This window comes from Toxotes jaculatrix, chromosome 13 (assembly GCF_017976425.1).
Source record: "Toxotes jaculatrix isolate fToxJac2 chromosome 13, fToxJac2.pri, whole genome shotgun sequence".
Classification (NCBI taxonomy): domain Eukaryota; kingdom Metazoa; phylum Chordata; class Actinopteri; family Toxotidae; genus Toxotes; species Toxotes jaculatrix.
In genome coordinates this window covers 1,124,347-1,385,428 of record NC_054406.1, presented here as the reverse complement: position 1 = coordinate 1,385,428, position 261,082 = coordinate 1,124,347, and the positions used below count along the sequence as shown (strand labels likewise).

Genomic DNA, 261,082 nt, shown 5'->3' with positions numbered 1-261,082 from the left:
TGGCAAACGTCCGATAGAAGCTCCTCTGTGCGCCTCTGCAGATCGATGGAGCAGAGCGCAGGGGTCCAACTCTCTCTCTCTCTCTCTCTCTCTCTGCCCTCTCTCTCTCTCTCTCTCTCTCTCTCTCTCTCTGTCCCCCCTCTCTCTCTCTCTCTCTCTCTCTCTCTCTGTCTGTCCTCTCTCTCTCTGTCCTCTCTCTCTCTGTCCCCCCCCTCTCTCTCTCTCTCTCTCTCTCTCTCTCTCTCCCTCTCTCTCTCTCTGTGCCTCTGCCTCTCTCTGTCGTGGGCCAATAAGCATGAGGTAATGGTGACAGCTGCGGTCTGGAACAAGAGTGCGTCAGGTCGGGGTGACGCTCCGGAGTCCAACACAGTCAGCAGCACCGAGCCGATCACCCAGAGAGGAGGAGAGAGGCACTCAGAGGGAGAACGGGGGGTTGTATAATCCCCGATTCTCCCCTCTACAGTTTACAGTCCGTCTTAAAGGAATATGAAGGTTTTATTTCCCACGGAAATCACCCTGTGTCACTGGTTCATTCACAGAATGGGCAACGTGAAGTCATTCGTTACTGCTGATATTTATTCTAAGGCTGTTTATGAACAAAATACAAAACGACCTGCAGCACAACAATCCGCACACACCGTTTTCACCATGATAAACAAAGACAGTTTGGAGTTTTGCAGAGAAAAGTTGTCGCAGTGTGAGTCACAGTCCTGACCTGATCACACTGCTCTGCTTTCAGTCACACAGAGTCAGAGAGACAGAGTCCCAATTTCACACCACCGCAAAACTAAATGGACGAAGTGACTGATGTTAAGTGACAATGGCCAATCAGAGCGCTGTCCCTCCGCTGTTGATTCATCGTCTTCATTCCACCTGCTTCTCTTACAGGCTGGTTGGAGCCAGAGTATTTGGCACAGCACCCCTCAGCAGGCTGTGAGACATGGGCTTCATCCTGTTAGAGACACTGGTGGTTGATGTCTTCAAAGACCGAACTCGTCCAGCCGAAAGTGAAGGTAACGTAACCTTAGAAACTCTTAACAGCTTGAACAGTCAAACCTGAGTGAACAGCAAACTGCATATTTACCAACTATAAATCTTTGAACGAAAGAAAAAAAAAATCTATACAGTATATATATATTAGCAATAGCCAACTTGCTTGACTTGCATGTTGTAAAACTGATGTTAAAGGTAATTATTTTGTATTGACTTCTGCCCCTTGCATTAGGTTGGGTGGGCAGTAGGTTGCCTCTGGTTGTCACTTCCATGTGAACTGGTCACCTTTCACACTGAACCTGTCTAGGCCCGAATCTTTGGTCCGATCTTGTGTTGACGTGACTTTAGACCAGGATTGGATTGAAAGAAGAAATGGGAGAGCTGCATAAGGTCAACAGGAGACCAGATCCTTCTATGAGATGATATAAATCCTGAAAGATACCTGCAGCCCACGGTGAGCTCACAGTGAGCTCTGTGAGAGAAACACGTGAACATCTCACTGTTTTCCTCTCTAAACAATAAGACAAAGACACCACACTGTGAAGACAGCTTCTCTGTTCAAAGTTGTCTCTGCACTCCCGCTCTGCAGCAGACAAATACCTCTGCCAGAGCTCCCCGCATGGCGGGTATCAGTCTTCGTAAGCTGTTTATCTGCTCTGTGATTTTGGAACAGCACAGAAAGCTGCGGCATTACGCTTCGCTTCACAGCGCCGCTCGTTGAAAGGCTGTGCCTGCACCGACAGCCTGCGCTCTGCCGGGAACATTTTGTTCGTGGGGGGAACAGATCTCTTGGCTTTGAAAGTGATCTGTACATCCACCACCTCAGGGCAAACATCCTCACCTTACAAAGACCACACACAGACATGAACAGTCACACATGCGTGGGCCCGCACACATATAGAGCCTCGCCTGCAAGCAAAAAGCACACACGCTAAGATTTTCACAGACATGAACACAAATACAAAAGATTTCAGGAGATTTGAAACAATGGAGCCTCATTCACAGTTGTTGCTGAGGCCTGCTGAGCGGTGTGTGTGTCTGCTGGATGACATACACACAAATACACAAATCCAAACTCTGCCCCTGGCACAGATTACCTTCCACAGGCCACAAAACCGTCTGATTGGCCATTCTGTCCCCCGTCACCTGAGGCCACGCTTAGCTGGCTGATCCTGGCAGGAAGTGGGACTGCAGCTTGAGTTTCTGAGCACCTGGACTCTGCGTCCACATCGCCAGATGTGTTCCTTTAGGTCCATGCATGTGAGACCTGTTGATTGGATTTATTCAGTTTTCAGTGTTTTTTTCTTTATGTGAGATGTATACTAAAGCTCCATGTACAGGTCCTTACTGGTGCAAAGTTCACACTTGTAGCTTTGTCTAATGTCATCGAGGATCAAAGCACCGACACTGAGAGGATTGTGGCTTCAGAGCCTGAGGACGAGCTTACAGAGAAACTGAGATCCTCTCTTTTTGGCCTCAGTCACCTCCAGCACAGACTGACTCGGTTTCAGGCTGAGTAAAAGTCGTGAAGTGATTTTACTAATCCTGATTGATTGGCTGTTAGTTTCAAAATACCTGCTTCTGGAAACAACATCTCTAGCTAGGTTTTTGTGCAGGTACAAACAAGTCGCCCCCCCAGTTTAGTTGCATTGGTATGAAATGTAGCCTCTGCCTTGAAGTCTCCATGTTTTTCCAACGAAATTCTGCAGCTGAATTTCTCAGAAATCTTGGGTTCTAGAGAAGAAATGCACAGAACAGAACTTTACCACTGAATCATAGAGCTGAACTCAGTGTTTTTGTGTTGATGCTTCCTTCACTGGTGGCTGAAAGTGCCACCGTCAGCTAAGATATAAAGTGGGTTACTTCCCGGTGAAAGGCTGAAGGACGGCGAGAAGCAGAAGCGAGCGTGATGCAATAACTGATGGGCACATGCTGAGCTATTAACTTTATAAACAGTGCTTACATACGCATCCATGGAGCTTTGTACTGAAGCAGAAACAAGGGATTCAGTGATGAAATGAATCAAACCTCCAAAGTAATTTACAGTTTCCACCTTTGGGTCTGACCAAGGCAAAAAGTAAAGGCCTGCAGGGATTCAGCTGTAAAACTCAAATTTATTTTGCCTTGTTTTATTTTAACTGGTAGTTTAAAGGCAGTTTTCAAATCTTGGATTGGTATGAAACATAGTGCATCAGTAAATTTCCAACCGTTTTGTCTTGTGACCATGTACCAAGAAAGCAGCGTGTAGTCGGGGCATCCTGTCATGGTTCAGATGTCTAGGAGTTGTTAGCAATTCCACCAGGAAGACATTTAAGTTTGAATAACTCTTTAATAACTCAAGGCCCAGAGAGGGCAGAGGCTTGGTGAAAAGAAGCTGGCTGGGATCGGCTCTGTGTTGTGTTACAGCTGAGCGAACCAAAGGGAACCAGAGTCCCTGGTGTTTTTTCTTAATTTAAAGCTGCATGACAGACTTGTCACGGCCAAAGTGTAAGCAAACAGTTGCCTTTTTACACATCCAGCAGACACAGAACATCATGTCATCTGTTCAGGCATGTTTCTATGAATCTGTTATTCTCTTCTGTTATTCTCTTCTTTTAGCTCTTGTCTGTTCACCAGTGTTTCTGTACTGAAGCGTGCCTTTGGAGCCGGCGATCACTCGACAGGAGGGCATTAGCCACATACAGTCGTGCAGAGAGTTTGAGGTTTGAAGTTCAGAGTCGGACTCAAATACATTAACTCTGCTGACATTTGTGCATCGTAATTCAGGGACAGTAACGTACTTTGGACAAAGTTAATATTTGTCCCTCTATGCTCAAACACACACCCACACTCACACACTCACACACACACACACACACACACACACACACACACACAGAAACAGCCTGTTCCAATGTTCACATGTCTCAATTAACATGAGTTAACATGACTCATTTCACACACTCTCACACACACTCTCACACACACACACACACACTCTCCATTATTTATCTCCACAAAGTGAATTTTAGAGGCTTTGACTGTTTTTGTTTCAGATGAGTTTTTGTCCTGAGTTTTGCTTCTCATAAAAAAAATAACTGTGTGTAGAGTGAACACATTTAAACACCTTTGATTAAAACGCAAACACCTGATACTGAAATATTTTATCACAGGAAGAAATTATGGTCGTTTAAATTAGATCTGAATCGCTCACGATTCGTTCACTGATCTTGAAACCTCACTCCTCTCGTTTTCTCCATTAGAACTAATAATAAATCGATTTTCACAATTTTCACAAATGAAGTTTCCTTCATTTTACGTTCTCAGACTTTCCTGTGTTTCAGTCTCCTCTCCTCTCCTCACATTCAGAAATCTTACTTTACTTTGAACAGGAAGAGGAAGTACAAGTTCAAGTCAGTTGTTTTGTTACTTCAACAATGGCGCCCTCTGTTGGTAGCCAGAGGTATGACGCTTGACAAAGGGCAAACATTCAGCACCACTCATGAGGTCCGTCCACCTTTTGCTCTGTGGCTGTTTATTAGTACTTATGTCATTCTTCGCTTCTTTCCTCTGTTGTTTCCTTCTTTTTCTTCCCTTTGACCTCTTCCTTCGTTCCTAGTCATTACAATGCTCCAGCTTTGTGTGTGTGTGTGTGTGTGTGTGTGTGTGTGTGTGTGTGTGTGTGTGTGTGTGTGTGTGTGTGTGTGTGTGTGAAGGGTTTAAATGGGTAAAAAACTTGCAATAAAGACTGTGTCCAAGTCTTTTCTCCAGCAGAGGGCAGCATTGTCTCTGTCTCAGCAGTATCTCTGATACTGTATCAATACTAAAATGTGTCTCACAATGTCTCAAGGACATAAATTTGCAGACACCGGCTGGTTTACGTCATTGTACCACTGGAAACAGGTGAAATGCACACTTAAATACATGCATACATAAATCAATGAGAAAACACAGACAGACACCGGTTTGAAGGTTCTGTCCTCCAACCTGCGAGCTTATTGATCCATCAGATCAATGAGACACAGCAGCATTATGTCTCTAGGCTGCGGAGACTATGAGGACAATGTTACATCGTCAGTGAGGGAGGTGTCTTTTTTATGGAAATGTCCAACACTCAAAACAACAAATTCAAGAAACTGTTCAGTTATCACACCAGCCACAAAATGACTGTGTACTGCGCAGATATGAAATAGTTGATGGTTTGATGCTTTGCTGAAGGGCACTTCAGCTGAGGGTGTGATGAGGAAGGGCAGAGATCAGTCAGTCAACAAAAACCTGTAAAAACCACAAAGAAACCAGTTAGTTGGTCGCCTGTGTCTCACATTAACTGGTCTTTGTCTCAGACGTCTTCAGACAACCTGTTTCTTTACATTTAAACCACCATCTTTCCTGAAGCTTAACCAAAGTTCTTTTGTTTCCTAAACCACAGGCAGGAATCAGGAAAGTAACATAACACAATGAAACCCGTGATTACGTTTTTCACCGCAGGCTAACGGGGAAAACAAAGTAAACACAGACATGTTAATGACAGGGTGGGTTTCCTGCACTGGCACATGATCATCAGTGATAATGCCAAAGTGCGATTATAATCCATGGAAGGTCACAGGTCACAGGTCACAGGTCAGCTGCCTCTGCGTGTTGTAGACACTCATAAGAAAACATCAGATCTTAATCACAGAAAAAATAAATCCAAGTCCAAAGAGGAAAGGTGGTGTCAGCCACTGACGGTGAAATGTTTTGTTTGTGGACGACAGATATCTCAGGACTTCACCTGAGCCCTGAACTGTTACTGAGTCACACGCTTTACAACTGCTGCCCTTTATTGAATTTAATTGCTTCTAAGAGACAAGTAAACAAATGAACTGACGCAGACATGTTGGTGTCTGATCACAGGATCTGAGGTCACCGTGTCAAAGGTTAAGACTGCGGAGTTTGTTTGTGCAGTCTGTCAGTTACATAGCGACCTGCACAAATACATGATCATCAGGCCACAGACGCTCGTTTGATGTGATTTAATGCAGAAAAAAAAAAATCCCATCAGATGTTTTCATGCCATTATTCTCTGTACCTGCTGTGTGGCAGGTTAAATACTCCTGAAGTGACCCTGCACGATCCTGTTACACACAGTTATGACGAGATGTGTGTGAAAGCACAATGTAAAAGAGTAAAAGAAAAATGATGCAGAGCTGAAATTGACTTACAGACCTCATGAGCACATCCAGAGCTTCAAGGAATTCCAATACTTCAGATCAGTGTAAGAACAGAAACATTTCCAGTGAAATTATCGATTCCTTCCGTGGAAAGCAGAAAAAAGAGGTCATGCAAAAGCAGGAAGACAAAACAGCAACTTGACTTTGATAATATATTTGTCACGTAGCGATAACAGTGAGTGATAACAGTGCAACAGACACTGGGCTTGGACTGATGGAAAAAAAATCATCTGTAGCTGAATCAGATTTATGTTCAGGATGTTTTCATAAAAATACTGAGGTAGATAAATTAAGATTATAACCATCATCTGTCCTTGTATCTCTCTGTAACCTGTATGTTGTTGTTGTTGTTGTTGGCTGTTTGACTCATCAGCAGTGATTGACGACTGATCAGCTCTGAACTGGAGGCTCAGGAATGTTCGTCCTGCAGTCAGAACAGAACGTGGATTTATCAGGAGCATGTTTACTCAGTCTGCAACATCTTGCTGCTGTTGTTGTTGTTGTTGTTGTTGTTGTTGACGGTGACGCCAGCTGTGTATTTGTTCGTGGTTGTTATTCTCGGCCACGTTGTCCAAATGACTCAGCTGCTGCAGGTTCTTGTTTATTCAGAGGTTGAGAGCAACAAAATTCAAATTTACAAAGGATTTATCATTAAAACCATCTGATTCCAAAACACATCACATCCTCCTGAATGAGTCCACATCCATTTCACAGCACTCGAATTTCATCGGTTTTATCCTGTGGATCTTGTGTTACGTTGCTCTTAAGATGGGATTGTCTCAGGTATTAATAATAAGCATAATCATAATAATCATAATAATCATAAAAGACTTAAATACCAGAATCAGTAAAAAACAGAAAAAGAGGGTAATTCAAAAACTTAGAGGTATAAAGTGTAAACTTCTATCTTTGTAGTTTAACGTTTGTTCATGTCTCTCTGGATTTTTGGACTCTGCAGACCGATTTCACGTTTGTCCATAATTTGTTGTATTTCTTCATGATTCTGACTCCAGATCTGTGCTGTGCTAACTGATGGAAATCTCCTGCGTCCATCGGAGCAGCAGTGATCTTTGTGTTTCCCTTTCCTCTCGAGCTGCAGCCTCCTACGGTCTGCAGCGTCTCTGTGCTGGAGCTCAGCCGCGTTACGGGCGCTCACCCTCCTGAAGACTTTACACGTCCTGGTTTTTTAAACCTTTTGTTTGCTGCAGAGCTGCCATGCTCTCTTTATAAAAGTGCATTCAACAGTTGCACAATGTGAGAGGTTTATGGAGAAACCCACCAGTCTTATCAGGAGGAATTATAAACAGAAGCCTGCAGCGACTGATGGAGCAAAAGGCCAAACAGATATTTTTTCACACTATTCAGAACAGTCAGTTCTGGTTCAGTTACTGAAAGGAAAAACCACAAATCCTCAAACATGTGGCTGGATGCTTTGCTCAACAGGTGCTGCTGAGGTATTAACTTTCTGTTTTACCTTATATATGATTCCATTACACTCTCTGTCCTCTGGGACATGAGTTTGTTCACGTCTGCACAGCAAAGACTGCGTGATGCAGACAAACCAGAGTCAGGAAGCTGAAGTTCACCTTAAACATTAAGTCTCCACCAAAGATTCTGTCTGTGAGACAACGAAGGCTTCACACGCAGCATCTTCAGGTTCAACGATGGAAACAAAAGCTGTTTCTTCATTTAACAATAAACAAACCATACAAACAATATTTGAGATACTTGTTGTGCACAATAGCTGTGCAACACTTTTCATTTTACTCTGAAAATTTTACTGTGGCATTATGTAATTATTTCAGAAACAAGGAAAATTCCACTGAACACACATCTCCTCCTCCCTCTGGCTGAGGGTCAGTTTGTTTGCTCAGTGGTTTAATATTTAGCTCACACACCACACACACATTTTTTTTTCTTTACTGACTACGCTCGCTTTCAGACCTGTAAAAACACAGAGATTTAACTGAACAGCTGATTTAGAAACCTTGTGCAGCTGTGATCAGGCCTGTGCAGAGAAGTGTCTGTCTCACTCTGTCCTCATGTCTTTTCACCTGTTTACATGAGCAGGTAAAAGTCTTTCTTCCTCTGGATTCATCCTCAGAAACGTTCTTTTCAGAGCATTTGAATAAACGACAAAGAAGAGATGGGACCTCGAACAGCAGGTAGGAAACATGATAATTCATTGGTTTTGTAATTTTCCAGTTCTTATAATTGCTTGTTAGTTGCTCTTTAAAATGATGATGGTGTTGAATGTATTCTGCAGCCAGCTGCATCACTTTGCTGTAAGATAAAAGAAATTCCCACTTTATCTGATGTCAGCATGTGTGAACTGCAGCTTGTTATTAAACTGGGTGACGAGTTGATAAAGAGGGACTTGCTCAGTTTTCAGTTTTATTTTCTGAGCTTTTATTATGTTGACAGACTGTGGAGTATTATTCTACACCACATCCAAAACCAAACGCTGCTGCTGCTTCACTTTTTAAGAACTCGTCTTATGGAATGAGCCTTTCAAATGCCGAATATAATTTTGTGTAATTTACTTGTGTTGTATTTAAATTGAACATTTTGTGTGTCACTGACCACGTCCCTGCTGTGGACAGGTGTGAACAGGGACGTTTTAGCTGCCACTCACAGTCAGAGCTGCCTGAGTTCAGAAAGTCTCAGTGGAATTCAGCTTCATTTATCACATGTTAAGTACAAAACAAATCTTTGGTTGTTATGTATCTAAGTTCAGTAACCATGGATACACGGGGAAGCAGTGAGTAAATTATTATCCTGAACGGGAACTGTTGTTGTTGTTGTTATGATGAGACAAAGGCCATGACATCGTTACTTTATCATTTTATTATCTGGGTGCATGAGTCGGCTTTGCTGAGTCACTGTGTCATCGCGTGTGTGGAGAAAAGATTCAACAAGAACTGTGTCAATATAAGTGAATCTTTGCCAAATAAATACGAGTCAAGTTTAAAAATGCTGCATGAGACAGCTGAAGTATGGAGTTCCCCCGCAACTGAAATCACAAAGCACACAACTTAGACCACTAAGAGCATGATGTGACAGCATGATGTGACCTGACGATGTTTTACTTTGCACAAGTAGATTCTACGATTTAAAAAAATAAAAGAACATTGGCAGTCGATAGTTTGGAAGGATTTTTTGTGCTGTTCCAGTTGATGTGTTGCTCAGAGGAAGGAACTGCAAACATCAGCTTCAGTGCAGCATCAAGGCTTGAGCTGTTCATTTGACAGTACAGCCTGAGGTAACTGTGATATTACAGGGCTGCTTCACCTCTGGTTAAACTCACTGTGCAAAGTTAAAGACTGAAACCGTCACATCAACATGCTTATTTTCTGTACTCGTTCTAAAGGAGTTCAGTCTGACAACGCAGACTTTCCTTAGCAACCCACCACAGTGAGTTCTGAAACACTTACTGAAATCAAATGGACTCGTCTTATCATTCACTTCTGTCTCATCCGTCCATCTGGTGTCATATTAAGGCAAAGCCAGCGCCTCCATTCAACACTGTGACCTGTTTGTCTTTCTTATCTGTGCTATTTAAGGAAGCGTCACCTGTTATTGTTTAAACAGAAGCAGAATTGTTGGAAGCTGAATCGAGGAAGTTAAACACAAAACTGGGTCAGATTTAGTTTGATGTCTGGACGTCCTGGAGCTGTCCACCTGATCACGTCACAAAGCATAATCATTTCCTTTTTCTCTCCATCAGTCACTCCTTCCAAGGCGGTGAAGGCGGTCGTAGGAGGAGGGTGTGGAGGTCAGGGAGGAGCCCGGCTGAGGAGCAGCAGTGATGGAAGCAGATACAGCAGGAGAGACGTCTGCCCCCCCGACATCTCGTCCTCCTCCTCCTCCTCCCCAATCCTCTCCAACCCCAAATCAGGTAAAAAATAAATCCCTGTGCAGAATAAAGGAGCAGTTTACCATGTTTTCACATTTTAAAGATTTAAAAACTAATTTTTCTTTGGACAGTGGTGTAGGAAGGATCCAAGGTAAAAGCAGATGTTAACATATAATATCTCACATGCAGCACATGTTAGTGCTGTTGGTGTGACACACTTCTGATTTGATTTTTCTTTTCCGTGTTGATTCCATGTCGCTTTGTCTTGTGCTATTGCTGAAAAAACATTTTGACATTTTTACCTTTGTTCCTGGTTCAGTCCTGAAGAGACCAGTCAGCACAGAGGAACTGCAGAAACCAGGAGGGCCCTACGTCAGGAAAACATTCACAGTACGTTAACAGATGAACAGTTTACAGACTGGAAAGCCTTTTTCAATAAGATAAGAAGAAGAAGGAGACAAACTGTCTCTGATGCACATGAACACATTTCTCACATTTTGGATGCTTTTCTTTCACTTTAATTTACGCACATTTCAAAACCTGTTGTACATGATTTCTCTGCTGTAATCGCGTGTGTGAAGTGCTTTTTTCCTAACACACTCACACACCTCTGTGTGTGTCCGCAGATTGTGGGCGATGCTGTGGGCTGGGGGTTTGTGGTGAGAGGAAACAGGCCGTGTCACATCCAGGCTGTGGAGCCCTGCGGCCCAGCTGCTGCTGCAGGGATGAAGGTAGGAATCATGGGAAATGTAGTCACTAAAGACATTTAGTTAGCTATTCCCTTGATGTATTTAGAAATACAGGGTGAAATTAGACGAAGACATAATATTCTGTAGAGAGGAATGATGTGTGTGTTCAAAGAGAAGAAGGAGCTTTCTCATTGACTTCAATTGTCGACATCTAGTGGCCATTAGTTGAACTGCAGGTTAAAGCACAACGTTCAGCTGAAGCTGCCGCTTTACTGATATTTGATATATCTGATATCTGATGCATGCACAGTAGCATCACAGTTGTTCTGTTAGGAGAAAGTACAATGAAACCCAGTGGACTTGTATGTTAAGCTCCTCTCACTCCTCTCACTCCTCTCACTCCCCTCACTGCTCCTCCTCACCCACAGGTTTGCCAGTTTGTGGTGTCGGTCAATGGCCTCAACGTTCTCAACCTGGACTACCGCACCATTAGCCACCTGATCCTAACAGGACCCAGAACTGTGGTGATGGAGGTGATGGAGGAGACTGACCACTGAGGAATGAAGGAAACCCTGATGCGTGGACAGCACAGTGAGACTGCTATGCACAGTGTTCTGGCTTTAAGGGGACAGTGAACAATACATGTGTCCTCTCTGAGGTTTCTGCAAAGAACACAGCAATAAAACAGGAGAGGACCGTGTCAGGAATTAACTGCATGAAGCAGCTTTCTGTGGCCTCTCAAACACAGAGTGGAGGTTTGGGTTTGGGAGTGCTGTGCTGTGAGCTGGCTCTGAACCAAGCAGCCATCTTCATGTTGGAGCTGAACACTGGGCGAACAAAGAGGCTGCGCCCCTCAGCTCTTCAGCATTGTTACCTTCCTTCCTCTGGCTGAACCTGTCTGACTCACAACCAGACATGAAAACTGATGATAGATGGGAAAATCTACAAATTTGAAAAATGTAGTTCTTATTTCAACATGTTCTGAGATGCACCTGTGTGCACTGTGTTGTCTCAGAAACTGAGCCCAGACGTCGTCGTGTTTCTGACATCAGTCCAACAGCTGGTGTTTGGACTTTTAACCCCATGTGCCAACTCAAGGCCTCCTCCACACACAAACACATTACCTGTGTGTATCACAGCAGCATTTACACACTCCTGCACACACACACACACACACACACACACATGCACCTGGAAACACGTGCACCCCCCCACCCCCCCTGCTGTGTTTACTTTTCCATCCTCTCCTGCGACATCTAATTCCCAGAAAGGAAGTGAGGGGTGTGAAGAAGTGAAAGGTAGATCAGCAGCTTAGTGCAGAGACAGACTGTAACTGAAGTGCTTTGTTTTCGCTTCAGTTTCTCTTCCTCCTTTGTTTTCTATACCTTCGTATTGTCTCTGTTTTACCATGTGCTTGTGTGTGTGTGTGTGTGTGTGTGTGTGTGTGTGTGTGTGTGTGTGTGTGTGTGTGTGTGTGTGTGCGTGTGTGTGTGTGTGATGAAATATCTCAGCAGGCAGCGTTTTGCTTCCTGCAGGGTGATTCTGGGGACTCTGTGCGTCTCTTGGCTTTTCCTGCATCTTTAATGTTTTCATTGAGGCAGTGAGTAGAATCACGGCTGGATATTGTTTTAAAATACTATAGTGAGGATTTTATTAAGATAATAATAAAAATCACTTTCACGTTCCATGAGGAACAATTTAGAATTACAAGCAGAGGATAAGCCTGAGCCCACAATCACAGATCCCAACTCTTACAATATAAATACAATATGAAAATAGTACCTTAATTTCAATTTTTAGTAAAATATAATATTCTTTTGTGTTGTGCTTTTAATTATTTGCTTGAAGTCACCTGCTTTATTTCTTCACATATATATTTGCATTTAGTTTTTACTGTGACACATTTCTCATGTGAAATCCAAATTAATTATAAATAAAGGACTGATTGATTAACAACCAACAAACATTCTGTCAATACAGAGAATCCTCCCAGTGACTGTATATGTGTTGAATCTTGTGGGATTATAGTACATGTCAGATTACACTGATGACAAACGCTAAGTTGTTTTTTTTGGTTTGTTTGTGTAGAGCAAAGGAAATTGAAGCTTTGTGTCTATGTGTTGCTTTCAGTTTTTCTGGTTAAATGCAACACAAGGACCTTAAATTTTAATTTCTAAGAAGCTGATGTTAGAGCATAATATCATGTTGTGAAATGAGTATAAATCATTGGGTCAGCGATGAACTGTTGAACTTGGGTTTGAACTTGTCGGTGAAACACTTCCCAAGAAAGACAGAAAAAAAATAACCGTCATTACAGACATTCCCTCCTGTCAGCCCGAAGAATCCTCCCAGTAACGAATGGTTATTAGCCGGTTCATAAAAAGGTCAAAGTTCACAGAGTCAAGAGATCCTGTGCAAGGTTCAAGAGCGTTAACTTCTGTAGCCAGAGGATGAGAGGTCAGAGCAGGTGAAGTGGAGGACAGTACAGTACGTGCTGTGTCACATTCAGGTCGTGACTTTGCCTCAGTTCAGCTTTTCATCACTGAAAACTGCTGATGAGGGGAATTTAAAAACATTATTTGTATTTAGCGAGTTTGAAAAGCATGAACGCTTCTTTTTCTTTTTCAGCTTCATTTTTATTATAAGAGCTGCAGTGACAGCGGCCGCTGGGGGAGGGCTCACTCTGATCACATCCACTCCTCCCGACTCAGTGATAAGTAGCACAGAACGGCATTCCTGAAAATTCCAGGGGATTTTGGAGAATTCCAGGTGAGTGACTTTTGACTCTGAGCTTGTAGAGACACATTCAACAAAAACAGGGAAGTAGAGCAACTGTGGAAAGGCTCCACATCGCGGTGAGCTACAGTGCCCTGAGCATTTGTAGCTTGTGTTACAGATCTCGCAGCAACATTGTGAGTCATCACAGAGGTTGATTTTAGCATTGGCTGTATGAACTGAGGTCTATATTTAGGCCTTTACAGAAACCAAACATAAATAGAAAGCAAGCAGCTGTTTGAGAAGACTGTGGTGGAGTAAATATCACCAGGAAACCATGAACCAATCTGAACCAATCAGAAACAGCCAGAGATTTAATCATAATGCAACTGAAAACCAAAGAGGAGCCACCATGATCATTTAAACACGTCAATGGAACCCATTAGAAACCTTTACACAGATCAGAGAGCCCATCACAAACCATGACAAACCACAGCCATTTAGAAACCAGTATATCTACTTATGAAAACCATTAATGCAGCATGTGATGTAAGGTAACTCATGATGAAATTAGATAAATCCAGAAACCCACTACAAACCGTTTCGTGAGCCATCTAATGAATGTGATGATAATTCCTAACGTTATTTTTAATCTAGTGGAAACTATGAGGATTCTGTGAGTAGTTTCTGGGAAGGACAAAGCTTTCATCCATTATTGATTTCACTTATTAAAGAAAATCCAAATGAAAGGACAGGGGAAGGGTGAAGGAGGGTGTTTAAGCCTTGACACAGCTGAGACATGATCGTCATAGAAATCAGTTTCAGCTGAAGACTGTGATGATTCTTTACCAACCTGGTTCAGTTATTTTGAAAAATGATAAATTAAAAGTATATGACACCTGCAGTTTATGTATCCCAGAAAAAAAAAATCCAATCAAACTGAAGACATTTTGCTGATATTTTCTTACTGGCCCACTGTCACTTATTTCAGGAGCGCTGGAAACTCATGATGACAGAGGTGAAATGGTGCGTGGCACCACGGCTGCAGCCGCGTTACTCTGTTTCAACAATGATTTCGATCACTATGACACCAACGTCAGAATCAAGTTGCTGGCCTGTGATTGCAGCGGACGGCTCGAGAGATGGAATGTAAACAAGCAGCGGGCGCAGTGAGTGAGATGAATCCCAAAGGCCTGCAGGGAAAATCTGCTGAGGAAGAGCAGGAGCTAACGAAAACACCTTGCCCCCGAGCAACTGATAAAACTGCCAGCGTGCATCTTTAAAATGTTCTGGTCCAACGTCAGTTTGGGAACAAAACTTTCAGTCAGCATCCAAACACATTTTAATCAATGATGCTTAAAAACTCTTCCCGTAAAACAAACAAATTTAAATCACTGACAGTGTTTTAGCGCAGATAAAGAATGAAGGTGTCAGTTTTGATCTCATCTGTCTCTTGGATGGAAAAGAGGTGATGTTGGATTATTCCTTTAAACGTCTGTGCCACAAAACCTGGTCACAGCCAGTCAGTGTTCAGCCAAACGTAACAGAAGGTCAGAATCACGTTTCAGCTAAACAGAGTTAATACGTTGAATCATGTGTCTCATCCTGTTCCTCACACTTGCTGCTTGTTGTTTGTGAAGGTGGAGAGTCAGAGCTCAAACCCATCACTTTTCACGTATCGCCTCCTACTGGTAAAACCAGGGAACATCTACGTGTGTGGAGCTGACAGCACGTGTGCTTCAGTTTCAGAGGCTGCATCGGCTCCGTTTGGATTCTGATATCTATTAGAGTGAGAGTTAACAACCACCAATAATTATGTGTTTCATGAGGATCACTGAAGGCCACATGAAACATTTTCAAATGACCTTCATCAATACTTAAACTCAGGCTGTAGTGCTGGAATAAACCGACTTAATGCACCTGAGAAATCCAAGTTATGTTCAGAAAAGAAGGATTTGCACTGTGTCCTCCATCAGACACAAAACGATGGCAGAAGAAATCAGCTCAGAAAATGATTCATTTATAGTTTCTCTGACACTGAAATTCAAAATAGCTTCATGCTGCTACTCTAACAGTAATGAGTTTAACTCTGAGTCTAACTCTGAGTTTAAGGAGCACAGAGGTGAACCACCCCTGCTGAAGAAAACTCAGGATGACAAGCTGTTTATTCAAGCTGCGTTTTGAGAGCCGTGAGACTCAGAGTACGAAGGGAACACACAGAATTTTACTCTTAAATATTCATGAATATGATAATACAGGAGACTTCAGAGACCCCTGATTCCACTGTTGGTTAAAGGCTACATGGTCAGCAAACAGAGCCGTAATAACTGAGGCACAGAGGAGGCCAGCGCCTCACCTTCAGCACACAGAGGCCCATTATTCATTCAAGGCTCAGTGCTGTCTCACAGATCAGGACACCTGCACATCCAAAGCTGCAGCTCTGTGAGGATGTCACTGTGTTGCTCTACTGTAGATCATACGGAGACTTTCATGGTCCATTTAACTACCCCTGTGAAACAAACACATTATAATGAAAAGCAAATTATGGTTAAAACACTGTGTCTTCCTGTTTTCATCACCTATAACCAGTGACCTGAATCAGCCTTTATTCTCAGATGAAGGTGTAAACACAGAGAAACAAACAATCTGGTGCCTGAACACAAACCAAACCTTCTGAGTGTTTGCGGTTCACTGGTGTTGTGTGTTTGTCCACCACAGTCCCGTCCGACCCGCCCATGAACCCGAGGGAAAGCTGTCATTCTAACAACAATTATGTGTTACGGGAGTGTTTCCATTCTTCCCCCGCGATCCTCACTCTGAGTTTCCACACTGAGCCACCTGTCCAGAACCAACAGGGGCATATTAACAGGAACCCTGGGGAGTCACGGAGCGCGGAGCGCAGAGCCAGGGGTCACAGAAATACGCGTTTTGTCCCTGCAGCCGCTCAAACTGGCTCCCGCTCAAACGCATTTTTCTGCGGCCTCGCCTCACATTAAAGCAGCTAAAAGGAATGAATAGCTGCAGGGGTGGATGGTGAATGAGGCGGGAAACACCCATCAGGACGCTGCAAGTCTCAACTGAGAGGAGACCTGCCAGAAGCGTTAAGCTGGACACGCACAGCAACAGCCAGATGGGAAGTGAGGCAGCACGGCCTTCAAATTAAAAGAGAAATCTGTTCAGTTGAATGAATGTGCTGTACATTTACAGTAACTCATTTCTGTGAGGTTTTATACTTTAAAATAGTTGATTCATGGCTTAAACTGGGGAGAACACTAACAACAATATACAGCTTAAAACTCTGAATGTAACAGAAGGCAGAGAAAACTCAGACTTCCTCTGAGACGTTACAGGACAGACGAACAAAAGTTTACACTCAGCCTTCAGAATCATTTGCCCTCAAGTCTACACACTTGTAAAACTGCTGTTAAAAAAAAGTTGTAAAGTTTATAAGCTGTGAAACTATGCAGGTGGGTATCCTGAGGTCTGTTTGTGAACAAAACACATTCAAAACGACTTAAATAGGTTTTTCACTCCTTTGACTGGATAATTAGCTCATTTCAGCAGATGGTCTCCTGATATAACGATAAACATGTTTGTCACAGCAACTGCAAGATGCAGAAAAAGAGGGAACTTGTGCTGAGCGCTGAATAATTTGCTAGAAAATCAAAACATACCAAAAACTTTCTTGTCTGATTTGAGAATATTACTTAATATCTTGTGAACTGAAGCTGGTATTTTACCACGAGCGTTTACAAATCCTGTCATGGATGAATCTCAGTACTCCACAGTCCAAGTGCTGAGGCTTCAGTGATTACAGCAGTCTCTTATGTAAATCTGGTGAGTCCAGGTTTTCTTATTATCCCTAAAACTGAGAGGAAATGTTGCTGCAAGTGTGAAAGAGTGTTTACTGCAGAGCTCTGCAGGTGATGAACAGGCTGCTGCTGCACGGTTTCCTTCCTCTCTGAGACTGTCAGTGTAATGGCACTGACAGTGTCAGCTGGACAGTGAACAGGTGAAGGTGACGTGTGTAAAATCATCAGACTGGGCTGAAACAGTTTGCATCAGAACAGAAGAAGAAACTTTATTCGATCTGTCAAACTGTCCCTGTCAACACTGACTTGCAGGTGGACCATCCCTGTCTCCACCAAAACGTGGCAGTCAGCAGAGATTTTATTTTGAAATCTGTGACCGGTAGTCTCGTGTGTCGGTGAGTGTCACCCCTCTCCCGCTCGGCAGAGGGAGAGTAGAGTTGCTGAACAGAGTGGATCAGAGACGCCCGGAGGTCTGGCGAGCCGCTCACACACACCTGTCCGGAGGAGAGGAGCCGCGGAGCCTGGAAACCTATGATCTGAGAAGGTAGAGCTGCTGTTTATCCACACAGACCTGCCGAACCCGCTGTGAGACGCGCGCGGCTTCTCTGTCCGCGTTTCACCGATCCGCGCGTGCTGTCGCCGCTGATGGCGGAACGCGGGGGTCTCACCTGTGCTCGTTTCAATTAAGGCAAACTTCCGCTGCTGTTTATTCAGCGTAAACAAAAAAAAGTTGTGGAGGAGCGATGCGATGTCTTACACGTTTTTCCTCAGCATCGAGTGGCTGTTGCGCGACAACCGACGGTTACTGCTGAATTTAGCGAGCGATTGATCCGCCGGATGCAAAGACGCAACGCTCAGCGGATATTTTGTGAGGCCGCAGCGTGAGTTAGAAGCATGCGGCCGTATCACAACAGGACGCTTAACTATACACAAGCTGCTACTTTAAAAGTTCATTATGCAATTTGCACAGAAGCAGCCAGGTGTTTCAGAGTCGCCGTGAACTCACCGCAGTGAATCACAGTCTCGCTGTTAAATCCCTGAGGGAACATTTCCTGGTTATTACAGTGATGTATGTTACAGACCTATAATCCTTAATCTGTTTTTATTACCGCGAGCGTTCCTGTCCTGATACTGACACGGTGAAAATGCAGAGTTGTGTCTGTCAGTCACAATAAATGAGTGAAAACTGCCTGAATGTAAAAGTTGGCTGCAGCTCAGGCTGGAAACAAAGGGAGGTGATGTTTCTCCACCCTCCAGGTGCAGAGTCTTCTCTGAGACACCTTGGCTGCAGGTGCTCAACAGTCTCCAGTTACTTCAGAATTCATAATTCTCCGTCTTGTTTTTTGATCAGGTTTAGCTGAGCACGTAAAAGGTGACAGTTTTCACCTGCTGTACCTTCAAGCCCCCTGCTCGCCGTGCTGTGCTCTGTGGTGCATCTGACAGCTGTGTTTGAATCTGATGTGTTCACAGTCAGTACTTTTTTTACAGTGATCCACGGATAGTTTGCCAATGTCCAAAGAAACTGTGCGTCATCATTATAATAAACTGAATTCTGCACATGGGAACCAGGGGGCTGTCAGTGTGGAGATGGTTTGATGGGAGGGGCGGGTTTGGTCCACAGATCTTTGATGTGAGTGAACTTCTCAGTCTCAACATCATCAAAGGGCAGCGTTTGTACCACGGATGAAGGTCTAATCATCATCCAATCTCCATTCAGCATTTTTAAAATGTTAATGACATCACAGGCATTTTAAGCATAAATTTACAGCAACGAAGTGAAAGAAATTTCATGTCTGTGTTTTCACAAACATTAATGGAGTCGAGCCGAGTCGACTCAGATCGAAGTGCCTCAGTGCTGCAACGTGATCTTTGATGACATGTTTATAAAATGCCATATGGAGAACTGAAGTCTTTTCTCTCCTCCTCTTGGTCTCTTCTTCCCTGCACCTCTCTCTCACACTTCCCTTTCCTCCTCCTCCTCCTCTCTCCCTCTGCCTGGTCCCTCCCTTTTTGCTACTCTTCTCTCTGGTCTCCCTCTCTCCTCCGTCCTCTCTAACATCTGTGCCCCCCCCTCTGCACAGGTGTGCTGTGTCCTCCTGTCTGCTGGTATCAGGATGCTGTTCTCAGTCAGACTCAGTCTCTGCCTGCTGGGCTTGGTCCTCATCTCTCTGTTCCCTCAGCCTGCGCGGGGCCAAGGTAAGTACCTCCACAAGCCTGCTTTCCACTCAAGGGCCAACAGGGTCAACAGGGCCACTAGGGGGTTTACCACAGAGCTGCACCGCACTGAACATGGGCAAGATGGGCTTTTTACAAAAGGGCCAGCTGGGCTGAGCACAGTGTTTCCTAATGATGCCACACAGGGCTTTCAGGCCCAGGGCTGAACTGTGTGGACTTTTCACAGTGGCACTATATACAGATAGAAACTGGGCTGGATAATAGAATCCTTAAACATGGATAAACGGGGTTTCCTTTTCGGGCTGTGCTCGGTTTTCTAACAAAAGCTGCCAGATGGGAATAGTAAGAATATCCACGGTGCCAAACAGGAGCCACAGTTTCCTCACTGAGTTCCAGTTTTTTTCTGGTTGTTGCCATGATGACAGTTTTCTCCGACACAGCACTCGGCTTTGAGGCCAAACAAGGTTTTCTCCTGCAGAGACAAACATGGCTTCCCATGTTGGAGTCAAACAGCACCAGCCAGGGCTTTCCCTGTCACTTCCAAACAACACGAACAGCCGAGTTTCCCCCTTTTACTCGAAAAAGTATGTGGTTGTTTCCAGGTTGGTGACAGATCATGCGCTCGTTGCTCGTTGCCGGCTCAGTAAACCTCTGTGTGGCCCTGTTGTGGAAATGCAGGCATCGTTTGCTCTCATCCTTTTATCCAGCTGGTTGAATTCTGTATTTCACGGTGGCAATTTTGATGTGCAGCTTTGCTCCAAAGAAATTGACTTTTATTTTGAAGTATTTGTTTTTTTTTTGTGATTTATCCACGTGTCTGTCTCAAAGGGAAAAGCCTTGATGCCAGAATCATAATGAGAATATGTGCTTTGCTGTGTGATAGACAAACGGGTTTGCTGCTGCACATTCTGTCACTGTAATTAATCCATGTGTTTATCTTATTTATTTATTTATTTGTGGAATGTTCAAAGGGTATTGTATTGACAGATTTGAATGTAACTCGGTTTGAAAATGTGACGTCTCCAAAAGTCTCTAATCGTACAATCTGTCTTCCTGTGATGGTCTCGTTTGATCCCATACATCTGTTGATTAGGCAGCGCTGGTGTGTTTTACCACACAGAGCTCTGACTGTAATCATGTTTTCTCTTTTTTCTGACATTGCCTCTGTTTAACCCACTCAGCAATTAACACACACCCTCTCTCATTAGCTCATTAACAGAGAGAGGAGGAGTCTCTTTAACACCGTTATCGACCTTAACAATCTGAAACGTTCCTTTTTACCAAGTAGACTTTCTCTCCAGGAATGCAAATGATGGATTGATATTCAGGATGTGTCTTAAATTAGCTGTGGCGAGTGAATGTTTCCCTTTTTACACAGAAGACCTGATCGTGAATGTGAGATAAGGTTTTGTATCGGTTTTCAATCTTAATGTGGTGAGTAGGTGTCCCACCTGGTACGAGAGTGTGGATTAAATGATGTTTCGCCTTGAGTCAGTTAGCTGCTTGTGCTGCACCCAGACACATTTTGCATCAGCCAACTTTCAAAGGTTATTGGCAGCGTTGAACCTGAAACAGGACTAAACCTGCTCAGTGCTGCGGTGAAAAACCAAAAGCCTGCTGACATCGTTCCATTACCATAAAGTCTCTACATGTGTTGATGCTGTGCCATGCCATAATAGCAGATCAGGGTTTTGGAAGGTCAACGTGCAAGCTAATGAGCTAACGTGGACAACGATAGCGTGAATATCTTTCCAGCAGTGAGTTTTCCTTTGTCCAGCAGCTGCAGCCGGATACACTGCAGCTCTGACCTGTTTAAATTCAAAATTTAAAGTGCAACAGAAGGTTTGAAGCGCTTTGCCCTGTGATCCAGTGTGTGGAAGTATTTTGGGTTCTGTGACCCGTTAAAACTGACTCTAACTTTTTTTTAACTTATTTCTTTATACACTTGTGTAACACGGTAAAATTGGACTTCTCAGACACGTCTGAATGTCCCATTCTATCTAAACCCAGTATCACAGGAATGGACTCATTAGATTTTGGTGGTCAAAGGTCACTGTGACCTCATATGACACATTTTTGGCGGTAACTCAAGAATTCATACACAGATTACAAAAAATGTTAACACCAGTGTCTAATGGGATAAAATTTATATCTGAAAGGTCAAAGGTCAACTTCACTGTGACATGTTAACCTTCTTAAAAAACACTTCTCTGGCCGTAGCGTCTTGTAGCTTCTTTGCAGCAACGTCGACATTTGAAGTGTTGTCTGTTGCCATGGTTACAACTTTTTGTTTTGTCAGAATCAGCTTTATTGGGCAAGTGTGTGAACACGCACAAGGAGTTTGGCTCCGACTCTGAACTTACACACGACTACAGCAAATAAACAGCAGAACAAGGACAACAGATCTTAATGATTCACTGGAGTCAGGTTCCAGTTGTCAGTGTTATTTTTCTGTAGATTGATTAATCAGTTAATCTACTGATCATTTCAGCTCCAAGTGAGAATATGTTTACCAGCCAGTCTGCAACACTAACTGGCCCAGTAAAGGCTTGACACTTTGGCCACGGTGCGAGTAAACTGAAAGCAGCCGCAGCATTCCTCTGTGGAGAGGCCATAGTGTGCTAACCTCGGCTACAGCAGTGACCCGGGGGGAGAGCCGAGGAGTTATGATCAGCTTGGACAGCTTCCACTGTGAAACTCCTCAGCTCTGTGGCTCTCTGTTCATTTCACAGGAGTCAGATAAGGTGAGAGGTTTTTTCGGATAAAGAGAAAACTCAGATGGAACATTAAAAGCTGAACTTGTGATAAACAGACTTCATGCGGATTTATGAGCGACTTTCTTCTTTAATTTGGAGTTCAGCCTTTCCGTTTACCAAGTTTCCTCGTGGCATACAGAAAAGTGAGTTAGGACTGTTATTAAGTAATTACTTAGTCATGTCTGAAATTACTCTAACCAGACACCTGTCACAGAATCCCTGTTTGAATGGTTAAAGGTCAAAGAGTGCCCTCAGTGGCTTAGCTCAGCCTTTGTGGAGGCTCCTCATGTTTTTCCCTGCCTGCAGAAATAATGGACGAAGTATCTGTAGGTTTCTGTGCCTGGAGGGGAAACGGTCGAGGGGAACGTGGTCAAATGTCAGTGTTGTTCCGTGGTACCTTTTCCAGGTCACATCTTAGAGGTTTCATTTCAGAGAGCTTATGACATTTCAGTGACTTTAATCACAGGCTGTGGGGACAGAAGCAGAAACTGTCAGTGTATGAAATAGAAAAAATATTGGATCTCCAAAAAAAAAAAAAGAAGACGGATAAAAGTGGTGACGCGTGGGTGAGAGTTTTTTAATACCACACCCACCCGACACCCACAACACCCAGTGTTTCTGCACGCTTTGCTCAGCACCGACAACAACATGGTTCTTGGAGTCTTCCGTAAAAGACACATTTACAAACGACAATTGACTTTGAGTTGGGAAAACTTTCCATGACCACTTTGAAACTCGCTGCAAAGCTTCCGACTTCACCCAGTAACGTCGCCCTGACTTTACCTCTCGCACTGATCATTTCAAATGCTCTCAAAACTTTGCGCGTCTGACTCGCTGCACAACTCCCGAGGTGTGACGGACACCTCTCCAAAACACGGCAGCAGTCGGCTCTGCTGTCTGCACACGATTCTCCATAAACAATAGGTGAGAATTAAGTTCTCATCTCTACAGGTGAGGCCTTTACCTATACCTGTCTCTGCATGAGAGTACAATCTCTCAGAGAAGGTGTGTGTGTGTGTGTGTGTGTGTGTGTGTGTGTGTGTGTGTGTGTGTGTGTGTGTGTGTGTGTGTGTGTGTGTGTGTGTGTGTGTGTGTGTGTGTGTGTGTGTGTGGCTACACGGTATAAGGTGCACAGAGTTTTTTATGTGCTTACACCAGCATACATTTGCTTCCAGTTGTGGGCAAACGTCAATAATTCATGCACACATGTGTGCGTTCAGATGCAGTGTGGTATGCACAACACACATGCAAATACACAACCAACGCATTTCAACTACGCTACAAACAGAGAGGTGCGAAATCTGCGTCTTGAATCATTTGGGATTTGAGCAGCTCTCTCCAGATGAGAGAATGTCCTTTGTTTCCGAGACAGAGAGCTAAACCCTGAGCCGAAATCCCATGCAGCCCTCATTCTCATCCCCAGGTTGGTGAGATAATTGGTACAGTATTCCTTATGTGTGTTTGTATATAAATATATTTGCCTGCTGTTGAATGCGCCGGCTTCACATTCTCTCCATTGAAATCAGGATTATCCTTCCTGTGCTGAACTCAAGTTTCTTTGCATACCTACACGAGTAGTTTTCAGCAGATAATGATAAAGAGACGGTTCATCCAAAACGCTGCAGAGGTGTTTGGTGCTGAGTCTTATCAGCTCGACAAAATCCTGTATTGTGGAGAAAGATGCAAAGAAGAAGCTAAATCGGTTCTGAAAAGTGGAAGAAAAAGACAAATTCTCTTCAAATTTTTGTCCTTTTCAACAAATTGATTTCAAAAAAGTAATCTGTTAATGTCCAAACATTCATACATATTCTTATTACCACGTCTCATATGGAGAGACAGCGTGTCTCCGAATTTTCCAAAGTGCCTGTGCTTTGCTCAGTTTTGGTTTTGGGTGAACCATCCCTTTAAGCCCCTTGTTTATTGCGCTCCAGAGCATCAGAGCTCTTCCAAGCGTCAATCACTGTGTAGGTATTTAAAGAAGTCGGCGGCAGCAGATGGCTCACCTCATAATGAGGACACAAACACACAAGTTTGTGGGTTTTACATTTTATTTTCCACCCCCTGGCTTTTCTTTTTTTTTTTTTTTTATAGTTAACCAAATTAGATTTGGAATGCTTCTAGATACGTGTTTATTATCTGGGATTTGGCTCCTCCGGTGTGAAAATGACGGGGTGTTGTGGTTGTTGACCCTGGAAATGTGGTTTTTGGTATGCAGTGCTTTACAATGGCCTTATTCCAGTGTTTTGAGTTGTGAAAACACAACTCTGCGTAGGAGCGTAGTGAAATATGATCATACTTCAGTCTTTCGAAAAAAAAAAAGTTCCACCAACAGCATTGTTGACTCTTCTGTTGCTGTTTATACACAGGGTGAGGCCATTGTAAAGAGTATTTGGATATTCAGGCTGATAGTCAGTCTGTGTTGTACATCTAAACCCTCCTGCTGAGGACAGGAGAGGAATAGTATACACATGCTATTCCAGTGCCTTTCCCTTTGGTGTCCTTTGTTCTTTCTCTCCTTGCAGTTAAAAGGGAGTCACATTCACTCCTTTTTCTCATCCTCTTCTTACCCCTGAAGACAATTTCAAAGCACAGATGCAGCGAGAAAAGAAATGAAGGGAAATTAGATCAGGACAGGAAGGGATCAGATGAGGAGACAGACAGATGAGGAGACAGACAAATGAGGAGACAGACAGAGAGAGAGAGGGAGAGAGAGAGTGCAAGCTTGAGAAAATGAATATCAGGGAAGGATACAGAGAGAAAAGTGGGGGGTCGGCCTCCAGGCGTCTGACAGGGCCAGCAACTAATCAGGATGAGAGGCAGAGGCGTTGCTTTGATGCCGACAGTAAATGGAACACAGAAGACCTGTCTTATACCCACAGAGACAAACACAATGCGGGCTCGTCAATAGATGAGGAAGATGAGGATGAGGAAGAGAAGGAGAATGGGACTTTGCTTTTTAATGTGACATCTGTGCAAACTAATCTCTCTGATGTGTGTCCTCCTGCTTGGATGAGATGCAATTTATCCTCCTTCATGTTTTTTCCTTTCCTAACTGTTAAAAACGCAGATGGAGCGACTGCCTCTACGCCGCCATAACTCTGGAGGGAGTTCAATCTAACTTAACTCAGTCACAGTACGACCACGTAAAAGCCGAGCAGAAGGAGAGCAGGTTCTGTGAAACCTGCAAACGAGACATTTTTGCCTCTTTATTTGACAGTGTGACACAACATATGGTTTTATTAATGAGTACGAAGTTCAAACGCAGGTACAGATCTGTTGGAAATCTTATGTCCTTCGGTCAAAATTCTAAACCTAAGCAGTTTGTCTAAAATTGGCCTTTTTCTTATCACCTCATCATGGACTGAGCAGAATTGAACTCTATCCAGTGTTATGGATGTAATCCACTAATATGCATTAATGACAACAGCAGTTTTTCTAATATTAAGATATAAATATTGGAGATGTGGACGGTGCATGACAGGGATCATTTATTTATCCATTCATCATTCATATATTTACAGTACGTGTCAAACTGACAGTTACCGTGTAAAGCTGTTTATTTTGTTGTGTCTCCGTCCAGTTTCATCGCCACGGAGATTTCGTGCCAAAGTCCTGAGCCCCACCAAACTGCAAGTGATGTGGAAAGAGCCGAAAGGAGAGTTTGAAAGCTACAAAGTCATTTACACCACACAACCAGGTGAGATCCAGGTTTGACCTGGAGACGTGGCCTTTAAAACAACTAAAGTCTGTGTTTGAGAAATGTTGCCGTACTGGAGCTTTGATCACGACTCCCCTCACGCTGTTAGTTGGATGGACTTGGAGAGCTAAGCTGTTCTGGTCTGAGGCTTCAGCCTCGCCTGTCGGAGGATTGCTCGGTGTTGGCGGAGCTCTGGTCTCTGCAGAAACCTTCTAGTTTAAACTTGATTTATCCAGGAACGTCTGACAGCCTCCTCCTGTGCTGTCCTGCCTGGCGTTCACACGGTTACCCACATTCACACCTGGAAGCTCAGCCGTACAACCTCAGTGATGGATCGCTTGTCTAGGGCCTTGCTCAAGGGCTCCTCAGCAGTAATTGCATCGGGATGATGTGTCACTAAAGAAGAGCCTCCATCAGTACTTAGAGTTAAACACTGCACCAAAGTCGTATCCAGACACACGGAGCGATTTGTTGTGGACTGACAAACAGAATGCAGCTTAACACAGTGACTGTTCACAAATCACGTTAACTATGTCACATTTGTCTTTTGCTGGTGGAAGAAAAATTCTAGTTATGCACAGAGGAGCTGAGCAGTTGAACCTCTTCCCCCGAGGGAGAACAAATCAACCTTTTTATGTGTTTTTCAGTTGCATGCTGCTTCATAATTCACTCTGAACAGAAAGAGACACGTAACCGCGCACAGGATGTGATATAACGGATACCCGAGCCGCTCAGGTGCCCACGGTGGAGATCTGTGGTTGATTACAGCAGACACCTTTGGATTTATTGATGAATGCTTCAACAAGTTTGTTTACCGCAAGTTTGTGAAATTACTTCAGGCTCAGCATGTCACTGTGGAGCTCAGCTTGGGCTTAGAGTGTTGTTAATGGGCATGGAAGTGATTGGATCCAGTTCAGGTGTTTTTACACGTGGGGTTGTGAGCAGAGGACTGAGGAGCAGCTCCCTGACACATCAGATCCCCGCTCACACTCGTTTGTAGCCTGTTTACACCAGTGAGGGCAGAGCGAATGGTAGAAATGCTGCATTAAGTACAGCCTCCAAAACGACTAAAGCTGAATCTGCTCCTCTGTAAAACAGTTTCAGCAAATACTGAACGCTGTGTCCTTCACCGTAGGATTTCTGTCCGTCTCAGCAGCAGAACAGAAGCTTTAATGGCTGAACCTGTTGTTCTCTGCCTGGATCCTTCAGCTGGAAACAGACATTACGCCGCTTTTATTACTCTGAAGAAATTAACTGCATTTCATAGATTGGCTGTAATCACAGTTATAAAGTGAGTGTGTATGTTTGCAGTTCATATGCTGCACTATGATTATAATCATTACTCAGCTTGAAAACTGTGGCCAAGTTTTTTATTAGTTAGCAGAGTAAGTGAAAGCAGGTGCACTGCAGATGTTTCATACACCGTAAACCTCTGCCTTTCTTTATTTCTCATTCACCACTGTCACTGTGTAATTTGAGCATTTAACTTTAATAAGTTCATATAGTTGGTTTTTGGTTTTATGGAAGAGACGAGAGCCTCCACAGTCTCTTGGTGTCTTTGTCACTGACACAAACGACCAGAAATATTTTATAAATTATTTTAATCGCTCTGTGAAAAAGAAAAAAAAAATCCATCGGAAGCCATTTTGAAAGACATTAAAATCAGGCTTCAGTAGGCAACAGCTGTAGGAGGCTGTAAATATTTTTAGTGTTGGTGCAGGATGTTCTGCTAACAAGTGTTGAATATGAAAGTGCTCAGTGAGCTGTGACAGATATTCATTCAACTGCCTGAATCAAAGCAGTTGTTTCTGTTGTACTTATAGTGAAACCGCTGGATTCAAAGTGAGTGTGGTCTAATTTAACACTGCACTGTTTCACTTCCCGGTACTGACACGTACGTGGCAGCACTTCCTTATGATTTAGGTTAATTCTAAGTCATGCTCATTTGCATATAGAAGTGTGTGTGTGTGCAGACGTCGGAGAAAGGATGTGTTGTTGTAGAGTTGTTGGGGGGGTTCTTCAGTATTTCACCATCCTACCCAGTCAGTCAGTCAGATTTCCAGGAATGCTGTAGCTTTGGATGGCTGCACAGAACATGCACGCACTGTTTTTTTTTCTGGTCTCCTCATTTTTCCCATTAAAGAAGACAAGAAATGCCAAGAGATATTTTAACGCTGCTGTAAACACTGCCCTCTGCTCCAGCCCATTCACCCTGTTACGATCGGAAGCTTCAGGAATTTGTTTTGTTAAGAACCTGAGTCACAGGACAGTGAAAGAGTAGAGTTCATTCAGCACAATGACAGAACGGTGTTAGAAGGATAGTTTTAACAGGTTACCAAGGCAGGAGGGAAGAAATGGTGAAGCTGTCTCTGCTGTCACTGTCTCTGTCTCTGTCTACGGACAAAGTAGTATTTCAGAGTCCTTACTCAGTCATAATTGATTGTATATAACTGTCAAAAGGAAAGCTGTGGTGGTGGCTGCCTGCCAGAAGCTAAAGCCAGTGTGGAAGTACCATCGATGGCCTCTACATACAGATCTGTGGACACAGGGTCAACTTCTTCATTTTCGTTTTTTCCGAACAAAATTTTCTGTAAAGCCTAAAAAATGATGTTCAGTTGATTCCGTACTTTTCAAACCCGTGTTTTATTTAGTTAAGAACGGTTTGCTAATGACTTCTCTTCCTTTAATGGTGCACTGCTTTATACTGTATAATGGTACATTACTGCCACCATCTGTCGATGTGCATTACCATTCTTGGCACTGGGCTAAAATTCAGCATTGCATCCCTCTGTGTGCGTGACAGTTCATACATATGTTACACAGAGCAGATTTAAGGAGGAATTAAGGAGTGAAGGAAGTGTTTTCATCACAGCTCACTACTGCTGCCTAACTGAGTCTGATTACACCGTGAGATACGAGCTAAAATTTATTGTTTGTTGTGTGTGTTGTTGGTCCATAGCTCTCAGCTGACCACATCACAAACTAACAGTTTCTGAACTCATTCAGTATCAATAGAATTGAACCAAGACTTTTTTTTACCTTGGTATCTGGATGAAAAGGTGAATCTCTGCACGCTGTGTAGCTGCTTCCACTAAGATGCTTGTTTAGCTCAGAAATGTTCTTTTGACACTGGTTCTTCATCAGATGATATTATCAGTGGAAAGGTCCATTTATAGATTTAACCTGATTCAACCCTGGTGTGAATCCCAGGTCGAGCCCATCAGTTACATCAATGTGATGTGATAACGTCAGAATGACTTATTGTAAAGTATTTCATAAATTATTTTGTTGGGATTTTTTCCCCCCTGTCTGCCGGACGCACCAGTGTATTGTGGCCCGAGGTTTGAAGGTGAAGTCGACCTCGGGCAGTGGTGCTGCTGTCAGCCAGTGGCGGAGCAGACCTGTAGCTTCTGGGGTGGCTGGGCTGTGTTTGATCACAGTAATGGAGAAAATGTCAGATAAGATGCAGTAAAGCACAGGCAGCCGTCCCCCTGACGCTGCGAGGGGAAGGTCAGGTGGATGGAGGGAATGACATAGGAGTATGAAAAGGGAGACACTAGAGGGCAAGATGAAGGAGAGTGAATGGAAAGAAAGATGTTGGATATTGATAAATAGAAGGTGAAGCAGGGGGAGAGTGACACGTCCAGACGAAATCTTTTCATCTGCAGCTTCTGTCAAAGAAAAACATGCAGCTCTGGTTTTATCCTCTGGTCATTTTCCAGCGAAGCTGTTGTCGTTGTCGGTACCGTATGTGTGATATTGTGTAAACGCAGCGAGGAGAGTGTTTCTCTTTTGTCACAGGATGTATATACTTCTCAGTTTAGCAGTAATGAGCGCTGCAGCCTTGTGCTAAAAAGCTTTACAGCCTCTCTCATATTGGTACGGATATTCAAAGAGGCTTGACATTTTCATCAAAGCACGGTGGCCTCATTTCTGAGACATGCCCACACAGCTCGCCTGCAACACGTTGCCTTTGGGTAGCGCTTAGTTTTGAAGAAAAGGAGAAAAAGAAAAAAAAAATCAGATTTTAAAAAGTAAGGGGGAAGCGTAAGGATGGCTGTGTGCCTTCTGGGCCGAGTGAGGGAGGTGAATGACGGGGACGGTCGTCTTCTCGCTGCAGGCTGCTGCTATCAGAGTCTAATGAAGGTGGAAACGCAGAGATGGAGCAGGAGTTAATTTCTGTAAACAGTGGGGAATTTTTGCAGAGCTCAGCTGGAAGGTTTCATTCAAGACGCGACTCACACAGACAGACCAAGCACATCCCAGCTCTTACTTTCAGAATGTGATTATTATTTAATTTGGCTTCACTTTTCAACATTGAAGAGTTGAAGGAACTAGAACCAAAAAGTACCACGTTAGTATTTTGTTGGTTTTTGTTCTGCCGGTCATTCTGTGGGAGCAGATGGTGGAAATGAGATTTTTGAATCAATCAGTTTTACACAGAGAAGGTGGCTTTGATCACTGACTGTTTAAAAAGATTTATTGATCCCGACTGGAACATGTGTTGTGTTGCTGCAGCAGAATCAAAAAGCTGAGCAGAAAGCGAAATGACAAATTAAATTTAATCACTGAAGAGAAGCTGTCATCAAAACCTTAAACTAATTTGCAGTTGTTACGTCGATGATCTTGGACTCAGTCAATATCAGTGGACATGAGAGAGTCTCTGAGCCGTGCTCCTCTCAGTCTGTAAACTGCTGACTTCTGCCAAACGGTCTGCTGCTACCACGGCAAAGCACAGTATCTGGCAGGATCACATGCTGAACACAAATCTTTGATTGATTTATTTGATTTTTAGAAGAACTCCTTATTATCGGCTAATACCTTCCACTCTTTGTGATTATTTGTTTTCTTTTCTCTTTGCTCAAGACATTTTCACGATTTTGGAAGTGGTTTGAAGCGAGAGGTGTGTGACAGGTGCACAGTTCAGATGTATAATGACAGCCTGGTATGGTGGTTTGAGAGACTGTGGCATTCTCTGCCACACCAGTGTCCTCGAACAGGACACTGAACCCTGACTCTCACACACTGTAATAAACTGAAATCTAAAATCATCTTTTAGGGGTTTGTTCAGTTCAGTTTAAGTACAGACGACCTGCTGTTGTACGTCTGCCCTCAGTGAATAATAGAGGTCAGACCCAAAGTGTTAACTGTGTTTGATATTTCCATATAACACGTCTGTAACACTTAACCCACAGCGGGCGAAGGCTCCTGCAGAGGGGCGGAAGGAGCTCAGTCTGCAGGTTTAATTTCTCCTTCAGTGATGAAAAGTTTTGCTGTTGGAGTTCGAAGCTCTTTCTTTGCACTCTGCAGGTCTTTCTGCTGCTGAAACAGGTGTTGTGAGTCCCCGTGTTGAATTTATGTGAACATAATTACATGGATGTTACTGAAGTTGGGTGATCCCGGCAAAGTGACTGTCACATTGGAAGCGATGCCAGACAGTGTAAATTATCCTGAGGCAGCCATTTTAATTACACGGTGAAGGAAGTAGAATGAAAGACACTGAAAAGTTTGTTTCACATATTTCAAACTGTTAAAGCACAAAATGTGTGTTTGTAAGTCTCCACAGCCATTTAAAGCTTTTATTCTTATGTAAGCATTTATCTTTTTTACAGTCAGTTAGCAGGATGAGCTCATCGTTGGTGTTGGTCTGGTTGGTTTTGACTGTCTGTTCCTCTCTCTCACCTGAACAGGTGGACAGCAGAAGGAGGTTCAGGTATCGAAGCAGGAAGCAAAGCTCCTCATTGAGGACTTTGACCCCTCTAAAGAATACAACTTTAAGATCATTGCAGTCAACAGAGGACGGGAGAGCAAACCTCTTCAGGCCAAGCATGAAGGTAAGAATCAGATCATCAAGGCTCAGTCGTAAAACCCCACTGACGAGTGGTTCTGGTGCCAGCGATGTTAGATTGATGCTACCTTTCTGATGTAAAGGTGGCAGCCATGTTGAATCACACACGACCGAAAACAGCTGCTGAACTGATTTCTGTGTGACATCTGTGTGTTGCACTTCTGGCTCCAATCACTGAAGTCGCAGCAGGTGTTTCCCATCGGCTGCGATTGGCAGAATACCTGCTGTGACATCACTGATTGGGGGAAAGTTTGAGGCTGTTGAGAGCAGCACAGCAGTGCTCTGTGATTCGGTGCTGGGTTACTGCACCGTGCCAAAGTTGTGCCTAACTGCTGGCCTCCATTGTTCAGTGATACCGCCGCTGTCTGTTTGGCTAACGGTATTTAAACTGTGCGGTTGCTGGAGGATGGAGTGCAGGACAAGCTGAGCAACGCAGGAAAGAATTCAAATGGTGGCAACGACAGAAACAACAACAACAGCAACAACAACAACAACAACAGCAACAACAACACCACGCCTCAGTGTGGTTTGGAATGCAGAAATATGCCGACTGCATTGTTTACTTTGTTTCAGCAACCTGCTGACGTTAATTGTCAAACTGTGCTTCAGGAAGTAGGACAGCACACTGCTCTCAGGACGGACAGAAAAAGACAAATAACAGAGGCTTTAGAGGCACAGAAGCAGATGGTGGTTTCACATGATGAAGACCAGCACAGTCTCCAAACCTAAACCACACGGAGCTGGTTTGTGATGAACTGGACATTCGTGGGAACATTTAGATCAGTCGGCAGATCAGTTTGTCTCAGACTGAGTGATTCACTGATAAACAACTCAAAAGACATCAGGTCCTAACCTTTAATCACGCAGCGCCTAATTAATCAAACTAAAGAAGGTTTTGTTGTTGTTGTTGTTTTGTTTCTGTTCCGTTTCTTTCTCTTGCTTCTGTTTGAAATACTCCTGATGTATTTTCTGTTTTACTGGGTGAATCATTGTTTGAAATTGATTGATACACATCTTGGTAGAATTAATGTTTAGCCCTGTCCTCTCCCGTCCTGTCCTGTCCTGTCCTCTCCTCTGCTCTCCTCTCCTGTCCTCTCCCACCCTTCATTAACATAGATTTTTGCATCCTGTGTTATTTCTTCCAGCTCAGCCATCAGGCGTCGCGATGGTTCAGTCCCAGAGGAGACAAGACAGCGGTGTCACTCAGGAGAACAACGAGATCTTGGAAGGTAAGATCCTCGGCAGATTAACAGGAGGCAAGGTGAGCAGAAACAGAAAGGACTGATGCATCCATCTGCTGTGAGGGCTGCTCGTCTGGCTTCAGGACCTCTCCTGTGCAGAGGAGGAATTTTTTAAAGGAGATTCTCTGTGAAATGCCACCTGTGGAAGACAACCTGTCATTCTCCGAGGACCATTTTGAGAAGGAAAGTAAGGAAAGTGTCCTGTAAACACCAGTTTTTGACAGATTTGAGAAGACAGCACTTCTGTGTTTTTAAAAAGGATTTTTCCAGCACTGACACGTGAAGCTGACACGTGATCAGTTCTAATACCCTGACCTTTCTCAAACTGATATTTTACAAATGGAAAAAAAAGCAACTGCACAACAAAAACAGGTAAGTGGAAACTGAAGAGGCCTCAAGTTTTGACACAAGCTGCTGCGTTGGCTTCGGGTCGGGAATGAGTCTGATTCTCCCTGTAAATCAAAGACAGTGTCTCTACTTCAGTCCGTCCTTTCTGGAAACAGCCATTTCAGGGTTTTTTGTGATTACTGTTCTCACACATCTGAAGAAGGACGAAGGCCTGTGAATGTAATACTCCACCGCGGTTATCATCGAGCCGTATTCCCGAGAAAATGGAGGGGAAGGAAATGAAACGGTGTGAAAGAGGGAATTCAAGTGAGAGCCTGCTGCAATCAGGAAATGAATTGAGAGACAAGTGCGGTAAACAAGCCCATTGTAATTCTGAAAGTGATTGTTGGAACCGCACGCTGAGACGCACAATCAGACAACAAAAGGGAAAAACAGGAAACAAGGGAACGACCAGGTAAGCCTGAATGTGTGTGAACGCTTTCACATGACAAACCACAGGAGCACCGGGCTGCACAGTTCATTTGTGTTACAGTCATCATGTAGGTTTATACCTCACAGAGATATGTCACCGTGAATCTTTTGTAAAGCTTTAACATTTTGGTTTTTAACACCATAGTGTTGCTAATTGAGGCTCCTGTTGTTTTGTGGGTGGCCTTGGCCTTGCTGTTGTCCTGGGCTGATCCACTGAAAGGTCCTTCCATTGTTCAGTTCCTCTGTGAATGTAAATTGCAGTGGATAAAATATTGGGACCGTTTTTGAATCGCAGCCACGGTCATGTTTTCATTTGTGTTCCTGTGTTGTCTGCATTAAAAACCAGAAAGAATTGAATAAACACTTCTGCTGAAAAACCCATCGTCCTGCAGTGTAAACGCAGGATGTTTACCTCGCCGTGTTCTGTTGACAGAAAGCTGATGTTGTGTCGTGTTCCTTTGCAGCTTTGGAAAATGCGATGTGTCCTTTTGTGTGAGTGGAGCTGTGTTTTGAAGCCCTGAAACGGAGGAATGGTGTTAATGATGGTGCAGATGGGACTTCTGGCAGACGGCTGGCCGCCATCTCAAACCAAAATTACAGCTTCTGCTCTGAAAATCCTCACAATGGGATAAATACTTGACAGTTCCAATCTTTCTTTTCTCGGTACATCAAAATCTACTTAGCGTTGCAACTCAATCAACCTCATCTTATTTAGTTTGTCTTAAATTGGCTGTAATCATGTTTTTTTGTTGCAGAAAGTTTAAATATCCCTTTGATGAAATTGAACACTTCTGTGTTTTTATCTTTTTTCAGAAAGAGAAAGAAAAAAAAAAAAACTCTTTGAAGGAGAACTTGAGCTTTTCCTCACTGCAGATCTCATTTTATTTCATCACCATTTCACCTTCCATGAAATTACAGCCAGAATCCTCTAACTGGAGATTTTATTCTTCTCTCAGCAGCACCAGACTTTGCCAGGAGAGTTCTGGTGACAAGCAGAGAGTTTACAAACCTGTCAGAGATTTTTTCTTTCTGCTTCCACCTGACATAACTTACCCTGCGTTAACTCTGATGTCCTGGGGTCATTTTAGTTATTTTTCTCAAATGGCATCTGAGTCATGTAAACCAGTGTTAGAGTGTGCGTCGGCATCAGACTTTAGATGAAACTTTGTTGCTCTCACAGGGAAGTTGAGCTGTTGCAGCAGCAAACTTATGCAGATTGAAGCTGTGTTGCAGTTGTTGCAGGGTGTGTCCCTGCACACGGTGACAATATGTTTTTATGTCTTGAAGAAAGAAAAAGATTTTTAAAAAATGAACAATTAGTTCTTAATTAACACTCCTCTCTTCATCCCTCCGTTATACTGTATGTATGGAAACATTGAGATGCTGTTAATAAAGGAGCGTGATGAACTAACAGATTGGAGGACAGCTGCCTCTGTTTAATGTGACAGGTCTGATGTCGGCTGTCTCTCTGCGAGGACACTGAGGGCTTAGCAGATGTTTTAAAATGGGTGCTAGACTTCACCGGCTGCGTTTGCACTCGCTGCACAAGATGAGTCAAAGCACAGAGGGTGATGGCAAACCGGAGGGAGGGAGGAAGGAAGGCAAGCAGAGAGGCCAAAAGGGATGTGATCCAAAATGCTGAGATAATTACAGCTAGGACTTCCATAAAAATCCTTTTTTCTGACTCATTACTGCTGCTTGGGTGTGTTGCTTCTCTGCTTCAGCCGTCTTCTGTTTCTTCTCTCTGCTTCTGTCACTGTCAGTCTGACAAACCAACATTTAACTCAACATTTAAAATAAAACGGAGGCAGGCTGTTAGTGGAAGAGTGAGAGCGAGGTCTGACTGGGACCAGCACGGTGACAGTTGGGGATGTTGTCAGAGATCACATGGTGCGTCGTGTGCGTGGCCTCTGTCTTGGCTCCGGCGGGAAGAGTCGCCATTTGGCCAAAGTGTCAGAAAATGTTCAGTGAATTCAGGGGGAGGGAAGGACGGGGGAGAGGAGACGAGGGACAGCTGACATCAGTCACGGGGTCAGCTCCAGTTTATGTCAGATTCAGTTTGATTTGTGTTACTGACGAGTTCTCAGGGTTTCACACAGAGAGGATGTCAAACGTCACAGCCTCAGCTCAAACTCATCTTACTCTCCCAGTCTCTGCTCAGTTCACAGGCCTTGTTGCCCTCGTCTGTCCCTCTCTTTTCTCTTTGAAGTCTCTGTCTTTTCTGCACAAATTGCAGCATAAATTATCAAAGCAGATGGATTCAGATAACCGTTTCTGTTTTGGCATCTGTTTCAGACGGCAGCTCTGCGTTTGCTTGGTGATGTGTCTCTTGTGTCCTCTGTGTCGTTCAACATCTTCCTGTTTCTGACTGTTGAGACAAAAACAGCCAGTGTTTCCTGAGACCACTGCTCGCTGTGGAACAACGTACCTGCTGAGTGTGACACCAGCTTTATAGCTGATTCTGATTCTTCAGACCATCAGCCATTGCATTTGTATGTGTGTGTTATGGGTGAGTCACCTGCTGTAACTGGCCGCAGCCTAAAGGGGACAGATGGGACGAGAGAAGATCCAACCAGTGATCAAACACTTGGCTTCCCACCTTCGTCTTCTTTGTTCGTCTTATTGACCCTCCCTCCCTTTTTCCTCAGCTTTCTGCCATCTCTTGGCAGATATGTATGACTACATACATTCAGTAAAATTTACACGGTGAAATGAAATATACGAGCTTGTTAAAATGATTTTAATGATTTTCATTTTTCTTTTTTTCTTTTTGTTTCTGTAATAACTTTAACTATGAATTCAGGACCAATCTTAAGTTTATTATTTGAAAAGATCCATTTTGTTTTTCCTATGAAGACAAACACTGATACTGTGGTTTAGGTTTACAGATTTATTTATCAGTTTGTCTCAGCTGTGGAAGCAGAGCTCAGGGAGCGGTTCAGAGGTTCTGTCTTCTTCTACCTGCTCTGACCAGCTGTTCTGATACACGTCTGCCCTCTGGATATGCTGAGGATACAAACTGCTGATCGCATTTGATGAAAGTGTTGAGCATTTTTCAATCATAGTGTTAAATTCAATTTTACACCGTCCCCTCAAAGGCAGATTAAAATTCCACTTATCATAAGGTTAGCTCCTGTCCTCTTTTCCCTTGTGTTGCAGTTTTCACTTTCCGTCCTGTCTCAGCACCATTTGTGCACCTTCCCTCCACCTCGTCCTGTCTTCTCCGTGCTCACAGCTGACAGCCCGCTCCTTGCCCACACTTGCTGAATACCACAGCTATATCCTCACAGGCGTGTTCTTGGGCTGCTGCCTCACTGCCGATCAGACCTTTAACAGCTGCCTGCGTGGCTGCCAGTCTGAAGGTTTGTCAGCTTGTTTGTCTGCTGCTGTGGTTGTGTATGTCTCTTGTCTCTGCAGGTCACTTAAAGGTTGACGGGGTGCAGCTTACATGTCAAACTGCCTGGCTCTAGAGTTTACGTCTTAAAAGAATCCCCTGCTAAAACTAAACTCTAAGTTCTGATTATTAGAGACTCCACCCCTGTAGGCTTGGCTCAGAAAGGTCTGCAGCTTGCAGCTTCACCGTTCGACGGCTGTAATCAGCTTGGATTCACAGCAGTTCCAGTGGATTCCTAAGGTGACCCAGTTTTGTGGTGGTGTTGTCAAACAGGTCCTCAGGTCTGATCATTTAAGATCATAAAAGATAAAATAAAATGATCAGTGATGTACAAAGTTGGCATGAAGCTAGCTAAAATATAACACGTCTTATCTCAGTTTGTATCGTAACGTTTCTGTGTTGTCTGCTTCTCCCCGTCTGTCCTCCACTGTGTGATGGATGTGGTGTGTATTCTAACATGAGCGCACTATAACTCATCTAATTTCTCGTTTCGCTCTCAGAGCACCCAGGTGGCGTCCACACGTGTCCCTGTAGCTCAGCACAGACACCTGTCCTCACGCCTGTCCTCCTGTGTCCCCCTCTGTCTGGTCTAACTATCCTTTGTTATCTGTCCAGTTAAACATTTATTTATTAGTGGGTCTTGTTGCGCGGTGTGTGGAGTGTATTTTCTTTTTTGGTTGTTAACAGTTGACATAGATGAAGTAAAGCTTCATATCAAGAGCTTCTGCAAATGAAGCTTTATTCCAGTAACTGCTGTTTATTATTATTCATGTGGTAAAACAGTTGAATTCATCTACTTTTGGTAACATGGCAACAAGGCCGACGCGGGACTGGAGCATAGCTGTAATTCACCTGCAGACGAGTGTCTTTTGTTCCATGTAGGCAGGCGTTTCTATCGCAGGTTTATTCTGTTTGATTTATTTAGATTTAGTTTCATCTTTAAACAAACGTTTTCAGGTTAACTTTCTTTCCATTATTTGCTCCCAGTAAAACCTGTTTGAAGTTGTATTGGAACTGACTGGATTTTAATTGGGAAAAAACGTTTAGCAAACAGTGAAGTTAGAGCTGCGGACGCTGAACACCCACAGGGTGAACCTGTACACGCAAACAGACGTGTTCTCACACACTGCTGCCGCTCAGCCGTTACCAGTCCACCTGTACCTGTTTTTGGCAGAACCCCCTGTTGAGCCTTCAGGATGTATTCCAGCTGTGAAACACTGTAATGGGTTGTTCCCACCTGATAAGTCCGATGACACCACCACACCTCCAACTCTCTGCTAACCAAGCCGGGTTTCCATCAGATGCTGGGCGATGGTTAAAAAAATACAACGGTCAGCAAAATTCACGAGACCAATGACAACATCTGAATAAAATTTCATTCTAATGTTTGTTTAATTTCCCTGTGCTGCTGCATGCATTATAAGGAGCTTGGTGTGTCCTCAAACAGAGAGCAGCACACAGGAGCAGGGACCTGCCACGCGAACGAGCACGATACACAGTGTGTACGTTCAGACGTCACACACACTCACACACACAGATCATTTTTATTGAAGGATGGATAAACAATGTGACTCAAGCTTGTTGCCATGGCAGCGTTTTTTTCGGATGTGTGAAGGCCCCTGGGTTTGCTGGTGGTTGTTGGGTGTTGGGGTTTTGACTAAAGCTCGACTGACGCATCATTTCGTTGAAGGTTTTGTATTTTGTGTCTGACTGGCTGCGGGACGGTTCCTGTGAACAGTGAAGAATCTTTTCCGTGTTTGAACATGACATCTAATGTGTCACGGCTGCTTTTGAATTGTTAAATGTGCCTGTAAAAGGGTTTTGTTTAGGATTTTAGCACCTTGCACTTTATCTCAGTGTGACGGCAGCAGAGCAGTTGTGGGTTTGCTTGTGTAACACTGCAGTTGCATGAAAATATGCTGAGCTTTGTCGTTAATTTATCACTCTCATATTCCTGATAGATTATCGTACTGGGTTGGAATCCAAATTATTCAGGGGCATGGTTCAGTGATCCGTCTGTATGAGCGCACACTGTTTGTGTTTGTCTTGACGTTGTCGGTCTGAGTTACATCACCGTCTTGTTGCTTTACTGTGTGTGTGTGTGTGTGTGTGTGTGTGTGTATGAGTGACACGACCTTTTTATTAAGGTCTAATTCCTGGTCCATTTGCTGAGGCCACAATAATTAGACTGTGTCAGGAAAGGACAGGCAGGAATAATGAAAACAGCATGGACCTAATGTCCCACTCCTCAGGTCTCTGTGTGTGTGTGTGTGTGTGTGTGTATTTGAGAGAAAAGGACAGAATAGAGCTTTTGTGTCATATAATTGAGTCTCACAGTAAATCTCGACCTCCCCTCTCGTACGTGGAGAATTAGTTGCACTTTCCTTTCCTGTGTTTATGCAGCTGTAGTTTTCTGAGCAGCCGTTTGTTGAGGATGACTCTGCTTCACAGTCCTGTGTTTATGATCAGGGATCTTTCACGCTGTCCGTTTGGTCTAAATTTGCCTAAAAATGTGGAAATTTGAAAATGATTTCCAAACCTTAGACACTGAGGTGGGGTCCAGCTGAATGACGTGGACTGAGATTGAGATTCAAGCTTTTAGTCAGGGACTTTCTAAATTAGAATTGCACTGATTGAGCAGCGTCTGAACGTGTTTGCTGTTGTTAGGTAGATTCAGCAGCTAAATACCAAAAACATTCATGTAAATCAGGCGTTAAAGGTTAGAATTAAGGATGCATGTGAGCGGTTTAAAAATCTGTGAGTCTGAAACCTGCTGAAAACTTGTGAAAAAGTTTTAATGTCCTAGTTTTTTGTCAGAATAACTTCCTTGTAAGTAAATAGGACCTTCAGCGAAGCAGCTGAGACATTTCTTCTCTCATATGCTGTGAGAATGAAGAAAAACCAAGTTGTGGCAAGTTTTCAGATGATTCATCCCTCCTCTTTTCTTTTTTTTCGGAGACCATTCGTTTCTCTGTTGTGAGGATGGATCAGCACTGAGACAGTTGGTGTGGAGGGAAAGTCAGGCTTGGGTAAACTTGTCAGCATGAACAGTGTGGCGACGTGCAGCTGCAGAAGGACAGTCAAGATGTGGATTTGCACTGCTGCATATGTCAGTAGTTGGACATGTTGATGTGGATTTGTTCATGTTTTTTTTTCCATGTTTACTCAATATGGTGCAGCACACTTGGTGGGAGGACACAGAATTCATTTGGTTTGTTGCTCATTCAGCGAAATGTTGATGTGCAGACGGGGACAGATATTTATTTACTGGGAATTTCTCAGGAATGTGGATGGATGGAAGTCTGTTGCATAATTGTATGCAGAGGTTTTTTCATGGTTGAACAAATAGTTTTCTTTGTAAAGTACATACAGACTGTGCAGGGCTGGGTATCAAATGAAATCTTGTTTTAGCAATGAAAACATGTATTTCACTGCTTGTTTATAATGTCACTCGACATTTCACAGATTTAATTTTCGACCGTGTTTGTTCTGGTTAGAGGGACGTAAATCAGCGACCTGACTGAAGGAGAGTGAGCAGTGAAAGGGCTGTGAAGAGTCCTATGTGATGAAGGTGTGTTTCCCTCTGACGAACCAGGTGTGGGGCTGGGCGGGGCCTGTTATTTTACCTGCATGGCAAATTAACTTTGCTTAAATACAAAAGTCACAAATTTGACCTTTGACTTAGAAAATATCTGCTCAAAGAGAAAGGAAACCAAAAATCTTTCTTAGCACAGCTGCGAGATTTGCTTCACGACCTTAACATGTGTTAAGGTGGTGAGGAGATTTATTTTTCTTTGACATAATGAAAAATGTTTATGTGCATAAATAACAACTGTGATAAACTTCAGAGGTGCAAGTTGAAGCATGCGGTAAATAAAGTAGCAGTAATAACAGTTGGAGGGTTAGAAAATGAAAAGCCAACATTCCTGCTGGAAGCTGAGGAAAAGCCTTTTGACCCACGCTGTCCTGCAGCGGGCCGTCCGTCTGCTGTGCCACAAACCAGTGAATCATCTGAGCAGGGCTCTGGAAAGGCCAGAGACGAGAGGAGATGTTGATTTAGTGAAATTGGAAAGAGAGAGGCAGAGAGAGCCGGCCCGGTAACGAAGGCAGGATGGAGGGTTTTCAGTGCAGCTGAAGCTCCATCACCTTCTGTTGGACGCTGCGACAGCCTCATTTAGGTCTGAGAGAGAAACGAAGGGACAGGGAGACAGATGTGGGGACACACTCGGTGCCGTTTGACGTCTGATGGTCGGATCACTTTCACATAAAACTCATTCTTACTTGTTTCTTTTATGTTTGATACAAATCGATATGTTTATGCTGAAGAGTTTTCTCGCTGTTTTAAAACGGTGAGTGAATCGACTGAAGTCACAGAACTGAGAATGAATTCACAGCGTCCTGCCCAACACATTGTAATACGGATTTCTGTTCTTCGTCTTTTGCTTCTTTTGTTTGTTATGTTTACTATAAACACCACGCATTACGCCTGTAAACATGTGTTCGCTCCGTAACATTCTCCATCTTCTGACATCCATCATGGCGGCACCATCCAGTGTTTCTGTCGATGGCTGGGATTATTTTCTCCTTCTTTGTTTGTTTGTTTGTTTGTTTCAGTCTTTGTTTCCGTGCTGTAAATATCCGGTCAGCGTGTTGTTCCCTCGGGGTTTTCACCGCCGACTGTCGTGATTTCATTTTTTTCTTAATCAGGTTCAACAGAAAGAAAAGACACACTCTTCCTCTCTCACTTTTTCTGGTCCTTTAATCTCTCACTCCGTTTCCACCTGATGTCTTTTTTCCTGTTTTTTCTTCCCTCCGTATTTTTCCCTCATTATCACTTTGTCTTTCAGTTTTATCTCTCTGCTTTTATCTTGTGCCTCTTGTTTATTGCCTTCATTCCTTTTTCTGTCACAGACTTTGACTCTTATTTCCGTTTGTCTCATTTGTTTTTCCTTCCTTCTTTATCTCCTGTATCTCTTTTTCTTTCTCTGTAGTTTTCATTTGCTCATTCTTTTACTTATTTTGTGTTTTTCTTTCACTTTCTCTTTCCCACTCATTTTCTTCTCTTTCTCTTTCTTCTCTTTCTCTTTCTGTTTTCTCTTCCTGTCCTGACCAGCAGTCGTACTTGTCTGTGCTCATTTGTTTGAACGATGGCACATCATCATCTCCTGCCATCGCTCTGCCTTTCTTGGCTTCCTGTCATTGTTTTCTTCCGCGGTCGACAAACATTGCATCTCATTTCCTTTTTGTGGTTGTGTCTTGTGCCGGTGATGACAGTGGACTGTCCCCTGACATTTGCTTGTTTCCATTTTCACTTGTAAACTCTGAAGACTGGACTAATGACAGTTTGATCATTCTAATCGAGGCTTTCAAACGGCAGACCACCTCGAGGCTTTTCATTGTGACCCAGCGACAGCTTCCTGTAGTTGTAGTCAACGTGACGTTAGAGACAGGAAGTCCTCCTCAGTGAAAATATAAAGGGATGTTTAAAGAAGCAGCAGCCACAGTGAGCTGGTTAGATGAAGAGCCGCAGGAGACGAGCTCTCAACACGAACATAAAACCTGCCAAACCATTCCTCAGTCTCACGCATGAAACCTTGTTCCTCAAGGTTTTTTGGTGGTTGGAACCGCAGCTAATTCACAACTTCTTCTTCTTCTTTTTTTAATCTGTTCTCCGACATTTTGAAAATTGGTTCGGCTTCACAATGATATGGAAAAACAACCGGAGAGTGAACACTGTCCACATATTCTCTGCCACTGTCGCTCTGTTTTGTTCTTCTTTCTGCTGCGTCGTGTGTGTGTGTGTGTGTGTGTGTGTGCGTGCGTGTGTGTGCGTGTGCGTGTGCGTGCGTGTGTGTGTGTGCGTGTGTGCATATTTGTGTATATGTGTGCAGTGGGATTTCTTGTGGTTTTTAGTTTTCCTTTTCTTGTGCGTCTTGTGTCTGGTTCTCATTAAAGAACATCAAAATATTTTTTCCTGTTTCCTCTCACTCTGTGTCCACAGCTCGCTCGCTCTCCCTAAGTGACTAACACACTCACACACACTCTGACTCTCCACAGCTCTGTGCAGGAAGCAGTGTGAGCTCAGACCCCAGAGGTGTCGACGTACTCGTGGAAATAATATCAACAAGAAGCCGCAGCAGCACCTCGGCGGCAGGTGTGCTGTCGCTTGTGCGACCTGTGTGTCACAGTGGGGCGGCTTTGATATCGGCTCATCACAAAGTTACATCCACCATTTTTAAAACCACCTTATTGTCAGACAGCGTCCAAAATTAGCTCATCTGTCTGAGCCCAGAATAATCATAACGCACCATAAATGCAGGAAGACAGATGAACTATTTAAATATCTGTTTGACAGTTCAGTTGTTTAGAATCGCAGAATTACAGCTGCTGATTATTTAGCCTGTTACAGTTTGAGCTAACATCACTAACAGTAGGAGTAGTAGTAAGATGAGTTGTGTTGTTAGTATTGTACATAGTACATTAAGAAACAAAACCACCTAGATGCAATATTCACTGTTGTATTACTTGTTCATTGTTCTTATCGTTATCTGGTCCGAGGATGATGCGTCTCTGAGATAACGTTTCCTTTGTACCAGGACGTTTGTCTTCACGCCTGCAGACATTACACGGGTTTTAAATCCCTTATCGTTTTCTAACAGTCATGGATGATAGTTCTGGATCCAGCTGTGCGCCTCTGGACAGTTTGTGGGAGAGTTTTGAGTCTGAAGGCTCAAGAGCTATGCATGGTGTTGTATGTAAAATCACACACTTCAATCACTGGTGATAATCTGAAAGCAAAATTACAAAAAAGCAAAACAAACCTGCAATGTTTATATTTACCTGCTAACAAGTCTTACGTTACCGTACATAACGAGGTTGAAACTCGCTCTCGGTTGTTTTGTCGTCTTCGTTGTTCTTCACTCGTCGCTGACGTGTTTCTGCTCTGCACACCAGGCAGGAAACCAGCACTGTCAGTCACACTGTGGTGGCTGCGGTGTGATGTCTCCCTCGGATTCTGTGTGGATGCACGTTGAGTTTCTGTAGGTGGAACTTTGTCTTTGTCTTCTGCTCAGTTACCGTGTGCTCAGAGAGCTTTAGGTGTCAGGAAGCTGGTGATATTTTCATCAACTGCTTAAAGGTTGGATCATTTTTTATTTTATTTTCTTTTACATCAATCAGTGATTGACAGGTCATACCATCAGGATCGCTCGGTGGAAAGAAGGCGCTGCTGCTGAGGCCAGGCATGGCGCCCTCAGAGTTTCTGATTGGTTTCAGTGGCGATGACTGATCGGCTGACAGAGAATCACACACACGTTTATTCTCCTCAGAGAGCAACGGATGGGAGGTGCGATCCAAATTTGGAGATTCACCAGCACAAACATTATCACGCTGTATGCACTCAGTTGGCAGTTTATTAGGAACACCTGGCCAAGGCTGCTTCAGTCTAATCCAGCTGCAGTAAATCCTCCTCCGTGAAGCTTGTAATGTTCGGGTTGTGTTGAAACTGTTTTAGAGACATGTGGGTTTAATTTTGTTGTAATTTTGAAGGCGACAGTTTCTGTCCATTGTGTGTCTGTCAGTCATGATGAACATAATACTGAGCTGAACATTATAACCTTGTAATGCGAAAGCAACCTCAGATAAATAAGCACATAAATACAGGTTTGCTGCTCAGGTTATGTCAGCACCGTATGATACCACATAGTCATTATGATTCAAGCCGTAAGAATCCTGAACAGGTACCTGTGGAGTATAATCGCCTCCTATTTTCATCTCTTCTCCGCCGGCTGAGGAAGATGATTTTCCCAGCAGCGTGTGGACTGATGAAACGGAGGAAAAGTCAAATTACCATCTCTACGTGTGTCAGAAACGCTGCCCATCTGCTCGGCGGTAACCGTGCGGCTCGGGCACCGTCCTCGCTGCTTCGTGGGAGCCGTCATTCTGCTCACGTGTCACACTGAGCGGCTCCTGTGTCATTATGGACTCATTTGGAACGTACCTGTACAAAAACAACTCACTACAACAGGAAGAGGCAGAGGTCCATTATGTCTCCGTGTGATATACTTGGACTGTCCAGCTGTGCGTGATATACAGTTCACAGTCTGGAGATGGTGTCCGAGGTTATTAATAATGAATAAATGGGAATTGAGACATAAAGAGTTTAATGTTTATAATGCTGCTTTTTCAGCTTAAGACAAATCAGGATTAATAGTTTGGCCCAGATCTTACCATAAACTAAATTTCGAAGAATATGGCGCAGTCCTGTCGAGAATCTTTGATGCTGAATGCTGAATGCAGAGCCGCATTTCTTCCTCTGCGCTTTAGAGACATTTATTTCTTACTCTGAGACAAGGCTGAAATGAGCTTTCCTGTCCTTGTTTAGATTTATTTTGACAGTGATGAGCTGCATTAAATCTACTCTAAGCTTGTAACTGTGGCTCATCCTGCTAAATCATTTCTGCACGTTGCAGTGAAGCAGTTGCAGAAATCCTTTCCAGAGGCTGGAGTGGATCAACAAAGGCAACAAGCAGCAGAGGATTAATTCCTATCCTATAGAGATGTCTGTGCCTGATACTGTTGATAGTTCAAAGGAACTAGTTTTATATTTGCAGCATTGAAACTTTTTTTTCCTGCAGTTGTGCACGTCAGTAGATTCACTATTTCTTTGTAACCTGGAACTTGGAGCTCAGTGCCTTGCTCATGGGCTCCCCAGTGATGGCTAATATGATAGAGCATGTGCTTCACTTTTCCTGTGTGAAAGCTTTGCACCGTTCAGAATCTGGGACGAACCGTAGCTGATATCTTTAGGCCGTCGTAATCTAAACACAGGTTGAAACAAACTCTTGGAAGAATTTGCCGCTGGTGTTTGACTTAGGTTTGCAGATGTCATGTAACCAGGACGGCAAGAGACACATGAGATTAGAAACGTAATCCAGGGCTCAGAGGAATCCGCCCCTGCATCCTAAACAGCTGGGTCCTGTTTCATGATGTGAGGAGACATTAGCTGCTCGGTGTTCTCATCATGTCTAAGTGCAGAAAGCCTTGGATTCAGATGATAAGATGTGAGCCCTGTTAGCTTCCATCTCACCATGTGTTTAGAGTAAACCTTTCAGTTACCTGGACTGGAAGACATGGTGCTTACAGGTATTAAGTTTTAAAGCTAAAGAAGTTAAGGTTACACATCACACAGGTGTTGTGTACACCGTGTCGACGTCTGTACCTGTTGAACTTTCCACATGGATGACCACCTGGAATTCACATGAGCTGGAAGTGAAATTTGTTTCGTAGACTGTCTTGTCGTCGTGGCGCTGTGGAATCAGGCGCAGCTGACCTTTTGACCTCCTGGCGTGTAAATTAGCTGAGTGTAGATAAATCTATCACACGAAGGCCTGAGGCGTGATAGCTCACCTTTGACTCGGCAGGTATTGGCCTTGCAGTCGCAGCTCTTCCCTCCCGTCGCCTCAGGCTGTTAGCTTAGCCCTGACCTGGCTTTGACTGCTGGACGTTTAGAGGAGCAGAGATGCTGGACATGTTCTGTTTGTGTCTTTGTGACCGTCCTTTTGTTTTACCCAACAAGAAGTCGGTTAAGTCAATAATAAGAGAGTCACTTTTGATGTCCTGCCCTGTTCTTTCTGTTTATTTGTTTTTGTTTTTTTGTCCTCAGTGGTTTGGAGCTACAGTTTATATGTAGAGATTTAATGTGACCACATATTTCACAGATCATGTATTATTAATCTTCAGATAGAAACAGAAAATATATTGCCCACTGGGGGTAATTGTGTGTGGGGAATCAGAATCCGAAGCACAGCCTGTATCTGCCTGTGGGTCCTGTGCTCGCAGCCATGAATATGTATGAAAGTGTCAGTAAACAGAAAGGACGCATTAGAATATTGTTTACATGTAGCAGCCGTGGGTCACGTCCTCTGTTTGAGAGCCTTGACCCTCGCCGTCTCGGGATGTTCCTCGGTGCTGTGCCACTTTGACTCTCTGACCTGTGGAGAAACACTTTGCCTGAGGGGCCTCTCTGCTAATGGACGAGCTATCACACTGAACAATCTGTCAACAAACCTCTGTTTTCTTAAGTTTCCGTTCCCTCCCTCCGTCTCTCACTTGTTCTTGTCTTACCTTGTCTTAATTTCATCCTTTCAGTTTAAGACTTCGTCCCCTGTAGAAGCCAATTTGTATTAATGAAAGACAAACTCACATCAGTCAGACATGGCTGAGACTCTTTACGCCTCTGTCCTGGTTCGTCACAGCTTTCCACATCGACCCACGCAGGCTCACTTCAGGACATTTCAGATCATATCAGGAATGTTTCATATCACAGGAAACAACAGCAGAAATCCGGCTGCAGGCAGCGATGAACAGGTTCCCAGAGTGTGACAGAGCAGGCAGCCTGGTCCCTGCCTCCCCCCACAAGGCATCATAGGTGTTTCGGTCTCAGGTTGTCTCAGTTTCAGATGCCTGTTTCCTGTTAACCTGCTGGCTTCAGAGGAAGCGTAATGTTTGGGTTTGGTTATTAAAAGAAAACAACTGATGTCTGTGAAGACCATTCTCTTTTATTTTTTCTCTTTGTCCACAGAAGTAAAAAGTAAAAACACAGAAGTACTGTATTACTGTTAAAGCATAAATAAGTAATAAAACAGGACAGTGTTGATGATAATTTAAAAGGAAAAGAATCAGTACAGCAAACTCAGAGAAGAAGAAATAAAAAATAACGAAGGCCGAGGGGAAGATGAGTAAATCAAGCAGAAAGAAACAGGAAAATATTGGTGTCTGTAGCAGACTGGCTGATGCAGTTACACCCTTTAATGTGCATCTGTCACAGCTTTTGTCATTAGATCCTCTTCTCTCTCTCTCTCTCTCTCTCTCTCTCTCTCTCTCTCTCTCTCTCTCTCTCTCTCTCTCTCTCTCTCTCTCTCTCTCTCTGTCTTTTTTCCTTTTTCACCATCTGTCCAGGCGCTAGTATTTTCCCAGTGTGTTCACTCAGGGCCCTAAAGCACCGTGTTACGCTTTTCACTACCTGTACTGACCGAGAAACATCATTCCTCTTCATCTTCACATCATCTCCTCTTCTTCCCTAAATCTGTTTAAACCCTTCCCTCTTCACAGGTTCCCTTTATTCAGGGCTCGTCACCTGCATTTCCATGTTGTTAGACGGGACTTGAAAATATGATGTTCTTAAGTGATCACTTGATTTGCTGATGCATCTGTCATTTTCACAATAATCTAAACGTTTTCCTTTAACAGCTAAATAATATGAGGCTTTTTCTGATCTGTGTTATTGAAACCTGAGATTCAGCTAAAAATTCAGCTTCACAAATTCTCTTCAAAGTTCTTGCAAAGTGCTTGTTTGTCATAATAGTGCTGGTTATAATAGTGACATTTAGCAGTTTATACTCTTGTTTGATTCTCCTGCGTCACTGCAGGAAGAGAACTTCTGCTTTCAGCTAGTTAATGTTTGACTAATGTGTTTTCAAAATAAATCTGTCATCCAGCACCTAATGTTTACTGCAGCTTCCTCCTGCTCATCAAAGCTCAGTGAAGCCGTCAGACAAACCTGGAATCTGCTGAAGTGACTCATTTTACTGCTTTAAATTGCTGTTCTTTTTTTTTTTTTTACTGGAAAGAAAAGGAAGATTTTTGCTTTTCCAGCCTGAAACGCACAAAAATATCTGAGTGGTAAACACATAACACACGTACAGGAGCGCACTGACACACACACACACATTCACAGCACACAGGTATTTAACTTTAAAATGTTTTTGTGGCATTTAGCTGACGCTGACTTGCAGCAACAACCCAAGAATGAGCTTAAATTTCTTCACCGCGCGACCGGCCGATAATCAACAGCGAGCTCAAGGCTCATTCTTTCCAGAGCAGTGAAGTAATTGTGTGTTTTATGTGTCACTGCTTTCATCTGCCCACTGAAGTCGTATTGGATAGCGGCACCGAGACTGGTCGACAGAGGAGGAGGTTTAAATTCCGACACTGTAGAGACTTGTAAGGAGTGATACACTTCTTAGTTCCTGTCAATGATGAATGAAATGACTGCTGAAGAATGCCCCCTCCAAACACACACAGACACACACACAGACACACACACACACAGACACACACAACCCCTCTCCACCTCCTGAGATGTTAAAACATGCTGCAGCCTGAAAGAAATATTCTCTTATACATCTGGAGGATAAGAAATCATGTGCCAGCGGGCGCAGATATAAAGAGTAGGTGTGTGTGTGTGTGTGTGTGTGTGTGTGTGTGTGTGTGTGTGTGTGTGTGTGTGTGTGTGTGTGTTTGTGTGTGTGTGCGCTTCCAAGCTTTATATGTTCAAGAAAAAGTTTCTGCCTCCAGAGCGCTTCTGCCTCAGATTTTCAGAGTTTACAGAGCAGCTTTCTGCAGTGGATTCATGAGGCTGATGCAAACTGTGCAGCAAATGCACTGTAAAACAAAACAATGAGCTAAAACGGGCTGAATGGTAAAGAACCCTCGCAAAACGGCCTTGAATCCGACCTGGGCCCTTTGCTGCCCCCCCCCCCCATCCGACCCCCCCGACCCCACTGCCTTTCCACTCTCTCTACTGGTGCTGTCAATTAAGCAGAAATGCCATAATAAGTGTAATTATTATAATAATGATTGTGACAGATCAGCCTGCACGGGTTTTGCATATATTTTGTAAATAATTATCCCGTATTGTTTTCTAATCAGAATTCTGCTTAGATGCAGTTACACACATTCCTACTGGGGAACTGCAAAGTACAACAACACTCTTCCACTGGAAGTGCTGGGAGTTTTTGTGCCTCGTTCAACTGGATGTCAGCAGTATTTATTCATTCTTATTACTGGGTCTGCTGTGATCAAGACCAGCAGCCTTAACGATCCCACAGAGACTCCAGCTCACTTTCTAAGCTCTGTGTGAAAGATAATTGGCTGATGGAAATATGGTATGGTTGTTTCCTACGTTGGCTGGCCTCTGGCTCACTGTGTGCTGGACTGGCTTTTGCACATGAATTGCTGTTGCCTCATTAGAGTCTGGTCTGTTTTATCACCCAGTAAACTGTTGAGACAAACAACAGTGTAGGCTGTTATTTTTCATCTGCTCAAACTAAGTGCCTGGCTCCTCTAGGGTTTAATTATACTATGTTGAACTGAATTAGAATTAATGAAAAACACTTTGTAATACTTTGGGACAGAAGCTGCACATCAAGTTGTCCTACTTTTACCACCGCAGATTTATCGTGTGTGCTGTTGCTGGCAGAACAAAAAACAAAAACATGTACATATTTCACACGCTTCTCTTTTTTATCTGGTTCATACTTTACGTTGTGAAGATTCATTTAATACAGAATGTTCCTAACCAACGTAACTGTACCTAAACCACCTCTGTCCGGGCAGAAAACTTTATTTTGATAATTTAGTTTTGCACATTTCAAAAGATTTTTGTGGTAAATTTGTGTGTGTTTGTTTTCTTTTCTTTCTGTCGGTCTTTAGCTGAAGACCGGTTTATGTGTAAGACTCCGGCCATCGCTGACATTGTGATTCTGGTGGACGGCTCCTGGAGTATTGGTCGCATCAACTTCAGGCTGGTCAGGACGTTCCTGGAAAACCTGGTCAAGGCCTTCTCTGTGGAGTTTGACAAGACCAGGATCGGTGAGAGGGTTTGGTTTCTGTGTTTCAGGTGTTTCCTTGTTTCAGGACATAAAAATAAAGTGAGGATACTTTCAAAAATAATGTCATGAATAGTTTTAATTTATCAGGAAGTTTCAAACAAAGTAAAAAAAACTAAATCAGTTCAGGATTTGCTGTGACCCTCCTTTGCCTTTAAAACAGTACCAGGTCTCCTCAGTGTACCTGCACACTGTCTCTCAGGTACTTGGCTGGTAGGTGGTTCCAGCATCTTGGAGAACCTGTCACAGTTCTTCTGTGGATTTAGTCTGTGTCTCAGTGTCTCTGTCTCTTCGTGAGATGATCAGGTCTCTGTGGGGACCAGACCATCTGCTGCAGGACTCTTTGTCCTTCTTGTCTCTGAAGCTGGTTTTTTACGACTGCCTGATGGTTTTATGTGATGTTTGAGACTCACAGCAGCAGCCGTGTGACTGTTCGCCCTCATGTGACCGTGTGTGCAGGCCTGGCTCAGTACAGCGGCGACCCCAGGATTGAGTGGCATCTTAACACTCACACCACCAAAGAGGCTGTGATCGATGCTGTGAAGAACCTGCCCTATAAAGGTGGAAACACCCTGACAGGTACGCACAAACTTTATGTAACAGGAGAGGAAAGCTCCACCCCTGTGGCTTTAATGCACTTTTTTTTCTATATTAAATGAAATAAGGTTTTGGAATATTTTTAGTACGTCTCCCCCTTTTGCTGATTTTGAATATTTTTTTTGTTAAAATGAAAGATCAAAGGTTTCATGTGAGTTTGGAAAATTCTCCTGCTTTTTAAGGTAAATGAACCATTGGATTATCTGACAGATGCACTGTCACACAGGCCTCAGTCGTCCAGGTTAGGGTTTTCCAAGAGGAGCTGAATCAAGGGCAGATCTACAATCGAGTCCAGTCCTTGATTCAACTCTTCTTGGGTTCCCAAAGAGGAGTTGGGAGCAAACATCATTTATTTGACTTTGTATTTACTGTAATTAACAGATTTATTTCAGAGTCAGTGTTCAGGGACGCAGCAGGGCTTCAAACCGTCTGCGAGGAGCTGAGGAAAATATCAGTAATGTCCTTAATGGACCCGGCAGCACCTCACTGCTCATTACGTTAACACACTCATTACACTAAAAACTCGTCGAGCTAACGATGACACTTTAAACCCATCATGTTCATTAAGTCTCTGACTGTGACTCCTGAAGCGACGTCTTGTCTCAGAGTCGTCTCAGCTGTCCTCACTGCACCTCAGAGGGAAACTGTCAGTCAGGACTTAACTTACTGTTCCAACTATTCTTTATAAAGTCCTGTAAGTGGCTCCGATTTTCTGCTGTCAGTCATTTTTAACAGTAGATGTCATTTTGTCCATCAAATGGCGAGTGTGGCATTTTAAAACAGGGAAAATCAAACTGCACATGATGTGACTGGTTTGAATGATTTAAAACACGCTGCATGTTTCGTCACGACTTTCTCCTTTTCTAGCTTTTTGCCTTCGCAGTGATTTAGAGACGATGACTCCACTAAATAGATCCCAACTGTTTTCTGCCAGAAAAATCAAAATCAGTCAAACCCTGCTGAAGGCAGCCGAACCACGACATGTAGTGCACTCAAAACTTTGAAATAAACAATCACCAAGTAATTCAAGTCTATTAAAGTAGCTTTTATAAGTGTTAAAGCCTCTTATTTTTTGTCCTTATTTTCCAGAGTTTCTCATGTTTCTTAGGAAGACAGTTCTCTCTGTGGTGTTTGTTTTCCTTCATTATTTTGGATAGAGACGCTTTTTTTTAATCTGCCAAATATACAGGACCTTGAATGCTTATTTTCAGTGTGTTGTAAACAGCTCAGGATGTAGTTTCGGTAGTTGGTTTGTTCATTAATTACATAATTAATGACTCTGTGCTTGTTTCTGCTCAGGTTTGGCTCTGACCTTCATCCTGGAAAACAGCTTCAAACCAGGGTCTGGATCCAGACCCGGCGTTCCCAAGATAGGAATCCTCATCACCGACGGGAAGTCCCAGGATGATGTGATACCCCCCGCACAGAGCCTCAAGGAAGCTGGGATAGAACTGTTCGCCATTGGTACGACCCAGCAACACTAACACTAGTAAACCAAATGACTGACTTAAAGAGTGGACATTTGGAAGGAAGGCAAAAATCTCCAACATGTTCATAACGTGTTCATTAAGTTGTTAAACCATCAGTAGCCTCTGTCCTGTAACTGCTTCCACTCGGTCTGATCGCTCGCTCTCTCTCTCTTTTCCCGCTGCAGGTGTGAAAAACGCAGACGAGAACGAGCTGAAGGCCATCGCCTCTCCTCCTGAGCAAACTCACGTCTACAACGTGGCGGACTTCAGTGTGATGAGTGACATTGTGGAAGGTCTCACCAAGACCGTGTGCGACCGAGTGGAGCAGCTGGACAAGCAGCTCAAAGGTTTGAACAGCAGCTGGTTTCTGCCGTGTCACATGACGAGCTGATAACCACAGACACACTGCAGCTTCTCCTGCCGCCGCTCTGTTGATGCCGTCGGTTCTAATTATGAGTACAGGAGATCCCTAAGCAATAAAAACAAAGTCCCCGTCTAATATAATGTAGTGGCCACAGTTGAGACACGACCCCCGCCTTCATGAAAAGTGTGAACACACATGCTGCTTAAAATAGCAGGTCAAGATTTTATGGTTTGTCATTTTCTGATTCAGCAGAACTTTTTTTTTTTCTTGTTCTTTCTCTGTACTTTTTCTGCAGGGGGTGAACCTGCCCCCCCTCCAACCTCTGTAGCTCCTCCCCGTGACCTGGTGACGTCTGAGATCACGGCTCGCAGTTTTCTGGTGTCATGGACCCACGCACCGGGCCAGGTGGAGAAGTACCGCGTGGTCTACTACCCGGCCAGCGGAGGACAGCCAGAAGAAAAAGTACCTGAGTTATTCATTCGTCTCAGTTATAAAAGCATTTGGCCCTGACTCCTGACCTTATGATGTACATTTGATACAAAGCTGATTTGCCCTTTAAGTGTGTGTCCTCGATCACATCGTCGTTCAGTGCTAACGTTACTGTAAAACACCTTCAGCCGTTCGATGACCTGTGCCGCAGACTGATTTAAGCTTTCGCTGGAACTCTCTGCACCTTTAATTCTCTGAGTTTCTATTTGTGCTTATTCCGTTCCCTCTTATTTTCATCCAGTTTTTTCTTTGATGTTTATTACTACTTGCTGCTGAAACGACCCAGTTTCCCCACAAGGAAAACTGAGGTTTCATCAAAGCTAATCTGATCTAGTTCCACTCAATTTAAATTTCTTTGGAGAAGAGCTGAATGCCTACAGCAACACGTGGTGCATTTCAACCTTACGATGTGCAGCTGCCGAATAAACAAAAGCTTTTTTGGATATTTTAATACGTTTTGATATAAAAAGTGCTGCTGTCTGTCCGAGATCGGAGCTATTTAAAGAGATTAGCTTGGTGTTACCTGTAGTTACCTGTTTGGTGATTCAGAGCGTGAGCTGACTTCTTCATTCCAGCTTTGTGAAAGGATTAAAAAATAAAAACTGCAAAGTAAAAAGTAAATAACACTGGAAGGTGTTCATGCTGCAGCTTCTGGACTAAAGCCCCGTGTGTTCTGTGTTTAAGGTGGTTCAGGGCACAGAGAACCGCGTGGAGCTGAACTACCTGAACTCTCTGACCGAGTACCAGGTGGCCGTTTTTGCCATCTACCGCAGCTCCGCCAGCGAGGCCCTGAGAGGAAGTGCTACCACATGTAAGTTTATATGTTTACATGTATGACCTTCCTCATGGAGGAACCAGCAGCTGCTGTTTGACTTCATCAGGAAAATGTCACGGACTGTGTCTGTGACCAGGCATCAACAGGAGGACGACAAATACACAAAAATAATAAATGAGTGTCACCTCAGCAGATCCTTTATTTAAATATTTTTTGGGTAAACGTTCCCTTTGTTTTCCTCGGAGGGAGTTGGAAGGAATAGCACCTAGTCTGAACTCTCACAGTCGGCCGGTTCAGCTACAGCATCTTTTATAGAAACACTGATGGACCGGCAGATGTGTGTCGTTCTGCAACACAAGACACTGAATTTGGGCCATGAAAGCTACGCAGGTGTCTCATTATGCGTTTTAGCCGTGATCCTGCAGCTCTGACAGGACGCCTGTGGTGAACACTGATTCTGGTCGTGTTGCCTGAGGCTTCGTCCTGACGGCTGAAACATTGAACCAGACCCTGGCGGGAACCTCCGGCCTCTTTCAGCCCGGCGCTCGCTGATGAATGACGGGGAATTCCTCCCTGTTGGTAGAAGATGAATGCTAAGTTGCGAGTCGACCTTGTACCAAAGTTAATGGGGTTTGGCTGCTGCTCTAAGCTGCAGCTGCAGCTGCTGTCTGTCCGAGGCAGCAGATAAAACATGATGCTAAATACTGACAGGTAGATTTTGGAGTTTGGTGCTTTGTCTCTGTGAAAACAAAAAAATGTAAAACAGCAGGAGAAAATATATGAAATAAAAAAATGAGCATTTATATTATTTTTAATTGTGATTAAATCCATAGCACATTAAAGCCACAGAGGTTTAATGAAATAAATTCATCACCAGTTATAACTCTGTGTGTGTGTGTGTGTGTGTGTCCTGCAGTGGCCCTGCCCATGGTGAACGACCTGGAGTTGTTTGATATCACTCACAGCACCATGAGGGTCCGCTGGAAGATCGCTGCAGGGGCTTCTGGGTACATGATCCTTTACGCCCCGCTGACTGAAGGAGACCCTGCAGACGAGAAGGAGGTGAGGAGCGTGTGTGTGTGTGTGTGTGTGTGTGTGTGTGTGTCTGAGGCCTGATGGGTGAGTTACAGGAACTCTGTCAACCATCTGATGTCGCTTTGAAATGGTCTATTTAAAGACAGTAACTGTCAGAGCTGACAAAGACTTAATGTAACTGACCTGCGCACATCGTGCATATGCAGCACATCATCCTTCATACCCTTTATATGTCTTAGTGAGGGAGATAAGAAAGAGGTGAGAAGATGGAAGGAAACAAAAACAAAACAACGAAAGACAAAATTCCGTTGATAATTGACGGAGGCAAAGTTTGTCTGAGGAAGCCAAAAAGACACATTTTCATCTGGTGTTCCTGCCAACTTTTAAATCCAGTAATAACAGAGGAAAATATCTTCTCAGTGTAACGTAGCAGAAAGCACAGAAAAACCCTGAGCAAAGTTTATGGTGCAGGACACCAAAAACAAACAAAGCAAAGCCAGCTGCTCGGAGTTACAGTCCTTTAGTTTGAAAAACTGTTGAAAAGTTATCAGCTGGTGTTTGAAATCGAAGGAAAGAAAACTGAATATTGAAAAAAGAAACCCACTCCTGACAGTCACACACTGTGACGAGCGTTAACAGGTGTGAAAACATCACAGCGACAGGTAAATTCAGCAGTTTAGGAAGATGAGAAGTGTGAGGTAGAGGAAAGAGGTATGAAGGGCACCGCCAGCCGTCTGCATCCTTCCTTTTCCCATTAGACCTCATTACGCATGCCGTCACTTCCCCTCCAGGCAGAAAGCAATAAAAACAACTTAGGGAGGAATTAAGAATCAGGATGGAGACTCTCCAGTGGCAGGGATAAGTCTGGCTCCCAGGCTCTACACTCAGAGCCCCGGCTTGGCTAGCTGGTGCTCCTCTGGTTTCCACTCGAGGACCACGTGGGGACTCGTCTGGGCCAAAGCCCATGGCCAGTCCGGTCCAGTTTGACGTGGTGCAGTTCTTTCATCCACACTGGTTCAGAGCGGAACTGAACATTACTGAGCTGTGTTCACATAATAATCCAAGATAAACTGATCTGTTTGGCTCAAAAACATCCGCAGCACAAGAAAAAGGAACGAAGCCAAAAATAGCTAAATAACTAAATGAACTGAGGCTCGATCAGGGACATGAAGGGCTCGACGCTGGGGTTATGTTTGGAGTCAGAACCCACATCTCTGTCTAAAATGTAGCTTCAGTTGTGAAGAATGACTCTTGTTTTGGCAGCACATTTTATTTCTCTCAGGCTCAAAATGAAAACTATTTATTCAAAGGATGAGCAGACAAGAAGAGCAGATGGACAAACATTTGTCACAGCTTCCGTTGTGCCAGATTTTTTTTTTCACATCCGTTTTGACTTTGGCAGAAGGTGAAAGATGGTAAAGTTCAGGGTTTGTGGCCGTAGCGTGTTAGCAGCTGTTTTTTTTTTTTTTTTTTTTTTACTTCTACATGACAAAGCCACAGAGAGAGGCCTGTGCATCTTAAGTAAACAAACTAAATTACTGACTGATGACGACTGAAATCAGCCAGAGGAAGCTTGAACTTCATCATCTCGACCACAGATTTTCACCTGAGCTTTATGTCACTGCCTGATTGGTGCCACCTGCTGAAGCCAGAGGAAAAAGGCAGAGTCACATTCAGAAATCATCTTATGTAATCACTGCTGATTCTCTGCTTGTCTGGACAGGAGTGTGAACTGATGGAGGGATGATTGAAGAGTAAATATGCAGAGAGGTAGATGATATGATAGATAAACGGACAGATGGATGACAGAGAGAGTGGAGAGAGAGAGAGATAAGGATGTCAACTTGAAACACTGCATCCTCGTTCTGCTAAAGGCACATACCTTCGTTCTGCGTGTGTGTGCGCGTGTGTGTGTGTGTGTGTGTGTGTGTGTGTGTGTGTGTGCGTGCGTGCGTGTGTGTGTGTGTGTGCAGGTGAAGGTGGCAGACTCAGTGAATGAGGTGGAGCTTGAGGGACTGACTCCGGCCACAGAGTACACAGTGACAGTCTACGCCATGTATGGAGAGGAGGCCAGCGACCCCATGACCAGCCAGCAGACCACATGTGAGTCCCGCACACGCAGCACTGAAATTATTACACAGTTAATTGGTAAAACCACACGGGGGGGGGGGTGTCATTCACTCGTTCCCTAAAATGAGTAATTTCACCCTCGACTGACCCACAAATGTGCCCCCCAATTACATTCACTCCCTCGATTAGACTGTAGCAGTAGGTACAGCTGTGTTACAGTGCATACTGCAGAGTCATGAACAATGTGGAGGGCAGCTCCAAAGAGAGACATAGGGGGACACGCATCAGTGTTCCCACCTTCAGTCCAATTATTCTTGTCCTGTTGACACCAGTCTTGGATCTAACAGAGATTCGGGGCAGAGATACATGGACGTACTTCAGGTTTTGGCTGTTAAACACGGCCTCGTTTTATCTCAACGTTCCTTAAATTTATTGCAGGGGTTAACAAATCATAACGCCATGAATTTGTGATGCTAATGCGGATATCATGGATCTTATCCAGCTCATAAAATACAAACGAAGGCACAGTGAGAGCAAAGAACCTGAGGTATGAGTGCATGAGTCATTTCAGCGAGCAGAAATAAGGACGTGGTTTCTAAGACTCCACTTGTTTAATTGAAATGATCAACAAACACATCTCCTGTACTTCACATAAAGAATTACTGGGGATTCATGTTCAGGAGTCGACTGTTGGATGAAAAGTCTTAATATGATGATGATTTTCTTTCTCTGTCACTCAAAGTAAGGAACAGTCTGCTGTTGTCAAACTCCACAGATGCTGTTTCTCTTAAAGTCAAAGACTCAGACTGGTCCTCACGATCGTAACTGTATGTCCAACCAACTTCAACCAAAACCGAATCCCAACTTTAAACTTAAAACCAAATCTCAACTTTCGAAATGCCCCCGTTTTCCCAAAATGTCTTTACTGTCAAGATCTGAACGTCAGGGTTGGTCCCCACAAAGACAGAATCACAAACCAGACTCCCTCTCACTCACACAGTGAAGATGAACCTCACTGTGAAACTGAGCTTTGCTAAATGTTGATGGAATTGAATTTCATTAAATTCCTGACGGATTTTATGACCCTGTGATCTCAGGCCGCTGCTGCTCTCATCACGCTGCACATATTTCATTTACCACAGGACGTTTAGATTTACACAGCTGCCTGATGCTCCATTAGAAGGAAACCACACATCTCCCCAAAGACGAGGCTCTTTATGTATGAAGAGCACTTGTTTCCAGAAATCTCACAGTGAAGTTGAAGCAGTTTCTACAGATCTGTGTCCTGGGGCTGCACCAAGAAGCAGGGAAGAGGAATTTACAGCAGCTACTTTCTCTAATCAGTGAAATCAGCTGCTGCGGTTACACTGACTTTTCATTTGCAAAGTGTTTGCTTGTAGTTGCAGCAGCTGCAGCATGTTCAAGTCACGTCCCTGCACGTTTTCTGCGATGACAAAACTGGCAGCCAGCGATGCCAGGACGAGTGCATGGCGCCGGCTTCCAGCCTCCGCTCATAGAGTTATTTTTTGCATCTCACTTTCATTCTTAAAGAGTCTCGAGGCCTTGACGAGAGTACTTCCCCCCTCGCCTTCCCCAGATCCCCGACATGCTCACTAATTAAGGTTTTACGAAGTCTCCTTTAAGGTCTGTGGCCTGCGGCTTTAAGTCAGGGCATGTTTATGTCTTTATGATGCGTGTAAGTCTTTGAATGCAGGTCGGGTGAGGACGCCCGCGGCTGCTGGGGGGAGAGAGAGGCTGGTTTTTGGGGGGGGTGGGGGCTTAGATCTCTCTCAAATTACTTTTCACGGTAAAATAACTTTCACTCATTCATGTAGACAGGGCTTCATGTCTCCATCCGTCCATCCAGTCATTACTTGTGCATACAGTCATCTCTCATGTGTTCATCTCTCTTTGTGTGTGTTTAATTCATTCATTAAGTGAAAGAAAATACTTACATGAACTCCTCTGTCCGGTCTGTTTTTGATTCTGCTGATTAGCTTCTATCACGCGATGTGCCCGGAGTGAAGATGGGTGCACGATGTTTTCCTCATTTTATTTGTTCGGAGCAGTTATTCCCTAAAATATTTCATCAGCATCAGTGAATCAGTAGATTTGATCAAAACCAAAACCAGTTCCAGTTCATGTTTGTGGTTTTCTGCTCTGCGCTAATCATCGGCCGGCGGTCGCAGTTTTCCTGTTTCTTGTTTGCGGCTGCAGCTGATGATTTATCCGGACATGTGGGAGATGGGCTTAATGTGCTTTTCACTCACCGTGGTTGTTCATTATCATTCAGACCCCATCTCCCTGCCTTCAGAAGCCTCTTGTCCCTCATTTCATCCAGTTATTTAACTGCTGTTTCTTTCATTGTTGAGACAAAATGAACCTTAATGATCGCTGCGCTGAAAAGAGGCCATCGCTGCTGCAGAGGAAAAGGACGCAGAAAAAAAAGTGCAGCATGATGTAGATTGAGGATAAAGACTCTTTTTTCAAAATCAGACTTGATGTCAGCTGTGAAGCAGCACTGAGCTTTGCACTGCAGATTTACAGCTGTGGCGTACCATACACAGCAGAAATACACTGCGTGAGTGTGGATTCTTCGTTATTTCAGGGATCTGATTGATTGATTTTGGTTTGCGAGGGTTTGTTAACCTTCATATCTGTGTGAATCTCAGCTTCTGACTCTTTCTGGCTCTGGCACAGGAACATGACATCCCAGTTCTTAAATCAGCCTATAACAGTCTGATAACAGTCTCATTCACTCGTTTATTTCTCTAACGGAGGGAAAAGGCACGAGTGACGACAACAACATCCACATGAACTCTGTCAAATCTGTTTTTCTTTTTTTTTTCTGATGATTAGTTTCTATCATGCCAACATGGCATTAATTCATCCTTTTATTAACGTTTAAAAATATTAATAATGAAACAGGATCTTAAAAAGGTTTTTTAAACTTTATGTGAAGAAGCTGCCAGCTGTGACACTGAGAGCAGTCTGCTCTGTGACCTGACGTCTGTGTGAACGGGTCATTTAATGTGGTGGATGTTTTTATGTGGACAGATAAATCTGGAAACTTCGGAGACTTACTTACCTATCTCCAAACTTTTTAATTCCCCATCCTCCTCATTCCTCTGCTGACCCTGGCACGACCTACAGTAAAAGCAGAGGCGGTCTCTCCTCCCCTTCCTCTCCGCTGCTTTGTCTTTACGCTGACCCGCAGTATAATTGAGGTGAAGCAATGGCGAGCAGAATCTTTTTTTTTTTTTTTTTAAAGAAAACAGATCAGTAATTCTAAGCAGAAAAGTTTCCCAGCCTCTGAGAGGAAATGAGATTTCTTGGCTGAATAAAAAAAAAAAAAGGGTAAGAGGTTTTTAAATCTCTACAGTACCTCCCAGGGAGAGAGACAGAGAGAAAAAATAAAAGATGGACAGGAAGTTGAGGTAGAGCCTGAGGGAAAGTGATGTAAGGAGGTTTTGTCCACTTTATAATTAAACCAGTAGAGTCCAGTAACCCTGGTTCAAAACCCTGTGACTGTGTGTGAGAGTGATCACTTTCAAAATCCAGACTCCACCAGGCTTCGATCCCTGGACACACAAACGTGCCCTGCGTGTGCTAACGTTTACTTTCTGCCCCGTGTCCTCCCACCTCAGTACCACTGACCCCGGCAAAGAACCTGCGTTTCTCAGACGTGGACCACAGCTCTGCGCGGCTCGCGTGGGACTCCGCCTCCAGGAAGGTCAAAGGTTACCGTGTCATGTACGTCAAGACCAACGGAGTCCAGACCAACGAGGTGAGAGGATCCTGCAGGCTTCAGCTGGGAGCAGAGGTTACAGGACTCTGCTGACACAATGAACTTCTGCTGGTCGTGAACATGTTGTCGATTTGTTCTCATTAATTTCATCAGTGGTCAGAAACAAATGGTCACTCCAGCTTTTCTGTGTCAGAGTTCAGTATGGCAGCCGGTTAACGCAGCTCTGAGCTGCTTTTAATAAAGTTTCGGTGCAGGCCTGTGCAGCTGCCACAGGCTACAGACGTCATGAAGCACACAAAGCTGGAGAACAGAAATGGGCCCACGCTGAGCAGCTGAAAACCGATTCTGATTCGGTCCTGAAAAAAATGCTGGAACATACGTCTCAGCTGTTCGGTCCTATGTTTACAGGTGGATGTCGGCCGCGTGACCACCTGGTTGCTAAGAAACCTGACCTCGCTGACCGAGTACACAGTTGGCGTCTTTGCCATCTACGAGGAGGGACAGGCTGAGGCTGTGACTGACAGCTTCACTACAAGTAGGAACCCAGTCATTATTAGTACACGAGCTTTTTTTAGGCCCCAAAATAAAGTAAAATTCATTAAATTTTAAAAAGATTTTAAAGAATAAAAATGAAGAGGTTAATTAAATGTCTGTCAGGTGTCAACAGAAACTGTTGCCGTAACCTAAAGTGTGTGTTTGTGTGTAGAGACCGTCCCAGACCCGCTGGATCTGAAGAGCAGTGACATCTCTACAGAAAGCTTCAGGGTGTCGTGGGAACACGCGGCCTCTGATGTGGTGCTGTACCGACTCACCTGGACGCCCACCGATGGAGGAGACAGTGAGGAGGTGTGTGTGCTCAGGAAAGTCCCTCCAATTTTTTTTCAATGCTGGAATCTTTGAAATTCCCGGTAAATTTTCCGAGGACATCAGGTTTTCAGTAGATCAGTTGATACCCAGCTATCGATCTGTTCATTTCCTTTTATTTACACCTGTCCAAGCTGCAGTGGCTCAGTGATAAGCTGAAGTGAGGAGTCCACTGTTTTTCCAGTAGATTCAGGCTTCATGTGCCCGATGTGATTTGGTTCAGTCGCTGATGATTTTCTTTTTGTTATTTCTGTTTTTTTTTCTCGTCTCTTTCATCACGTGTTGCAAAGAGTTCAGCTGTTAATCATTATCATTGCTTCTACTTTTAATTCAGTGTCTAACGGTCAAAGGATGAACACGCTCCACATTAACCCAAACCAGTGAGGGTCCTCACAGATGTGATGAGACAAACATGTTTTGCTCTTCATTGTCTCTGTCTTTTGTCTCTTTTGCTTATTTTCGATTAAAACAGAAGAACATTTCATCTCAGATCTTATAAACGAGAATCAGTTGATTCAATTAAGATATAAAGTGAAGCAGAGGTGAAGATAAAAGTCGACTATGGGAGAAAATCGCAAAGATACTTAATCCCAAAAACAAGACACCTGTTACTGCTCTGCTCACCTGTTACTGCTCTGCTCACCTGTTACCGCTCTGCTCACCTGTTGGATTTTCATTCGTCTGCCAGGTTTTTGTCTGTTCTATCTTTCTGTCTACCACTGATTTAACAGTGAAAACAAAGATGAATTTTGCCACAAACAAACAACAATAAACCTGAAATCAGATGCTTCTTGCTGTGATGTAGAACAGGGTTTATGCATCTGATTTTTTTTTTTTGTGTATATGTATCAGCTGTGCACCTGTCCATCGCAACACACACTCCACCCCTTTGTTTCAGGCTCTGGTGAATGGAAATATTAACACCTACCTGATAAAAGGACTCAGCCCGTCCACAGAGTACGAAGTCCTCCTGGCTGCCATCTATGGAAACGAGGTGGAGAGTGACGAGGTGATCCTCGTGGAGTCCACCGGTAAATGAAATGTTCCACCTGCACTTTCTCTTCACAGTAATTAGGATTATTTTCCAGATCCATTAAATACTTTTCATTTAATTTTCAGTTGAAAGAACAACCACCGTTGCTACGACAACCACCACCACAGCAGGTAAATATTTCATCGCAGCTGCTGCGATGAATTGTCTTCGTTTTCTCCTTCCCCTCCGCCTTCCTTCACCTCTTCCTCATCTTCTCCTCCTCCTGCTCCCTCATTCACTGATGCTCTCTAACCATCTGAAGTCTGTTCATGTTTCCCAGTATCTGGAAATAAGTGACATTATCTAACAGAGAAGAAACTTTTTTCTTCTGAATTATGCAAAGGAAGAATCAGGGTTCGACAAAATATCAGGCAGCAAATGTCTGATTGTAAGTTTCCTGGTGTTGTTTCACTGATAGAATTTCAAATTTCTTCCACATATATTCAGATGAAAGATGTATCATCCATCATGTCTGATGTGTTTTCACGGGAAAAGTTGTCACACTGAAAAGACACTGATAGAAAAGTGAAAACCTGCGTAAATGAAATGCCAGGATGATGAGAAGATGATGAGTTGAGCTGAAAAGCGTGAGACTGTGACGGTTTGAGCCTCAGTGAGTTGACGTTGTTGTTGGCGGAGACTTGCAGTTTAATCTTTACTCGCTCTGATCCTGCAGCTCCTCGTTACGGGGTGAGGAACCTGAGGATCGATGAGGAAACCACCTTCAGCATGCGGGTGTCGTGGCAGCCCGTCGAGTCCAGAAACGTCCGACACTATCGACTGAACTACATCAGTGCCAAGGGAGACCGAGCAGAGGAGACGGTGAGACGGGGTGTTTGGGAATCGGCTTTTTATCTTGGGTCTGGATTAAAAGTGACATCGGTGACATTTCAGATTTAGTTTGGTTTAATCTTTGTTTACTTTGGTGTTTCAGCATAAATATTCTTTCAATCAAACATCTGGGGCCGGAGGCATTTATGTTTTCAGCTTTTTGTATGTACGTCTGTCCCATTCTCGTGCACGCGATATCTCAGGATGCTGTTTTTGGTCTTAACTCAGTAATACATAGCTAATTAATGACAAAATACACTTAATACATTTTATTAAATTCCTTCAGAGTTGTCACTGCATTTACGAGTCTGGACAGACGTGAATGTGAACTGGGACTCGACTGGTTGGTGGAGGCCAGTTGATCTGGGCCATGGTCATTAAGTTTAGTGACAAATCAGCGATTGGTCAGAACTGAATGGTTTTCAAGTCGAAGCACTTATTGTTCGGAACTTACTGAATGAATGGATCAGTGGAGTGTTTCAGGAACTGCTCAGAGATGTTTTCTTGGCTGAGTCTCTGGATCACAGTCCTAACACATTGTACCTGCTTTGAAATCCATTTGAGATAAAGATTAAAATTAATTATTTGATCCTTCAAATGAAGAATTAGGATTTAATGCAGGTAATTGTGTTGTAAGTGTAGCTAATGGAAAATCGGAGTCTTATACTGTCACTGCTGGAAGGAACAAAGGGAGGTAGATGCTGATTAGAAAAAAAGCCAAACCTTCGAAGTGTCAGTCTATTGATGAAGATGATGGCAGGCCTTCAGATTAAAAGTCCCCCATGGAGAGAAAGAGGGAGGGGAGGGAAAGAATGTGTTGTTGAAGCTGATGGCAGACGTTCATAGTCGAGTCGAGAGGAAGAGAGAGAGAGAGAGAGAGAGAGAGAGGGACAGGAGGATAATGATGATGATAACAGTGGCTGATCTTCAAAGAGTTGGTTTCCCGAGAGGGAGAGAGACAGAGGGAGCGACAGAGGGAGAGACAGAGGGAGAGAATGGTAGTTCCTCTCACTAATGAGCCACAACAGACAGACAGAGACGTAAAGACACAGAGGACTTTTACAGAAAATGAACACTGAGGCAAAAACACGCAGCTTTTGTATGGTGGACATTTACTTTGTGTTTGTGTGTGAACATCCGTGACTGGTAAACATCGAAATACTAAACAGATGAGCTGAGTTTCCAAATCTGTGGATGTCCAAAAAAAAAAAAAGACAGAACTGTATATCTCTCTTTGAGGAATCAGTGTCTGTAACTTCAGTTTTGCAGTTCATATAAGTCGTTTAGTTAATGGCAGAAAATAAAATACACATATACCTATAAATTTTATCTTTATTATGATTATGATTTTCCTTTTTCTCTGCTCATGTTCTGATGTTAAATCCGCTCCTTATTTTCTTTCTTGTAGTAATCAGTCGATCTGTTTCATCAGCAGATTAAAGATGCGTCCTCTTTGTATCCTTGTTTTTTGTTGCACGGCTCTGCAGAGGAGTGTGTACAGTGCATCAGGTTAACACGCGTCAAATATCCCCACACGCCTGCCGTATTTTAGACGGTGTGCGGTGACAGGTGTGTGTTTGTGCTCGTGAGTTTGTTGGATCACCGCGGTGCAAACCGCCGTGTCTCTGCGGCCGACTCTGGCCACAGGTTCCACATCAGCCTATTTTTTTTTCATCCTGACAATAAAGAACTGCCAGCTGCTCCACCGGCGGCTTGTTAAATGAGATCTCTTATCAAAGTGCGAACAGCTGTGGGCTCTGTTTGGCAATCCGGTCAGGTTATGAATCACCAAGTGCTGCACTCAATAGCGACCATTTAGATGTCTATCTGCTGAGGGGGAAACTGGCAGGCGTCCTCTTCTGCTTTGTTCAAAGCAAGTTTCACTCTGCAGTTTGTGGCTCCTGAGGGACGGACACAAAAACAAAACCAGGAAAATAACTCATTTACATGCGGTTGATTTCTGGATGGCAGTTTTCCCACTTCATCTTCTCTGATGGAATCTTAAACTGCTAATAACGTACAGAATTGTAGATGCTTAGTTGGCTCTGTAATTGTAAACAAATCATAAAAATAATGTTATAATGGAAACTCAAGTGTTTCCATTTAACTTTCTATCACTGCCACACACACACACACACACACACACACACACACACACACACACACACACACACTGGATGTGTCAACAAGCGTTTGCTAAATAGTAAAGACGTTAATAAGAACAACATTATCAGGTGATAATATGTGTGGGGGAGAGAGATTAAAGCAGCTGTAGAGGACACTGCTTATTGTTCAGATTCCCTCCACACTCAGCTTCTTACAAGTTTATAAATATAGAAGATAATGGTCGTGTCCATTCAGATGGTTCTGTCACCGTTTTACCAGATGTCTGTATCCACATCGTAGCCGTGGGGGCGACTCGACGGTGCAGCCATCTGTCCGCACGAAGCTGTGAACTCAGTGAAGCTCTGCTATTTCCCTGTGCTGCCTCATTCAATGTCCAATAAACCAAAGCTGCTGGGCATCAAGTGCAGTTCCACCGTGTGTAAACAAAGTTTGGGCTGTTATTGCTCTGCAACAAAATGTTCCAGGAGGGAAGAAGCTCAGTCAAGGGAGGATTTAAAAAGTTTTAGGTGCCATGGTTTTCCTTCTGTCACAGGTTTTCTGTCGCTAATACACTCTGTTAAAGAATCCAACTCCTGTGTTCAAGCTTCAGTTTTTTTTTTCGTACCTTCCACACACACACACTGTTTTTTTGTTTGGGCTGCAGGATTGTGCAGTTTAGCAGATGTTTTGTCATAATTCTCATGGTCACCTTAAACTGACTCCCATCATCTGTGCACCTGACTGTGTTCTCCATGCTGTTCGCCTTCAAGGCTTGTAGCTCAGGTGCATCAAACTTAATATTCCGGGCCTGTACAGAGCCTTTGTCAAAACTAGATTGGTTTTCTGAATCCTATAAATACTTTATGAAACCCTGTTTGCATTTACAAAGTGGTGGAGTGAAAAAATGAGTGTGGTTGGGCTGGTTTCTTCCAACAGTGTGGCTTGGTGACAGTTTAGGGACTTGCTGCCTTTTTCATCAGACTGGGCTGAAATTGATTTGTCAAGGCCCACAGTGTTTGTCTGACTGACACGTCAGAGAGAGGGTTTTTTTTTTTTTTTTTTGAAGTGAAGTGGAGGGTTTGTGGATGGAGTCAGGCTAGACTGTACATGCTCAGAATGCAAACTGGCCTGACAGACAAACAGACACAGAGTGTTTCAGAGAGAGACGGAGGAAAAGGAAAAGATCCAGGTCTAAACGTGCACAGAACAAAAAAAAAGCAGCTTTAGCAGCTTCAGTTTACCTGAGGCTAAAAACTCAAGCAGCAAAGGAAACTCTCTTTATAGATTCTGTACACTGAGCTCTGAAATGTTTGAAAATGTCTTTGATTGCTCGATGAATATAAGATGATGCTGAGAGATGATTTGGTTCATCTCTGGCTGCTTGGTCTACTGCGAACACTGAGCTGTGATTGTGTTGCATGATGCATTTCATTTCACTGCATTAGCCAAAAGCAGACTTTGCTGTCTGTTTCATTTTTTCCTAAGGAATTGTGTCTAAATTTCATTTGGTAAAAAAAAAAAAAAAAAGTCTTAATACATTAGAGGGAGAGTGAATGAAGACGAGTCAAAGGTTTCAGAGAATAAAAATAAAGAGAACTCAGCTGTGTTGCTGATTTATGGAGAGAAAGCAAGAAATAATAATACAAATCAATAAACAATTATAATTTAAAACAGCAGATGTTGAGGGAAGAGCAGGGAATAAGAAACAAAGGTAGAGAAAGCAACAGAGGAACAGAAGAAGAAAGAGATGGAGGAAGAGAAAAGAAGTCAGCAGGGTAAAGCAGATTAGCTTCGTTTCACCTGGACGGATGAGTCCTCCAGGGACCAGTTTTAACAAAAGGCCAAGCTGGCAGACAGGTGTGGAGGAAACCTGGACACAATTAACCTCAGCAGCACCTGAGAACTCAGAGCCTCACTGGAGCAGCTCTCACTCGTTCACCTCTATTAAAAGGCTGATGATGTTTTTTCTTTTTAATTTTTTTTTTTTGGTGCTTGGTACTTATGAAAACTTAATTTGCTTTTTTATTTCATTCAGGTAAAATTCCCAGAGGAAATATCGGCCTGTAATAAGCTGATAATAAAGAAGAATTCCTCTAAAATCAAATCACTCAGATCATTTTCACTGGAGCAGAAACGTGGCCGTTTACTTCTTACTGACTGTGTGATTGTGTTTGCATTGACCTTTGCACGTCCCATTTAAAACACTGACAAAACACCTGAGAAAAAAAAAAACATCGTTTCCTAAACAGCTGTTTTCCAGAACAAGCTTTAAGCCAGTGGATGTTCCTGTTAACGCTGTCAGCATGTGCTCCTCCAGCAGAGTGTGCAGCCCAGCAGTCAGACTGTCCTGCTGTTCCAGCATCTGCCATCAGCACGTCACCTGTTTGATCTCACAGTGTGTGTGCGCAGTGTAACTTTAATTAGAGTCATGAGAACCAATTAAAAAAGGAAGGAAAACCCACTTTCCACTAAATATCCGTGCTGAGTCTTTTCTGACTCTCACTTGTCAGGGGATTTGCTTTTTGTTGGTTTGTTTGTTCTTTTAATAAACAGAACAACAACAAGCCACCGTGGCTGAAAGAAAGACGGAGGATGATGTCAAAGGTCAAAGTGCTGTCCACTTTTGATAGACAGGTGAAACACCACATCAGTGCAGAGACCAGAGATGGAAGAAATTTGTGGGTGATGCAAAGAGACGTTAGACAGACTGGTCTCTCTGAATTTGCTTCTTTAACCTGATCAGAATCATCACAGTTGTTTCTGCTTCCAGAGGACGGTGCCCACCGGACAGAGCAGCCTGGTCCTGCAGCCTCTGCTGTCGGATACAGAGTACAAAGTCACCGTCACTGCTGTTTACCCTGAGGGCGACGGACCAACGGCGGCGCGAATGGGACGAACGCGTAAGTCACGTTCACGTTCAGGTGTGACGGTAAAGACTGCAGGTGTGTTGTCCGTGTGAATGCCGTGATTGAAGAGCAGAGATGAGAAGCTGCTGTGGGTCAGTGCTGACCTCCTGACCCTCCAACGCTCTCTGACACCTCAGGAAGAAATTAGGGAAAGATACAGGAACAATTAGGAACAATGGTCGTGAAAGGGAAAGAATCCCGGAATGAATCTGGGAGTTTTTCTTTTTGGCAGGTGCATGAAACTCTAACCTTTGCTATGCTCCTCAGGGAAGACTCCACTCTGGGTGAAATTAAGGTGAAAGAGGAGTTTCCACCCACACTGGTCTTAAACTGTCTTAAACTAAACTACACTGCAGTTTCAGTGGAACAGACACTTGTTACCTACTTAAAGCCATTCTGCATCGCTCTGCAGCTCATTAAACCCCAGACTGTTTCAGGGGAGGAAACAGCGATAACAACCTGTGTTTGAAGCTCAATGTACAACATTCATTTTCTTTCCTGTGCAGCTAAAGACAGAAGTATAGGAAGCTTTCTCCAGCAGGGGCTAATGATTTTCTCTGCTGCCAAGTGCATTACAGAACAAACACTCGACTTTCAGGGAGGAGGAAACGTTAAATTCAAGACATTCATCTTTCCACACTGTCCCATCATGTCTCCCTGTGCAGCGCATTACACACATTAGCAGACGCCAACGACGTTGGCTGCTTTTTAAACGATGGGGTCTCCGACACCCGGTGATGATGAATGGCTCCTGTTAGCAAGTGAGGGATGAGATGATCGCCCAGGGAGAAGCGACAGGGAATGCAGAGAGGGGGGGATGATTGGGTTTTTTAGAGTGAAGATAGATGATGTGACAAAGGGAGCCGGTGTAATCTGGGGATTTGAACCTATGAGTGATGGGGTGAACGCTGAGGGAGGCATGACAGGGAATGCAGAGAGGATGATTGGGTTTTTAGCCTCAAACTGAAGACAGATAATGTGACAGAAGAGGCAGAATAATCCGAGGGTTTGATCCACTGAGGGATGAGGTGATCACTGAGAGAGGCGTGGGAGAGAATGCAGAGGATGACAGGGCTTTCAATGGGGAAAGAAAGAGAAAGAAACATGGCCGATGTGACACAAGCGTCAGTGCAAACTGGACATTTGAACTTATGAGGAATGAGCTCATCACTAAGGGACAATGACTGTCTTTCACAGCCTCAGAATGGAAGCAGATATTGTGACCTGTGACCCGTGTTTGGAGGAGATTTGAATCTGTGTGGGTTTTGTTTCAGTGCTGGAATAAAGAGAGACAGTGGAAGTGAAGATGGAGGACATGGTGGCAGGACAACACATCACTCCTGTTCTGACACACTTGCACTGGTTACCGGTGAAATACAGAAGTGATCTGTAAACCTTACTGCTTGTTAACGAAGCGAACCTTAGCGGTTTAGCTCCACAGTACATTACAGTTCCTTTGATTCCATATTCTGCCCCCAGGTCACTTTGGTCACCCTCACAATAACTCCCCTCAGTGCCCCACTAACGCCTAAACACCAGAGGCGACCGGCTCTTTTGTGTCGCTGCCTCCGGGCTGTGGAACGGTCTCCCAGCACACATTAAGTCATTTCCCACCTAAAGACCTACCTTTATTTAATCCAGCTTTTAGTTCAGTGTAAGTTTACCTCAGGATTTTGTAAATGCATTTATTTTTATCTTTTTTTTTTTAAATGCCTTTTTATGGCATTTTAATCTGTTGTTGGTTTTCATCCAGTTTCCCTTAAATCTCTCGTTTTTCTTTCATTGATTCTGATTTTATTCTCGCTCTGCTCATACCTTTGTTTGTGTGTTTTTCTACTGATAATCCATCTGCTGATTGTAAAGCTCTTTGGGTCAGATCCTGCTGTTTTTAAATGTTCTGTGTAAATAAACAGCTGAGGGAGACTCAGGAGGGAAACAGCAGGCGATGATAAGGACTGGAGGTGAAGTTAAGAGGAGTAAACTTGCAAAATAGAATCAGATCCAACAAACAGTCGCTCAAACAAAAAGAGACCCTAACCCTAATGCCATACATTGTGGAGGGTGAAGTAGAGCCGATATAATCTGGAGGTTTCAGCTCATAAATGGTGAGGATTGAAACTCGAGGAGGAACGATGGCACGTGGAGAGAAAGGGACGGGAGGTTTTTAGAATTTTAAATGTGCAGCAGAGCAGCCGGCAGCTTCACGCTGGGATTTGGACCTGAAAAAGTCTCAAGCTTCCCATTAACCAAAGGGATCTTCAGGGGATTTGAATGTATCGTGGTTCAGGAGGAACAGAATAGAGTGCAGAGAGGTTAGAAATGTATGTGAACACATTCCTCAAAGAAAGCACTTTTTTAAAATATGCTATTAATACCACCCTGTCATTAATTCTGTTTTCCAAAGTTCTGTCCCAGTCGTCATCCTAATGATAAGTCCTCTGAATTTAATGTCTGTCTGACAGACTGATTCAGCTGTACACACTGTAACAGCAGGGAGACTTTACATTTTTACTGTGCCAACTGTTAAATTAAAGTGTTATCAGACTTATCCTTCTTTGACTCTTCTCCCTCCAGTTCCTCCCTGTACACTTCTCTCTCTGCTGGTTGACGACAGTTTCCATTATAAAAGTATTTTTTAAACATTCATGTAAAGGATTTTATTAGTAAATCTGGTTTTGTACAGTTGGATTTAATTTGTGGCCATAACATATACCATCGGTGTTTGTTTCCTCTCAATCTCTTGATGAAATGATTAATATTTCCTTTTTTCTGACCTCCTTCACTTTTGCTTTTTCACTTCCTTTTTATTTTTCTGTCTCCCCCTTGCCTCCGTCTTCTTCTCTTTTCTCTTTTTATTAATGATTTTTCTGTCAGCTTTCCTGTGCGTTTCTTGCTCCGTCTCCTCTCATCTTTCTTTTCATCTTTTTTTTTTTTCCTGTCACTGGTTTGAGTCCAGACAGAGAGGCCTTTGTTGTCACCAAGCTGATAAAACACTACAGGGTACCGCAGCATCAAAAGAGCCAGTTTAATTCATTAAAAAACACTGATGCTTGATTAATGGTGTTTTCTTTTCATGTCCTCTTTATGCTCTGTTTTCACATGAAAGTGTGGAAGAATGATTTTATTTTGCTTACATTTCAGGACATTTTAAGCAGCAGTTCAATAGAAAGATAAAATCTGTCTTTTCTGTCTCCCCGTCCCTCCGCAGTTCCTCTTTCAGCTCCTAAGAACCTGCGCGTATCAGAGGAATGGTATAACCGCTTCAGGATCAGCTGGGACGTTCCGCCTTCACCCACCATGGGTTACAGAGTCGTCTACCAGCCTCTGTCAGGTGGTTTACGCACACACACAAACTAAACTACACTTTCTTCACCACGTTATACTCGATCTGATCGCTCCTCCGTGCTCCGTCCGTTCACTGACCATTTGACGTCTCCTCTCAATTATCCCGCCCCTCTGCAGCCCCTGGGTCCGCTCTGGAAACCTTCGTGGGCGAGGACGTGAACACCATGCTGATCGTCAACCTGCTGAGTGGGACGGAGTACAGTGTCAAGGTCATTGCCTCCTACACCACCGGATCGAGTGAAGCCCTCTCAGGGAGGGCCAAGACCTGTGAGTCCATCTCTCTTTCTTTAATTGGATGTCACAGCTTTGCTGTGGTGGTGTTGGGCCTCCTGACAGACTGTTAATCATTCACATACCGTGTTATACACATATATACTTATTCATATACATACATACAGTAGCAACACAGTTAAGACACCTTACCAAACGTGTACACGTGCCAGAGTCTGTTCAAACGTTAACATCTACTGATGAAATTTAGATTTGAGGTTTTTTTCTGAGAGTAAATCATCAGTGTCACTGTCTCGACGTCACTGTGGAACAGTGTGGGAGGATATTTGGTGTTTGGAGTTAAAACAGGTCTAAATGTTGATAATGAACTCTCATCAGACCCGTATTACTTTGGACTAACATACCTTGTTGGCAGTTTCCAAACCCGATCGTTTATGTGCCTTGTTATCTGTCGTCTCTGTCAATTCCACCACTTTGAAAACAAGCAGATAAAACGATTTCCTCTGATCTAATCAGAGACGCCTGCAGAGATCAGTGCGTCTCCATATCCATCTGACACCTCTCACCTAATTACACCCCAGCCCTGGAATGAACTGTAAATGCAATGGATTAAAGTTATCTCACTGGTGATGTGGACTCTTCCCGAGGCTCTTTAAGCATCTGGCCCAGTTTGATCAGTTAGTGCTTCTCAAGTCCAATCATCTGAGTTGGAGCCTCTCCCTCTCCTTCCCTCTCCTTCATGATAATTAACCACTTCACCACAGGCTGGCCTGTTGGTGGAAAAGCCTTTTTTGAAACTGAAAGGTCTCTGTTTGATCTCTGTGACGGCCAAAAACCCGCACGTCCTTTTGAAGTGTCCTTGAGCAGGACACTGAACCTTCCACCCTTTCATCCATTCTCATTTCTCTCTGGATAAGAGCTCTCGCTCTAACATGTAGCTTTAAATGGAGCATGTCACTTTGCAACTGAGCCACATTTTCCATCACCTGCATAACAATTAAGCACTTGGTCTGAAGGACGTGTTTAACGGGGCTGTGGCAGAGAGGAGAGAAGAAGAGGAAAAAAATCTACAGAAGATGAGGAGAAGAAAGATGGAGAGATGGGTGGAGCTGAAAGGAGAGTAAGACGATATGAGGCCAGTGGGATCCCAGGAGGTGAAGGGAGTGTCTGCCACACTGCTCAGCAGCATGTTAATGAAGCCAGTGGACCAGCAGAGATGAGTGGACTGATGTCTCAATGTCACTCACCAGCACAAGTATCAGAGACGCTGAGGACAAAAAGGAGACTTTTACTGTGACACATATTTTTTCACACATATTAAAGTTTCAGTTTTGTGCTTCTTACAGTGAGTGTAGTTTTAGGAATACTGATGCTCTCTGTGCTGAGAAAAGAAGATGATTAAAGTGTGACCTCAAGAGACTGGTTTTTGTCTGCCAGCATCTGCACCATGCTGCTCAGCATCACTTCACTTTCTCTAAATCACATGATGTGATTCCTACATAAACGTTATGCACAGATGCATCATGTATTTGCAGGGAGTCCAAAATAAAATGGCCCAGATTAGATTTTCGGCTCAACTGGAAAATGTTCAGTTCTGTCAGAGAGAATGTGAAATACAGTGAGATGAACGAGGATCAACTCACAGAAACACGCACGCTAATGCTCGCATGCTAATGCACGCATGCTAACGTCTCTGAGCTCAGAACAAGTGACACTTTGAAAAATCGGACGATAAAAGTGTATACCTATCATTTTCATGAACAGAGTGTGTGTGTGTGTGGGAGTGTGTGTGTGTGTGTGTGTGTGTGTAAGCCGCACTTCTGGACCAAAGACAGTGCAGCTATATTTCTCTCTCCGTCTGTAAATAACTCCATGAAAATGCACATCGCTGTCCTTGAAGCCAAGTGGCCAAACGTTTTTCATGTGTGGCGTGGAAACGCGGCGGCGTGTGGTTTCTCAGATGTGAGCTCAGTGCAGTTTTATACAGCTTCATTATAACAGCAGCACGCAGAGAAGAGCGCTTACGGCTCTGCACCGTGGATCTGTAGAGTTCTGACTCTGTCCAGAGTTTGTTTTTCCCGTGTTGTAATAATAAAGTTTGCACAGAGAAGGTGGGATGAGGATGAGTCAGTAACACCCACCACGGCTGACTGTCACAGACGGAGAACACTCGCTTCTCAGAGTTAAAGGAAGAATCACAAACTGAGTCATTTTTCTATTTGTAAATATGTGAATGCTAACAAACTCCTCCCTGCCCCCCCGCCCCTCCCCTCCCCTCCCCGCCTCTGCAGTGTACCTGGGGGTGACTAACCTGAGCACGTATCAGGTGAGGATGACCGGTTTGTGCGCCCAGTGGCAGCTTCACCGACACGCCAGCGCCTACAGAGTGGTGATCGAGTCCCTGCTCAGTGAGTACACACACACACACACAGCAGCACGGTCCTGAACAGCTGAGTCTGGTCTGAGTGTGGTGATAAACCTCACCACACTCACACGCCGCAGGTGTAAAGGTTTGGCTCAGTGACTGCGTGCAGCGTCTCTAACAGATTAAACGGCTGGTGGAAGTAGTTTTACCACTTTTTGTGCTAAACTGTGTCAGAAATAACAATAACATTGATCTTTAGTTCTGAATCTTTTAAGAAAAAGCTCTTTTACTGTCGGTGTGTTTTTGTTGTGTGTTAATGGGCGAGCTGCATAATAAACAATGATAAAGATCACCTGGACCTTTATACTGGGGGGATGGATGTGCACAGATATCCCCTCCTCTTCTGGCTCTGGATTATCTGGTGGACAAGGTTATTAAACGTGACCGTGCATCTGTAGTGCTACATCAGCTCGACAGCAAATGCGCTGCAGTAATTCTCCTCCTCAGATTTTCCCATCAAGCTCCCACGCTGCATTTCTGTGCTGGAAGGAGGGGAGGGGGGGCTCGCATGCTTTCATTAGTGGGAGTTTCAGTATGCAGCGCAGAGAAAGTGTCTAATATTCTGAATCCGTAAACAGCCTGAGACCACAAAGATATTGTTGTGTCCCATCAGAGGTGTGCCGACGGTCTTAAAGGTTTAGCTGTGCAGTCACACAATGAGCCGCTCTGTAGACGAGGCCTTACAGATTCCTGCCCGGGTGACATTTACATTTGCTGTGTGAAGTAAAACAAAGGGAAAAAGACAAAAGGTCAGTGTTGTGGCTGCCAAGTGAAACTGGGAGGAGCTGTGCTCGGTATAGGAATGACAGTAATTACACAGACATGAACACAGATCCAGAAGCAGTTTCTCAAACGTTTCTCTGATGTTTTGGTTGCACCCGCAGCCTGTTCTCTGAGTGTGAGAAGAGTTTTTGACATTAATGGAAAATGTAATCTGGTCACAGAACATATTTTTTGTTACAGTTCAGTTTCTATAAGTGGAACTTAAAGGAGACAGGAGGAGACGTGGGGAGAAGCGAACACTTTCAGTTTGGAAACAGGCAAAATTCTTGATTTATTGTTTGACATTTAGTAAAAGCTTCTTGTGTAGTTCAGGGTGTATCCGTACACGGTCAGTCACTGTCTGTCTGTCTCACCTCAGCAGCTCAAACACTGGCCCACAGCACAATTAGAGGCTTTCTGCAAAAAATATCAGAATGATGAGCAGCTGATGTTTGTATGTTCGCTGCAGACGGTCAGAAGCAGGAGACGAAGCTGAGCGGAGGAGCCAGCAGACACTGTTTCAACAACCTGAAGCCCAGCACGCAGTATAAGATCAGTGTGTATGCTCAGCTGCAGGACGGGACTGAGGGCCCTGCAGTCACTGCTACTGCGAAGACATGTAAGTACACACACACACACACACACACACAGATCATCTGATTAACTTTCAGAGGGGTTTTAAGGCTGATGTGCTCCACTTTCAGTGCACCCATACATGTGTCCTGGTAACAATATAGCAGAAACACAAGCTTGACAAACACACACACACACACACACACACACTCATGCACAAACTGCTGTCAGCTGTCACTGTGTAGAAAAGAAGCCTGATACAGGCTGGGAGGACGATCACGTCATTTTCAACATAAAACATCTTTTATCCTGATGGGAGCGATGAGAGCCGAAGCCTCTTCCTTCTTTTCAGAATGAGCCGTTTGTTCTGCATCGGGAGCCGCGAACGCTCATCAAGACCCACTGTGTGGAGACGAGGGGGAGGGAGGGGGAGGGTGGGGGGAGGGTGGGGAGAGGGAAGGGTGGTGGGAAAGTTAATGGATGTAGTGAGTAACTACAATAATCTAATTCTAGTAAAATACCAATATTGGTATCTTCTGAGTTTTATAGATTTTCAGTGTGACAGGAAGCTCTTTGTTCCGTTGCACATCACTATACTGTGAACGTTTACTGTCACACATACAGATGTGCTTCCTTCCAACGTTCGACCAACATTCTCAAACATCACCGTGCAGTTAGTTACTTTGCTGCGGCGGGATTTTATATTTGTAGGTGTTCATTTATTTGTAAAGTTTGCTCTGCTGTTGCCCGTCGGCAGTTCTAATTACATTTTGACAAAAATCACAGCAGGCGCCGTGTTTCCTGAGATGGATTAGCTCAGGAACAAATTCAGAGCCTCTGCAGGTTTGTTTCTGTGGTGTAATCAGTGCCGAATTCAGAGGGAAGGGAGGAGAAAAGATTCAAGCAAAGAAAGACAGGGAGAGATAAGAGGCGAAAGAGATGGCAGGCTGAAGAAATGAAAGGATGACAAAGGTAATCACAGACATAGAGGAAAGAAAAGAATAAAGAAAGAATGTTTCTTCCCCAGAGCAGGTGTTTGTTTGCTTGAAGCTGCTCCCCTCTGTACTGTAGCTCTGCAGAGCGGCTCCACACTGATTTATTGCTTTGTTTTGATGCAAATGAAAGCCAGAGCCTTTTCTCCAAATGACTATCCCCATCGCTGCAGGCAGCCGCTGCTCGATGCTCCCTACCTGCCATCGCAAGTAATTCACAGCCTCAGGTAGCTGAGTTACTGCCTAAACAGCACCACTCCCCCCCACCCCCACGCCCACCCACCCTCGCCAACCAACTCAGAGTAAAGGTGAAGAGTTGAAAGCAGAGACAGAGGGAGTCTGATTTAGACGCTGTGATGAATCTACCAAATTACACAGGAGCTAAAATCACAGAGCTGAACGTAGTTATTTTACACATTCTGTATGTTGATCGTGCGGCTCGGCGTTCTGTCTGAGGCTTGGGACTCTCTTCACTTGTTTTTGTAGTTTAAAATTTTCTTTTGGATGGAGAATTTAATTTGGGGGTAATAAAGTGTGTGGTGACTGTTTTACGATTAATGTGCTCGTAATTGCAGGTTTTCATGTCCTTGTGTGTGTGTGTGTGTGTGTGTGTGTGTGTGTGTGTGTGTGTCTTGTTTACTCTGCAGTACCCATCCCGACTCCGGCGCCGACCAAGCCCCCCACCACCACCCCTCTACCCACAATCCCCCTGGCCAAAGAAGGTAAGAGACCGCATGCTGTTATCTTCTTGTTTTCAGTTCGGCTTTGACTCCGACGTGTCGGTTTAAATAACGTTGGTTTCCGTGTTGCTGTGGATGCATGGTGGATGAAACCACACCTCACTGTAATGTTACGACTGCTGATGATGAAGAGGAGGCACCTTTCTCAGTCAGATGAGGAAGTGAAAGCAGCTTTCATCATGTTTGCATCACTCACGCTGATGTGAAATATGAGGTAACTTTTCCTTCTGCAGGTTTCAGGAATAAATCAGAGGAGTATCTTCACTCCAGCGCTGCATCACGTACAGTTCGGATGTAACCTGAGAGTTTTATGCAGATTTATGCATCTGTTTATTAGATGGAAATATTGTTAATAAGTTATTTGTTTTTGACATTTGATCCATTTATAAAATGCACTGCTGTAGATTAATGTTAAATGTTTTACTTGTTTTCTTGTGTGAGGGACATTGAACAGTTCTGTACGTCCCTGGAGAACAGTCACAATAATCACAGAACAACAAAGTCAGAAACATTGCTCATGCTCTGTGTGTCAAACTGCCATCTTAAGAAATCAAACTTTAACATCTGCTTAATGCAAGAAGCATAAAACAGACCAACACACAGAATGTGTTTGAACAGCTGTTCAACAACAACATGTTGGTTTAAACAGGAATCTCCGAGTGTTTGCTGAGTGTTTGCTCTGTGGATAATTTGGTTCATTTTGATTTTCTTCTCTGGACGTAGCTGCTGTGCAGTGACTGTTGTGTCACTGACTCACAGGCTGAGTTTAGCTCACTCTTCGCCCACGTCTCATTTTCTATAAATCAAAATGTTGTTTGTCAGAGTGAAGAGTCTGGAAATGTGTGAGGATGACGGTTTACTGTCAGTCTGCACCGGCACTGATTGTTTGTATACTTTAAATAAGCTTTAACTGTTCCCCACCCACACAGTGATGTGTCACACACACACACACACTGTGACATATGATAAAATGAACGATAATTTTCAATTGCAATCATCACACACACACATAATAACATCAGAAAACATATAAAACATAATCACAGAGGAAACTTTACAACATGAGATAAAAAAAGATCATTTCAAATGAATTCAAACGTCGCTGCTCTTGAATCCGTTACAGCAGGTCTCAGCTCTGCAGACATGTAATTCACATTCTTCACATATCTGTCACCACAGGATCAACACTTTGATTTTCAAAGCACCACCACACTGTTTTATATCTGAGTGGAAAAGGATTTTTTTAAACTACGTGTTGGTTTATACCATAAAGCAGCTGTACATTCACATGTTGACCTTAGCCTTTAGCTACTGATGGGAAAGTGACATCTGCTCACCCAAAGCAAAGGTTCATGCATTTTTATTCTTATATTAATTAAAACAAACAGAACTTGGTCCCCGGTGAACAATGCTAAATAAAAAACGAGCCCATCTTTTAGCAATAAATAAATAACATGTACCACATGTGCTGTCAGCACAGGTTATTGTTATTGCTAAAAGAGATGGTCATCAATCATTTAATCAATAATAATCGGATTGTTCAGATTTATACTCGAGTCCAGAGAAAACCCTTTGCCCTCCAGAAACAAATGAAGGTGCTTAACCACAGAAGGTCAGCTGGACCGTTTGTATATCCAGTATATATGTTCCAACTGTTCCAACTCCAACTGCTGCTACTACGTCTCATTAATCCAGTCATTTAACCTCTGATACACACGTTGAACTGACATAGAAACCATCATGCACTGGATTTAAAAATCCTTTTCCTTTGCCTGTAACGTCTGTAACAACCCGTCAGCTCTTCTGATTCTTTCTCCTCCTTCTCATCCACTTTTTTCTTTTCATAACTTTCTGCCTCACTCCCTCTATCTCATGTTTACCAGGCACAGCAGAGGTTTAAGTAAGACAGCACAGTCACAGTGGCTGAACTGAGAACTTAAAATAAATCGTTATTAGAGATTCTCCCTGCAGAAAACGTGATTAATGCCAGCCGCAGGCTTTTATTGTGAAAGAAAATCAGTTTGTGTTTTCATTGACTGTAGTTTATTCAGTGTTTTGCAGTAAACAAAGAGCAGATGTCAGAGTTACAGCTGCCTGCAGATAAATCCGGCACCAGCTGACCCTTAAATGGGACTTTATGAGAGGAGAATAAGAAGAGATAAGAGCGACGGAGACAACTCTGTTTTCATTTAATGAGTTTAACAGTTTCAATCGTTTAGGACTCGGACCTCTGCAAATCTAATCAATCAAAGCTTTACTTCTCTCGAATGCTTTTATTCTTGAGTTTTCATCCATCAAAATCAAATCCTAAAGCAAAGTTTGAAAACTAGTAAAACAAAGACAAGAAGCAAAGAAAGCAGAGAAATAAATGAGCCTCACAGAATCCTCTTTCCACGAAACAAAAGACAGAGCAGCTGAATCATGACAGCGACAAGAAGAAAAGTAGAAAGCATTTCTCCACACTTTCAATGTTTGACCCTTCAGTTCTAAATAATTCAAAGAAAATATAGAAATGGAAAATACAGTTTGCTGTTTTTGTTCCTTCTCCTCAGTCTTTCTCTTCACCTCTTTTCTGCCCCCTCTTCCCCATCCAGTCTGTAAGGCAGCCAAAGCAGACCTGGTCTTTCTGGTCGATGGTTCCTGGAGTATCGGTGATGACAATTTCCTGAAGATCATCCGCTTCCTGTACAGCACCACCGGAGCTCTGGACAGGATCGGGCCGGATGGCACGCAGGTACGACGGAGGAGGTCGGGCTGTTTCAGCTTTGCTCTCTCTTATTGCTCTCCGGTTTCCTGAAACAAATTTTTTTTTTATCGTAGCCGCGGCAGCGAAGCCAGAGGAGCAGTGTAGGGCTGTAACAAAACAACTGAAAAAAAAAAACAGGTGACAGATTAATCACTTTATTAATCACACATACTGATTAACCTGCTGATAACCTGCTGAACAACAGTCCAAAACTGAACCTGGAAAAGGTTTTAAATTTCTTCACCTTTAAGCTCAAAAACCAACAGCCACTGTATTTTTAATCTGTCATTTACATGTAATCAGTATTCGCCTGCTTTTCCCAGGTGGTCGAAACCCTTTTCACTTCTGTGTTCAGACTCTTGTTCATTTTTTGTTTTTGTTTTTTGTTTTGTACAAATAAAAAATGTCCCCGTGTGGTCTCCTTGGTGACCACAGCCCAGATCACTAATGAAACAACTCGTTTTTATTCTCTGTATCACGGAGCTTTTCCATATCTGCTGTGTTCTCACTTTATTTATATGTTGTCACTATTCCTCTTTTCCCTCTGGTGATTGAAGTTCAGTTCAATCACAGCAGCAGGACTGAAGTTAGAGAACAATAAATAACTCGTTTAATGACAGAAAGTTATTCAAATGTTTTGTTTTTATTTAAAATGGCACATTATTTGTATCAGTCATTAATTCTGAATCATCGGCTTGATTGTTGTAAACAAAGAACACTGTGATCCACTGATTGTTTTACAGCACAGAAAAGGTAGAGGGCGCTGTTCTCCTGAAAGATGTACCTGTGTAACTGTATGTAACAAGGACCAAGTATGAAAATGTCCTTTTGTAACCTCACTGTAAAACAGTTTTCCCTTTGTTCTCTGTGACAGGTCGCCATAGTCCAGTTCAGTGACGATGCCCGGACTGAGTTCAAGCTGAACTCGTACAGTGACAAGGAGCGACTGCTCGACGCCATCAACAAGATCTCCTACAAGGGAGGAAACACCAAGACGGGTTAGTCCACACAGAGCGGACAGGCTGCAGAGGAAAAGCACAACGTAACGAGGAGAAGTGTGCGTCTCCTCTGTGGTGGAACTGCTTATGAGCTGTCGAACGGTGGCTCGATTTGTTATTGCGGTCTGGTAGGTGTCGAGATGTGTACCCGAAACGACGGCAGCAGATAAAATCCAACTTTTCCCCCCAAAGAAATCCTCCTGAAATCCAAGAAAGACACGTGTGAGACAAATCAGCAGTCGAACATGTGCGCACGCGTCCACTCACACCTTCCTAATGACATTATCAATATTTACTGAGCAGCAGGCGACAGCAAAAAGAAAATTCAAACTGCTTTGTCAATATACAAATACATACGTGTGTGCAGGTCAAACTGTTGTCACGCCGACATCCATGTAAAACGTGTTGTATGTTTGCATTCACACCTGCGATGTAGCACATGTTTAAGTGCACGGAGGCCCATGTTTCTCGAGTGTGTGTGTGATGAGAGGAGGTCTGTGGGGAGGCAGAGGTTTACTCATTAATCAGTGTTTACAAAGCAGCACAGCCAGTTTCTCCTGCAGGGACGAGGCTGTGGAAAACAGATTTGTAACAGCGTCACTGCTGAGGAAAAATTCTCCCTCTGCTAATGTCACACTGTAAGGATCTAATCCTTCTTTATATCAGGAGGCAGCCGTTCAGAGCAGGAATCCATTTCCCAGTGTTCCCACTGGCTCAGAGAGCATTTGAAAATCTACCAACCGCGCCGTAGATCTGTGATCTGTGCCACATCACACATCACATCTCAAAGAAAACCCGGTGGTCAGTGAACAGTCGAGAAAAACAGGTGCACTTTTCACTTTTTGCATTTCAGATCAAATTACCCGAAACCCAAAGATCCTTACAACAAAATGAGTCGTGAAGCTGGAACCAGAGAATCTTTAGACTTAAATCATCACTCGATAGTGAAAAACGATGTTTCCAGGTGATTTCGTGTTTTTCCTTTGCAATACATGAGAAGAGTAGAGTTTACTCACCATTCACATTCCAAACTATGCCAACATCTCAGTCCTAAAATTCCAACATTAAAACCTGTTGGGGTTTATGTTGAGGTGTGGGATTCCAGGCGTCCTCTTGTTTCCTGTAACACTCTGAGCTGAGCAGCTCTGATGACACTCTGTCTGACGTGTCGTGCACCAGTGATGGACTGTCACACACATCAGACACTAAATGTTCTACAATATTTTTGCGAAATAATCAAAATGACCGTTCTAGTCTGAATTTGTTGGGTTTGATTGATGGCTCCTTCTGTCCAATCAGGTCGAGCCATCCAGCATGTGAAGGAAAACATCTTCACAGTGGAGGCAGGAGTCAGGAGAGGAATCCCCAACGTCCTCGTGGTCCTCACCGACGGCCGATCCCAGGACGATGTCAACAAGGTTTCCAAGGAGATGCAGATGGAAGGTCAGAGCTGAGCTGTTTATTGTTTCATGTGTTTTGTGTGAGTCCTCGTCCATATTCCTGCTTGTTCCCATGTTGAAAACAAAGGTTTTCCCTCTTCCTTCCTTCTAAGGTTACATCGTGTTTGCTATCGGCTTTGCTGACGCTGACTATGGCGAGCTGGTGAGCATCGCCAGTAAACCCAGTGACAGACACGTCTTCTTTGTGGACGACCTGGACGCATTCAAGAAGATTGAGGAGAAGCTGGTGACCTTTGTGTGTGAAGCTGCCACTGCCAGTGAGTAACCAAATGTTTTAACCAAACTATTTGAGGTCGTCTGTTCCTGGTTGTAGAGGAGCTGAGTCTGGATGTGGTCCTGGATCAGATCTTTATTTACTCTCTTTTTGTTGAAGTTCATGTCATATGGGAAGTTTCTTAGTTACAGTTCTGAAAATGATTGTATAACTTCAGTGTCTTCTTAATCAAACACAGCTTGTTTTCTTTCCCAGCTTGTCCGTCTATACCGATGAGCGGCAGCACGACACCAGGTAAGAGAAGAAACATGTTGCTTTACTGCAGCCAGTGTAATCTCACAGAGTAAACTCAAAGGGAAACTCCAGCATATAAATCTACTGTAAACTATAGTTTTCACACAAGTTACCACAAGTCACACAGAAATCAAGCAGAGGAGGCAGACGACGAAACAGCGACAGGAAACACAGCTCAGAAGCTCAGATGTACTTTTAAACTACGACGCGTGTTCACAGCCGTTGTCATTAAATCATCACATGCTGTCAATGTCCGTCCTCAGGTTTCCGTATGATGGAGCTGTTTGGGCTGGTGGAGAATCGGTACAGCAGCATCTCCGGCGTTTCCATGGTACCTGGCACCTTCAATACGTTCCCCTGTTTCCACCTGCTCAGTGATGCACTGCTGGCACAGCCGACCAGGTACACAGATGAAAAGGCAGCAAAACAAGCTTCGATATTTCCAGCTGGATGTAACCAGAAGGCTTCACAGTATTTCCCTGGGTCTGATGTTTCCATTGTGGCTCACAGGTACATCCATCCTGAGGGGCTGCCCTCTGACTACACCATCACCCTGCTGTTCAGACTGCTGCCCAACACTCCAGAGGAGCCCTTTGCCCTCTGGGAGATCCTCAACAAGAACAGCGAGCCGCTGGTGGGAGTCATCGTGGACAGTGAGTCAGGAATCTCAGCCAAACAATAAATATGATCACATTTGTTTATCTTTGTTGTTTCTGCTTTATTTCTATAATCACAACCCCCAAAAAATCAGGCCATGAATGGACAAAATACTAGGAATGAATTGTGTTGTCATGAGGGAGAAATTCAGGTACAGATTTCCTTTATGAAATCGATACCCGTGTAACGTGTGAAGTTTGTGTATGCTTTGTTTTTCTGCTTCTTTGACGTGGTTTGTGTGTCTTCCTGCAGACGGAGGAAAAACTGTGACGTTCTTCAACAACGACTACAAAGGAGACTTTCAGACGGTGACCTTCGAAGGGCCAGAGATCAAAAAACTCTTCTACGGCAGCTTCCATAAGGTCAGAGTCGCTCCTGTCCCACTAACTGCTAACACACTGACTGATGGATCATCTGTCGAAGCCGCTGAGTTTCTGATGTGACGGCTGTTTTTGTGCCGTCGTTCGTGTGACACATCTGTGATTAGGAATGAGACACAGAGTCACAGAGTCGCTCTGTGGACAGATGTGATGGACACAAGCAGCAAGGTGGAGGTTAGATGTTACTTACTGTGGATGGAGACAGTCCTCGGCTGATCGTGATCTAAGGCGAATTGGTGAATTAGTCCCAGGCTGCATGTGTTACTGATCGAGTGACTGACAGACGTGACATGTTCGGTTACTGACAAGTTATTTGGTTGATTTACTACCGTTTTACTGACAGATCAGCTGACTGACAGCTGTCCCCTTCCTCAGCACCTCGTCCTCCATCTTCTCCTCCTTTCTCCTTCATTGCGTTTGTTCGTCTCCCACCTAAAACCTGGCTGAGCAGTGAGACGGTGTGTGGAGTCCTGACAGGCTGACTGTAGCTGACTGTAGCTGACTCGTGCCCTGAGCCTGAACCTGATCACTGTCGTCTTGTGTTAGTGTCAGTGTGTCAGTGCTCTGGGACTCGCTGACTGATCTGCTGTCACGTCTGTCTGCTCGCTGTCAGCAGAGCTTATCCTGCTTACCTCCTCTGTGTGTGTGTGTGTGTCTGCAGTGACTACCTGATGTTTTTAATGTGATCATCACTAATTTGAGTCGTCTCCGTGGAAACGTCCATGTTTGCTGATTCTTACTTTAAAGATTAAATTGTTTCCTGTTAAGTTACGAAAGTTTAGTTTTTCTTCAGCAGTTTTTTGTCTTGTTATTCACACTTTTGAAGGAAACTCAGAATGTTTCTGGCTGTCATTTTTTTTTTTTTTTTTAGCTCCTAAAAATTTTAAATCTTGCAAATATGACGAGTGTAGAGGCTTCACACTGTGAGCAGGATTCACATCACAGCTCTGATGCAGGTCAGAGAGACGTCTGCTCTGCCTGTAAATGTACGAGTGTGGATTTACATGCACACGCGTGTGCATGCAGCACACTTTGATTTTGAGCCAAACACTGGACTGGACCGGTATACTGAATTTCACCACTAGGTGTCGCACCGCACTCAGCAGACACTCCAGAGTGGATCCTTATGGGACTGACAGAGCCAAAGGAATTAGAGTGTAGCTCACTCCAGTCCACTTGGTGGCGATAATCCACCTCAAAGCTGGTTTGACAACTGCCAATAAACACTGTAAATAAGCAGAGCGGCAACACGATCAGCAGGACAACAGAGTGACAGCAACCGTTCAACTCAACTCTTCTTCACAATGTTAACTACAAACAACAGGCCTCAGTAAATAACCAAACACAAATAACCAACTCAGTCAGTGAAATCAGCCTGTAAACATCAGTTATCAGCCCAAACTGAATGTCCGACGTTTGAGGCGGAGTCTGCTGTGTCTCATCTTGTCGTCACCCAAACAAAACACGTGGACTTTTCAAACAAAGTCGGATTTAGCGGCTTGACACCGGCGGCACAGGTTGCCGATGCAAGCTACTTTTTAATTTTCCACAGCCTGATTGGCTGGAAGCTGGTCAACCTCCAGCCAATCAGAATAAGGAATTTCTCCATTAGGATTTACCGTGAGGTGTAACTCACCTGTAAAAGAACAGAGTGAAACGTCGATGTCTGTTTTTCAGTTTACATCTGTGTAAAGATTAAATTTAATGTAAGGAGGAGTAACATCCTCTCTGACGTCCTGATCGCTGCCATGGAAATGAATCCTGTTATTGCAGTTTGTAAAACTGTTTGTAAAACGGTCATTTTGCAGACTGTAATCATCTGGGGATGCTAAGCAGTACACAGTAAAAGTAATTTCTTTTCTCCAGAGCAAATGCACGCTTAAGAATAAAATACTGCATTTATTTCCTCTGATCTAAACACAGAACTATAGAATCTAAATTACAGAGCAGACGTTTTAGGTTTATGGCCTGTTTTCTTTAGAGCTGCTTGTGTGTGTTTTGTGTTTTGAATATTCCCTCTGCCAGGACAAACATAGAACTTTTAACCATTTAATTTGCACTGTTGGGAATTTTAATTGTAACCTATAGAGAGGAGATTTAAATGAAAGAAAGAAAATAAAAATAGAGAAACACACACAGACGACCAGAGATGTTCCAAAAAAATATGTTCACAACATTCACCCGTTTAGACAGTTAACAGCATTCAGTCCCTGCCAGCAGCTTGGTGGTGTGTTAGAGTTACAGAGGAGGGTTAATGGTGCTGAGGAGCCACTGAGCTCAGACAGCTCGGCAGCGTTTCATCCACCTCACGGCTCAGCTCCAGGTGCTGACAGGTACAACCTGTACCTGTAATTATAAAAAGCAGCGTCACTCAGGGAGGTCAGTTTCAGTGCTGTCAGGATTTTTGTACCAGTTCCAGCTCAGTTGCAGGTTGTGGAGCTCTAAATGTGCTCGCTCATAACGCAGGCGATCCCTTTAAACACCGGCCTGCAGGGCTTTGAAGTTTGACCTGGGCAGTTTAACCAGAGTTCAGATGTTTTCTGAATAAGCCCGCACAAAGCCACACACAGACACCACATTTCTTTTGTCATTTGTTTTTCATTCATGTGCACCTTCCACAGCAGCAGGTTGGATTACTTTTCCACTGCCCACAGGAAGAGGGCGCCGTTCTACCACAGCCACAGAGTCTCAGACAGCAGCAGGAATAGGAAGCCAGGCTTTCAGGCTGATCGGGCTGTTACTTCACAAATGTGTCGGGTGTTTCCTCTCGTGCAGCTTCACATTGCGATCAGCAAGACCAGCGCCAAGGTGTTTATTGACTGTAAGATGGTGGCCGAGAAGGGGATCAACGCGGCGGGGAACATCACCACTGATGGACTGGAAGTTCTGGGCCGGATGGTCCGCTCCAGAGGGAACAAGGACAACTCTGCACCGGTGAGGAAAACACACACACACACACACACTGCACGTAGTTTGCCCCAGAAATAGCAGAGAGGCAGATTGTGTGTGTGATTGGTTTGATCTCTCTTTGAAGAGAAACCCTCGACACTGACTGCGCTCTGCAGATGGAGAATTCCACTGATGGGTCAGATAATCTCCACCAGTGTGTCCGTGCTCAAACCAAAGTGTTTTTACAGAGGAAAACAAATGACAGATCTGAGGACAGACACCTGCTTTAAACAGGTCATTAACCTGATCCTCTCTTTTTTCTCCTCACTACTGAGTGTACAGTACAACAAGGTTCCTGAGGAGGAAAAAAGTAGCAAGAACAAATTTATCTTCTCTTGAAGAACAAAGAGTTTCTGTACATTTTCTGCCAGGAGAGGCTGAATGTTCTCCTCTCTCTGCTTTGGTTCTTGGAATATTTCCACAAACCGAAACGAGCGTTAGAATCTCCCACTGTGTGTTAAACCCCATGAATCACAGGGCGGTCCTGACTAATACTCTAATTTTGTACCTCAGATTTCACCATGCCTAATTAGCCAACTGAAACAAAGACCTGTGCAAAAAGATTCAAAGGAAAGCGAAACCCAAGATAACCTTTTTTTTTTTTTTTAACCATCAGACAGGATTATGATTTAAAGCCTTTAAAAGCCAAAATACCTCAGGACATCCAGTGATTTGTAGCAGTTTAAACCTGCCATGTGAAATGAAAATACCGTTTTACATTCTCATATACGCTCTCATATTTTGATTGAAGAGCCCTGTTTGTTTTAGAAGTGCTGTGTCTGCTGTGTCTGTTCTCTCCTGTAAGAATCCTGGATGGCTCCGTGGCTCCCACACAGACATTTTACTTCATTCAGTTTTTGCTGTGTGAGTTTAGTGTTTGCAGACATCGGACTCTGAGTTTACCTAACACAGAACCAAAGTACGAGAATTTTCTGTTGATTTAAATGCTCCTTTTGTTTTTCCTTTGTTTATTCTTCATTGATGATTTGAATTCGTTCATATTTTGACAGTTTGTGTGAATAAAATTCCTTGTGTGTTTTTTCCTCCTCCACAGTTCCAGCTCCAGATGTTTGACATCGTCTGCAGCACTTCATGGGCCAACAGAGACAAGTGCTGTGAACTTCCTGGTCTGGTGAGGTCAAAGTTCATATTTCTTTAAACCACCTCCTCTCTCTCCTCTGTCTGATCAGAGAACAGACGTTAACAACTGAAGAACTGTGCTGCGATACACAACTTTAAACAGTTCACAGAGCTGCAGAACTAAAAATCCCACACTGCTGTACGTAGTGTATGCACACAGTTGAATTTCTAAAACTTCTTAAAGTATTTCTACCTGCTGTTTATCCATTTTAAAAGAGTTTGCTTGCTAGAAATTCTCAGCCGACAGAGGAGCACGAAATCTTTTCAGTGAAAATGACCGAAACTAAAGTTCTGAGGTTTTCACATCAACCTTTGACTTGATTTCACTCAAAGTTAAAGTCAGTGACGTTTCCCTGTGTGTAGGAGCTCGCATCTATTTTCAGTCACTGCTTAAATGAATCATTTTTACTATAACGTACCGGAGAAGGTTGAATCTTTAGTAGAAACCTTTGCACTTCGTTCTGTCACATTTCATATCATTTCATTGTCATATCTTGATTTGTTTATCCATGTCTTTATTTATTTATTTTTCGTGTCATCCTCGTCATGCTGTGATCATCCAGAGGAAGGAGGTAGACTGCCCAGCCTTGCCCAAAGCCTGCACCTGCACCCAGGACAGCAAAGGCCCCCCAGGCCCTGCTGGACCACCAGTGAGCCACACACAACACACAACACACACACACACAGACTGTACCACACATTCATTCATTCATGCAGTCGCACAGCTGGACAAAGACACACACAAACCCAGCAGCACATCTCATGTTTCATGGTTCAGTTACTTTCACTCATTCAGAGTTTTCCTTTCACTTTTCAGTTTTTCAATTAAAACTCATGGTTCTTGTATCTCAGCTTGTTTGTCAGTGTCGTGAGGAATCAGCTGTCACACACACACACACACACACACAGTCACACACAGTCACACACACACACACAGTCACACACACACACACACACACACAGTCACACACACACAGTCACACACTCACACACAGTCACACACACACACACAGTCACACACACACATACAGCAGTGAGATGCTGTGAATTTAAATGTGTTGACTGTGTGCCTCTGACCAACTGCTGTGATTTGTGTTTAAACAGGGAGGCCCGGGAATCAGAGGAGCCAGAGGTGATCGTGGAGAGCCCGGTCCTGTGGTGAGTTCTACCATTTGTTTAAATACTGATTCCATTTCATGACTGGAAACACAAAAACACAGTGAAAAGCTCAGCGTTTTGAAAAGAAGCTCAAAATTCCCACACACTAATGCTTCACATGAACGTTTCCTTTGCATTATTCCTGATTTGGTACTCACCAGCTGTTTGTGAGCAAACATCAGCGTGTTGCTGTCCATCCTCAAACATGTCCACCAGACTGTTCTGTCTCTCTCTTCTGTCCTCTTGGACTCCTCTGACATATTTCACCCTCAGGTCTGACACAGCTTGAATATCTGTCGACATCTTGAGGACTGAAAAAGCTAAAAACTGACTGAACTTGGTTGTGACCAGTGTTCACTGTCTGTCCGTTTGTCTCTGAGTCAGGCAGCTTTACACTGAGAGGACAGAGGAAGTAGAAGCAGAGCAAACAACAACCACAGATACTTTATATACAGTTTTTACTATGGTGAAAAACTTCTGTCTCCAGTTGGCTGTTAATATATAACACGCACCACCGGCATGTACAATATTAATGGCCAACTCTGTGATCTTCCGAGCCGGTGCAACGAAATCTCGTTCAGTATACGTACTTCGGACGTAAAGTTTTGTACGTCTCTTGCCGTCTTAGAGCAGGGCTGTAATAAACGAGGTCCCGTCTGTTCTTCCTGATTTGTGTCGACCACCTGTTCCACGTGGGTTTGTTGGACTCTCGAATCAAATAAAGTGTTTCCATTTAAATTTCCTTTACAGCCACACAACACAGGTGCTGACTCACCTGGAAAGAATAAACCTCCTGATTTCAGTGCTAGTCTGAGCGTTTTGGACAAACTGTACGAGGCACTTGCTACAGAGTCTATGTTCAGTCGCGCTGATCACGTGGTAAATTCAGAGTCTGTCCAGCAGGAGGGACAGAAAAAGAAATACTCTGTTCATCTCAAGCTTTCGTAAAGTTCCTCTAATCAGTACTTTGATGCATAAAACCATCTCATATTGACGCATACTATGAGAATTATCACACACACCGCAGCTGTTTTGATTTTGTGGACTGTGGGTTGAGGAGTGTCTGTTTCTCTGCCTGATAGTTTGATAGAGAGATACTCTGGTGGTTTTGTGGCACAGGTTTGGACAGTTGTTAGAGTTAGAGCACAGTAAGCTTCAGCAGCAGGTTGAAAGGGAGAAGTGGGTCATAGAGAAACAGCACAAGTTCTGCCTCTGGTTAAAAACAGCAACACATTTGGTCTTTGTACACAGAATTGATGTATGTGTTTATTTGCATATAGAGCGGGAAAGTTAGAGCTGTGGTTTTAATGTTTGGTGTGAACTGACGTACTTTGAGCTGTCGACATGTGATTGGATCACGTGAGACGCTTGTTCATACCAGGTCTGAACAGGGTCTCAGGTGGAGCCAAATGACTCCACCTACACACCTGATACATGTCTTGTTAAATAGTTGAGATTTTCCTGGCGGCCATGACACAGAGATCCAGGTTTGTGTGTTCACACGTGTGAATACATTTGTTGGAGGCTGCTTTCATGTCTGATCAGATGCTGTAAACAGACACAGAGACAAACAGAAGAGAGAAGCAGTTTCTCTGTCACAGGAAATGTGAAGTGTGAACTGGACACTTCTTTAGCTTTTGTCTGGTAGAGGAACTAACGTCTTCAACACGTTCTGATGCTCAGTGATACCAGCTTTAATGATGGAACTTCATTTTGGCTTTTACAGTTGAGGAGACAGCTAAAGGAAACAACTGTGTGCACCATAGAGAACAGAGGGACAACATCTGTCAGATGGAGATTATTTCACATGCAACCAAGAATCAGCAAATGTACAAGAGTAACATGACTTTGAGGCTCATGCAGCCAGTTTCATAGTGAGGCGTCTTTGGTCTGATCTGATAAACAACTTCATCCAGACACCACACACCCCTCTGTCATCACTGAGAGCAGGAAATCTTTATCTCACAGATCCAGTTCTTTTTATTATAATAATCTTCTCTTTTCCATTTTCCTTGTCCATCACAGCATGATGCATAGTACCCATCTGTGGGATATTCGGTCCACAACCTGTGGGACAAAGAAATAATTGTTATAAACTGGGCTGAAACTCCTGATTATTTTCAGATTGAAATGAAGTTGAATTTCTCTTTAAAGTGTGGACCAGTTGTACCATTCAGGGGCTCAGACCCATGAGCTCCACCCACAACACTGCACCTGCTGCACTGCACAAACAGTGAACAGTTGATTTGAACAGTGTTTGAACCATGACTCCTTCAGACTGAGTCACTGTGACTCCAGCTCATCACAGACTGTAGATGAAGACGCTTCAAGTCCAGCTCTTCATTCAACCACTGATTTTTCCTTTTCACTTTCTTTCATTTCATTAAGTATCTGCTTGTTGTTAATGAAACAAATATTGATTGAAAAACATGAACAGGTGTTACTGTTCTACCTTTTAACACAAGGTTCTATGAGTTTACAACAATGACTTTGATGGAACCTTTAATAGAAACAAGAAACAGTCTCACGTTTGTGTCAGTGGTGATCCGTCCACCCATTCCCATTGATATCTTCTTTGTTTCCATATATTTCTTAGTCCAATCCAGAACTCTCCGTTCACGATCAGCTTTGTGACAAATTCCTAATAGTTGACAAGAGACAATGATCATTTCTCAGTTCATAATTCAGTCTTTGTTTTATAGTAAAGTCTCCTTGTGACCATGAGTGAAGGAGAAACAGAATCTGTTGCAGCTTTTCAGATCCTTCATGGAGGAACTGCTTAAATAGTCAAAGAATGAATGAACATCAGCTCCTCTAGTCCACCAACAGGTTAACATTTCATTTTATCACAGTTTTTCCTCCATTTCTAGAAACAAGAATCTTTGATTCCCCTTCAAATGAGCAGTAACCTCAGCAACAAAACTACAACTGTGAAAATAACATATGCACATTTGAAAAGAAGCTTTAGTCATAGCTGGTGTACAACAGCAACAAAGAAGTGGAGCTAAAAGCCTGAACAGTGCACACAGGCAGAGCAGGTTGGATTACAGGCTCTTTACTAGAATCAGTCAACAGGTTTAACCAGCTAAATAAATCCATCAGGCTCAAGACAGGAAGCAGGTCAGAGACACAAGTAACACATCACTGGCAGTGACACCCACAGACACACACACATTAACTAACACACTCACCTGCTCCTCTTTGTTGTTTATAATCACCAGATCAGCTCCTCTGTCCTGACAGTGTTTCCTGCTCTCAAACCAAGATTTACTCTCAGTAGATTTAAAGTAACAGCTGCATCCAAATCTTCTCCATCCTTCAGGACACCACTTCCCTTAATGTCAGACAAGTTTATTAAAGACAGATTTCATGTCAGTCAGTATAAAATTCATCAGACTTGTCATTTCTCTCTTTAGTGGAAGATCTTTCTTTCCTGCCACTTTTCCCTTTCAGCTCCTTTACTTTATAAATACTTTGAATTTTCCCTCAGGTTTTGTGCCTCATGTGTAAGTGACTGTCTCTAACACAGATATCCACATAGAGAAACAGCTCAGCAGCATCAAACAGGTAGAATTCAAAGTAGAGGCACGGTCACGTGAAACCATGTGAGTGGATATAATACTGATATTTCAGTGCTGTGTTTCAACACTTTCTCACCTTCAGTGTTTCCCCTCAGCCTCTTTACTTCATCCTGTAACTGACTGTTGTTGTTTATTGAGTCTTGAGAAAAACAGGAAGAGATAAAACAGTAAAACAATATGCAAATATTCATGTTTAATAATCAGTGTGAAGTTGGATCCTGTGTGTTATGGTATTTACTTATTTGATTTAAACCTTTCATACCTGAGAGTTCTTCTTGCAGCTGGATGTAAGTGCTGTTCAGGTTGTTGTATCTGGTCTGCAGCTGGATGTGATTGTTGCTCAGGTTGTTGTATCTGTTCTGCAGCTGGTCTTTTTCCACAGTGAGTAAAATACCTGGTGAGAAACAACAAAACAAGAAACAGACCTACAACTTCAAAACTTTGATCTTAAACTAAAGGCAGAATTGTAATTTCCTTTTCTTGCATCATTAAATCATATTTTCACACTTTCGCACTGGAATTTAGTTCCTTTCTGACAGACTACAGCTACATTAACACCATCTAGATACCAGGTTCAGAGACGGCGTCTCAGAAGCTTCATGCTTCTGTGTTTTTGGGCCCATAGAGCATGAACACTGGAGTCCTTCTCCAGTCGAGCAGCTTGAGACCAGGAAGTTCATTAGTGGTTCACTGCTTTGCATTGCACACTATTGTTCTTCCCATTCTTCTTTTTCTTCTTGTTGCGTGTCAATTTTTGGTTGGTAACTCGTCCCACACCGTTGAGCGTACACCAACAAGTGATACATCAAAACGTGCGGCTCGATCTAACTCGCTAAGCTTGTATTTTTTTCTACAGAATATTCACGTTTCACAAAGTAATTCGTGAAAAACAGAGCAAAATTTCCCATAGAAAATGGCTTGGTAAATTTTAAAAAAGTTGCAAATTTTCCCCCTTTTTCAAACATCTACTGCTCTGGCATACTTTCACCTAAAAACACCATTCAAACTTTAAAATGTAGACACAAGTCTTGTGTATTCGGGGTGTATTCAACTTTTTCCTAAGTTGTGTAGTTTTTGAACTGTGAGCCTTTATTGATCATGAGTGATTTTGGAAAAATTCAGGGTTTACAGTGAGTGTGTATTGCGGAATGTTCCAGGCTAGAGTGGGAGGTTAGAGTGGAGAGGCATTAAAAAACTCTCTGAAATAATTTCTTTACACAACGACTACAGCCACAAATTTTTCTCTACAGCAGTGAAACGCTCCAACGTTGTTGCCACACTTGTCCTCTTTCTCACAATGTGTTCACTTTTTCTGTAGGATTTACGGTTTTTCTTTGGCGGGCCTTTTAGCGACAAGAGGAGCTCTCAACTGCTCCTTTGACTCCAATGTAAATCGAGCAGAGGATTTTTGGAGAAAAGCAGAAAGTCCCCTTTTTTTAAACTCGCTGTAAAATCCAAATTTTAGACACTGGGACTATAAAAAATACGTCACTGTGTTTGTAAAGGTCTTGTGGCTTTGATGGTGCAGTTCGTTTGGCGATATCATGTTTTGTTTTTGAATGAAGAGCAGCAGTTCGACAGGCCCAATTCGGCCAAAAATGAGCTAGTCAGAGCACCTGTGAGCTGCCTCAGCGGAGGGAAAGCTCATCCCCATGGCAACCGTGACTGCAAGAGCTGTGGCTCTCTCTCTCCCTGTAATAACTCTTATTAGGACAGTATTGACACAGTCTCACACAGACAGTCACAGACACACACACACAAAGTCTATGTAATAACTCTATGTCTCTCTGTCTTTGTATTTACAGCTATTGCAAATCTATAGGGGTCAGCCCCCTTTTGACACAGACTCACACAGACAGACTCACACTTACACAGACTCACACAGTGCATAGCACAGGACAGTATTGACACAGACTCACACAGACAGTCACAGATACACACACACACAGTCAATAGTGTGCGATGCAGTAGCACCGCACACTATTGGCACAGAAACACAGACTCTCACAGACACACACTCACACATACTCATACAGACACACAATGTTACTAGTAGCGCAATGCACCACTCTCACGATTTCCTGCAGGGGACTTGTCTAGTTTAACTTAATTATCCTCTGAACAACACAATCTGAACAGGCTCCAAGTGTGAGGGCAGCACTGCACAGACATCAGGGACTGGGCAGAGGTAGTAATATTACCAGCCAGTCACAGTGAAAGTTTTCCAATCATGTTTGGTGTAAAAGTGTCATTAATGTGTGAATGAATGTGTTCATTTGCTGCTCAGCAGCTGCTCAGAGGTGTTTGTGTTTTATCTTACAACATATGGACAGGGTGATGATCCCAGCTGTCATCAGAAAGCACAGCACTGCAGCTTTAACAGGCCTCCTCTGGACTGGAGGCTGCTTCTGAGTGTGTGGTCCTGCAGAGGCAAAGCACACAGAGCAGGTTTATTAATAGGAAGCATCATGGGTCTCATGTTTTCATTTCCTGTTATCAAACCATTGTACTGACTGTTCTCGTTGCTTAGATCTGTGGTTGAGGTGGCATCTGTGCTCAAGTTCACGACAGAGTTTTACAAGAACATTAGAGATCACTGATCTGATGGATTTTAAACAGATTATTTAAACACTCATGATGCCTTATGTCACCTCGCTGTCTCTCTGTGTCTTGACTCTGGACTGACAGTGAAACTCAGCAGACCCTGTCAGTCCAGGCGTCTCTTCTTCCTGTCTTGTAGTTGCTCTTCGCACTCTGCTTTAAATCTGTCTTTACTGCAGTTTATCCTTCCACAGATCTGAGAGATGACTCTGGTCTGTTAAACACATCACATCACCAACAGGAATGAATCCTCAGACCGAACAGAACATGAGTCCTCGACCCACACAGCTCTGTCTACTGGCACATGTTTGTTTATCAGAGCTACGAAACCAGAGTTCACACTGTACATGTAGCTGTACACAAACAGACAGATGTCTGAGGGGCTGCAGAACGCTGAGTGCAACAACCTGAACTCAGAACAAACTCAGGGTTCACACGTCAGTCCCACATGATTCACAAGCTCATCCACACACAAACGTTATTATTGATAATGTTGATTTGTCATGATTTGTCTCTCACCTCCTTCCTGTGGCTGAAAGTCAGTGGGATCATCTCTGATGGATTCTACGGACTCGTAGATATCCACCATCCTTTCCACCCGTCCTTCTCCGTCTTCCTGCTGATTCCTGTTGTATCTCACCTTCTTTGATAGATCTGGTTTGGCATAAATATCTGACGACATCTTGAGCTGGAACTTGAACAGTTTAACAGTAGCTGCACTTCACTTACTGTCACTCCACAGTGCTGATCGATCACTACGCTGCTGCTGTGAACCTTTAATGTGTTCTTGTATCGTGTGCTCCTCCTGCTATGATTTATAGAAATTCAGTAATACACAGTAATATACTGCTGCTGCTGCTGCTGCTGCTGTCAGGGTCGTCTGTCAAACACAGTGTGGTTCAGAGAACATTGAGGAAGTAGCGACAAGAAAACTGAGGCGTTCACGCCCCTTCATTCATTTCATTTGACTGTGTTAGTTCAATAAAACTCCAGTTTATTTTCATTTATTTATTTATTTGATAAAATGTTTTTGTTTTGTTTTGTTCCTTCAGCTTGGACACTGTGTTGTCCAGTCTTTGGATTCATGAAACCGTTCAGACAAAGTGTAAATGAACAGTTTGTCTGAACCAGGAAATTGTTCTTTCTCCTTTACTTCCAGCTGCTTTACACAGAAAGTGAAACTGTTTAAGATTCAACAATTCATAAAGTTCAACACACACATCTCGCTTTGGAACAAGGTGATAGACCGTCTGTCTGTGAATCCCTGATTTAACATCAACACACTTTCACTCCTGTGAGGCAGATCACCATGAAAATGACTGTGGTGACACTCAGATCCTGCAGTGCTGCAGCAGAAACACTGACATTTCATGGACAGTTCACCATGAAAGACTTGTCTCTGGTGTGTTGGTAACACATGTCCAGAGTTTGTGTAGGAGTGGGAAGTTGCAGACAGACTACAGGGAGACACTTGTGGACAGTTGTTTTCTGTTGTTAGTCAGTATAGGTTGTCAGTGTTGTGGGTTCTGTGTTTTGATGTTGTAGGATTTGGTGGATTATGGTTTGAGGAGCGTCTGTTTCTCTGCCACATATCGATGAGTACAGACCGTCCACTGCAGGTTTGATTTAGTGTTGTCGGAGCTTACTCCCTGGTTGGGCTGTAGAGCAGGTTCCTCCTGGAACTGGTTTGGGGGGAATTTATAGTGTCTCATGAACGTGGTTAGAGCGGCAAACCTCGGGGACACATCTGTGTGTAGGGAGGGGTCACCAGGTCTTTGGTCGCCTGGTTGTCTCATCGAGCATTTAGCTCGTGATCACCCACCGCACAAAGCAACCTGAAGACCAGGGAGGAGGTGAGCTCATTCTGGCCAGTCAGGTAGAAGGAAGAGCTCAGATTTTAGACTGACTTGCGTTTGACAGCTTTTGCACACCTGTACCTGTGCATAATCACACACAGTTGTTTGTTTTGTCGTGTGTCATCATGTGTGTGTTGCTCTCCGTGTGGCTAAGGGTCTTTGTGTGGTTGTTGTTGTTTGTGTGGTGTTGTTAGAGTTAGAGCACAGTAAGCTTCAGCAGCAGGTTGAAAGGGAGAAGTGGGTCATAGAGAAATATCACGAGTGCATCAAACATCTTGGGCCATTTGGTTTGTCTGGAACTCGCCAAGGAACAGACCCAGTCTGTCTGATTTTCATTGCTTCTTCTTCTTGAACTTTCCGGTGGACGTGGCACAGGAAGTGCATCGCTGCCTCTGGTTAAAAACAGCAACACGTTTGGTCTTTGTACACAGAATTGATGTATGTGTTTATTTGCATATAGAGCGGGAAAGTGAGCTGTGGTTTTAATGTTTGGTGTGAACTGACATGTGATTGGATCACGTGAGACGCTTGTTCATACCAGGTCTGAACAGGGTCTCAGGTGGAGCCAAATGACTCCACCTACACACCTGATACATGTCTTGTTAAATAGTTGAGATTTTCCTGGCGGCCATGACACAGAGATCCAGGTTTGTGTGTTCACACGTGTGAATACATTTGTTGGAGGCTGCTTTCATGTCTGATCAGATGCTGTAAACAGACACAGAGACAAACAGAAGAGAGAAGCAGTTTCTCTGTCACAGGAAATGTGAAATGTGAACTGGACACTTCTTTAGCTTTTGTCTGGTAGAGGAACTAACGTCTTCAACACGTTCTGATGCTCAGTGATACCAGCTTTAATGATGAAACTTCATTTTGGCTTTTACAGTTGAGGAGACAGCTAAAGGAAACAATGAGAAATCATCCTTACTGGCACACACTGCACAGGTAGTTGTGTGGACGACTTCCAGCCCCATGACTCTGTGTGCACCATAGAGAACAGAGGGACAACATTAGATTAGATTAGATTAGATTAGATTCAACTTTATTGTCATTACACATGTACAGGGACAGGGTAACGAAATGCAGTTTAGCATCTAACCAGAAGTGCAAAAGCAGCAAGTGCAGGATATGGCAAAAAAAGTGCAATATATACAGTATTCACATTAGATATATACATATATAAATAAATATATATAAACATGATGTACTAATGAGTGTTTTATAACAGTATGTACAGTTAAATAAGTATTTGAACATACTATACAGCATACAACATCTGTCATATGGAGATTATTTCACATGCAACCAAGAATCAGCAAATGTACAAAAGTAAGATGACTTTGAGGCTCATGCAGCCAGTTTCATAGTGAGGCGTCTTTGGTCTGATCTGATAAACAACTTCATCCAGACACCACACACCCCTCTGTCATCACTGAGAGCAGGGAATCTTCTTCTCACAGATCCACTTCTTTTTATCATTATATCCGCTTTTCCATTTTCCTTGTCCATCACAGCATGATGCGTAGGACCCAGACGTGGGATATTTAGTCCAGAACCTGTGGGACAAATAAATAATTGTTTTAAACTGGGCTGAAACTCCTGATTATTTTTACATTTTCTGTTTATTTTCATTTAACAGAAATGAGTGATATCACACTGTGGAAGGCGACTAGCTCATCTGGTTGATGACACTTGAAATATTTCATATCTCATTATTTACCTGCGACAGTTTGTACTTATGACACGTGACACATGCAGGGATGTTGCTCAGATCATGTGAAATTTAACATGGTGTCCTACCATTGTCATGTTTGTTGTTTGCTGTGGAATTTGTGGAGCAATACATCCATTCCGTTAGAACACTGACATTTGATTCGTACTGAAGGAAACTCTGCCCCGATTAGTGTCTGTTTAAGTGAACTGCAGGGACAGAGAGAGATGGACTGCTGGGTGAGCTAGATTTACTTTTAACGAGAAAGTGCTTCACTGCACCATCACATCATAAGATCATCTCAGTGTGTAATGGGCAATATTACATGGCCTCTTGTGATTGGTCCAGACTTCACAAATGATAGTAGCCTAATGAATGTTTTATTTTTTCTTCTTTTTTTGTTTTCAGTCTTTATTGTTTTGCGTTATTTTTAATTTTAAGCAATAAAACTAAATCTAAGGAGACATATGTTCTCTCAGTCATTTAGTGTGGACCAGTTGTACCAGTCAGGGGCTCAGACCCTTGAGCTCCACCCACAACACTGCACCTGCTGCACTGCACAAACAGTGAACAGTTGATTTGAACAGTGTTTGAACCATGACTCCTTCAGACTGAGTCACTGTGACTCCAACTCATCACAGACTGTAGATGAAGACGCTTCAAGTCCAGCTCTTCATTCAACCACTGATTTTTCCTTTTCACTTTCTTTCATTTCATTAAGTATCTGCTTGTTGTTAATGAAACAAATATTGATTGAAAAACATGAACAGGTGTTACTGTTCTACCTTTTAACACAAGGTTCTATTAGTTTACAACAATGACTTTGATGGAACCTTTAATAGAAACAAGAAACAGGGGGGAGGGGGGCAGCCATGGCGCAGCAAGTTAAGAGTGCGGCTTTGGACTTTGGACTGGCCTGAGATCGGAGGGTCGTGGTTTCGATCCCTCGACCAAGCGCAAGAAAATGGATACGGTGGTGGTGAAGGAGACGCGCCTCCCCTGCCTCTGCCCCTGACCAAAGCACCAATCCACCCCAGCTCCCCGGGCAACTTAGTTGGCAGCCCTCTGCTGCAGCATCTCTAGTGCATGTGCATGCTTGTGCGTGTTTCGTTCACTTGGTGAGAGAGAGAGTAATTTCCCCAGGAGGGATCAATAAATTAATTAAAATTAAAGAATTTAATTTAAAAAATGTCTCACGTTTGTGTCAGTGGTGATCCGTCCACCCATTCCCATTCATGTCCTGTTCTTTTCCATGTTGCTCTTAGTCCAATCCAGAACTCTCCATTCACGATCAGCTCTGTGACAAATTCCTAATAGTTGACAAGAGACAATGATCATTTCTCAGTTCATAATTCAGTCTTTGTTTTGTAGTAAAGTCTCCTTGTGACCATGTGTGAAGGAGAAACAGAATCTGTTGCAACTTTTCAGATCCTTCATGGAGGAACTGCTTAAATAGTCAAAGAATGAATGAACATCAGCTCCTCTAGTCCACCAACAGGTTAACATTTCATTTTATCACAAAGTGTTTTCTCTGTTTCTAGAAACAAGAATCTTTGATTCACTTTCAAATGAGCAGTAACCTCAGCAACAAAACTGTGAAAATAACATTTGCACCTTTGAAAAGAAGCTTTAGTCATAGCTGGTGTACAACAGCAACAAAGAATTGGAGCAGGTCACAGACTGGCAGCAGGTCAGAGACACAAGTAACACATCACTGGCAGTGACACCCACAGACACACACACATTAACTAACACACTCACCTGCTCCTCTTTGTTGTTTATAATCACCAGATCAGCTCCTCTGTCCTGACAGTGTTTCCTGCTCTCAAACCAAGATTTACTCTCAGTAGATTTAAAGTAACAGCTGCATCCAAATCTTCTCCATCCTTCAGGACACCACTTCCCTTAATGTCAGACAAGTGTTTTAAAGACAGATTTCATGTCAGTCAGTATAAAATTCATCAGACTTGTCATTTCTCTCTTTAGTGGAAGATCTTTCTTTCCTGCCACTTTTCCCTTTCAGCTCCTTTACTTTATAAATACTTTGAATTTTCCCTCAGGTTTTGTGCCTCATGTGTAAGTGACTGTCTCTAACACAGATATCCACATAGAGAAACAGCTCAGCAGCATCAAACAGGTAGAATTCAAAGTAGAGGCACGGTCACGTGAAACCATGTGAGTGGATATAATACTGATATTTCAGTGATGTGTTTCAACACTTTTCTCAGCTTCAATGTTTCCCCTCAGCCTCTTTACTTCATCCTGTAACTGACTGTTGTTGTTTATTGAGTCTTGAGAAAAACAGGAAGAGATAAAACAGTAAAACAATATGCAAATATTCATGTTTAATAATCAGTGTGAAGTTGGATCCTGTGTGTTATGGTATTTACTTATTTGATTTAAACCTTTCATACCTGAGAGTTCTTCTTGCAGCTGGATGTAAGTGCTGTTCAGGTTGTTGTATCTGGTCTGCAGCTGGATGTGATTGTTGCTCAGGTTGTTGTATCTGTTCTGCAGCTGGATGTGATTGTTGCTCAGGTTGTTGTATCTGTTTTGCAGCTGGTCTTTTTCCACACTGAGTAAAATACCTGGTGAGAAACAACAAAACAAGAAACAGACCTACAACTTCAAAACTTTGATCTTAAACTAAAGGCAGAATTGTAATTTCCTTTTCTTGCATCATTAAATCATATCGTCACACTTTCCCACTGGAATTTAGTTCCTTTCTGTTCCCTCTGTCCTTTGACTTGTTGAATGTGCTGAGCTCACACAGGCTGTTGTAACTAGTGGGTAACAAACTTGTCAGCTGAAATATCCAGTGAGAACAGGAAGCAAACAGGAGATCAGCAGCATCAGGTCATGTCATTCTGATTGAATGGGGTTAAAGGCAAGGAGGGAGTTGTAGGTTTCAGCAGTGAGGATCACTTCCGTGTTTAAAAAGCTAAAAAGCTGCAGTTCCTCGGCTGCCTCTGGGGGCTGGCTCAAGAAGTGAGCATTTCTCCATTGTCCCCCATGTTAAAATAGTCAACTTTACAGCCTAAAAAACTGGTACATTTTTTGTTTTTGGTCTCTATTGATAGTTTCCACTTCCATGAACACTGTGAGGGGGGTGAATTTTTTTGTACCACAACCGTTTTAGTGTTATTTAGGCTTAATAAATTAGGGCGTGGTTATGTTGAGTGACAGCCCATAAACGGTCACTGACAGTTAGCTCTTTGCTAAAGCATCGGCTGGACTAGGCGGCTACATCCAGAGGCCTCTGGCTACCTCCAGCGGTTGACAGGGGCTGCAGTGTCCGTCCAACACAATCTGAACAGGTTCCAAGTGAGAGGGCAGCACTGCACAGACATCAGGGACTGGGCAGAGGTAGTAATATTACCAGCCAATCACACTGAAAGTTTTCCAATCATGTTTGATGTAAAAGTGTCATTAATGTGTGAATGAATGTGTTCATTTGCTGCTCAGCAGCTGCTCAGAGGTGTTTGTATTTTGTGGTTAAGTTGGTGAAGTTGCTTCCTGTGAAAGATTCAGTGGGCGACTGATACTCAAGCTCAAGTCAGACGAAGAAGCAAACACAGATCTGAAACATTAAATCGTTTAGCATCCAGAGAGTTTAATGTGGGAAATACGATTTCCAACTTTGTGGAATAAAGATCCTCACAGCGTGTGATGATCCCAGCCAGTGTCAGAAGATACAGCACTCCCAGACTCACTGTGAAAGCTCTGGAACAGCTTGGTTTGACAGCAGGAAGGTTCTTCTCAGTGTGTGGTTCTACAGAGGAAACACACACAGAGAACACATTTTCTTTGAGCCTTTTTGTGTTATAATGGTTGTAACCAAGAATACAAGGGAAGGACACAAATGCAGATGCATTATGTGCATGGAGCATGTCCTTTTATTAAACTCAAAATCACTGACATAAAGTCAGTGTCCAACAAAAATAAACTCAGGCAGCTAAAAATAACCTGAGAAGCAGTAACAACTCAAGAACACAAACACAAAAATCTCAGAAATTCTTACTGGGACAAGCCAGGCAAAGAGTGATCAAAAAGAAAAACACAAGGATCCAGCACAGGAGACAAGACAAGCAGGTCCACACAGGCAGGGTGATTGTTAAAGGCAGAGGCAGGACAACAGGTGGAAAGGCAGACACTGACACAGACTCCAAGACGAGGACAGACGAACTGACGAAGAGATGGTGGAGAAACGACATAAATTCACTGGGGTAAATTGACAAAAGGTGATACACATTAGGCAGACAATCAACAAATCCAGGAAACAAGACAAAGACAGGAAGTATTCTAAGACAAAGAATGATCGTGGCCACAAAAATAAAACAGCAAATCCTGAAAACAAAACTCAAGAAACCAGGACCAGACTGAATGAGTTAAAATGGTTCAAAACAGTCCGTAAAGGGTTCAACAAAAGTCCAACAAGGTTCAAAAAGAGTTCAAAACACTCATGATCATAGCTTTTTGGGACTTTGTTGAACAATGGAGCTTTTTTCCCCTTTTTGTTCATCTTCTTAATAAGAACAGTGACATTTGAACTGGGTTGGTACCAAACGACTCCACCAACTGACCTGATAAAGACAATTTGATGCTGTTTGTTCTACAGTTATAGGAAATGGATCAGATGATTATGTGCAATGTTCTTTTACAACAGTCAAACTGAAAAGCTCAACGTTTTGAAAAGAAGCTCAAAATTCCCACACACTAATGCTTCACATGAACGTTTCCTTTGCATTATTCCTGATTTGGTACTCACCAGCTGTTTGTGAGCGAACAGCAGCGTGTTGCTGTCCATCCTCAAACATGTCCACCAGACTGTTCTGTCTCTCTCTTCTGTCCTCTTGGACTCCTCTGACATATTTCACCCTCAGGTCTGACACAGCTTGAATATCTGTCGACATCTTGAGGACTGAAAAAGCTAAAAACTGACTGAACTTGGTTGTGACCAGTGTTCACTGTCTGTCCGTTTGTCTCTGAGTCAGGCAGCTTTACACTGAGAGGACAGAGGAAGTAGCAGCAGGGCAAACCACAACCACAGATACTTTATACACCTTTGTTACGATGGTGAAAAACTAATGTCTCCAATTGGCTCAACTGTTGTGTTTTAAATTCAACTGAAGGCCTGTATGGACAGGATGATGATCCCAGCTGTCATCAGAAAGCACAGCACTGCAGCTTTAACAGGCCTCCTCTGGACTGGAGGCTGCTTCTGAGTGTGTGGTCCTGCAGAGGCAAAGCAAACAGAGCAGGTTTATTAATAGGAAGCATCATGGGTCTCATGTTTTCATTTCCTGTTATCAAACCATTGTACTGACTGTTCTCGTTGCTTAGATCTGTGGTTGAGGTGGCATCTGTGCTCAAGTTCACTACAGAGTTTTACAGGAACATTAGAGATCACTGATCTGATGGATTTTAAACAGATTTTTTAAACACTCATGATGCCTTATGTCACCTCGCTGTCTCTCTGTGTCTCGACTCTGGACTGACAGTGAAACTCAGCAGACCCTGTCAGTCCAGGCGTCTCTTCTTCCTGTCTTGTAGTTGCTCTTCGCACTCTGCTTTAAATCTGTCTTTACTGCAGTTTATCCTTCCACAGATCTGAGAGATGACTCTGGTCTGTTAAACTGTCACATCACCAACAGGAATGAATCCTCAGACCGAACAGAACATGAGTCCTCGACCCACACAGCTCTGTCTACTGGCACATGTTTGTTTATCAGAGCTACGAAACCAGAGTTCACACTGTACATGTAGCTGTACACAAACAGACAGAGACGTCTGAGGGGCTGCAGAACGCTGAGTGAACAACCTGAACTCAGAACAAACTCAGGGTTCACACGTCAGTCCCACATGATTCACAAGCTCATCCACACACAAACGTATTTATTGATAATGTTGATTTGTCATGATTTGTCTCTCACCTCCTTCCTGTGGCTGAAAGTCAGTGGGATCATCTCTGATGGATTCTACGGACTCGTAGATATCCACCATCCTTTCCACCCATCCTTCTCCGTCTTCCTGCTGTTTCCTGTTGTATCTCACCTTCTTTGATAGATCTGGTTTGGCATAAATATCTGACGACATCTTGAGCTGGAACTTGAACAGTTTAACAGTAGCTGCACTTCACTTACTGTCACTCCACAGTGCTGATCGATCACTACGCTGCTGCTGTGAACCTTTAATGTGTTCTTGTATCGTGTGCTCCTCCTGCTATGATTTATAGAAATTCAGTAATACACAGAAATATACTGCTGGTGCTGCTGCTGCTGCTGTCAGGGTCGTCTGTCAAACACAGTGTGGTTCAGAGAACATTGAGGAAGTAGCGACAAGAAAACTGAGGCGTTCACACCCCTTCATTCATTTCATTTGACTGTGTCAGTTAAATAAAACTCCACTTTATTTTTATTTATTGATTTATTTATTTGAATGTTTTTGTTTTGTTTTGTTCCTTCAGCTTGGACACTGTGTTGTCCAGTCTTTGGATTCATGAAACCGTTCAGACAAAGTGTAAATGAACAGTTTTTCCGAACCAGGAAATTGTTCTTTCTCCTTTACTTCCAGCTGCTTTACACAGAAAGTTCAACACACATCTCGCTTTGGAACAAGGTGATAGACCGTCTGTCTGTGAATCCCTGATTTAACATCAACACGCTTTCACTCCTGTGAGGCAGATCACCATGAAAATGACTGTGGTGACGCTCAGATCCTGCAGTGCTGCAGCAGAAACACTAACATTTCATGGGCAGTTCAAAGCTGAGCTGTGTGGCACAGCAGTGTCAGTCAAACGTTCCATCGTGGCTCAAACACTTGATGTGTGAAAAACATTTAACAAACAAAACGTGTGAAAATATTTGTTTGTTTGTTCATTTTGATTCACACTGATACAAAGATCACATGTCACGCTACAGGCAGAGTAACGACCGTGGTGTTTTTACCTTCATCATGACAGGATGGTTTTACAAGAAAGAAGATAAGTAAAAATGCAGAGTTATGACCCTGTGAGTCGGGAACATTCACAAAGTTTGTTCTTCATCAATCATCGCTAGATCCTGTTGCACATACAGTCACACAGACAGCACGACGTGGCTGATCAGTGCAGTTTGTCTTCCTCGTAGCACTGGACTCTCAGGCAGCACTGTGGTCTGACTTCCTGCTTTTAGGGTGTTTGTAAATCTCTCTGTGATCTCAGGAAGTCTCTCCGCAGTTCTGTGTTGACAGTCTGACTTTAATACTCCAGGGGCCAAGTGGTGCAGTCGGTGATACAGGTGTACCTGGACCTCAGGGACCCCCGGGACCACAAGGACCCAGTGGACGCTCGATCATTGGGCCCCCAGTAAGAGACAGACACCCACACACATAAGTGACTCCTACCCTCCAGTTCACATGACCAGTATAAATCAGTTAAATCTGAAAGTTCTTTTTATTCATCAGTATAATACACAGCGAAGCACATCTACTATAATCTGTATTCTTTTTACCTGCAGGGTTCACCAGGAGAGAGAGGCCAGAAAGGTGACAGTGGACAACAAGGAGCTCAGGTAAACACGGCAAACACGAGGATCAGATTCCTGATTTACCCCGTACATGCTCAGAAGTCACCTTTCAGACCAGACTTGTGTTTGGTTAACGTGGTCACAAAAACCAGAACCAAACTGCTGCCAAACTGGTTCGATATGATCAAATTTGATTCAGGTAATTATGTAATGCAGATTTTCAGTTTGAGTTGATGTCAAGCAGAGAAACTCTAACACTGACTGATCTCTGTTCGTCAGACAGACGAATGAATACACTCTGTTGTTGGTATAACACAGACCCCTGTGCTGTTTTTGACAGGTGGTCTAATCAAGTGATTACTTCACTGCTGTAAATTACTGGGACTGTTTTGACCTTTTGGAAGCAAATAGCTGTCCGAGTTTGAGCAACGGTGCCATTTGCTAAAGTCTGATTCCTGCGGTTCAGATATTCTCTGAGTTTGTGACACTGCAGCAAACTGAGTGTGTTTATGCATCAGCACAGTTCACGGCAGCAGAGCGAAGCAGAGCGTCAGCAGCTGTGTTTTATTAGAGCTTCACTGAGAAACTGGAAAGTACTTACTCTTAGATGGACAGTAGCAGGTAGAAATCTTTCACTGTCGATTTCTTTTGTTTAATGTGAAGGTTTAGACTCAGTGCGAATGTGACCTGCAGTGACCTCTGACCTCCTCCTGGTGTTTCAGGGAGTTCCTGGCAGACCCGGAGCTCCAGGCAGAGAAGGACCTGCAGGACCGAGAGTGAGTCACACTACATTTAACACACTGTTAATTCTACTGCTGATGCTAACACGGCTGTGACTGATGGAACACACTGCTTATATAATAAATCTGTGGAGAGTAGTTTAATATAACTGTTAAATATAACAGACAAATACCATTAAAGCCACATGCAGAACAGAGCATCATGATGAGCCACATTTTATGGTCCAACATGTCTTTACTCCTACTTGACAGGGGCTGCCAGGCAAAGACGGCCCGCCGGGCAGCCAGGGGCCCTCAGGAACTATCGTAAGTGATTATGAAATTCTGATTTTGACCTTGTTTCTCTGTGAGACGCAGTTCACTGTCCTGCTACTGGTTTTCCTGTTGGACGCCCAAAGGTCGATTTTAATTAGACCCGTGACCGTGGGACATAATATTGACAAACATATTGTGTATACATGCACTGGAGTGAAGTTCTTTGTATGTGTTAACATACATGCTCAGTAAAGCTGTGTCTGTGTCTGATTCTTCCCTCGTATCTGTCTGTGTCTCTTCAGGGGACACCAGGAGCCCCAGGGGCTCCAGGAACTACGGGCCCTCCAGGGAAACAGGGAGAACTGGGTCCTCCGGTGAGTCTGTCAGTCAGTGAGACCTCGTTTTTATGTTTCCCATCATGTTTCTGACAAAGCTGCTGCACAAACGTGGACACTGTGTAAATATCCAGGAGGAAGCAGGAAGTCATGTCACTCAGGCTTAGCAGAGTCTGTCTGTGGGCAGAGTGCAGAGAGGTTGTCTGTGGGCAGGATTAGCAGCTTCCTGTCCAGTCTGAAGGTCTGTGGGTTTGTTTGACGCACAGCCTGAAATCGAAGGCAGAGTGTGGTGTTTTCATGTTGCTTCTGGAAACTCTTCTGTACCGTGTGAACGGTGACAGCTAACCTAAGTTTCCAACTCGTCCATCAGGGTTTGGAAAAGTGCCTAAATTAGAATTACAATGGCTCATCAGTCTCTCGCACAATCTCTCGCACTGTGTTGTAGAATTTTGCAAAACAAACAAACAAACATCATCAGGTGAGTGCTCAGGGACATCTGTGAAACGTGGTGGTCTGCATGTCGAGCCGTCTTTGAGCAAGACTGAACATTAAACTGCATCTGATGAGCAGGTGAATGCTGCTGTGTGTGTGTGTGTGTGTGTGTGTGTGTGTGTGTGTGTGTGTGTGTGTGTGTGTGTGTGTGTGTGTGTGTGTGTGTGTGTGTGTGTGTGTGTGTGTGTGTGTGTGTATTAAATGAAATGTTCACAGACAGTAAATCACATTTCCACGGCCAAAGAAGAAAAGAGATTCTGTGGGAGGCGAAACAAACTGCTGACAAACTGCTTTGTATCGCTGCGTTAAAATGTTGTCAGGCATGTAATTACACACGTGTGGGTGGACTGCACACAGCCTTGCTTTACTAATTATCACACCATATTCAGCTGCAGATGTTAATGTGAACTTACTGGAGGAAATATAAGTTTTGGGTAATGGCACTTTTTTTATTATTTCCCTTCGTGTTTTCTGACAAAGGCACAAAATTCCCTCTTATTCTTCACTAAAGCCTGAATTCAGTGGCTTTAACAAAGCGTCAGGGAAAACACCGAGCTCTTCAGCCAGTGATCCACATCAGTTCACTGAGAAACGCACCGAGGTTACGGTGCTCTCGGCTGAAACATCCTGCAGCCGTCAAACTGAGCACCGAGCTTTATTTTGATTTGTTGTCAGTGTGCATGTTCTTGTTTCTGTCTTTGTTTGACTTCACATGACAGACACACAAAAGCGTCTCAAAAAAAAAAAATGCAGTTTAATTCAGTATGTTTACAATTTTTACTTAAAATTACAACAAGAGTTTCAAAAAGGATTAAAAATGTTCCTACTAAAGAAAACCGAGCAGAGCAGAGACCCGGATTTTTGCTCAGTCTGGGTTTTTAAAGGATTTCGGGAGCTGTAGTGCAGCTTTCTATTCCAGATGATCGGGCTGATGTCTCAAAGCGCCTTTGCCTAATGTTGTTTTTTAACTTGAGGATTGTACCACGGTCCATAGACTTTTTTCATCCTCTCTTCTCTTTTGCAGGGTCCTCCTGGAGGCAAGGGGGAGAAAGGTGAACGGGTCAGTGGCTTTATCCTGTTCATTGTCTGTTTGTGGCCGTTACAGCTCTCACAAAGTCAAAGTGTCTGAGGCTCATACTCTTGATCCAGTTTTTAAAAACTGCCAAACATCATGAATCGAGTCAGTGCAGGAAGTAAGAAAGTCTGTAGATACTAAAAACATCAACAGTACTTTTGCTTGTGCGTCTCCAGGGTGACGTCCAGTCGACAGCATCGGTTCAGGCCATCGCCCGGCAGGTCTGTGAGCAGCTGATCCAAAGTGAGTAACAACACCTGCCGTACAGTTTTCACTTTCACTCTCTCTGTGTCAAAGTAAAGTTTAAACGCTTAAACCGTGACGGTTCATCACTTTGTCTGTTCTCAGGCCACATGGCGCGCTACAACTCCATCCTGAACCATGTACCCAGTCCACCAGTGTCTGTCCGCACTGTGCCAGGACCGCCGGGGGAGCCCGGACGCCAGGGATCACCAGGACCCCAGGGAGAACAGGGACCCCCTGGGAGACCTGGCTTCCCTGGACAGAATGGACAGAACGGGCAACCTGGAGAAAGAGGTAAGACAGTCAGCGAGACCAGCAGAGGAGAGGCAGAGTCAAAGAGTAAGTTCAGACTCTTTTGGAGGGAAGAAAAATTTACCTGCATCACACATAATCATGCAACATCACACCTGTCTCTTGTACCTGTAACTGCAGCAAGCTGTGTGGAAAAACCAGCTTGTTACTGATGGTTGGAAGAGCAAGTCGGATTATTAGACTGGGTGTCATTGGTCTCAGCTACAAGCTTCAGCAGCGTCACACTGATTCACACGATCGCTGTGGTGGAACTACTGGCTTTATTCTGTCAGAAATCACAGTGCTGTTTTAATCGTGTGTTTCCAGGTCAATCAGGAGAGAAGGGGGAGAAGGGATCTCCAGGGGTCGGAGTCCAAGGCCCCAGAGGACCCCCAGGACCCCCTGGTAAAATGATATTAATGTGGTGATCAAACATTATCTAAATACTAAACATTTTGTGCATTGAAATCTTCCTCCTCCTCCTCCTCCTCCTCCTCCTCCCAGGTGCCCAAGGACAGGGCAGACCCGGCAGCCAGGGTGCATCAGGGCGGCCTGGGAATCCTGGAGCCCCTGGTCGACCAGGGGTTCCCGGACCCATTGGCACCGCAGGGCCTCCAGGATACTGTGACCCCAACTCCTGTGTGGGCTACAACGTCGGAGGTATGTAGGGCTCCTGAAATACCGCACCAGGCTAATTCACATGACACGTGTTAAAGACCAATCACTCATCAACTAGTTTGATGAAAAACGTTCTTGAACGTGCACTTTCCTTTTTTCAGTCATGTATTATTACAAATACTGAAGCAGGGTCATGTGATGATTCCTGGACTCACAGTGTCACTGAATTAATCTTATCATGAACCATATTATCAGACTACATCAACCTTCGCTATCACACTATCATTCATATCCTGTTAACTCTGTAAACCGTATAACTGAGCGTGAAGTTGTCTTTTACTCTGAAGGTCATGAAGTGAAGTGTTTAATTCATTTGGTTCCTTTTCATGTTGAAAAGCCACCGATGAGTTAAACAGGCTGCATGTCACTGTCATCCATCCCACACTGCAAACACCCTGAAATACAGTCACAGATGCAGAACTCTGTTTTAGTAACAGCAGAGTGTGTGTGTGTGTGTGTGTGTGTGTGTGTGTGTGTGTGTGTGTGTGTGTGTTCAGTTTTTAAACGATTTCAAATATCATGTGACACACTGGGCTTGTTTTGGATGAGACATGAACGGTAAACATCCAAACATCCATCAGCTCAAAGGCAAAATGGCCTGTTTGGCAGTTTTACCCTCAGAGTTGTCTGACAGGCACTGTCTTAAAGGTTCATTGCACCCGAATCATTTAAAATACAAACTGCTCGACATTTTCCTCTGAGGAAACGGACACAATAAAACATGTGAGCGAGGCAGTTTGTGAAATGGGTGAACTGACCCTTTAAGCTTTGTCTTGCAGTAGCCGGTTGAAGCTGCATGTGCTACTGCACAGATGAGCAAACAGTCACCACGTGACGTCACAGACTGAATTCTGCATCTCAACATGTTTCAGCTGAGACTTTTCTCTTAAATCTCTCAGTATTGTGAGTGTGGGTGGAGTCATTCTCTGGAAAGATGCTGCATGAAGGGTTTTCTCACACATACATGATTAAACACACCAGGTTTCAGGCGATGAACCTGTGCTGCCGTGTACAGCTTCTCTGCCTGGTACGTGTTAATTTGTTCTCCAGAATCCAAACGTCTCAAACTTCTCAGCCTTTCACAGGAAAAGACACATGGGAAATTATTTTTTAACAGCTTCACAGTTAGCAGCCGCAGGATTTATCTCACCACACACAGAAGTCAGCAAACATATGGTTTTAAACACTGGAAATCAATTAAATGTGAGAGTGGTGTTTCTAAAGAAAACCCTACATGAGTCATCTTTAACTGTTAAATGCACGATTGTGTTAATATTTGATGTGTGTTGAGGTTGAAGGTCACACAGCAGCGCTGTACAGCTCGCAGCCTGCGGGGTCGTCATGTGAGTAACGGCTGCACGTTGTAATCTTTCCTCTGTCTTTGTGTTTGTGTCTCTCTGTCTCTGTGTGTCTGTCATCGCCTCGTTTTACAACTTTTCCTCCTAATAACCCTCAGCACCGTATTTCAGCGACTACTGAGCCACGTTCACAAACACTGACAGCGATCACAGCTTTAACTGTAGGTGGCATCAGCTGATGCACCTCAGCCGTGGCTCACTCAGAGCTGCAACGATCAGTCGCTTACTTCGTTTGATCGACAAGAAACGGGTCTGCAACTATTCTGAACCGTTCCAAACATTTGCTGATTCCAGACTCTGATTTCTCAGACACGTTAGTGAAGTGAATGTCTTCGGCTTTTAGACTGATAAAAAACATGTTTTCAGACATCACGTGGGACGGTGAGAAATTATAACAAGAAAGACAAAACAATTGAGACTGATGGAGAGAATATTCTGCATGATCTCCGTAGGCTGTATATAAATGCATACAAATGTTTTTCATATTTAAGGTTTTCAGTTTTTATCAGTTGTATCACCAGACTTATCCTTTAATTAGCTGAACAGGACTGAGCCCTCTCATGTATGATGGACCCACACTGACACCATCGTCCTCTCCTGACTTTTTCTTCTAGATTACGATCATCCGGTGCCTCTTTTTTAAACGACAGGCTTTATGACCGAATATAAACACACACACACACACACACACACACACACACACACACACACACACAAAACAATCTCTTTTGGCATCTTAAAAGCTCGTCTGCACTTCTGATTTACATTCTGCACGTTGTGTTAACCTAAAGTACTGAGATAAACTTTAAGATACAACTTGAAAACACTGAATAACTGAAATTGTGTCTGTTTGAATGTGAGTCAGTGGATAACAAATCTAATACTTTCCTGACACAACTTATATAAAATAATAATATAAATAGAATTTCTCACATTAAACTCAAACATTTTTGCTTATTCTAACTTTTAATTTGTAGCTTTTTGCCTTAAACTTCCCTCTAACCACTGGTAACCCTTGGTAACCCCTGGTAACCCGTGGTAACCCTTGTCCCTCTGTGTCTCTTGCTCCTTCCTTCTTATCCCGCCCCTTCCTGTCTTTCTAACCCAATCAAAATCCATCAAACCGATCCAAAATGCTGCTTCCTGTGGTGGCGGGTCGGCCATCTTTGTTTTGGGCTCTCACTGACTGTCTGCCTATCTGACTGGCTTACTGGCGGGCTCGCTACCTGGTTGGTTGGCAACGCAGAGGGTGAGGATGTCACTGACGGTGGCGCTGTCCCCGCAGTCCGACTGCCACCCAACGTCTTCCAAAACTATGGCGAGGTTGAGGAGGACGACCCCTACCGCTACTACCAGCCCAACTACCCGGCCCCGCGGCCCGTGTCGCCCGACGACCCCGCCCTCGCCCTGGACGACATCGAGCTGAGGTCCCCCGGCGTCTACCGCAGCTCACGGAGCGTGGACAGGGAGGAGGAGGGGGAGGGAGTCGGGCCAAAGAGGAGGCTAAAGAGAGGAGTGAAGACGCTGCCGGGACTAACTGACTGAGAGGAGGTGATTGGAGGACCGACGGCCGCCCGCTGTTTCTGATTGGACGGTTTGGAGCCGTTATGGACCAATCAACAAGTGCCTGATGTAGAGGATTTCTTATGGACATTGTAGAGGGGACAGGGTGGGGGTATCAGGTTGGGACTATTTTAACTCATCTATGCTATTAACTTCAACAAAACCATTTTGTGTTGTTTTGCTTTGTTTTTGTTTTTGTTGTTTTGTTATTGTTTTTTTGTTTTGGAGACAGCTGTTTGAAATGAACTGATCCTGACTGGTTTATGTTTCACTGTTTGCTTTCTGTCCCAACACACGTCCCTGTTCTCAGGTTCACCTGTGAACCGTCTCTGTCGTCAGATCCAAGCTTTCGCTGCTTGTTATTCACCTGGTTGGTAAAGTGCCTCCTAACTGGCTCAGATTACAGCAAACCCACCAGCAGCGCCGTCGCAGACATGTCAGCTGACACCGGGACAGATGAATACATGAAAAAGGATTAAGTTTTGATTTTACGCATCTGTAAAATGCGATTTGGTTGGTACACACAGGTGTGTGTGTGTGTGTGCAGCAGTGTCACAGTGGCTGCACACGGATGAAGCAGGTGAACTGTTCATTCACATCCAAATGGATTTTATTTGTGCAAACGTTTCACGTGTCACATTATTCATTTGCAGAATGTGACACCACCACAGGCTCAGTTAGGCCTTCATTTGTCCTTCTATAAAATTTATTACCTGTCACTCAAGGTAATTAAGTGGTAAATTCAGTTTTTCATTTTATGTGTATTTGTCAGGGAAAAGTGACGATTGTTTAATCAAAGTAAACTTTTTTTTTTAGTCCCTTTTGTTGCAGACTGTCTCTCTGGAGCATTAACAGGTGTTAATGTTAACACATTAAATATCTTTTGACACAGAGTTACCTTCCTACAGTAAAGCACAAAATAAAAAAACAAACCGACGATCCAACTGAAAAAACACCCGCTGATTTTCGACAGAGCAAAACCACAGAGCGACGTGATTTCGTCTGATCTGCAGAAACTACAAAACTCTACAACCTGCACAACGATTCCGACTTTACCGTGTTTCTGCTGCGTCCTTTGATTTAAAGGCTCAGAACCAGCTCTCAAGCTTCAGAACGAAAAAACAAAAAACAGTTATTTATGTAAAGTTTTGCATGTTTTTGTTTTCACCATGTGATGTATCATTTCTTTAAGCTCATAGAGCCATAGACACATTTTACCGTTTCATATAAAAGTTTTTTTTTCTTCAGAGCTTTCATTGAGACATATGCATTTATTATTATCACAGTATTAAGCTCGTACTAATGTTGCTGTGTATTTGAGGTTGATAAAAAGAAATGTGGTAAAGACAAACAGCTTAAAATGGGAGAGTTGTTGCATTTCTTTGTGTGTGCTGCACGAGTCACCGACACACAAACAGAAAGAAAATCTTTACAAAGATGAGGAGATGATTTTGAGGACGGACAGCTGTTTCCCTCTCTGTGTTTGTTCTCATTTTGTTTTTTGTTGCTTCTTTGGATTGATCTGCCTCCACGTGTAACATTCATCATCAAGCTAATTTAATTTAAGCTGCCGTCTGTTCCAGGAAAAGACTCTCTGGGTCTCAGTTATTCATTTTTCATATTTTATGCAGAGACTGATTTGAAACACAGCAGCGCACTCTGAGGCCGGAATGTGTTTATTTGCATTTATACGTTAAATTTCTTACATTTGTTTTATTGCTGGATATCAGTTATATGAAAGGAAGTCCAGTCATTTGGAGGAAGGTGCGCCTCATTTATTCACCTCACTCGAGCACAGATTCAGCTTCTCCAAAACCTTTTCAGCTCCGTGTTTCTGAGGCCTTCAGGTCTGTGAGGAGGTCAGAATAAAAACAGGCCGCATGGTTTGATTTCCTTCTAATCCTCTGACCAGGATGTTTAAAAAACAAAATCAAGGAAGTAATTTATTTTTTACTTGGTATTGATTTTATCAGAACAATAAAACTGAAGTACAACGTTGCTGTTGTCTGTGTGTGTGTGGGCTGTGTGGTAAACGTGTTGCTGTCCCTCAGCAGGTGATGTGACTGAACTGTGAGGTCTGAAGCTGAACACTCAGGTGTTTGGGACGAGCACGCTGCAGGAAGGTGAAACCAGCAGGTGAGCCGCAGCACCGAGCACCGTCACACCTCCAACACCAAGGCGTAGACTACGAAATGAATACAGCCAAATGTGGAGCTCCAGCAGCCAATCAGCCATCAGCAGGTGACCTGACCTTCAGGGCTCCACGTCGGTCGTGCAGAAAGTCGTACACCAAGTTTATCCTTTTCATGTTTTCAGTGATTTCCACCGCAGATCAGATGAAACAGATTTCTTCTGGTTTTGTTTCCTGCTGTGAAGTGACACATTTTCTTCTGTGGTTTGCTTAAAAGTGGTCAGCGAGAGCAAGAAGCGGTGAAACCGCAGATTTCCTGTTGTGCTTTTAAATACAACTCATACACCAGATGTTTTAGTTCTGTTTACCTGTTATATATACGGCTCCTGAGCAGGTTCCTCTCTCTCTCTCTCGAGTGTTCAAACTTTGCTCCGACCCACAGACCGCTGACATCAGTCAGCTTCCTCAGAGGAAGCTGTGGTCCGACAACTTTTACGTTCTTGAAGCAGAAGACGCATTTCAACATCAATAGTTCATAACAGTGACATAATGCCTGCAGACTGAAAGCTGCGTTGATTTGTGTGACCTGTGACTAAAACACTGGAAGTTTGAATTGTGGGATTTTTTACAGCAGCTATTGAGTGTGTGTGTGTAAACAGGTGTGTTGATGTGCAGGTTGAATGTGAATCAGATTTTCACCTCAGTTTATTCTCATTATTTTCAGAGCCAAACTGTTTGTGCGCTAAATTTTCATTCAACTCAAACACCTGAGTTTTTTTCCTCTCTGGCTTTTTCCTGTTGTTTGATCTGTTTCCTCTCAGACTGCACAGACCGTGTGCGTCCGTTCGCCACTTTGCTTCATGTTTAGTCTGAACACACCTTGAGGAAGCAGCAGCACTGCTACAACAGAGTCCAGGAGTTTCCATCTCACGGTGTAAATCCTGGAGGCACATAACCAATACCTCATCAATAATTCTTCAGGTCCATTTCAAACCCGCCCTCTCAGTGTCACTGAAGTCAGGTTGTTGGTGAGCAGTCAGACTAACTGGAGCGTAAACATGTCAGCGTGCTTTGGTGGGGGTGGTTACGGTTATTTCCCCACACTGATTTGTCATGTGTGCAGCGGTGAGGTTTCAATTCTCCCTCAGCACTTTTTTCTCTCTACTCCTCTGTGTTATTCACACCTTCACAGATGACACAGCTGATCTAACGATAAAGATCATCAGGCTGAATCATGTGCAAATATGTTTGAAGTGATGCGGAAAACATTCAGACTACTTGATGTAACAAAAAAAAAAATAAATAAACGACTTTAGAGAGGAAACTGGACGAAAACTCAAGGTTCAAGAGACTAAAAGCAAATGAGGGAAGATGAAGATCTAATTAGAGGCTGAGGAGGACGAGGAGCTGTGAGAGGAATGAGGCTCTTTTATTTGCTCAAGTTTTCATTTAAACCCAAAACGTGATCATTAATTTGAAGACGCCGCTTAATCATTAAAGGACGATTCCACTTAAGTTTAATTTCCCCCCACAGACGGAACTAAACTCCCTGCAGCTCCTTCACCGCGTCGTCTTTTCCTCCGTCACTCAGAACACTAACTCACTCTGATCGGTGTCCGTGTTCAGACTCGTCTCCAGTGAACTGTGAGGATGCATGGCGTCGCTGCAGCTGTGAAGGAAGGCAGGACGAGGCGTGAGAAAAGACCACACACAGGCACAAGCATACACATCATTACCTACTTTTCATCTTTTCATCCGCTCCCACAGGCACAATAAAGATCTCTTTCTCCCTTCTGTTTATTCCATCTTCAGTCTTTTCTCCACTTTACCTTCCCTCTGGTGCCTTTTCTTCTCTCTTCTTCAAGGTCAAGGTGGAGGTTACTTTCATTTACTCTCACAAGGAAAAAAAAAAGATTAAAGGAACTGCTGCATAAAAGGCAGATGTGTCGACAGAAGAACACACTGAACATAAAGTCAATAAAAAGGCAGATCTTTGAGAGGATGCTCCTTCCCTGCATGTTTGTTTGAGGAGATAAAGCAGAGACATTTCATTCCAGTGCTGAATACCCACAGGTAAAGAGGCAGTACACACACACACACACACTTTTTCAGAGGTAACAGCAAATACATTTCCAGCTCTGCATAAGTGTTAAATATGTTTTCAGAGTCTGAAACAGCTTCTAACTTTAAAATGCTGCAGTGAACCTAAACCACGTGCTGACAGCAGAGTGTTCAGAGGCTGAGAGTGTGCAGCACAGACCTCAGAACAGCTGTGAGTCTTCTCCTGTCCCAGATCTGCAGGTGTGTGTGTGTGTGTGTGTGTGTGTGCGTGTGTGTGTGTGTGTGCGTGTGCGTGTGTGTGTGCATGTGTGTGTGTGCGTGTGCGTGTGCGTGTGCATGTGTGTGTGGTGGTTTGTAGGGAGGATGCTCACGATAGTCATCATCATCATCATCATCATCATCATCATCATGAGAGCTCCGAGTGTTAAATACAGTAATTATAGCTCTTTGGTTCTGATGAGGTTGATTATAATTAGCTCTAGAGTTAAAGTAGGATCCAGATCACAATGGAATCACAGTTTGTACTGAGAACAAATGGAAAGTTGAAAAAAAAAATCAGAACATAATGAACATTATCTTCACACATCTGTCTTTTTCTTCTCTCCATGTCTTTTCTTTTCTTCACCTCCTCTGCCTGTCTTTCTCTCTCTCTCTCACACACATTACAGCGTCTGTCAGATGTTTCCTGAATCCATCAGCTGTGGGATTTTACCTCTCACTTGTCCTTGCAGTGACCTTTGACCTCCCACTTCAGGCGGAGCTGTTTGATTGACAGCTGAAGAGATGAGAAGTGGCTTGAATTGACCTGTTCATCTGAGCGTTTGTTAACGTGCAGCTTCTACAGCGACACGATGCTGCCCTCATGTGGTGAAGTGGGTGTATAACAGAAAGAGAGCAGCATGGATGGATGGATGGATGAATGGATAGATAGATACTCCACCTGCTGAGGAAAACAGTTTGATGCGACTGAAAGATCCACAACATCCTGTCTCCAGGATTAATGATGAACTTTTGATTTCAAACTCAGCACCTGTGTCTCCAGATTAAAGTTTCCCATCAGCCCTGTTGCTTCTTGTTCCCTTCACCTTCTGAAGAGTCCACAGACTTTTAACTTTTTATTCCTTTTAGGGAAAGTTTGACTAAAAGTGCTTTTATTTTTAGGTTTCAGAAAATAGTCAAACTCAAACTGTAAATTGTTATATTTACAATTGAGAGTGAAATTGAATGAATGTGACTCACTGAGAGCAGGCAGGCCACAAGTGAAAGCCACATCAGAAGACACCACGTGTTCTGAAAGTTGCAGCACGCCCTTCAAACTGTTTCCTGTACAGTTACGTATCAGATGCCGTGTGTGATATTTATAACCGCAGTGGAACAATCTCTAATCTGACACATGTGGTTCACATTGGGCGAAAAATCTACCGAAGCAAATCACATTAGATCAGGTTTGACTGGAGTCACCGTGAAATAAAATCCATGTGACTGCAGTTAGAGAAAGAACGAGCTGAGTCGCTTCAGCCGCACAAACAAAATGTGATAAATATCATGTCATGTGAGACTTTAACATCCACCATGTTAGCTTTGCAGCTGATCAGTGATGGAAACGTGTGGGTGTGTGTGTGTGTGTGTGTGTGCGCGCGCGTGGGTGTGTGTGTGTCTGTGTGCGTGGGTGTGTGTGTGTGTGTGTGTGTGTGTGTGTGCGCGCGCGTGGGTGTGTCTGTGTGCGTGGGTGTGTGTGTGTCTGTGTGCGTGGGTGTGTGTGTGTGTGTGTGCGTGGGTGTGTGTGTGTGTGTGTGTGTGCGCGCGCGTGGGTGTGTGTGTGTCTGTGTGCGTGGGTGTGTGTGTGTGTGTGTGTGTGCACGCGCGTGGGTGTGTCTGTGTGCGTGGGTGTGTGTGTGTCTGTGTGCGTGGGTGTGTGTGTGTGTGTGTGTGTAGAATCAGAGGCCATTTTAGTTGAAATCAGTCTCATGATAAGAACACAAGGTTGTGTTTCACTATCAATTGATTATTAATTGATGATTTTGAACACTAATGTTGAGGCTCATCACTGACCTTGGAAACAACTTGACAGAACAATCTCAACTTACTATTCAGTGGCTTTCAGTCCCATCACATGATCTTCCTCAGCAGATGCAGTTTTCCTTCTCGTCCGTGCTGGTCTGAGTCCACGTGGAGACGAGTGGACAGCTGGCTAATTTTCATCTGCCTTTGAAGATCATGTGACAGGACTGAAGGCACGAGAGCTGCAGATAAAGGAAACTAGTGGTGAAATAGTTTTATTCATTTTTAAAATTACATTATAATAAAAAAAAAAAAAGCCCAGCCACTGAGAAAACTGTAAACCTGAACCAGCGTCTTTCCTGATTAATGTTCAGAAACATAATTGTTCACTTTTTTTCTTCCACGTCTTGTTCTTCTTTGTCAAAACCTTTTTTCTACATTACCCACAATGCAACTCAACCACCATCAGGGTGCGTTCACTTCTTTCCGACTCCACACCCCCAGGTTTTTATCAGACCTCACACAGCTCCCTCTGGAGACGCTGACGGTTTTACACTGCTGACTTCACACAGACACCTGGAAACAGTCCACACCTCCGGTGGACTCTGCTCTGAACCTGCTGTTTGTGTGTCTGATGTTGTGATGGACAGTGAGGACGTCAGCGAGGAAAATGTGAGGATCCTAAATCCTCAGGGATTTTCCTTAAAGACAGGAACGTTTTATTTGATCTCACAGATTTCTCCAGTCTGTATGAACCGACCTCCCCCTTCTCACCTCTGTGAGCTGATGCTGTAGCTTTATAAACATTCATCTGTGTGTAAATGAGCCCAAAGGTTGGAGTTGGATGTTATTATGCAGAGCAGGTGAAGCAGCTCAGCTTCTCCTCTAAATCTGAATAAACACAAAAACAGACGAGGCAGCCGAGCAGAAAACTCCTGCCTCTCTCTCTCTGCACCGTCGGCTCACAAGAAGGGTCGTGTGTAAACAAGTCGGGACGATGAACCTCACAAAATCTGATAAACTCCTGCTCACACACACACACACACACTCACACACACACTCACACACACACACACACACACACTGAATTAACACTGATACCGTGCTGAGTCGCTGATGTTTGTAATTATCAACACTCACTGCAGCAGGGGATGGTCCTCTGTGTGTGTGTGTGTGTGTGTGTGAGTGTGTGTGTGTGTGTGAGTGTGTATTAATAATTGATCCTCAGTTCATTTGTATGTAAATGTGTCCAGACAGCACGCCGCTCTTGTCCTCCTCCTCGTGATGAATAAAGCATAAAGGAAGACCGTGTAGCACCGGAGCGAGGCAGGTGACTTACTAATGAGCACCGAAGAAGAAAAAGAGGCAAGTGGGTGACTCAACTAAAACCTGCAGGAGGAGAAGAAGAAGAAGAGAGGCAGCTTATTAAGTGTTGTAGAGGAGAGAAAGCCAAAAGCTGAATTTAACTTGTGTGTCAGATTTTACCTGTTGGTTGTTGTTGCACTTCAATGCCACAAGATGGATATGTTGTGTGTTTTCAGGCCATAATTACTGCTTTAATTATTGTGCATACCTGAAGTAACGTTCTTTCATTCACTCTGTGATGCAGAGCCATGATTGTAGGGTTTGCAGTCCTCCCATCCACACTGGCAGCACACTGATCTGGTCCTGGGGCAAATTAAATCCTTTTCACATTGCAGAAGCATCAGTTTAACAGAAAAATGGTTCTGTCTGATTTCCTTCACCATCAAAAAAAAAAAACCCTGTCCTTTAAGTAACTCCATCTGCATTCTGTCGTTCTCTTTGTGTTGAAGAGTGACGATCACAGCACACACAGGTTAGCTTAGTTTCCCGCAGGATTTCGGTGGACAGAGGTCGTAAACTCTGTTTTATTATCATTTTTGTCTTTGTTGTGTTTGGACACAGGTTGAACCCTGCTGGAGAACTGTATGTTGTCTTTTACCACAGTGCCTGTAACCAACATGATCTGATGCAGTCACTCGATCATCTGGGTGAAGAGCAGCAGGAAACGTGTGTTTTCTTAAACTACTGCTATAAGTTTGCAATGAAACATCCAGTTTACAGAGAAGGTGACTTTGAACGCCTCAGTGTAGAGAGGATGTGAAGGTTGTTCACTGATTTGTAAAACAAAGACTGTGCTGTTTTGGCTCTGATCCCACTGGAAAGGTTTTGACTTTTTGGCCGAAAACACAAAGTCAACAAAGTTAATGTGAGCAGCTCAGGGCTGCCACAGAGGCCCGGAGCCAGGAGCCGGGAGTCCGGAGTGCCACAGTGCAGCCTGTTAAATGATTCTAGATCTTACTGTTGGCCTTTACGGATCGTTGTGGACTCTCTCCAGGCTGAATATCTGACCTCTTGGCCTGAGATCCTCTGACCGAGGTCTTTTATCTGTTCCAGAGCCGTGGCTGGAAACTAGGGGTGACAGAGAAATCACAATCAGAGCCCTGAAGCCATAGAACGGACCGCTCGAAGAAATCAGGTCAACAGAATCCATGACCTCTTGTATCTCCTTAAAACATCCTTGTGTCTGAGAGCGTTTCCGGATTTTACTGATTTCTGATTTTCACTGACTGCCTTTTAGCTGGTGACACTGTGATGGCTTTTATTTGTTTTATTTTGTTGTATCTGAATCTGTTTTTATGAGCTGCTTGTTTTGGAGATGTTGCCATGTGTGGAACAGTTTGTAGTGAGGGTTTGAAAACGTGCAAAGAAACATATTCATATTGTTGTGTCTTTATTGTGCATTCTTCTTATATGTCCTGTCTTTAAAACATGTTATTTTATGGTACTGTGTGTGTGTGTGTGTGTGTGTGTGTGTGTGTGTGTGTGTGTGTGTGTGTGTGTGTGTGTGTGTGTGTGTGTGCAATCCACAGCCACTTTGTCAAACCTCCCTGTTATACCTTTACAGCTGCAGCCTCTCAGCTGTTTTTGCTTCTCAAACCTGAAACCTAAAAAGCCACCCGCAGCCCCTCGGCACAGTGTGCTGAACTGTGACACCAAATAATGACTTTTATTTTTCCTTTTCAGGCGGCTTCATTTGATTAATTGCGGGAAAGAGGCCAGCAGCTGCAAACACTCCTGTCACGAGACAAGAAAGGCAAAAACACACAGCCTCGAAGGAACTGCAGACTGTTGTGGCGTTTTTACTTTTCCATGTGCAGTTTGAAAGTTTAAATCAGTTTTATTATGACTTCTGTGACCGCTGTGTGATTGAAAGCCTGCTAAAAGCCTCCTTTGTATTTTTGATATCCCTTTTTTAGAATGTCTCTTTTTTACAGATAAATGATTTTTTTGTGTGTGTAGCCGCAGTAATATGCAAATTCTCTCCCAGGGTGTGTCACACATTTTCCTGTTTTGTCACTGAAAATTCAAATGGCCAACTGGTTAATGAACAAATGTGAACAAAAACAAAGGGAGGCGATCCTGTGGTTTGGTTCAGCCGGGCTTTTGTTTCCTTTTCTTGTTTTTAAAGTTCTGCTCCACCAAAGCTGACTTTTCTCAGCTGGCTGTGTGAGAGGTCACCAACTTAAATGTTTTACATACAGAGGGACTACTGGACCGGCCTACTGGGCACACACCTGAGGGGCCAGGGGTCCCTGGGCCAGAGCCTCTGTTTGGAGTGACTGGGAACATTTCTTGATTGACAGTGAAACAGCCACAAAGGAGGTTTGAAGGGCTGGGGGGCGTTTTCATGTCTGTGCCCAGGGACCTGCTGTTTCATACTAACATTAAAAAAAAGAATAAATAAATAAAAATAGACATTTGGTTGTTATTAACTAAAGTTGAGTCCACGTCTGTAGAAAGAATCCTTTTTGTCAGGGCAGGAGACAAACTTTTCTTTTCACTTTCTTGGTTTTTTGGCAGGGCCGTTGTTGCCTCCAAAGCTTTTTATCTGCAGAAATTTGTGACAGTGATGGCTCTTGATTACTATTTTAAAGACTATTTCAAGCCTTGAGTGGTTCAGTTTTTAACTTTTGTTGCTAAGCAATGTTGGCCAAAACTCTGCTTATTGGCTAGAGCTGGCACTTTTGCCTGGCAACATTACCTGATTGTGTATTCTGGAGACACTGGCAAGAGCTTCCAGTTGCAGAAAACTCCTCTGCAGAGATGGCTCAGGCTGTGGCGTCAATCTTATTTCAAAGGCCCTGTATTATTTTCACCGGCTTGTCCCTAAATGCATCACATCTGAGCATAAAGATAGTGCGCTTTGTGATAGTTATAAAATAAGCAGTTTACTTAATGAGCAGTTTCTCGGGTGAATTTGACTTTGAATAAACTCCTAACTGGCAGGCAGTCGCAGATGTCTGGTTCAGAGGATGAAAACCTGCCACCGAAGAAGAAGGGTCAATTAAGAAACTGGCTGATATACGAGATTTGAACGGTTTGGGAAAAGCTGGTCCATGCCATGTCAGGATGTGATGCATTTACTGGAGATAATCTGAAAACATCTGGTATACTGCTCAAAGTTCACTTTGTGCATCTATAAAAACATGGAAATTACAGTGTTCCCATCCTAATTAACCCAGAACGTAGGAATCCATAAAATGAAATCATAGATAAAAACAACACTGAACTGTGCTGCTTTAGTTCAATTTTATTTATACAGCTCCTTCCACAATCAAAATTGTCTCAAAGCGCTTTACAGAGACCCAGAGTCTGACCCCAGATCAGCACTTATGGCAACAGTGGCAAGAAAAAACTCCCTTTTAACAGGAAGGAACCTTGAACAGTACCTTTACTGTGGAGAAACACAGGGTTTAAGTCAGAACGTGAGCCTGGTCCATTGCACTTGTGCAGGACACAAAATCAAATCAATCAAACTTTATGTTGCATAGCACTTTTCATACATGTCAGTGCAACTCTAAATGCTTTACAGGTGACTGACAGCCTGATAACAAGATGAAAACAGTAAAATCACTGGAGGCTAATGCACAGGAGAACTAAAAACATAATAATAACACTAGTTAACTGATTCCATTTTTGACTAAATCTTGTTTGATCTGCCTCAGTACTAATATTTTAACAACAATATGTGTAAATGACTCAGTTGAGGCCAACAGATTCAGTGATCAATCACAGAGTTACACTCAGGGTGATCAGGAGATTGATTCCTGTCATGTCGATGTGAACACGCGCACATTTCGCCACAGAGGTTAAAGGTCAGTGACTCAGCAAAAAGTCCACTGTGGTTTTGAAATGACTCATAAAATAAACGTAATATAAACATAAAGAATGACACAGTAACAGCCGGGCAGGGTGTAGCTGTGACTTTCTCCTGTAGGTGTCGCTCTCTGTCACCTTTTCTCAGAAGTGTGAGGGGATGTTTCCGCACATTGCATCTGATCAGCTACAACAAGCCCATTTATCAAAAATACATGAGCCTGATGAAATGCAGACAGCAATCCGAGGAACGGGGAAACTTTACTTCCACTCCCACACATCTTTCCGACCGGAACCAGTTCAGATTTCTTTAGATGCTCATTTGACATGAGCTGCTCGCTGGGTGTGTAGATGATGCTGCAGCAGCAGCAGCAGCAGAGCAGGCTGCTGTTTGTCAGGTCAGCTCCGGGATCAAACAGGTGTTATAAGAAAATAAACGCACTGGCATTTTTACATCGTTCATCATCACATCATGCAATTTTATTTACATTTTCAGGCAGACTGGCTTTTGCAAATATTTGCCTTTGACTCTAAAAAGGCTTCAGGAAAAATGAATCATAGTTAGATATTGTTTTAAAAAGAAGAAGAAGAAAAGAAAGAAAGAAAAATAAAAAGCAGTTTAATGTACATCAGAGCGGAACTATGTGGCATCAGGAATGTTGCAGGGGCAGCGTGGTGATAACACTGCAGATAAAAGTGCCTCTGCGTGCTATAAAGTCTGTTTAAATTCATCGCAGAGCTCCTCGGGGCTGCTAAAAGTTCCCACATGAACGTATAGGTGCGCTACAGTGATGTTTGCTAACAGCCACCCGCGCTGTAAGTCCTGAAACAGCAGACCGGTGCAGATCAGGGCTGCAGCAGGGAGACGGGGCTGCATGGCTGCAACATGCCTGCGCTTCTCCACCGCAACCCGACCAGCCGTGCCAGCGTCCGGCAGCGCCATAATCAAACTTTTCTGTACATTTTCGCGTCACCTGGACGCGAAACATAAATTTGGCATCCTATGCAAATATATGCTGACGTAAAAGATCATGTGGTTTTTGTCGTCGATCCCCCCTATGAGCAACGAGGAGGCTTTTTTTTCTCCTCTCTACTGTTGTCTTTAGGTTAGCTATGCTACAATCTTTACTGTACCCAGCGCTAGCTATATGCGCCCCGCACCGCACCACTCTGGATATCTGGGAATAATCAACTTCCAGCTTGTCGCACCCTGCAACCAGAGACCGTACACAGGTAGGACACAAGGGAAACTTCTCCTTTTTTTAAGTCCCGGAGAGAAATTCTGACCAAAGTGACCGCAAAAGTGAAGTTATTAAAGCGGGCTGGTTGCAGCCAGACTAGCCGCCTGGCTGGCTGGCTGTCTCTGCCCAGGCTGCTAGCGACCGTCCCCTCCATCACAGGCTCTCAGAGTGGGAATCACCTTGCTACCACTCAGCGAACCTCCACGGCAGCCAAACTAGAATTAAAACAGTTAGATACCTGGCTGTCAGGCAACTTTAGTTGCTGTGCGACTGGTCTCGGGTTTTATTTGAGGATAGTTGTCAGACAAGTGAATGTCATCCGGTTCGCGTTGTTTTTTTTGGTAGCCAACTTTTGCCGTCCCCCCTCCACCCCCGGTGAAAGTGCACATAATAAATATATTAGCCAGCGGAGCTAGCCGTTAGCCAGTTAGCCCCTGCTAATGACCGACAACCCGGCGAAGCTAAGTGCTTTAGCGTTAGCCTTTGCCCGCACACAGCAGCACGAAACGTGGCTGCCGTCTCTGGATGTTATGCTTTCATGTCGGGAAATGCATTTGTTTTGGCTGGCTCCCTCTCCCCTTCTTCCCCTCCGAGTTAGCGTTACTCCGCCGACCCAAGTAGAAAATAATCCCGGTGTCTCTCTCTTTTTTTTTTTTCGTGACACGGTGACGGCGGAGCGAGTGACAGTTTGTGCTCGTAGTGTCGGTTCAAGTGTTGTTGTTGCCCGCTGTACGTTAGGTTCAAACGGGGCTAGCTAGCAGACAGCCAGTCTGGCTGGTTGGGTCATCTGAGGTGAAGCCGCCGTCAGCGGGCTGTATGGAAACACGCTGGATGCTAACGGCGAACTGGTTTTAAACTGGTTTTCACAGAGACGGACCCTCACTTTACATGTGTGTTCGGCTTTTTAACCGGTTTACGTGTTTAACCGAACTGTCTTTGACGTTTGAGTCGCTTTAATGTGTTTTGTATAGATGTTGGTGTACGTACTGTACGGCAGTCTCTGAACCGAACTGCCAGTTAGTTTGATATTAAACTGTTTTACATGGAAACGGAGCGTTGGTTTATGGTTTTTACGCCTTTAACTAGTTTATATGAAGAGAAACAAGTCGACTAAGTTTGTTGAATTGTGTTATTTAATTGGTTTGATGTTAAATACGAACGGTTTGTCGGTGGTTTGGCTCAGAGGAGGACTGGTTGCCTGTCTGGTGAACGGACGTTGACTTCATGCCAGTTAATGGCAGACTGGTTTTCTACTGGTTTATACAGAAACAGGCGGCCAGTATGTACAGTATCCTGTTTTTTATACAAGAAACATGCTGTTTATGTATATCACAGTCTGCTTTTACAGCGGTTTATTAAGAAACTGGGTGTTAGATTGCACATTATTAGACTGGCATAAATGGAAATATACTTTTTAATCAGTTAACTTCAGTAATTTGGTCTTCATAAGTTTTTATTTTAAAACGGTGGTGTACAGTCTTGTTTCATCTGGACTGGTTCATGTAGAAACTGACTTGTGCAAACTGGTTTACAGCTGGTGTGTTGACCCAGATTGTGCATTGGGAAATGTGTGCTTTTACTGGTATACTGTCTCTTTATAGACTGGGATTGTCCGTGTATGATATGGCAGTTCCTTTGTCATGATAATCAAACTTTTCCCTTTTCCAAGTTGATCCAGTTCATGCTCAGTATGTTCACCGACCCAATTTTCTACCCAAATCTTGTTACATAAAATCATGAATAATTAGGTGTGCCTCACAAGCCGGTTTGGGCCATATGCAGTGATGTGGCTGCAAATGAAAAAGGCACGGCGGTGACCTGTGACCCTCGTCAGAAAATACTGGTTCGCTGGTTGTTGTTTAGGTTTTCTGCTTCGCCCGTTGTCCTCGTGTGACTCCCTGAAGTTTCTGATTGTGGTTTGAAGGACATGCAGGAGGAAGATTTCTGTCAGGCACAGATGAGCAGGTGTGTAAACTGAATCTGGGCAGGTTTTACCCTGCGCCACATTCCCGACAGTGTGACTGAAGTGTGTCTTGGCTCTTGGAAATCATTGGAGAGGCTCAGATTTGGCGGCAGCTCCTCCTCTTCCTCCTTCCTCTATACTGCCCGGTGACAGTGTTAACACCCACCTCCTCCCACCCCCTGCACTGTATGGCTCTTGTTCAAAGTGTGTCAGATTTTTTAATATTATCTGCCTCTCGCCTGTTCTGGTTCATAATCACATTTCCTTTTCCATTGACCGACTTTTTTTTGTCTCATATTTTGCTGCTATTGTATCGCCGCCGTGTCAGGCTTTTTAATCCTATGATATGGATGCAGGGATCAGTCAGTCATGCTGCCAGTCTCCAAATCTGAGCGCGCTCGCTTGCTCTCTGGCTGCTATTTATTTGTCACAAACGCCAACACACACATACTCGCACACACACACACACACACACATATCACACAGCTCTCGTGCGCTTTCCCTTCCTCGCTTGGAGACTTCTACTCACACTCACATTCTCTCGCTTTTCCTCTTCCTGCTCTGACACGCTGCTATTTCTTTGACACACTCTCACACACATTTTGCCGGTTCGTAGGGAAATGCAGCTGTGATTTGCTGTTGCCACCTGACCTGTCACCCCAATCCACAGTCCCCCACACACGCACTCTGCAGCCGTAGTAAGCTTTTATTTCACCATTTAGACTGTTCACATAATTGGTTTTTATCGCAGAAAATTGCAGCTCGACGCATGTTTTTTTTTATTATTTGTGGCGAATGAAATGGACCCCATTCTGGGTTTGTGTTGCCCTCAGTGGCATTCAGTCATGAGGGTTTATGACAGCTATACGAGCCAGAACGAACACACACACACATACACACACTAGGCAAAAGCTAACGTCACACACTCACACACACTCTTTGTTGCTCTATCAAACTGCTATTTATTTCACACACATGCAGAAAGCATGCATGACAGCTGCATCTTGCACGCATGCACACACACACACACTCAGGCTTTTTGTTCCCCTCACTCTTTTTTTGCTTTTATTTCACTCGTACACTCGTACTTTTATTTCACTTGTACTATTGGTGCTTTATAGTGCTTATGGTGCTGAAATAGTGAGAGGCTGTGTGTGTGGGTGTGTGTTTGGGAAAGAGGGTACGAGCGTGCCAGGTTGTATGCGAGTGAGTGAAGTGGCAGTGATTTTGTGTGTGTGTGTGTGTGTGTGTGTGTGTGGTGAGTCACTGGAGAGCATGGGCTGGTCAGAAACACTCTGTGTGTGTGTGGTGTGTGTGTGTATTTGTTTGTATGTGTGTGAGAGTGTGTGTGTGTCATAGTGTCCACCCTCCCTCACTGGAGCTCTTCATGGGGAAACTCGAGACACACACACACACACAGAGTTACTGTATTGGATCTGCACGGCTGCTGTTGGACCAAACCCACCTTCCACGTCGACTGGGAGGGTTTGAGGGTTTGGGGTGCAAAGTTTGTGTGAACATGAACACCAGAGATCCCCATTCCACCAGATTTAACTCCTGACTCCTCCAGACACTAATAAGCTGTGCTCCTGATTCCTTGTTGCTGAATTTGAGATTTGTTTTTATGGGTTGAGCTTTGCTTTCCTCATATAGAAATTTGCAGAAATTAATATGGTTCTGCTTTTTTTTTTTCATATTTTCTGCCATGTAAACATTCTGCACTAGTGAAGAAGCTTTCATTACACACCGTGAAATCAATTTTTAAAAAGTTATGTGCAAATAATCCACATAATATTTGTCCCTGCTGTGAAAAGGCTTTTCCCCGTGTATGGTAATTTCCCAACTTGGACCTGCTTCTCCTAAACGTTAATCTTCCTCTAAACTCCTGGTAACTTATTTCAGATCTAATCGGCTCTTTTCCTGTTGCACCCTTTTTCCAAAAATTGGCAGTTTCGTCCCTCCTAGCAGCAAACGTGTGGACATATGAAGGACCACGCATCAGCTCGTAAGATGAAGTGGTCAGACTCAGTTTTTGCCTCTTTACATCTCCTACCATCTGGTAAATCTGACACTCAGAGGATTTGGTGGAGATGTTGGTCAAATTAGGTTTAGAGTAATAACCCCACAAAAACAGCTCAGGTCAGTTAATCAGTTAGCCAATCAATCATTTTGATCTTATATTTTTCAGTCAAGCAAAAACAATCCAGTTGTTATTTGTGGGAGCCGACACACACACACACACACACAGAGGCCTGTACAGCTGTGCCGATCTCATCCACACTTGTTGGCATTTTTATGGCCGTTTCTCTGCGGCTGTTTTTCTGGCCCTTGCACAGGAAGATGACGTTTTCATTCTTAATCTCAAAGCTCTGATTGCTTGGTATTTTTCCAACTGGGGAAAAAGCCTTCAGTGAGCACAACACCGGACCTGTTTGAATGACTGAAAAATATCAGACATGTGTTCGGTGACTCAGAGGACTGGAACCGAGGTAGAAGGAATCGGCTCCAAGTCAGTGACAGAAATATTGATTAATCAACCAGATCTACTCGAGATCCCGGTTTGATTGGTACATTTGAAACTTTACATACATCTGAAGACAATCGTTTGAAAGCCAGTTTTCATTTAGGAGACAACTCTGTGCACCATCAGCACAAAGACAGTGGAGACAGTGTGGGGCGGGACAGAAACACAAACTGTCTCCGACACCTGTGTGGTGGAGTCTGGGCAGTGAAAACAACTTCTATTTTACATTTGGTTTCCTGTGTTGGGAAATTCAAGGCCTGCTGATCAAATGATATCAGCTGATTCTGATCAGCGCCTGATTTAATCAGAGCATCTCTATTGGTTATTAAGAACCAGATATCGTTTAACAGCATCCATATCTGATGTGGCTCCTCTTGTGTGACGATGTTTGATCGCTTCTGTTGTATCGTTAATAAATCGGACCCAGTTTCTGTGTCTGGGAAATGTCACCTGAATCTATCCCGGTGAAAAATATCGATCTTGATCATATTAGTGTGGAAAAGTATTATTCCAACAGAAATATTAATGGAAATATTAATGTAGTTTGAGTGTCCTGTGGTCTGAATGCTGCTTCAGCTTCAGCGGCTTTTCCACACTGCCAAGAATAACTGGGGGAAACACTGAATACTTGTAATTGTTTGAAATTTTTGGCAGGAGGAGGCCAAATTTTAGGATATCGAATACTGGCACAAAAAGGCAGATTCAGTCCAAAAATATCAGCGTCGACTTCTGCGAAAACCTGCATGGGTCAAACCAGAAAACACAAACGATCGTTTCACACTTAAGTTTATTGTACATCTGAAAGACGTGTTCCTAAAAATACAGTCTGTGCAGGGAGGAAATCAAACTTAAACGCAGTGACAGAAAGAATAAACTACAGGAGAAATGCAAATGAGTTATAGTTGCAGACGAGATAAAACAAACAGAGTTGTGGTGCGCTTGTCAGCTGAGCGCTCCGTAAAATAATTAATATTAATGTAACATGCAAATAAAACAGTAAGACTTCACTTCTGTTGTCTGCAGGAAGAGTGGTATAGAAATCTGTTGTTTATCCAGCGCTGCGGGGAGCCGTGTGGCTGGTAAACAAACCAACAGTAAACACGTCGTCCTCCACATGATGAAGCGTCTGTCCGGGGCCCATCGCTGATACGTGTCGCCTTGTTTTTAAGCTGTAACTGTAGTTTCCCCCGCCGGGGAAATCAGTTTAACATCGATCTGTAGTTGGGTCCCGCCCACAGCTTCATCAGCGGGGGGACGGACGGGCTGAAGCAGCACAGAGGGAGGTCACACGGGGCCACGGGGTCAGATGTAGTAGGAAGAAAAAAGATAAGATGAAATGTGCATAGAGCCAGTGTTTGAGCAGGACGGTCTGGTTCAGATGGTTCTCACTGCTCATTGAACGGGGACATAATGAAAACTGTGAAAACTGCACAATCATTTAGCTCTAAAACAATAAAATGATACAGGAATTTATATTAGACCAATTAAATTAGTCATACAACTAATTTATTTTTTTGATAACACTAAATAAAATAGGATTTTTTGTGGTATTATAAAATCATGTAGATTAAAAATGGGGTGATTTAATCAAACCGGGAACTCTTCTGCAATCCTTCAAAACACCATTATTCTGCTCGGCTTTATGGGGAGATGAAGGCGCAGCTCATGTCTTAAAGGAGTCACTGATGTGATGGTGCACACTGGATCAAACCTGCAGATTTTAACAGTTTTAACCAAAGGAAGATCATTTCCAAAATACTGCAGGTCTCTTTTTGGAGGAATGAAATTATCATCTGAAGTTCCTTCCTAAAATATACGCGGGCCCCACTCCGTGAAAGTGTGTCATTTTGTCATTTTGACATAATTTACTCAACGTCCTTTAAAAAAGTAGGCAAATTTGTTTCTGTTTTATGCCATCAATCATCCGGTGGAAGTAGGTGTCACTTTTTTTTTCGGGTGTCTCACATTCAGAGCGAAACATCTTCAAAAACAGATGCTGTGTTTGTTATTTGCTGCTTATATTGTTTAGATTTCTGTTTTTTCTTAAATCTCCGAGAAGTCATTTTTATTCATGAGGAGAGAAAAGAATGCTTATTTTCTCATTAAAGCCTGCAGCGTGTGTTTCTCAATTACTCAACACATGAGTGACCAGCAGCATTGATGGGCTCATCAGGTAAAGAACGTCTTAGATTAGCTTCCCCTCCTGAACTGTGATTTGCTGAAGAACCCCCCACCCCCACCCCCCTTCTCCGTGTCTGGATCGTTAATTTGAACCTTGTTTCAAACCCTCATTTATCCAGAAAAAGCTCACTGATCACGGTTCCCTGTTTTTCATCAGCGTCCTCATTGATATTCATATGTTTCCCCGTGTTCACACCTGGGGGCCGCCCCGTAACACCGCAGGCCTGTCTCATCGTAAGCCCCGCTGGGGGAGGACGCTGCCTTGCTCAAGAGAAGCTGAGCAGAGGATTTCTTAAGTCAGAGGAGATGTTTGTCGTTCACCCATCTCTGTATTTTCCACATGTGCCCAGCTGGACCACAGTGGCAGCCGGCCGCTGCCCAGGCGAGAGGCTGCTCCTCTGAATGTGCCTCGGCACATTTTCCTCTGCTGAGCTGCTTAATGCTGCTGAAACAAAGTGAAAAACTCAGCTGCTGCCACTAATGAACAGGTTAACGGTGTGGAAAGAAAATCAAATGAGTCTCCCAGATTCACTGTCGGCAATATACTGTATATACTGTGAGGCTGTATAAATCTGTCAGCTCTCGGAGATTCGCCGCGCTACGCCACAGCAGCGATATCTCAGGGCGTGTGAGCACGGGCCAGTTCCAGGGAAATATTTCATGAATCTTCTCCATAAACATACAGTCCAGTCTGGTTATTTTGTTAATTAACAGTTTATTAGCTGATTTTCCAGAAAATTTACCACATCATTAAAAAATCCAAATCGCCCTCTCTCCGACCACACAGCATCGTGGGAAAAGGAGTCATTTTTCTTATTTTTGTGGTAAATTGCTTCCAAACAGTTGCCTTCGTTAGAATATGGCTCAACCTGTCGAATCTTGTGTTTCCAGTGTTTTTCCTGCAATAAGTTGCTTCTTTTCTCGGTTTTATATCATCGTCAGTTGATCATGGTTGAGATTTGGACTGTTAACACAACAAAACAGATTCTACCCGATAAACAACCCAAACAACAACGTTCTAGCATCTACGCTCATTATTGTGGTGAATACATCAGCAGAGGATTTATTCTGGTGTTCTTCTGGTTTATGTGTGGTTTGGTTAGAGCAGGTCCACTGGCGTTCAGGATGTTGTAACCTGTTTTTATTTCTCTGTCGAGCTTTGGCTTAATTTGCAGGGAATTAAAAATGAAATCTAGATAATGAAAATAATGATGATATTGACAGTAAATCCCCAGAAATGCAAGTGTGTATGACTCAGTTTTACTCCTTTGTTAATCAGTGGCAAACTGCAGGGCACAGCCTGCACGCAGTCCTTTGTTGCCTCATGTGAAAGGTGTTACTCTAACAACATTATAATTACATATCATGACTCAGCTAACCTTACTGGATTAACTAACCTGACGGTGTGAATGTTGAAAAACATCTGGACCAGCTGTTCTTTGTGTGACGCAGAGCGAAACAGGTGAACAGATATTTTTTATGGACTCTGCCTCTTGAGTCTTCGTCAGACCTGCATCAATAAAAAGATTTTTTTTATCTTAATCAAAAAAAAAGGTGAAAGTTCATGAAGGATGTTTTTTTTTTTGTTTTGAGGAAAGATTCATAATTTCTATCTTCATTTTGAACTGATTGAATTAGTCGCCACCCTGCTGCTCTCCAAATTTAGGAATCGTAGGAATCTGGAGCTCTCCTTCACACACACACACACACACACACACACACACACACACACACACACACACACACACACACACACACACACACACACACACACACACACACACTCACTCACACACACAGTTTCTTGGCTGCAGCCCTCTGAGACACAAAAAAGCTCTGTTTCAAACCAGGGAAGGTTTCTATGTATGCAGGTTTCTAAGAAGCAACATGTAGTCTCGTTCAGGTGGGACACATGGGAGGAAGGAAGCATGCAGCGGTTTCTTTGGCGGAGTAGGAAATCCCACAATGCATTGCAACAACATTGCTAAACAACAAGATCTGTAGAACTTCTCCCAACATGAGCAGGTGTGAAGTCTCGTCTTTGTTTTTTGCAAAAATGCACTTAGACTGAAAATCGTGAGAAACCCGCAGCTGTGGTTTGAAACTGCAGGGCATGTACCTGTGGCCACACCTCAATCAGTGATGTCACAGCAGGTGTACACAACAGTTTGACCACACTGAGTCACCTCACTCATTAAATATGGGGCCTGTACCTTTGCCCACTGCTTGATCTCAGTGAAGCTTAAAAAGGCTAATGTCATGTTTCATGTTTCGTTTGTAACTACGCTAAAAACTACAAAACTACTTTTTTGTAGTCTGTACTTTATTTTAAAACCTGATCGCTGGATATGTTGAACGAGGACATACTCCAGTAACTGAAAGAGTCATCAGGGCAGACATTACTCTCACTGTCCCTTCACTCTCAACAAAACCCTGTTTCTGCCGAGGCCACCGTCGCACCGAACATGCTGAATGTGATACTCCCTGACGGAGGCTTATTCATCTCAGATGAAAGAATCCGTTTCAGATGCAGGGGGTGAAGACGTTACTCTGCTTACCAAACTGTCACGCCTGCCTTTTTGCCAGGGAAGTTGTCGTAAAGACTAAAATAATATCAGGGGAATCAAAGTTGGGATGAAAACCGATGCTGCAGTTCAACAATCGATCAGCTAACCCGATCGGTTTCATCTGAGCGCATCAGAGCTGCAGATACAAAGAGCGGAATTAATAACTACCAGCAGCTGTTTTTGAAAATGGAGGAAACCAGCGGAGATGGACGAACTTGTTTCAGTCCTGACAAATCCATCATTCATCATCTGCACATTCAAATATAATCTGCAAAAACAGGAATAACTTTCCCACCAGTTGGTTCCCCAGCCCCCAAAGAAGTTCACTCAGCTCGCAGCTCAGTTTGTACCAGGGCCAGGACTTTATTTAAAGAGTATTTAAAGAGTTATGGTTGTGGTTAGTGTTGTTAACCAACCAGCTGCCTGTCAGAGTATTTTTGTCTGTGACTTTGGATGCGGTCATCAGTGCAGGATTCTCAAATATAAAGCGATTATTACATGAAGTGGAGCAGGGTCTTTGTGCGGACATGGCCTGTGTGTTTGAAATCGGCAGGGCAGAGGTTTTTTTTTCAGACTCCACCCAGCGGAGCCGAGCCGTATGCAGGTCAGTGTACTGCAGGTATTTGTCATAGTGACCTCTTTCTCCATCAGCAGAGCTGCTCTTACAGGAATGTGAACAGACAGACTCTGGGTGTGTGCAGAGAGCCGAGCCCCCGCTGCTTCCTAACATCCACATTAATATTTCACACCGAGTTTGTGCGCGTTCAGTGTGTGTGAGTCTGGGTAAAGAGCCATTAAAACACACACAGGCCTCTCGCTTTATTACAGAGCAGGACACTGTCAGTTCTATCAATCAGAGGAAGTGCATGCTTTTCAAAATAAGAGCAGCAGGAGAGTTAAAAACATCTTTTTGAACATCTGTGTTTTTTTGGCTTCTTAGATGCTGTAAATCTCAAAAAAGCATAATTACCTCAAAAGCCATTTTATTGTCTTGTGTGCCATCTTTGTATGTGATTCATGACGTACACAGTGGAGACTGTTTAGCTTCAGAGAAGTTGAACAGGGGTATTTTTAACCACGTTTTGTGCCTTACAGGCTGTTTCTCTGTCATTTTCATAGCATTTCTGCTTCATTAGACAGTGTATATACAGTGGAAAGGTAACAGCAGAGATGGGAGAGGAAGCAAAATGTAAACTTGGAACAAAAACTAGTCCAACACAAACATGATGGCGTTTTCTACCTTTACTGTGTGTTGTTCCTGTCGTGTCTGTGGTGTGTGTGCGGTTGTCAGGCGGCACACAGAGACACAGGGAGGTATAAACTTGGGCAAAGAGCAGCCAAACTCAGACTTGTTAGTCTCGTCCTTTACTTTTTAATGTGGGAGAAAATTCCATGTTTTGGTGAAGTGTAGACTAGGCGTAAACCACGGGGCTATTTTTAGGCGTTGGCGGCACAGGGCTTGCGCCATCCTGCCATTTCTCTTCCTGACTCATCACCACGACAGGAAATTAACTTCTGTCTTTCTGCACCGATCGCAGCGTCAGATCGTTTTCCAAATTCACCAGCCACTCCTTGCTCTTTTACTAGCCAAATTAATTTCATTTAAATCTTTTTTTAATTTTATTTTTACAAGAACACACACACACACCTCTGAGTGGCTGGTCTCCTGCCAAAGCACCAGAGAAAACGGTAACCAGACTGAACCAGTCTGCCTGCTGCTAACACCAACTCCTGCTCAACAAAAATCACTCATTTGCATCAACACCTTCACCTTCGGCTGTGACGCTGCCGTTCAGTCGCACCATTGCGTGTTTGGTGTATGTTTGTCGGGTTGTTTTTTTTTGTGTGTGAGAGACTCAAAGGCGTAAATCTAGACCAGGGAATTAGAGCCTGACTAATGCTGGATTCATGAAGCTGATACCGATGGCTGCAAATTAAAAACTCAATTTAATTTCCAATACATTGGCTGGTATTCATGTTCACGGGCTGTGAAATGATCACACTGTTTCTAATCTAACCTGACCATATCTTCCTGTTCTGCGATTTCTTGTTAATTATTGACGGATATATAATCACCCATACACCATGAAGTAATGGGCTGTTGTTTTACGACATCGGCCATGCTCATGTGCCGGTCGGTCTCAGAATGAAACCCTTTCTTGTCTTTGTCTGGATGTTGAATGGGAGGCAGAGCATCAGAATTCGCAGAGACCGGTAAAGGTCTGAGCGAGGACCCCTGAGTCTGTGAGCAGCTTATAAAACGTGACTCTTCTTCATCATTTCACCCCGGCCTCCCCTCCTCTTCCTCCCGTCTCCTCGAAACTGAAATGACCTTCTCGCTCCAGCCAGAACAGCACAGTCACTCTCCTCTGAGTGTCCGAGGCTGAAAATCCATCTGTTCCAGAAGTACCTCACATCCTCGTCTTCTCAATCATCCTCCCTTCTCCAGTTTCTTCCTCTCCTCCTCCGTCCTGCAGTAAAAATAAAAACCCTCCTCTCCTCAGCCCTGCTGTTCCTTGTTTCCTGTTTTTTTTTTCTCTCTTTCTCTGTTCAGCTACATTGTGACCTTGACCCTTTACCTTTACACCAGGACTTGGGCTGAAGCTTCTTTAATGTTGGTCTGCATTGAATCACATTCACACCTGTGGGCGCCAGTTAGCCTCACCTGTGGAAGATATCATGCAGGTATGGAGAGAACATGCAAACTCCCCACAGGAGAACCGCCCAAGCACTCAGCCTGCAGGTTCTAACCCAGAACCCTCTTCCTGTGGGGTGACAGTTCTTGCCGCCCACCGCCACACGTCATTGAAATTCCTTTGTGTTAAGCGTCGGTTGGTTGGTTAGGAGCTGAGGCGTGCTCTGAGTCCTGGTTTCATCCTGGCATTATTTTCCTGCCCGTCTACCTTTCCCCGAGGTTTTCAGACATGCATGTTCGTGCCACTGCTTCGCCCCCCACCTCCCCCACCTCCCCCACCCCTCAACTCCTTCACTCATCCACTCCTGCACTCCTCTCCTTCTTAGTTTCCCACAGTTCCCTGCTTCACCTATTGAACCCAGCCACCAGCCCAGGAATGGAGCAGGGGGAACGGCAGGAATGTGGCTCCCAGTTCAAGCCAAAAACACAAAACAAGGAAGGCAGAGCGCGAACGCCCCGCCTCCTGGGATCCAGAGCTGCACGCCTATTGGCTGATTGCCGTAGGCTGACCACGGATCCTCTGTCCCCATTGGCTGTTTTTCCATCCTCACTCCCTGCTGCTCTCCGGCCTATCAGAACGCACTCATGCTGTTAAAGTATGTGTGTGTGTGTGTGTGTGTGTGTGTGTGTGTGTGTGTCATCACTCTGATCCTTACCGACAGCACTGTCTTGAGTCTTGCCTGGTTTCACCAACAACATTGTAGGATAATTATTCTGTAGCTCAGGGGAGATTGCTCCATATTAACTCTTGTTAGCTTCCGTGCAGCCATATTAAAGCTGTCGCACACACATTAGCTTAGCTGCGTTATTGCCTTTCTGAAAAAGCAACATAAAAGTATATGAGGCTGGAAAAGCGGTTATTGTGATGGCGTTCTGTGCGGCGCAGCATCGAAACCAGGCCAAATGTACGGCTATAGGCCAAGTTTCTACACAGCTATAATTAGACTCCGCTTCATCCTACAGGGGAGAGAACGATAAAGATAAGTCAGGTCAGTCGGCTGTGTCATCTGGGACGCTAACTGCTTGTTAATGTCACAATGCAGAGGCTCTGTCAAGGTTTGCAACAGAAAGAAAACCAAACGAGAGAAGCAGCGTTGATGAGAGGAGGTCAGAGGTTAGAAAGTGCCCTGATATGCAGAATATTGTGTAGCAAATATTAATTTAAAACTTATAAGATGAGTTAAGACTTTTGTTTTTCATACACCCGTCTGTATGTGAATGGGAAGGACAAAAAAAGACAAGACATCCTTATTGTAAGTGGAATAAATGTATGTTTTTCTAAACCAGGCAGGTCTGATGATGATCTGCTGAAATGTCACCAGATGCTCTGTAGTAGAGCCTTTGAGCATGACACTAAACCTCCCGCCGTCCTGGGTAAGAGTCTCGGCTAAATGTCACACGTGTAAAATGAAAATGAGGGAAGCGATGCTCAGGCGGCAGCCAGGTCTGCCTGTCGCCAAACGCTGTTGTTGGTGACCGGCCAAGATTTGGAGATCTGTTGCTGTTTGGAAACAAAAGAGATATTTGAAGTTTGACCGGTATGTAGAGTTTTGGGATGGCTGAGTTGCAGGGCCCGTTTGGTAACTCGAAGATACGAATCACATGTTTGGCTGCTTTGGCCAGAGTCTGTACCATAAAAGAGCCTTTCAGAAACAAACTTAATTTCCTCATGGCCAGAAGCCTCAGCCAAACATCGGCCAACAACACAATACTGATTCAAAAAGTATTTAAGAAATATTATACTCTATGAAGGAGTTTTTTGTCTTTAAAAAATACCTTCAGCATAATTTCTGTCAACAAATGAGACCATGACAGAGGTGTGGGATGACTTCCATCCTTCACCACTAGTTTCAGCACGTTTCCCATCAGCCCTGTTGCTTCCTGGCCCCGTCCTTCTCCTCCCTGAAGATGATAAACATGTTGGACGTTCTTTTTCCATCTGCCTTTCTTTCCTTCCACCATCTGGCAGCGTGCTGGAAAACAAAATGAACATTTGCAAACTTAAACTTTTGTCAGAACGCGCTCCGGCGGGAAAACTCTGAAAGAGCGACGACATGTTCAGGTTCACTCACTGATGCTTGACGCCAGCAAAGGAAAGTTCTCACCTCAAACCGGAAACGAGTAGGTTTGAGTCGCATGAGCGTTCAGTGCGTCGTAAACGACGTCTTTAGCTACACATCCATGCTAGCATGCTCTGTACTCAGCGGCACCACCTTACCTACCTACCTACCTACCTACCTACCTACCTACCTACCTACCTACCTACCTACCTGCCTGCCTACGTACAGGTTTTGCTCACTGCACTGACTAAAGGAAATATGTCACATACCAGTCTACCAGCATGTGTGGACGCTCCCCTTTAATTTTGGCTTCTAGTTTAGTACCAGATCAACTTTTTTTTTTCATAAAATGAAAGTGCAAGCTACCTTCCTTCCTTCTTTCCTTCCTTCTTCCCCCCCCCCCCCCCCCCCCCCCTTCCTTTGTTGCCTTCACCATAATCCATCAGATTTCCTGTCGGATCCGTTCTGGTGGATCATCGTATGAAAAGCAGAGTGCAGACTGATGGAGGCTGACAGTCTTGTTGCTGACGGTTTCGTGTGTTTTAGCTAATTAATGTCTCAAGATTAATGTGTTGATTATTAAATGGTGTGAAAACATTTCACATTCTGTATTTAAACAGCCACACTCTTTGCCTTCCTCCAGTGCCAGGAGGCATTCTGTCAGAGGAGGCGGCACTTTCAGTACATTCATTAACGTTATTTATTTTAGTGCTGTTGGTGATTTAAATGTGGGGAAACAGACTGTTGAAATGGTGAGAAGTTGCCGGACTTGGAACCAGACTGCAGGGCCGGGTTAGGCTGCAGTCTGGAGGCTCCCGTCAGGTTTCTTTTTTCTTGTGAGCAGAGAGGTATTTGGTTGGAGCCTGGCTCTTCCACTCATCTGCATCTTATTTGAATTTCCTGCTTGCATAATTCCTTGGTTAATGGGGAACTGCTCGGCACTGCCACAGCTGTTTTGCCTTTCCTGCCTGGCAAGAATGCCGCTCGCACAGCGAGAGGAGGGAGCGAGGGGAGGAAAAATGTTGAAAAAGAAGAAAAAAATCTGCAAGTCATGTGGTGCAAAAATACAGTACAAACAACGTGTGATCCCCTGAGGACGGAGGAGAAGGAATGGAGTCAAACACCCACCCACTCCCTGCTTCACTCCCCCCTCTGCATGTACACACACTCTCCAGCAGCACCACACCCCCTTCACCAGAGCCGCACTGAGCATGTGCGGTGATAGTGATGAGTCTCTCTTCTTCCTCCCCTCCTTCCCTCCTCCCCCTCCTCCCCCTCCTCCTCACCCAGTCTGCTGTGCTGGCCCTGTAATTGGTTGGTAACAGGCTTGGGCAGCACCACATTGCACCAGGCGGACTTCAACCAGCCGCATTAGTCTGTTTACGCATTCACAGCCTTATTAGAGGCTGTTTGTTCGCTCATTAGCAAACCCAGGCTGGAGTTTGAACCCGGCCGCTGCTGCTTTAACCGCTGTAAGGACGGCGGATGTGCGGGAATTTGTGGCGGTGACGCTGGCGCTGCTGACAGCTGATAGGGTTTCCCTGATAAACTGAGACCTGTGGCACAGTTTGCTCTGAGCCCGTGTGTATTTACACCCGGGGGTTAAAAAGGTCCAAAGGCACCTTATGTCATCATAAGTATTTTAATGCTTAGTAGATTCATTTGCGGAATATGTTTTTGCTCCGTGTGATGTGTGTTTATAGGTGAAGTCACGTCAGGGTTCGTGGTACAGTCTGCATCTTGTCTTCTGTCTTAAACACTGTCTCAGTCCTTAAATAATGAGTTTTCTGTTGTTATTTATCATATTCAGCCTTTTCTGATTTTCTTTGTTTGTTTGTTTTTCCTTCTTCATCTTTTCTTTTTTATTACCAAGGTCCAAATAGCAGTCCATACCAAGGATAGCGCACCATTTCATACAATCACATCCTCGTCATTTTCATATTATCCTGGTTTAGACTTTAGAAAGGTGGAATTGATCGGTGAGTTACTCGACCAACAGAAAATCATTTATGGTTTTTCAGGAACAGCTTTGATAACAATAGTTTGTGTCATCTATTAGTAAATGTGCCAAAACATTCTCTGTTCTCAGCTTTTTTTTTTTTTCATGTCATTGTAAGCTGAATATCTCCGTGATCACTGTATTCTGACGTTTACAGACTAAACCACGAACACAATGATAAAAAAATAATAATTAATCTTCAGTTGTAGCCCTGGATTTTATAATTTCTTTTCTACACTGCAGGCAACCGTGGATTTCATTTCATTTAACTGCTTTAAAAGTCAGCCCGCAGATACTCGAAACTCCCTTTAATTTGATAATCCATCACAATGAACCTTGTGTCTGCTTTTCTAGTCAAGGCTACGTTATTGTTGTGTAGTTTGGCAGTTGCGTCTGATTTCCACAATTTGTGTCAAAAATCACACACTTTCTCTCAAAACTCGGTGGAATCCGAACACACGGAGAGGATGTACGTATTTTTAGATTCAGCGTGACCTACACTTTTACAAGATATTATTATCCCAGAAGTTTATCTTGTTTGTGAATAGTGAGACAGACAGAAGAGGAAGCAGAGGGAAGGAGGGTTGTTCTTGCCCGTCCTGCTCTCTGTGATCACCTGCACCGTGTGTTAATGCAGCTGAACTCACATTTTTCTGTTCCCCAGAAGTCATGTGAGATATGAACACGTCTCATAAATTGCTTTACGGTGTAAATCAGTATTTTACTATCATTATTTTATCACGCCACGCCTGCGTCTGGAGGAGCTGCCAATGTGAGTTCAGCTTCCTGTAAAAGACGGAAAATGTTGGCAGAATATTTGAACTATGTGAGAAATGTGGCAGAAAAACGGCGAAGCGGTGATGGAGCGGTGAGCGAGCGCACGCTGGACATGATGCTGGACATAAGACGACTGGGACATCTGAGAGGAAACAGGGCTCCTCAACCTTTTGTTGTTAATCACTGAATCATAGCTGAAGTGTTATTGTCTTCTATTGATAGATTCTTACAGAGGAACTGTTCATGCTGTACTCCCTGTGTGTGTGTGTGTGTGTGTGTGTGTGTGTGTGTGTGTGTGTGTGTGTGTGTGTGTGTGTGTGTGTGTGTGTGTGTGTGTGTGTGTCTGTGTGTGTGTGTGTGTGTGTAAACCCAATGTTTCCAAATCAGTCACAGCTGTTGTGTCTGCTTTTATTACTTTCTCAGCAGGTGGGGGAGACTTTTTTTTTGCCCCTGTCTTTATTCAGCCCCGCGTCTCTTTGTCCCGTCCTGTTATTAGCTCGGTCGAGCGCCGGTCATCCTGACATATTGAGTCCTCACCAACACGAGATTTCTGGTGTCCTGCATCAATAACGGAGCAGGAATTTACCGCCGTCCACATCAGTAATGAAATCTGCGGCGTCTTTGTTATGCGGCGGCGGCGGCCGGTGTTAGGATGTGGAGTCAAAGTGCAGATTGAACTCTGCGAGAAGCTGAGATTGTCACGTCATGTTTGTGAGGCTCTTGTACGTCTGTTGACCTTTTGCATTCAGGTTAAATCAGGCTCACAGATGATTTTCATGCTGCCTGATATAGAAAATGTGAGTTTTGGATCCTCAGGTCACCTGGATTGTGCGCTCATCACGGTGTGTACAGTCTGTGGGAAATCTGAACGTGTGTTTATTTACAGTTTCCTGAGGTTTTGATGTTGATATCATTTATGTAATTTATGTAAAAACTGAATATTTTGGGTTTTTTATTTCACCCCGGGCTCTGGAAAACTGTACAGAGCAAGCTGCTGTAGATTTTACTTTTGTGTGTGTGAGCCTTATCATACTGTTAATGATCATAGCAGTGCTGAACACACAAACTGCAGTGTGCTGACATATATTTACGTCGTGGCTGCAGAATGAACAGCAGCAACACACGTGCTTCATCACATGCGGATCACACAGCGAAAGCCACATACACTGTGATGTGTTTACTGAAGTGACCATGTGGGTCTGGATCTGTCTTCTTCAGCTCAGGTGACAGCGACTGATCTGTCACGCTGTGTTTTCTCTGAGCGGCACACCGACACGTTGGGGAAAGATAAAAACCCTCAGTTTTTACGTTTGGCGAAGGACGTGAGTCACATTCAGGAGGGAACGTGTGAGGACAACGTCACAGCGTCAGGCTGATGATGACCAGGTGGACACGCTTTCACCAGTTACGAGAGACGAGCTCTACACGAGCGTGTGTGAGCGTGTGAATGTGAAAAAGGTTGAAATAATATTCAGGCTGCACACGCTGCTTTCAGCCGTTAGAACCAACAAATGTCAGGTCCACGAGTAACTACTGAGGATCGAGGCTGAAAAAGTTTGTCCCAGTTTGCTTCCCATGCCTCCATGGGACGACCTGGTTAAACAAAACTGAAAAATCTTAAAAATACAAATAATTTGAGAACTAAATCCTTAATAAACACAAAATACATTTCTGATGTGTCAGTGCTGAAGCTAACAGAGAAGAAATTCCTCCGTCTAAGACAAACCTCTCTGAGTTTGACAGAGAAAATGGTGAAGCTGCCTCCACTGACTGTGGACGTAATGATCAGTGGTTTAAAAACCGTTCACGTTGTCGCACACTGTGGAAGTTTTAGCTGTGGGTGAGCGAGGCAGGACGGAGCGCAGCGTCCCGTCAGTGAGCCCTGGACAGACGAGGCCTCGTTAGCCTCCGTGTCTTTGTCTGCATCGGCATCTCTGTGTCTGGAGCATCGGCACAGAGTCTCGCTCACATGTCGCTTATAAATTCTGAGCTGGTTGTGTGTCTGCCTGTCGTGCGTCGCTGCTGTTGTGTGGAAATCCCCACGTTTCCACTAAAGTGTTGTCATTAAGCCAAAAGCAAGCAGGCAGTTTTTTCACTTCCTTAAGTTTGACATTTTATCAGTGATGATTTTTTTTTTTTTTTTGCCACACCCCTGCAATTCAGAGTAAACTGAAAGGTAAAGAAATGGGACTTTGGCAAATTCTGGCGTTGTGTGAAAAAGGTGTATATTTGGATGAGGAAAATTCATGAGCAAGTACAAAGTGTTAACCCCCTACAGCTGCTGGCTGTAGCTCATGTCAAGTGGGTTTTTATTATACAAATCCAGCTGTGTGCCATTGACTCTCAGGGGCAGTGGGCCGGTAATTCATTCAGACAACTACAAACCGACCAAACAAACCAGTACAGTTCGACCCACAGCGCACGGGAGGAAAATACAGTATGTTATGATCGTTAGCTGGGAGCCAGCAGCCAAACCTGCTCTGCTCTCCTGCATTTAGGAAGTTAGCAGGTCCACACCAAACCTAACAACCGTTATTTTAAACAATTCAGTCTATGATGGCTTCAGATGTCTCGTCTCTGCACTCACACAGAGGACAGCACATCTTTGGCCTCTTCACCAGAAATAACGTCTCAATGTCCAAAATCCACATGAGCTTATTTCCTGTGAATTTATCACATCTCATGCACCTGTGCTTATTTTTTCTTAGTAACTTCACCAGCTGAACATTGCAGCCACTTAGTTGTACACGTATGAATCTGGGGAAGAGACAGATCATAACTAACAGCGGACTGCACTGCTCCACTTTCTGTTCTCGTATCTCTGCTCAGGATTGGACGCTACAGATTCGCACCTCCAGGGTTATTTTCTCAGACTTGACAAAGCAAACAGACAGATGTGACTGTTACCTCATGACAAATAATCTCACCTTAACGTGGGAATTGGTGGATTCACTCCCTGATTTGAACCAAACAGGAATTGTGCTGCAAAACCAAGACAACAGTGAGAGCTGAAAGAGGCCAAAGGTCTCTGCAGAGCTGTGGAGGATTTTCTGGCAGTTTGTTGCCGTCATTGACCTCTTTCACATCACAGAGGAATTTGATTCATAGTGAATAAAACGTTTCTGAAACAAATCAGGGAGCATTGTTTAACGTCATCCAGCCGTGCAGCTTCAGATGGTTTCTGCTGTCACTACAAACAAGAATCCCTTCTTTGATAGACCTTACTGATCGAATTCAGGTTGGACATTAAAAAAAAAAAAGACAGACAGATAGACACCCCCTCACTACCACCACTTAAGGAGAAAACCCACAAAGCTAATTAATTAGGGCCTACTGGCTCATTTGCATGTTTTGTAAGCACTAATTAAGATATGCAAAATATCCAGATGAGTGCCGCAGCCTAAAAATACTTTAAGCGACTCTCCGGCGCAGAGGTATGGACAGGAAAATAGATTGAGGCCACGTCCTGTGCCGGCGCATTAATCTGAGGCTTCCTGTGTCAGAGTGGCCTCAGCAGGAAGTGCAGGACGAACAGGAATTTGTCTCAGTGACTTTGGCACTTAAATATTAATACAGCATGTAGGTGACAGAGAGCAGGGACAGCTGGACCGCACATATGATGCAAAAGGACCGCAAGACGTGCAACACACAGGGCGGGACGTATGGACGAGGCGGGACACACTGGTACAGTTATGAAGATGTTTGACTCACTGTATGCTGGGACATGTAAATGAAGAAGGTCGGACATAATTTGATGAGTTAAGCAAACAATCAGTTGGACATGAATTGAAATGAACTGGTGATTTTAAACATTTTTAACTTCAGAGTGAACAAACTGATCTAAAATCACTGAGCTTATAAGAAACGTTACGTAACAACAGTCAGAGAAAAAGCTGAACTGTCTGCGGAGCTAAACGCCACTAGTGACGTATTCTGGGTTCTAGATTTTTGTAATTCAGTCGAACTGTCCCTTTAAGTGAAATACAACACAACTGCCACACAACACACAGACGGTCGGTGCAGTAACGTACAGTAAGATACAGATATTCACTGCTGTGTAGTGACAGTGACCTTTGAGGCTCAGGAGCGTTGTGAGTATCTCACACACACACACAGACACACACACAGACTCACACACACACACACAGACACACACACAGACACACACACAGTCCCAGAGCAGAGCTGGTTAGGATCAGGCTGGTGATGGATGGAGGATGAGGTCAGTCCTGAGGGGGATCCAGACTCTCTGGAAAAGACCTGTTGTTCTCACTCTGTCCGACTGTGTCTCTCCCTGCTGAGCTGCAGTCCTCTGATGATCTCATCCACTCACTCACAGAGCCTCAGTAACCCACACACACACTCTCACACACACACACACACACACACACGCACACACACACACCTACACACCACATGCACTCATCACATCCTGCTGGTGATTCCCTCTTAAAGGAGCTTCATGGTGCTGAGGCGTCGATCGGCGGGCGGGATGATTGTGGCTGTAAAATACTCAGTGATTCTTTGTGCTGCGTCTGTTTGAAAACTCTGATGATTGAGGTTTTAAATATAAAGTGTTCATCAGAGTTGGTGTCACAGCTGCAGTGGTGTTGCTGTGAATGCCAGACTTTCAACCTGTTTCAGCTCCTTGTCCTTAAACTGAGCAGGTCAAAATTCTGTGGGCTGGTCCTGGACCTGCAAACGCTTCTGCTGTGTCCTGCAGGTTTAAAGAGAGAGGGAGGCTCAGAGGGGACAGATGTGAGGTGAGAGTGACGGCGCTCCACAGGAAGTTAGTTATTGTAGTCCCGTCCACTTATCAACATGATTAATCAGCAGCTGCAGGGTCAGCAGTGGCGGGCGGGGCCGCTTCGCAACCGCACACGGACACGATCCACATACAGACTGCGTGGTACAGCTAAGCAGTCAACATCCCATCATGCTCTGCGGCATGTATACAAACGCTGAGCGGGACCAGTTGATTCTGAGGAACAGATCTAAGGGACTCTGAAGGAGGGCTCGTTGTCGGGGGAACAGATGGCGGCAGCTTCAGCCACAGACCGGTCAGCTGTTTAGTCTTTGAACAGGAACGGAGACAAAAGGGACGTCTGCATTTAGATCCACGGGAAAGACGTCAGGGTCAGGAACCGCGGTCCACAGGGCACGTTTGATGGCCGCGGCGTCTCGGTCATTAGCGTGACGTGCAAAGACGAACAGAGCAGCAGCTCTGACTCAGGTGACTGAGGATTCTTCTTTACCTCATTCATTCAGTTGTTGAGACTTCGATCAGTATTGAGCAGGTTAAATAGACGTCAGATTTTTTTAATGCATTTATTTACAGATTTACACCAACGCTGAGACCAGCTTCTCTCCGTATTCACCCGTTCCTCAGATTAACCTTCTCCCTTTGGCTGAACTGGAATTGATAAACCAGTGTTTTAGTCCCGTTTTCGAGAACATTGCTTTGATTTCACGTTCTGTCTGCTGTTAGTCACAATCAGACGGAACCAAAAACATCGGGAATCTGATGAAATCTCCTCAAAGACATGAAGCAAGAAACAGACGCCGCCACGTTCTGTCAGAGGTGTCACAAGCACAAACACACACACACGCCCAAGGACAGCGCATGATGTAGCTGTGCACAATGGCACACGCAACTGTGAACAACTGAGTCAAGCATGTGTGTGTGTGATCACGTGATCACATGCTTATATGAACAGTTAATGATTGGCTTTAATGAGAGCAACACATCTGGCATCTCTGTGTTTGACACACACACACACACACACACAGGAACACACACACACACACACACACACACACTCCGTTGCCACTAATGGCGAGCGACTGGCTGCCGGCTAGCTTTGCATTATGTGTTGTTGAAGCTGGATAATGCAACAATAACACACACTCTGCCAGAAGTGGCAGCTGCTCAGAGGATATTTGCATTAAGCTGAAACTTCACCAGCTCCCCCAGGTCACACCAGCGGGCGTCTTCTGGGTGTTTGAGTCTCAGCGGCTGTTGCGAGGTGCTGGGATTGGTTTAACAAAGGCTCCTGAATGCTGCTTTGACAGCGCACCCTTCGGGTTTTGGGTTTGTGTGAACGGGGGTTACTATCTCTCATTGTCTCTCCATCCAAAAATGCAAGGGTGTGTGTGTATGTTGTTTCAGGTACCGCTGAGAAAATGAAGTCTAGTTTGAATAGTAAATATATCCACGGGTCTGAAGCCTTATCAGACACCAGAACACTGCGCAGGGCTGATAATAGAGCGAGACAGGATTTCACTGCTCTGCAAAGTGTTCACGGTGGCACGTAGTTTGCTGTTTGTTGTGAGTTAAACATGTTGCAGCGTCACCCACCATACAACAGCTCCTCCCATGTGTAACTTCAGTAAAAGTAACCGTTGCTCAGCTTTAATTAGCTCCAGCTCCATCGACTCGGTTTCCGTCTCCACGGTTTGAAGTGCTGTTAAGGTGGAATGGTTCTGTAATCATAGTTCTATAGTTCTGCTGTGTAATGTTGCTGTAATTCTGACAGAAGTTCAGGACGATGCCTGAGGTTGTGCAGCTGCAGGGTTTATCGTCTTCACTAATGCACAGCCATGTATGTTACATGTTGTTTTCCTCTCGTTGTTACTCTCATGCTCTGTCTCTCTGTTTGTTCTCTCTCTCTCTCTCTCTCTCTCTCTCTCTCTCTCTCTCTCTCTCTCTCTCTCACTCTCTGTTGCTTCCTCCTTTCTCCGTTTTGGCACATGTTGCCACGGTAACCACTGCCTCTTTTTTGGGCCAAGTTGTAGTGGTGCAGTTTTTAAGGCCCATACTGGGTTCAAACCGCTGCTTCATTTATGCGCGCGCACACACACACACACACACACACCAACACCTCCTGTCTCTCTCTCTCTCTCTCTCTCTCTCTCTCACACACACACACACAACACACAACACACACACACACACAGACACCCACACACACGTACAGTAGATTGGACTTGTCTTTGATTTGCCCTCTGTTCTCTCACACACTTTCACACACACTCACTCCTTCGTTGACGTCCCTCCCTGCCTTTATGTCCCACAGGACATTACCCAGAGTGCTGCTGGCCCGAGGATCGTCCAGAAAGGAGAAAGAAGAGAGGGAGAGATAAAGCGAGAGGCCGAGGAGGACAAACGGTGATTGGAGGAGGAGGTGGAGCCTCTGGAAGAGCCCCTCCCCCTCCACTGAAGCCCCTCCCCTCTGAGGAAGTGCAGTGAGTAACAAACATTTTATTGTTCTTTGGGGAGAAGTCTTTGTCTTTACACTTTGTCTGCATTTGGAAGGTTCCACTAAAGCAACAGCATTTTATTTTGAAATGTATACCAGCACATCCTGTTTGATTAGTAAACAAACCGTTAAGCTGTATTCAGTTTAGCTGTCGTGTCACATGACGTTGCGGTAAAATGCCATTTCGGCATTTGCCACCAGGTCTGGAGTTGTGTTTGTTTAATGGCGGCTCCACAGGATGGAGGCTTCTGGGATCTGTGGTGAGAACAGGAGGCTGTGTAACCAAGTAAATGAGACTGTTGAGCAGTTACAGGTGCAGTTGCAGGTGAGGATGGTCTGTGCAGGGTAAGCTGAGGCCTGTGAAAGTTCGGCACACGAGTCTGTACTTGTTGCGGCGATGGGAAGCTCACTCTTTATTTTCCTTTTCTTTTTTTTGGTTGCAAACCTGCAATTTTGTCTGTGTCCCGTATTAAATTCTCATCTGCTTTGTAATGGCAGTCTAAGATCTGCGGCTGCTTTTGATGGCGGTCTCCGGGGAGATGTTTGCACGGCTCTGGTGTAAAAGTGCATTTTCCAAATATAATGAATATGTGATGTGAGATCCAGAGGAGGCTTTCTGTTCCTCAAGAGTGGCAGCAAACGGAGCTGGAACGCTGTCATTAGCTGCTTTCACTGGATGTTGCTTTAGAAATTAAGGCCATCCAGAGGGTTTGTAGATGAGGAGGCAAGGTGACGTAACACCTGCACCGTCAGCTGTGGTCCAATCATTTCTCAGAGGCGTTCTGTGCTGCTTTCAAGTCCGAAAAGGTGGAAAACAACTATGTGCAGAAGCAGTTGCTAAAGGGGAAACATGTTTTCACTGTGTCATGCTCGACACAAATCGCTCAGACCACAACTTAAACAGTCGTCACTGAAAAACCCTGAACTTTGACTGTTTCTTCATGATGATTTACTGGTTTTGTTTGATTTCACTGTAAACCGAGTAATTTAACAACCTGTAACTTTAAGTTACAGGTTGTTAAATTAAATGAATATCAGCCAAATGTCATCATTGGATTTTTTTTTTAAACTCTCAAGTATCAGTGTCGGTTTCTGTGTCAGACATCCTGTATGGGCTCGATTTTCAGATGAGGTTTTACAGTATTTCCTCACGTTATAGATTATATGATTCATCGAAAAATATTGATGCAGTAAGTGAAAATGGAAATATTTGTGTGTCCGAGTCACAGAGCATTTAGCTACGAGATGGCCATGAGAATGATTTGTTCTGAAGTTCTTCTTTAGTGCCTGAAAATCCACTTTCTGCTGAATAAAACTCAACCGCAGTGCAGCGTGGCTAAAATGTCAGAAATGAACCACGATTCCTGGCCGTCAGTCAGTCAGTCAGTCAGTCAGTCAGTCAGTCAGTTAGTTAGTCAGTCAGTCAGTCAGAGATCAGTTAAAAACAAACAGTTTGCAGACCCTCAGACTCCAGGCCAGACGTGAGCTGCCTGGGTAAACACAGAGAGGGACTGTTTGACGTAACGTTTCACTGTGTCAGTCTCTGAAAGCTCAGCCTGAAAACACATCACAGGTGCAAATCCTACCCAAATTTATCTCATGTCAGAGACACATTAGCTTCAAAACGAGGGACAAGTCAACTTTACATATAGGACACAAAGAACAATGTAGGACTACGCACTTTTGACCACATTTGTAAATCATGTTGTCCAGTAAAAGCAGCAGTGTCAAATTGTAGGAGAAACAAAAAGCTCCACGTTCTGTAGTAACGAGTGAAGACTCCAAAAAACAAGCCGGTGTGAATCCCAGAGATTTGCTCAGAGCCCCGGTCGGCAGAGATGAGTCAGTCAGAGGAGGCTCTGATCAGACGCCTCAGAGGAGAAAAACCAGGAGGAGACAGAGATCTAAAACCTCTGTGGAGGTCTAGGAGGAGAAGAAGAAGAAGAGTGGATATTATAAATTTACTTCATCCAGTGATGATCCCTGATGTACATGATTAAAGCAGCAGACAGAAGTCATGAATCAGGGTTAGAATGTACAGCTTTGACTTTAAAGAACTGTAAAGTTTCACTGGGAAAAACTGGGAATTGAAACAGAGAGGATCGTCTCGTTTTCACTCACTGATGCTCCACAGGTGTTTTTACTGAAATCACACACTGGTATCGGGTACAGTCGCTTCTCGTCCACCAGGAAGAGGAAATTTAACAGTGAGATCAAACCCAGCTTCGTATCTCTGGAGTCTTTTGTTCCTTCAGTGTCCTTCAGTCCTTCACAAAGTAGGAGACACAATCTGACAAAATTCAGGACCTTTAGAAGCATTTACTTCTGCAGGTCCGAGTTTTTCATATAAAATTAGCTCTTTTTCATTTCCTCATTAGTAATGATGATAGTATGATTTACCACACGCAACATAATCCTGCATCACTTAACAATTCATTTCCTGTTTTCTTATTCTGCGTTGAATTAAAAACTGTTGCTGACTGACTGTTAAAGCCAGTTTTCTTTGCATCGTCCTAAAAATCTTCAGCTTGTCGATAAAGCAGAGTAGGAAGAAGAGAGGCGATGCTGTAAAGGTGAAGAGAAGAAATGGAGTGAGAGTGATGGGCACCCGGAAGGCCGGCCGGTTTTCAGATGAGTAGGAGAAGGCCAAGACACCTTCTGCACAGAAAGTGGCTCCAGGGAAACGTCAGAGAGACTCTTTGAAAGCTGTGACATTTCAAAACAGAGGTCCAGTCCTCCGCAGATTGTCCTCTCTAGAGTTAAAAAGTGCAGATGGAGTGAGAGAGACTTGGTTTGAGAGAGCAACGGCAAACAGGAGGAAGAGGGAAAAATCGTATCTGAGAGCGAGGTATCAAATGATCCAACGGCAGAAAGAACAAAATGAGAAGCAGAGCTGAGAGAACAGGGAAGGAGATTTGATACTTGAGGAAAGGAAAAGAGCCGCAGAAGGAGGACTAATGGAAGAGACATGCACTTCAGACTGTAAATACAGTCAGAGACAGGATGGATGGTGGAAAGAAGAGATGGTTTTAGAATCAGGTAGAATAGTGTGTGTGTGTGTGTGTGTGTGTGTGTGTGTGTGTGTGTGTGTGTGTGTGTGTGTGTGTGTGTGTGTGTGTGTGTGTGTTGGAAAACAGGGCCGATCCGTCCTCAGCTGGAACCAACATGCTCGGTTCAGCAGGTTCGTGCAGTAACAGTTTAAACATGGCAGCGTCCGCAGCCTCTGGTGCCCCCGCGGCACCGAGCTAAACTGGCTTTGTAGTCCAGGAGGCTGCTGCTACGTCAGGCGCCTGTGTGATTAGGGAATTCTCTCGTTCGGGGAAACTTTTCAGCAAAGCTTGTTTCAGTGGAGGCTCTGCAGTTTGCGTTAGAAAAGTTTTTGGTAACCACATATCGAGCCCTCATGGACGTCTGCAGAGTAACTGTTACACTGATAAATCTGCCACCAAGACAGAAACAGAAACTTCGCTGGAAAATAAAAAAAAACTTGATGATGACCATGTACAGGCGAGCACATCGACACAAACATGTAAACCGTTGCTTCCACCACTCAACAGTTGAGTGGTGGTTTGTCAGTGTTGAAGTATATTAAAGGAGCAGTCCACTGAAAATACAATCGGCAAAAAGTCGTTTGCAAATTGCTCAGTATGTTTCCTGGAGTGGAAGCTTTGGAGCTGTGAGACAACAACAGGACGACATGGACAGTCTGTCCTCTCATGTTGTGGAGCCTGATTGTGGCCCGTCTGTTCATTTGCTCGATTCTTACCGCTCCTTCTCTCCCTGCTTTCCTTCCTCTGGATCCACATCTGCAGTTTTTCCCAGTTTCAGATGGATCTGGTTTGTTCTCAGAGACGGCTGCAAGAACAGGGACATCGTCTTCCTACATAGGCCACACAGGGACCAGCCTTCATTCATCAGAAATGGTGGGACTGATGCACCTGTACAAGCTGTTGTGGATACAACAGACCTCGAATCGACGAGGTTTTCTGCAGGACGGTTGTTCATCCTGTTCTCTGTAAACCTTTGAAACAGCCGAGTGTGAAAAACCTTAATACGACACCAACTGTCTCTCCATATTCAAATCAGTAGGTCACCCTGCCTGCCTGGTTTATACTGCAGACCTCAGTCACGTGATACGTTTGACCTTTTGGGTTGTAGAGTTTGTGTGAAGCTGGTTTAGCTGCTAAACTGGAAACTCATACACATGTTGTGGAATTAGTTTTCTGAAACCAGGCTCGGTGTTGGAAGTGCTGTATTCCATACCATTTTTGCTTGTATGTGAGATTTTTCCACTGCAGCACCGGCACCAAACCATAGTCACCAGTCTAAGGGCTCACTAGTGCAGAAAACCTGACCAACCGGAGCCAAAATTTACCAGCGTTTGGCTGCAGTCCAGTCAGCTTTTTCAGCGTTTTCCTGGGCTCCAGCCAGCCTGCGGGCCGGTGCCAGCCCCACTGGGTGCTCAGGAAGGTTTATTTTCACGGCCCTTCTGCTTTATTGAATGGGCTGTGTGAAGCTCAAGGGGTGGAGCACCATGCTAACACTGCCAGGGTGATGGGTGCAGTTTGCACATGGGTCAGCTCTGCTAAAAATATTTGCATCGGAGGTGCTACGGTATGAAGCACCTCGAGTGAAAACATCCACCCAATGGCACATTGCTGGGGCTGCAGAGCCGAACCTGCACCTGATCCTCTGGTGGGTTTTCTCCCTCTCTCACTTGCATGGAGACTTTGCCTCAGTTGTTTCCATGCTGGGTGAGCTTCTTGACCCTCAGGGCTTCGAAACCTGATTAAAAACCTACTGTATCATTTCAAAAAACGAACGGGCATTAAGAAAAGATAAGCCTGTTTTCTGCTTTCCTGAAAAGCTAATATTCCAGATATGTGTCTCTATCAGCGCACTGACACAGGATATCACTTCACAGCTATGACTTGCAGGTATTTTGATGTGAATGAGATTATTAGTCCTAATTATGCAAAGATTTAACAGCACATCACATCAACATTGTGTTTCCAGCAGATCTAAATGTTTGAGTATTCCTGGTGTGTCTCATTATTAATTGCGGAAAACAAAGGCTGCACGATTAATGTGATGCCCTAACGTTGTGTCACTCTCTGATCATACTGTTGTTGATAAAATCGCCATCTGTTACCTCCAAATGCTGCGGCTGTAGCCTTAAAATCGGAGCGGCTGCCGCGGCGCTGCTGCAGGAGGCGAGCGGGGATCTGAACCAGCGGTGGGAGTGTGAGGAGCGGTGCAGGTGCTGTGTGAGGGCTGATGGGATCTCCACAACCGCTGGTGGAGGTATCGACTACGTGGGAGAGAATGACTCACCCTAAAACTCCACACACACACGTACACACCTGTGGAGGAGGTGTGTGTGGGCAGTCAGTGTGGCCGGGCAGATTGCTGCTCGCCTCTCTCACTGAGCTGTAGTATTAAAGTGTAGCCTCCCTGCTGCTGCTGCTGAACTTCGCCACCACCGCTCTCCATTTCTTCGTTTTTTCTCTGTTGGTTTTTTTTTTCTGTCGGGTTTTCCACCAACACACCTGCGCAGGAGCTGTGGCGGTGGCCGGTTGTGGCGGGACACGTTTTACTTGTCGGTGATTCACTTGTTTTGCTTGGTGACTGCGTGTGATTTCAGCTCTTCTTCTCAGGTCTTGGGTGTTGTTGAGTTTTTTAACTTTTAGGCTGTTTTCTTTTTTTTTTCTTCCCTCTGCTGTGAAATGTTGTTGTGGGTGTTCTGACTTGAGAAATGTGTCATCCGAAGTCTGTGTTCAGATCCAAAGCCCCTCTGTTGTTCTTCTTTTGCAAAGTTTTGACCAGATCCTGAATTTCGAGAAAAGTGCGCAGCAAATTCAGCAAACACGAGCGGCCGTGTTGGTCCGAGGAGACGTAGAGTGTTATAAAGTCTAATTATTGTAGTTTAAATGTAATTCTCCTCGACGCTCGTGCACAGTGTAAGACGTGAACTCCCTCACAGTGTCATTGTTAATTATCCAGATTTTGCCTCCATCTTAACAAACATTCAGTCTAATGCAGAAAACAGAGAACCTGAAGTAAACTTTCTATTTTTGCTTTACAGCACATTTGAATGAAAACATGCTCCACATAAGTATCTTTAAAACGTGCCGCGGGAGTTTTTCAGGTAGTTTTCTTTACATCTTTATTCCAAACTCAGCTTTAGCCAGCGTCAGAGTAACTTTACAGCTCATTGGCTTTCTGAGTGAGCGTGAACGAGGTCAACACAAGCCGTCATAAAAAGTGTAGTTCTGAAAAAAGAATAATAATAACCACAGATTAAAGTCCTGTTGGTATCATGCCTGTGTGTACGTTTTAAACAGATGTGGGTCCAAAGAGAACAGTTTGTCTCGGTGGTTGAATTCGTTGAGGTTTTGTTTGACGTGAGGGGCGGGGCTAACCAGTTAACACACCTGTCGCCACTGCCGGATTAGGAAGGGGTTACATTTCGGAGTTAGAAACCATGATAACACACAGCGTGTTTCCATCCTCATGTTGTTATGCTCATTTTCAGTTTGTGCTTAAGAATGGAGAAAGAAAAAAAGCACCACATGACATTTGAGAGATTTGTGAAGGTTCATCAACACCAAAAAACTCAGCTCTCCTCAGTTCACTCTGTGTTTTCATATTTAAGACTCTGATTTTCAATCTTTAATCAACTTAAGGTCTCTGAAGGTTTTAAGTGTGTCCTTGTGGACGTCTCCGTGGCTCAGAGAGACTTAGGATTCCTGTCCATAAAAGATAAGGAGGTCAGGATTCAGTGAAGCACTGCTCTTCCAGTCTCCTCCGTCCGGCGACGGCCGCTCAGTAACCCTGGAGTTTATCCAGCACCACATAATTGAGACCATGATGAAGTCAAGTGCTTCAGATTAATGAGTGTTATACTGCTTTAGTCTGGAAGGTAGATCCGCCTCACAGCTCCCCCTATCAGCCGCCCACCCTTCCATCCATCCACCAACGCATTTGTTCAGTTTGGTTAAGTGCCACTCAAGAGATATTCCTCAAAAAAAAAAACATTCTCAAACAGATTTTTTTCAGGTGGAGGGGTTAGAAAGGTGCAGATTTTACACGTTTTAAAGAGCTGAAGTGACAGCAGAAATGGAAATTTTAAAGGTAACTAATCCAATTACAGTTAAAGAAAATGTGGTTAGTGTGTTGAAGATGGAGAAGGGAAACAAGCTAATTGCAGCAGAAGAAAGCATCCAGATGACCCACGTTTAGCCCGTCTGCTAATGATCAGCAAAGCACTCAATCTTTCATGCATTTGTCAGAAATCACACAAATGTATGAAAGGATGAGCTCTGGATGAAATTTGTTTTGAAATTGGCAGATCATTTCAGAAATGGAGAGACAGAAGTTTGGTTCTGAGGAAGTGAAGTTTTCAGGTTTGGCTTCAGAAGTGACACAATGAAATTTACAAAAAAAAAAAAAAAAATCTTTGGATGATTTTACACATGAAGATCAGTGAAAACCTGATGATGTTATATCCATTATCTTCGCTCTAGACTCCAGATTTAAGATGTGCACGTATGTCAGGCACAAGGGTCCAATGGAATCGGCCTTTAGCAGGTCCCACAGTTTTATGGAAGTTCAGTGATAAATCACTGGAGTAGCCTTTAAATAGTTGAACACCAGAAACTGATGTTCAGTTGTAGGATTATCTTAGAACTGCTGTGAGAGCACAGTGGCACCTGAGGGCCAATCCGACGGGAGAGAATCGGGATTGGAAGCTTCTGCTCGCGGCGGATGGACAGTGACAGGACAGTGAAACTGACAGCACAGGAAGTTGTGGTCAGGTGAGGTTGTTGCTTCACCTGTAGGTCTGTTGTGTAGTTATTATAAAAGAAGATGTGATGCATTGAGAATCAGCTTGGTGACATCACACTAAAGAAACGGGAACGTTTCGTGTTGTGACACTTTCGGATGATATGCTTGCTGTTTCGTATTTCCGTGTTTACAGAAACACCTTCGCCTTAGTGTTGTCAGCGTGGGTCACATGTCACAGCAGTGTGCTCATGTGAAAAACATGTATGAAGACATGTTAAAGTGTTAGAAACACTGACTGAGGAGCGAAAGCCTTGAATTAACTGGGTTTTGAATAAAAACAGATTTAAATGTGGCTCAGGTGTTTTGCTGAAAAATGTAGTGAGAGTGTTAGTTTCACAGAGCTGAGATCATATTTCTGCTGTTCAGAGGTGGTACACTGCGATACTTCACTGATATCAAACAGTACTCCCAGTGAAGGCCAATTGGAGATAGACTGCTGGGAAATTTCTAAAATTACTATTCCAAATTTACAAGGTGGAGCGCTGCCACTGTTAGACAGTTTAGGGAGAGCCGCGGTGCGTAAACCGTTTTAGTTCGTCTCCTGCTGTGATGCAATCTGTTACGAGCATCAGTCAAATCACCCTCTCTGTTAGAGGATAAGAAAACACAGCCGTCAGCTAAGTCGGTAAACTCAGCAAACATTATGGAGGATTCCCCAACCTGCATCATTTACACTGCACATCGAGCTGCAGCAGAGGTGTGTGTGTGTGTGTGTGTGTGTGTGTGTGTGGGTGTGGTGGGGTGTATGGGGGAGGAGGGGGGGTGAGGCAGCAGGGGAGCATTAACAAAACACCTACAGGTTATTTTAATACATGCAGAGGTCTTTAACATCTACGTTTAGTGAGTTAAGATTAATACGGGCTTTTAAATATGGTCATTAGAGATCTTATTTTTCATCCTGTAAGTGGAGGCTTCTTTTCTCTTCACGTCCACTTTGATGAATCTAGAACAGAGTTAGAAGCACAGTCTGCTTCCTGCCTGCTTTACTGAACACAGATGGGCTTTTTGTCCCCGAATGTTTCATTTCCTCGCGTCCTTATTTCTGATTCTGCCCATTTAAAGTGCAAATAGACAAGTTTTTTGCTTTAACTCATCAATGTGAAGTAAATGTTGCTTGAACAGTGAGATGTCTCATTGTCAGTGTTTATATTGATTCCCTGTGAGCCTGACTTTCACTGCTGCAGCTCTGTCTGCAGTGGAGATGAGCGGAGACTCAGGACAGCTGCGGAGGCTTCCCTTCAGGACTGTGGGCTCAGTGGCTGGTTTGATGAGGATGAAAATGTTGTGATGTGCAGCACTGAAACTGCTCTGAGGTTCACTGTGGGACAACGCCTTACTACGGCTGGGGTATGCTAGAAAATAACCAGTTTATTCAGCGTGTCTTTCAACCATGTCCAAAGGCAAAAGTCTTCATAGCTGTTCAGACACTCAAGATGAGACGCCTCCTGTCTTAGAGACGGGCAAGGTGCAGTAAACATTTTAATACGGAGATAACAGCTCACGCGGTCTCTCCTGGAAGACGCTCGTAGTGTTGCTCCCGGTCGTTCACATTCAAAGTGACAGAATGAAAAACGAGAGAGAGAGAGAGAGAGAAGTTCATATTCCTGCTTACACTCTCACCTCCGCAGCACTCACACAGGCCCTCAGGTCCAGCATCAGAGAGGTGGAGGAGGGAGGGAGGGAGGAGGTTTCAGACGCTTCCACGGGTCGAATTATTCTGACCACTCCAGACTTTTACTTGAATTTGTCAGCTGTGTGTTATTTCTGAAAGTTTACCGTTCATTTATTCTACAGGAGCAGTGAACGGTAACAGTACGCTCACACGTACAGGGGTCCCTCAGGAGCCTGAAGCGTGGGGACGTGTCTTTTAGCACACACCTTACATACTCAGGTCTGATTGGACATCCAGCTGATCTCCCGAGCGGCGTCTTTCAACACATCGTTTTTCTTATTCCTGCCGGCTCGTTCAGGCTCTATCCTGTTTCATGGGAGACTCAGAAAAAGCGCGAGCGGGCTGCACGTCAGAGGTATTCACCTTCTCGACGTCACCGTGTCACACCGCCGGACACCTTTTGAGTCTCTGAGTAGTGGTGGGCGGTATCAGCATGTTTCTCAAGGATCATTACACAATGAATGGTTCACTGCTGCGTCTCCGGAGTTTCCATCTGTACGTGTGAATGAGCCATTTGTGCTGTAAATGCCCCCCAATCAGCCATAAAGCTAAATGTATCTGCAGCTGGTCGTGTTGCCGGAATACAGATAAAATAATAAGAAATTACAACGTGCAGTTTGTAGCACATCATTAAAGTCTGGATTACATGACTCACATGTCACATGGTCGTAGAGCTGGTCTGATGTTGATCTTTGTCGTCTTACTTCGTGGAGGTCCCAGATGTGCAGGTGTGTTTTGGCGCACAGCTGTCAAAGGTCTCCATGGAACAATTAAATACAGGTTTTTGAAACCTGAGAGACAGCGACTGAGGGCGGAGAAGGGTCGGGGATGGATGAGGAGATGGGAGAAATGGGATGGGAGGAGCAGAGGGACTTTGATTTTAAAAGAGAAGGAGGCGAAACATCGGTGCAGCCCATAAAAATTGTCTTCTATAAGAGCAGCGTTGCATTTGTTGATTTTTTCTTGTAAGGATTTTTGTGTCTGTTGTTGAGCTTGGTTCTTTCTTCCTGATTCCAGATCAACACTGTTTTTTAAAGCAGTTGCTGTCAGATTTTTTTGTTGTTGTATAATCATGTGAAGATTGGAGCTTGTTTGGGTCGACACTGAACCTGACCCCCCTCCTGCTCGCTTGGTTTTCCTCTCACAGCACAAAACAATATGAGCATAGAGAGCGCGGAGAAGTGGGACTTGGACCATGGCTCCATCTGTACAGTATTACCCTTGTTGATTCCCCCTTTGTGAGCTTGATTTCTGAGAGTCTATTTTGCATTAGTGCTGCATGAATTTTCCACAAAAATCCTCCTCAAGGGTTGAAACAACAGAAACAGTCGGACCTGGACCAAGTATTTGTGTGTGTGCCTGAAGGAGAAATCCACCCTGAACACTGTTACACAACTGTTGGCAGAGAGCTTCACATGTTTGGGTCCTTTTAGCAGTTTGACGTATATTTGTTCTTGGTGTGGATAATGGGCCAAACGTATTGGATAGGGCTGCGTGTGGAACCTCAACACGATTGTCGTAGAACGAAAGATTCTCCAGCAGCCAGAGCTGAATGTCTGAGAGGTTTCTTTTTCTTTTATCACCAAATTTACATTAAGATTTTTACACTTTGATTATTTTATTCAAGCAAAGTTGTACGACAGCTCGTGTTTAGGTGACTTTGTTTTTACACGTCTCACAGGTGTTGATGTGGTGGTGTTCTGGTACAGGAACTGGTGTCAGCACTGGTAAGTCAGTGTGGTGCCACATCTTGATGTGGTTCATTAATGGCAGAGAAAATGTTTCAAGCATTAGATTTAGATTTAGATCGAACGGGTGAACCACGACAAAAAGCTCCAGACCAAAGTTATGCAAAGGTAAATGCTGTCCACATACTTTTGGCAATAGAATATAGATTGTGCTTTGTAGAACTTTCATTCAGGTTTGAGTTTTTTGCATCAGCTGCATCAATAATACTGCAGTTTTACCTTTTTCCCCACAGTAACCAAGCTTTTAGAATTTTCTGGAACTTATTTCAAAGCTCGGGTTGGTAATGCCTCCATTTCAGTGGGCGCTGAGGCTCATGGGTACTGTAGTACCCGTTTTTAAAGATGAACTCTGATAACCGTTGAATGATCCAGGAGATTCTGGGCTCTGTGTCCAGAAACAGCGAGGTTATTGAGTTTAAAAGCTGGCTTTTCAAATCAGTTTTGCTGTGGAAAGAAAGGCTTCCCTGAGCTGAAGGCAACAAGTTCATGCTCTTGTCTCGGCATTTGATCAAAGGGATTCTGGGAAATGTAGTAAATCCTTAGAATTTAGATATGTCATGTTAGGGGAAAGCAGATTTACCAAGATAAGATCCTGACATGTGACGACCACCTCAAATTGATGCTTCCCAACAGCGTCGGAGACTCGGTAGACCGGCTGATTTCTCAGCGTTTGTATGTTACGTTCATGCTGCCACATTCTCCTTCTTCACCGCAGCAGTGGAGCAGTGAGCAGAGAGTGGGAGTTGTACTGAACCTACATCTGCACAGCATTACACTTGTTAATCTTCTCCGAGAGGCCAGAGCCTTTTTTCACTGTAACAACATCTCGATTCTTTCCAAGTAATTCTTCCCTGGGGGGCGTGAAGAGTTACAGCAGAGCAGCGGTGCATGTACAGGAACTTTGATATCTTCCAAAGCAGCTTCCTCCTGGGTCGGTGGGTTCAGCTTAACCTTGTGGTAACAGTGGAGCAGGCAGGTTGTAGCAGTGATTCAACAGATCGTCCTGTAAACCATCATGTGTTGGTCAGTGGGCAGGGCGTGGACAGGGCGTGGGCAGGGCGTGGGCAGGGCGTGGGCAGGGCGTGGGCCGGACATGCACTGACGGTCGCTGTAGCTTTCCACCTTGCAGGGATCTTAATTAGCTCTTTAGGAAAGTCGGATGAGTTTTACAAATGGGAGAATTTGATGGTTTTCTCCTTTTTTAAGTACAAACCGAACAAACTCAGAGCATCGTGCTGGTTTTTCCTGTCTGTTTTTCTGTTTGGAGAATCCTCCGTCATGTCACAGACTGACCCCGCTGACTGATCACTGATAAATCTGCAATATATGAGTGTTCATTCAGCACAGCTACAGTATCAGCAGTGTTGTGTGGAAAGCAAAGGCCTCCGATCACCCCTACATCTGTGCAGCATTAGCTTGTTTTCTGCTCGTCTCTGTCCAAGGCCAGTGTGTGTGTGTGTGTGTGTGTGTGTGTGTGTGTGTGTGTGTGTGTGTGTGTGTGTGTGTGTGTGTGTGTGTGTGTGTGTGTGGGACTCAGAAGAGTTTTGTTTGACGCTGTCGCAGGAATTAACAGGATGTTAGATGACAAGAAGTTACACCGACACACACTGGTCTCTCTGTCTGCTTCTTCGAACGGTTTGTATTTGTTTATAGCAACAGGAGATTAGGACCCATCTGGTGTGTGTGTGTGTGTGTGTGTGTGTGTGTGTGTGTGTGTGTGTGTGTGTGTGTGTGTGTGTGTGTGTGTCTGTGGGTGGGTTGTAGGTTTGGTTTGGTCGGGGGGTGGAGGGGGGTGCAGAAGAAGAATAGAACTGGCGAATGAGTCTTTTTCCAGCTCAATGTGAGTAAACGAGAGAGAGAAGCAGTAAAAGAGATACAGCAAGATGGATGTCAAGACAAAGGCTGTGTGTGTGAGTGTGTGTGTGTGAGTGTGTGTGTGTCCGTGTTACAGAATCTCATCTGTGTGCGTGTGTATTGTGTGCAGGATGTGTTGCAGATTAAGTGTTGTGCGTTGTGTGTATGCGTGTGTGTGTGTGTGTTGTATTCGTTGGTGTGTGAATGATAATGACCTCTGACTCTGTCGGTTCTCTGTTACTTTAGTGGATTAGCTTCCCTTCACTGCACTGCCTGTGGACACACACACACACACACACACACAGAGCACACACGCACACACAGTTACACACTTAGTAAATATCCGACCTTACAAGCAGCCAATATTAAACAGTGTATTGGTCAGCACCACAGCGCCCTGACAACAGATACTACATCACAAATACTCCTGTTCCATGTATGAAGTATTTCCACTGCGACAGTATGTGTGTCACAGTACGTGTCACAGCACGTGTGTCACAGTACATGTGTCACAGTACTTGTGTCACAGCACAGAAACATACTACTCAGATCAGAAAAAGACTGATGGATTGATACTCAGTCAGTTTTGTGTATCGATACTGAATCAGGCTTTGACTCACTGTATCGATACCTAACCGACTCTGACTCCGTGTACATGATACGGAGTCACGCTGTGATGTTGCGGCTCACTGTATTGATTGATTGTATTGATCGCGGATGATGTTTTGACTCTTTTGTTGAACCACGTCCTGATTGAGTGTATGAACATTCAGTTACAGTGTGAGTCAGTGTTGTGAAGCCGAGTGCTGCTCTGACTCTCTGAATGGTCAGGGATCACACTGTGTGCTGCGCTGTGTGTTCACTCTGTTGATGCTGTGCGGTTAAATAACACATATACAAATAAACTGACTCATACGTACATTACACATTCATAACACACCCACCAACTGGCAGAGACACACACACACACATTAGTAACGTACACACACTCTGGGCAGAGATCCACTGTAGGAGTGGGCCTCTCTGCTGGAGTCTCTGGCTCCGTAGGACATGTCCACATGTGGAACACCAGCTGGTCAACACACACACACACACACACACACACACACACACCGATACATGCATTCATCTCCCCTGCTGCTCTAACACACCTCCTGCTAAGATTCTTTCCTTTCTGCATGTGTAATAGTACTCGGTCACACACACACACTTTGTCTTTCTCTTTCACACTTGTTTACACACTCGCTCACGCACCAACAGTACGCACATTCGCAGTAGTACAGTACTCCCTCTCTCTCCCACACACACACATACCCTGTGCCAGTATATCTGTTTATTGGAGTGCGTAGCCGCTTTCTGCTGGCTGCTCTGCATACTCATTGCATCATACTGCGCACACACTCACACGTATGCACACATGCTGTATGTATACACACTCCCGATCTATAGACACGCTCGCTCTCGCACACATTTAATTCATAATTGCATCATATTAAGAAGCTGCATTTGTACACACACACACACACACACACACACTTACACACAGATTGCATCACAGTCTGGCAGTAAACGTCCTGTATTGTTCTCCAAACTTTCATCACAAAGGCAGAAACAGGCAGAAAATGCAAACAGCCAGTCAGTAAATCTGAAAATCACCAGAATGAACCCTGCAAATCTGAAATTCAGTCAGAAAAACATCCCCCAAAACAGGCAACCCACAAACCAGTCAGTCATTTCAGAACAGGCGGTAAACCAGTCAGTCAAACATCCTAAAAATCAACCAACCAAACTTAAGAATGGATTTTATCAAACTGAGATCTGATGATCTGTCTGAACGAAAAAAGCAAACAAGAAAATCAGACGTGGTCATTCTAAAATTCAGCTCCATAAATCTGAGCGGTGGTCTGTCAGAACTTCTCAGTCTGACTGAAAATGAAGTTAAATCTTAAAATCAGTCAGTCAAACCATGAGCTGGTCACTGAACAGTCATTAAAGTAACCAACCAACCTTATCCCAAAAACCGTCCTCACACTTCGAGTCTGTTAACATGAAAATCAGTCCGTCAGCCACGAGAAACAGTCAAACTGATCTTTATTTAAAAATCCACCAGTTTTTTTGTTTGTTTGTTTGTTTTTTTAATAATTTACCTTAAAGTCAGTGTCGCCAAAGAAACTTAGGAAAACAGTCACAAAGTTAGTCACCCGATCTAAAATCAGTTGGTCAAGTTAAAAAAAAAAACATCAGTGTGTCACATCCAGAAAGCACTCAGGAAGCAGGACATGGAAAAACCAGTCAGCCCAGTTTAAAAACAAGTCTACCAAACACTCAGCCAAACATGAAAATCAATCAGCCGATTACTGGCCAGGTTAAAAAAAAATTAATTAAAAAAAATTTAAACCTTAAATCATCCGATAAACCAGGTAAAAACCAGTCACCCAGATCTAAAAACCAGTCAGACAGATCTAAAAACCAGTCACCCAGATCTAAAAACCAGTCAGACAGATCTAAAAACCAGTCACCCAGACCTAAAAACCAGTCACCCAGATCTAAAAACCAGTCAGACAGATCTAAAAACCAGTCAGACAGATCTGGATCAGTTCCTCTGTCTCATTGTTGAGTTTCACCAGCAGGCCGAGCCGCTTGACCAAAACCTCCTCTGAATGGAAGCTTTGTCCACATGGAGAGCAGTGTGTGTGTGTGTGTGTGTGTGTGTGTGTGTGTGTGTGTGTGTGTGTGAGAGAGACAGAGAGAGAGAGACAGAGAGAGAGAGAGAGAGTAAAGTGTGTGAAAGAAAAAGGGACAAAGAACAAAATAGAGTGAAAAAGAGACACTGAGACAAAGAAACAGAGAGAGTTTGGTGTTTCTCAGTGTGGAGCTTAAACAAGCAGTACAGGATGTGCAGCCAAACTATTTTCTCTGCTTGGCTGCAGATTCTGTGTGTGTGTGTGTGTGTGTGTGTGTGTGTGTGTGTGTGTGTGTGTGTGTGTGTGTGTGTGTGTGTGTGTGTGTTGAATATGGGGAGGTTGCAGTGAAGGGTGCTGATGGGATGTCACTTGTTCTCTTTACTATCACAAGTGGGAAGGACACACACTCACACACACACACTTACAGTTAATGATACACAACATGCACACATGTATCACTGTGTCTTGAGTCACACAGTACAGTACACACACACACACACACACACACACACACACACACACACAGAACCTGAGGACCAACTCACAAAGTTTCCTGAAGAGTTTTCACCTGAAACACCTTTGACTCGGTTCAGTTCAGTGTGTGTCACAGTGCGAAGCCTCAGAGACAGTTTGATAACACAAACCGGTTTGATACACACAGTGATCTCCTCTGTTTAATGAACATTTGTGTAAAATCAGTCCTCGCTGTCGTCAGTGACTGTAGGTGTATACAAAACGACCCTCCGACCACCGTAGGCAGCGCAGAGGTAGAGTTCACCGCCACCTCCACACAGATCTGGGGTTGAATTTCCAGTCGTGTCACTTGTGGCTTTGTGATACATGGCAACAAACACAACTGTTGTACAGTACAGTAGTATACAGTACGACTTTTCACAGGGTGTCAGTACAAGGCTTTAACTCATCCTTGCCTGGAGCATTTTGTGGTGAAAAAGCAGGCGGATCAGTTTATCGGTGTTCGACTCGCTGCGACACTGATCTTCTTTGAAAGCAAACGGAAGGCCGTAGTATTGGCGTTTTTATTTGCATGTGTGTGTGTTTGATTAACTTTAATTTATTGCTTCGTAATGACGTGAAGCACCTTGAACCGCCTGCCTTTGAAATGCTGCCGGAGTCTGGTGTGATCTGATTTGCAGGGATTTGCTCGCTGTGGTGGAAACCGGCGTCGGCGAGGCCTGAAAACATTTGGACACGCGTGTGAACAGAGCTGAGACGGTGTTCGGTGCAAAGCTCTGAGTGTGTGGTCAAACACGACTTCCTACCGAAGCTCAGTGTCCCTGTCTTTAAACCATGACCGCCATCTTTACCTTAACCGAGTACCCGTCCACGCTGTAACCACGGTGATGGACGATCAGAGTGAAGCAGCGCGTTCTGTCCCCTGCACCTGGTTCACCACGACGTCTTTCGTGTGCACACGCTTGTTGTAAACATTTTATTTCATTACAGTTATCTATTGATTTATTTTTATTTTTTTTTTATTATTTATTTATTTTTTGGTGCAGTCCAAATTCTGTTTTCTTTTTTAAAATCCTTCGTCTGGATTTTTGGGCGGGGGGAGGAGTGTTTATCTCAACAGACAACAGGAAAAGAAGCTTGACATCTACCTGTCGAAGCGTCCGCTCGCTCCACAAGAAAAGGGAAAATGAAAAGGAATAAGAAAGTGAGCGTGTCAGGCTTCAGGTTTGCATGTGAGCGATGAAAAGGCCGCCATTTGTCACCAGAAATTATTGATGTACAAACAAATAGACACTGCAGGGGGACGCGGGAGTTTGGGAGGCTTTTGAAAAAAGAATCAAAGAGGGAGGGTGGGAAGGAGGGGGAGGAAGGGGGGAGGAAAGTAAATGGGTGAAGATTATGAGACAAAAGCAGGAGGAGTGGAAGTGGAGGAGGAAAAAGTTGGAGGACAGAGGAGGAAGACGAGAAATGAGAAGGCAGTGAGGATGGAGAGAAGGACGGAAGGAAAGAGTGATAAGGGGGAGGAGAAGGGAGATTAGAGGTGGGTGTGATAGAGAGCAGGAGAGAAGGGGGAGATGGAAAAGAAAAGAACAATGAAGGGAAAAGAGAACTGAAAGGAATAAAAGGAGGAAGCATCATCATCATCTCCTCAGCCCTTCTTTTCTCTCTTTTTTCTTATTTTCTTTTTCTTCCTCCACCCTTCTTTCATCTTTCTGCTCCTCCTCTTCTTCTTCCTGTCCTTATCTCCTTCACTTGCTCTTTATCTCATCTCTCTCTTTTTTGCTCCTTCTACTTACTGTATTTCACATCCACCATTTCTTAATGTTTCTCATCCCTCTCTTCTTCCTCCCCATGGCTCCCTCTACCTCTTCATCCCTCCACTCCTCTTCCTCCTTCTTTCCTCCATTTGTCCTAACTTCCTCTCCTCCTCATTTTCCTTTCACTTTCACCTTCCCTCCAGTCTAGTTTCTTCCTCGTCGTCTCGATTCTTTCTCTTCCGTCCTCTTCTTCCCCTCTGTTTTCTGCTCCCTCCCTTCTCCTCTTTCCTCTTTTACCCCACCTTCATTTTACTTTCTACCTTCCTCCACTTCCATCCTTTCCACCTTTATTTTCCTCTTTCCCTCCGTTCTCACCTCTTTCCTTTTCATCTCCTTCATCCTTTACTTCCTTCCTTCCTTCTGTCCTTTCCTTCTCTTCCTTTCAGCCATTTTACCATCATTTCCATTTCCAACATATCTCTTTATCTTTACCAGTATCTCTTCTCTTCTTCCTCCTCCCCTCCTCCCTCTCGGCCACTCTTCAGCTTTATTTCCACCCTCATCCTTCTCTTCGAGCTCCTCTCCCTCTTTTTATCACTTCTTTCCATCCTCTTCTCTCCATCTCATTTTCCCCACCCCCTTTATTATCTTCACCCTTCCACCCTCCTCCTGTCTCAGGCTGCCTGTTGAATGAAGGAATGAATGAAAAAGAAATAGAAGGCAGACGACGTGCAGCCGCGTTTCGTCTGCGGCAGAAGCAAACAGCCTCCTTCTTGTTTTTTTCTGTCTTTCTTTCTTCCTGCATTCTGACAAAGGGAGCACAAAGGGCCAGCAAATGGAAAAAAAATGTGTACAGTACAGTAACGAATACTCATTAACATTTCCAATATTGATCGTTTGTTATAAAATGAGCCATAACAGCCTTTAATCATCAGTTTGATATTAAGACTTGTGGGTTTTTTGAGGCAGATAATGACATTTTCTTAAATGACAACATTTCTTCCTTTTCTTCCTCTTTATTTTCCGAAATTTGACCATTTTCAGGCTAAAAAAAATCCTTAACTGTTCATCATTTCTCCAGAACGCTCTTCTTGTTAGGGTGTGAAAACCATCATGGGACAGTGAACAGAAACGCAGCTCCACGATGACGATAAACACATTCACACATAAACTTGTGAAATCTCATCAAAATCTTCATTAGATTCTGTTTAGAGTTTCTCATAACGCAGATATGATCGGCTCGTCACCAAATACTTGGTCAGTCAGACTGCAAACATTAGATTAGACTTCACTGACTGTTCCATGTGCTGATGATTAGAATAATAATATCTGTAATAATCCAGGAGGAGACAGAAAATGTGTGTAAATCAATAATCTGCAATCATCGATATCCAACGCGGCACCGAAGAGTCTGTGTCTCACAAAGACAAAGACTGAGGCACAGACTGAAATTGGTGTTTTTTGGTAGCCACTCCAATCATTTGGGAGAAATAACACACACACACACGCACACAGTAATAACACACACACACACACACACACACACACACAGAGTAATAACACACACACACACAGATTGTAGTCCACAGTTTGAAGGAGTGTTTAGCAGATTTTTTTTTTTTTTTTTTTTTGGGCAGGACGAGCGGGGTAGCGCTCTCTCCCTCCAGCGACCATGGGACTCGGCGCGTTGCCATGGAAACAGCCCAAACTGCACCAGAGGAGTGATTGAGAGGGGGAGAGAGAGAGGTAGACAGAGACAGAAAGAAAAAGAAAGAGAGAGAGAGAGAGAAAAAGAGAGAGGGAGATATTTTGCTCCAAGAAGGAGGCCTGCTGATGGCGACTGTTGTTCCTCTCCACTCAATGTGAACAGTTATGTGTGTGTGTGTGTGTGTGTGTGTGTTGGGTTGAAGAATGAGGCTAGACAGAGCGGGAAGAGAAAGAAATTCAGGTGTGTGACTGTCTGCGTTTGTGTGATGTTGTGTGTCTCTGTGTGTGTCCTGTCTGATTTTTAGTGTGTGTGTGCATATGTAGCGAGGACGCGCACAGCTCTGATCAGGGTCTGGGCGACGACGCTTCTCTTGAGACTGAGAGACTCTGACAAGGGCCAGTCCATCATGGCCAGGTGACAGGTGACAGGTGTCAGGTGTCAGGTGACAGGTGACAGGGTCGGAGCACCTGTGAAGCGGCTGGCCTCGTGGGCTGCTCCCGGTCACCAGCGGTGAGGACTCATCGACAGTGGTCTGAGGAGGGACAGACCACAAACACACACACACACACACACACAGCATCGCACCATCGCACCCTGTGTGCAGACCAGTCAGTGTGTTCTGGCTCCTCGGTGCTGGTGTGTGTGTGTGTGTGTGTGTTTCTAATTAGTTTCAATTGTGTGCGAGCATGTAGTTACACACATAGTGGACTATTGTGTGTGTATTGTATCTACACATGTGCAGTACAACATGTTTGTGTGTGTGTGTGTGTGTGTGGGGGGGGGGGGGGGGGTCTGCGCACATGTGCACTGTGCACATGCATCAATCCTTTGGTATCCAGTGTAATTTATTTCTGTGTGTGTGTGTGTGTGTGTGTGTGTTCCTCCCTGGGCTAGTATCAGTGGTAAGCTGTGATTCAGGCTGTGAAAACACTGATTTGGCAGCCAGAGCATCTTCCTCCGTCTCCGACTGGCTCAGCCAACAACAATCCTTCTCTTATTAGCTGACGCTTTATTACAAAAGAAAAAAAAACACTGTGTGTGTGTGTGTGTGTGTGTGTGTGTGTGTGTGTGTGTGTGTGTGTGTGTGTGTGTGTGTGTGTGTGTTTGTGTGTGTGTGTGTGAGGGTCGGTGTCCTTATATCCAGGAAGTAGGCGTGTCTCTAAAGCTCGCTCCTGGTAGAGTCATGCAGCAGAGTCAGGTGCAGGTTCACGTTCAGTCCTCTGAGCAGGAAACTACACACGCTACGGCCGAGCAGTTATTTATACTGTCAGATTGTCTGACTGTCGTTGTGTTAGGGTTTCAGTACCCGGTGTTACTGAGCTGTGGGGGTTCACCCACTCACCAACACTGGATCACTGTCCAGGCAGCTGTTTCACAGAGACACGGCCACAGGCAGATTCTCCGGATCCCATCGCTGCCCTCGCCGGCTGTCTGATGGTTGGGGCGGGGAGGGACAGAGCAGAGAGTGGACAGAGCAGAGGCAGTGGGCCTGCAGAAGGTGTCGCCCAGGTCACACTGCGTCCAGACGTCCCCTGCTGTGTTACCCTGAGACTCCAGACAGGAGAGAACACCGACGGGTTCTCTTACATGTTTCTTTTTATTAAATCATCAGTCCACCACACACACGGATGCTTTGGCCTCGGCCTTCTTCTGCTTCTGTGTGCGTTAACCAGATTTGTTATCATTGATTTTAGTGGCCGTAAGTCCAATCAATCCCTCAACCAATCAATCAATCAACGTTTTCACAGGTTTGGACCTGTAAGTTTCCACGTTTAAACTCCAGCAAAGATGAGTCTCATTTCAGAAGCTGGCAAATCACCTTTGAACACATATTATTCAGGAAACTGAAGACATTTCAACCATGCTTTTCATTTTTGCAACAAAACATTTTTTTTTTTTTTTAATTTATCATTCACTGGAGAGGGAAATTGGTCTCAGACTTTTGGACCCCACTATATTTCTACGTTGAATTTTATTTTTAATTTTTTTTCCATCAGATAGTAAATAGATGGACGTCTGGACAGAAAGGAATCAAAAAAATTTTTCCAACTAAAAAGAACTAAACTGACATTTAATAATATTTCTGAGCCAAATCAAGTCCTTTTCATTGGCATAAATACTTTGCTTGTGGCCAAATTACAAATCAAATGGACAGTGCCCTTTTTCAGGGAGAGAAAAAAAATCACTGAATCTTCAATAACGCGTGGTATTCATTGAAAAAGTCACAGCTTTGATAGAGTATTTATTCTCACACAAAGACACACTCTGCGCTTTAAAGATTTCTTTTTAAACAGAGTCATGAACTTACGGAAAGGTCGCCATGCCTGGGCTGCAGTGCATCCTTAGAAAACAATGAGCTTTCTAGAAAACATTTGTAATTTGAGCGTATCGGGCGCGCTGACGTGTGTCCACTGTTTAAATGCACAGATGTCTGCCAGCAGCTTTTTGGACGGAGAATAAACCACAGTGAAAACCACACAGTTTGACAAGCTTGTACACACTCATTATTGGCTGGTTCATTAGGTCATGCACATGTGTTCCACTGTGTGCATGTGCGTTTGTGTGTGTGTGTGTGTGTGTGTGTTCTTCGAGGAAGAATGTGTGGTTTTTGCACTCCCACATATAGTAAACAGCAGTCAGTCTCATTGCATAAGACCTTCGAAAGTTCATCTGGTTTCGATGAAAATTTTCCAACCTCAGAATATCCTCACCTGCCAGTTTAGAGATGTGTGCTTTTTCCTCTCTCCCTTTCTTGGAAACTGTTTTTTACACTCAAGCCAGTGCAATAATCCTGAAATATGTGTCGTCTTATGTGTTTTAAACGATGCCTCCACAGGAATTTACTACTTAAATTCCAAGTGAAATGGCATTTTAAGAACGTTTCTTTTTCCTGTAGAGACATGACGCGAAGTCGGAGCAGAAGGCAGAGGAAGGCCGCTTCACTGATTGCTGATGGCAGATGAATTGTCCGGCTCAGTATAATGTATATGAGTTTTAAAATGACAATGACAAACCCATAAAAAACACAGGAGAAAACAAAGGTTCTATAGTTTGAAACGGGTCCAGTAGGTAGGCCGCTCCTCCCAAAGGGGGAGAGGGGGGAGGCAAACGTGACAGCTTCACGTCAGTTCTCTAAAAACAATGGGAAATTACTGTATTTGTCCAGTTGATTTGTCCCACTTCCCAACACGCTCAGCACCAGTGGCTGTGATGCAGCTCGTGAAGGCAATTAAGGTATTTAGAAACCCTTAGAGCCTGATTACACTCAGTCCAGTCTGAACACAGACAGACGCAGTGTCTCACACTCTTTGAGGACACCGTTATATTCCTGCTCGTGAATAAACGTCCATAAATCTGCTGAGAAATCTACGGAGAGAAAGAAAGCTGCTCCTTTTTTCCCAGGACCTCGGGCTCACGCTGATCCAGTGACAGTCGTCTGTCCATGTCCATGGACACACCGCGAGCAGGAACTGCTCATAGCTAATGCATCATACTTTTAATGGTGCCAATTTCACAAAATGTAAACAAAGGCTAAAAATAAACAACAAAACACACAAACAATTACGTGTGTACACAGAGATCAACATGATCCTTCATCTGGAGTGGTCTCTGTGTCCACCTGAGGAACCTCAGTCCTTTGTTCCCTCTCTTTTAGCTCTGTTTTTGGTCTCTTCCAGCTCCTGAGGGAAATATCTGGCTCTTCAGCTGCAGAGGTGGGTTCAGTGCAGTGACTCCTTTCACATTAAAAACAGTCATTTTGTCCGTTGTTGATCTAAAAAATATCTTTAATTTTACTGGATGTGTTGAATCGTCTGAAGTGAAAAAGGTCGGTCTGTCTGGTTTTTTTTTTTCGGAGCAGTTCTGTGACTGTTGCTGCTCGAACTTAAAATCGTCTGTCTCTCCCTGGTTATCAAACATCCAGCGCTGGTTGTTGTTGAGGGGAAATAGAATAAACTGGTGAAAAGTTTTACCGTCTGTGGAGAGGCTGAACATACCCGCCCTCTGAAACTAAAACTGGGTGAGCCTGTGTCGTGTTTAGTGACTCAGCTCAGTTCTCATTTAAGCTCATCAAATATTTCAGAATTTTCCATGAAATTTTTATATTCAACTCAAACTTTTACTTTCTCACTCTGCTGTTGTGTCTTTACTGAGTTTGTCTGCTGCTCACAGATTCCCTCTGCAGTCTCAGCGCTGTTTGTGCCATATGCTATGAGCCCCATAAGGCTCTGACCTTTGACCTTTGACCTTTTCATCATTGGTTTTGGGTAAAGTTGTTTGTCTGAGAGGTTTGTGCTGATGTTGTACTCGTGTCACATTTAGTCGCTCAGGAAAAAAGCCTCCGATGTAAATTGGCGAGTTGCGGAGTGACCTCGACAGGCTTTTAGATTCTCCTCTGATAAAAAAAAAAAAAAAAGTCAGCATCAAATAAATTGTGTTATATTAACTTCACTTGTGCTCCTAATGAAATCACTGTTTTCTCCCTTCAATATTGAAGTAATTTGTTTCAGGCCCAGCAACTATTATTTTTTGCCATTTCCTCTGGGCTTTGTGTGACATTTCTCAGCGAATGATAATTAGCTGTACCGTATAATTTAGATTGTAAAAAAGGTTAGAAAACTATTTCTGTGTTCAGGTGTGACTTTGCCTTTTCTCCTCATTCGCTTCTGGACGCACACACCTCCTATTAGACAGTATTTTGATGCAACAAACCTATTGTTAGAGCTGTTAAAAGCTAATTCAGTCCCAAAGTAGTTTGCATCACTCTCTCCACACTCGATCACGACAGGCTCCATCTGGTGTTGCTTCTTTTACATTTAAAAAATCCTGAGCTCTTTTAAGCGACCAGCGAGGACGTGGGAGACTCGGTCTGTATTCCCGCATACGTTCAGTCCAGCTCAGGATTCCCAGGAATCACACTGGATGACAGTTCAGAGCACGCGCAGGATCTGCCGCTCGTGTCCAGTGCCAGTGCAGGAAGCAGAGTTCTTTTTATTAACAAAACACACCCTGTCAGTGTGTGACACACTCCATGTGTCGGGACGCTCCACTGTCCCGTTTGCCAGCGTTGGTGTGTGTCAGTGCTTCTCAGGTTGTTGTGTTGTCTGTGTGACGTGTCAGTTGTGTGTTACACGTAAGGTTGTGAAGAATAAACGTGAGAAATCAGATTTTCCTTCGTCTTAAACCACACTGCTGATTTTTAAACCAGTGGATGTTTTTCAGATGTTCTCTTCAGCCTAACGTACGTTTGGTACTGAAAAGTTATTTAACAATTTCAGCTTTCAGACCAAGAGAAAGCCGTGTCCCTTTACGTTGGTCCGGTTATCCACAGGACGGCCAATATGGCCTAGAACTGCAGCTTATGACGACATACAAGACCCAGTACTGGTGTCAGCCTGGCAGCTGCAGAAAAAGGCCTTTGTTCGTTGATTGTGAGGGACTGACATTAAACCTGATTACCTGAATCACTGAAACAACTTCTGCTATCAAAGTCACATCCTCTGTGTGTGTCAGGTTTTCCACAGGAATGAGAAACAGAGATACAGAAACATCCTCACTCAGTCACCAGTGTCTGTTTTCCTTTTCTTATCAGCCGCCATCGCAGCGACAGAACAGACGCTCAGCGACAGAAAGACGTCGGAGGCTTTCACAGCCATCTTGTTCAGAGTGTGTGAGTTAGTGTGTGGAGCCTATAACTCACCCGCCATCTTGTTTGGAGTGTGTGTGTGTGTGTGTGTGAATTTTTGGCCGTAGTCGAGGTGTGTGTGTGTGTGTGTGTGTGTGTGTGTGTGTGTACATTTCAGTGTGAGGAGTCGGCGCTGTAAAGCTGCTTGTCCTGCTGCAGCCAATGTCAACAGCCGAGCGCATAACTTCCCATGAGCCTTTTCCCCTAGAAGGTAACTGGAAGGCTGCTCTGCTAGTCCAGCTCCATACGAGTGTGTGTGTGTGTGTGTGTGTGTGTGTGTGTGTGTTTACACCCATTTGTCAGTGTGTCTCCATGCTGGGTGTGTTTGTGTGTGTGTGTGTGTGTGTGTACGTGTGCATGCTTGCTGTGTTGTAGCACCCACGGGTGTGTGTTTGCATGGCTTGTGTGTTTTAGTCCATCATTTGTTTCTCTGTATTTGTGTGTGTGTGTGTGTGTGTGTGTGTGTGTGTGTGTGTGTGTGTGTGTGTGTGTCTTTACATGCATGCTGTTGTCTTGCTGGTTTGTACTCATGGGGGCATATCTTCATGCTGTGTGTATGTGTGTGTGTGTTTTGGTTTTAATACACGTGCACACACAGCATGAAGTCTCTCACACACACACACACACACACACACACACACACACACACACCTACACACACACTACTTTGACAGCATGCTCAGCGGTACATGCACAGTGTGTGTTTGTGTGCAAAAAAAAAAAAAAAAAGCAGCACATACCAGCACAGGTACCGTGTGTGTGTGTGTGTGTGTGTGTGTGTGTGTGTGTGTGTGTGTGTGTGTGTGTGTGTGTGTGTGTGTGTAGCAGAGCGCAGTAGAGCAGAGTGGCGGGTCTAATGCGATTACGTCCCTTGTCTCCGTGCAGAACTGATAAGGTATTAGAGGGCGGGCCGTGATGAGATTTAAATTAATTCAGCCTCCATTCAAATTCACCATGAGATGAGCTGCTCCATTATTTGGCCTTCCAGCTCAGCGTTTCTCCTTCCTTCCATCCCTTCTTTCTCCTCTTTTTTCCCCCGTCTCCCTCCTTCCTCCTCTTTCTTTTACTCCCTTTTGACTCCATCTCGTGACACACCTCCTTCCCTCTCTCCCTCCGTCATCTCTCCCTTTAATCCTTCCTCCTCTCCTCCTGAGTAATCTTCTCCTTCCATCCCTCCTTTCTCATTTTTTTCTCCCCGCCTCCTTCCTTCTCTTCCTTCCACTCCTCTTTTACTCCATCTTGTGACACACCTCTTTCCTTCTTTCCTTTAATCCTTCACCCTTTTTTCCATTCCGCTTCTTCATCTGGAAATCTTCTTCTCCTTTCTTCCTTCGCCCCCTTCCTCCTTATCTCCATCCCTCCTTCATTTCTCCCTCAAATCCTTCTTTACCTTTCCCACCACTCCTCTCCTTGTGCCTCAGCCCCTTTTCCCCTCTTTTCTTCCTTCATTCCTCTTTTCAGTCTTCCCCTTCTCTCCATTCATCTCCTCCTTTGTGAACCCCTTCCTTACTTCCTTCTTCCCTTTTACTTTCCCTCTGTAATCCTTTCCTTCCCTTATCCTCCTTCATTTCTTTCTCCAATCCGTCCCCCATGTCCTCCTCCCTTCCTACCTCCTTCTCTTATTCCTTCCTCTCCTCTCAGTTTCTGCCTTAAAATCCTCTCCTCCTACCTAAACCGTCTCCTCCTTTCCTCTGCTCTTTCCTTACTTCCTCCTCTCCTTTGATCCTCTCTTCTCCTCCTGCCTGAGTCACCCCTCCCACCCACCCCCCCTGCACCCCCCTCCACCGCCTCCCTTCTTTCCCTCCTTCCACTGGTGTAGCTCTTCTTTAACAAAACATTTAACCAAGTGGAGTAAATGAAGTGTGTGTGTGTGTGTGTGTGTGTGTGTGTGTGTGTGTGTGTGTGTGTGTGTGTGTGTGTGTGTGTGTGTGTGTGTGTGTGTGTGTGTGAGCATCCCTACGTGCTTCCCATTGCTCGTGCATGCATATTAATGTGTCCATGCTTGTGTTTTTCTCAGTGCCTCCCTGTGTGTGTGTGTGTGTGTGTGTGTGTGTGTGTGTGTGTGTCTGTGTGTGTGTGTGTGTGTGTGTGTGTGTGTGTGTGTGTGTGTGTGTGTGTGTGTGTGTGTGTGTGTGTGTGTGTGTGTGTGAGCATCCCTACGTGCTTCCCATTGCTCGTGCATGCATATTAATGTGTCCATGCTTGTGTTTTTCTCAGTGCCTCCCTGTGTGTGTGTGTGTGTGTGTGTGTGTGTGTGTGTGTGTGTGTGTGTGTGTGTGTGTGTCTGTGTGTGTGTCTGTGTGTGTGTGTGTGTGATTAAAACCAGCCACCGTCCTCTGCTGTGTGCATCCTGCCGTTTTCAGCCAAATTTACACAAACTGCTCAGTAAATAAAGTCAGTGAGTGAGTGTCAGTAACAGCCGGCGACGACTCTCCGTGTTAGAAGAGACTCAGCAGGTTGTTGTACAGTTGATTTTTTTTTTTTTTTAGAGCTTCAGTGAAAATATTTCACTGGGAATTTGGCTCCGAGCAGTCCACCTTTATTTTTATCATTTAATCAGAGGGGTCAGAGATCACAGGGCCCGCGGGGGGTTCGGTGTCTTGCTCAAGGACGCTCGGCGGGGACAGACACACTGTCTATAGCTGCCACCGAACCTCTGACCCTCTAACATCAGTGTGAAAGGCAGCATCCATTCTTGGCTCAAAATGAGTTTTCCCAAAATTTCGGCTTAATTCAGAGCCTCAGACAGGGAGGGATTGGCTGCAACAATTAGCAAATGACTCAATTTGCATATTCATAATCACTTTATTTTGATTAAAATAGCTGCAGAAATCCCACACTGCAAGAGCACGCGCAAGGAAACCCTGACAAACCTCCAACCCCGAGCGGCTGGAGCGCCACGATCCAGCAGCAGAAACTAACCTGAAGCAGCTCATCAGCACAAACACCTGGAAATCAACCATTTCCAGAGCAGGTTGACGGTGTCATTAAAGCAGGAGAACGCCACGTACCGCTGCTCCCCCGAAACAAGGAAATAAAGTGCTCATTCAGAGAACATTAACCTCATTAACCTGAACCCCACAGACCCGTCAGCAGGAGTCACGACAAACACACTTTAATTTCATTTCACTTTTTCTTTTGTTCAGTGTTTTTTTTTGTGTGAAGATCCCGAGGGAAATGTACACAAATGATGCCCATGGCTTTGAAAAAATATTTTTATTTGCTGAAACAGTGAAAAACATGAAGTTCTGGGTTTGAAGGGACAGAGGATGCAGCATCAGATGTATGTGAGCGTCTCTGATACTCGGTGGCTTTGTGCTGCGATAGAGGACAGTTGCCTTGCTTCAGCCGTGGAGAGTGACACAGAGAGACGAACTTTCCTTCCACCAGCTGGAAGCCTGAACAGTTTCTGCCCACTCAGAGGCTCATGTTCTTCCTTTTAAGTACAGGTTTGTGCCTGGATGCCGGCGTCTATTCTGCGTTCCTCCAGATAAATACCCATTTGTTGGTGTTTCATCAAGATGGCTGTGAAATATTTCCCAAAGCTTTGCCCTCAGCTGGTGTTTTGATGGTGACGTCTGTGGAGAGCGATGTCTGGAATGGTCGTCCATAGGCGGCCGGGTCACGTCCCCACTTGCTTATCCTCAGCTGGAAGACGTGCTGGTGCTGGTTGGTCCACCGCTCACAGCTTTCGGCCCTTTTATTGTTTTCTGTTTACGTTTATTCCAGAACAGGCCGGAAGGTTAAACGCCACCTGTTCAGGAAATGAAGTCATGTGTATTGATCGCCGTCTCTGTCCACCCCCTGCAGATGTGTTATGGTCAGTTTGTGTTACAGGACAGTAAAAGTCTCTCTGATTGGCCCTTTAATGACGGCGTTCCCTGCAGAGCAGAATCTGACCCAGCTGCCTTAAGTTTCCTATTCCACCTTAAAACTCAGCTGCGTGGCCGTTTTTAAACTCTGGTCCTAATTTGGTTGAGCGGAGTTTGTTTATGATGACGACACCGTGTGGAAACATTAAGAGCAGAGTTCCAACTGCGACCTGAAAATGTTCCTCAGCAGGTTCCCCCATCGGAGCTGAAACAATGAGGAAAGAGGAACAAGCTTCATGTCGTAGAGCTGAAGCGATTGGTCGATCAACAGAGAGATCATTCTCAGTGATTAGTATAATAATTATTGAACTGTTCTGAGTAATTTTTCACACAGATGTTCTCCAAATTTCTCCACTGCAGCTTCTCAGGTCTGAGGGTTTGTTTGCTTGTCTTTGTTTTACTGTATGTGGCAGTGAATCAACTCCACATACAACCACCGGACCTCGTGTGGAGAGAAAAATGTTCCGAGTTGGTTTGTGAGGTATCATTAAAATAATGTGACTGTGAAGGAAAAGATAAATAATGATAAAAGAAAGAAAGAAAAACTAATAATTAAATCCCAGTTTAATCAACAAAAGTTCTTGTATGGTCACTAGTGTTTAAACACAAGTTTCTATTTCTCAAAGTAAAGCATTTGAAAAAGTTTGTTTTGGTATCAGAACAAAAACTCAAGTATTTTCATTAGAATCAAAAGATCCTCAGCCCTGCTCACAGGAGTATTTCTTAAGTTTTGTCTTAAAACAAGGTCTCTGAAGGACTGTTGATGGACATCTCCTGGTCGTCCTAAACAGTGTCACCGCTGAACAAAGACGACGTCAGTGAAATCTCTAAGTGGGATTTGTTTGGTCACAGTTGATGAATGTGGCTCCTCAGCAGGAGGCTGCAGGGTTTCCTCCTGTTATCAGATGGTGCTGCAGGTGTTTGGTTTGAGCAGGAGGAGCAGCCTGTAGATGAAAACAGAGTGTGTGTGACTGTCTGTCTGTGTGTGTGTGTCTCTGTGTGTGTGTGTGTGTGTTGTGCTGTGTCACCGACCTCGTGCTTCTCAATTTGTCTTCTCCTTCGCCTGCTCCTCCCTGTTTCACTCAGCCCCCCTCGTCTGTTTCCTAGTCACTCTCCTCTCTGCTGTTTTCTCTTCCTTTCTCCTGGTTAGTTGTTTGGGCTCGAGTGGGGAGCAAGGAGATGGTCTTCCATTGGAGCACTCAGGTTCAAGCCCCCTGTGTGGGCAAACCTCCTTGCTCAAGGGCCCACTGAATACCTACTCTGACCTCTGACCTCCCCGTGCGAGACTAGGGTTAGTAAAAGGAGAGTTTTGTTGTCTCTGTGGACATGTTTTTGAGAGGAGGCAGAAAAGCAGCAGCATATTTGGCTACAGGCTGAATGATAAACACAGTTTTCATAAGAATGAGACGAGAATCTCAAAAATAAAAATGAATGTACAAGTGGAGAGAGAAGCAGGCAGAACAGAGCAGACGAGGGAGAGGGGGAGCAAACGACAGACGCATAAAGCTCTTTCAGAAATCAGTGCAATCAGCGCATCGGCAATATCCGATTGATTCCTACACGAATAAACAATATTCAGAATATTTCAGCATGGCGTAATCCTAATATTACCATGGAAACAGAATTTAGGCAGACTGCAGAAGCCCAACAGTAAACAAGATAAGGTGTGTGCGTGCCTCGGCGTCCCGGCTAATCTGGAGCACGCATCTCTCTCAGGTTTCTCATAAGTGAGATAAGAGCTTGTCCAAGTTATTGCGAGTGAGATAATATGTTTACATGCAGCCAATCAAATAAAAAAAATACCTGAACATTACAGGTAATAATTAGATATTGATGTGCGAGTTGGTGCGGGCAGAGATGACTCACCGTCTGCAGCTTGTTGAGAAATGAGCTGTGAATTCGCTCATGTTTTTCTGAAACCGCAAGATAAACTCGATCGTGTCCAGGTATGGAAATGTTTGGGATTTCAGTCTGTTTACGAACGAGAACACGTTTGTCTGGTGAGGTCATCGTCAACAATCGACAAGGTGGTGAATTAACATGTAGCTAAAAAGTTTTTCCATTCTCGTCTCTAAACGCTGCGCCCATTTTTCGCCTAGTTGAACAGAAAGTGGTACGTTTTAGTTTTTCAGAAGCAGCGACAGCAATTTGTTTGCCTTGAAAAGACTGTAAGGAAAGAGCGCCACCTATAGAAACCTCAGAGATATGTCAGCACCGTTCAGACCGTTTTATCGACAGGTGATAGCTGACCTATGCTCACGACAGCCAGATCAGACATTTAATCAAGCTTTAAATCAGAAATCAGAGTCATTTAGCTCACATTCCTCTTCTTGTCTTGTGGAGAGCAGTGCAGCTGTAACCTGCCTCAAATCCAGACCCACAGTGTTGTAAAAGCGGTTATAAAAGACAGAATGGAAATAGAGTAACATGAAAGAATAAATCTGGTCTGGAGCAAAGCACTGTGACTGATAAAAGTTTATTAGAAGTCTTTTTGTGGAGTCCTGAGCATTTTTTTTCTCAGCAGGGCTCCCTCCACGCCCCGGCTCCAGAAATTTTCTTGGCAGGCCGTAAAGGCCCTCTGAGGGAGCATTACAGCCCATGTGACAGTAAAACCCTCCACAGAAACCAATACTAATGGAATCCTCTTCGGCGAGGTGGCCCATCCTGCCTATTCAGGAGGAAGAGGAGGAAGCCTTTTCTCTCCCCCCGCCCCCACCCTCACCGTGAAAGAACGCAATACACCCCCAGCAGCGTTTTTATACGCACAAGTACCGTCACTCCACGGTTATTTACATTTACATTTCAGGCAGCCTCATCCAGAGCAGCTCACACTGAAGAGCAGTGGTAGATGAAGCTTGAATCCCTCGAACAGCGATAGTACGAGTAGGCGGCAGGAAGGAAGTGGTCAGTGATGCTCCTGTAATCCCCGAGTGAGCGCAGCGGAGCAAAGTCCTGAGGAAAAACAGAAACGAGGGACAGATGGACAGATGGATGGGTTGTTTTAGACGGTGATGGTGAAGCACATCGACCGTGTGCAGCAGATATGAACAAATCTTTTCTCTGTTTTTCATCTAAAAAGGGATGTTTGTGTCCTGAGCTGAGCCTCCTCTCAGGCTGTGTGCTGCCCATAACAAGAACCACCTATTACATGCTTAGCATTGTACACCACGTGGCCAAAAGTAGGTGGACACCTGAACATCACACCCAGCCGTTGAGCATCTTTTTCCAAAGCCACGGGCATTAATCTTTTACCCTAACAGTCTCCACTCTGTCACACCAAACTGAAAAAAAAAAAACACTTCTTTACAGAGGTTTGCAGACACTGGGGACAGAGGTGTCCTCTGCTGATCACAGGGTCCTCTGTCTACATTTTGAAACATCCTTGAACAGGACATCGGCACCCAGATTTCTCTCAGACCTTCCCTGGTCTTGTTTGCAAAAGAGGCTTCCAACCCCAAAGGAGGTTACCTCTAAATAATTTATAAATTAAAAAATGTATAATTTGTGATGAGGTGCAGGTCGCAGTCAGCAGGAGCTTATACATGTAGAGCAATCACATAAAATGTCATCATAAAACTAACAGTCTCTGAACAGAAGCTGTGCCTGTGAGGCAGAACTCAGGGAGTAGCGTGTCTTTAGCCAAACAAACAGGAATGTAGCCCACAGCTATTTCATGTGTTTACTTTGTGTGGTTTAAAAGTGTGCAGCGAGAAAAATGGGAAACTATTTGTATAACAAGATGTTGAGGTGACAGTTTACAATCATGATTATTGGGTTCAGCTGACGCAAGAGCTCAATACTGTGACCATTTAAACTCCAGCCAGCAAACGTTTAACACAGCACATGCCTGTGATTCACAAACAGAAATGAAGAAACCTCACTCGCTCCATGGTGCAGCCCTGGGTGGATATAAAAATTTCTCATTCCCGCGACTGTTGATACATCTCAATTGTGTACTGTGTGAAATAAGTCAAATATCTTAAGAGTAATCTTTCATCAGAATAAACTGCAGGCTGCCTATGGCTAAGCTTACCCTGTGAAAGACAGGCCAAAAATAAAATGATTTTTCTAATAGAAAGTTCTAAGTCCTTTCAGTAAATCCCCATAAAGGATTTAACGTGCCATTAAAATATGCCATTTGGTGGAACCTTTTATCCAAAGCGCCTTACAGGACCCTGAGTGCATACGTTCTTAGTAATGGTAGCCCTGGTTGTGTTCGGCACATGTGACACAGGCTGAAGGCTGAGAGCACAGGTAACACTCAGTATACTGAGTCATCAGTTCTAACCTGCAGTAACACGAGCTGCATCCTTTCTACCATTTTACACTGGCTGTGGATCAGTAAGATGTTATTTATCGTTATTTACCGCTGGAGTCGCTCAGCTACGTCGAAGCTGAAATTTTAGCCGAGCGTCTGTTATCACGTAACATGTCGAATGCTAAAGTGCTAACATATCGGGCATCGCGATGCGTGCTAAAGTGTTAGCATGGATTTAACTGCACCTGCAATGGTAAATTGTTGGCAGGAGTCTGGTACAACACGCAGCCACGCTTTAAACTCTGAAGTGTTAGCATGGAGTCAGTGATGCAGCAAAGCCAGTGTTTAACAGCGTATTTTAAAGGCGGTATCACAGCGTCTCCGGTCACTCATGTCCATCAGTGCAGAGATGTGATGATGCAGCACTGGAGAGATTTAATCTGCTCAGGACGCACGAATGAAATCTCTTATTCCACAGCGTTTACATTTACCGACGGGTCTGCCTCCTTAAAACTTTAGTTCTGCTGTTCCTTTAACACTCGTTTTATTTTTTTCATCACAACATCTTCTGTTAAATGATGTGAAGCCGAGGCCGAGAGGCGGCGCAGTGACTGTTAGCATGGACCGGCTGCACTGACCTATATACGAGTGAATGTAAGTCTGTGTCGGAGCACAGAGTCTCTCAGGCTTATAGCAGCTCATGGCTGGATGGAGACGTTGCTGTGTGCTAGCTGAGGACACCAGCACACACACACACACACACGCACGCACACACACACACACACACACGTGAAGACACACACATCCACATATGGAGGCGCTCATGCACGCATACACTTGGAAATACTTACACGTGATTCGAGGACATGCACGAGAGGCGAAATCAGCCACGCTGAATACAACCCGTGCATATGCACTCACGCACACACGAGGCAAAGACACACACACACACACATGTATGTGCGCATATATATATGAGTTTCTGTACATCGACACACAGACTGACATGATGAAGAAGAGGAAGGAAGACAAACTGACACACACACACACACACACACACACACAGAGATGTACACAGAGCGTCTCATGCATGTTTTATTGACCCGACTCGTTCTCTTTCTACACCTCCCTTGTCTCACCTCCTCTCATCCCTCTCTCTTTCTCTCTCTCTCTATACCTCTGGAAACCTCTCTTTTCATCTCCTGCTCCCTCCCTCCCTTTAATCTTCCTCCTCTCTGTTGTTTTTTTCCTCTCCTCCCTCCTCTGTCTCTCCCTCTCTCACCTCCTTTCTGTCCTCCTCTGACCTCTCAGAGCAGAACAGATCAACCTGACAGGCTCAGAGGAGAGGAGACTTCCCTTCATCTTTTCCTTTCTCCTTATCTCTCCTTCTTGTTCTCACTTCTTCTTATCTTCCTCCTTGACTCCTTTCTCTTCTCTCATTTCGTTTCCCCTTTGTCTTTTCCCTCCTTATCTCTCCTTTCAGTCCTCCTTTCTCCTTATCTTTCCCTCCTCTCATCCTTTGTTTTTATCTCTTCTCTCTTTCCCGATTTCTCCATATCTCCTTCCCCTCCTTGTTTTCTTTTTACACTTTCTCCTCCTCTTTAATTTTCCTATCTTCTCTTTTTCTTTAACCTCTCATGTCACTCTTTCTGTATTCTCTTTTCACCGTCCTCCTCTCCAATTGTCACCTCCTCACTCCTTCTCCTCCTCCCTTCACTTCCTCCCATGCTATCCCTGTCTTTTTCGTTACTCCTCACCTTATTTCTTTTGTCCCCACCGATGCTCTTATATTTGCTCCTTCTTCCATCCTCTCTTACTTTCACCTCCTTCTGTCTCCCACTGTCCTTCTCCTCCTTTTCCCTCTCTTCTCAAGCCTCCTCTCCCCTGTCTTCCCTCTTCCTCTTCTTTTACCCCCTGACCTCCTTCTTCTCCTCTCCTCCTCACCTCTTTCTGACCTTCTTTTCCCCTCCACTCCCTCTTGTCTCCTCTCTTCCTCTTCCTCCACTCACTACTGTTCCTCCCATTTCTTCTCCTCTTCCTCTTCATCCCCTGCCCCCCTCCTGACCTCCTCTCTCCACCTCTCCTCCTCTTTTCTCTCCTCCTCTCTCTTGTCGCCTCTCGTGGAGAAAAAAATCCCTCCTCCACTACCCCCTCCTGACCTTTCCACTCCTCTCTCGCTCTCTTTTTATCACTGTCGTCCCCTCTCTCCTCCCTCCTGACCTCCCTCCTCCTCACCTTCTCCCTCCCCCTTCTCTTCTCCTAATTAGCACCTGAGCGTACAGGCCTGGTTAATATTCGGCGGCGAGGCGCTGCGACGGCAGAAGGGCACCTCGCCGTCTCTCCTGCGCTGCTGTTGCCATGGTAACGCCATGGAAATGAAGCACCGGTCTCTTCTGTCTCTATCTCTCTCTGTCTCTTTCCTAATTTTTTTTTGCCTCCCCCTCCATCCTCTCCACCCTCTCCCCCCCTTCAGTTTTTAATGAGTCACTGCATCCATTAAATTTTGGGAGGGAAGGACGGGGGGGGGGGTGAGGGGGTGAGGAGGGAGGGGGGTGGTGCTCATGAGGGCAAACGCTGTGCTCCGAGACAGAAAACAAAAATTTAAGGAGTGGAAAAAAGTTTTTTCTTAAAAAAAAAAGAAAAAAATCAATGTTTGTAAAACATTTACAACCATTGTGAGTCGTGATTATTTATCTGTTGCTCTGACAGATGTTTGTGATTGGTCGCTCCGTCCAAGGACGCTGGTAGTTTATTTATTTATTTATCTATCTGCTTGTCTGACAGAGTTCAGGGAGGTGGGTGTGTGTGTGTGTGTCCGGGGGTGGGGGGGGGGGGGGGCAGTTAGGATGATGATGGGGTTCTGGGGGTGTTTGGACGGAGGCTTTGGCCTTGATGAAGTTCTTTAAAGCTGCTAATTGTATTTCATTCATATTTCATGGTCACGGGGGGCAGACAGTTTGCCGAGGGAGAACTGATAGAATGTCAGGTGTGTGTGTGTGTGTGTGTGTGTGTGTGTGTGTGTTGTATTCCTAAACCATGGCCATGTGAAGCTGGCGGGCATTTGTGTGTGTGTGTGTGTGAGTGTAAGTGTGTGTGTGTGTGAGTGTGTGTGTGAGTGTGTGTGTGTGTGTGTGGCATCAGAATTGGTCCAGATTTGCCATTTTACCAAAAACAGCTCTGAGTGTAAAACATGGTTCAGGTTTTGAGGCATTTCATTTCAGTGGCGTCCTGTGTGTCACTGGTCTTGACCTCTGACCTCCTTGTAAACTGTGTGTATGAACCCGTATTCTCTCATTAACATCCGTTCACCGTCAGTATCTACTGATAACATGCGGCCTCACACTCTGCTAAAAATTCAGACTCCTGCTCCCGACTCTTGTTTTTTGTGTCTACTTTTATTTATTTAAATGTCAACAGAAGCACAACTGAAATGAAAGCTAATGTGAAACCAAAATTAAAAATGACATCCAGGCATCAATACTTCATAATCCTCCAGTGGCAGGAGATTTAGAATGTCAGATGTACATAATGTGATTGTTTGAAAAATCTCCGTTTTTTTTCTACGAGGAGAAGAAGCAGTCAGTTCTATTTCTCACTTAAACTACAGGAAACTGAAGATTTTTGTTAGTGTTTGAAGATTGGAGTAATTTATGTATTAAAACCAGATTATTCTAATTTTTTTAGCGTTTGTTGTGTATTTCAGGGTGAAATCGACACGCAGAGCTACGGAAGGAATAAAACCTGTAAATTTAAGAAGCTGAAACGAGAGTTTTTGGCATTTCACCTCGTTATAATGTGTAGTGCATAATGTATAATATGTATAAAGTCATATAATGTATAATGTTCATGTCAAAATTGTGCTAATATGATCAGAAACGCTGCTGGCATTGAGTACGATGCTGTGATATTTTGATATTGCACTAAGATTTATGAATAATTATCCAATTTGAGATAATCAGTCGCCTTCTCACCAGCTTTTATCTCTGTCGGCGTGGGTCGTATCTTCCTGCACACAGTGAACAGAGTCCTGTGATGTGAACGGACAAAGAGTGTGTGAGTGATCAGACGTTAGCGATGGAGGAGTGACGGGGGGATGAACGGACTGATAAATGCGGTGCGTATTCGGCTCTGCGGCCTCGGCCTTCAGATACCCGATGATACGAGAGTCTGGCCAACGCGACGCACGGCGGTGGCGGCGCGAGGCTGAGAGTGGCGCTCCAATTATCCAGCCAATCACCTGAAACCTGAACTCTCTCAAGGTTCTCTGCCAATGAAAAGCCCGCTTTGTTCTCATCAACACATCAGATTGCCTCACAAGATCCATCAGTCATGTAGCTGCGCTGCTCCCACGGCCATTTAACGCTTCCAAGTTATCTAATGTTTAAAGTGCTATTTGGCCTTGCTCTGTGGTTCCCAAAGTGGGGTGCCCGGACCCACTCAGGGACCTTGCAGGGGCCTTCAGAGGGTGCTTCGTTCACGGTCACGTACCAGAGATTTTAACAGGTTTTTCACAATGAGGAGACTGTGAGTGGCAGCTTTGGACTCAGCTGGCTGAAGTACACGGCATGTAAACACCCTGAGTTTAAATCTGATCCAGAAACTGTTTTAATCACTACCAACGTGCATCAGTGGTGTAAATAGGTGTGTTAATAGTCGTCTGCTTTCGCGTCAGCTGTCGTGACTGACTAATGACCTGTCATAGGTGTGCTCCACCTCTGTCCCACTGAGAGCTGGGACAGGCCTCAGCCCCCCCACGACGGGGGAGGAGAGTACAGATGCGGGACGGATGAATAATACAGTATAGATCCTTATTGTTGCCGCCCCCGCTCCTTACTAAGCTTTATGTTATGCAATGCAAACCAACTACCCACTGAGACAGAGAAAGACGCAGTGGTAACACTTTGCATTGTGTTTGTAAACTTTCCGACACATGAAATATTTTGATATTTTAAGTTAAACATTTGGTCCTAAAGGTGGCAACAGAGGAAAGACCTCGAGGTATCTCAGATAGTCGGGGTTTATCTTCCACAGATGATGTTGGGCCGTTTAAAATACTGTCACGTTATCAATGTCAGGTACTTGGATCAAACTGTATTAGATTTTGTCAGTATCACCAAGACCTACTTAGAGCCCTATTAGGACGGATTATCTTTCAGGAGGGAGTGATTTCTCTACCAGAGTGTTTCTGTCTGTAATTTCAGTCCCATGTCAGTAATTCCTACAGACTGCAGTTACTGGTAAAAATTCCAGACTCTTTTTTCCTCCTGTAAAAGGGCCAGCTAAAATAACCTGAGGTAAAACTAGTCATGACGTCCTTTCAGTAGGTTTCGCAGAACTCTTATATAACACAAGTGAGATTTGGATCTCTATAAGCTTAAGAGGAAGCTGCTGGAAATAGCCTGGCACTCTCTGAAGAGCTGGGTCATACTACCAGCTGTGTTAATGATGCATTAGCACCACGAGGTGCCCACACAAAGGCATCCTTTGATCAATCATTTAGCATCCCCACACACATTTATACTGAAATGCGGACTCACACACACACACACACAGAGCTGGCAGTGCTGCATGATGACTGTGTGCCTGAGGAGGGGGGTCACGGGAACTCCAAAACCAGGACGCTTCCACTTTCCGAGCGACGTTGTCCTCATAACTTTCAGCCGTTCTTTCGTTTGCTGGTGGTTCTTCCTCATTTACATCTTACCGTCTAAGACCCAGGGGGGACTTGCAGTGAGAGCAGTAGGAAGGATCGAGTGTCTTCGTCACAGCCACGTGGTAAAGGTTACACAACGATAGCGGCCGCGTTTTAAAAATGACAACGTTGGAAAGTAACATCTGTCTCTGGTGGTAAAGCCTGATGTTTTGTTGAGCTCCTGCCTTTGTCAACTCCGTAAAACATCACGCTACTTTTTTTCTGTGCTCCTGTCATAGTCATTACAGCCACTAGGGGGCGTTGTCACTTGAATGCAGACAGATGTCAGTGTGGGGGACTGAAGGTGTTGCTCTTCTTTTTGTTGGAGACTAAATACACTTTATTATATGATTAACAAACTCTGCTAAACAACAGCTCAGAGAGTGAGGAGTGAAATTTCCCACAAAGTTTTTGGCAACTCTACAAAACTTTTTTGAAAGTGTCGGTTTTGGTTTGAGAGACAAAACAGCCGCACACAGCGGACGTGGTTTGGTGAAGAGATATAAAAATATCAGATCACGACATTAATACACGTCAGACATGTTTGATGTGCAGTTCAGCCTCACGTTACACACAGAAGAACTCTGTCTGACACGGAGAGCTTTACAGATTTTACATTTCAGAAAACAGAGCACCGTTATTGGATCGTGCTGAATATAGGCCAATACCATGAGTCTGGGTGTCAGAGTCAGCTGTTGGACAGAAAGTCCCTGAAGCTATGGAGTGTTTGGTTTCCGGACGACTTATGAACCTCCACACCATCCTAATTCAGAGCCCTTGGTAACTACACGATGAGCGTACAGAGACGTGCAGGCTCCCTCCCCGCGAGCCCTCGCCCCCTCCGGTTTGCCCTTGTTCCAGTAAAACGTCTTTAACCCCTCCTATTAGCACACTTGGCTCCTTCTGATCTGCCTTTCGTTCTCCTAATTTGTCATTTCATTTCCCAAGATATCTCCTCATTACCTTCTTTTTTGTCTCCGAGTTGTTTTATGGCTTCCTCGACACCCTTTTCTCTCCGGTATGCCCTTGTTCTCTGTGACGTGCAAACTGAATTGCCTGTAGTGCAGTGGGATGGATGGATGGATGGAAAGTTTGTGGTGAGACTGAAGGTTTGCTTTGCCCTTGGTGGAGGTGAAAATCTGATATTTGTTTCCTCATCAGTGTCTGTAAAACCTGCAGTGAACCCTCCCTCACCCGGCGGATCCACTCGGGTTACTTTGGTGTCACTCTCCGGGGAGTGTAGGTGTCCCATCCTGGTCTGAACTTGGTTTAGAAGAGGGGCCAATTCAAACGCTGCTGAACGTTGTATCCATGTGCTGTCTGTCGGTGACAGGAAGGGGAAGAGCTTTGTTTGGTTTTGTTTGGTTGAGGAAACACTGAACTCACCTGCCTCTTAAAGGGAAATTTTGCCGCTTCTTACAATTTGCAAATCACTGTTGTCACTGCTGCAGTTTTATTATTTCCTCCATAATTACGGAGTGCTGCCGTGCTCCGAACAATCCCCTGTGCACAAATACTGTACAAGTAATTACAAGGATGCGTGGAGGCGAGCTAGGCCCGACCAAATGGGATGCAGCCAAGCGGCATATGACTCCCCTCGTCAGAAGTTGGCCCGGAGTCCTCGAGGCCGATCCAGTGATGCAGCAAAACATGACACTGTTGTATTTCTTTTTTCCCTTTTTCTTCCTTTTTTCTGGAGCTGGCAGCGACAGCACTGTTCCTCATCGACATGAAGCGAGGCCGCCATCGCAGCTCTCTCTGCCTCATCCAGTCTGTTTTAAGTTTCTTTTGCTCCTGTCTTCATCTTCTGTTTTTCTCCTTTTAAATTCTCCTACTTTTTTCTCCCTCCATCTCCGTGTTCATCTCATTTCTGTCTCTCCTCCTACAGTCTCTGTCCTTTTCCCTCAGCCTCTTTACTGTTCATCTGCACTGTTTTCTTCCCTTTCTCTTGGCTCCTACACACTCGTCTCCCTCCACCTCTTCCTATACGTTTGCTCTCTGCTCTCTTTCCTACTCCTCCTACACTCTTTTCTTTTCCTTGTTGTTTCATCTCGTTTTCCATGTGCCTCCCCGTCTTTTCCCGTTCCACCTCTGGCAGCAGCTGAATCTCTGGCAAAGTATTTTTATCCCTAACCGTCATGTACAGAAGTGGATAGTGAAATGAACGAATGAATGGATGAATGAATGAATGAATGGAGAATGCACTGATTGTTCAACTTTGGTATTTCCCCAGTTTATTAATCCATGGATCTTTTTTTTTATGTGATCAGTTGAACATTTCCTCAGAAGCCAAAGTGATGTCTCCACACAGTCAAAGTCTCTCACCAGTCCTGAGAGTTATTTATGTAACTATGCTTCTGTGAGTTCTGGATGAGATGTAATGTGTTTGTTATTGTAATGAAAACAATAGACTGGGGCCAGAGTGTAAAACAGTTGAGGTCAGTTGAGGTCAGGATATCTGAGCAGCTGCTGCACAGATTTTCACCATTCTTTTTTTTTTTAATCCATCAGTCCCCCAGTCTAAGAGATATGAAAAATGGCTGGAATAGCCCTTTAAATAACGAGCTCTGCAGAAGGAAAACAAAGTCTGAGGTTATAACTGGTTGAAGAACCTTGACCAAGCATTCAGTGCCAACTTTTGATACTTGAAAGTTTTCTGTTCTCAGTGCTGATGTACAGTCCGGAGGTCTTCACAGGTCCCCTCGTTTCCTAGTAACGGAGACCTGACCCAGGACTCGAGTTGGTCCGGGTCCAAAATATGTTCAGACTAATCAGGTCGTGCAGGGGCCCGTTGGATCGCCGCAGGTCTTTTGAAGCAGATGGAAAGTGTGAACTGTGCAGAAAAAATGACACGTGTTGCTGCTCTTTTCGACCACGGCGGCCCGTGTTGGTCTGTTTGGATCAGGTCTAATTATCCTTCTGTCTGTTCGCACTGGGTGTGCCCATCCGGTTGTCGTCGGTATCATGGCGTTTCTACACCTGCTGTATGAGGACATCTTATTATTTGAAGTATGCAGTAAACTGCAGTGGAAACGCAGGAGATTTCTAACAACATAGGATTAGTTCAGTCTCATTGCACAACTCAACAATTCAAACAGGACTTTGGATTCTCAGAAAAATACTCAATGTCTCCCGTGCAGGCTTTGAGAAGCTGATCAAGGCTGTGAGAGCATGAAATATGTCCAACATTAAGTGACACTTGGGACAAATAACAGCTTGCCCAATACTAATTAAGTGCTGAAATACTCTCAGTTTTTCTAGCAAGTGTGTGTGGTTTTTTTTTCCCGAAGGATTGGGACACCTTTTCAAAGCCTCAACTTCGCTGATAGAAAACAAATTTTACTCTCTTATTTTTGTGATATGTCAGCTTTACGTTCACATTTTCTCCCAAAATAAAATGTTGTCTTCCTCTTCTCTCGTCCTCTTCGTCTGCTTTAGATTTGGCCTCTTGTCCTCTTTTTCTCTGCTTTCTGTCATTTTTCTCTCTATATCTCCTTTTTTCCGCATCTTTAAATGCTCTGTTGTCCATTTTTCCTCCTCCCTCTTTGTGTTTTTCTGCTTTTCTTTTCTCCCTCGTCTTCTTCTGCTTTCTTTCACTGTCTTCTCTCTCTTTCTGTCTGCCAGGCCATGGCCTAGTTAAAACGTCTTCTGCTTTGTGCCTGTTCTCTTTCATCAGCTTGGAAGTTTTTAGACTCTCCCCTCTTTCTCTTTCCCTTTATCTCTGTGCGTCTTCGCCACTGTCTCTGATTTTCTTTTTATATCACTCTTGCTCCCCCTCTCTCTCCCCCCTTTTACCTGCTTTCTCCTTTTGTCCTCCTTTTATTTTTACCCTTTACTCCCTCTCTTCCCATATTTATTCATACCTGTCTTTTCCTCTCTCTGTCTTCTTTCTCCCTCCATCTGCTTTTACCTCACTGTCTCAGTTCCATTGTGTGGATGATAGCTGTCAGGAGATCTCATCACTGAGTCTCTCTTATTACATGATTACAGGGTAATTATCCTGTGAAGTTGTCTTTGCCCGAATCTATGAAAGACGCTTAATGTCTTTTTAATGGGGTTTGGAGTTTGGAGACTTTTTTTGTCTTTTGTAGTTACTGCGGACTCTTCAATTTATTGCATTTACAATTTATTTGTGATTGGCCTGGAACAGCGTGTCCTGATTAAGTGGCACTTTACGATTCATCGTAATTTTCAGGCGCGGCATCTCATTCCGAGTTGTCAGTCAGACGCGCTTCATTTTTAACTTCTGGTCTCGGCTTTGTCAGCAAACGCTGTCATCTGCAGGCGTCTGATTGAACCGGACCTGATGAACCAGACCTGTGATGTTTCGTGTCGGTGTGCTGACGTAGAAACTTCGCTCTGACTTTAGAGGAGAGGGCGGGCGACGGAGCAGAATGTCATGACGCTTATCAAGACCGAAACCTCCCATCTTTGATGTGGAGCTGCGTAATGACCAGAACTGCTCCAGAGGGTCAAGTCATGCTATAATAGACAAATACATCATCAATATCTGTCTTATATGTCTTTCTGTCCTGGACCAGGGTTATTAGGGACACCTACACATCTGAGTCAACCGTCCTTAATGAAGATTTAAAATTTCAGTTTTTACTGAAATTATTTTAGAAAGGTGTTGATTTGACTGAGAAAATCAATATATTTATTTTGTAAATTTTGTTTTATTTGCCTTTGACGATTAAATATATCCTGTCTCTGTATTTATCTTTGTCACAAAACTGAAACAGTCAAATTAGACTCCTGTTGCCAACAATATCTATATTTGTGTTTGTGTAAAAAAAAAAACAAAAACACTTTTTTCCTTATCAGATGTTTTTTAAACTGTCAAATGCTGAAATTGGTTTCAGCCTCAAAAAATTGGCATCATTCAGGTTTTAATCGTCATTTCCAAAAATGCTTCTCAACCAGTTTGTAGTCAGTTTAATGTTGTAGAGAAATACTGAAGTTTCCAGGCTCTTTAGGTTTGTTGTTTCATATCCAACTAACTTTCTTTGAAAGAACCTTTGATCCAAAACACATAATAGTAACACATTGCACGTTTTTCCAGTTCTACTGACCCCAGCAAGAATAAAAAAAAATTGTTGATGTTGAGGCGTTTTATCTCCAGTGCTGTGCTGATCTCACATCTCTCAAATAAATAGGATGTTTCAACCAAAAGCTTAGTTTGCCTGTTTACAAAAGTGCAAATTATCTATTTTCTCCCCTTCTGTCATTGCCCATCATGCATTTTCCTGTTCTTTGTCTTATTCAGGGTGAATGCAGCACATCACACACAAGCAATATCAACATGACATCTCTCTGTGTTTTTCTAACATGTGTTTTTCTCTGCTTTTAGTCTTTCCCCAAGTGGCTGCAGCGCAGTTCACTGAACACAAACAATATTAACATGTAATTTTCTCTCTTTCTGTTTGTGTCTACACAGCTTGAGCGCCGCTGCTGTCTGTGATGCCCTCCCATGACGCCCAGGTCAGTAGCTGACACTGCCAGTGAGCGGGAGACGCCACTGCACAACCGGTCCTGGGCCGGCACCGTCAGCCGGTTCTCGCCCTCCCTCTCTCACGCTGGAGACTCCACCTCCACCCACCTTCCAGTATCCACAACCATCAGCTCCGATCCACCCCAGTAAGACCCCCTCAAAAACCGACACGCTGACGTCCTTGGCAAGCACCAGCAGCAGCAGCAGCAGCCAAAAACCACAATATCTCCAACACAATCAGCAACACCAGCACCACCATTATCACCAGCAGCAGCAGCAGCCGTCATGTCCAGCCGTAGAAAGTCCTCTACGCCCTGCATGGTTCGGGTCATCAGTGACCTGCCTGAGGAGCAAGAAGACCCGGAGGAGCTGATGGACATGGAAATATTGACAGACAACAACGTGACAGAAAAAGTTCAGTCCGAATCATTTGAATCTGCAGAAAATAGTCAACACGCCCAGCAGGAGAAGCCAGAGAACCCAGACCAGCAGATGTTTCCCAAACCAGTAGAAAACCAGAATCCTGAGCCATTAGAACAAGAGGAGCTGTCGGGCAAAGATGACCAACCCCCTGTCATCGACGATGTGGAAGCCAGAGAAGAGAAAGACAGGGGAGGGGCCGAATCTGACCCGGCATCCCAGAAAAAGCAATCCAGAGGCTACGAGTGCAAATACTGCCCGTTCTCAACACAGAACCTGAATGACTTTAAAGAACACGTGGACTCAAGCCACCCTAACGTCATTCTCAATCCGTTGTACCTCTGTGCTGTCTGCAAGTTTAACACCAAGAAGTTTGACTCGCTCACAGAGCACAATGAGAGCCAACACCCGGGTGAGACAAACTTCAAGTTCAAGAGGATAAAAATGAACAATCAGACTATTTTAGAACAGACAATCGACGGCAAGGACAATTCAGCTGAATGTGAACTGACAAATGAACAGGGTGAAAGCAGCAACAGCTCTGTGTTTCCACCTTGCATATCCACGACGGTGAAAACCCCAGACAATATCCAGTCACTCTATCAAGGGAGTGAACTGAAAAGCCAGCTGGATGGCCTAATCCAGAAGGATCAAATCACAGCAGTAAACATCAACGGAACAGTCATCATCCCTGAACCCACCATCCTTCAAGGGCTTTCCCATGTCACCCCAATGCTCCAGCGCCCGCCCAACTTCAACTCTGTACCAAAAATAGCTGTTCCCTTGAACACCACCAAATATAACCCTTCTTTAGATGACAACCTGACATTGATCACCTCCTTCAATAAGTTTCCTTACCCGACACATGCTGAGCTGTCGTGGCTCACGGCTGCCTCCAAGCACCCGGAGGAACAGATCAAAGTCTGGTTTACCACCCAGCGGCTAAAGCAAGGCATCACCTGGTCCCCGGAGGAGGTGGAAGAAGCCAGAAAGAAAATGTTCAATGGCTCCATCCCCCCTGCCCATCACATGTTCACCGTCCTGCCTACAAGCCCCATCTCTCAGCCGTCTGCCAAAGCCTCCCAGCAGCCTGTTGTCCACACCACAATTGAGCATCCAGGTCATGTCCGGACAACCGCGTCTAATGGGGTGAGTGTAGTCACCACCACAAACTCTCCTGCCGGAGCCACCATTGGCTCCAGCCACACCCTAAAACGACCCCTGCCAGCACACCTGACGACAGTGTTCGGCCCGGAGTCTAAGCGACCTGTCATGGCAGTCGCTCCCCATTCTGGTGACCCTAAAGACAAGGGCCTCATGGCACCTCCTCCACCCCCTCCGCCCCCAAAGGACCGCCTCCCAATGGCTCCGCCTCCTGTTCCCATGGAGATGAAGAGACCCGTAGCAGTTCCTCTGGTCACCACAGAGATGAAGAGGTTATCCACTGCTGTGCCTTTAATGCCACCACCATCTTCGTTGTCATCATCTTCATCTTTGTTGTCCAAAGGGAAGATTCTCTCGGCGTTAGGAAGCCTCAAAACAAAGCCGGTGGTATCGCTGCCCTCCATAGTCTTTCCAGAGTCCTTAACAAGGCCAATGATAGCTCCCCCACCCATCTGTGCCCCTCCTTTTAAAAACTCGTTACTTGTTCCTCGTACTCCGCCCATCACTTCCAAAGAAAAACACCCCAGTACCCATGCTTTGCCAGCTACTGATTTGAAGCTGCCACACTCCCCTCCACTCGTTACCCCACAGATAAGGAGACCGACCATTATTCAGTCCATTCGCGCTCCGGCTAAAGCGCCACCCCAGATTCCAGGTTTCCCCTTGGATGGCAAGAAACTAAAAGAGCAGCAAGGAGTGGAGCTGAAAGCCGGCTACCCCAGAGTGGACAAGGTACTCACTCCTCTGGCAGAGGCCAATGGGACGTCTCGCACAGATGGCAAATGGCCCCACAGTCAGACCTCCCCTGCTCACAACAACGGAGTTATACATTTGGATGGCAGTGAGCCACCAGCAGCACTGAAACCAGATTTTCAGCAAAAGTCCTCAGTGCTGACGCAGTTCCCCTTGCTGGAGAGGATGAAAGGAAAGACAGCTGAACAGTTGAAGGTCCTGGAGGAGAACTTCTTGAGGAACAGCTTCCCTACACACAGCGATGTGGACAATCTGTCAGCCACCACCCATCTGTCTCACCAGGAAATCGACAGCTGGTTCGTGGAACGCCGTGCACTACGTGACAACCTGGAACAAGCACTTCTGAACTCTATGGGCACTAAGAGAATTGGCGTGGGTGGCATCCCTGCCATCACTGAGAAAAGACTACATCAGCAGCAACAGCAACACCAAACTCTACAGCTGAATGGGATTCACAAACCAAGCACCGGTGTGGGCCATCTCAAAAGCCCTCCTCCACCTGCACACACTCTGGCCATCATTGCTCCTGGCACCCTTACACCCTCCGTCCCCAATCCGAATTCCTGCACAGTGCCTCCAGACAGCCGATCCCTGGCGCTCCTCAAGGACGATTTTGCTCAAACACGGTGGCCTTCCCCTGAGGAGTTCAGCCAGCTGGAGGGTCGGACAGGACTGGCTTGCGCCGACCTCGCCCGCTGGTTCAACGACAGCCGGCTGCAGAGCGGTAGCATGGAGCTGACAGAACTTTTACACAACAATGGAGTAAATGGAGGACAGGGGCTGCCTGTGTGCTCCCCCGAAGATGCTCCCTCCAGCATAATCCAGCGCTGTCAGGAAGCACCTCTAACAAACAACAACAGTAAGGTGCTGGAGGTTGAGTTGGGTTGGCTGATGGAGCAGCGCGCCAACAGCCTCAGCAGTCAACAGCATGATGAGCTCCATGACCGGTTCGCTGGCAGGTACTGTTTCATAGGATGTTTTATTCATAGGATTTTCAAGTTTTAAGTTTTTAATGTATGTGTTTTGGGTTTCAGAGCCTTTCAGTGGCATTAATGAAACGTTTTGAATTAGAGTTGGGAAATAGTCGTCTTCCATTGTTAGTCTGTCAGTCAGCGGACGGAGTACTTCCGTACAATTTGGTGCATATGTGATAAGGTCAAAAAATGATGATTTGTTATTATTGATTAAACTACCCATAGTCATATACTGTTGTTAAAATTAGCTCCAGCTAAAACATACAGTAAATCTTTCTCACCTTAATTTAACAGTCTCAAATTTCTTAATAGTGCTTTTACTTTGACGCATTAAAGAGAAACTACACTCAGGCTGGAAATGATGTTTATAAACTGCCACCTAGTGCTTGTTGCATGCACGGTCCACAGTTTGTGCTGTTATCCCTTTTGTATTCCACACAAATTCACAGTTTTCCCTTTTGCTTTTTCAGTTTGCTTCTGAGCTTCTACCTGAGTACAATTTTAAAGACAGCATTTGTAATGGAGTGTTTTTACTCTGCTGTGTTTCGAGATTTACATAAAGAATGTGAATAATTTGCTGCAGCTGACTGAGGAACACGTCCGATCGAATCCTAAACTGTGGCCGTCATATCTTGAAGAATCAAGTCCGTTTTATTTGAATAAGATAAAATTACAAAATTTGAAGATTGTCTGTTTTGAGTTCATGGAAACGGTTCCTCTCCCTGATGTGTTCGCTCACAGGCCTCCCTGCCAGTCTCAGCAGCATTTTCTACACATCGACACCTTTTGTGGTGACCTGTGCATCCAAACTAAATCTCTGCTTCCCCTCAGTGGGGCTGTGTTGTTGTTTTCCAGTTGCCCCATTAACGTTGTTTTCAGGACATTAACCTAAAAAAATCTATGGGACTCTATTTAATCTGCCGTGCTTTCCAGGAGCTTGGGACATCTTTGGTCAAATAACAGAGCCATTAGGTTGGAAACCAATATCTCCGCAATAATTTTGGCAAGAGCTTTATTCTTCCCATGAGTCAGCTCTGGGTTCAGCCTCAGTCTTTGAAAAGCACCACAGTTTGAACCTGCACTGACGGCACACTGAAATCCTGCTGGCTCTTGCTGGTTTTATAAATTCTACAATGTGAAATGTACAGACAGCAAGAGAAATAATGACACAGCAATGTAAAGGTACAGCGCAGAGTCATTCTCGCTGCTTATTAATGGTAAATTCAGTGAAAATAAATGATGCTTGAAGCTTCTAAAGACTTTAAACAGTTAAAACTGAAAAAAAACAAGAATAAAGTCCTGACATTTAGTTTGTGCCAGTTATAATTGCACTTATGATGGTTACAGTTGATTTACTTTCTTAGTGTTCACATTACATGAAGAAAATTAAACTGAATTAGTTTGAGTGTTAGTTTCTCTTCATTATAATTAAAAAACAAATGTTCTGTTTGTGTTAAATCTGATGGTGAGCGATCACCTCGGTCCCTTAAATATCCGAGTGATTGACAGCTGGCTTCATTTCTGAAAAACAGAAATCCTTGAAACAGATTTCAGAAATTGTTAGCCCTGTCTCTTTATCTGCTAGAATTAATTAAATGGCAAATTTGTTAGACTTCACTGTGTTTTTCAGCATTTATTTGGGCCGACTGAGAGGACATTCATAAAATCTGTAGAAATTAATTATAGATTAGATTTTTAGTTTCTACGTCCAAGATTTTTACTAATATCTTTGTGTGCACCTTTAAAACAAAACACCTGCCAGTGTCCTCTGGGCAAGTAGAGTTCTATATGTGGGATTATCAGTGTGAGTACCATTAAGGTTTCTGTCGTTGAATATCAGTGGGCACGTATCGATGTGGCTGATCCGGATGCTCCCAGTTTTAGTAACTTTTTGTTGACTCTAACTGGTTTGGTCTGGTTTGACAGACTGAGGCAGCAGAACGTGGCAGAGCTGAAGAACGGGGGACAGAACGGGGGAGTCGTGGGAGGAGCACGGGACGTGTTTGGGAGCTGGCTGGAGGACGGACGCTCGCGGAGAGGACGGGAGCTGCTCCTAGACAGAGACAGGAAGATGACGGAGGACACGTCTGGGAGGCTGACTGGATAAACAGTGAGAGAACAGTCATGTTTGATGTTCCCTGTATCGGTGCATTGTCTGCTTTTCAACAGTTGTGCCGGGTTTACACGCCTCAGCCTCTGATCTTTGCTGAACCTTTTGCGATGAAACTGTTGATTAGAAGAAAGTAGGTGAAATAGTTAGTAAGCCCTTTGAGGAACGTGTGATAAAGGCCCTGAATGCACCGAGCACAGACAGTTCATTAATGTCAGAGGGACATTGTCTTTCAATCAGACCTGCGTCTGACTTACATTCACTGTCAATACAAGTGATGATTATGTCTCAGTTAAATGATTAGTCGCTTATTCAAAAATGCTCCAAAAATGTCAGCAATACTAAATGATCTTGTTTCAAGCAGTAAAGTGAAGCTTGAATTTTGTTTTTCAGTGGAGCATCAGTGATTACAGCAACACGTCTATAATGAAAGAGACATGGTTTAATAACAGTCTGTTCAGCTTCTTCCTCATTAACGTTTGCAAAGCCGATTTTTCATAAAAATTTTAAACCTGAATTGTTTACATCCATGTTTACCTGCTAATTGTCTTCTTCTTCTTCACTGCCTTTGCTGGCAAAGGCAGTGAAGCTAAAGCTGGTAGAGACCAAAAACAGAGCTAAAACAGAGGGAACGCTGGACTGAGGTTCATCAGGTGGACTCAGAGACCACTTCAGGTGAAGGATCATGTTGATCTGTAACTGCTGGATGTTAAAAGAAACAGTTTGATCACAGGTTTAGCATAACAACTTCAAGTGTGAAGAAGTGTCAGTGCTGTGTTCACAACTTGTTTCTGCTGCTTTCAAAAATCAGTTATTGCAGGATTAATACAAAACTTCAGACATAAAAAATAAGATTTAGATTTACAGAAAAATATCTGAATTTTATTGCCAGTAACATATCTGAACTTTGTGCCACTCATCAAACGAAATCTTGTCAAACGAAATCTCGTCAAACGATCTGTCCTAAATCTGCCTTTAAGTTCTCTCGAATTTAACCATTAAAAGGTCACGGGGTAGGTATCTGCAGCCTGTTCTGTGAAACCGAATCTGTGGCTGCAGGTTTTCACATGGACAAAGAGTGAAGAGATTTAACTCAGCGAGGCCCCCGTTGGTCCCCAGCGTCCCTCCTCCACTCCCCAGTCTGTTAGTGTTGAAGCCAACACCTCGATCCCGGGCAACAAACAAAACCGCTCCAGCCAGTCGCCGCCTGTGTGTGTAGCTGTGTGAGCTTTGGCTACAACTGCTCAGCAACAAACACCAACTTCAGGAAAATTTAGGAAGAAAAAAAAAACTATCATTGGAGGCCAAAAATAGCAGCAGACCCCCTGGTGTGGCAAAGTTTGATAGATAAAAGGCTCCGCCTGGGGCAAAGTGTGACGACAGAGTCGGCTGCTTCTTCCCTCTGCTGTCTGTTCTGACAGAAGATGGAAAGTTTTAATGTTTCTACGCAGCTTTTGCTTATCAAAACAGAATCTGTTCAAATGAATTCCTCAAGACAAAAACAAACAAGGTGGAGACTCAACTTCTCATGTCGTCAGTTTTGAGAGAATGTCACTACTTTTGGACGCCTTCAAAATCAACACTTGACAGCAAAAATCAATAATCAATATGCAGCATTTTGATTAGCCTACAGTTACCGTGGGGTTTGTAAAGAAAAGTCAGTGTTGTGTTTTTTTAGAATCTGACACTTTCAGTTTGTGTGTTGATGCGATCTGGTTTACATAAAAACATAAAATCAGTTTAAAATAAAATGCGTTCACGTACGATTCAAATGAAATGAAAGCAAAAACAAAAGCACAGAGAGTGAAACAGTGTTAAAGATGAAAGTAAAATAAACCTTATACCAAACTGACCAACAGAGTCTGATTCCACAAAATCACAGTGTCAGTAAGTGCACGTGCATTTCTTCTTCCATACACAGGGTAAAAAACCAAAGTTATGTTCTTACAGGCAGAAGCAAGCGTTTAATTCAGGTTAGTGAAGTGTGTGGAAAATGATGTGGAAATCTGACTTTCTAATAGAAAAAATTCTCCGGTGTACACTGATCATTTGACTCGCAGTGTTAAAGGAGCCCTGCAGCCATTTTAGAGTTGCATTAGCGTGAGGTTGGGTGAGAGAGACCGATTTTTTTTTTCCAGGCTCATAACTAGCCTTGTGTTGGACATCAAAAGTTGAGCCGGGTTCAACCCAGCACTGTTTTGTTTTTGTTTTTTCATTGTTGAGTTTTTTTTTTTTTGTTTTTTTTGCCAGAGCCATCTGCACTGAAAACCCTCTCTGGCCTTATTCAGACCAGTGAGAGGCTGCAGCTCCTCATGCAGAGCTAAAGTCGGTCTGGTCTGATACTGAAAACAGTTTCAGGTTCAGGTGAGACAATGAAATATGATCCAGGAGGTTCAACGGGAGTAACTAACGTCCGCGAGTTTGAAGGTTTACGGGACACCAAAACACAGCACAGCGTTTTATAATGAACTATAATACAATCTGAGACAGGATATGAAGCTGCGTACCAGGACCGTGGGCCTGTGCACAGTCGTAGTCCATAGTAACAGAATATAATATAAATCAGTGTAATATTAATTTCTCTACAAAACAAAAGAGCAGAAACAGACTGAGTTTCTGTATCTGCTGGAGTTTTGTGGAGGTTTTCTTCAGTCTGCTGCAGCTGCTCTCAGAAACTCCTCCACTCTCCACCTCTCTGCTCCATCCCACACATCAGACCGAGAAGCTGAGCACAGCCTTCGTGTGGTGTATTTACATGGAGGTCATCCTTTACAGAAATTAGAGAATTTAACTTTTAATGTCCAACATGTTAAAGCCTGAGTTTAATTTCAGAAGCAGCAGTAAAGTGAAACATGTGAAACGCATCACGTGAGTGTTTCTAACAGGAGAGCGGGGAGGTGCTGTGGTAGATGGGATTCGGTTTGTGAGCAGGATGATGAATTAACATGAGCTGCTATCTAAACTCTGGCAGTTTGTGACTGCGGCCACACACTCGTCTGCTCTGCCAGACGCTCGGTTCAGGTGCCAGTTATGATTGGAGGCTGAATTCTGCTCTCCAAATCAGTTTGGCTCACAAATTACTGACTGTGGCAGGTGAACGCTGGAATCCACCGAACACTCCTGATGGAAAAATCTGCTCCAGTTAAGAGTCGAACTCAAATTCTCTGAAATTAACGTCCTAACAGGCTTGTTCTTAAAGGCTTCTTCAGCCATATTCGGCTCATAGAAACGCTCTTTCGTGAAACGTTAACCAGAGTTTTACATCGAAAACGTAAAACATATCAGGGGCACGTTGAGGGACAGGTGATCAGCTCACCTGGCTTTTATTTGTGATGCAGCTCTGATGTTGAGATGTTGAATAAAATACAATAAAAACCTGACATGAGGGAAAGTCGGCAACATAATCTCTCAGAATATCTGCGTCTCAAAGAGGACAGATTGTCTCATATTCAGCTCTCATAACAGGACATTTTTATGACATAGTTATTCAGCAAAGAAAAATGAAATATACATCCCCGATATTATTCAGTATTAATCACAAGTTTGTTCTTTTGGGGAGAAGGCCAATGTAAATGGAAGATAAAAGAGTCGAATATCTGCTGAGAATATTAAGATTAACAGCTCTGAAATTAATTACAAGAGGTGGCTGCAAAAAAACGCTTCACACATTTTAAAAATGAAGAGAACTGAAAGGGCAAATGTTGTGAAAGGAGCAAATAAATCACAAAATAACCTGTTTGTACGTGAAAAGGATGCATGAGATGTTTGAATTCTGTGAGGTGGAAGCAGCTGAACATCAGGTTTGTTTTTCTCGGTCTTTCTCTCCTTCAGTTTTAGTTTAAGCGTACTTTTTTCCAAACATGGGGGGGGGTCAGAGGTCACAGCACCAGTAAAGAGTGATAAAGAGTGATGGTATCAACCAGATAATATTATTATATTAAGGAGTCGTAACAATTAATGGAGCAAAAACAAATTCCTGCAGCGCAAATTGATGTGGTACGATGTCTCCAGCATGCGTGTGTGTGTGTGTGTGTGTGTGTGTGTGTGTGTGTGTGTGTGTGTGTGTGTGTGTGTGTGTGTGTGTGTGTGTGTGTGTGTGTGTGTGTGTGTGTGTGTGTGTGGGGGTGTGTGTGGGGGTGTGTGTCTGTTTGACTAGTTTGTGTGTGTGTGTGTGTGCACCATCCATTGTCCTGTCTCACTAATCACAGCAGCTCGGGGCTTCATTTAATCAGCAGAGCGCGGCACAGCGTCCCATAATAACTTATCAACAGTCGTAGCTTATGGATGAAGGCTTAATTGCCAAAATGCTGCAGTGCCTCTCTCCTGCCTGTCATTATTATAATGTAAAACAGAGGCAACACACACTGAAAGTTACCGGTTTCCAGGTAACCACGATCTTAAAATATAACCCAGAATTTGTTTTAATTTTGTACCATCAGTTTTAATAAAGTGGAGGTTTGAAGGCTTTATTTTTATTTTTTTCGAGAAATATCTTTGATTTGAAGCCAGAAACTGGCCAGAAGTTTATTCAAGGTATAATCACCCAAAGCTGGAGTTCTGATGTTACAGCGAACCTGTAGTTTTTCCTCCTCGGCTGTAATGTCAATGTCGTGCTTTCAAAAGGCAGTAAGATTATCGGTATATGCGACCGGAGAGCTCTGAGAGAGACCTCAAAATTTAAATCTAACAGAGACTAATAAAAGAAGGAGTTCTGAATATTTTTATCTGCCATTTTTCTTATCAGAATACACACAGACACTCACGACGCTGATGTTTTTCATTCAACGCTCTGTGCAGTAGCACAGAGGGAAATAACCCAGTGTTAGGACGTCCTTTAAACAACTGGATCTGGATCTGCACCAAAATCCAAACACTCAGACAAACTTTCTACCAAATTTCACTGAAACCTGCAGCTGAAATATTTAACTAAAAAACCTCCGGAGCTCAGATCGGTGTGGCGTCGTCAGGACCAGCAGGGCAGGTGATGTTTTACCAGATAAAACTAAAAACAGAACGATACTGCTGTAGAAGTGATGTCTCTCCTTACAGCTGATCTCAGAACAGCTTCCTGCCTCGTAGACGACCTGATCTGACTGTTTGCATTCATCTCGTGATTCACTGCCCTCTTGTGGACGCAGTAGGCCATTGTCTCTGGAAGCTACGCTGACTACCAGCCGTCGCAACGTTTTCGTGGGCGTGGCCATTTCTTGTTGACGAAGGCTGCGTGTAATCATGCAGAGGCGGAGCATCGGTTTTTGGACGTTTGCACTTTGTGGATAATCCTGGGATCTTTGACATGTGATTAGCGGCAGCTAGCTACAGACAAGTGTACTTGTCAAACTGCCCTTGGCTCAGCTTCCACTGGTCTGAGATCAGTGTGTGTGGAAACTGTACTTATTCCTTAGAAAACGACTTCAACACTCTTTTCTTCCTCAGCACGAGGAGGCAGCAGTAACGAGTAAACGATCACACTGATGTGATTTATCATCTCAGATCAGTGGAAGTCGTCTCATTAATCACCTTGGTCAACACGTGTGACGACGAGGAGCGAGTTAATCACTCTTTCCATAATCGTGTCTTAACATCGCTTCATAAAACTCAAGTTTGGTGTTTCTGAAAAAGGCTGAGAGGGTTGAATTAGGTCTGTATCATATGCGTCTCGGTTTTAAGTGAAAATCCTTTGAATTATTAAAGTTGAACTTGAACTTGAGTCAGATGACCTTTAGAAAAAAGGCAAAGCTAGCTGACGACCTTGACTTCAGTCAGTCAGCCTGAGACGCCCGAAAATGAATCTGGAATTTTCATTTCTCGTTTTAAGATCGATCTTCTGAAGTTTGGAAAACTGTTCAGATATAGTTGCATGTTGTGGTTTTAGGCCTCTGTCGTCTCTGTGTGAAGATGGTGTGACGCACACTCTGTCAGCCACGCTGATCATCAGATGTTGTGTAACGCTGCCTGGTCGTACAGCTGATTGAACGGCTGTTCACAGCGGAACAGAAACGGTTCGTTTTTTCCTTTAACTTTGAGCTGATGACTTCATCACTGTGCTGAGTCTCACATCATCAGCATCAGCTGGGAGGAAGCGTTTCAGAGACTGAAACTCGCTCCAGTGGTGCAGGCAGAGCGATCACTGGTCAGATGTGGTGAATGTAGGGACTTGGACATCGTGGGAAAGTGAAGATTAGAACAGGGAGAAGAAATTCGGTATAGGCTTTTGATTTGAAAACATCTGCAGGAAGTGTTGAGGTGTATTAACAGTAACTTAACAGTGACTAAAAAAAACAAAGGAGAATTGAGTGAAAATTATATTTCTGTTAGAGAACAGAAACTAAGAGCAGCTTATCGCTTATTTCCACATCCAGCAGCTACAGACCAACATGACTGTTGATCATGACCTGGAGCGGTCTCTGAGTCCACCTGAGGACTCTCAGTCCAGTGCTCCGTCTCTTTTAGCTCTGTGTTTGGTCTCCACCAGCTCCTGAGGGAAACATCAGGCTCTTCAGCTGCTAAATGCTGCTCCACGTTCAGCAGCTGCTCTCTGACTGAGTCTGTCTGCTGTTTGCTGCTGAGCAGGAAGTGGGCGGGGGCTTTAAACAGATGTTTCTCTGAAAACATCTGCCTGCAGCTGCCGAACACGACGCTATGAGAGCGGAGAGAGTGAACCAGAACGGTGAACAGATGAAAAATGAGACTCTGTGTAAAGCTCTGTGAAGACGAGGGGAGCAGCAGATTCACCCCATATTTTTTTTTTTTTGTGTAAAGGCTGAATCCGTGTGTTGTTTTTGTTTTTGTGTGTTTGTGTTTTTGTGTGTGTGTGTGTGTGTGTGTGTTTTATCGTCCATTGTCCTGTTTCTGTAATCACAGCGACCGCGAGCCTCGTTTAATCACTTCCGCACAAAACACAACTTTAACACAGTTTCCCTCTTACACGGATTAGAAGAGAGAGCGCCGGCCGGTCAGGTCTGCCGTCGATGAGAAAGCCGTTATTTCACAACGTGTCCCAGTTCCCAGCAGCACCAGGCGACCGGGAACACCGGATCCTGGCACAACAATTGCTTTTTAATCCCCCTCTCTTTTGTTTTTTTTGTTTTCCTTTTTTTTTGGTGGGAATGATCTGAGTTCTTGTGAAACTGACATTTCTCTTGTGCCAGGAAACGTTTGACAGTTTTTAATGCATTTTTCCCTCCCTCTCCCCGCCCCCCCTCCCTCTCTTCGTCCATTTCAGGTGCGAATAGGATTTGCCGCCATCGCCGTCACTGCTGCTGGAAACATACAGAAGGAGGAAAAACCGAAGAATGGAGCAACAAAAGAAGAGTTTTTTTTTAATTATCAGATATTGTATTTTTTTCTTTTTTCTTTTTTTACCGATTTTTATCTTTTGATTGTCGCATTGCAGATCACGCACAACATCCTCCTCCGTCATGTCAGAGGTAATCTCGTCAGTTCCCGACCTGAAGTAACCCCTCCACAGATGTGACGTTCACTACAAAAAGCTGAGTTTAAATAAGACGGGGGGCTCCGGGGTGGCAGATTTTATTTTGGCGAGGCGTAAACACGCTCCCCAATTTGAAATCTGAAGAGCGCAAGGAGAAATTCAGGGTCACGGTCTGTGAGGATAATTGAAATTGCCCTCCCTTACAGTGAATCTCAAATTGCTGCTTTCTTTTCATTTTTCACACTGATGTGAGTTTTACAATACTGTTACAATACAGTACAATACAGGAGCAAATCTTCACCCTGTATCCGCAGAGACGAGGCTCAGCACACAAACACCACCTCAGATGCAGCTCGCAGGTGAGGCCAGGATTTCAAAAGGCTATAAACAATCATAACGAGTGATCAAAGGTGTGACAGGCCCTTCCTTTTAAGGTGGAATCTGTCTTTCTTCAGAAGGACATGGTTCTTAAAATCCCAAAAAATACCTTTAAAGAGGTGGATTGGTTTCTGATCAGTCATACCGGTCCCTATCATCCCTGAACTTTCCTGGAGTGGGTTTTATTAGAGCTACTTTTGGAGGCTTGGAAACCAAATCTGGTGAAGCTGAACAACTTTTTGTGGAAAATATGTCACCGGTGTTTATCAGAGACACACGTTAGTCAAACCGATTCGTCACAAAAATAAGAAACTGCTGCCCCTTTAACATCAGCATCCCCTTTAATGTAGTTTAAGATAAATGGCACTGGTTCCTGAACATGTCCTCAGTGTCCCAGTTTCATCATACACACCAGCACACTGTGGACTAATGTTGACAAGGAGTTTAAAAGGTACGGCACCAACTGAGCATTGAAGTGAAATCACTGTACGCTTCACATGAGCAAATTCTGAGCAAATTCAGTCTCAACTTTGGAGACACTTGGAAATGTCAACTATTTTCTGAGCTTTCAGTCGTATCACATGGTCTTCATCGGCAGAGTTGACTTTCAGAAGGACAAAACGTCCTAACACGGTGTGTGATATGAAACGGGACACAGTGTTCAGTGTTTCCTGAAGAACTGAACCTTCCCTTTAAGAGACTGTCCAAATACCAGGAGGACGAATGCATTAACAAACGTCCCTTTAATCCAAAGCGTTGTTAACACCACGCTTTCTGTTCAGACATGGGCCTGAGCTTTCAGAATATCCCATTGTGTTTCAGTTTCCTCTGTTGAGTCTTCGAGGTTCAAAGCATCAGTAACACAAACAAGGGACTGTTGGGAACTGTATTGGCCTCTGTGACAAAATTATGGACAGTGTCTGGAAAGGTTTTGACTTTCCCTGCCACACTGGGACATCCTGGTAGTAACAGTAGAAGATTCCAACCCCAGGACTCAGTCAGTGTGTTCACCAAAAAAGATGGCTAATCCTGATCTTGCTTTTCAAATAGACTTTGGTTAATAATCCCTAACCTTAACAAACTTCACCATCCCTTTACTTCAAGGTGCTCTGTAATTGATCAGATCAATAAGGTTGGTTTGTTTACAAACTGAACTTTCCCTTTAAGAGGAGGCTTGATTAGTATGTTGAAGGTCACCATCGTCGTGAGTCTCACGTTCCCTTTAACGGGGAGTTTAAACAGTAATCAGTGACGCTGGTGCTGGTCTGGAAACATTCAACCAGAGGGGGCAGCGAACAAAAGTGAAATACCAGTAAGGCCGGTGGTGATGAAAGAAATCAAACCTGACACGTGTGTGGAGCGATGAAGGAGACTAGAACCTTCTTTGCATTAAGACGTGAAACCAACAGAAGATTTCCGTCAGATTTCCCTTTTGTTCTCCATGTTTCCATCGTCTGAGCTCTGACTCCAGCTCTTTGAATGGAGACTTAAATTTAAGTTTAACTGAAACTTTAGCTTCCTGAGCAGCTGCTTCAGAGGGAGAGGGCTGATTTGTATGTAGAGGTCTGGATAGGCTCCCTTTAGTAGGAGGAGACTTCAACATTCCCTTTAAGTGGGAGTTTGATGAATGATTCAGAACATTTGTACCTTTCTAAACCTTCACCTCAGAGGGAGGAAGCTTGGTTTGGTTTTGTCCTGAACATCCTGAACCTTAATTATCTGCATCTTAACGTTGTAAACTTCCCCTTTAAGATGAAACTTGGTCGTTTATCAGCACTTCACTGTAAGGCCCTAAACCCCTCCGTCGGTCTGGAGGAAGCAGCATCCGTCACGTGAGAGGGGGATTAGCAGGTCGGGAGCTCGGGCGGATGGATGGACGGACATTTGTGGCTGAGGTGATGTGCGTGACCTGTGTTGCCGTGGAGACGTGAGGAGGAGGAGGGTGAACCGGAGCACTGAATGTGTGCCTGCAGCAGCAGTCTGACTGTACACGCCGACTGACCGACGGGGTGGATTTAAAACAAACAAACAAACAAGAAAAAAAAAACAACAACAAACACAAACGCCGAGTGCCAAAGCTGGGATCTGCTGCATTCTCACTACACTTTTGAAAAAAAAAAAGGGTTCTTCTTCTTCTTGTTGTAAATAGGATATATGTTTGTTTGTTTGTTTTGTTTTGTTTTGTTTTGTTTTTCCTGTATTGCTACAGATTTGTAAAATTTTGCGGGAAAACATTTTGTTACATTTTGTAAAATGGGAGCAACTCGTCCCCCCAAAACCCTCCTTTTTTTTTTAAACCCCTCTGACTCGGTTTCTCTTCTTTTTTTTTTCTTTTTTTTTTTTTTGATGGACTTTTAAAAAACGGTGCCAGCAGTGGAATGCGTGCGTGCATGCAACGTTTTTTTTTTTCTTACTTTCTCCATCTCTCTTTCTCTTTTTGTACTGAACCAGAGTGGAACCACTACAAAAAAAAAACAAAAAACAAAAAAGAGACAGACCAGTTGGCAATACTTCAGTCACTTCTTCTTCATCTCACCGGCACTGGACTTCCGCCCGCCACTTCCCTGCTGAGAGGAGAGGAGAGGTGGGAGGAGGAGGAGGAGGAGGAGGAGGAGGAGGAGGGGAAGGAGTGAGGAAGAGGGGGGACTTCGCTTCACATCAAATCAGATTTAAAAAACAAAACACAAAAAAAGCACCTTTGGACCTTTTTTCTTTTTTTTTTTTTTTTTTTTACTGTGCTGAAGTGAAGTCAAGTGCTATTATTATATTATATTATATTATTATTATTATTATTATCGTAGCCACTCTGTCTGGAACCCTTTTTTGAAGAAAAGCAAAGGAAAAAAAAACAAAAAAAAAAGAAACTTAAGCCAATCTGCACTTCTCGTTCCGACGAACATGCTTGTATGACCAAGTGACTGTCGTGGATCTTTGTTTAAAACCGATAAGGAACAAACAAACAACAACAACAACATCGAGAAAAAAAACAACAACAACAAAAGCAGTTGAGAAACTGTCAAAATGGTGGCAAACGCAGAAGGATTCAATGGTAACGATCTCACTACACACACACACACTCTTGACAGAAAAACCCACAATCCAGAATCATGCTGCCTGAATCATACTTTGATCTCTCTCTCTTTTTCTCTCTGTTTCTCTTCCTTGTTCTATCACTTTGTCTCTTCTCTTACTTTTCATCCTTTCTTTGTCTCTGTCTCTCTCTCGTCTTTCCTCCCTTTCTTCTTTCCCTTCTTTGTTGATTTTTTTCTCTCTTTGTCGTCCTGCACACCATCATACACACCTGTAATAAACAAAAACAAACAAAAAAAAGATAAATAGCCTTTTATTCAATACATAACTACATGTTGGCTTGGTAGGCTTAGTTGAATCTAGTTCCATTCCGACAAAAAAAGAATAATAGTAAAAACAAAATATGAGCTTCTTTATGTATTGGTTCTGCCGCTGTAGTGTCCTGGTCAGATTTAAAGATGATAAGACTACATATATCTGAAATACTGTATTTACAAATGCATACCAGGGCTGGCCTCAACAAACACACAACACAACAACGAGGGGGGGAGGGGTTTCAACTCCGTCCACTGGGCGAGCGATTGGTGGCAGCCGGAGCTTTGGTGCGAGGCCCCGGCTGTCGGTATGAGTCGAATGAAATGCTTCTTTCTTGGCTTAAAGTCTTCATAGTTTTTTAATCGTGTGGCGTTAATCATCACTAACGCTCTCCGCCGCGCTGCCGCACGTCCTTCTGCAAAAACCAGGAAAAGAAAGCGGCGCTGTACAGAGAGCTTCCTGGTGGACGCTCGGCCTTAGAAAGCTTCCAAGAGACTTTTATTTTTGCAAGTGTATAGTTTTAATTGAATATTTTTCTGATGAATGACTGAATGTATTTGCTTTGGGGAGTTAAGTAAATGTTGTGGGTTTACTGTCTGAATGTTCGAAGAGGAAAGAGTCGGGCACACCTGGAACCGGGGTGAGAGAGAGAGAGAGAGAGAGAGAGAGAGTCCAACAGAAAAACATCTGTCAGAGAAAAAGTTTGCTTTTATCTTTTATCTTTCTCAAAAATAAGCAAAGTTGTTTGACAGCAGGAGAAAGATCGAATCTCTGCCATCCAGAAACTGACTTGGAACTGATCGGCCGCTCTGAGCTGTGCTGAGGCCTTTACTTTGAAACCAGTAACGTTTTGGAAGATGGATGATCTTTGCTTGTTGAAGGCCGGGTCTCACCAGCATTTACATCAGAAAGTCATTTCAGTTAAATCACCACAAACAGTAAATTCTTGCTGATCCTGAAATGTGAATGTGCTCTGCTGACCCGCGGCGAGCTGCTTCAGTCTCTCTGTGGTTCTCAGACCTTTATGATCCAGAGGTGGATCGATGTCTCTGTGTGGAACGAGGGGCAGCCAGAGCCAGGGTCGCAGTTTTTGAATGCACTTGTTGGACTTTCTGGAATGAAACCCTCCAGATTAGTGTGCACGAGTCCTTCCTCTGTTTCCTTTAAACTTGCTCTGTTTCCTCATGTTGAGATTTATCTGTTTCGTGCACCTGGTTTCCACAGAAAGCTTCCACGCAGACCGCGACAGCATCGACGCCGGGGCCGCGTCTTGAACCCTGAAGTTTACTCTGCTCCAGGAATTTGAAGAAAAAAAAAAATCTTGAAAACACAAGGACAGGAAATGTATGTGTACAGCCGAGGTTTGACGTGTTACATCAGATAACAAGGCTCTGTCCACACAGCTGCTTTTATGATTGATACTAACGGTTTTAACAGTTTGGAGTTTGAACTGTCAGCTGTTTTTATTCCGTCTCTTTTTAACACAAACACGTTACAGTCAAAGCGAAAGTATAAATCAGGGCGAGGTGTTATGGGTAATACCGTGTCCCACAGGTTCACACTTAGCATATTACATCCCTGACTCCTCCTCAGCTGTAACTACTGAAGGTCATTTGTCTTACAAACTGCAGGACTGTGTGGACAAAAGAAAACCCCTTCTGTGATCCAGCCTCGATGTAAACTTCAGGGGTCTTGATCCGTCCTCGGTCTCGGCTGTCGACAGTCTTTTAATCGTGCGTTGGCACCTAAAGAAAACAAGAACACAACTTTAGAGACACCAGTTGCCAGGGGTGAAAGCTCTGACTGATTAAAAAAAAAACATGTTCAAAGTCACTTTAGAGTTTTTAAAACATTTAGACAATCAAGACGTGACGTATGCAAAAGTTTTCCCTCGTCTGAGAGAAGATTCAGACATTGTTAGGGCCGTGATGCTGGATTCAAACACAAACCTTCTGCAATGCAAATCCACATGCTGTAGGTACTGACAGGGTTCTCACAAACTGCACTTTCAAATCATTTGAGGAAAGAAGTGAATCAGTGGGGAGAGCTGAAGGGTGATATTTAACAAACTTAAAATCCCAACCACAAAAAACTCTTCTGTTAGAGAGCTCAGACAAAAATTTAATCCAAGAACAGACCAAATCTGATATTTCGTTGTTCGTTGTCCGTGTACGAGGACAGTTTAAGGTTTATTTTTATTCGTGGGGAAACCAGGTGCACTGAAATGTCTTTGTAAGGGGCGTTGAGGCCAGCCCTGCTTCATAACTGAGGTTCTGCTTCTTCTACTACTGCTACTATCAAACAACCAGCCTGGGCACAAAAACAGGCCTGAACACTGTTTCAAACGCTCCCTCCAGGACTCCAGGTGTGTTTGATTTTTAACTTCGTATACCAGCATTTTTGAGAGTGTAAGTCAGAAGCCGAGATGGAGACACGCGATTGTTTTCGTTTAGTTTCAGACACACTTGTGTCAGCCAGCGTGCGTCTCAGAGCGAGGCAGCGTCTCCTCGGTGTGGGCCACAGACCGAACGTGTCTCTGGAGTTTTGGGGACTTAAAATGATAAAAAATAGCCATCAGCTTTTGTTTTTCGTTGTTTGAAAAGTATTCCGGCTCTGTTTCTGTTGCCCAGGTCAGCAAAACAACCTGTTGATGTCTGCTGTATTTCAATAAAACACAGCCTTTTTCAAAGGGTACACCCTGTGCTCTTCACTGTGTACGTCATGTGATCCACACGCGCTTATGCACAGTGTTGTTGGAGGTATGTTGGTATGGTTTCCATGTTTTGGCACAGATGAGGTAACTACAGCCACGGACGGAGCCATGCTAGCAGTTTCCCTCTGCTTCCAGTCTTTGTGCTAAGCTACGCTAAAGATGTCGTGGGCCTGCCTTTGCAGTGGACGTACAGCAGTGAAACCAGTATCCTCTTCTCATCTGAGCCGGTAAGATGGAAACCAGTGTGTTTGTTTGGGCTTTGTTTGAGCTTCCCGACCGACTCGTGTTCACGGCGTTTACCTCGGGGCAGGTTTGGGTTTCAGGCTTCTGATGATTGCTGCCTTTGATTTCACAGCTTTCAGCTGCAGTTCGCTGCGTCTGTGTTGTCACTGGGTCGGTGGCCACCGCTGAAGATGCCACGGCCGTTCAGGGGATTTGATGACACGGAGAGGATTTAACGTAAAGTCACATTTAATTTATAAAATGGCCTGGAAGTGACTGCTGGTTAACATGTCATCTTACTGGGCGGAGCTTCAGTCACTGTTTCATACTATAAAACACGTAGGTGAGAACAGTGTTATTAGGAATGAAGCTGTGTTAGGTCACTGCTGTATAGGAAGATGTTCCACAACCTGCCAACCACAGATTTCTTCTTATTCATGACTTATAATCGATCAGTGAAGCATTGGTAAATTATTTATTAATAAAGTAGTTACAGCTTATCAACCCTTTATTATTGGTGCCTTTTCAGGAAGTGGCACCCAAACAGGATTTAGTATATTCTCCAGCAGAATGACACACCTGGTAAAACTCACTCCTAACACCAGATTTTATTTTTTGACCTATGACCTATGACCTTAGCCTTTCTGCTGTACAATGCCGTGTTTACTCAGACCAGTCTTTAGGTTGCCGAGGCAGAAAACCACAACAAATGCAACATGTTCCTCTCTGGTTTGGACTAAAGTAAACAAACTGTTGGTGTGATTTCATCCTCTGCTCGAACCACTTCAAAAATACAAAAAAAAAAAAGAAAAACTCCAAACATTGCTGACCTCCTGTTCTCTCCATCCACAATTCAGACTGATCCGGTGAAGTGAGGTGAGCGCTCCGAGCCTCGCCCGACACACCTGATAAAACCCACTTTAGTCACGAAGAGAGGGAGATGATGGAGATGAGAGGAAGGAAAACGAAAAAAAAAAGGAAAGAAAAAACTTCTGTGGCCTTGAAACTGTCGACGCCGCGTGCAGCTGTGAAAGATGAGGGAGGCGTCTCCTGCCTGCCGCTCGGCTGTTTAGCATTTCCATCCCGTTCCCTCTGAATGTTCTCCACGTCGCTGAGCCCATCCCAGGCACGCTGTAATATCTGGTCGGTGTTCTCAAAGGATATCACGGTGCTGGTGTTAATTTAAGATAAGCTCTGCCTTTGGAATCACAATGAGAATGAAGGGGGCTGTAAAAAAAATTAAAAATGAATAAGAATAAAGGTGAGGAATCACATTTCGGCCTGATAGCGGTACACAGCGGATTGAAAGCTGCCGTGCCCTCAGAGTGTTCAGTGTGTGTGAGTGTGTAGTTTTCCTAGTGATGTGTGCAGTGTATGTGTGTGTGTGTGTGTGTGTGTGTGTGTGTGTGTGTGTGTGTGTGTGTGTGTGTGTGTGTGTGTGTGTGTGTGTGTGTGCCTAAATATTCATATTGTGTGTTGAGTGTTTGGGGTTTGAGCTCGTGTCTCAGCAGATAAATCGACCTGAAAGATGAACATTTCTACAGAAAACACTTTTTGTGTCTGATGCTGCGTTTGGGTCCCGTGGGAAATCAGGTAAATATGTCTTCTCTACTGGAAACACTGGGTTTTTTTTGTTGGCTTCCCAGTGGTGAATGCTGCTTGAACATTCAAACCTTGATATGATTTCTATTACTTCATGTAAAGAAACTTTTTTATTTATCATAAATATCTTGTGTATTATACATAAGTAATCCGATTTACTGTGTTTGTTTTTCTCATTGTGATATTAAAAAATCCAGTCATACACGTGTGAACAAACGTGAACTTGCTCTAGTTTTTCAAATAATTTTCCAGTAATTTCTAATAAATTTCCTGGAAATGACTGTGTAATGTGGCACCAACTAGAGACGGTGATCAGTTGGTGCACTTCAGAAACCTGGACAGTTTTTAATTCATTGCACAGCGGGTCAGCTGGACATGCAGAACATGCTAAAATGTGAGACAGTCTACGGGTGAGGTGCATTATTGGGAAATTAAAAAGAAGGTAAAGTGTCACTAACAAAGCTGCTCGAGTCCTGTGAACGTGGAGCGCCGAGAATTCAGGAGCAAACATGAAGTGAAATCAGAGGAATAAGCTCAGATTTACTGTAACATACATCAAGCTGCAAAAACACATTTCTATGTAAACGTTTTCCATGTAAACGCACAACACTGTCCTGAGTCCTGATGTTGACACACATGAACACTGAAGAAAAGCAGCAGTTATCACATCTGCTCCCCCGGCGGACACAGTCCCCGGCAGACACAGTCCTCTGGCTCCTGCTGTCCTGTACATCACATGATGCAATGCAACGTGGACAGTGAGTGTTACCGTTTGGTGTCGAGGACGCGTGGATGGTGACATGTCAGGCTCCCAAATCATTTGGTGAGATGGTAATTTATTCGTGACTGACGGGACCCACTGTCAGTCACGGATAAATCACCAAGTCACCAACTTAAACTTACTGTATCTGTCACGATGTCAGGGCTTCGGCTTCAGCTATGTTTCTGTGTGAAAACAGGATCACAGCATCCACCACATCAGATTACTTAGGCCTCCTCAGAAGCCAGTGTTAGTTTGCATGCTTTACGTTCTATCCCTCAGCACAAACAGGAGCCTCGTGTGTGGAAGCGCTGACGAGCTTTTCGGTTTGTGTGAAAAAGTTTGTGGTGAGCTGAGCTGTTTGCAGAATTTTACTTCAGCCAAGTTCAGATGTTTGCTCTTTATATTTGTGATTCTCAGACATGTTGAGGCCTCAGTTCAGTTTTACACAGAGCTGCTGCAAGAAAACCTGCTTTGTTTTATTTCACTTTATTTTGTTTTTAAGTTTAGTTTATAAGAAAACATTTTTGCAGGTTTGATGAGTAAAAGGAATAAATGTTTGTTTTCTTTCAGATTTTTAAATACGATTGAACTGCGTCGTGTCTCACCATGAGCTCCTTACACCTGCAGCCCACAGGCATGGACTACTGGCTTCAACCCCCCATCCACCTGGGGAATCAGGACCTGGGGCTCAGAGCGAGGCCTCCCCTCCTTCAGCTTCCCCTGTGAGGATCTTCAGCAGCAGACTGCGGTTGTACTCTGCAGCTCCCAGGTGTGAACAAGTGTAACTGTGTTTGAATGTGAACCAGGGTGTTGTTGAGAAATAGAACACGCGCTCAGCTTCTCACCATGAATAAAAAAAATGTAAAAAAACGTAGGCGAGGAGTCCCGAAGGAAACCTCCACCTAGATTTCTCTGGTTAACCTCCAGGGATTTAAACCAGCTTCTTTACGCTGCTTTATCTCCCAGCTGTGCCGAGATGTACAGTAAGTCTCACGTATCTGAGTCCAGAAATCCTGCTGCTGACATGAGAGAGTCGACACATCACCGGTCAAACAGCAGCCGCCTCGCCGGGCTGCATCTGCTGCTGCATGGAGTAAACACCATTGCATAACGTCTGTGTCTTAATTGGCGAGTGAGACACAGCTGCCATTTTCTTCATATGTCAGATGCACACAGGACGTCGGCGGGAGATGGCCGGAAATTCTCTGAGAGGCTTATGCAATTTGTCATTGTGTAATTGTGTCTCTTCACGCCGCCGTTTGGCCTGTAATTGGATGTTGGTTTTCTTCAGAGTGGCTCCGAGTCGTTGCATCACCTCTGCTTGTGTAAGCAGCAGTGTGGTTTCTCTGTACGTCTTCTGCCTGTAATCCAAAACCTCGATGCAAAATTCATTCAAGGGCCTGAACAAAGGCTTCATGAGAAATTTCACAGCTGCAAAATCCCACTGATGTTCTGTGAAAACAGAAGCGAAGCAGGGAAATTATAGCTGCAGGTAGAACAAGGAGTGTGCAGGTTTTTTTTTCTCTGCTGAACTCGAACCTCGATCTGAGGGTCAGACATGACTCGACATATGAAACATGGCAGTTTGATTTGTTGTCTAAACGCCTTCAGAGACGTTCAAAAGAGCTGCTTGCACTTGTGACCGAAGCTCGTCACAAAACAAACGCGCTTCAGTGAAACTCGGCTGTGCTTCTAAATACAGAGCGGGCAGAGAAACAGAGTGAGAGTGTGCATGTGAAGCAGGAATAAAACACAGTAATAGGTGGGTGTTGATCTCTCCACTCATATTAACGCAGACACAGCCCCTTACTCGCCTCCCACTGATCTACACCCTGTGCAGAATAATAATCGGATACTTTGTCGATCCCTGTGGAGACGCGCTCTTTTTGGGCATCTTCCACATGGAGGTCAGAGGTGAGGCTCAGCCGCCTCGGAGCTGGTGTGGTTTTTGTTTTTCCGCTGGCAGGGTCTCTCTCACATGCTTTTCTGCATCTCAATTCAGGACCGGATCCTTCGCCAGGCGCAGCCCACAAAGGCGTGACCCTCAGCGTGACCCAGAAGAGACGGCGAAGCTTCACAGAGACCAAAGTACAGGTGTGTTCAACTTGTCATGTACAGTGATTCCAGGTTCATCAGTTTCCTTCAGACATTGATGGTAAATACTTTAACTGTAATGGACCGTGATGAACAACGGGTCCAGGCCTTCATGTCTGTACATCGAGCAGCAGCTTCTTCATTGCTTCACTTCCTAAGATTTATTTACCTGTGACCTGTGAAGTAAACGATCTTTAGATGTTCAGCTTCCACAGAACCTTTGTTTCAGCAGCAGAGAGAGCAGAGAGCCAGTGGATCCACAGTCACAGTCCAATCCCAGCAGTTACACAACAGCACGCAATTAAACACAAGCGATGGAAAAATAACGACATGTTGCTGAAAACATTTCAAAACAAGTTTTAATTTTCTAAAATCATCCACCAACTAAAAGTGACCGTTTCTTTATTTGGTGCTGTGGTTTTCCGTGACCCTTTTCCCTCTTACACATCTACTTGTACATTTTTTGTCCCTCAGATTTCAAATGTTACCTCCAGCTGATGAAGACATGGATACAGTGATAACTTCATCATCATCATCCGAGCCTTTGCACAGCCTGAAGTCGACCCTCCCGTGGTTTAAATGCATCATGAGACTTGAGCTCTCTGAGCTTCCAGTTTTCAGTCTCATTCAGCTGTTTGAAGATGTGCTGGATGCCCGAAAAGCTTTTTTGCCGCTCATACGTGAGTAAAAAGACTGTTTTCTCTCGATATGAGGCCGCTCTGCTCGCTCCCTTTGAGCTTCTTCCTGTTGTTCAACCAGCGAGTATCACAATTTGTACAAAATGATGAAACACACGTCACAGAATAACAGAGCTGCTGTTTAATATGAGAAGACACAGACAGGAGCAAAGGAACGAGTCGTACAAATATTTTGGACGACGCAGAAAAAGAAAATTTAAACAGAAAAATTCATGTTCTCTGCTCGTCGTGTTGTGTCTGTTTGGTACAAGTGCTGAAAAATAAATGTAAGAAGAGTCACAAAAACAACTCACGCATTCCGTTCACATCCAGGTGTTCCAGCTGTTTGTGATGACCCATGTTGTTTCAGATTCTGCTTTCGGTAATAAGTAAATCAGTCGTTCTTCATCTGGAGCAGAGTTCCTCAGCCGCTGGTTTTCTTGGACGTGCAATCAAGGACGTGTGTTATGAGAAATTTAATCAAAAGCTGAACTGACGTGTGAATTATGTTTTAATGGGCGGCTGCTCGTCAACAGAGAGGCACTTACTCTGATCAGACGAGATATTGGGCCTCGCCAGGAAACCTATGATGAGCCATCCTGCTGCACTTTATTATTTTTTAACCTTCTTGCGCAGCAGGTTTGTGAGCTGCAGCAGCCCAGCTCCCATTCACACAGCTCCACACTGTGAGCTTCCCATTATAACCCCAGCTCCATACTGGGAGCCTCCCATTATAGCCGCAGCTTGTAACTGGTCAGCACTGGGCAGATCCATTGAAGCAGCTGTTGGAGTTTACTAGCCCCTGATGTGAAAGCCCTTCTCCGTGTTTGACCCGTCGTAAATATTTAAGCAGAAGTATTACCTTCGAACTGCGGCTCGCTGCCGTCACTTTTTTACCAATTTTCACAAAAAATACCAGGATTTTAAAAGTGCCTGGAGTTTATTACTTGAAAATAGATTAGTCCAGGAGAACATTAACCACAGAGTCCTTTTTCTGGAATCCTCTGGCTTCCAAATGAGTGAAGAATTGTACATTCATTCCTGTTTCGAGGGTGTTTTAGTCAATCAACAGTGTCTCTCCTCTCCTTCCAGGTGAGTGGTCCTGTTGAACATTTTATTGGCGTATGTTTGGGGTGATGATAGCACATGGTTTTCCTCAGTGAACGGATGTAATCAAAGATTTTAACTTCCTTTAAATGTCCTTTCGTGTGAACGTGGTGCAGCAGAAAGAGGTTAAAGAAGCAGAGGTACGTACGAGTTACGCTGAAAATAACAAATGCAGTGTTTCCTCCTGTTTGTTTAGAAACCACTGATACTGCTACTCGGCCTGAGTTGTTTAAAAATGAAACACTATGTTTGTGAGGGGTGGATGAAAAAAGCACTTCACAGAACAATCACAGTCATTATCTGGCGGCACGGTGCGGCACCAGGACGGTTCACAGTTCACACGCTCTGCACTGATCATGTAGTTCATCAGAAAACACAAGCGTTTGGGCACATTTTGGATTTAACAACTTCATCATTTGCTTTACATGACAGAAGTGTTTGGGGAATACTTTGCAGCACATCACCTGCAGACTAACATCAGAGGATCAGAACATGAACTCAGACCAGCTGACTCACGCACTGAGGTATCTCACCAAACTTCAGCCGTCTCTGAGGGGCAAAGGAAACAGCTCGTTCCATCGTCTGTTTCCTGTCAAACCCTGCGTCCGCACTGTACCAGCACAGAGGCTGGAGATAAAAGATGTTAACAACACACTGCACTTTTTACCTTTTCCCCCTTTACTCCTGAACGCACACACACACCAGCTTCTATTTTCACTGAAAGCATTTAACAAGAGATGCTGAGAAGTTAATTAAACTTAGAAAAAAAACTTTTTAAATCTCTCACACACCTTCCTCTGCTTCCATCTGACAGGGACCCTCGTCACGTACGTTTCATCTGCAGCTCCGTGGATAACGGACAAGAGTCACAGCTAAAACACAGCCACTGTTTATTGACTCAAGAATCTTTAGGAATGATATTTAGAATTAATACTCCGATTGAATCTCAACACCATGAATCGGATTTGGACTCGAAGATCACCAGAGGTTCCCACCTCTAATATCTGTGAGGCCTTTTTACAGATTTATGTCTCCTGCAGGAACCGATGGGCTCAGAGCTGAGAGCCAGAGACAGAGCAGAGACATCAAGTGTTCAGAGACTAAGACACACTTACTTTTGGTCTTTTCATGTGATTTGTTGACAGGAAGTAAAATACAGAAAAACACCAGCCTTATCGTCTGAGGCGCCGGCGTCCTCACCTTTGTCCATAGTGACTGATTCACAGGTTAAAAAAAAAAAAAAATCCAATCAAAATAAAACTCGGGTAGTTCAACAAATGTTTCAAATGGAAGATGAGCGAGTTTAAGAGCGTCTGAATTTGGATTTTTCCCTTTAGTGGCTTTTCCTGACTGGGGTCAGCCCCTCAAACTCCCGCTCAGCCTCCACCCTGAAGTTTCCTGCTGGTGTTTGTACAGATTTAACTCGACCTGTGAGGCGTCAGTCACCAGCTGCTGATGAACGCGTGTTTGTCAGGTTTGTCAAAGGAGCGTTTTCACTCACAAACCCCCGAGTTTCCCCCCCTCTCCACGGCAACCCCCGAGTGTCAGCGCCCATATGGGAGCAGGGTGTTACTGCATCTGCGTCGCCGCGGAAACATGCTCATCTGCAGCCTCCAAGCACACACACACACACACACACACACACACACACACACACACGGCCTTCTGTTAAATGGAGCAATTCACAGGAAAATGTCTGGCTCGGTGAGGGGAAAACACACACACACACACGCACACACGCACACTCACACACAGTCTCTCTGCATGAATATCGAGCTAAAAGGCAGAACGATAAACACACTCTTGTACACTGGAAGCACTTAGTCGAACACACACACATTCACAGCTTTCGGGGGCACGACAGCTTTCATTCCTGACTGCAGCTCTATATCGCACGGAAATGTGATTTCACACTGAACCTTTCAACCCGTTCTTTCAAGAGAAGAAGAAAGACGGAGGGAGAGTGAGGGGAGGAAAAAAAAACCTGAACACATCAGTATTTTTGGCAGCTGGTGAGTGAGGCGATGCTTCAACGTGGAAACCCGCCTCTCTCCCCCCTCCTCCCCCCTCCTCCCCCGACAGCAGCCTGAGCTGTTTTTAGTCTCCATGCAGGATATCATGGTGCCAAATCCTGAGTTTTTATGTGCGTTAAAAAAAACATATTTTTTCCTAAAACTTGCTTTTTTCACTTCTGCTTTTGGAGTTTTTTTTTAATTTCATAAAAGAACAACTGAAGGTTTTGTTTATTCGTTTTGCTGACATGATGCTACGGCACAATCTGCTGCTGAATGTTTCAGGATGTGCAGAGAATTATTTCCTACGATGTTCACATGACCACAGAAAAGAAAACACTAATAACCCCTAATATTTCCCATAAAAAAATCCTTAACCTGAAAAAGCCCAAAGCGCAGGTAAAGTTTCTCTGTTCCACCCAATTAAAATATTTCAGATTTCTTGCGCGTCATTTTACAGATACTTTCCCCAAATTCACCTGCACATATTTCATATCTTTGCAACACTGAACACTGTTGTTTAAAGTAATGTTCGCTAATGATGTTTGCTGACCTGTCCCGGGTTATTTTAAGAGCATCTCGTGCAAAATGAAAGTGTCTGTGAATCTTAACTGTCAAAAAAACTGGATAGAAAAGATTTGAAAGAAAACCTGTATCTCTGGCTTTTTCTAGTTCAGTATTAGAGTTTTACCTCTAAAATGATTCAGATGAAACAGTCTAAGGTTACTGGGCCCCTTAATACCAACAGAGCACAGATTAAATGCCACAGTCTGTGTGAGTGCTGCTGCTGCTGACCGTGTTTTTCCACTCCCACAGTTTGACAGAAATCAGAGTACAAACGCCGTAAATCTCCGTTTGCATGTTGAGAACTGTCCCTGCTCCTCGCACCACGAATCAGCCCCACGTACGTGTAAACCGCCACCACTGCAATAAGCCAGTCAGCATCAGTAAACCTCAGACTGATTATTATTGACTCATTCATAGAGCTCACACTGAAGAGATTTTACAAAGTAGTTTGCTTCACAGTTATTGATAAAATTGCTGTAAAAGTTCACTGACGGAGGAATAACGGCTCCGGTGCAAATACAAAGAATCACTTCATCACTTGTAAACAGTTATTCAACATTATGCCTATAAATGAATCTATAAATGATTTATTTATAGGTTTGAAAAATAATAACAATCCTAAAATGACAAAATATGTAAACAAACAATGTTTTATTAGAAGGTTACGTCTCCCTTTGTATATTTAATCTCCTCCTCTTCGTTTCCTCTGCAGCTGTGGGAAAGTGTGTGTGTGTGTGTGTGTGTGTGTGTGTGTGTGTGTGTGTGTGTGTGTGTGTGTGTGTGTGTGTGTGTGTGTGCACCTGGTCTGAAATATGCATGAGGAGCACAGTCTCCTTTTATAGATCCCAGTTCATGAGAGGAAAATGGATGTATGCTTGGTTTGTGTGGACATGCATCATTTGTCCATCCGTCCCCAGTGAGTCCTACCCACTGATACAAACGTGAGCGTGTTGTCCCTGTGGTGATGGGACACTGGAGTTTACCGTACGTCTCCTGGTCACAGGTTAGTTCTCGTTACCATCCGGCAGCCGGCTCAGCCGCGGAGACGGCACACGGGATTGATATAACACGACTCCGGAGCTACCTGGACTGGCTACGGTCTCCTCCACCCCTCGGTCACATCCTGGGCCTGTCTGCCTCCACTCGTTACTGAAAACAGTAATCACATGACTGTGGTGTGTTACTAAGCAGACCCTCTCAGTAAGCAACACATCACTGCCCAACTCTGTACATAAAACATGACAGAATACAAAAACATGTGTAAATCAAAAGCTAAACCCCACCACACACAGGTCTCTGGGAGGACACACAGGTCTCTGGGAGGACACTCTGCTCCGCATCCCGATCTGTACAGTTCACCTCGTTATTTTCCAAAAGTCTGAACTCGTAGAAACACTCGCTGACTTCTGTCGCAGAGGCAGAGGAAGCGGCTGCAGGTGCAGGAACTGTTTTTAAGCTTGTTATTTTAACAAACTTATCTCGGGTTCATGATTTCGTCTGATTTTCTGAAGATAACAAATAAGCAGTCGTGTGCAGCCCGGATGGATGGTTAGATTTACTTGTCGCTGCTACGATCTGTTTTGATTTTGTGTCGATTAACATGCGGTGAAATGTGACTTATCCATAGATAAATGAGAGAAGAGATGGAAAAACACAAAACTATTTAGGACGTTTTCCTTTCTTTCTTTTTTTGTTGTTAACTAAATCATTTTCAGCGTTACATTTTTTTTATTGTCTCCTAACGTTGCACACCATCTGGCTGCAGCCAAACTTTTGTGGTTTCCAGTTGACAGTGTGGGTGCGACGGGGAAGAAATTGTGAAGTGTTTTTTTCTCAAATGAGATAAATTTATGTTTTTGATGCCACATTTGGGAGGTTTTTTTTTTGCTGCAGGAGAGTTTTGTTCTTCCTCCGCCGAGAGAAAAAGAAGAAACAACAGCTGGAAGAGGGCAGGGAGGACACACACACTCACACACACACATTCACATCTTCTTCATACTCACACATTTTTCCTGTTCACACACGCAGACACACACTAAAACACACGCACTAAAACACACACTCACTGCACTCAGTCACACTTTGCATCTCTTCACACACATATTCACACATTTCTCATTTTCACATTTTTGCCTACACACACACTCAAACACACACACACACATTAACTCATCCATTTTTCTCAATCTCACAACATGAACACAAGCTCACTCACTCACTCTACTCTTCTCACTTTCTTTCTCTCCCCCTCCCTCCGTCTTTCTTTGACACACACACACACAAATACAGACACACACACTCATTCGCAGGCTCTTGGCAGATGCCGGGACGTCCCAGGGGGGAGGAGGGTTGTGGTTACATTAGAGATGTGAGTCTCTCTCTCACCCCGGGGCAAGCAGGGTGAGGGGTGGGGGGTGTGACTCGAATCTCGACTCTAAAACCTGATACTGGACTTAAAAGTCGACTGTGTGCATGTGTGCGTGTCTCTAGTGTGAAGAAATTCTTGCACTAAAGACAGAATCACACACACGACCTCGTGTACTCGATGAGGTTTTGTCTCCTAATTATGTTTCTACACAACTAAACTGCAACAGCGAAGTCGTTTTGTAGGAAACATGATCTCTGACTGGATCCTGTTCAGGTCCAGCGTTTATCAACGGCAGCAGAGTCCCCAGGAGGAAGTTCTGACCATGAACCATCTTCAGCTTCTCTCTCTTCTCTGCTCAGCGTTCAGAGATCGAGGCTCTGACCAGGAAACTGTGACTGGCTTCACAGTCAGATTCAGACTCGAAACCAGCTCACTCTCCTTTTTTCAGTGAAATATCTCAACGTCCACCAGGTGGATTGGTCCAGATGTTTGGACAGGAGTTCATGGTTCCCAGATGATGAATGGTGGTTTTATTTAGTGCTAATTAACAAATATCAGCAGACCAACGTGCTAAACGTGGGTGGTAAACATCAGAGTGTTAGCGTTGCCATTGTGAGCTCAGCCTTGATTTCCAGGCTGCAGCTCTGAAGGATTTATTGTGTTTGTTTATTTATTTATTGTTTTGCCCTCAAGCCTACGTGAACTCAGGACCTTGTGAACTGGTTCTGTGATTCTGAATCTGCTTCTGTCAGATCTGAACCTGCAGGACGACTGCTCGTGTCTGATTGGTATTCAGCACCTTCACGCTCTGATTGGCTGTTCAGAGCTGTGAGCTCTGGTACTGTTAGATGTTTTGTAGAGAGGTAGAGAGAGAGAGAGAGAGGGAGCAACAGAGTGGAGGAGAGTGAGTCTGTGTGTGTGTGTGTGTGTGTGTGTGTGTGTGTGTGTGTGTGTGTGTGTCTGTGTGTCTGTGTGTCTGTGTGTGTATGTGCCAATAATAGTCGAGGTGGAGCAGAAAGTGGACACCCTGCCAGAACAGACACCATCATCAACCTTCCTCACACACACACACCAAACAAACTGACTCTCCCTCCCTCATACTGTCTTCATCAAGGTCGTCCAGCAGTTCTTCACAAGGGGAAGTGATAACTAGCTCGAGACCCAGACAGTCTTTCTGTCCTTTAGCAAAACACTGGACAGTCTGTGTGACCTTTGACCTCCCTGTGTGTGGGTGTCTGTGTTAGAGTCAAACCACAGCCTCCAAATTGCACATGCAGTTGAATCAACACATCTCTTGCTGTATTAGACTGGATAAGTTTTATGTGTGTGTATAGGGGGGCGGGGTTTGAGTCCAGGTACTTAACCTCTCGTTAACACCTTAAGAGTCGCTGAGGTCACCTGTGAGTTGTTGACCCACATGAGTCACAGTGTGCGGGTGAGCTGCTTGCTGTCGTAGATCTCCTCCCCGTTTAGTCATTGTTGTTCCATCGTCGTTCCAGGTGGCTTCTTTCACTCCTCTTTCAAACCGTCGGTCTCTTCTGCCCACTGCCGTCCTCAGATCGATGTCCCCTGTCCTTCAGGTTTAGGTGGACTGCTGAGTGGACCTGAGGCTTGAGGTGTTTGATGAAGATCCTCCTGAGTTTTTCTGATACTCCTGCAACGTAACGAGCAGCGTTGTTCCCTCGAGTTTATCTTGGGAGCTTCTGCCTTGTGTCCGTCCCTGATTGGCTGATTAGCAGCAGGTGTGGAGCAGAGTTCGCTGATGACACACATCACTGAGGTGTAACACGAGAGTAAACGATCTGACTTGAGTCACTTTTACCAGCAGCTGTGAAGCAAGTTTTGGACTCAGCTGAAATCCATCTGTCCTCTGTCCCTTCCTGTCTCAGGAGTGTTTTTGGCTTGTCACGTGTCTCTTAAAGAGACAAATATATTTCCACTCATCTCAGATCCTGGAGAGTTTTAGACGATGGGACTTAAATCCAACTGATTAATGCAGGGAAACAATAAAACACACAAGAAACAAAAAACAAAAAAACAAAAAGCGAAGCGCTGCAGACAGAAAGGAAATGTCAAACAAAGACGCGTTCAGTCCTCAGACGTACTCTGTGTCATTAAACGCAGCTTTTTATAAACTCAGTTTAATACTGTTGTCACAACAGAGGAGCGCAGGGCCGCTGCATCTCATAATGACTTTAATCGTACAAACAACAAACTAAGTGACAGGAGCACATTTAATTTTCCTGCTTTTCATTTCAGAGTCAGATGTTCAGTCGTCCTCATGAGGCTCTTCAGCTCGTCCAACATGTTTTTCCTGAACCACCTTTGACTTTTTTTCTCTTTTTTTTGTTCCTCCTCTAAACTCAATCAAATCAAAATAAAACTAAATTAAAAGTGAAATGTGAAAATGAAACAAGGTGTGAAGTTTGATAAAACTTTCTGTCAGGGTGAAGGTCAGTTCACTTCACTTTCAGTCCCACCAAGGACTCAGGCGTCTCTTCAGCTCAAAAAAACAACAAAATCCAGTATGCAACACAACTAAGAACACTCCTGGACAATATCACTGAAATTAAATTACAAATCCTGTTCATTTCATACAGTTTTATTCGTTTTTAGCCAAAGATGGAAGAAAATTCACATGAAAAACTGAAAACTACTGAATGTAGTCACTTGTCTTTATCTGGTGTCTCTCTTGTGCTGCTGTAACACTCAGTTTGCCCCTGTGATCCCAGAAAGTGTTTTTTCCCCCATTTATTTATTTTATTTGTATTTCAGTCTAAACTCAGGTGTATTCAGCTTTTGGTCACTTGATCTGGATCCTCAGTGTCACACCTGGAGACGTTTGTGTCTGGATTAATGAGGGAGCCTGATGAAGCACAGGTGAAAGGTCCTGTCTGCTCTTCCTCCTGTTCCTGAGGAGCTGCTGAAATTAAAGAACATGTGTTGGTCTGAATGTGGCTTTTGGTGTGTGGAGCAAACCCTTTTCTCAGTGTGGATAATTTTTCACACTCATCTTTAAGCACAGCCCTCAGAGCATCGCACATTGTTTTGCATTTCACTAAACATATCACTGGTCTTTTGTCTTATGTTTGACCAGAACCAGACAGAACTTGACTGCCTCAGATTTATTTGACTTCTCCGAGTGAAGAATCGCTTCCGTTTCCCAGACTGACATTTGAAAACAAATAAAAACCATGAACTAACGTGATTAATCGTCCCTGATCTTTCCTGATATCAGCGAATTTTTGTTCATGAATTGTTGTAGTGTCAAAGACGTCTGAACTTCATCTTCAGACAGAATCACCTCATCTTCTTTCTACTTTTTAACCAAAAGAAAACCTTCACAGATGAAACAGATAGCCCTTTGTGTGTTTTTTTATTTTTTTGTTTTTTGTTGGAATCCAGCTCATCTGAGCTGCGATCGATCCACGTGCTCACCTTCCCTCATGGACAAAGAAGCCTGAGCCATTATTCCTCGAACAACAGTTTAATGATTGGAGTCAAACAGGAAGAAAACTGACCTTCACACTTCAGCAAGAGGAAATATATTTTGCTCTTTTAATTCACTGTTAACAGTCTTTTACTTTCACCTGCAGGAGGCACGTTTAAGTTTGTGGCTCCAAACTGGCAACAAGAAATGAAATGTTTGGACCTCAGAGCCCAGAAATCCTGCAACCGTCACTAAACTGCACCAACCCTGCAGGTCGTGTGTTAAAAACCAAAGAGCCAGCAGAGATAAAGAGGGTCTGATACCTGAGGATCTGATCTGAGTTCAGCGTTCTGACAGTTTGGGTTGATGTTTTGCTTAATCACTTCCTGTTGGCAAAGAAACACACACCCAGGGGTGTGTGTGTGTGTGTGTGATCAGTGTACAGTTCAGGTTGTCAAAGATCCAAAGTTGACAAGTAGTACCGGATCAGAGGAGTTTGGCAGAAGATTTGAGTTTGTTCACCAAACATTTGCGGAGCCGTTAACATAACCACTGTGTCAATTTTTTTTTTTCCTGACTCTTGTCAGATAAAGGTGCAGATGATGTGGAGTAAAAGATCTGTAAAGTAAATGTAAATGTTAAAAGACGAGATCTGGACCAAGGAAACTAAAAAAAATGCCCAGAAAATCATGGACAATAAATGACAGAATATAAAATGGTGCTGTCATGACTTTGCTCCCTCCTCATGTTCTCATGTGCTTCTTATGTTTTTTTTTTTTGTTCAGGTTTTCATCAGTCTCCTCTTCTGTTCCTTTAGTCATCTTATTTAATGTTTTTCTCTCTGATTTTTCTCTCGTATTTCAGCTGGTCAAATCTTCACTCATCCAGATTAATGTTCTGGTTGAGCTCAATATAAACTTTCATTCTTCAATCGATAACCGACAAAACTGTCGTAACCACAAAGCAGAGAAAGAGACGACAAAGAGACAGATGCAGAGGGTGAGATTTTTCCCATGAAAGAGGGCAAACTCTGAGCAGGGGAGGAAGAGGGATGGAGGACGCTGATCCAAGGTCTTGCATGAGGAAGATTTTCAGAAGACAGGAGACAACTGCCACGTGTTGTGGAGGATTTTTGTTTTGCTTCCTCAAGCAAAGATGTAGAAGAGTTGTATCTGGGTGGAGCAACAGCTGGGTCAGGATGGAGCGTCTGGGAGCAGCCGGTTACAGAATCACGGCTTCCGTATCTCCACTCAGCATCAGAAATCATGTTTGACCTCCACTGACCTTCATCAACCCAGATACAACGCCACAGGAGGAGGAGGAGAAATGTCAGAGGCAGCACAAGGACGCCGTGTCCTCATTTGACCAAATTGACAAACGAGCTTTGTCCTGCTGCTCTCAAGACTTCAGTGTTTACAGGCCTGCAGGCAGGTTGTCAGATAGAAACCGACACTGAGACATATTGAAATCCAGAGCCGGAGCTTAACCGATGATAAATGTGAGGCCACGCGCGCTCTGCACAGATTAAAAGATCAGTTTTAACTTGTCACCGTTACGTGATTTTTAAAAAGACAAACTGAGGAGGAAAAAACAGCTCTGGCAGCTTCTTATGTTGCTGGATAAGATGAACTAGTTTTGTCATCCGTTCACTTTCTTATGGAGAGTTAACTGTTCAGACTGACACCGCTCTCATGTCTGTACTGTAAATCTGAAGCTACAGCTGTTAGCTGTTAGCTCGATAGCTTAGCGTAAAGACTGGAAGCAGGTGGACAGAGCTAGCCTGACTCGCAGATCAAACTGTAAAAACAACAAACGGACTATTTCTTGGCAAACAGCAGCGTTTTGTGTCATGAATTTAAACCCAAAAAATAAATAAATAAATAAAGATAAAACTCCTGTCTTATTCAGCTTTAACACAAACAATCTCCATGCAGAGAAAACTCATTTCCCTTTTAATTGCATCACAAATCGTTTCAGGGGTTCATTCGTGGGTGAAGTGGGTAAATTTCAAATCAAGTGTGAGCTGCCTGATCACAAGATGTCAACACTTAATTTAAACTAACACCTGAAACAAGCAGAGTTGAATTAAAAACAATAAATTATCACTTCTGCCTCTCAGTTACTTTAAAAAGCTGCAGTAAATAAGCTGACAATCTGAATTTAGATTTTTGTGCAGTGCAACAATCTGTGAAAAACAAAGTGTGGTTTTGATGATTTTATGTACAATGTGACGTGACGGAGATTCACTGACAGAAGTTTCTGGAACAAAGATGGTCTTCAGACCAAGGAGGCCTCTGGGAAATCTGAAGAGTCGTGACGACAGCAGAGAGGTCACGCAAAACACACATAAAACACACACACACCCAGATACAAATACATATTGTATGTATCATACTGTATGTTCTTTGTTAGCTGACTTAATTTCCTAAACCACAAATTCTGACCCTAAATGTCCTCTGGGTCAGTTAAACTAGAACTAACTGCAGCTTTGAACAGTGAACATTTTGATGTAGAACAGATGTTGAGTCATCTGCCTGCACTAAAAAGATCCCAGCTCGCCGACCGCTGCTGCCTGCTCCAGGTTTCAACACCTGACATCAGTGTAAACAGCTTCCAGAGCTTTTTTTTTTTAACCCTAACATTTATCTCTCCTTCAGGAAAACGCTGCATTTGATCGACGTTGAATCTTCTCATGGAGGTTGAAGCCGTTAAATGCATGATGGGTAAACTCATCCATCCTGATTCCAAAAGTTCTCTGGTTCCAGCTTCTCAGATGTGAGAATTTGCTGGTTTTCTTTGTCATACATGACAATAAATTCAATGTCCTCAGGTTTTGGACTGAAGACATCACCCTGGGCAGAGAAACTCTAACTGGTTTTTTTTCATAATTTTTTCTTTCATCATTTTATTTCTGCAGATCCGTCAGTAATGAAACCAGTCGTTCACTGCAGCCTGAGAACAAACTACAACAGTAAAAACATTTACTGAAACATAATCGGTGGCTGGATTATGTTTAGTAGCAACATGTTTTGTTTTGTTTTGTTTTTTTTTTTTGTTTTTTTTTGAATGAATGAATGAATGAAGCATTATGTTTATCAACGGCAGCTGAGTCACCAGGAGGTGGTTGGGTGGATGGGGGACATACAAAGCACATGACTGTCACACCAGAGACCAGGTCCACATCCAGAGTCCCGTCTGTGGTTTAGACAACCAAAGCTCTTTGGTGAATGTTCAGGAAAAATGGTGGTTCAGGATAAATGTAAATAAGCAGGTTGAACTTGTTGGTCCATTTTCTGATCTGCCACCTCTATGGTTAAGATGTGGGTTGGTTTGGCAGCTAAAACAACACGGGGAACAGGTTTAGGCAGTAATCACGGTCATGGTTAAAAGAAACGAAGAAATGTAAATATAGTTCAGTTTTGGTGTCGGAATGAATGAGTGATGCTGACGACGGTCTGGTTTGGTTGTTTGTGTTTGTTTTCCCAGAGCAAATCTAAAGAACTGCTTAAAGAGGAACTTCACTCAGTCTAATAACCCGGTGAGTGCTGCCAACTAGTGGTAACATGATCGTTCCACAACTTCAGAATTCCTGTAACATCGATTCCTCAGTTCAACACAAATCATTGTCGCTCTGGTTGCTGGGAGCGGTGTCAGTTTGCTCTGATCTGGGCCATCCTCCTCCAACTTCTACCAAATTATGTCCATAAAATATTTAAATATTTTTTCATACTGATTTCCTGTATTTGATATTATTTCGGTGACACATGCACATATCAGTTTGAGCTGCAGCATCAAGTTCAATCTGAGCAGCCGCCTCAGCTCTCACAGCTCAGCTCTCGTATCTGGAACCAAATGAAAAAATTATAGAAAAACACAGTACAGCTCAGTAATACAGTAAGGCATTTTTTTACCTATGCTCCATTGTACTGAGCCCTATTTTCAGTTTTATGTATCAAGGTTTTGAGATCTTCAGCTTTGAAACCTGCTGCTTTACGGCGCACTTTACACTTCTTCAGCATACATTTTCTAATGTGTTTTCCCCGATGTCCTTTATTTTTCTTCCTTGCATTGAGGTGCTATATCCTTTGTCTCCTGAATGACCTGTGTCTGTTTGCCATGTGGCCCTGTGCGTTTCACCACTCTAAAGCAAACGGATGCAGCCTTGTAGCTGAAGCAGATCAGAACCTTGTCAAAAACCCAGACATAGTGTTTCTGAGCCCCTCCAGGTGATTAGGTTTTGTTTTGCAACTGAGCACCAACAGACGGTTCAAAATAATTCCAGACGAGCTGAAGCATCCTCCAATTCACCATCGTAAAAGAAAAAGCAGTTCACTAATTCATGAAGAGCTTGAATCCAGTCCTTTGTGTGCTAATGGTAAATGTCTGGTTGTATTTTAAGTGCCAGCATCCAAAGGAGAAAAAATATCAGAGAATACGCTCCGAAACAATTAGACTCAGTGGCTGAATGGGCCGAGAGCTCACATGAAGAACTCGAGGTCACAGGTTCAAGTTTCTATTCAAATTCCTAATTTGCAAGTATGTTTACAAAGCTTCCATCTACTGGAAATATCGAAGGCTTTAAGAGAAGAGTGCTGAGGCTGTGCAAAGTATTAGCTCACTGCACCTCTGCAGAACACAGCTGCACTGAGTTTTGGCTTGTTTGGATGTGACACATCGCTTTTGCTTTTGACAATCAAGAGCCAGCATCTAAAGGAAAAACTTGAAAAAGCTCTCACATACGAAGACTCAATGGCTCAATCAGCAAAGCAGATAGGTTTAGAGGTGACAGGATCAAGTCACATCTCTACTTCTGAAAGGCTGTTTGAAAGCCGACAACAGTGTAAAGACTGAAAAGCTTCCAGCGAAGCAGCTGCAGAGGCGTTAAGACTGCAGCTCAGTCAGCTGAGAACATGAAGGCTGTGGGTTTGAGTCCCATTTACAGCGTCAAGGTGTCGGTGGAGGATATCGGTGGAAACTGCAGCTGCAGTTTTGATAACAGGCTTTAACCCAGAGAACCAAGAACAAAACAAATTCAAACTGAGAACCAAAAATAGAAACATGTTCCCAGAGCAGAACCAAAAAAATCATCAAGAAAACGAAGTTCTCATTGGAGAAAAAAACAACAGTCTGTGCTCCTTCATCAGTTTTGTTGCACTATAGCCTCCGACCACCGGGAGCAGCAGTGTTGCTGAGCAGCACGGTGCTGCTCAGCAACACTGCTGCTGGCGAGAGAAGAAGAAATTTGACTGGAAAGGAAGTCACTCACTTTGTGTGTCAGTCATGTTGTTTGTACGGAGCCCCTCTGGTGACATTGGATAAAAAAAAATAATGCGTGGCCACGAGATAGTAATGCGTGGCCACGAGATAATAACGCTATCTCGTGGCCACGAGATATTTAATGCGTTACTATCTCGTGGCCTCGCGTTATTATCTCGTGGCCACGCATTATTTTTTTTTTTTTTATCCAGTGTTCACCAGAGGGGCTCCGTATGTTTGTACCAAGAGGGGAGTTGTAGGTTTTAGCAGTGAGGATCACTTCCGCGTTCAAAAAGCTGCGGTTTCTCGGCTGCCTCTGGGGGCTGGCTCCAGAAGTGAGCAATTCTCCATTGACCCCCATGTTAAAATAACCAACTTTACAAACTAAATAAACATATTTACAGCCTGGTACATTTTTTGTTTTTGGTCTCTATTGATAGTTTCCACCTCCCTCCCCCGGCCTAGCCCACCTCCCGCTAAAGCATCGGCTGGGCTAGGCGGCTACATCCAGAGGCCTCCGGCTACCTTCAGGGGCTGCGGTGACCGTGTTTGTTTGCCAATGTTCGGATAGGTTTCTGTGACAGTATGGTTTGTTGTAGTGTAGACTGTACTAACCGACCGTCGAAGGAGTCTGTGGTACAGTTTTTTCGGTAAGTAAATTTCTCACTATTTTACCTGGATGTTTGCGCTAATTAGCATGTATTAGCATATTTAGCCGCTAGCTTATGACTTCATTTCCGATTTCTGGTCGCTGCTGATACAGATAGAGGACCGGAGCAGCTAATGTTAGGAACGCTGCTGCGGTGTGTTCCGTGCTCAGAGTCCGTTTATTGTGGGAATACTAGGCTACAATTTTATTTCGTCTCATTTTTCTGTTTAAAAAGTCCGACATTGCATGGACAGAGCAGCTCCGTCAGTCAGCGGCTGCTGTTGTTTGTGTGCTGCTGTAACTGTAAGTGGATAGTGGGTGGAGGCAGCGGTGAAAGCCGGTAAATATTAAATAATATCTCGGCCGGCTGACCCGTAGAGTAACCGCCTCTCCGCCAAATATGTAAAGTACACTCCCACTAAAATCCAAGATGGCGCAGCTCCAATGCCCATGGTTTGGTCACAAACACGACTCCCCGAAACCAATGGGTGACGTCACGGGTGCTACGTCCATGTCTTATACAGTCTGTGGTTTGTACTGGACACTTGCTGGACACCGACTGATTTTTTTTTTCCTCCTGGTCACTCAGGTGTGGATGGATCACAACAAGCAACACACGAAATAAAGCATGTGTATTCACTCTGCCACAGTCACGGAGCTGAAGACGTCCACCGCGCTTGTTTCTGGGTTTGTTTCACCACCTAAATATTCTCTTCCTGATCAGGAATTTGCAAGTTTACAAAGAACTGATCTCAGTTTAGTTGTAAAGTATTTTAGGCCTCAAGGTTGTGTAAAACTGTGTCTTTCAAAATTTAAATGATGATATTTCACTATGAAGAACATTTAAGTCAAGTTATTGATAAATTTAAACAGTAGTCTTTTGACCAAATCAGCATAATGTGATTAAATCAAATAAAAATATCCATAAAACATTCTGGGCTTTAACAGGAAGGTTTTAACTGTATTCAGCTGTTCTCAGAGGTGTTTGCTGCAGCTTTCTGTCCAGTTTCATCCTCTGTCGTTTTACCTGACAGTCTAACATCAGCTCAGGGCTGTTATATGCTCTCGTCTGGGATCTCTGAGCCTCTCAAATTAGTCTTGGACGACTTCAGAAAGACATTTTCTGAAGTGCCCCCCCCCTCATTTCTGTCACAGCGCAGATCTGCACTGATGACACATCCCTGACAGATGTAGTTTTCAGATTTTCTAATTGCTTGTGGTCCATTAATGAGAATACTGCTGACATTACTCGAAGCTCTGACGTTACCCTGGATTCCTCTGCTGCACATCGACAGATGAAACGGAGGTTTTTATGATTCTTCAGTATGAGCTTGTTTTGTGTTTTCAGTATTTTGATCAGTTGTCACCTTCTGCGCAGTAAAAGCTGTGTGATATATGTTCATTTGAGAACACCATCCAGCTGTGGTTCATAGAGAATATTACACAGATTTAACACACAAAATTCTTTAATTTAGTCTCTTTAGTATCACAGCTGTGTTGAGGAGCTCATCGTAACCAGTGTTTAATGAATTTTCTCGTGTGTGTGTGTGTGTTTTTTCTATTAGCTGTATGAGTGTATTTACTCCTCACATTAAATAACCCACCCCAGTAATAAGGTTTTGTCCCCCATCAGGGATCAGACCGAAGCTCATGAAGAGCGATGCTGATGGTGCAGCCGAGCGTTTATCCTGCTGAGCGTTCACAAGCTCCACTGCTTCCCCTCATCCTCATCTTCTTCTGTGGTAAGACAGTAATAAAGGAGTGCATCTTACATGGGTGGGGTTTTGATTTCAGCTTCTTGATGTGTCCCAGGTCTCTATTTTTCTCACTGAAGCGTCCCTGTTCATCGTATTAAGCGTTTCTATTGCCGTGCAGGAAGCAGACGAGCCACAGCTTTATTTTTCCTGAGAGTTTGTGCATCCTGTTGAGCTTCTCTGCTGCTTTCATCTTCTTTATTTTCTTCGTCACGCAAATAGTACTACACCAGCAACAGAAAACACATTCCTCTGCCACGGCAACACAGCTCTCACAACTCTGTTTTAATAAGGGAGCAGTGTTTTTTTTTTTAATGTTTAATCCGCATCAAAATATACATATCCTGCAAAGATTTCTCCAATTATTTTTTAAATCAGACTAACTACAGACCTCTCAGTTATGGGCAGGAAAATTTAACCTGCTGCTTTAGCTGCATAAAAGTAAAATGCCATTAAAATCCCTTAGAGATGATATGAGCAAGTTTCATCTCAGTTTGTTTATCTCACAACAAATACAAGAATTATGGCGACCAGTTAGGGTCCAGACGGAAAATAGGTTCAGCTTTAAAGTTGGAAATGGAAGTTTTTCAAAAAAAAGAAAAATCTTAACTTAATGTCCACTTATTGTGTTTTTCTGCTGCTTTTGACCACATCTCTTAGTCTTTCTCAGCAGATGAAGTTTTCTCAGTTTTCAAGGAGAACGAGACAATTTGATTTTCTCTTTGACAGCTGAGCAAACTCCTGCACTGAGGAAGTGAGGAAGCTAGAAGTGGACCTTGGGGTAAGATTGTTTTGTCGAAGGAGTGCTGCACAGTTGAAGATGCATGTGACTGTAAGATGAGCAAAAATAAACCACAAATGTTCGTGGCAGTGACCTCATGCTCAACCCGTAAAAATATGATCAAGGATCTTTTATCAGCACTGATAAGAGCAACGCGTTTTGCCGCCGCCTCATCACACTCACGAGCCTGACGAAGCTCAGACACTTGGTTTGGTTTATTGATGGAAGATTAATGAACTTAATGAAGTTGCTCTGAATCTAAAAATATGTGTAACGTGTCTGTGTGTTCAGATTTGACTCAGTTATGACTGAAAAGGAGGACGGACCGGGCCAAATTATAAAAACTTCCTGTTGTTTTTAGAACACCTAGAATCACCTGTACACATACAGCAGCTTTTAAATGGAAAAAATCCCTAAAAAATAATAGAGCAGTTGAATGAATGAATGAGTGAGTGAATGAAAGATGCCGTATTAATGAATGGACAATTAAACAAGGGTAAATTCACCTGTGAATTGTCTGAGCATAGGGGCGGCTTGATTTCTAAAATCCCAGCTACGGTATCGGCATCTGGTTTATTCTGAGGCTGTTTGCTAACGTGTTCCAGTCTGTGGAGGCTGAGGATTAAAAATCTGTCTGTGTATTTTCACATTAAATAAATCACACAGGAAAAAAAAGAAAAAATCCAAAGGAATTAAAGGTTATGAGTGATTAATTTATACATTTGAATTCCAGTCAGAGTAGAAAAAACTTGTGTTTCTCACCTCCGTCAAATTGACGACAAATTGTGACACGGAGTGTGAATCAGGAGGTCGGTCTCAGCCGCGAGGAATCAGCCCGACCTTGAACCTGCTCCGTCAAAGTCATTTAAAACAACATCACGCCGCTTTTAAAGCAGGAATCCAGGAATAGACAGACACATTTTTGTCAGTTCTGTTTCTGAGACAAATGTGAGTTGATTTGAAAGTACAGTAAACTGAACTGAGAGACATCGTCTGACCTCTTCCTGTAGCTCCCCCAGCTCCTCCCCAGGTGAGCGGGGGGGGGGGGGGGGGGGGGGGGGGGGAGATATCCTGAGCACTTTGAGGACATGCTATAATTCCCTTTGACAACATCTTAAATGGCTGCTGCTGGTGCAGTGTGTGTCGGGGGGGAGGGGGTTGGTGGTGAAGGAGGAAGGGGGGGGGTTGATGTAACCAGGCTGAAATCACAGTTTTAACATCCCAATCTGTCAGAGTATCTGAAGACGAGACATCTGACAGGCTGCGGCGCTGCAGAAGGTGTCAGAAACACCAAAAAAGAAAACACACACAGAAGCGCACACAGACGCTCACACATACACATATTTACTCTGTCGTGTGCTGAACCTGCTGATTTTCGAGGTTTCACAGGATTATCTGTCCCATACTGTACAGCAGCAGTGACTTCTCTATATTTGGGGATTTGGTTAAATGTCTTCTGCTCTGATCAGACAGTCTTTGAAAATACGTTCCTCTGTGGTTTGTTTTATGTTACTTTAAAGAACCTGCAGTCACCAGTGACTTCAGTCTGTCTTTGTTGGAGATCAATGGCACAACCTATGTCCTGTAGAATCATTATCATACAGTTTTTGTCATGTGCTTTGCTTCTTATTTTTTGGGTTTAGACTGAAGCTTCTTTATGCTGTGATCACACAGTGAGGGACCAGAAAATAGAAACTCTGCACAGTGAAGTGTCGTAAAACAGCCTCAGCTAAAGTTCCCTCTTTACTGAGACAAATAATTCAGTAGTTTTTTGGACAGAAACTGATTATTTTCATTATCAAACGGGAGGAAATGGTGAAAAATGCCCACCACAGGTCTTTAAAGTCCACAGCGATGCCATTAAATGTTTCTGAAATTCAGTTAATTATCACAGAAAATCTCAATAAATAAATCAGTTACAGAAAACAAAATAAATACACATTACAAAGCAGAAATAACAAAGGCTAAAGCTGTCTTCTACGTATACAGACAAATCAAACAGCAAATACGTTTTGGAGGAAACTTGATTCAAACATAAACAGGAAGTTTTGGTAATTTGGATATTTGTAAAGTTGCAAATACGTTGATACTGAATGTTTCAGTAAAACCTTCACTGATCTCTCAGTTCAACATCCACTCCAGCTTCATTAAACAGTTTTCTGGTTCTGTTCAGACTGTCAGGGAAACATCCTGACCTGAACCAGGCAGAGCATCTTCAGGCTCTTCAGCTGACGTACTTTAACTTGTATATTTCACATTTCAGAAACTCCAGAGAAAATAAAGCCCGCTCCAGAGGAGAAGATGGATGACAGCACAGTGACGAAGAGGTCCACAAGTCAGATCCACATCCTGTGGACATGGACACACAGGCAGCTGATCATCTCCTGCACCTGCAACAAAACCATGACGCAGCACGGCTGCATCTGATGGACACTGGAGGTGAGACATGAACTTTTAGACATTCAGTCCACAAACTGTTTTCTTTTCCATACAGCCATCAGAGTAAGGATACAGCTTTATAAGGATCCAGAGTTTTACAGGGGTGTGTGACTCAGAGCGTAGAGAGGCTTCCTGAAGGCTGTTTGAACACACCTGCACCTTTAGCTCATGTTGTGTTTAGTGCTTTGTTCAGAGCAGTGTGTCTCCTTCAAGGTGCGAGTCCTGGCATCTTCAGGTTTTGGTGCGAGGATCGGACACTGTCAGCTTGTCAGCTAAGGTCCGTTCGACACCTCAGTCTTTCACTGTTGGTTTTTTTTTTCCCTGACCAAATCTTAGCCATGGCGTTGTCACCTCAGAAAACTTTTTATTTCTAACTTTTTATTTCTGGAAGGCAAAGACAGACGATGTTGTCTGTAACTGTGAGATGAGAAAACACTTACACTGTGTCCCGGCAGTGGTAGCTGTGAGACTGCTATGCAAATCATTTCTATTCTGTCTTGTATAATATAAATAATTTTCATTGACTGAAACTAGATCTGAAGTGTGTTCAGACCGAATGTGACCCGAGCTTTCACCTTCTGCTCTTACACGACTTTGACCACTGGACTTTTTATGCGGTTCAAGTTTATTCTCCTCAGTTTTCTTCCTCCTCTGTACGTTGATGAATCATAAAGCCTCGAGATGCACGCAGGCATTTCACTAAAGTGTTTTTACTCTCCTAACCTGAGTTCAGTGAGTGGATTCAAGTGTAGGACTCAAGGAGTTTATTTTCTCCAAAACATACTTTGAGCTGTAAAATGCATTTTAAGTGAGAAACAGCTGAACTGATCAAGTCATCGGAGCTGATTGATACGATCAATTCTGTATGTGGGACGGTCGAACCTGACAAAATGCCGCTTTAAGCAGCAGACGGGTGTGTTCGTCTTGGCGTGTTGAGCCGCTCCCATCTGCTGCCCGGCCGAGGTTAAAACAAAACGCTAAGAACATTATATAACATCACTGCAGCAGCACACATCTGCACACAGATCTGCCTCCTAATGCAGGCTGTGCTGCCAGAATCACTCTTCAAACTCTCAGACATTACACAGGGGAGTTTGCATCTTGCTCCAGCGACCCGGCGGCGCGTGGGGAATGTAAAGGAAAACACGTTAGTCTAGTTAGATGTGACAGACTCAAACGGCTGCGGCGTCTTTGATGAGGAGGAGTCAGGCGGTTTGTGCGCGACGCTTCATGGTGTTAATATAGGTTAATACCACACAGAAACATAAAGGTATACAGCCGAGAATAAACATGACAGCAAGAAAGGAAGGAAACGCTGACGCACATGTCCAAACGTGGCCCGACAAGAGGAGCAGAGCTGACAGGAGCTTGTACACACACACACAGATATACACACATATAATATATATAAAGATACGCACACACACACTGAGAGCAGTGCTGCTGAGACAGAATCTGTGTTGGTGTAACTGTTCCTGCGACAACACTTTCATTTCAGCTCTGACCCAAATAGCCTCACATGGCTGGCACTGTGTGTATGTATGCGTGTGTGTGTGTGTGTGTGTGTGTGTGTTATTGTGTGAGTGTGTGTGACAAGGTCTCACAGTTTGAGGAAACATTTTATTTTTTAAGGTCTGAGGTTAGAAACAAGATTTGTTTAAGATCAAATTGAGGCACTGAGGAATAAAATGCACTTGCAGATGTAAATAGAGCATCGAAAGCTGTGTGTGTATGTGTGTATGTGGCGTGTGTGTGGCGTGTGCATGTGCATCACTTAAAGGCGCATTACACCTCAATTTCACAGCCGTGTACCCTTTGTTGACATGGATCACGATTGTTTCAAAAGTTTCGACCCCATCAGATTTTGGTTCACTGCTGATTTGAATGGGATCTGTATTCAGGTGAGAGAGGACACACACACACACACACACACACAGTCAGCACACATGTATAGACACAGTCACACACACAGCAGATGGTAAGTGCGATTCTGTGCTGAGCCTGGTTCCTGAAAAATAGCACAGAGGTTTGAATACAGTCTTTGTGCACCCAAGACCTCAATAGCCTCAATACAATTGTGTAACGGGCCTCCTTTCACAGAGATGGAGAGGCAGAACGACAGAAAGAGGGAGGGAGGGAGGAAGAGAGAGGGAGAGGGAGATGTGGCACAGAGGAGAAAACTGAAAAAGAGAAGGAGCTAAAGATGAAGAAGGAAAAGTGGAAACCAAATGAGAAAAAGGAAGAAGGGGAGGAACAGGAGGACTGAGAGGCTGAGGAAGATGAGAGAGGGAGTGGAGGAGAGGATCTGGAGAAAGCGAGTGACTGTCAGGGCAAAGAGAGAAAGAGAAACAGGAAGGAGACGGGGGCAGAGAAGACAGAGAAGAAGAATCATGTGGCCAAAAAAATGTGGACAGCAAATTCTTACACCCCCACAAAATAGTGCAGCACTGATGCTGGTGATGAGGCCTGTCTCGCAGTTGGTGTTGGACGGAGTCTGAGGTCTGGGTTCTGTGCAGACCAGTCAGGTTCTTCCACACTAAACTGGGGAGACTGGTTCTTTATGCAGCTGGTTTTGTAAACTGTTGAAACAGGAAAGGGATAAACACAAGCTGACGACACAACGTTGGAGTAACACTGTTTTCTCCCACCTTAAAATGAAGCATTTGTGAAACTACATTAGTCAACAGTCAAAAAGCATTTACAGCAATTTCAACATATAAGATCATCATATGATCAGAAGGTTTGCTGCATGGGGCCTATAGATGTGATTCATCTGTGTTAGTTTATGAGTAGCTGTCAGCTAGCCACCAGTTCTTCTTCTTCTTTAGGCATTTTTGGCCGTTGCCACCCAGCTTCAGGAGGTTGTGACCCCCTTGTTTTCTTGAGATCCCCTGAGGGGCCTTTACCCTAGGGTTGTGAAGACACTAGTCTGCAATATAATCGTATGGCGTAGCATTAAGATTTCCCCTCATTATATAACGAGGCCTGGTCCAAACACTGAAAAATGGCCCAAGATAAAAGTGTCCACATACTTTTGGCCATGTTGTGTAAGAGGGAGAAAAAGAAAAGGGAGAATCACAACGTGCAGCTGCAGAAACAGATTAAAAAACGAGGCTGAAAACTCACTTTGACAGTTCTGCAGAAAACAGTGTCAGAGCGCGACGTAGCTGTAAAACTAACGGGTTTCTGTCTCGCCCGGAAAGGTGTCGTGTGTAGCATTTTAACATGTTTGAATCATTAACACGTTCAGTTCGAAACACAGATGTCACAGTCAGGTTTTTCCCTGGGTTATACAGCTGCAGGAAACAATCAGCCCGACCCTCAGCTCCCAGTCCAGCGGTTTCTGTTTCTCCTACAGTAATTTGTCTATGTAAGTATACATTCATATACTGATATTATATCTTTACAGCACATTAAAGGAAGGAGATGCTGTTCCACCTGAAGGTTTCTGAGGTTTTTGCTGGAGTGATTAAAAAATCTCTTCCAGCCTGTTTGTACTTTTTAAGGAGGAAGCATCCAGACACTGTGGGACTTAAGTGAGCAATCACCTCCACTTTATTCAAAATTATTCCATTGATTGGATTGATTAGTGTTGGATTTTTAAGCACAAACATGTAGAAGCTTTCAGGGAAATTGTAAGCTTAGAAAATAGTAACTGGTTTGTCTTTTTTTTTTGCTTTGGCAACACAAGGAAACCTGCCAGGAAAACAGCCAGCGGAAATGAAAGGTTGGAGAATGAGGGCAGGCTGAGCGAGAAAGATCAGGTTATAAGGAGGGAGAGAAGTGTGGAGGGTGCCGAAGAGTGAGTGATGAAAAAGAGACTGAGAGAAAGAGGGCAGACAAAGGATGGAGGGGGAACAGAGCAGAGGGTGAGACGATGAAGCGAGACGAGAAACAAAACGAATACTAATAGATGTGAGATGTGACTGAAGAGTTTCAGAGTTTGTGTCTGATGTCCTCATATATCGTGTGTTGACCTATATTGAGGTTGTGTGTGTGTGTGTGTGTGTGTAGAGATCCAGAATGTGTGACAGGTTATCATCATCATCATCATCATCATCATCATCATCCTGCTCACAGTGTCCTCAGCTGCAGAAATTAGACAGTGATCCAGTGGAGGATGAACAGAGGTGACAGCTCCTACACTTTATGAATTTAGATGACAGACAGGAAGACGGAACATGAGACTGAAATAAAGTCGACTTCATCGCTTCTGTCACACCTGTAAAAGCTTTCGCAGCCTCTGAACACAGACTTCACTCTGCAGGTTCAAGAACTCGAGCTGGACTCGAGCGTTTGCCTGAGAGTCGTCCACGGAGACGCCGGCTAATGCTTGAAGTCTCGGTGTGAGAGGACAAGTAGACCAGAACCGTGTTCGCGTATTGATTGACAGCCGTGAGATCCCACCCCTGGCTTTGGCTGTTTCTGATTGGTTAGAAGGGCGAGGCACTTTTCCACATTCAGATACGAGCTGGAGCATGTTTCATTTCAGTTATGACTGTTGTTCATCAACATGTCACCAGAAACCACGAGGTGTTTCCCATTTCCATCAGCCACTCTGCGCTGGGTTCCTTTGAAACCGTGTTAACTAACTGAAACTTTTCTGATCCTGAACCTTTTGCACATTGGCACAAACCTGGTTTGGTTTCCAGTAGCTGCACATCGCACTGACACAGCGTTCAGCCAAAAGTTGGATTTTCTTCACATCATTCTGCCGTAGATTTACTTCCATGTTCAGAGTCATTTTCCTGCTGCGTCATCGAGCTTCTCCTGAGCTTCAGCCGGTGACGGCCACTCTGACGTTATCGAATTTGACGAATGAATTTTCCCTCCATGATGGCGAGCTGTCCAGGCAGAGCCCCAAATCCAAACCCTGATGCTCCCTCCACCGTCCTTCGCTGCTGGAATATTTTCATGTTGGTATGCAGGACCTTTTTCACACATGGTGTCCTGTCATGGGCTCCGTGCTCTGTGATCTGTGATCTGTGTGTGGTGGACTCGTGAGCAGAGATGTTAACCAGCTCCAATGATCCTGTTACTCTGAGCTTCTTTCCTTTCCTTGCTGATGGTTCTGCTTTAAGCCTCTGGAGTCATCTTAGCTGGACGACCCAGAACTGAACCGTCTCCAGTGACAGACAGCTCATCAGACTGTGGACGGATGAAGATCGAAACTCTTTCCAGCTTCTTGCAGATCAACAATTCTTGATCTAAAGTATCTAAAGCCAGATATCTTTTTTGTGAGGCCTGGTTCACATCGGCAGATGCTTTTCAAAATGTTTGAGAGTTTTTAATAAATCAGAGTCAGACCTAACTCACAGCTCCAGTCTGGTTTCAGTAAGTGGACTTCAGGTTTGCTGACTCCTGACTCCAGTTAGCTGGAGAAGAACGCGATGATTTGTGTGTTATCAGTAAAAATAGATTGTTTGTTCATTATAGTAACTGAGATGAAGATGTGACCATATTTTAAGACGATTCATACAGAGGTTCAGATCCTCCCAGAGGATTTTCTTTCTTCTTCTTTACACTGTATGTGTCACCTGATGATCGACAGCTTGCTCTCAACAGAAACTGAAATTGAAATTTCCAGCACATTTAACTTCTTTCACTCGTTCTCCAGGTATTTTCCTGCACCGAAGTTCTATTTTACCACTTTCCGATTTTTCCACCGGAGCTTGTGATTTGTTCACACGGTCAGCGAAAGAAGGAACCGGTCGGCGATGAAGGTGTGAACCTGTGGGTCTGAGTGGTCGCTCCCAGTCGGTCACTGAGATAAAAGTGTTTCTATTTAAAGCCAAGGAGTAGAAGCAGCATATGCGGGGTCACCTGAGGACACCCGGCCGGCCGCCTGCTCTCTCGTGTTCAGAGGCGGTTTTTCCTCAGCGGAGAATCACAGTGTGTTTGTGCACTCATGCGTGTCTCATGCATACGTGTTTGCGTGGGTGCAGAGTGTGTGTTTATGTTCACTGATGCACTGAGCTGAAAGGCTGAGGTGGTTTTTAGACCTTGCGAACAAACAGGATTGACGGTATATAAAAGTCTCTTCTGACCAGGTGACTCACTCACTGAGGACTTTATTTATTCATTTGTCTCTTTTTATTTATTTGATTTTTGGGGGGGAGGGTCATATATCCTCGCTGAGAGCACACGTGCCGGCCGGGAGTGTGTTTCTTCGCTCAAACGTGAGAGCGCTGGAGTACATGAGCCGGTGTGTACATTCAGCTGACTGCCTGGTATCCTGGGAAGACCCGTCATGCAGGGCGGGTTTCCACCACATCTCTCTCTGACACACACACACACACGTCGACTGTTTTCTTCTGCGTTCGAGGAGATAAATAGATCAGCTCTGCAGCTTTGTGTGGGTCAGACGCAGACTTTCTCTCCTGGTCATGTCTGATTGGTCCTCTGTTTGACCTTCCCTTCAGCGGTTCTCCGTGGCTTTGTTCACACTGCAGCTTAAAGTTTCCCAGATTCTTACTTCTTCTCAGAGAACCTTTTCATTTTTGGCCCCAACTGCTATAAATACCACGTTCCTGCACTGTAAAAAGCACATTGGTAAGTCAGCTGGTTTGTTTTCCTTCAAGTGAGTTATGAGTCATTTCAGCTGAAAACAAAGGAGGAAGTCGGGTGACATGATTGTAGGTCAGGCACGTAGGGAGGCAACGTACGGCTAAACCTTAACCAAGGAGCTTTGGTTGTGTAGACCACAGACGGGACTCTGGATGTGGACCTGGTCTGTGGTGTGACAGTCATGTGCTTTGTACAGAGCCTCTGTTTGAAATCACTGTTAATATTTCTTGTTGTGGAGTCAATCAACCGACCACAAAGAGACGCAATGCGGCTACAAAGACGTCTGTGGCTCTTTCTCTTATGTAGGAGGTGTGTGTGTGTGTGGGTGTGTGTGTGTGTGTGTGTGTGTGGGGGGGGTATCTTATACTTGTCTGTGCCCAGGGGCCCATTGTCTCATTATCAGTCCAAGGCTGACAGAATCATGATATTCATCTTAACCACTCGTCTATAAAGAGCTTTGTTTGCAGGCTAATGTTACATGTAAGGAGTCAGTGTGTTTTCTGACAAACAGCGATGCCGTGGTGTCTTGTGAGCTGGACGCATGAATGTGCATGACCCAAACCAGCACCGTTGCTGCTGCCACACCGATTGAAGTTTAAACATCTTAAAATGTGCAGTGATTTGAAGGGGAAGGCCGTCAGTGTGAACGCAGCCTGTCAGGGGTCTTTTGAGGACACGGCGGTCGGGCCAACCAATCTGTCAGAGCTGAAGCATCCGAGACAGGCGGCCATTAGTTCGTTTAGAGAGGGTGGGGGGGGGCGGGGTTTTGGGCAGGCAGGACGGATTGACACGGCAAATGTTCTCATGTTAAAGGGATTATCACAGAACAGAGGAGGGGAAGCACCTCGGACTAACATTTTATCTTCTGACAAAGCAGCCTTGAGGGACTATATTTCACTGCGGCGGGACCTGAACCGTTCCCACTACTCCAGGAATGAAGAGGAGAGTTTAAAAAGAGCTTTAAAAACATGTGTCCAAAAAGTCACGGCCCTCAGTCCGCACATAAATCGAGCACGTAAACTTTCGAAATCCAGTGAGGAGAAAATACGAAGGCTGCAGTGACGTGTCTGAGCCGACAGCGGTGAATTATTTATTCTCATGTTGGAGGGATTACCAGCAAACAGAGGAGGAGGAGGAGGAGAGTGGAGCACTGACAGTTAATAGAAGGCTGGGGGGTCGCACTGTGGAAGGATGACGGAAAGAAATTCTCTGTTGTTTGCACTGTTTCCCCCTTTTTTTCCAATTGAATAGATATAATGAGAGGTGTGATGAATGTTAGCAGGTTGCCAGCCTGCCTGTTAGCGTGAATAATGACATCTCCCATTTATCTGAGAGATATCTAGTGGTTGGAAAAAAAGGACTGACAGCATAAAATTAAGAATAAATGTTGTTGTTGTTGTTTTTTTTTAAAGGACAGGAGCCAACTGGAGGCCTCTGTTGACAAGGAGGTGATTTTGTTCCAGAATGCAGCCAAGTGGCTGAGGAAAAAACTCATCAACAGCTGAATTTGACTCAGTAAAACACAGAAGAACTTCATCACGCATCAGTGTCCACATCAGTCCTTCACAGTGAAGGACACAGTGAAGTCGGCAGGTCAGGGTCAGCAGTACAGACGGTGAACGCCACTGACAGTGAACGCAGCACAAGTCATGTCCAGCTGAAATCTCGTGTAGTGCACAAACCTTCAGTTGAGTTTCTCAGGGCTCCTGGTTACACTCAACCTGTCATATTTCTAAAGAACCTTTCTCTTGACGTTTTTATAAATCTTGTACCAAACATTATTAATTCAGCAGTAAGTTAAACAATATTCACGTGCTAATGAACATTGAACCGGGTTTTTCTTGCTGTAATCATCCTTCCTGTTAAACGCCGCCAAATCATTTCTTGTAATTACACCACTTCAGATAAATACGGTCGACCATCAAAATGAAATGACTCGTCTTCATAATAGTGCACGGGGGTGATCCGCCACTGTGGATGCAGGTGATGAGGCTGTTTACTTTCAGTCGGACTCAGACACGCGCTTGAAACGAGTCATGTAAAAAATCAGGTTTGTTTAAAAAGCTGTAAGCTGTTTGGGCTCGTTGCTTCCACACACAGTGGAGGTGCAGAGTTAGCACCACCCACAGAGCCACATGAGCTACAGCAGGTTGGAAAAAAAACAAAACAAAAACAGAATTATCCTTTAAAAACGTCTCTTAATGTCCAGTATGAACATGAGGGATGATTACAGCAGAAAAACCTGTTTCAGTGTTCATGTGGGCACCGGACTGTGAACCTGTCCTTTAAGGTTCAGGTATGGATCATTTAATGTGCAAGTCTCCATAAAATTTACTGAATGAAAAAGAAGATTGAAACTTGTAGTTTAACAGCAACTGAGAAGCAGATTTGAATTACAGCAACATGGTTTATGGTGGTTTTTGTCATTTACAGTGAGTGTTCACCCACACTGAGTCCTTCACGGATGGATGGATGGATGATGGATGGATGGATGATGGATGGATGGATGATGAATGGATGGACGGACAGACAGACTTTATTGATCCTCTGAGGGAAGTTGTTACATACAATTTATACAGTATACAGGAACTTATACTTTAAATTTACTACGGTTCTGAGTTTAACTTTCCACCCAGTTTTGTGTTGAAGTCCTCCAGAGCTAATACAATCCAGCAATCTTATGTTATATATGGGATGTTTTCTCCACTCAGTTTGTGTCAATAATAGCAGACTACAGTAAATATTGGAGGATATGTTAGAGGAAATAACAGCAGTGCCATGTGTTTGAATTGAGACCTCTCTAAAACAGCTTCAACTGAAAAACGACCTGTTTTTTCTTAAATGCAGGATTTACTTTTCGTTCTACTGAGGTTTTCTATTTAAGTATTTTTACAGTTTCTTCCTGAGCTCTCGTGAGAACTTGCTGTGTTTGTGCTAAATGGAGGAAGCTTTATGGAAACCTTTGTACTTTAGTTTACTTTTTATTTTCTTTGGCAACCTAATAACATTCCTCTGGAAATAACACGTGTCTATTTTACTTTTTCCCTTTGTGGGTTTTTTTTTTTTTTTTTGTAGTATTGTCACCATAAACACCTGTAAGGACCCGGAGTGTGTCGGCTCGCAGTAACTTTACAGCCTATTTGACTTGATTTTCATTTTCCTCTCTAATATTCCTGTAATATCACGGTGCAGTCTGACAGCTTCACTGTGACAGTCGCACATTTGAAATCTCTCTTTTCCTCATAATGGAAACGAATGAATGCCTGAGCGACTAAACAGCTGCTCATAAAGAGCTGCGTGTTGGTGCCGCAGTCAGGTTTGCATGCAGCAGTCATCCAGTCAGCCGGGCGTTTGGATATGTAGGCCGACACAGCGAGCAGGCAGGGACCGCGGGCGCAGGCTGCAGATGCATGGGCGGAGGGGGGAGGAGGCAGAGGAGGTGGGCGGGGGGGGGGGGGGGTATAGGAAGAGAGAGAGTGTGTGAGAGAGACAGAGGGGAGGGTATAGGAACAGAAAGAGGAGGAGGACGGTGGAAAGGGAGGGATGAGGTGAAGAGAGGAGAGCTGTCCTCAGAATGACCCACACCAGTACCAGACAGCCTCAGCCTCCCCCCGCTCTCTCTCTCTCCCTCTCCCTCTCTCTCTTTGCTGCGTAATCGGCTGAAAAAAGGAAAAAAGAGAAAAGCACGGCCGGGACGTCTGCACTCTTAAAAATCCTCTCATAAAAAGGTTCAACAAGGAACCCCAGAGTTCAGTTCAGTCCCCCAAATAAAAACAATATAAATAAAATTTAAAAAAAAAAATATTCGATTTACATTTTATTCTGTCCATCCAGCAGGAAGCTCAGTTATTATCATGGCAAGAAACTGAGCCCCCATCATGTTTAACAGGTTTACAAATGTTGACAACTCTTAACCACAGTTTGTGATTCTGTATATTTGGATATTAAACATTAAAGTTTTCGTGACTGTCAGTGATTTTCCATCAGCAGGAAACAGACAAATCATCAGCGAAAGCCACAGAAACGTGTGATTAACTGTCAGACAGCTGAGCTGTTAACCGTACGAGCAGTGCCCTGGTGTGATGATGCCTTCACTTACTTTTATATGTACTGAGATGCACTGACCCAAGTGAAGAGTCACACAGCCGGAGACAGATTTTAGAGCTGAGCTGAATGAAATGATTCAAATCAGCAGTGTCACACTCGTCCAGGATGTCATCATGTCTGATGTCCATCGTAAATAAATGTCCATATATGCGCTTAGAAATGCTCCTTTTAACCGCAGAGCTTGCAGCTCCAGTGATGGCTGCCTGTACATCTGTGTGTTCACTGCAAACAGGAGCAGCTAACGAGCTTCGCCTCGCTTTTAATGTCTATTTGCCAAAATCGGCGGCGCAGATTTCTACAGTTTTGTCTGATCATGAGCCTCATGTCAAACTTTTAAAACCCCTGATCAAAACAGAGCCTTACAAACAAGAACACGGGTTCTTTAATGAACCCTGTGAAAAATAGTTTTGTATTGGAACATTTAGGATGCGCCATACATGCAGCAGTATATGACAGAGGACCTGAAAAGGATCCATAGAGAACCTGTTGTTTCGAGAGTGTGCTACTAAGAAGGAGAGTATGTGGTTTTGCAGTGCGTGATGGTTTAAACACCAGATTTAGTCCTCACTGGCCGGTCATATAGACTCAAACACACACACACAGACACACACATTTGTACACACGTCTGTGTGAGTGTGTGTGTCTGTGTGTGAGTAGAAGTAGGTCAGTAGTGAAAGGATTCTCGGTTATCCTCACACGGCCTCTGTTCGGCCCGTCACACCACTCGTGTCGACTCTAATTTTCTCTTTCTCCTCCTCCTCCTCCTCCACTTTTCCTCCCCCACCCCCGACCCCCTCCTCTTTCTCCTCCTCCTTCATCCCTTTCTCTCTGCTCTGATTGTGGAAGGGAGCAGGTCCCACCCCTGGTTCAGACGGGTCTTGTACAGGTTAACTATTCGGTCGCCGACTCTTATTTCCCCCCTCCCTCCTTTTTTTTCATTTTCTCCCCTAAAAACAGTCAACTTTTATCTCCTGCGAGGCCGGCGGTCTGCTCGTGTTTTCACAGAGGCCCCTGCCAGACCGTTTGTGGCGTGTAACTGGTGTTTTTGAGGGAGACCCGACGCCACAAAATGGGGCAGAGCTCTGTGTTGTGAAGATGGACATGAATCAACGCTTTTCCCCTGATGTTTCATTCAAAACCAGAGGCAAAAAAGCAGAGAGATTGGTTTAAAATAAAATAAAATAAAAAACCTCAGAGTGCCACCAGGTTTCCAGCCAGTGAACTTCCAGGAAGGCTGGCTAATGCCCAGATCTGTGAACAAATGGTGTATTACCTAACCCCAACCGGCTTTACATGATTTACAGTAGAGTACAGAGAGGCGGGTGTTTGAGCTCACACTGCCATCTGCTGGAACAGGAGGAAAAAAAAGAAGTTGGACCCCTTTTTCCACCACAGAGACGAGTCAAACGCCCCAACATGGCTCCCGAAAATGTGTCTGACAACCTCACAGACAAATTCACCTCAAATCAGGTCTGAGTTCAAACATTAAAAAAGCCCAAAAGGCAAAGCTCGGTCAGCTGAACTGACAGGGAGGAAAGGTAAAGTGAAGTATGCGAAGGCAGCGGTTCCAATCTGGTGGAGAACAGTATGTTCCCTAGACTGGTTAGACTGGTTTCTATGGTGCTGCTGGTTTCTATGGCATTTCACCAGGCGCACTTGGCGACGGCACTGAATATCTTGAATGATTCAGACGGGTCATCAAGGACGAAAAATCCTGGCTCAGTGTGGGACTCAGACTAAAGAGACAAAGCTGCTGCTGCTGTTTACGTGGAAACAAACGGCACAAGTGAAAAGAGAGATGTTCAGACAGGACAGTGATTTCGAGAAAGGTCAATATTTCTTTTTTTTTTTTTTATATATATATTTCACAGGTGTTTTGTGACCAAAAATCATTTATCAGATGCGACGCGGCAGGAATTAAGCTGATTTTATAAACAGCTCACGGTGCAGAGGTTAAAAGTCAGCTCAACAATTTCTGGAGAAAAAGTTCCTTCCTCAGCTTCGGCTTTGAATGATTTTAGTTTGGTATTATTACTATTGATGCCTTATTGAAGCAGCTTTTTAATTTTGCAGCAGGTTTAGGTGGAGTTGATCTCAATCTGCAAAATAACTGTAGCTGCCAGATGAGTGTAGTGGAGAAGTTAAATGAAACAGATATTTAAACACCACCAGTGCCACCACTCTGAATAATACACTTTATTCATTTATTTTGCTTTTCTGATTCTGGAGAACTTGTTCAACATCTTTAAATATTAAAATCCACCAAAGTCTCTGTCAACAGTTTTCAAAGGGACTCAGCAGAAAGTGGATCCAGAGAAAACTCTTCACACTGAGGTCTGTGGGTTATTCAGAGTAACTGAGACACCGTCTCTGAGAAGACATGTTTCTGTGGACACTGTTCGTGGGGGAAGCAGCACAAACTAAATTCATTGTGTTATAACAAATTCATCAGAGACGAAATACTGAAAACCTGACAGGACAGATGCCAGCAGGTGGGAACGGATCTGGTTTCAGGGATCTGTTCTGCCTTCTCCTGACACTCGCTCGGCGGCAGAGCGCAGATCTACATCCTGCAGATCTACATCCTGCAGATCTACACTCTGTAAAACCACTGACTGTGTTTCTGCTTTCAGATCAGTGCAGAGACTCTTGAACCTGCGTCCTGAACCGGTCAGTGTGTTTCATGTGAACTGGCTCCTGGATCTGACCTCAGCTCAACACAGTTTGTCTCTATCAGGTAATTTCATTCACACACAAACGTCTAAAACGAATCTGAGTGTTGTTTAAATGTTCTGATGCGACTGCAGGTAGAAACTGATCCTGACACCAAAGGTTTGTCTGAATACGCACAATGTATATGGGTGGTGGTTAGGGAGACACCCCCCCTCGCCTCTGCGACCATGGCCGTGGTGCCTCTGAGCATGGCAACGACAAGAAAAGTCACCTTAGACCAGACCTGGGCAAACTATGGTCCGCGTGCATCCATACGTAAAACGTCACACTTTTGGCTTTTCAAAATAAAATCAACATGCACGGCATAAATATTTTTTTCATTTATATTCTAATTTTAATTTCACGCAGGCAGAACAGGGATGCACAAAGAACCCACTGGCTGTAGTTTACCCAGGTCTGCCTTAGACTCTGTATACTATGGCGTTTCTTATGAGATTTTGGAACCTTACCATACTATGTTTTTTTTTTCAATATTTTGAAACCTTACTACACTATGACATTTTTTATTACCTTTTTATAAGCCTTACTATGCTTTGACTTTTATTTTACCATATTTTGAAGCCTTAACCTGGTCCCTCAACACCACCTCCTTGGTGAAAAAGGCACATCAGCACCTGCACTTCCTGCACCGGATGAGGAAAGTCTCCCCTCCCCTCCCATCCTGATTAGCTTCTACAGAGGCACCATCAAGAGGCTGCTGACCATCTGCATCTCCATCTGGTTAGAGGCCTGCAAGGCCTCTGACTGGAAGTCTCTGCGGAGAGTGGTGAGGACAGCGGAGAGATTCTTCGGGTCCCCGCTCCCCTCCCTCTGGGACACTGGGCACATGCGCTGCCTAACCAGAGCCCAACGCATCTCCTCTGACCCCACCCACCCCCACCATGGACTGTTTTCCATGCGGACCTCTGGCAGGAGACTCGGATTCAGAGACAGTTTCATCCCCTTGGCTGTAAGACTCTCTCACTCTCACACACAATAAACTCATCTATAGACTGTAATAACCCCCCCTGCACCACCTATGGAACCCTCACTGGACTATAACATGCTGCTACCTCTGTTAGTGCAATATCAACATGTCACTTTACTCTTTTATTGTCACTTTATTCCTTTATACACTCAGTAATTTTAACTCTTATGTCGTGTTTTTGTATTTGGATAACTTATGTGTCAACTCTATATATATATGCACTTATGGTGTGTTTGTTGAATGACAATAAAAACAAGTCTGAACCTAACTCTAAGTCGTTTATGACATTTTGAAGCCTTACTGTACTATGGCTTATTTCCATATCTTGAAGCCTTACCTTACTACATTTTTTATGACATTGTGAGGTCTTACTAAAATATGACTTTTTTTTTTATCACATTTTGAAGCCTTAGTATAGTCTGACGTTTTTTATAACATTTTGACGCCTTACTATAAATTTTGATGCCTTACTATACTATGACCCTTGAGTCTCTAGGACTTAGGGTTCCGGAGTTATGAGCATTTGAAGTTCCCCCATATAAGTGAGTTGGGAGAGTGAAAATTTGCCTAAGTGTGAGAGGCCAAAAGTGTTCCCCCAGAAAGTGTTTAGGAGCACGTTTCAGAGCCTTAGGAGTGGTTTGGACCCCTCTTTTTGTGGTACTTTTTGTCAAGCTGAAGTTGGTGTTTTTGTTGACTTTTATTTTACCATATTTTGAAGCCTTAACCTGGTCCCTCAACACCACCTCCTTGGTGAAAAAGGCACATCAGCACCTGCACTTCCTGCACCGGATGAGGAAAGTCTCCCCTCCCCTCCCATCCTGATTAGCTTCTACAGAGGCACCATCAAGAGGCTGCTGACCATCTGCATCTCCGTCTGGTTAGGGGCCTGCAAGGCCTCTGACTGGAAGTCTCTGCGGAGAGTGGTGAGGACAGCGGAGAGATTCTTCGGGTCCCCGCTCCCCTCCCTCTGGGACACTGGGCACATGCGCTGCCTAACCAGAGCCCAACGCATCTCCTCTGACCCCACCCACCCCCACCATGGACTGTTTTCCATGCGGACCTCTGGCAGGAGACTCGGATTCAGAGACAGTTTCATCCCCTTGGCTGTAAGACTCTCTCACTCTCACACACAATAAACTCATTTATAGACTGTAATAACCCCCCCTGCACCACCTATGGAACCCTCACTGGACTATAACATGCTGCTACCTCTGTTAGTGCAATATCAACATGTCACTTTACTCTTTTATTGTCACTTTATTCCTTTATACACTCAGTAATTTTAACTCTTATGTCGTGTTTTTGTATTTGGATAACTTATGTGTCAACTCTATATATATATGCACTTATGGTGTGTTTGTTGAATGACAATAAAAACAAGTCTGGACCTAACTCTAAGTCGTTTATGACATTTTGAAGCCTTACTGTACTATGGCTTATTTCCATATCTTGAAGCCTTACCTTACTACATTTTTAATGACATTGTGAGGTCTTACTAAAATATGACTTTTTTATCACATTTTGAAGCCTTGGTATAGTCTGACGTTTTTTATAACATTTTGACGCCTTACTATAAATTTTGATGCCTTACTATACTATGACCCTTGAGTCTCTAGGACTTAGGGTTCCGGAGTTATGAGCATTTGAAGTTCCCCCATATAAGTGAGTTGGGAGAGTGAAAATTTGGGGTTTTAACCAGGGTCAGTTTTGACCGATCCTCAGGGAGCAAGATAGAGACATGGGACCTTGTCCTACCCCCCATTTGTGGGTACCCCGAGTCCAACGGTACCACCCTTGAGTCTCTAGGACTTAGGGTTCCGGAGTTATGAGCATTTGAATATCCCCCATATAAGTGAGTTGGGAGAGTGAAAATTTGCCTAAGTGTGAGAGGCCAAAAGTGTTCCCCCAGAAAGTGTTTAGGAGCACGTTTCAGAGCCTTAGGAGTGGTTTGGGCCCCCCTTTTTGTGGTACTTTTTGTCAAGCTGAAGTTGGTGTTTAGGGTTGTTCAAGAGTGTACAGGGCCTAAGTGTGAGAGGCCAAAATTGTTCCCCCAGAAAGTGTTTAGGAGCACGTTTCAGAGCCTTAGGAGTGGTTTGGACCCCCCTTTTTGTGGTACTTTTTTCAAGCTGAAGTTGGTGTTTTTGTTGAGTGTACAGGGCTTGGAGTGTTAACCAGGGTCACTTTTGACCGATCCTCACGGGAGCAAGATAGAGACATGGGACCTTGTCCTACCCCCCCATTTGTGGGTACCCCGAGTCCAACGGTACCACCCTTGAGTCTCTAGGACTTAGGGTTCCGGAGTTATGAGCATTTGAAGTTCCCCCATATAAGTGAGTTAGGAGAGTGAAAATTAGGGGTTTTAACCAGGGTCAGTTTTGACCGATCCTCAGGGAGCAAGATAGAGACATGGGACCTTGTCCTACCCCCCCATTTGTGGGGAACCGAGTCCAACGGTACCACCCTTGAGTCTCTAGGACTTAGGGTTCCGGAGTTATGAGCATTTGAAGTTCCCCCATATAAGTGAGTTGGGAGAGTGAAAATTAGGGGTTTTAACCAGGGTCAGTTTTGACCGATCCTCAGGGAGCAAGATAGAGACATGGGACCTTGTCCTACCCCCCCATTTGTGGGTACCCCGAGTCCAACGGTACCACCCTTGAGTCTCTAGGACTTAGGGTTCCGGAGTTATGAGCATTTGAAGTTCCCCCATATAAGTGAGTTAGGAGAGTGAAAATTAGGGGTTTTAACCAGGGTCAGTTTTGACCCATCCTCAGGGAGCAAGATAGAGACATGGGACCTTGTCCTACCCCCCCATTTGTGGGTACCCCGAGTCCAACGGTACCACCCTTGAGTCTCTAGGACTTAGGGTTCCGGAGTTATGAGCATTTGAATATCCCCCATATAAGTGAGTTGGGAGAGTGAAAATTTGCCTAAGTGTGAGAGGCCAAAAGTGTTCCCCCAGAAAGTGTTTAGGAGCACGTTTCAGAGCCTTAGGAGTGGTTTGGACCCCCCTTTTTGTGGTACTTTTTGTCAAGCTTAAGTTGGTGTTTAGGGTTTTTCAAGAGTGTACAGGGCCTAAGTGTGAGAGGCCAAAAGTGTTCCCCCAGAAAGTGTTTAGGAGCACGTTTCAGAGCCTTAGGAGTGGTTTGGACCCCCCTTTTTGTGGTACTTTTTTCAAGCTGAAGTTGGTGTTTTTGTTGAGTGTACAGGGCTTGGAGTGTTAACCAGGGTCACTTTTGACCGATCCTCACGGGAGCAAGATAGAGACATGGGACCTTGTCCTACCCCCCCATTTGTGGGTACCCCGAGTCCAACGGTACCACCCTTGAGTCTCTAGGACTTAGGGTTCCGGAGTTATGAGCATTTGAAGTTCCCCCATATAAGTGAGTTAGGAGAGTGAAAATTAGGGGTTTTAACCAGGGTCAGTTTTGACCGATCCTCAGGGAGCAAGATAGAGACATGGGACCTTGTCCTACCCCCCCATTTGTGGGTACCCCGAGTCCAACGGTACCACCCTTGAGTCTCTAGGACTTAGGGTTCCGGAGTTATGAGCATTTGAAGTTCCCCCATATAAGTGAGTTAGGAGAGTGAAAATTAGGGGTTTTAACCAGGGTCAGTTTTGACCCATCCTCAGGGAGCAAGATAGAGACATGGGACCTTGTCCTACCCCCCCATTTGTGGGTACCCCGAGTCCAACGGTACCACCCTTGAGTCTCTAGGACTTAGGGTTCCGGAGTTATGAGCATTTGAATATCCCCCATATAAGTGAGTTGGGAGAGTGAAAATTTGCCTAAGTGTGAGAGGCCAAAAGTGTTCCCCCAGAAAGTGTTTAGGAGCACGTTTCAGAGCCTTAGGAGTGGTTTGGACCCCCCTTTTTGTGGTACTTTTTGTCAAGCTTAAGTTGGTGTTTAGGGTTTTTCAAGAGTGTACAGGGCCTAAGTGTGAGAGGCCAAAAGTGTTCCCCCAGAAAGTGTTTAGGAGCACGTTTCAGAGCCTTAGGAGTGGTTTGGACCCCCCTTTTTGTGGTACTTTTTTCAAGCTGAAGTTGGTGTTTTTGTTAAGAGTGTACAGGGCTTGGAGTGTTAACCAGGGTCACTTTTGACCGATCCTCACGGGAGCAAGATAGAGACATGGGACCTTGTCCTACCCCCCCATTTGTGGGTACCCCGAGTCCAACGGTACCACCCTTGAGTCTCTAGGACTTAGGGTTCCGGAGTTATGAGCATTTGAAGTTCCCCCATATAAGTGAGTTAGGAGAGTGAAAATTAGGGGTTTTAACCAGGGTCAGTTTTGACCCATCCTCAGGGAGCAAGATAGAGACATGGGACCTTGTCCTACCCCCCCATTTGTGGGTACCCCGAGTCCAACGGTACCACCCTTGAGTCTCTAGGACTTAGGGTTCCGGAGTTATGAGCATTTGAATATCCCCCATATAAGTGAGTTGGGAGAGTGAAAATTTGCCTAAGTGTGAGAGGCCAAAAGTGTTCCCCCAGAAAGTGTTTAGGAGCACGTTTCAGAGCCTTAGGAGTGGTTTGGGCCCCCCTTTTTGTGGTACTTTTTGTCAAGCTGAAGTTGGTGTTTAGGGTTGTTCAAGAGTGTACAGGGCCTAAGTGTGAGAGGCCAAAATTGTTCCCCCAGAAAGTGTTTAGGAGCACGTTTCAGAGCCTTAGGAGTGGTTTGGACCCCCCTTTTTGTGGTACTTTTTTCAAGCTGAAGTTGGTGTTTTTGTTGAGTGTACAGGGCTTGGAGTGTTAACCAGGGTCACTTTTGACCGATCCTCACGGGAGCAAGATAGAGACATGGGACCTTGTCCTACCCCCCCATTTGTGGGTACCCCGAGTCCAACGGTACCACCCTTGAGTCTCTAGGACTTAGGGTTCCGGAGTTATGAGCATTTGAAGTTCCCCCATATAAGTGAGTTAGGAGAGTGAAAATTAGGGGTTTTAACCAGGGTCAGTTTTGACCGATCCTCAGGGAGCAAGATAGAGACATGGGACCTTGTCCTACCCCCCCATTTGTGGGGAACCGAGTCCAACGGTACCACCCTTGAGTCTCTAGGACTTAGGGTTCCGGAGTTATGAGCATTTGAAGTTCCCCCATATAAGTGAGTTGGGAGAGTGAAAATTATGGGTTTTAACCAGGGTCAGTTTTGACCGATCCTCAGGGAGCAAGATAGAGACATGGGACCTTGTCCTACCCCCCCATTTGTGGGTACCCCGAGTCCAACGGTACCACCCTTGAGTCTCTAGGACTTAGGGTTCCGGAGTTATGAGCATTTGAAGTTCCCCCATATAAGTGAGTTAGGAGAGTGAAAATTAGGGGTTTTAACCAGGGTCAGTTTTGACCCATCCTCAGGGAGCAAGATAGAGACATGGGACCTTGTCCTACCCCCCCATTTGTGGGTACCCCGAGTCCAACGGTACCACCCTTGAGTCTCTAGGACTTAGGGTTCCGGAGTTATGAGCATTTGAATATCCCCCATATAAGTGAGTTGGGAGAGTGAAAATTTGCCTAAGTGTGAGAGGCCAAAAGTGTTCCCCCAGAAAGTGTTTAGGAGCACGTTTCAGAGCCTTAGGAGTGGTTTGGACCCCCCTTTTTGTGGTACTTTTTGTCAAGCTTAAGTTGGTGTTTAGGGTTTTTCAAGAGTGTACAGGGCCTAAGTGTGAGAGGCCAAAAGTGTTCCCCCAGAAAGTGTTTAGGAGCACGTTTCAGAGCCTTAGGAGTGGTTTGGACCCCCCTTTTTGTGGTACTTTTTTCAAGCTGAAGTTGGTGTTTTTGTTGAGTGTACAGGGCTTGGAGTGTTAACCAGGGTCACTTTTGACCGATCC

General features: G+C 44.1%; 3 protein-coding genes and 1 long non-coding RNA gene across 6 annotated transcripts; all 4 read left to right on the top strand.

The window, feature by feature from the left end:
- Positions 1–8,023: 8,023 nt before the first annotated feature.
- On the top strand, positions 8,024–12,177 carry LOC121192086 (DEP domain-containing mTOR-interacting protein-like). Its single transcript, XM_041053637.1, has 5 exons — positions 8,024–8,347; positions 9,910–10,080; positions 10,358–10,428; positions 10,665–10,769; positions 11,156–12,177. The coding sequence occupies exons 1-5, from the start codon at positions 8,329–8,331 to the stop codon at positions 11,282–11,284; spliced, it is 495 nt and encodes a 164-aa protein (XP_040909571.1). The 5' UTR covers positions 8,024–8,328; the 3' UTR covers positions 11,285–12,177.
- Positions 12,178–17,693: 5,516 nt separating this feature from the next.
- LOC121191909 (collagen alpha-1(XIV) chain) lies at positions 17,694–116,487 on the top strand. 3 transcript variants are annotated; one of them, XM_041053369.1, is made up of 48 exons: positions 17,694–17,798; positions 19,336–19,450; positions 25,766–25,882; positions 31,573–31,716; positions 32,876–32,959; positions 50,679–50,837; positions 51,314–51,433; positions 52,751–52,915; positions 53,106–53,267; positions 53,580–53,746; positions 54,458–54,584; positions 55,465–55,610; positions 57,557–57,686; positions 61,301–61,440; positions 61,810–61,936; positions 62,108–62,247; positions 63,164–63,296; positions 63,385–63,429; positions 63,975–64,120; positions 69,006–69,135; positions 72,350–72,472; positions 72,604–72,753; positions 75,009–75,125; positions 76,374–76,523; positions 78,117–78,191; positions 80,804–80,943; positions 81,830–81,953; positions 83,253–83,396; positions 83,506–83,670; positions 83,883–83,921; positions 84,185–84,323; positions 84,432–84,574; positions 84,831–84,940; positions 87,734–87,892; positions 88,962–89,039; positions 89,611–89,697; positions 90,152–90,205; positions 107,204–107,299; positions 107,451–107,504; positions 108,182–108,235; positions 108,452–108,505; positions 108,757–108,828; positions 110,306–110,341; positions 110,533–110,599; positions 110,705–110,893; positions 111,218–111,295; positions 111,395–111,550; positions 114,212–116,487. In XM_041053369.1, the coding sequence occupies exons 2-48, from the start codon at positions 19,369–19,371 to the stop codon at positions 114,469–114,471; spliced, it is 5,577 nt and encodes a 1,858-aa protein (XP_040909303.1). In that variant the 5' UTR covers positions 17,694–17,798; positions 19,336–19,368; the 3' UTR covers positions 114,472–116,487. The 3 variants fall into 3 exon arrangements, with proteins under 3 accessions (XP_040909303.1, XP_040909302.1, XP_040909304.1); XM_041053368.1 differs by having other exon boundaries at positions 114,173–116,487; XM_041053370.1 differs by lacking the exon at positions 114,212–116,487 and adding an exon at positions 113,025–113,360.
- Positions 116,488–126,965: 10,478 nt separating this feature from the next.
- LOC121192343 (zinc fingers and homeoboxes protein 2-like) lies at positions 126,966–211,136 on the top strand. Its single transcript, XM_041053992.1, has 5 exons — positions 126,966–127,096; positions 150,947–151,115; positions 195,817–199,166; positions 201,108–201,291; positions 208,517–211,136. The coding sequence occupies exons 3-4, from the start codon at positions 196,156–196,158 to the stop codon at positions 201,286–201,288; spliced, it is 3,192 nt and encodes a 1,063-aa protein (XP_040909926.1). The 5' UTR covers positions 126,966–127,096; positions 150,947–151,115; positions 195,817–196,155; the 3' UTR covers positions 201,289–201,291; positions 208,517–211,136.
- Positions 211,137–216,846: 5,710 nt separating this feature from the next.
- Positions 216,847–220,681, top strand: LOC121192469. Its single transcript, XR_005895195.1, has 4 exons — positions 216,847–216,977; positions 218,320–218,518; positions 219,752–219,843; positions 220,318–220,681. It is a non-coding gene; the product is annotated as an uncharacterized LOC121192469 (long non-coding RNA).
- The last annotated feature ends 40,401 nt before the right edge of the window (positions 220,682–261,082 follow it).

Excerpts from the sequence above, each read along its gene's own strand:
- LOC121192343 (XM_041053992.1), top strand. The coding sequence starts at position 196,156 with ATGTCCAGCCGTAGAAAGTCCTCTACGCCCTGCATGGTTCGGGTCATC. Across the intron at positions 199,167-201,107 it reads CATGACCGGTTCGCTGGCAG|ACTGAGGCAGCAGAACGTGG; the intron begins GTACTGTTTCAT and ends CTGGTTTGACAG.
- LOC121191909 (XM_041053368.1), top strand. The coding sequence starts at position 19,369 with ATGCTGTTCTCAGTCAGACTCAGTCTCTGCCTGCTGGGCTTGGTCCTC. Across the intron at positions 52,916-53,105 it reads GATAGAACTGTTCGCCATTG|GTGTGAAAAACGCAGACGAG; the intron begins GTACGACCCAGC and ends TTCCCGCTGCAG. Across the intron at positions 89,698-90,151 it reads CAGGCCCTGCTGGACCACCA|GGAGGCCCGGGAATCAGAGG; the intron begins GTGAGCCACACA and ends GTGTTTAAACAG.
- LOC121192086 (XM_041053637.1), top strand. Across the intron at positions 10,081-10,357 it reads CCTCTCCAACCCCAAATCAG|TCCTGAAGAGACCAGTCAGC; the intron begins GTAAAAAATAAA and ends TTCCTGGTTCAG. Across the intron at positions 10,770-11,155 it reads CTGCTGCTGCAGGGATGAAG|GTTTGCCAGTTTGTGGTGTC; the intron begins GTAGGAATCATG and ends CCTCACCCACAG.